This window comes from Sparus aurata, chromosome 23 (assembly GCF_900880675.1).
Source record: "Sparus aurata chromosome 23, fSpaAur1.1, whole genome shotgun sequence".
Lineage (NCBI taxonomy): Eukaryota > Metazoa > Chordata > Actinopteri > Spariformes > Sparidae > Sparus > Sparus aurata.
This window is the reverse complement of record NC_044209.1, coordinates 5,539,584-5,827,941: the sequence shown is the minus strand read 5'-3', so window position 1 is coordinate 5,827,941 and position 288,358 is coordinate 5,539,584. Positions and strand designations below refer to the sequence as shown.

General features: G+C 40.6%; 11 protein-coding genes, 1 long non-coding RNA gene and 2 pseudogenes across 26 annotated transcripts in view; 5 read left to right on the top strand and 9 right to left on the bottom strand.

Moving 5' to 3' along the window:
• The window catches only part of LOC115575130 (uncharacterized), a gene marked incomplete at its 3' end in the record, with an annotated part of 13,101 nt that extends 8,815 nt beyond the window's left edge, over positions 1-4,286 (bottom strand). Inside the window, 3 exon segments of the mRNA XM_030406993.1 lie at positions 1,622-2,886; positions 3,601-3,870; positions 4,124-4,286. Of these exon segments, the coding sequence (XP_030262853.1) occupies positions 1,622-2,886; positions 3,601-3,870; positions 4,124-4,286 (1,698 nt within the window).
• A 10,610-nt stretch (positions 4,287-14,896) lies between these two features.
• LOC115575129 (GTPase IMAP family member 8-like) lies at positions 14,897-29,491 on the bottom strand (annotated as a pseudogene).
• An 11,411-nt stretch (positions 29,492-40,902) lies between these two features.
• On the top strand, positions 40,903-44,994 carry LOC115575022 (uncharacterized). The gene is made up of 6 exons (XM_030406767.1): positions 40,903-41,061; positions 41,304-41,478; positions 41,674-41,868; positions 42,061-42,195; positions 42,857-43,012; positions 43,672-44,994. The coding sequence occupies exons 1-6, from the start codon at positions 41,003-41,005 to the stop codon at positions 43,885-43,887; spliced, it is 936 nt and encodes a 311-aa protein (XP_030262627.1). The 5' UTR covers positions 40,903-41,002; the 3' UTR covers positions 43,888-44,994.
• Positions 44,995-69,194: 24,200 nt separating this feature from the next.
• LOC115576012 (histone acetyltransferase KAT7-like) lies at positions 69,195-88,151 on the bottom strand. 6 transcript variants are annotated; one of them, XM_030408473.1, is made up of 15 exons: positions 87,940-88,151; positions 85,944-86,088; positions 84,068-84,286; positions 81,473-81,763; positions 81,254-81,336; positions 80,753-80,839; positions 79,414-79,512; positions 79,187-79,297; positions 78,296-78,487; positions 76,496-76,585; positions 75,687-75,827; positions 74,431-74,524; positions 73,960-74,106; positions 70,062-70,168; positions 69,195-69,846 (listed from the first exon to the last, which is right to left on the bottom strand). In XM_030408473.1, the coding sequence occupies exons 1-15, from the start codon at positions 87,952-87,954 to the stop codon at positions 69,748-69,750; spliced, it is 1,920 nt and encodes a 639-aa protein (XP_030264333.1). In that variant the 5' UTR covers positions 87,955-88,151; the 3' UTR covers positions 69,195-69,747. The 6 variants fall into 6 exon arrangements, with proteins under 6 accessions (XP_030264333.1, XP_030264334.1, XP_030264335.1 ...); XM_030408474.1 differs by having other exon boundaries at positions 81,473-81,757; XM_030408475.1 differs by lacking the exon at positions 87,940-88,151 and adding an exon at positions 86,206-86,605 and having other exon boundaries at positions 79,208-79,297.
• A 369-nt stretch (positions 88,152-88,520) lies between these two features.
• aldh16a1 (aldehyde dehydrogenase 16 family, member A1) lies at positions 88,521-100,266 on the top strand. Its single transcript, XM_030408469.1, has 17 exons — positions 88,521-88,830; positions 90,499-90,598; positions 91,429-91,555; positions 91,654-91,811; positions 91,902-91,979; positions 92,359-92,546; positions 92,669-92,827; positions 92,910-93,068; positions 93,929-94,085; positions 94,434-94,509; positions 94,862-94,967; positions 95,625-95,758; positions 95,979-96,149; positions 97,131-97,335; positions 97,435-97,620; positions 98,575-98,700; positions 98,853-100,266. The coding sequence occupies exons 1-17, from the start codon at positions 88,741-88,743 to the stop codon at positions 99,030-99,032; spliced, it is 2,400 nt and encodes a 799-aa protein (XP_030264329.1). The 5' UTR covers positions 88,521-88,740; the 3' UTR covers positions 99,033-100,266.
• On the bottom strand, positions 99,576-103,351 carry LOC115576014 (uncharacterized). Its single transcript, XR_003982760.1, has 2 exons — positions 103,284-103,351; positions 99,576-101,175 (listed from the first exon to the last, which is right to left on the bottom strand). It is a non-coding gene; the product is annotated as an uncharacterized LOC115576014 (long non-coding RNA).
• Positions 103,352-103,387: 36 nt separating this feature from the next.
• LOC115576013 (ferritin, middle subunit) lies at positions 103,388-105,472 on the top strand. The gene is made up of 4 exons (XM_030408476.1): positions 103,388-103,716; positions 104,219-104,365; positions 104,771-104,896; positions 104,994-105,472. Exons 1-4 carry the CDS (start codon positions 103,615-103,617, stop codon positions 105,147-105,149), a joined length of 531 nt encoding a protein of 176 aa, XP_030264336.1. The 5' UTR covers positions 103,388-103,614; the 3' UTR covers positions 105,150-105,472.
• Positions 105,473-109,226: 3,754 nt separating this feature from the next.
• Positions 109,227-123,209, top strand: syt5a (synaptotagmin Va). 2 transcript variants are annotated; one of them, XM_030406601.1, is made up of 10 exons: positions 109,227-109,343; positions 116,789-116,949; positions 117,560-117,574; positions 117,788-117,969; positions 120,081-120,167; positions 120,340-120,507; positions 120,701-120,868; positions 120,989-121,106; positions 121,215-121,348; positions 122,422-123,209. In XM_030406601.1, exons 2-10 carry the CDS (start codon positions 116,796-116,798, stop codon positions 122,629-122,631), a joined length of 1,236 nt encoding a protein of 411 aa, XP_030262461.1. In that variant the 5' UTR covers positions 109,227-109,343; positions 116,789-116,795; the 3' UTR covers positions 122,632-123,209. The 2 variants fall into 2 exon arrangements, with proteins under 2 accessions (XP_030262461.1, XP_030262462.1); XM_030406602.1 differs by lacking the exon at positions 117,560-117,574.
• A 2,243-nt stretch (positions 123,210-125,452) lies between these two features.
• tnnt1 (troponin T type 1 (skeletal, slow)) lies at positions 125,453-138,878 on the bottom strand. 2 transcript variants are annotated; one of them, XM_030406499.1, is made up of 15 exons: positions 138,850-138,873; positions 133,965-133,992; positions 133,858-133,871; positions 133,687-133,758; positions 133,468-133,485; positions 130,880-130,900; positions 130,357-130,375; positions 130,191-130,251; positions 129,326-129,442; positions 128,790-128,867; positions 128,375-128,488; positions 128,176-128,285; positions 126,253-126,343; positions 125,991-126,031; positions 125,453-125,885 (listed from the first exon to the last, which is right to left on the bottom strand). In XM_030406499.1, the coding sequence occupies exons 2-15, from the start codon at positions 133,988-133,990 to the stop codon at positions 125,840-125,842; spliced, it is 828 nt and encodes a 275-aa protein (XP_030262359.1). In that variant the 5' UTR covers positions 133,991-133,992; positions 138,850-138,873; the 3' UTR covers positions 125,453-125,839. The 2 variants fall into 2 exon arrangements, with proteins under 2 accessions (XP_030262359.1, XP_030262360.1); XM_030406500.1 differs by lacking the exon at positions 130,880-130,900 and having other exon boundaries at positions 138,850-138,878.
• A 2,666-nt stretch (positions 138,879-141,544) lies between these two features.
• Positions 141,545-157,197, bottom strand: pih1d1 (PIH1 domain containing 1). 2 transcript variants are annotated; one of them, XM_030406394.1, is made up of 11 exons: positions 156,930-157,197; positions 153,784-153,866; positions 152,376-152,433; positions 152,056-152,244; positions 145,143-145,204; positions 144,216-144,297; positions 144,034-144,130; positions 143,294-143,320; positions 142,981-143,059; positions 141,847-141,990; positions 141,545-141,656 (listed from the first exon to the last, which is right to left on the bottom strand). In XM_030406394.1, exons 2-11 carry the CDS (start codon positions 153,862-153,864, stop codon positions 141,621-141,623), a joined length of 855 nt encoding a protein of 284 aa, XP_030262254.1. In that variant the 5' UTR covers positions 153,865-153,866; positions 156,930-157,197; the 3' UTR covers positions 141,545-141,620. The 2 variants fall into 2 exon arrangements, with proteins under 2 accessions (XP_030262254.1, XP_030262255.1); XM_030406395.1 differs by lacking the exon at positions 156,930-157,197 and adding an exon at positions 156,558-156,863.
• Positions 157,198-164,146: 6,949 nt separating this feature from the next.
• On the top strand, positions 164,147-165,189 carry LOC115575128 (putative nuclease HARBI1; annotated as a pseudogene).
• Positions 165,190-173,326: 8,137 nt separating this feature from the next.
• On the bottom strand, positions 173,327-197,982 carry LOC115576186 (uncharacterized protein PB18E9.04c-like). Of its 5 annotated transcripts, XM_030408676.1 has the most exons (18): positions 197,887-197,982; positions 194,391-194,457; positions 194,104-194,169; positions 189,406-189,456; positions 189,211-189,294; positions 188,832-188,943; positions 188,590-188,622; positions 188,284-188,322; positions 186,902-186,997; positions 186,202-186,294; positions 185,398-185,535; positions 183,264-183,314; positions 182,612-182,638; positions 181,759-181,782; positions 180,310-180,419; positions 178,520-178,573; positions 177,527-177,586; positions 173,327-177,007 (listed from the first exon to the last, which is right to left on the bottom strand). In XM_030408676.1, the coding sequence occupies exons 2-18, from the start codon at positions 194,427-194,429 to the stop codon at positions 176,933-176,935; spliced, it is 1,152 nt and encodes a 383-aa protein (XP_030264536.1). In that variant the 5' UTR covers positions 194,430-194,457; positions 197,887-197,982; the 3' UTR covers positions 173,327-176,932. The 5 variants fall into 5 exon arrangements, with proteins under 5 accessions (XP_030264536.1, XP_030264537.1, XP_030264538.1 ...); XM_030408677.1 differs by lacking the exon at positions 183,264-183,314; XM_030408678.1 differs by lacking the exon at positions 186,202-186,294.
• Positions 197,983-201,318: 3,336 nt separating this feature from the next.
• cpt1a2b (carnitine palmitoyltransferase 1A2b) lies at positions 201,319-253,854 on the bottom strand. Its single transcript, XM_030406762.1, has 19 exons — positions 253,702-253,854; positions 244,030-244,172; positions 243,030-243,169; positions 241,303-241,480; positions 240,941-241,042; positions 240,641-240,778; positions 236,388-236,465; positions 236,008-236,115; positions 234,221-234,308; positions 232,338-232,533; positions 226,142-226,330; positions 224,578-224,683; positions 223,712-223,828; positions 214,963-215,127; positions 208,661-208,789; positions 208,295-208,450; positions 206,722-206,835; positions 206,125-206,217; positions 201,319-204,953 (listed from the first exon to the last, which is right to left on the bottom strand). The coding sequence occupies exons 2-19, from the start codon at positions 244,168-244,170 to the stop codon at positions 204,831-204,833; spliced, it is 2,361 nt and encodes a 786-aa protein (XP_030262622.1). The 5' UTR covers positions 244,171-244,172; positions 253,702-253,854; the 3' UTR covers positions 201,319-204,830.
• A 2,300-nt stretch (positions 253,855-256,154) lies between these two features.
• brsk1b (BR serine/threonine kinase 1b) lies at positions 256,155-285,336 on the bottom strand. 3 transcript variants are annotated; one of them, XM_030406759.1, is made up of 20 exons: positions 283,644-285,336; positions 283,117-283,211; positions 278,366-278,451; positions 277,902-278,042; positions 276,503-276,619; positions 275,932-275,965; positions 275,776-275,844; positions 275,129-275,275; positions 271,306-271,337; positions 270,771-270,935; positions 269,302-269,399; positions 268,944-269,094; positions 268,734-268,794; positions 265,500-266,112; positions 265,137-265,185; positions 263,903-264,026; positions 263,665-263,766; positions 262,916-263,024; positions 262,121-262,210; positions 256,155-261,774 (listed from the first exon to the last, which is right to left on the bottom strand). In XM_030406759.1, the coding sequence occupies exons 1-20, from the start codon at positions 283,729-283,731 to the stop codon at positions 261,551-261,553; spliced, it is 2,595 nt and encodes an 864-aa protein (XP_030262619.1). In that variant the 5' UTR covers positions 283,732-285,336; the 3' UTR covers positions 256,155-261,550. The 3 variants fall into 3 exon arrangements, with proteins under 3 accessions (XP_030262619.1, XP_030262620.1, XP_030262621.1); XM_030406760.1 differs by having other exon boundaries at positions 256,155-261,783; positions 265,500-265,776; XM_030406761.1 differs by having other exon boundaries at positions 265,500-265,776.
• Between the last annotated feature and the right edge of the window lie 3,022 nt (positions 285,337-288,358).

The window sequence follows — 288,358 nt, the reverse complement described above, 5'->3', positions numbered from 1 at the left end:
GCAGCTTTATGAAGCCGGCCTCCATCTCTTAGTATACCGTCCTGCAACATGGGGTCAAGTCTGTAGATCTGGCTCTTTTTCTTGATTGGAGCATGCTTACTTAGAGCACAGATTTCTTCCGTGTAGTCTTGTTGCTGACTTATTCGTACTAGCTCTGTTTCTGCTTCAACTAACTGTTCAAGTGACAACAGACGCTGCCAAAATGTTGATTTGAACTTCTTCATTTTCTGTGCAATGAGCTTGTTCTGGTTTTCAGGATTGTTCTCAGACTGACTAACTGTTGTTTTGAGCTCCTTTCTCTTGTCCTTCAGTAGCTTTAGCATCTTCTTTAGTCTGAGAAACCATCCGACTGCCCCTCTTAGTCATTGCCATGTTGAGTAGTAAGCAATAAGCTTGTTGATCGCATCATAACTCTCTTGTGTGCTGGTCATGTTTACTCTAGCACATGTTCTGATTTCTGGATCTTCTTCTGTGGTCAATTCTTTCTCATGCGATTGTTTTGGCCACTCAATCTCGGGCTTCAACAAGAAAGCTGGACCATGTAGCCAGACTTTGCTCTTCATGAATTTCTCCACTTTGACTCCTCGAGAGCCCTGATCTGCTGGATTTAGAGCTGAGTTCACATAATGCCACTGGTTAGGATGAGAATGATCCCTTATTGTCGTGACTCTGTTCGCTACAAACGTTTTGAAGCGGGCACTTTCATTTGTCAGATATCTGAGCACTGTAGTGCTATCAGTCCAGAAGACAGATTCCTCTAATGGGACCTTAAGTTCCTGTCTGAGCATTTTGTCCATTTTGACAGCGATGACTGCTGCTGTCAGTTCCAGTCTCGGTATTGTGACATGTTTCAGAGGTGTTACTCTTGATTTTCCTATTAGGAGAGAACAGTGTTTTTTGTTGTCATGGTTGGTAAGTAATAGGTAGGAAGCAGTAGCATATCCATCCTCGCTAGCATCAGCAAAATGAAGCAGCTGTGATGATTGTATGGATCCGAATTCTTCTGCTTTGATGCATCTGGGTATGCTGAACTCTGCCAAACTCTCTAGATCTGCCAACCATTCATGCCATTTTTTCACATGTCCACCTTCAATCTCTTCATCCCAACGGTGTTTATTCTGACACAGGTCACGCAAGATTTTGCTGCCAATATGAGTGCCGCTACGAAGCCGAGGGGGTCAAAGACAGAACTTACTGTGGACAAGATGCCACGTCTGGTGACAGGCTTGTGTTGCATGTTCATCTGGAATCTGAATCTGTCAGTCTCTGTGCACCATTGCACACCAAGTGCACGTTCCATTGGAAGTGTGTTGTGGCTCAAGTCCAGTTCTTTCACTTCAGGTGCCTTTTCATTATCTGGAATAGACAACAAGACTGTCTTGCTGTTACTCAACCACTTAGTGAGATGGAAACCTCCTCTGGCACATAAGGCTATGAGTTCTTGTACAAGTCTGACTGCTTGATCACTTGTTTCCACTGATTTAAGGCAATCATCAACATAAAAATGTCTTAGCACAGTGTCAACTGCTTCTGCACTCATAATTCCTTTTGCAGCTTCTGCTGTTCTTCTCAAAGCGTAGGAAGCACAACTGGGTGAAGAAGTAGCCCCAAAAAGGTGTACTTTCATCCTTAAGTCTTCCACATCGCTGTTTAGATCGCCCTCCGGCCACCACAGGAACCGTAGCAGATCTGTGTCTTCCTCCGGGATCCTCACTTGATAGAACATAGACTGCACATCCACCATCAGCGCCACTGGATGCTCTCTGAACCTCAATAGGACGCCAATGAGGTTGTTAGTGAGGTCTGGTCCTTGGAGTAACTGTTCATTTAGTGAAACACCTTGATATGTGGCCGTGCAATCAAAAACTACTCTTATTTTCTTTTTCTTGGGGTGGTACACCCCGTGGTGGGGAATGTACCACACACGGCCGTCATTGCGGCTGAGCTGCTCGGCTGGTATCTTCTCAGCGTAGCCTTTGTCAATGATGTCTCTCATGAATTTTATGTAGTCTTTATGGAAGTCTGGGTTTTTCTTTAACTTCCTCTTGAGATTTTCAGCTCTATGCTGAGCCATGCAGCGATTATTTGGCATCTTGGTGTTCTCATTTCTCAGGGGTAACCTCAGACTATAATGTACATCAACTAACTTAGCTGAACTTGAAACCAGGTGCATAAACCTGCGATCATCTTGAGACATTTCTTCTTTTTCGTCACAGCTTCGTTCTGGGAAATCTGTGTTATACTGTTTCACGAACAGTTCTTCTATATCCCTCACGAGAGTGCGATTAGCTGTGTAGCTGTGCAGCTTACCACTGTCTGTTTTTGGGCCGTTGTCTCTTCTGAGAGGTCCATTGATCACCCTTCCCAGGGCGGTCTTAACTACGTATGGCCCCTTTCCATCACTATTTATGACTTGCCATGGCTCAATGGCTTTTGGGACGTTGGCACCGGTAAGCATTCCCACTTCCGCTGTAATATGTGGCAGACGTACGTCTATCAGATACTGCCACTGTGCAATATCTTCCTGTTGTGGTATATTATCTTTCTTCACTGGGATGTGGCTGTGTGTAAACACCTTTGGGAGTTCAATATATGTGTTTTCTTCAAGACCACACACCTCCAGATCTGAAAGAACAACACTCTTCATTAGCTTGTGACTATCAGAGTTGTCCTGAGCCATTGTGTCAAGAAGGAACTGGGCGCTTTTTCCTTTGAGATTTAGTTTCCTCTGAATGTCTTCAGTGCAAAATGTTGCTGTGCTGCCAGGATCTATAAAGGCATATGTTTCCACGTAGCGTTCACTCTTCCTGGACTTAAGTTTAACTGGTGCAACAGCAAGCACACATTCTTCTTCTCCAGCCCCAGTGTTTCCGCAGGACTCTTGACCTAACGACAAATATGCACTAGAAACTATGTCGTTCTCAGTATTGTTTTCCACCGTTTCTGAAGCACTATCATCTTCCTTCTTGACATGGAGTATGTCTGGATGCAATCTAGAACAAATCTGACACTTGAGTCTCTTCTTGTAATTCTTACTAAGGTGCCCAAAAGTAAGACATCCAAAACACAGGCCCTTAGATTTCAGGAAGTCTATCCGTTCTGTGTTTGTCAGCTCTTTAATTTTAGTGCAGACAGAAAGAGCATGACTCTTCTGGCAGAATAAGCAGGGTTTTTGAAAGGCTGTTAGAACACCTTTTGATGGGCTGCTTTTCTTTGCAGTTGCCTCCATGGTTGTTTCCTGTACACCTGTAGCAAACATGCTCTCTCTTTGTCCAGTTTTCTTGACGCTTCTCTCTTTTGTAGCTTTTTCTTTTCCTTTGAAGGTTTGTGGACTCTCTATAACATCTCCAAAGAGAGGATCCAAAGCTACTTTTGCTTGTCTGTCAATGAAGTTGACTAGGTGAGAGAACCTTGCTCGTCCTCTTCCTGCCTCGTTGATCTCGAATGCTGTTATTCTCCACTTTTCTCTCATCTTATAAGGAAGCTTTGAAATAACAACTCGCATATTCGTGGGATTATCCATTTCTTCCATAAATTCAATGTCATCCATCGTGTTCCTACATCCAATCAGGAAAAGAGCATAAGCATTCAATGCCTTACCATCCTCTGACTTAATGTGAGGCCATCTCAAAGCTTTATCCATGTAGGCGTTTGCTATCTTCAACTCATCACCATATTGTTTCTGGAGTAACTTTCTGGCCTCATGGTAGCCTCTGTCAGAAGACATATGCTCACAGCTACGAACAAGTTCCTGCGGCTCCCCGCTGGTATACTGCTCCAAGTAGTACAACTTGTCCTGATCACTGTCAGTTTTGCTATCCACAGCATGCTCAAAGGCTCTGACGAAGGATTTATAAGTGAGAGGGTCACCTTTAAAGACAGCAATGTCTTTAGATGGGAGATAAGACCTTGTTTGTTGTTTTACAAGCATCTCCTCTTTCACTGTTTGACACCTGTGGGTTACTACTGCCGCGAGGTTTGTTCTGTTGTGTGTCTGGTGAGGACTGCACCAACATACCAGGAACATATGCTGCTTGTCCTCCTGCAGCAACATTTGAGGTTAACATAGCACCATTCCTCTCTTCTTTAGGCTTACTTCTTGAATGCTTTCGTGATGCATTACTGTGAATACTCCCTTTCACACTCTCATGTTTTTCAAACACTTTGAGTTTTGCGTTAGACTCTGCAATAGCTGTTTCCAGCGCAAGCTGTTCCATTTTAGCTTTCAGCTCCAGCTCTTCCTTTTCCAGCGATTGTTTCTTTTGTAAGGCTGCTGCACGTGCCATCAGGGCTGCATGCTCTGCGGCTGCCTTTATGGCTATTGAAGTCCCAGTAGATGTTGATGAAGCAACTTAGGACTTCTTTTTGCTATGATGACCTGTTCCAGCTTGAGATACACTGTCCTCTGCTTTGACGTCATCCTGACCAAGCTCGCTTCCGGGATTCTCGTTTGCACCTTGTACTTCATCTGCGTTATTTTCAACCGCGTATTTGTTCCTCATTGCAGCACATCAGTTTTCAGTGTTCTCAACAAAGTCTCTCAAAGGTGCGGTTCTTGGTTCATACCAGTTATGCTGATCAGCTTGTCCTTCATCTTCATCCAATAAAGCAACAACTGTAGTATTTATATCCTCAAACTCAGTAAATTCCTTATCAAAATTGGCATGGAGCAACTCTTCGACTTCATCCACCTTTGAACCATCAAGCTTCAAGTTGTCAATATTCTTCATTATGCCTGTAAGATGAAATAATTTACCTCTTTTTGATCCAATAAGCCTTCTTATTTTATCATCTATTGCTTTTTCAGTCGGCTTTGGCGCCCTCCTCTGGTCAGATTCTTCCATGCTCACAGCACAAACTACTTGGTTTAGGATTCAGCTTAAAAAACAGTCCGTTTTCCAAGGAAAAAACTAATGTCCAGCAGTATCTTCATATGTACATCAATTTCCAACAAACAGCTGATATCCAAATCCACTTCAATGAAATGCATTCACCAAATATGATGCGCAGCTCCGACAAGCTCCTACAAGCAGGCACTTAACGAGGCAATTAACGTCAATTAGCTGTCTCCAGCACGTTAGCTCCGTGTTAGCTTACTTAGCAGATGAAATCTTGTTGCAAAGGATCCACAGACTTACTTTATTCCAGTATAAGGACTTGGGTTGACTCCTCATCCATCCAGTAACGGCTTTAATCCACATTAGTCCGTTCTTCTTTCCATCGAGAACTGAGTTTTTGGACTCAGATGTAATGGCAATCTTTTGTCCAGTCCTACTTCACCATATTACCACTATTATTAAGCAGTCCTCTTGGCTATTAAGCTTGACACACAAGAATCTTCGAGGGCAGTAACTTCTGTTAAAAAATAATTTTACTTAAAACCAAAGCAAAAAACAAAGTTACAAAATTCTTCTCTAGACGGTCAAAAAACTGTGTAGCTCCGTGGGCTGCTTAATCTAGTCTGAGAGCCAAGTGGCTATGATGTCATCAGCAGCGTAATTAAAGGCGCAGTTCAACATTTTTAAAGGAAAACTACTAAATATCGTAAGCAGTATAAATATGGCTCTTACACACATGATAGACAGGAAGTGACATCATCAAACAGTTTCCCAACAGTATGGGTAGAGCAAAGGTATGTCCTCTCTTATATTTTTCATATTTTTATAACATTGTCGGCCTTGCTTGAATGTCTCACTTTACCTCATGCAACCCTGTTATGCATATTTCCAGAATAATATAAATACTTCATAAAACTTTACTTGTTTACTTATGTAAGTTTGTCATCTTGGTAAATGCTAACAGCCAGCTAAACAGCTAGCATAGATTTGTGAGAAAAAGCTAAAATTAGCATGTATTTGCAACCCTGTTACTGAGCATTGGTAACAGGGTTGCGCAAATATCAAATGGAACATGTAATACAACAAAAAATCCTTTTATGCCTGCGATGAGCCAATAAAGCTTTTTATAGTTTAATGCCTATTATTGATAAATATGTAGCAGAAAATTGTCAAATAGAAGGTTAATTTTTTGAAATTCCAAAGCCCAAATGTCCTCCAATTCTGGAATGACCCTGTACATTGTCACAGAGAACTGAGATTAAAATACATTTTATGAATGTTATAATCTCTCTATAAAAGCAAGGAATCTCTGTCTGTCTGTGTGTCTGTCTGTGTGTGCCTCAAATATCTCTGCGGATCATGTGATTTGGTTGCTGAGGAACAGGGGGAAGAGTGACAGCAACAGTGACGTGATAGAGACGGCGACAGAGATCGCAAGTTTTGAGAGTTGAGAGATTTGTGACATATAGCATGTTTGGAGTGTATAGGAAGTGTTATGCAGTGTTTGGTGTAGTGTGTTTAGTGCGTAGTGTAGTCGTTTTTTTGTGTTGTAAGTCAAATCAACGAGGAGACTGCTGAATGTGGAGCAGGCAGGAGAGCTGAGGGAGGCCTGAGCCTGAGGCATTGCCTGCATTTAAATGTAAATAGTTACATATATAACTTTGTAAATTTCAAAAACGTATGCAAAAATTCAGCAAACAACAATTTATATTTGCATTATAAGTAATAAAAATGGTTCGTTAAACATATTTGTGGTTTTCACAGTAAAAAATTGAACTTTTTCCTACTCTGATTTTATGTTTTTTTTTTGTGATTTTGATGATTTTAGGTCCATTGTGTTAATACAGTATGTCAAAATGAAATAATAACTGTACAGTCACATATGTCAGGTTGTGCTAAAAATAATGACACCAAACAAGGCAAGGTAAATAGTTTTTAAGGTGAAATATAATGGTAAAATCAAAAGTAGTCAAAAACAGCCAATTATATCCCTGACGTCCCACCTTCAAACACAACCTCATTTGGCCATCTATGAAAATGCTACTTAACCTCCCACTTTTCTATAGGTATACATACTTCCTACGGGCAATGCACTAGTTATACTAATCATGTGTTTTTTTCCCAGGTGATTAGGTTCTGGCTTAATAGTTATTATAACTTTGTTAAAATTTGGAGGAGGGATGAAATGCTATCTAAGCAATGGGAGAGAGTTTTTTATTATCATGGTCTGTGTGTTTCTAAAGTGCGATCATAAGTCAAAGACAAGTCCCATTACAACATATCATTTTTAAAATGATAGGCCAGTTACTTGGTAATGTGAAAGTTACCTCATCATCTGCTACATACATTTAGTGGACATGTAAACCTGAACTGATGGCAAGCAAAACATCTTAGAGAAAAACATGGTTTTGATGGGTTTCATTCCAAAACACAAACATTTCTATCAGGAATAAAAGTCAGCTGATGTTAAGCAGACAACTGTCCAAAAATGTTTCTGTTCAGTAAGAAAAAGGGACTTAAGATAACCGATAAGTAATAATATAAACCAATAATAAATGATATTTCATCATGACTTTTATATTCATGCAAGGAAACATTTTAGTCACACAAAGAAAAACAATTTAGATATCTTTTTTTAATTTCTCCACTTTATGGATTTGCAGTATAGTTCAGATAATTTTGCAGCAATAGTGTTGACTTGTGACCAAAGACCTGAGACTTGAATTACTAGGTCTGATTGGACTGAAAATAACTGGGATCCAGGTTGGTATTGAGTCAGAATGTTGGTGAGGCCAAATAATCAGGTAAAATTAAAATGGTATCCTTCTCTTATTTGGGTTTTTTCAGGTTATCAAAGTATTTTATTACAGGTATAGCCTGTGTCAGATACCCATACATTTACATTAAGTTTAATGTACTACAGTATTGAATAAAGCTGCACCTGACAAAAACAACATTGTCATTACATTAGGTGTCCCACGAAATGTGTCACTGTTAGAGAAAAGTCCAGTGGCTGCCAATTCAAACACAGCAGCTTGTGATGTGAATCCATCATGCTTTAATGTTTTATCACCACTATGTGGGACTCTGCACCCTTTGAAATAAAAACACTTAAAACAACGATTTTTAACATCAAGCTTTCACACTACTTGCTTCACAAACGGCCTTCTGTAGTTTACTTTAGGTGTCCTGCAAAAAGTCCTGCAGCAGATAATTCAGACACTAAATGAATCCACCAAATGTAATGTTTTGTTAAAGGGTAATAAAGTCTGACTGGACTCACCTGATGCTGTAGCTGCCATGATGTCACTCTGCTGGAAACGTCAGAGACTTGTTCAGCTGGAGATCAGCTGCTGCATTAAGAACCTTAAGGAGGAATGACCAGAATCAGTGGCATGCACAGACTTTTTGAAGGGCAGGGGCAAAAAGAAAAAAAAGGGCACATACAGCAGAATTTTACATGAAGGTTTGACTAACATACATTCACAAATGAAGCCTAGGTTGCTTTTTGGTGAGCGTTTCACTTTAATTCAATTTAAAATGCCTTGTGTCACTACAAAACACATGAGAAGCTCACCCGCTTCACTTTATGTACCTGTTGGGCAATATCCACTTTCGCCAATAGGTGTCAGTATAGGCTTTCCAAGGCCAGTGACTGGCGCTGCAATCCTTGTAAACGAGGAAGAAGTAAGCTCAGTTGCAAAGAGTAGGACAGTCAAGATGGCAGCATGGAGAGCTTGTACTCACACACGACTTACTTTTATTGTACTTGCAGGTGAGATAAGTGCACAAGCGCCCTGTTCACTCATGATAAGTTTGTTTGTAAGTTGCGGTGTCATGTGTATATTTTTCCAGTAGGGGTGGGAAAAATAATCGTTTCTTAGATGAATCGCGATTCAGACGCAGATGATTCTGAATCGATTCACAAATGTCAAAAATCGATTTTCTACATGTTAATTCACAACGTAATGTTGACGGAACGCAAGAGGCAGAACTCGGAAGTGCGGAAGTGCAGCGCCCAGACGGTCGACGGCGTGCACATAACAAAAAACATGGGATGTGTTGTGAATGTCTGTACTCACAAACAACTCATGGGTGGGACAGTCTGAGGCATTTGTTCACGCAGAGCGGTTTAAGAGCAGCGTGGGGACCGCTGTTGGCTGTTGTAACTATTGGGTATTTCTGTCATTCCGCACTGCGTTTCCAGCGTTATGAATGTCAAGAAATAAGGCCGCTAACAATTGCTAGCCTTAGCTGCTAACATCGGCATGTCGAGTGCGCTAGCTTAAGACTGAGAGCCTCATGTGAGCACTAATGTCAGTGACCTCACCGTACTGTTTTATTGTTCTCATGCATATAAATGTTGAGTTTTGGAATTTCTTAACATGAAGCCGCAGATTGAAGTCACAGATTTAAGCAGTTATAAGATGTGTTGCACATACAATAAGGTGTTGAGTGTAACACAATGTTCAGCAGCTTATATGAGCAGTTCATTTGGTACATATAAACATGGTGTTCAGTGGCCATTATAATATTAACTGTGAAGATAAGCAGTTTATATGGTTATATCTTTTACAATAAAGTCGGTGTTTAGCAGCAGAGGTAACAGTGAGCGGATGATATAAGCAGGCAAAACATGAGGTTTGTTCGTAAGTAGGCTGTACATGTCATTTTGTGTATTAAAGCTAGGGTCTGTAATGTTTTTCAGAAACACATTTTGTTATACTGGGTAAAATGATCCTGCTACCCTGAGAGTAGTCAATACATTATGTATTCAGAAAAAGGAACGAAAATAATCGGACCTCTGTGGCAGCTGTAGGACTGAGAAAAAGCTGACCAATCTGTGCCATCCGGCCCGGATAGCACGGATTGGTCAGATGCTTTCATGTCTCGTCCTCTGTCCCGCCCTCCTCCGCACGCGCACGTTAAGTTTCACTGATGCCGGAAATATTCAGCACACCTCTGCAGAAATAGGAGTTGCAGGAGAAGACGTTCATTTGGTTACAATGGCAGAGAAAATGCAGCCAGCGTCGCTGCGTTACTTGTAACAGCTCACCTCGCTAAAAAGGCAAGGAAAAGAAAGCCTGAGGCAGAAAATGCTGCAACGAAAAAGGCTCCGGATAAAGAAAGAAGTCGGACCGAGTCAACATCGGTGTGGCGTTTGAGCGGTGGAGACAACTGGGGCATGTGAAGGGCTTGAAAAGTGATGCAGAGGTTGCTCTCTTTCTGTTGGACAGGTAATTATTTGTTTTGTTTCAGGGGGATTTGTTATTTTCATGAAATATGTGAGGTTTGCCAACTTGGCTACGTTTGTAGCGCGTATTAGCACAATGCCAACATTAGCTTCTTTGTGTGTTGTTTTTAGCCATGAGAATGGCTAATGAGTCGGCCCAATTTCCACTGGATAGGGGCCCGCTGCGTTGTGGCTCCGATCCGGTTTTAGTCCGCCGTCCAGCAATCCCCACCCGTTGCGGTTTGAGTACGCAACGGCGCAGTACGGTAGACAGCTGGCCTCACGATGTGTGCTAGTGTCAACACGGAGTGTTTTATTTTGAAAAGTAACCGGATGTAGTTTGTTATTTTAGCGCTTGACTTCCTGTCTGCTCCGTGCTAAATTCAGCTGAATTGCTGCGTCTTGCTCCGGCATCTCCTTCTCCCTGCTGAGTCCCACTGCCAGATGCGCGTTCAAGTTTGTGGAGGAGTGGCTTTGGACGGAGCACTGACGGGATGGGGAGGGGGGGTGGAACTTAGAGGAGGTGCCACTCTAAAATCTTGCTAGCTCTCTTGCTAGCTCTCCAGGATTGTAGACCCTAGCTTTAAGTATTAATCTGATTAATTCAATATGAAGACGGTAATAGCTATATTATTTCTTTTTATATTATTTTGGCTATAATCAAGGTAAACAAGGAAATAAGCTCAGTTGGGAAGCGTAGACAGTCAAGATAGCAGCATGGAGAGCCTGTATTCACACAAGACAGTTCTGTTGTAATGTGCCACAAATTATCCTATTAGTAAGTCTAAAAAGACTGTAATTTGGGTGTAACAGTGAGAAGGACCACTTTATTTTACAGCACAGTTCCATTGTCATGTGCCACAAATGATCCTGTGAGTAGTTTAATAAGACTGTAATAAGGGTATATCAGTGGGAAATAAAGATGCTTTATCCTGGCAGCTTCAGTAGCTGGTCTGATGCTACTGGGGTTGGATAGTGACATGGCTTTAAATGGTCTAATGTCATAACTATGGGAGTAGAGCGTCAAGGAAGCCACCTACAATTCCACAAGACTCCAGGGAACATCCAGGTTACCAGGGCAGTGTGTAGTAGCGATCAGATGTGAACCGATGTGGTTTAACTTCAGTTAAGGTACCGTTTTCTTCTAATGATCAATAAATGACTCTGTTAGAAAGTGAAACTATGGTAAATAAAGCTCAAACAAATGTATTTTCCTCTGAACTCTGTGTTTTGTCCGACTATTATGATGGCCATGCCCAATATAATATGGAAGTACATTCGTCTGATTAAGCTATAGACCGATGTTGGTAGCATTAAATGCGTAATTTGTTAGTGAGGGTAGAATAGTGTCTAACTAGCATATTTTGGATCTGATATGACATTGTGTGTGATTTCTAATTAGACTAAGATCTTCGATTGGTTTGTAATTACAGTTAGTTAATTTGGTATAATAGTGTCTAAGTATAGTAGCATATATTTTAAGTAATAAGACTTTATATGCGATTTCTGATTACAGCATAACTTGAGTAGGCTATATGGTGTCTAATAACAGTATAACTTTTCTTGTTTACTGTCTAATAAAGATAACATTATTTCTAGTTGTCTAATTTGAGACAAAGTAGGGCTTGTTACATCTTATTAGCGTATTGTTTTTGTCTTATTTCATACAAAGTACAGCTTGTTACGTCTCATTAACATACTGTAAAATGAAGTGTGACCTAAAATGTCAGCACTAAACTCATCATTTTGACTTTTTAACACATAATTAGGTTTTACCATGGGAATAGATTTAACAATGTTTTGTCTTTTCAAAGTCAGAGGTTTACATACACTAAGATTACTATGCCTTAAAACAATTTGGGAAAGCCCAGATGATGATCTCATAGCTTTGGAAGGTCCTGGTAATTACAGGCACACCTGTGGATGTATCTAAGGCACGCCTCAAGTACGTGCCAGAGATTAACGTGCTTTGGTGCCAAATGTGCATGATAATCCCAGAACAAAAGCAAAATACCTTGTGAAGATGCTGGCTGAAGCTGGTAAGGGAGTGTCATTATCCACAGTGAAACAAATCCTGTATTTGGGTGAAAGGCCACTTGGGAAGAAAGAAGTCATTACTCCGAAAGCAACATAAAGAAGCCAGACTACAGTTTGCAAATGCACAAAGGGACAATTCATTTTAGGAGACTTGTCCTGTGGTCTGATGAAACTAAAGCTGAAATGTTTGGCTATAATGACCATCGTTACATTTAGAGGAAAAAAGGGGAAGCTTGCAAGCCTGACAACACCATCCCAACTGTGAAGTACAGGGGTGGCAGCATCATGTTGTGGGGTTTTTTTTTGTTGCAGGAGCGACTGGTGCACTTCACAAAATAGATGGCATCACGAGGAAAAAACATTATGTAGAATGTTGAAGCAACATCTGAAGACATCAGCCAGGAAGTTAAAGTTTGGGTGCAAATGGGTCTTCAAATGGAAGATGAGATAATTTTATATATCTATACATACATACATACATACATACATACATATATATATATATATATATAAATCTTCTAGGACAGAGGAATAACGTCATTGGTGAGACAAAAAGTGAGTAAAAAAATCATATCAGCCAGCAGTCTCGATGCTGAGAGGCAGGCATGTGCACACATAAGGCCAAAGGGGTGCTTGAGCCCCTGCCCTTTTTGCCTCGTATTATAAAGTGCCATTTTGTTTGTTTTTTTAATGAATAAATAAATTCCTGTTGTGCATAGGGATGTGAAAAAATGGCGGTTTAAAAACGCCACAGTTATCTACCGTACGCATTTCGTGTCGTGTGTGTGTTGAGCCTAAAGCCGCTTCTCTGTCCGCTGCAGCTATGTTCTGTCTCTCACATAGGAGAGAGAGAGAGAGAGAGAGCTGCCTCATCTAGAACTCCACCATGCACATAGATGAGACGTGACAGTGGAGCGACTTGAACCTTTGTGAGTTATATATCCATGAACATAACTTCCTTGTGAGGGCAAACAAGTCGAATAAGTCCACTTATTCAACGTGCTTAAATATGAGTCATATTTCAGAAGAGTGTCCATTTGTGTTTGTTAAGCTAACTGCTTGTTAATAAGAGTTACGAATAATATGACAGCTGTCTGTGTCGGCTGTTTATCTTGCCACAAATCTTAAACTTCTTTCAGATATTGAGTTTACTGTGACTTTGCTGTTGTAAACATTGTTGTTCTACTAACATCCACAGTAGTCATTTCTTGGTTTTGTCACATTTTTAGATGTGTAGCCTGTATTTCTAGTCTGCACTTACCCCACAATAAATAGCCAAATAATAAACCAGTGTTGTATTGCTTTTTAAGAATTGCAGCTGAATTGCATGTCTTCCAAAGCTCAGCATAATGATAATGTGAATAAACTCATGTTGACAGTAATTTGTTGACACAAAAGAAATGGCAATTGCACGTCACTCACAACTACACAGCTAAGTAGTTAGCTTTCTATAAGTACTTTGTTTATTAATTTTACATGAATTGATCTACATATTGTGTTATTAAGGCCTGAAAAAAAATTGGCGCGCGCACGTACTGCCCTTTTCTGACTTTGAGCCCCTCTATAATCATGTGCACGTCCCTGCAGAGAGGTAAACATCTCCTGCTCTGACTGCAGCTGGGAGTGACTGCTGTGCGTGGACTGGGCCGACTGTGAGGGCTTTAGGGAGGGGGGAAGGGCCCATGGCAGCACCGGCAACAGTGGTTGTGTAACTTCCTGATATGTTCAGTTAACTTTGACTTGAAAAAATGGCGATGCCTTCATTTGATATTAAAGTGATATTAACCTTGCATACACAGACAACACTTTAGAAATTCTGATTGTCAGAGTCACAGTCTGATCCATCTGAACTTCAACACAAGTGTAAGGACATGAGAACAATCTAAAACATATTAATCATACTTCCTGCCTTGGCCTTTGTTTCAATGATTTGAAGCATCCTGCTCACTAATTTGAGACAATTCATCTTCTGCTGGCAGTCTGTGAGAGCTTTTCTGTATTTGTCAGTCAGTATCATGTGGGAGTGAATAAAAAGTTGTTTCCAGCTCAGTTAGTAAAGTAACTTTGATCAGAGTGATTATCCTTTCATGTCAGTCAGCTACTGATGTCTAATTATAACTTAATTCTGATGAATAATCTGTTATATTGATCTATGGTACTGATACATTTTATATTGTATTTATTGGTTGGTATTTACCTTTAGTTGAAATTCGTCGTGAGGTCCCGTCGCTTGTCCACCGCACAAGACATCACAAAGTGAAAGTGTTTGAAACTTGTTTAACAGGTTTGATTCAAGCGAAGAACAGCAACAGATCAAAGTAGAAGCCTCTTCTCTGGCCTCAGCGGGCCCTGTCAACCAATCACATGCACCTGCACAGACACACTCCATTCAGCCCCATGGATAGCAACATGGCCTAATGCCAGGTGCCAAAAGGATGAAACTGAGCAACATTTATAGAAGGTTTGCAGTATAATCTTAAAACATAATTTAATTTGCGGAAACAGAAATATATTCTGTGCTCAATAAATGTATTTGCATGTTTGCTTGTATGCGTTTTAAGGTGCAATAATAACCTCTGCGCTCTCACAGACTCTTGCTGGCTGCGCTGCAGATCACTCACTCTTGCTCTCAATCTCTCCTTCTGTGCGCTCAACTTCGCCTGCACACTGGCTTAAGTTAGCACTACTTTAACAACAGCTAATCTGAATTTAAGGTCTGATCTCTAAGTCTCCCATTGGGTTGACTTTGTGGCACATTTATATGGCCAACTTGAGCGAGTATTCGCCATCATTGCTGCACTCTGTCCTCTGCTGCAGCGGCGCAGTTACGCGCGTCTCCAAGCGACACCTCCATCCCGATACAAGTCCAGCAGGCTCCAATATTGTTTCCCCAGCGACCAGGGTCACTGTTACATGGGTCATTTGACTCGTCTCCCCCGGACTGCTTTTCAGCCTGGTCCTCTCTCTGGGGCCCGTGTGCTCCCCCCTCCTCCTGCCCTCCACTGCTGCGGGTGGTCCCCTGCTCCTCTCCAGCTACATCCACCTGAGCGGCCTGCGGCTCCTCCGCTCCCTCCGGTGTGTGAGATAGCGAGCTTCCCCTGGTGCTGGCTCCATCTTCAGCAGCAGCTGGTTTAAAAAAGCTTTGGAATCCTCTTCAGTAATTCTTTGTTGCGCAACTCTTTATAATAAGTGTTTTTCTTTTCTGGGCACCACTCTCAAACGTCCTCCCCGACATTTTCCACTACATGTCACTCAATCATAGGGACACACCCCAAAACTAACTATAGACATTCTGATAGGTCAGCCCACGGGCCATAGGCTATGGGACCACGTGGGTCACTCCTAATTTGGATCAATCAGCAGCCATGTAACGTGCGATTAGAGTGATTAACAGAAAACCTGACAAGTTACAAAACAATATGATCTTTTCAGCTCATCGTGAACCTGAACTTGTGAGGCCCCTGGGCTTCAGCCCAGGTAAGCCCGTGCATTAAAGCGGCCTTGGCCGTGATAATAACATTTGTCGGCTTTGTCGAGTGCATTAAGTGCGGCACTTGTTGCATTATTCATTAAGATTTCTGTAGTTCAAACAACTCGCAATTGTAGTCGAGAACGTCAGTTATAACAGTCCACGTATTAAACAGTTGTCGTTTTAAAACGGTCTCGGGCTCATAATTACATTCAATGTGTCGGGCTGGGCTCGGACACAACGTGCACGGGCTCGGGTCGGGCTTGATTCTAAGCTCTACTCGTGTCCAGCCGCGACTTTACTGAGGTTCACCCAGTGTGAGCAGCAGGAGGACGGTTAGCTCACCTCCCAGAACATGGCACTGAATCGCTGGAAACTGATTTAGGGACTGTCATCAAGTTACTTAGCATAAATATATTAATACAAAATAATTGCAGTTCTTTCAATATCTTCCATGTCATGGGGCCCAGTGACTCCAGCAGCAGATTGTATTAGTAGACTAGACGAATGAGACACAGCTATGTTTATTGTACTCTAGTGCTTCCGCTATTTTATATGAATATTAATATGCAGAAATCTTGATTTTTTTTCTCAATAGCTTCCATGTCATGTGACCCACTGACTTCTGAAACAGATTCTGTGTCTATCAAAAATATATAATGATAAAGAAAATAGTGGTAAAAAAAGTTCTCTAATGTTCAAGAGGTTAACATATTATTAAGCAGCAATGTCAACTTCTCTACTATTTTGTCTCATGTCTTAGATTCTGATTCTGAAGTCCTCAAAATGTTTATTTATTTACATCCAACCTCTTCCACCACCTGCAGTACAACCACGTGATTCAATTCGAAGAAATAAAAAAAGCGACAAGCGACAAGCTTAGAATTTGTTTATAAGGGACTGTATATTTTATACTTTTAAATTTGTTCAGTTGTTGTCATTTCAAGTAATCTGTGCTTTTCAGCTGTTCAATCGTGTGCTTATCAGTTGTTCTTAACTACTAAATAAATAATATAAATCTTAACTACAATGTAGTTTTACAGTCCTTTAAAGTGGCATTTCTGTAAATACACAGGAATTTTTTTCCTTTTTTTTTAGGTGCGGGGGGGGGGGTTACTTATCGTTCATTTATCGTTATCGAGGTGAGTTGCTCAATATATCGTGATATTGATTTGAGGCCATATCGCCCAGCCCTAGTACAAATCTCAAGAAATTTGGATGTATTGCTCATTTGTAAACACAACACATCAGTCTATAGGCAATTCATTTCAAATTCGCTTTATTGGCATGAATGCCACAACAACAATATTGCTCCAAGCACCAAGAACCACGAAAAGAATACCTAGCACAGTAAATAATAATAATAATAATAACAATAATAATAATAATGAACATTATCACAATTAAGTTATCAATCTGCGATGTAAACACAATGCAAACATTACAGACTTCTAACCATTTTTCTAAAAGTGTCTGTATTTTAATTGAGAATAGTTTTTATATAAATTACACAAAAGGAAAAGAAAATGTGATTTGTTTTACCTATTTCAGCCATAAGCGGTCATATTGACCGCACATAATTTAGCGGAATTTCATACATTGTCTCTCTTGTCTCTAACTTTGTTAGCGGTCTCCAGCTATGCGACTGTAACACAACTTTATATGAAGAAGGACTAACACTAATAGCCTAATGATTGTTATTTCTTACACTTACAGAACTGTTTACGACTCGAAACAATGTTATTATATATGACGTTTCTAAACCAAATGTCGCGGCTTCAATTGCATCAAATTCCCACATCCAGTTACGCAGGCAGCTGTCCAGGGTGCTGAACCTGGTGACAGACAAAGCTGCACTCTGCGTTCTGATGTTTGCTGGGCAGATCTGTCCCCCTTGCTTTCTCATCCACTCTGTTGTGGGAGATCTCCCACAGAGCAAAAGTAATACACATTTTTTCTCTCCCCGCTCGGCTCGAGCCCGGCTGAACTCTGGCCTGAGCCCACTTCACCCAGGCGCGAGCCTGCAGCCCCCCGCTCCTGCTGACAACAGAACGCGGGAGAAAACAGACATTCCTTTGCTCAGAACCCATATCAGGCTGTGTCTGAATATGCTCGAAGATCGGTATAACGCATTGGAGCAATTTTCATACAATTTCGGATATTTAGCAAGATAAAGTAATTTCAATTCAACATAGCCATTTGTCCAGCTGAAGCATAATGAGCGTTATGTCATTAATATGAAGTAGGCTTGTTTTGCGGTTAATCTGCCACATGATCCGTTTGAACCCACAAAAGAAAAAAGGATAAATGCGCAGCCTCCGTTTCCTTTCTGATTGTGTCCGTTTGGAGTGGGGGGGTTTCGGAATGGAGGGGTTTCCCCAATAGACTTTTCGGAATAGCGGGTCTTTGAAAAAAAGGGAAACCCCGCCATTACGATGAATTGAAGTCTATGTTCGGAACCGTGGCGTTTCGGAAAGGCGGGGTGTAACCATTTCAGCAACAAGCTACATAGCTCGACTGCAACATCTGCAATATGCGCTATTGTGATTATTACTGTAACCGCCGCCACCATAGCCTTGTGGTTAAAACATAGAATCAAACATATATCAAGCAGGGGTCCTTACTTGTCCAGCAGAAAAGCACTAAACTCTGGGTCACTCTTGAGTCCTTATAAATCCCGCAGCTCCCTCCACCTCTAAAATGATGCTACAATATTTATCTTTGCTTTCTCTCTGGCTCGGTCCAATTCTTTCTTTTTACACTGCTTTTCTTCATCAGTCTTATTATTTCTTCTCTTTGACGTGGGCAGTGGTGGGGCATTTTTTGGCTCTGTTGTTCTTTTCTGTTCTCCGCCTGTTCTGAAGATTGTATGACAGAGCAGGTGATTTGAGTGGATCCAGCCACTAGGGGCGCTGACCCGCTTAATCAGGCTTAGTGCTGCTGATTGTGAGTAAGAGAGAGAGAGAAGAAGAGACTGAAGACGGTGAGAAGTGTATTTAGCAGGTGAGTTTGCCACTTTGTTTCAGTTGATCTGCGGTTTGTGGCTCAGTGTGCATCCAGAGAAACGTAAGTTACATTGTTTATTTACTGGATGCATTTTTCATTGTTGTTATATTTTGTCTGTTTATAAGTCTGCTAATTGAGATTATATCTGGTACTTAAGAGTGTATTTTTAGCAGTGTTAGCTATCACCGCTGATGGTTTAAATGGTCATTTATGTTATATTAATACCACTGGCTATTTCCTTTGTTGTCAGTTACATATATATGTGATATAATATCATGTATATTACTTCTGTATATAATGTTTCATATTTTCATGCATATTTTCATAATTAGATTATAATTTGGAGTGTGTGCTACGGTCAAGCATTTTGTGAGCTTTTTATTGAGGACTGTTATTGTTTTTGGTTTATTCTAGAACCACACACATACCACCTCTGTAAGTGTACACTGTTTACACTGGATTAAAGTGCCATAAAAGGGATCGACTGTTTCCTGCTTCATTCTTCATTTAAGTCTTGGTTGCTATGGCGCCGTACTAGGTGGCAGCCTGTAACAGCAGCTCCCGTGGGTTTTCAAGTTTTTTCGTAGTTTTTGTTGTATTTCTGTTCTGATTTCTTTGAACTTTGGCAACTCTTCTCCAGAGACTGAGAGAAGACGAACACCTTTCTTTTTTTTCTTTTTTAAAAACTTTTACGGCACTTTTTTTGTGATGTTTTTGCTAACCCTAGCAAGGGAGGGTCAGGAGCGCATCATTGAGCCGTTGTTTACACACGCGACCAGCTGATTGCGCTGTGTGAACCTGCACTGCTACCCGGAGCCAGGCCTGAGGTCCTGAAGGAGCTGCGGAGGAGACAGCATGGCTGCAGAGCCTGAGTGAAATGGAGGGTGAAGAAGAGGAGACACAGACCGGCTGTACCAGCGATCGTCATGGGGAATGTGAGGTCTCTGGGGAACAAGACGGACGAGCTCGCCGCGCTGATATAGTCTGGGAGGGAATATCATGAGTGCAGTGTGTTGTGTTTCACGGAGACATGGCTTCACTCAAACATCCCGGACCACAGCGTGGCGATTCCCGGCTTCAGCACTGTTTGGGCGGACAGGGACGTGATAAGCAGCGGAAAGAAGAAAGGAGGAGGGATTGCACTGTACGTGAGTGAGAGGTGGTGTAATCCCGGACATGTTCATGTGAAGAAACGTCTCTGTACCCCGGACATTGAACTGTTGACTGTGGGGATGAGGCCTTATTATTTGCCCCGGGAATTCACGTCCGCCATCATTATCGGTGTGTACGTTCCTCCTTCAGCTGATGCAGCGCTGGCCTGTGACGTCATCCACTCCGCTGTTGCCCAGATACAGACGCAGCATCCTAACGCATTTATTGTCATCACTGGGGATTTTAATCACGTCTCACTGGACAAAACCCTCCCAACATTTCACCAGTATGTTGACTGCCCCACCAGAGACTGTAACACACTGGATCTGTTGTATGCAAATGCTAAGGATGCATACAGTCCCACCGCCCTCCCCCCTCTTGGAACCTGGTTCTGCTGACCCCTAAGTATGTCCCTCTTGTTCCGCGGCAGCCTGTCCACACTAGGAGCGTGAGGAGGTGGACTCAGGAGGCTGTTGACGCACTACAGGACTGCTTTGAGTCGACAGACTGGGATGCACTTGTTGAGCCACATGGAGAGGATCTCGACAGCATGACCGACTGCATCACAGAATACATCAGGTTCTTTGAACACACCACCATGCCAACCCGGACTGTACGCTGCTTCCTAATAATAAGCCGTGGATCACCAATGACCTGAAAGCTCTTCTTAACAAGAAGAAGAGGGTGTTCAGGTCTGGAGACAGGGAAGAACTGAGGAGAGTGCAGCATGAACTCAGGGATATGCTGAGGGCCTGTAAAGACGCCTACAGGAGGAAGCTGGAGGCCAAACTCCAGCAGAACAATGTGAGGGATGTGTGGACTGGTATGAAGCAGATCACTGGGTGTAAGGTGAGCGGCAGACAGTCATCGGGCAGCCTGGAGAGGGCAAACGAGCTGAACAGATTCTTCAATAGGTTCAGCTCACAGCCTTCTGTCGTCTCCATGACACCTCCAGACCCCCACACACCCTCACTGCCCCAAATGCTTCCTCCCCTCCCCCCTCACTCCCCTGCTGTGAGCTCTCCTGTGCAGCACCTCTCCTCCTCCTCCACCTCTTCCTCCTCCACCTTCACCTCCTCCTCCACCTCCTCGTCCTCCACTGAAGACACCAGCAGCCTCCCCAGCATGACTGTGACTGCAGGCCAGGTTAGGAGACAGCTGGAGAGACTCCACCAGCAGAAGGCTGCAGGCCCTGATGGTATCAGCCCCAGGATCCTGAAGACATGTGCCAGCCAGCTGTCTCCTGTCCTACAACACCTCTACAACCTGAGCCTGGGTCAGGAGAGAATACCGGTGCTTTGGAAGACTTCCTGCCTGGTTCCTGTTTCAAAGAAGTCGACACCATCAGACCTCAATGACTATCGTCCAGTGGCCCTCACATCTTACGTCATGAAGGTGCTGGAGAGACTGGTTTTGGCCAACCTGAGGCCGCAGGTGAGAGCCCTGCTAGACCCTCTGCAATTTGCCTACCAGCCATACTTGGGAGTTGATGACGCTGTCATCTACCTGCTGCAACGAGCCCATTCGCACCTGGATGGTGGAGGAAGTACTGTGAGAATCACATTCTTTGATTTCTCTAGTGCTTTTAACACCATTCAGCCACTGCTACTGGGGGAGAAGCTGCGGGTGATGGGTGTAGACGACACAATGATCTCCTGGATTACTGACTACCTGACAGGCAGGCCACAGTTTGTCCGTATGGGCAGTGTTCTGTCTGATGCGGTGGTTAGTGATACAGGAGCTCCACAGGGGACTGTACTGTCTCCTTTCCTGTTCACCTTATACACCACTGACTTTCAGTACAACACCGGGTCATGTCACCTGCAAAAGTTTTCTGAAGACTCGGCTGTTGTTGGGTGTATAAGTGAGGGACAGGAGGAGGAGTACAGGGCACTGGTAGACAACTTTGTGGAGTGGACTGGACAGAATCACCTGCGGCTGAACATCAGCAAGACCAGAGAGATGGTGATAGATTTCAGGAAGAAAAGGAAGACGGCTTTCCAACCACTGCGCATTCTGGGAAAGGATGTGGAGGCGGTGGAGGATTATAAGTACCTTGGTGTTACCATCAACCACAGACTGGACTGGAGATCTAACACTGAAGCTGTGTACAAGAAGGGGATGAGCAGACTTTACTTCCTGAGGAAGCTGAGATCCTTCAACATGTGCAGCAAGATGTTGGAAATCTTATATCAGTCTGTGGTGGCCAGTGTACTTTTCTTTGCTGTGGTTTGTTGGGGAAGCAGCATTGGAGCCAGCGACACCAACAGACTCAACAAACTGATCAGGAAGGCTGGCTCTGTGATTGACTGCAAACAGGACACTCTGGAGGCTGTGGTGGAGAGGAGGACACTGAAACAACTGTTATCCATCATGGATAATCCTCTCCACCCTCTCCAACTCACACTGGTTAGACAGCGGAGCACCTTCTCCGGAAGGCTGCTTCAGCTTCGCTGTCGTAGCAATAGATACAGGAAATCTTTCCTGCCACAATCCATCACTTTATATAATAACTCTCTCACCTCTGCCTGGCAGAGAACTCTGGTCTCTCTACTGTTTTGTTGTATATATTATTATTGTTATAGTATATTTTGCTTATTTTGTTTTGTTGTATATATTATTATTTATTGTTTATAGCACACTGTGCGCTGTATATATACACTATGTTTATATTGGATTCTATTTATGTTATGTACGAAGTTTTATTTGCTGACCCACTACTGCTGTAACAAAATAACTTCCCAGTCTGGGATCATTAAAGTATCCAAATGACCGCTTATGGCCGTTCCCTGCGCACTTGCCCGGCTGCGCATACAGATCGATGTTGCCCGTCGAGCTCGGAGGACGGCTTATTTTAGTAAAAAATCAGGGTTTTGGTCCTTGTAGCTCGTAGTCTATGCTATTATGGTGGGACAGAGGCGTCATTTGTGTTTGAAAAACGTTTCACTTCAGATTTATTGATCCCGGAAGTTCGAATCTGTGAATATCTTTCCAACTTTAACGAACGACCAGCAAAGTGTTACAGCTTTTGCGGGATCTCGCAAAAATGACATCTTTTTTTTTTTTTTCACCCATAATTTTTTTTTTTCACCCATCATTTTTTTTTTCACCCATCATTTTTTTTTTCCCCCATGTCCCTTAAGGGGCTCCGTACATAACCTCACACGTGTGACTATACAGTTATTTTATTATTTTGACATATTGTATTAACACAATGGACCTAAAATTACAAAAAAAACATAAAATCCGAGTGGAAAAAGTTAGATTTTTTACTGTGAAAACCACAAATATGTTTGACAAACCATTTTTATTACTTATAATGCAAATATAAATTGTTGAAAATAAATTTACAAAGTTATATGTAACCATTTACATTTAAATGCAGGCAATGCTCAGGTCTGCCTGAGCTCCTTCCAGCTGAATGAAGAGCTGCACTGCCTGCTCCACACTCAGCCGTCTCCTCATTGTTTTGACTCATTAAACAAAAAACCGACTCCACTACACACTAAACACACTACACCAAACACTACATAACACACTAACTATACACTCCAAACACGCTAAATGTTACAAATCTCTCAACTCTCATTATTGCTGTCTCTATCGCTGTCTCTACACTGACCGTCGTTGCCTGTCATTCATCCGCCTCTGTCCCTCCCACAACTTCCCCAGTTCCTCAACAACCAAACATGCTGCTTGGACACTTTCGTGACAAAAGTCAGTTTTTACCATTTCTTCCTGCACCAGACACAAAGTAAACGTGACGGCAATGTTAGCGAAAAAGCGTGGCGGACATTATTTAACCTAAGTCCGGTTTTGGACGTGCCGGTGCGTCCGGACCGTCGACTCGGGAGGTGGGCCGTGTGGGTGGGCTGGCAGCTAGCTACACACGAACATCCACAGATTCTGATGCCACTTTGTTGCCTGCGCGTCTCCGGATCTCCTCAGACCCGACCAGACTCAGTCCGGACTCGTTTAGTCTCATTAATCCACAACAGTCAGTTTAGATGCACAGAACAGAACGGGACTAACCGCCGGCAAAATCCCGGTCCAGCTCGCGCCGCTGCAGGTATAAATCTGCTTGTTTCTTAAGGTATGTCATGGGCTTGAGCTCTGCAGTGATTGGCTCTGGTGCGCACGTGACTGTGGTGGCTCCAGTGGACAATGCTTGCGGAATTGAAAAAGCATTTATGAAATAATTTATTAACGGTATCATTGCAGTCCAAACAAATCCGACGTCGCACACCCTTGAACCAAGCAGCAGCCATGTTGAAACTCTCAAGTCAGTCTGATCCTGAATCGCAGAGATATTTGAGGAACACACACACACACTCACAGACAGACAGACAGAGATTCCTTGCTTTTATAGAGAGATGAACACCAGCCTTAGCTCAGGACAGTGTAGTTTCTACTCCCACAGCAGCGTTTTAACAGAGTACTTTAGTTGGAACCTAGCCCCAGAAATCCCTTCTGCCAAAAAAAGCAATGTGTTCGACACTCAAAAAAAAAAAAAGTGTTCTTTTTTCAAACTGCTTAATGCTGAAATACTGATGCTGATGATATGATCATACTTTTAAAAAATAATTCTGGTTACTTTGCAGTGATCCACCCAAACCTGTTTCAGGTGGGATTATCCTAGATTTGCTGTATTAGCTAGTTGTTAGTTATGGCAGAAATTAGTTCAGAGCAGTTTGACATGAGTGTTAAACACAAGGAATTAGGATTGATATTAAATCTAATGGGGGAATACGATGACATCATCTAGTATGCAACAAACCGACCCAACAATCACTGAAATGAAGTTGAAAACAACAGACATTTATAACAGACATTATACGCCTCATTTGTTACCAAACAGATGACAGAAATCAACATTACAATCTGAGAAATTTGTGCACGTGCATTTACATGATCATGGAACAAAAGCTGTCAGAGCAGCACAATAATTCAGAGATTTTAAAAAAAGTGGTATTCTGCACTCAGCTTTAGTTTCTATGGTTACCTGCTTACCCTTAATTTGTAGCTACTCAATGAACAAAGGAGTCACTGAGAGACTGAGGTTGGGCCCAATTGTCTGACGCTCTTCCTAAAAGAAGTCACTGATATTGGAAAATAGGTTTAACCTTTTTATTAACGAAGAACAATGATCAACTCATAATAAAAGTAATCACACTGATGAAACAAAAATAGCGGTCAACAAAAGATACGGCAACCCAGCTCACTTGCGCTCTCTCTCTCACAATGAGAAATAAACAGGTGTGTATTTTAACTAAAAACCCCACCCATATCCAAATGATCCCCCTACTCAATATGACCACATAATAAAATATCATAACCAAAACAAACACCAAAAGATAATAATATCCCTTCACCTTATTAATAGAGAAACATCTACTAATTCATTCATGGCTCCTACAGTATAGGCTGCTGATTGAGACACCTGACAGCAGATGAGACCACGGTATACATCACATTTTAGTCAACCCCAAAATATTACAATTAAATCTGTGTTTCAGTTATTAAAACCAAATTGAACGATAGAAAATAATCTGAAGGAGCCTCTTTCTTTGTGACGTTTACTTCAAAGAAATCTGATCATAAAATCGGACATCTTGACGTGGCGTCTTTTTTCAGAATTTCCAGAATCAAGTCACTGAATTCCTTTTCATGTTGTCCCTGCAGTTCTGTCTTTTCCTCTTCAGTGTTCACCTTCTTCATTTCTTTTTCGTGTTTTTTCAGTAAGTCATCAAGTTTTTTTGCTTTCTTTTTGGTCACACATTTCACCAACTCACACATTCCATGCAGATACTCTTTCTTCAGAGCTTCAGACTCCTCCTTCATTTTCTTTTTGAAATCATTGAACTCTTGAGCTTTCTCTCTGGCTTCTTTATCATGCGTCTTCATCATATTCTCCGTTACCTGCTTATACTTTTCCTCCATGTCTTTTTTCTCTTTCTCCTCTTGTTCTCTTCTGATTTGATCCTCTTCTTTTCTTTTCTTTTCATAAGTTTCTCTTATTTGTTCGTATTCTTCTTGCAGTTTTCTGATTCTCATTTGTTCCTCCTGTTGTCTCTGTTCATCTTCTTGGCGACGTTTTTCCCACCATTCCCTTTGATTTTTCTCCTCCTTCTCTCGTTCTCTCCTCATCTCTTCTTTGCTCTCCTCCAGCTTTCTGTTAATGTTTTCCTTTGATTCTGACTCTGACTTTATTTTCTGCTCCAAAGATTCAACTTTTTGTTTCCACTCCTGTTTCTGAATCTCTTCCTGTTGTTTTCTCTTCCTGTCTTCTTCTTCTCTCATTTTCTTTTCTTTCTCCCGCTCCTTCTTAATGTTTTCCTCCTTTTCTTTAAGGTGTTTTTCTCTCAGTTTTCTGTCCTTTTCAGTTTTTGCTCTATGTACTTCCTCAATGCGCTTTTTCTCTCTCTCTTCTTGTTCTCTTCTGATTTGATCCTCTTCTTTTCTTTTCTTTTCTTCATCTTTTCTTTCTTGCTCGTATTCTTCTTGCAGTTTTCAGATTCTCATTTGTTCCTCCTGTTGTCTCTGTTGATCTTCTTGGCGACGTTTTTCCCACCATTCCTCTTGTTTTTTCTCCTCCTCTCGTTCTCTCCTCATCTCTTCTGTGCTCAGCTCCAGCTTTCTCTGAATGTTTTCCTTGAATTTTGACTCTGATCTTATTTTTTGCTCCAAAGCTTCAACCTTTTGTTTCCACTCCTGTTTCTGAATTACTTCGTCTTCTTTTCTCTTCCTGTCTTGTTCTTCTCTAATTTTCTTTTCTTTCTCCCGCTCCTTCTTAATGCTTTCTTCCTTTTCTTTAAGTTGTTTTTCTCTCAGTTTTTTCTCCTTTTCAATTTTTGCTCTCTGTTCTTCCTCAATGCGCTTTTTCTCTTTCTCTTCTTTTTCTCTTCTGATTCGATCCTCTTCTTTTCTTTTCTTTTCTTCATTTTTTCTTTCTTGCTCGTATTCTTCTTGCAGTTTTCTGAGTCTTGTTTGTTCCTCCTGTTGTCTCTGTTCATCTTCTTGACGACGTTTTTCCCACCACTCCTTTTGATTTTTCTCCCAGTTCTCTCGTTCTTTTTTAATCTCTTCTCTGTTCTCCTCCAGCTCTCTGTAAATGTTCTCCTTGGATTTTGACTCTGATCTTATTTTTTGCTCCAAAGCTTCAACTTTTAGTTTCCACTCCCGCTTCTGCATTTCTTCCTGTTGTTTTCTCTTCCTGTCTTCTTCTTCTCTCATTTCCTGTTCTTTCTTTCTCTCCTCGCGTTCTTTATTGATGTTTTCTTCCTTTTCTTTAAGTTGTTTTTCTATCAGTTTTCTCTTCTCTTCTATTTCTGCTCTCTGTTCTTCCATTCTTCTTTTAATTTCTTCCATTTCTTCCTCATGTTTTATCTGAAGCGCCTCCCTCTGTCTCCTCATCTCTTCTTCCTTCTCCTTCAGGATCCTCTCCATTTCTCTCTGTATCGCTGCCTCAGCCTCTTGCAGCACGTCATTAGTGTAGCAGCTGCCTCCATTTGTCTTCACCATGGTGTCGATCTTGGTGATCAGCTCTCTGACCTGCATGTGGTTGTGTTTATCACGGTTATTTAACACATGGTATCTTCCTCCACAGTCAGCAATCAGTTTCTTGAAGGAAGCCTCGCATTATGTTTCGATGTATTCTTCAATGGACAGCTCATCATTTTCCAGTTCATCTCCTCCAGTTAACAGAATGATGGTGAAGTTTTCTGCATTCTTCCCGAAGCCTTTCTTGAGATGTTTTAATGTCTCCTTCTCCTCTTGTGTGAATCTGCCAATTTGTATCACCAGCAGGAAGACATGTGGTCCTGGAGCCAGATGACTGATGCATTTCACCATCTCCTCATGAACCTCTTCTTGAGACAGAGTTGTATCAAACAGACCAGGAGTGTCGACCACAATGACTGGGCGACTATCAACTTCAGTCTGTGCTTTCTGACAACATTTGGTGACTGAACTTTGGCTTGATTCAGCTTTAAACTCCTTTCTTCCAAGAATGGTGTTTCCTGAAGAGCTCTTTCCACTGCCAGTCTTCCCTATCAGCACAATCCTGAGACACTCTGGGCTCTGTTCTTCATCATCACCTGTGGAATATAAAGACATGAAGTTACTGAAACATCACAGTTGGAGTTTAGACTGTTTAATGTCAAGTGAATGATTTAGCATAGGAAAATATTATTTAATTTACTTTTTACTAGTGCAGTGCCCGTAGGAAATATGTATTCCTATAGAAAAGTGGGAGGTTATGTAGCTTTTTCATGGATGTCCAAATGAGGAAAAAAAAAAACACATGATAGGTTGGTAGGTATTGTCACAGTCCCACAAGGCATCGCAGCATTTTTTTTTTTTATTGTGAAATTTGGTTTCTTTACATCCGTTCTATTTATATTTCAACATTACAGAACTTACAGCTGATGGTGTCTTTTGTTTTCAGGTCCTTCAGTTCAGTCTGCAGTGTGGCGATGTTTTCCTGTAGTTGTCTGTTCTTTTCTATTTGGGTGAATGCAAATGTTTCTGTTGTGTAGCTGCATGTTTTGTCTTTGTAGGGTCTCAGTCTCATTTTATCCACCTTGTCCAGCAGCTCTGGGATCTGCTGCTTGTCCTTGATGTTGAGAACAACGTATCTTCGTCCACAGCTCTGAAGGAGCTCCTGGATGTCTCTGTTCTCTTTTACAAGCTTAACAGGATCTTTAGCTGTAGGATCTGAGTCCACAGTGAATAGAATCATGGTGAAGTAATTGACATGAGAGCCGAATGTGTTCTGGATGGTCTTTAACTCTCCCGTGTCTTCATCAGTGAGGGGACCCACAGGTAGGACCAGGATAAAGGCATGGACGCCCTCAGGATCACAGAGGGAGATACACCTGAGTGATTCCTTCATCACTTCCTCCTGAGCTTTTTCATACAAGGCAGGCAGCTCCACCAGGGATACCTGACGTCCACACACCTCTCCCTGACTCTGAACACACTCTGATGAGTTTGAGACTGAAGGTAACTCTGTCTGACCTATAATGGCCTCAGCTGCTGAAGTCTTTACTGCTCCTCTCCTCCCACAAAGAACCAGGTTTAAAGCTGGTCTGATGTCTTCAGATTTTGGTCTGATAGTCTCTTCACTGAAGGTGAGGAAGGCTCCTTTGTTTTCATGGACAATGCTCATAATCTTCTGCATTAACGAGCTGTGGTTTTCTTCAGACATGCTGTAGCGTCTTCCTCCACAGTCTTTAAGGAGCTGATTCACAGCGGCAGTTGTTTCATTCCCCTCATCTATCTCGATGACCACCGAATGTTTTAAAGCCTCTTGACCAAACAAACTCAGGATGGACTTCAGTGTTTCTCTGTTCTTCTCTGTGAAATCAGAAGGCTTCACTAACAGCAGGAGAACATTTGGTCCAGGAGGACACAGACTGACACACCTCTTCATCTCTTCTCTCACGGTCTCCTCAGACAGACTGAAGACGTCTGGAGTTTTCACGACAGTTAGAGGATTTGCTTCCCACTCTCTATGTGCGGACACACATTTCTTGGTCTTATTGTTATGAAAAGCTTGGCACCTGATGATGAAGTTACCGAGTCCTGTCTGTTTGTCCTCATTTTTTCCCAGCAGCACAACCCTGAGTCCAGATGCTGTAATACAACAGAGGGGAAGATAAAATGACAAACTGACTATGACATTGAAAACAAAATTGTTTTTTGGCTGACACAAGGAGATCTTGACAGTCACTGACAAATCCTGCAAATTTTCATGTTCAAGTTTCTGTTAAACTGTGATGTGTCATTATTATATTATGCATAAGTAAAACTATGTTCATATACAGCAACTTAACATAAGAAATGACATTTTAGACAAGATGTGATGGCAGATGAATTAAATATATAACAATAATAATAATAATAATAATAATAATAATAATAATAATAACAATAATAATAATAATAATAATAATAATAACAATAATGATAATAATAATAATAATAATAATAATAATAATACTAATTTGGCAGTTATCAGTGCCATTATAGAAAAAACAGTTTTTTCCAAACAGAGCAGAGGATGTGGAGGATGGGTGTTCACTTTAAACAATTTGTACAGATAGATAGATAGATAGATAAGCTTTATTTCAGACTCAGGGTCCATACAAAAAGTAAAAGCAGGACACACAGTACAGGATTACGAATCACACAATAAATGATATGATCAATATGAATATTTGGATATTTATAGGAAAAGGCAGAATCACAATTACATTTATTTTACAAATGCAAAAAAGTCAAATGACAAATTAATGTAAGAGATACTAACCTTTGGAATGATTTCAGATGGTTTTGTTTGTCATCTTATATTATTGCTTTTAAGTGGTAAAAGAACTGTGAACCATGTTTGGGTTGATGTTTGAGAAAATACACAACACTGTACTCTGTGAAGGATTTACTTACTGTAAGTCGAAGGTTTTTTTCCCGAGACTTTATCAGTGATTCCTTTAAACACACTCAACCCTGTAAAAAGATCAGATGTCGCCTAATGTTCTAATTTCTCGAAGAGTATTTGTGAGAACAGATTTTTCATAATCAGAATTGTTTCTGCACTTACTAACAGTACCTATCACAGATGTCTTTGTTTCCTTTTGTTTGGGGGTTTGATGTTCAGCTGGTAAAAACGATGTTGTGTCCTCAAACAGATCACAGCTGACGTGTTTTCCACTGTTTATCTCTACGATTTTACCAAACAACTTTAACAGCTGTGAAGGTTCAAGGTTCTTCTTCCATAGAAACGTGCATCTACACATTCTGATCATTTTTTGTATTAGAGGATCTTCAATGTGTTTGTCCATCAGTCCTGGACTCTCCTCTCTGGGTGGTGATATCAGAACCAGTGAATAACAAAATGATCGATTACTGAAGAGTCTCAGGATGCTGCAGAGCTTTAGTTTGTGTTTCTCAGTGAAGTCTTCAGGCTGTAGAACCAGCAGGAACACATGAGGTCCAGGATCAGAGAGTTTCACACAGTTTGCTACATGTTCGGTCAGTTTGTCTGAAGAGATGTTGGGATGCAGCAGATCTGGGGTGTTGATCAGAACTATTTCTTTCTCTTCTAACTGTTCACTGACTCTCAGACAGCGGTCTGGTTCATCCTCAGTGTTGAACTTTGTCTCTCCCAGTAGGAAGTTCCCCACTGAACTCCTCTGAGACCAGCTGTTCCCCAGCAGAACAACCCTCAGCTCAGACACTGGAACGAAAGGACAGGCAAGGACAAATTCAGTTATAGTTTCATTGCTGTTCAATTATTTATTGACAGGGTTAAACTCAGAAATACTGTAAACTGATGAAGATGTTTAAAATAGCAGGATGACACAGTTAAGTTTGACTCACTGTTAGGTGGAAATAAATCACAGCTGCTGTGCTTCAGAGGATACGGATTGTCTATGAATGTAAGGACACAACATTAGTTTGCTTATTTACCTCATTACATGTAACCTATCACTCAACTTCCCATGACACTAACACTGTCATCATTCATGAACTCCTCTAAATCTTTGGACCACATCTGAAATAAACACATGGAAACCTGGCCAGAACCCAACATAATTATAGAAGGGACCCAATCTAAAAGCGACCCTAGGACAGTCAGACCCAGTCCTGAATATGGTGGACCTAACAAACCCAAACAACAACACAACACAACACCAACACTGGGAGCAGCATTATGGTCCACCAAATAACAAGCAATGTAACAAGTGATGAAAAAAGGGGCAACTAGTCATTTTTCCTGCTCAGTTAACAGTTTACATTCTGCCATATTTTTTTCCTGTGATGATGATGATGATGATGATGTCCACTTTGATCACTTTGACATATTGGTACCAGAGATGGATTATCAAGTTTGCGACTTTGACTAAAGTTGCACACACAGTGATTTGAGACTTGATGTAAGACTTGACTCGGACTCAGGATTTGGGACTCGTGAACAGCCTTCAATTTAGATCATTATTATTTTTAACCATCAACATGAAGAAAATGTCTGACCATTTGTCTTAATCTTTGCCTGTAGGAACTACAAACAAGGCACAAACAAAGAAACGTTTGCAGAATGAATATTGTCGGAGAAATACTAATTATAAATTAATTTAATAATCACTTAAGATTAATAAAGCACTCATGAATAGGGTCACCACCTCCGTTCTTTTATCTCTTTGACAAATCCGGAGGAAATTAATCAAATTTGACTAGACAAGGTTAACTTAAATCAATATCAATCAATTCTAATTAATTTCAAATCAATTCATTCCGTCTCATCACTGAAGTAGCGACTTCTACACACAGTTACCATTGGTTCTCCATATTAAAACAAAACTCCACAGACAACAGTCATGTATTTATTTGGCTAAATATGTCAGAGTAAATAAATGAGATGGCAAATAAAACAAATTACAAGATTAACAGGTGAAAGAAAGATGCTGAGTCTGTAATTACAAATGTAACGAGTTTATGAATGAAAATGGCGGATGGTGAAATTGCAGAAGGGTGAAAGCACTTAAATATTAAGAGAATAATTTCATGCAAACAGAGCCCTTCCCAAATGTCTCCTAAGCTCAAAGACAGTAATTCAGAGCCAAACGACACCAACTCATATTTCATACGTGTGAATCCAGCAGGATGAAGGAATGGGTAAGCCTACTTGTCTGAGCATTGGTTTGTAGAGTCAACAGACTGCGGGTGGTCGCCCTCCAGGGGCCTTCGCTGTCGCTCAACTACAAACTGGCAGCTTTGACCCAACAGCGAGTGGCTCGCGGTCATTGGGGGTACCCAGCAAAGCAGAACCAGTTCGACCTGGCAAAAGAGTTTTTTGCACTTCGTCGCTGAAATGACTGAAGGATGCGTCGATCAAGTTATCCCTAGTTAACTTACGTTAAGTACGAGAGAATTTCAAATTATTGTTCACTTCCTTTAAGTCAGGTCATGATACTTTACCTGGTAAAACAGATTAAAACAGAACTTCGTTCTGGAAGACACTTAACAAAAGTTAAAGGATTCAAAAGAAATCGATTGATACAGTGAAAAATATCAAGTGACAAGAAATAACATGTGAGCAACTCTCTTAAGAGTGATGTCTTGAAGAGAGGACATCATGAAGTAGAAAAGAGCTTAAGGTGTAAACATGAAAAAGAGGTGAAGAGTAGAGTTCAGAGAGAGATGACCCTCAGTTTTGTCAACTCTGATTGGGCAGGGCTGTCAGTCCTTGTGCCGGAGGAGGCAACAAGTCTGATAACACACAGAAAGTAAAACTAAAACTAAACTACCATTTAATGTTTTAAATCTTCTTTCATCTTTTCCAGAATGTCACCATGGCTTAAACAAAAATCACATGAATCATTAAATCATTAACATTCAAAAATAATAGTACTTGGTTCAACACTTAAATACACTTGATTATATAGTAGAAATAATTACTATACATTGTCCTTTTAGTTCTAGCCTTATGCTGTTATAACTATTATATAACGGAATAAACTTTAAACATTGACTGGTAATATGCATACATGGGTTAGAGAAGACTTCACTTTTTGGTACAGATCTTACCAGGGCTCACCACCAGAGAGTGCTGTGGATCCATAGCACACAGGGCAATTCTGCACATTTAAATTATCTCAGCTGTACATTGTCACAAAGAATTGAGATTAAGATACATTTTGTGGACGTTACTTCCCGACTAATTATATGTTCCTTTCCAGGAGATTAGGTTCTGGCTTAATAGTTTTATAGCTTTGTCAAGATTTGGAGGAGGTAAGAAACTCTATCTAAGGAATGTGAGGGAGTTTTCTATTACTGTGGTTTGCGTGTTTCCAAAGTGCGATCATAAGTCAAAGAGAAGTTCTAGCTGAATATGTGTGTTTGTGTTACAAAGATGTTCCATTACAACATATTATTTTCAAAAGGATAGGTCAGTTACTTGGTAGGGGAGACTGGGGTAAGTTGAGCCAAAGGGTAAGTTGAGCCACCCCTTGTTGCTGGGAAACGGTAAAAAACATTGATCATGACCAAATATTTAGGAGGAAGGCATCATTTCATGGAGTCTGTGAAGGTAAGAACCACATGGGTAAAGTGGTTATACATTTATTTCCAAAAAAACATTTTTCACTCTTGAAAGTAAATTTAGTCTATGGTAAGTTGCATGAGAATTATGTTTAGACCAAAACAGATTATTTTAAATGTATTTTATACATCAATTGTGGTATCTATGAGCTACAACATGAGGTCATAAACCTAGCATAAATGTCTCAACTTACCCCGCTCCTATGCTCAACTTACCCCATACACAGGGTAAGTTGTGCCACAAGACCACTTTTTTAGTGACAAAACAATGATTGCCTTGATATAGTGATCCTAAATATGAAAAATGGCTCATTTTACCCCAGTCTCCCCTAATGTGAAAGTTACCTCAGCATCTGCTACACACATTTAGTTCAGTGTGCTGCCGACTTACATGTAAACCTGAAGTGATGGCAAGCAAAACATCTTAAAGAAAAGCATAGCTTTGATGGGTTTCATTCCAAACCACAAACATTTCTATCAGTTTCTGTTCAGTAAGAAAAAAGGACTTAAGATAGCCAATAACTAAGAATATAAACCAATAATAAATCATATCAGTATTTCATGGTGTGGTTCTCCAACTGGTTCTCCAACTGCACAGCACAGGACAGGAAGGACCTGCAGCAGATTGTGAGGGCAGTGGAGCGTTGGGGTGGGAAAAATGTTCGATTCTTTGATGCATCGCGATTCTCTCTAGAATGATTATGTCTCGATGAAGATAAGCTAATAATCAGAATTTAGATATTACTTATCCCGCTGCAACATTCAGTTTGCCTGCTGCAGAGCGCTACAGAAAGCAGCTGCTGATTCTCTGTTGTACACGCATGCGCACCAAACACAAATGTGCGAGTTGTTTAGGTTTGAGTGGCGACAAAATGGCTGCAATGGCTAGCACCAAGCCTATAAGACCGGCACCGACTTGTTTGAAAGCTACTGTATGGCAGCATTTTGAGTTCCATGAAGTCAAGGGGAGAATTGACAAGACCTACACAGTTTGTAAGGTGTGTGGAACTCATCTTAAATACTTCGGCAACACAGATAATTTGAGAAACCACCTTGCGCAATTCCACCCAGAGTTGGGAGAGAAGCAGCGACCTGTTGCAGATGCCAGCCAGGGAACGATCGAGCCGGCAGTGGCACAGCTTCAACCGAACTCTGTGAGAGTGAAGCGGATTACCAAATCCATTGCAGGTTTTTTTGCATCGGATTTAAGACCGTATTCAGTCTTGGAGAATGTGGGTTTTCAGATGATGGTGTACACCCTACAGCCAAGATACAAAATACCATACCAGAGTTACTTCAAGGACACAGCCATACCGATGCTCTACAATAAAACTAAAACTGAAGTTTTGGACACTTTGATAAAAGCGGGTAGGTAAGTAGCCATGTTTTAGTATGAGAGCTGGTACATAGGTCCATAATGTGTTGAAATGCAAGCTGCATTGATTATTGCATTGAAAGCTTTTTTTTTTAAAAATATAGGCTACAGTATCCTGTTTTTCTCTCAAGTATATGCTCATTGCCTGTAACAGGAGGATTCTGTGTTCATAGAAAGTCATATCTATTTTTGACAAAGAAAAGCCTTTTCTTTAATAAGATATTAGAGAAGGTAATCTTGAGTTTTTTAATGATCATTACAAAAGTAGGAAGTGATTAGCAAACTCTAAGTAGCAAACTCAGTTTCAATTATTATTGTTATTTTTTAAATCATGCATGGAAATGTACACAAAAAAATTGTTGCATCGAAGTGCATCGATAAGATAATTTAGAATTGAATCGTTGACCTCAGAATCAGAATCAGAATCAAATCGAAGTGAATTGAATTGAATTGAATTGAATCAAATCAAATCAAATCAAATCAAATCGTGAGGTGCCAAGAGCTTCCCACCCCTGGTGGAGCGTGTCATTGGGGCGACACTACCCCCTCTCAGAGACATTTATACTGGCCAACTTCTAAAGAAGGCCAGCTGTATTGTTAAGCACCCCACTTACAAGGGCAAGGGGGAGAACAGGTAATGTCTGGACATTACCTGTTCTCCCCCTTGCCCTCTGGGAAAAGATATAGATCTATCAGATCTAAAACAAACAGGCTGAAGAACCATTGCCTTGCCTAAATATTTTACTATTGTTGTAAATAGTGTTGTATTGTTTTTCATACTGTCCATATTTTATACTTTATATTTGACAATAAAAATCTATTATTATTCTATTCTCAGTATCACTACACATTGGGAAAAACAGTATGACAATGAGCCTGCTGCAGTCGCGCTGTCTGTTGTTATCACCTACAGCAAAAGTGTTGTGCGCCAGACTTTGTGTGCCAACAGTGGTTGGGTAACTTCCTGTTATGTTCAGTTAAATTTTACCTACAAAATAGCGATGCTATCAGTCGATACTAAAGTGATATTAACATTTCGTGCATACACAGACAAAAGACCTGAGACTTGACTTGGACCAGGCCAAATAATCAGGTAAAAAATAAAATGGCATCCTTCTCCTATTTGGGTTTTTTCAGGTTATTAAAGTATTTTATTACAGTTATTATTACAGGTACAGCCTGTGTCAGATACCCATACATTTACATTAAGTTTCATGTAATACAGTATTGAGTAAAGCTGCACCTGACAAAAACAACATTGTCATTACATTAGGTGTCCCATGAAATGAGTCACTGTTAGAGAAAAGTCCTGTGGCTGCCAGTTCAAACACAGCAGCTTGTGATGTGAATCCATCACACTTTAATGTTTCATCACCACTATATGGGACTTTGCTGATTCTGCAACCTTTGAAATAAAACCCTTCAAACAAATCAAACAGCAGTTCAGTGAAGTTACAGATTTTTAACATCAAGCTTTCACACTACTTCCTTCAGGAACTGTCTTCTGTAGTTTACTCAAGGTGTCCTGCAAAAAGTCCTGTAGCAGATAATTCAGACATTGAATGAATCCACCAAATCTAATGTTTTGTCAAAGAGTAATAAAGTCTGACTGGACTCACCTGATGCTGCAGCTGCCATGACGTCACTCTACTGGAAACGTCAGAGACTTGTTGAGCTGGAGACTAGCTGCTGCATTAAGAACCTGAAGAAAGAATGATCAGAATATAAATGATTTCACACACCAGCCTGTTTTACCGAGGTCACCTTCACAACTTCACTGGATTCAACCTAACAACCCATGAGCTGCCTACAGCTGATAATGTGAAGGCCTGTATTGACAGTTACCTTGTATTGAAAATGATTATTTAACTTTTAAATCTATAGAATCATGTAACCTGTGTAATTTGTGTTGATGTTTTGCTGTAATTTGTTCCTGAATCTAACAAAGCAATCTGTAGATTTTAAAGCTTTCTGAATAAATTCTTAGGTAATACAGCTGACCTACTTCAGTTACATACCTAAGTATTCCTACATCCCCATGTATTACACATAAGTGTAGTGCTGACGGAGAACTACACTTTTTCCTCTAAGTGAGGAAAAGTGATGAATATTTGTTGTTTGGAAAGTTTTAAATAAAAGTGGGCATCTTCTCATTGGCAAAGCTCAACAGCTCTTCATGCACAACTCATTACATTATGTGATGATTACTGTATGTAATGTACAGTATCATCCTGTCAGTCACTCCGTGTGAGGCATGTCACCCACCTAACGGCAACTGCAGTTAGGACCTGAGCCAACAAACTATTGAGCTATATCAAAAAGTAACATTTCTCAGTGGCAAAAATAAAACAGACGGAAAAACCGTATGACAGTCAGCCTGCTGCAGTCGCGCTGTCTGTTGTTATCACCTACAGCAAAAGTGTTGTGCGCCAGACTTTGTGTGCCAACGGTGGTTGGGTAACTTTCTGTTATGTTCAGTTAAATTTTACCTACAAAATGGCGACGCCATAAGTCGATACTAAAGTGATATTAAAATTTCGTACATACACAGACGAAACTTTAGAATTTCCAGTTGTCAGAGTCACAGCCTGATTCATCTGAACTCCAAGAGAAGTGTAAGGACTTGAAATTAAGAACGATTAAGAAATATTAATCATAAAGTATGCTAAATTTATTCTTATAATCAGTAGGTGATGGGGGGGGATGCCGTCCCCCTTGTTAGCAAAATTACCAAAAAGAATCCCTCTTGTTAACCTGCCATCACTCTCCATCCCCTAGTAGCAGATAGTGTTACAAATCAAAATCATCATTGCACATTGGAGTCAAACCGTGCACGGTGTCATAGTTGTGTTAGAATGCTTCAAATCATTAAACCAAAGGCCTAGGCAGGAAGTAGTTCCTTTGGTTTAAGGATTTGAGGCATCCTGCTTACTAATTTGAGATAATTAATCTTCGGCTGGCAGTCTGTCAGAGCTTTTCTGTATTTGTCAGTCAGTATCATGCAGGAGTGAATAAAAAGTTGTTTCCAGCTCAGTTAAGTAACTTTGATCACAGTAATTATCCTTTTATCTCAGTCAGCTACTGATGTCTAATTATAACTAAATTCTGATAAATAATCCATTCTATTGATCTACAGTAAGTACTGAACAGTAAGTATAACATTTAACAGTACTGGTACATTTTATATTGTATTTACTGGTTTGGTATTTACCTTCAGTTTAGTTTTAATTCGTCGTGGTGTCCTGTCGTTTGTCCACCGCCCAAGACGACTAGAAGTGAAAGTGTTTGACAGAAAATGTCTTCAACAGGTCTGATTCACAGTGCGTCGTTATCCAATCCATTCCACTTGTTCATATAGAGAATGCCCACAACACTGAAAATCCAGTCCACGTTTTCCATGTGACCTTGCTTGCACTCGGTACCTGCAGTGTGTGTGTATGTTGAAAGGTATGAGGAGAAGAACGTGAATTAAGGAGAATGGATATAAGAAAGTTTTTCAAGAAAGTAAGTCTTCATCACTGATGAAAGTAACAGTTTATTAATTATATATATATATATATATATATATATATATATATATATTTATACATATATATATATATATATATATATATATATATATATATATATATATATATATTTATACATATATATATATATATATATATATATATACATATATATATATATATATATATATATATATATATATATATAATTAACAAACTGTTACTTTCATCAGTGATGAAGACTTACTTTCTTGAAAAACTTTCTATATATATATATATATATATATATATATATATATATATATTTATATATATATATGTATATATATATATATATATATATATATATATATATATATATATATATATATATATATATAGAGAGAGAGAGAGAGAGAGAGAGAGAGAGAAAGTTAACTGCTGCTAAAAATATTCTCTTCCATGACTGTAATCATTGTTAGCTAGTTGGCTCAGTTAGCAGTAAAGGTACATAGTCTACCTGGTGTGTGGGAGATTTGGACCAACGTTTTCAGGCACAGGGTTAGCTGGTTAGCATGCTATTTCAGATATATCTGAAACACAACACAAAGACATCTTTGACATAATGTCCAAACTGCTTTGTCTTCACATTCCATTGAGTTCATTTTGAAATATTTAAAACTAAAATGTTTACATACTGCATGTTTAAAAAAAAAAGAAAACAACTAACAAACTCAGAGTTGATTGATTCTTACAACTAACTTCTCTAACCTACACAAATTTGAACTGAAAATTCTACATTCTACGCAGACAGGTGTGGTAGCGGGAACACAGCAATGAATCAGAAAAAGTAAAACTTGACTAGTGAGTGGAGGCAAACAACCACAATCATTCTTTTTTTCTGATTGTGTCATAGCGTCTACATTCTAAAGCACACAAAAAACATTGTTGGAAGTTGCTTTGTTGCCGGATTTAATGTGAATTCAGTAACGTTATCTAGGCCTTTGATAAGTCAATGGCTGTACGTAGCATTGGGGTCACCGAGGCCCAGACATCAGTATTTTTTTCCAAGTACACATCATAAAATTTTTTCAATAATTGCCTAAACACAACTCTACTTGTGAGATGCAAAAATATTGTACCGCGCTAAGAAAACCGATTTAATCATCTGACCAGCGGCACCAGTCCATCAAAGTGGAAGTGGAGTATGCTACATGCATAAATCTGCCTAGAGCAGGCCGTCCTCACAAACTGAGTGACTGTGCAAGAAGTAAACTAGTGAAGGAGGCAACCAAGACACCTATGACTACTCTGAAGGAGTTTAAAGCTTCGGCAGCTGAGATGGGAGAGACTCTTCATACAACTGTTGCCCGGGTTCTTCGACAGAAAGCCACTGTTGAAGAAAGCTCATATAAAATCCCGACTAAAGTTCAAGCAAAGGCATGTGGGAGACTCCGAGGTCAACTGGAAGTTGGCCGTTGGTCCTTTGGTCTGATGAAACTGGAGCTTTTGGGCCATCAGAGTAGACGCTTTGTTTGGAAGACACCCAACACTGCACATTACCACAAATACACCACAGCATGATGCAGCCACCACCAAGCATCCTGTCTGCAAAAGAACTATGACTTGGGTGAAGATTTATTTGTCAGCGTGACAATGACCTGAAGCATACAGCGAAGGCTACAAAGAAAAATACAACAATGTGATTGTTCTTGGGTGGCCGAGTTGTGGCTGCACTTGAAAAGGGCTGTTCATCCCTGATCCCCATGCAACCTGACAATGATTTCATTTATAAAGGCAGGAAAACATCATATTTATAGGAACTTTGCATTTAATAAGGTGCCTGTACAGTCTCCAAATTAAACTGGTTTAATTTGTTTGCACCAGCACCTGTCTATCAGCATTGATTAAAATAGAAAAAGCACATCACTCACCACTAAACATATTGCTTTTTACCTGCATTGTTGGCAAGTGAACTGCATATATTTAGGTCTTTTTCTCAACCAAACCTTGAAGCAGATCATTATTATTAGATTTCTAATATACTTCAGTATACATCATGTACTGTAAGTATGAGTATCTCTGTGTTTGAACAGTTTGTTTGCTGCTTGTGTGTGTGTGTGTGTGTGTGTGTGTGTGTGTGTGTGTGTGTGTGTGTGTATCTGCTCTGCATGTGCATAGACTTTGTACCCAGTGACTGAGGCTTGAACGTACACTGTTGATTTCCAGTGACAGCAAATCTTCGGTGGCTTTTCATTTTTACACCAGTTTGTGTTGCTGTTTGCCGTCACTCTGGACGCTGAGATGGGAATAAACTGCAGTACTACTCCAAAGACCACAGACTGTCTGTACGACACTGCCAGGTAAGCAAAAAGCCGGTTAACTTAATACCTATCCTCGGAAATGGATCTGGGTGCACTGAACCTATGAAGATGAACACTGACGGGACCCCAGTTTCGGAGCAGGGATAATGTGATGGCTGAAAAATTGTGGCTAAAATTGTTGTGTGGCCAACAGAAAGACTGACTGTGGGCCACCTGAGTCATGATATACATTTTTCAAATTTAACTGTGTCAGTCCAACCTAGAATGCTGTGACTCTCCAGCCATGCAGGCCTGGTTCCTGATGCCTCACTGGATGCCTCACTGGCCTCTCTGCTGTCCTTGAACTCCTCTTGGGCTCTGGAGCAGCAGTACTCCGCCTTGAAGAGCAGTATGACCTGGCAGCAGAGGTCTGCCTTCAACCATGACCTCCACACGCTCTTTGGAGGAAACACCACGGTCAGATCATTTGGTTTTTAATCCATCAGTTGTCACTATCCTTATTGTTATGGCCTTGGAAATGGTCTTGGCAAGCAGAAACACTGCCAGCATAGTCTATTTATGTCTCTTGCACATTTTACTTGCCTTTAAATTACTAATTTAAATGAAGTGTCTGTGTGTGTGTGTGTATGTATGTATGTGTTCATCCTGTAGGTGAGTTATGGGGGAGTGGGTGTAATTGCACTTGCCCTGTCAGTCTTGTTTGAGATGCTAGCCCATCACCAGACCACTAGGTTGGGCTCCTGGAGCTCCGAGGTCCGTCCCCCACCTCCGGACCCCATACGCAGAATGTTCGGGGCTGACACGGGGTCGAACATCAGCTCCATTGCCAGCATGTTTCTCAAACAGGTAGCTGGTTTTGAGATGTAATCCAGCAATCATACCAAGCATCATCAAATGTCTACAATGTTGTTGAGGTGAAAAACTATTTGGACAAGATGTATGAAATTGTACTGATCCGCATGCAACGCAATACAGTATAATTTGCCATGAACTATATGTCTGAATGACACTCAGTCTAAAAATCATCTACCGCGGCAGATTCCTGGTGCAGCCAATGACCTGGAAAAGATGGCAGCACTGCTGGAGGACTACGAGAGGAGGCTAAGATCCGAGCTGACGGATATCTATGGGAGGATGATGTTACAGGAGGGGAGCGCTCTCAGCTCTGCCAGGGTTGGATTTGTCTTTCACACAAAGCAACTACAGAAATTGAAATAGTATTAACAATGGTGCCTGTACAGTTGTTAATAGGCCTACTGCTTCTTTCATAACTACTAGTGATGCTTGTATGGTGCCACTTCTAACAAATTAAATGTCACTGTTACCATCCACTAAATCATAAGTAGCACATTTGGCTCTGGAATAATTCATCAGCTAATGTTGATTATAAAAAAGTTGATAATACTTGTTTTAAAGGTCAAGTGTGTATGATTTAGTGATATCTAGTGGTGTGGTTGCAGATTGCAACAAACTGAACACCCCTCATCTTAAAATCACATAAAACACATGAAAGGCCCTGAGCTAGTGTTAGGTTTGTCCATCCTGGGCTACTATAGAAACATGGTGGTGCAACATGGCAGACTCTGCTAATGAGGACTTGCCCCCACTGCAGTTATTAAAGACTCATTCTAAATTAATGAAAAAGCCAACCATTCTTGGTTTCAGATTATTATACATTAATCAAAATTAATCATTTTGAATATCATATTCCATTTCTGCCAGTATATAGGCTCAAATTCGCCTACATGTTCAAACGAAATGTAGTATGCTTAGGGTCACAACTGACAAAGACTTGGTCAGTGTTTCAAGCCATTGTTGTACGTTTCGTGTGCAGGTGAAACAATGGATAAACGGAGCTGCTCTCCACATCCACACTTTCCTCCACTGGAAGCGTCTGACCAACCCATCATCTGAAGAAGTCCTAAGTCTATATTACCTGCAACATGTCGACCCTCTTCTCATGATCTACAGAGACTATCTGCACAAAGTGGTACTGCTTTCCTCTTACAACAACTACGGGAAAATGATTCCACTGCAGTTTACTGTGCAGAGATCTAGCATTAACCTGGCTTTTTACAATAGGCCATACTTGGGTATCATATCCATTGATGTATAAATGGACAATGTGGAAAATGTATTTCAGCACAATGCAATATAATTCAGCAGCACCACAAACTACACCCTCCAAAATCAGCATGAAAACAATCAGTTTGAACAAAAAGTGAACATTATAATTTTCACAATCTTTGATTTATTGAAGGATAGTCTTATTAGATTGCTTTAGTTTTAAGTGTACCTGACAGCAACATTAAAATGTAGGTTATTATTTCACTTAAAGTGCAATTTTGCCAACTGTGTCAGGGAATGGGAGCTCAGACCACCAGGGGAGTGTTGGGGGTTTTACTATTGGACTTGAGGTACAACCTGACTAGGGGCTAGTTGGTTAGCACGCTTACTTCAATAGAAATTGTATATCTGCAACACAATACATGGACGTCATCAGTACAACATTTAACAGTTATTTCTTCACATTCTGTTGACAATTTCAGTTTGTTTCAAGGTCTGCATAATATTTCCAGTTAATCTTATACTTCTGACCATGGAAATAAAACATGTGCATCAGCCTATAATCCCTCCCTCTGCCAACAGGTAAAAGTGTTGCCGGCCTTGCTGATAGTGGAGCCTCTAAGAAACGTGAGCCACGGGGTTCACTATAAGGTCTGCGAGCGTAGGGCCATCCAGCGGACTCTGGTGGAGCGCTTCTTGTCAGAGCAGGACCTGCAGAGGGGAAAAGACTTCTTCCAGAACTCCCACAAGCACCACGACGCTCTGATAGCACAGCAAGGACACTTTCAGCTGGTTTGAGAACAGTTGAGGCTTGACTGGCTATTATCGATGATCTGGCCCCAAAACTTAAGAATAATGTTATAATATAATATCATACGAAAGTCCCTTGTAGCTGCTTTCAAAGGGTACGACGATTCGTCTCCAACCAGCTAAATATTAGTAATTGGTTTCCAATCGGTTTTCATCGGAAATAATCAAAGATGCAAACGAAACCCTTCTGCTGAAAAAAGCGGTAGTCCTATCAAAGCATAGCAGCCATATCTAGGCACAGCTGGCCTGTCATGCTATGGATTTCTTTACACAACGAAGCAGTGTGCACGGGGCTGTAAGGTAGTATTCTTTATAAAAAAGTGAGTTTCATCTACGTTGATTGTTTTTGTAGGCTACCCTCACTGTCTTTATCTGCTCTTATTAGCTTCAAATGTTAGCATCCCCCGCTAACTAACGCACTACTTGTGGTAATAACTAAGCATTACATGGTTTCAGATGCCACCGTATGAGATTGAGGCTAACGTTAGTCACTCTGTCATGATTTATTGAACTTATACTCCAGCAACCCCAGCAGTTGTGTGAGATAGATAGTGTTACGTTCAATAAACACATTGGTTAGTCCACGTCCAAAAAAGCCTCTATTCTTGTAAATTACAATGTAAGCATTGACTCACAAATACAACTTTGCTTGCTTTTCCAAGTTTGTTAGTGAGGCAACTAGTTTGTGTTTATGTCTTCCACATCGATCATTAAGAGAGGCGTACTTTCTGCCTGACACATGCAGCTTTAACATCAGTGTTGTAACAAAATGTTACAGTGTGCATCCAAGAGTATATCTAAAACCACTCTCTTATTTACACACAAAGTGTGCTTCTAGAAAATGACATATAATGAGAGAGAGGGATAGCCCTTACCCTTTTTATTGATTTATCCAACAATTTGCTTTTAAATTGTTTGTTGTTTTTCATTCTTGTCGTGTGTCCTATTACCTTTTTTGCTAGATTTTGCTTTTTGGTCTTTTTCATGCTATTCTTAATGCTATTATGAAGTACTTTATAACCTCTATATCTGTGCTGTAAATAATTGTAATTACCTTTTTGATGATGATGATAATAAAGGTTCTGGGCAATCAAATCCTACCTTATCAAATCTACTTTATGTGACGAATTCTAGGGCAGTGTTAGGGTGATTATTTAACCTATAAGCTTTCATGGGTGAAGGCTCCAGTCATAAAAAGATGTGGAACGTGTTTTAGGTTGTATCCTGTATAAATCCTGGGTTCTCAGTGCAGTATTTATATGTTGAGTTTTCGGGTGTTTTTGACTCTTTATAGTGGTCAAAGGATGTAATAGATGCTCTCCACCACCAAACGGCACTGTTGTAGAGTGTAAAAGGGTGCGGGTGACCTCATCCAACTGCTTTTCAAACAGAGGGAAGGGAACAAAGTTGGTGTTGAGACCGTGTTGCGCTTCGCACTGAGCATTGAACAAATGGAAGAAACAGATCTCTTCTTGTGTGAGACCTGACTAAAAAACACGTACACAGCCAGAGCATCTGACAACACACTATTCAACAGTATCGTCTTCTATTTTTTTCTCTCCCTTGTCATTTTTATTGCATATATTTAATTGCACTTTCCTTTTTTCCCCAGATACCCCTCATGATTCAACATAGAAGACATTTTATCCAGTGCTTTTATTAACCCTGGTGCTTCAGCAGCAGAGACACCACTGCTACTGTACAATGGATTTTTAAAAAGCGACCAAGCCTGTTGTGTGGTTCTTTGCAGTGCATTAGGTCCGCTGCACTTGTACATGTAAGCTATTTAAGGGCCCCTTAATGTTGTTCCATTCATGGAAAGCCATGATTGGTCAGTCTCAGGCTGTGTGTGTATAAAACATGTGTACTGGAGGAACATGTTTGCTTTATGTGTCCACCATCACCTCCTCATCACTCACTCGCTACTCACCCCACCTTCGTCTCTTCATTGTTGATACAGCTGTGTGCATTTTTTTTTAATTCAGCTGATAAATCCAATCAATCCAGAGCCCAAATAGATTTCCCAAATAAAGGACACTTCCTTCCTCCTCCAGAACCTTTGTGAATGTGACCCGGTAAATACAATCAATCAAATGTTGCCAGTCTGGTCGTTCTTATGCATTGATATAATTATAATGAGCGTATGTATTGTAAAGGCTATCACTTAGCATGTGAAAAATGGAATACGCTGTAGGGCATGAACTCTGGGATATTGACCGTGTGTGGTGTTGTGTTACAGGGACAGCGCAATCTCTTGCATACATACATATGTAGATATATGCATGTATATATATATATATATATATATATATATATATATATATATATATATATATACATGTTTCATTTTTTCAAGGAATAATTAAAAATTGTTGAGAGTTAGCTTAGCGTAAACAACTAGGGAGTAACAGCTGTCCTGGCTCTGTCTAAGGATAGCGCAAAAGTTAGCTTAGCTGCACCTCTTAAGCATACTCAAAATGTATATTAGTCATTCCTACAGAGATCACTGAGGAGGTGCTTCTTGGAACGACCAGGAAAAATAAGAATTTAAATAACTTCACGTAGCCCTCTTAGCTAATGCTTTAGCATTTAACAAAGAATTAGTGTTGGGAATTGCATCCATAATTCCTGCAAGGCATCATGGAAGTTATGAATAAGGTGGATACTTTATTGGTTAAAATTCAACAAAAAACAAAGTTTAAAAACATGAATTTGCTGATTTAAGGGGGGCTATGCACCAGACTACTTCTCGAGCCAGTGCCGGTAACTGTGCACTGATTAGAGACACATTAATCTGTTTGTTTTCGATGTGTTAATGAGTGAGCTTGTAGGTGCATTTTCTTTTCCTTTTACAAAGTCAGGCTCTCTGGTTTCATCTGTTTCCACTTGCTTCCTGTGTACCGTACAGACATGAGAATGGTATCCACCTTTTCATCGTACTACCCTCTTTATAGTAAAAAGGTATTTGTCAAAATGTCTGGCTATGGCTTTAATGTTTAACAGGGCTGAAGTTTATTGTTGGGCAGATCATACAGTAGGTACAACTGAAGTTGAAATGAAACATTCAAGCAATTACTTGCTCGTTTGCTCTCAGCTTCTCTCTTTGTCCTGTGTGTAAGCAATACTCTGAACAGTATTGAGTGCAATTAGCAAGAACAAGGCAACATTTGTTCCATGAAAGTAATCCCAAGTCATGATACGATGGGGAAATTAGTGCCATTTATCTCTTTCCGACACAAATTCAATAAAATTCTCAATTTATTTTGCCCATGTTTACAAGCCAGTGTCTCAATACGATTGATACCGTATGTATGTTTCAATCCAAACACATACATGTAAAACACATACATGTAAACTCTCTACAGGAGCACACGCATCAATGAACTCTACACGAGCTTGCACATGCAGCCACCATAACACAGTGGCCGCACAGAGGAACCCACTAAATACAGCCGCGCTGCCTTAATTCCCACTTTCATATGCATACAGAGATTGAAATGCCCTCACACAACACACTGCATATATGCATGTTTTTCTCTTCTAAGCCCCCAGCAAGGCAAGGTTTCTGCAGGAAATGATTGAACGATTTAATTATAAAGTGCTGAAAAGCATCCAGTGGTATTTACTACTAGTATTCATTACATATGCTGGCGCTGCTCAACTGGAGGGGTTTCAGCGGAGACCTGTGACATACAGAGCAAAGTAATGCAATATGGATACATTGCTTCCAGGCTCAAGAAAACTGGGATGACAACTTTGAGAAAGATAAATGTGCACATAGTAACATGTATGATCAAACATTATGTATGTTTGATCATCCATATGTACATACATCATTTGCATTGTCTCTTCAGGGGGCAATAGTCATTATTACAGCCAATATAAGTGTACACTTCTGTCTAGAGAGGAAACAGGAAGGAGAAAACAGAAATCATCACGCCTTTTATTATTCACAGTGGTCAGATTTTATAATGCACTTTTTGGTGTGTAAAATTAGATCATTTAATCTGTATAGAAGAGATAAATGTATAGTATTTTTTTTAGACTAAGCCAGATGTTAGCAATGCCCCAGTTCCCACGTCAAAACGCCTATGAGATGATTTAATGAATCTTAGACTATTGCAGAAGAAGCTCTTAGGCAGACACTAGTTTACAATACTTACATATTTTGTTCAGCAGGATGATGTTCTCAAATTAACACAGCCATTTTTTGAAGTGTAAATGAACTACGGACTACAGCATTTAAGGCATTTTACCAAAAACCCATCGACTTTGAGATGAGGTGCAGTGCAAAAATGCTTTTTTTCAGAGTATTAGGAATCGTTTCTAATAACTCTATGAATTCAGTAATTTGATTCCAGTTAGGGGACTTTGACACTAAGGTGTGGTGGTGCATATACACAGAGTAAGTATGTCACAATATACTGATATTGACAGTAATTGTGATTTTCAAAAATAAAATACTGTATTAATAATACACATAAGAAATGGAACAGATTTAAGACGTGCTGGATTATCAACATAAATAACATAAATAATCCAGCCTGTTTTAAAAATCATCTTAGTCATGTTAGAGGAGATGAGAGACGAGTGCAAGATACTCTACTCAGTGGTGTGGGTAGATATTACGACAATAATGTTAACAATATTCATGTGGTGAAAATCTGACATTGTGACATGTATCCACCGGGGTGCAGCAGGTTTAGCAATCATGTCAGTCTTTCATGTGGTCTTCACTCTGCAAAAGACACCTTAGTTCCCTGACTCTAGCCATTAATGCAGCACCACATGCCAGGCAAGACAATTAAAGCAACATTCTGTGGAAACTGACATTTTATGCGATTTGGCGCCCTCAACAGTTTTTTGAGTGCGACGCCACTGTCGTAAATACAAATCCCATGTCTGTAACATTTTCTCAGATGTAATGTAGGTGCTGACTACAAACAAAAGTCATTATGTCACAACAATGTTATGTGTTAAAACTGTTATCTTGCAGTAAACATGTATGTCACGCTGCGTACTCTCGTACTCACGTTGAACTAACATAGTGCAGAATCAAGTGATAGGGGGGCGGAGTAGCTGAGGGAGAGTCACCATTCACCCTGTTACAGGACATTGTACCATCAAAATGGTTTTTTTTTTAAGCTGTTATGTACATAATGCTGCTTTAAACAAACAGATGGACAAATATTCCTTCCCTTGCTGTTGTTCAGCAAGTGTATCTTCTCAAATGAACCTGTTTTTTTATGATTTTTGAAGTGTAAATGACATTGCTAGGAGTAAAAACAAGCGTTAAGCTAACACCATCTACAAACTATACTTTATCAATCTAAATTGATCAGTTTACAAGTTGTAAAGTTAGAGTTAGAATAGTTTGCAACTAAAGTCTGCCTTTAAAGACAGACTAGTGATGTCCCCGACAAATTTTGACACACATAACTACTTTATTATTCAAATGTCGGGTGTTACCTGACATATTTTACGTCATGTAGAAAAAAACTCTTAAGCTTGCATCGACGAGCGAGGCATTTAAAGCATTTACCAAAAACCCATTAAAAAACCCATAACCTGCGAGCTTCATGTTTAGGGGTAGAAGCTGAAGGAATATACAGTTAAAACACCAGTAGCTAGCTAAGTGGGCACACCCAAGTGTGAATGGCGCAAACACAGCAGAAGCGCTAAACTTTGTCAACAAGATAATGAGTGATGGATGAATTCAAGCATGCGTTTCCTGACGACGTGCGATCTCCTGGCCGACTCCTGTGGTTGGCCAACTATGATTCAGGTTATAGACAGACATTATACACTGTCTGCATATTGAAAAGTCAGCATGGTGCCTCAACCTGGTAAAATATTACACTAGCAGGCAACAAACCATGGCCAGACTCTTCCAGACAGCTTTCATTTTATTACCCTCATTGATGCCAAGACGTAACATCCATTTTTGGGGGGGTGAATAGTAATCGTTACTCACTGAATGTTTTACTCCCTGTTCATGGAGAAGACGTCCTCCCAATCACCATGCCTGACACCAGAATTTGACTGAACCTATTTGACTGTAAAAAGACAAATCTTTTCATCGCTTCCATACATAAACACACAGGGGAGTAATTTGGGGTTCAGCGTCTTCTTCAATGACTCAATGAATCAGACCACTGATCATATAATAATTGATGACCAGCTTTACCTGCTGTATCTAAGAATAAAAGAAGACAAGCAGACTGGTGGACCGATGAAGGAAAGAAATAGACACTGGAAAAGGGAGCTTTAGGCAGAAACAAACTAACTGTTCCCGTGCTCTTGATATATTTGTTATTTTGTTATTAAAAAAAGTTCAGAAAGTAACTTCATGGTATAAGGCAATGCTACATTCAGGTATGCAGATACTTGCCTTTGTTACTGTCTATGCTGACGTCATGCAAAGCAGTCTGCACCTCGCCTTTTCGGGTTTGTATCAGCATAATATTTGCTCTTTCAACACAGAGACACTGACAGTGAGAGATGGATGAATGAGGTCAGATAGGATAGAGGGAGGGAGAGATGAGGTGAGTCCGATCCGACAAATAAAAACTGATTGGATCTGCTGTAAAATGGCTGGCAGTGATACAAGAAGCTGCCTCTAGTCACCCCAATTCTGGGCCCGCGTGTTCTTTTCAATTTTCACCAGCCACAGCTCATTTAGGCAGTGTGGCCACACAGATATGTCCTTTTTTTCACTTTTTATACTAGTGACGCTTCGTTTGTCTGCTCTAATGTAATTAACTACAATATGAAACGACGCAATGTGATAAGACATGATGCGATATGACGTGATATGATATGACGTGGTGTGATACGATGTGATATCATACGATACAACATGATCAATGCAATGTGATGCGATGCGACTTGGTGTGATACGATGTGATACGACATAATACGATACGATACAACGTGATACAATGTAACACAATATGATACGATATGATGTGAGGCGATAATGTGATATGACATGATACGATACGATACAATCGATACGTCACGATACGATACAATACGATACAGTACAATACAATACGATACGACGTGATACAATGTAACACAATATGAAACAATATGATGTGAGGCGATACGATCTGATATGACATGATACGATACGATCGATACGATACAATACAATACGATACGATACGACGTGATACGACGTGATACAATGTGATACAATATGATACGATGTGATGTGAGGCGATATGATGTCATACAATATGATGCGAAAAACACCTGTTCGGAAGAGAAATATGCAACTTTCTACAGGGCTTGGATTTTCAAACAAATTAGCTGTAAAAAGACCTGCTGGAAATGGACGTTTTAACCACCTCATGGAGTTTTAGCATGCAGCTACGTTAGCCACAGCTATGAAGTCCTTTTGTGACTGCCAGCCTAGTTTCAGCCACCAGTTTACGTCAGTGTGATTAAAACCCATTTTAAAACACTGCAAGTGTTAAATCTCATGTTATCTTATCTTGAACTGCATACACTGTATGACACGTGAAAGCAGAAAGCTGCTTGAAAGCTGACAACAAAGCATAAAAAAAAAAGAATTTGTAGTAAGTTTTTGCTGTTTACTTGATTGCATTCTTTTTCCTCATATTATTTATCTTCTGGGTATCATTATTGTAATTTAAGATTATCATTATCACTTGATAAACATTCTAGATTTTATTGCCCCTCCTGCTCCTTCCAAGAGTCGTAAGGACATGGGAGGAAAAGTAACAACAATTAGACTTGAATTGATTAGAGAAATTTTGGAGTGTGTTGGCACGTCCCGCTAGGTGTGTTATCTTTGCTTATCCCTGGAGAAAGTGGCGACAGCTGGAGTGATGTCTCCTATTTTGTTTGGCTAAAACTGCTCCCTCGGTGGTGAGGTAGATCTAAGCTTAGCTTTGTCTTTTTCCTCATATTGTTGTTGTTGATTCACTGTAAAATGCAAAAGCAATGAGAAACAAAAGGAAGGACTCGGAGCTAAAAGAGAGCGAAAAGAGAAAGATATATGTCCAATCATCTCACATTTCTTCGAAGTATATGGGCAAGGGCGGCTGTGGCTTGGGAGGTAGAGTGGGTCATCAAGTAATCAGAAGGTCGCTGGTTTGGTGTCAAGGTATCCTGGAGCAAAATACTGAACCTCAAATTGCTCCTGATCAGCAGGGTGGCACCTTGCATGGCAGCCTCTCCCAATTAATGAATATGTCGAAAAGCACTTTGAGTGGGTAGGAGACTGGTTAAGTTAAATGAGCACCAGTGAGAATAACCTGTGAAGAAAACGCAGTTCCCATAGTTTTCATATAACTAACACTGACAACAGACAACAACTTCAAAATAATTTTAACCTTGCAGTGCAGTGACTTGTGATGGGATAAATGGTGTCTCTGTCTCAGCCACCCTGCACCCCTATCACTGGTTTCTGCACTATGTTACTTTGGTAAGTGGTAGCACCACAGTGCCTAAGGCTTAGTAGTAAATTACACACAGCACCAACTATTTTGATGATACTGGATTATATTTAATGAGAAAAAAAGTCTTCTGGTTTTCCCTATGAGTTGAAGAGACGGAAGAAGGATGTTGACGGAGGAAAGAAAAAGACACAGTGACCGAGTGGGAGACAAAGGACAAGAAAAGCTCAGACTGGGGTTTTGTTTTTTGACACTTAAGTGATATTAGCTGGCTGCACTCGCTTGGTGTTTGACCGTGTTAGCATGTTACATGCTGTTCTGCTGTTAAATGCCTGAGCAAACTGAGCAAGTTTTCAATATTATGACATGCTGAGTTTTGTTTGTAGTTAGTATGTAACGTTACATTACATCTGACAATTTGCTGTAGTATCCTGGTATTTGTACTGACAGTTCAGCTTCACTCAGAAACCTTGGCATTGGTGTAATCCTCGATGATCATTGCTGTATTGTGGGCTGATATTATCGAGCTGATTTCACCAATTCTTCGCTATCTGGGAAAGCCCAGAGCTCAGATCACGCCTTTTAGAAATCCACAAGTTGCTCATCTTGCCCGGCTCATCCTGCAGACGTAAATGTCTCCCAGAGCTCAAAGTAAACAGCCAACATTGAATCTGGAGTATTCAGGGGAAAAGTGAGAACTCTCCAATGACAAAAACCCTCAGTTTTCGGATGTTGAAACATCAGCATAATCTTAGCTGCATTATTGTCTTTTCCACACAGGCACTGCTAATAAATGTAGAAAATTGTATCTTTAAGCCGAGAGTAAATGCAGCAGCGCTCGAATTAGCGTAGATATGAAACCCTACTTAAACCTCTCCTCTGGGACCTTTATTGGCAATTAGCTGCTGAAAGTGACTGAAATTCTAAAAAGCAGAAGGCGGTTTACGCAGTAGATATTGATAAGTGGCATCAATATGGCCTGAGAGAGATGGAGAGCACTAGTTAGAGCTCGAGGGCCCATACTCGCCATTTATTAAAGAGTTCCTTGCTATTGAACACGTCAATGATGCTCATTTAAAGATCCAAACTGAGACCTTTGGTATCTCAACCTCAAATGTTGATTATGATTAGTGTGTTTTCCCATATAGACTAATCCAATGTAAAACAAGACATATTTAAAGATCCACATTTTTATTTTGATCCACAACAAATTGCACGCTCAGTGTTTGATACGATGGTAGTGTTTGTGGAATTCTGCTGACAAACCAACCAACAAACAGACACGGGCGAAAACATATCCTCCTCTGTGAGGGTAATTGGGGTGTCAGAATAGCAAACATGCAGTTGCTATGTTCATGTCATTGCAAACAGTTGGGTTTATTATAACAATAAACACATCATGTACTGCCATGTTGACCTTACATCATCACCCCACATAGAAACGTTGCTGGAAAAAAACACTGTGCTGTGACATTTTCTTTATATATATATATATATTATATATTATATATTTTCTCATGAACAACCTTAATACTGTAACAAATATTTTTCTACTCTAAAACATAGTTGCTTTAAATATTATAAAACTGATGATTGTGCTGCCTTTGACAGAAGGATGCAGTCACTCAGCTCTTTCTAACGTTGCGTTAATCATTTCTGGATAAGGTGGCTTCCCTCACTTGTAATATGTGTAATTTTTGATAACAAACTAAATCTGTAAAAAGCTATTTTTTAGTAAGCTGGACACTTCTTGTGATCAGGGCTTACTTTTCACAAACTGACAACTTTTCATACTTAAAGGAGACTTGAAATAGACAGAGCACATGGTCACACATGAGGACTCAAGGGGCTGGGACCACACACACGTACTCACGGTTATATTATTTTCAGTATCAAATAAGCCAAGCATAGATTCTCAGGCCATGCTCTCTAATGTCTGCCTGATTGTCAATATATCCACGCATTTCAACAATTATGTGAGCCACTCGGTCATCATGGTAGAATGGTTAAACATAACTGAGGTAATGACATGGTGATTTTGTTCAGTGAACCACAAAGCGGTCGAGCGTCATGCCGAGGCAGGCGGTCTCCAGTGTTCAGGACAGTGCAGGTGTTTGACACAGACCTCAATATATCATGCACAACTTAACTTTGCTTTCACTGTGCCTAACATGTGTCAGTATTTATCAACTAAAGGCAATAGGTTGAACATTTGGGAAATGCGCTTATTTGCTTTCTTGACGAACGTTAGATTGGAAGGTCAGTACATATTGTACATTTCGTTACAGTCAGCAGCTGGTTAGCTTAGCTTAGCACAAAAACTGTAAACAAGTAACCTGGCTCCTTACACTATATATGAATTAAACAAAAACGATTAAACAAAGAACTATTGATTAGGGCGTTTAAGAGGTGCTTGTAGGCAGATTTTATTTTTTGGACCTTTTGACAGAGTCGCTCTCACTGTGTCCCCATTTATAGTCTTTCTGCTAAGCTAAGCTAAGCTAACCAGCTGTAAGGTATTGACTAATTGTATTTTCTAAAATGTCAGTGGCAGGTCATATCAAACTGCCTGCAGCTGCTTCCGGCACAGGAGCACTGACAGTCCGCTCAGCATGAGGCAGCAGAAGGATGATGCAGATGTGTGACTGGTAAGGAAAGGTGAAAAGTTAGCCACACGATATTTTTCCCACACGTTGACAAATCAAACAGCTCACCTAAGGACCCTGTTTGTAGGATTTTGGTGCAGAAATGGAATATACTATTCATAAATTTGTTGTCACATCGCTGGTCCTCTGTTATGATGTGCCATCTTGTTGACAAACTACAAACACTGGCTCCAGAGAGGGCCTTTTGCATTTTTGTTTTGTTTTTTGGCCTTTTTTGGGGTCATCATATGGGTGAGGATCCAACAAGGAGTTGTACGTCTGTATGCCGCTGCATCCTACACAATGGACCTTTACATTTGTATCGGCAGATCTGTAAAGCGTGCACCTAGTTTGTCCTTAACCATGCTCTCTGGTGCAGAAATGTGTGTTCACCACACGATATACATATGTAATCACTTTGGTGAAATTGACCTTCCAAAATAATCATGTCGTCATCAGGTGAAAAGTTCTCGTGTGTCCAATACCTCCTTTTTCGACCATATTATATTCCAGTCAGCCTCAGCTGTAAATGTTAGAATGGTGGCACACTAAACGAAGATAGTGAACACTAGAAACATGATACTTGACAATTATCTGCAATTCTAGCATTATAATTGTGAGAAAATCACAAGCATTTGGCTCAAAACACTGCTGTGTCTAAGTATAGCTTGATAGAGATGCTAACGTGAAGTCTTAAAAATTTTTTATTGCTATATTTGGTTTCCAACATGTTGCATAAGAGTAGTGTAAGTCATAAGGAGAGCACTAGATGATGTTGTTACCTCTTTAATTGTCAGTAGTCAGCACTGCTGCCTCGCAGCTAGAAGGAGCTGGGTTCAGGGCCTTTCTGTGTGGAGTTACATGTCCTCCCTGTGCTTGCCTCCAGTTTTTCCTCACCGTCAAAACACATGTATATCAGATGAATTTTCATGTCAGTGCCCTTGACCAAGGCCCCAGTTTAAAGCTTGCTCCTCACTGCTCAGAGATACATGCTGAGATTAAATTTCAATAATTTGTAGTGTTTCTGCGATTGTATGTGACAATAAAACCTGATTTACAACTTACAATAGTTGCTGATTGACAAAGGAATCTGATTGCAGCAAGTGTTTTTCTTCTTCTTCTTCTTGCGTTGGTAGAAACAGAAACTTCAACTACTGTCACTGGATTATAGAAGTGAATGCATAAATGACTAATCAGAGGTCAACCGTAGTTTTGTAATGGATGCCACAGTTGAAGAAGAAAGATTGGGGGTCAACTCCAATGACGCGGAACTGGAATATAACAGGTACTGCTAACTAAAACATATGGCTCAGACCGTTTGGCAGGGTGTAATCTTCCATTACAATATATTTAGAGATAATTTACCATAGCAATAAGGAACACGTCACAGGTTCTTGGTGAAAATATCTGCACACTCAGAACATCTCTAAATAAACCGTTGCGTGTCAGATTTTGGCCTTCATCAAGCCATACATTCCAAAGAACATTGAGATAAGATGAGTAGCACTGCTAGCGAGGCTGATCCCCGCACAGTTGTTTGTGTAGACAGATAAGCCCTCGTTAAGGGAAGAAAGGTACCAGCAAGATGGACTTGTTCCTGAAAATGTGTTGGGAAAAAAAAGAGTAAAAACTGTCCCACCTCTGCTCACTTGTGATTGGAGCATCCATCGTTCTCATTGTCATTTTGCCATTTTTTCCTAAACCTAACCAAACATTCTGTTGGACTTTTGAGTTTGCGCTGCACGCAATTTGAAGGTGCAACCTTTGGAATGTCGCACACAGATTAAAGAGACCTGACACCTGAGATTGCAGATGTTTGGTCATTACCCAACAAGTAAAATGGTGACCTGATGATGTTGGGAAATAAAAAGCTAAGGGCTCCCTACAGTAATGCTGCCAGCGTAGGTTAAACTGCTTCGCTGTGAGAGGAGGATGTTTTTCAGTGCAACCGTCATCATTCAAGTGCAGCCCTTCTTCAGCCCTCATCTGGTATGCTTTTCTTTTGTCTTGGGATTAGACTGCACATATTGGATCAGTCGTTCCTAAACTTGTTAAGCTGTTAAGAAGATGCGAAGTCTCACCAAAGGTTATGGCTTCAGTGTGATCATTAAATGTCAGTGGACGAGCGGTTTTCATTTTCAGATTGCTTTATTTGAGGAGTTTAAAGCATGAATAGAAAACTTTTCAACTTTCCCCCATCCTAGACTGACCTTGTTGTATTGCTGTCAGCGCCACTGTTGAAAAGACAGCATTAGCAACATGGCGACTGCTAGCAGCCAGCAGTTATTTTTATTTTTATTGTGTAGCGTTTCCACAGTTATTCCAGGTGTTATTCCAAGACACTGACTCTACCCATGAGCCACAGCCGCCCCTGTAGACCTACAGGTAAGCAATTCATCATGGCTGGTGTTATTTTTCTACAGCCATTATACTGTGAGTGTGAGTATTGACTTCAGAATGATAAATTAAAGCAAAAAAGTTGTCTATTATTGTCTATCAGTTCAAGGAAGGCCTTAAGAGGTTAAGGTATTGAGTATTTTGAGACACTACTCACTACAGTGCCTTGATGGGCTTCGGCCTAGTCCTGCATCAACCCCGACCCTAACCCTAACCCTAACCCTAACCCAATTTAACCTTTGTTGACCTTTGGTATAATTAAAACTTAAAATCTTGTTCAAATTATGTTTTATTTTTTAACCTTGTTGAAACTTCTTTTTGATTCTGTTGGAATATAGTTTGAGAATCTTTTTTTTATATTTTATGTTTTATATCAGGTGCCTATGAGCCCTTTGAGTGTCCCGCAATGATTTCAGGTCTTTAATAAGAGAGGAATAAAATTAGACCTGTGCCCGTGCTGTATCTTTGAGCTTCCATACATTCATCTCCCCATTACCTAACCTTTAGATGCAGAGTGGTGGAGCTGAACCAGCCATTTGGCTCTGCAGTGAGCACAACTTGAAAAGATTTAAGATTTAAGATTGGCTTTATTAATCCCACACCGGGGATATTCACTTGTCACAACAGCTCGGGATGCAACAGTGCAGGACAAAGAACCACCTGGTGCAGCGGGTGAGAGGGGCTGTTCATGGTCCTCTTCTCACCCACCACCTCTGCGGAGTCCAGCGGACAGTCCAGGACAGAGCTGGCCCTCCTTACCAGTGTGTTTAATCTCCCCAGCAGACCAGTGCATAAAGGAGCACTGACGCCACCACAGTGCCATAAAATGTTCTCTGCACCCCGAAGGACCTCCTTCTCCTCAGCAGATGGAGGCGCCTTTGGCCCTTCTTGACCAGAGCATCCGTGTTGTCAGTCCAGTCCAGTTTTTTGTAAAGGTGAATACTCAGGTATTTGTATTTTGCCACCATCTCTATGTCCAGACCCTGGATGTGATATGTGGTGTCTTCCTCAAAGTAGCCGATGACCTCCCATATTCTTGTCCGTTCCCCTCAGACACACATCCAACAATGGCTGTATCACCGGAGAACTTTTGGAGCTGGCAGTTCATGGTGTTGTGCGTGAAGTTCGGTGTGATGAGGGAGAAAAGGAAGGGTGAAAGAAAAAATAATTTAAAAGACATTTGTGTAACAGATTAAAAAAAAAAAAAAAAGATTTAGCTACTGTGGGAACCTGTTTAGGGTTCCCTACCTGCTAGTTGGACCTCAGTTTACAGTGTGTCCGATGAGTCACGGAGGACACGAGAGTGCGGAAAAAGAAGAAAGTCACAGCGCATACAGTGTTGACAATCCAGAAAGCGTCCTTTTTAAATAATTGTACACGACTCTGAAGAATCACGCAGATGCCCTAGATGCCAAATGTGATTTTCTTTTCTTCGGGCTGTTGTTGCTGGTCCCCCAGCGAGGGGAGGGGATGGATTCTTGTCAAAGACGGTTCACCGGCGTGATTATTCAAAGTATAAATTCAACAGCACGCTGCCGGGCCACCCACCTGCAGAGTCACACAAACAAACATGAATACATCACAGCTGAAAATCAAATTGCACCTGGAGAAGGTGACACAAGCCATAAAGACGGGGAAGAAACATGACGTGGGCCGGTTCAGCTTTGCAGGGCAGGCCTGAAATTGAAAATATAACCGTGTCAGTTCTGTTTGTGATGTGGTTTGGCAGATTGTCGTCTTCGGCCTCCTGTCTTTGCCCGTGGCCCTCTTTTTTTTTTCTTTTTTTTTTCTTTTTCTCTTCCCTGTTGTTCATTGACCTGATAACTCAAACACACTGGAGTGTCAGCCTCCTTGCCCCACTCTGTTCATTTATACCCCTTTAAGCTGCCGGATGAGCTCTTCTATCAATCATGTGGACAAAAAAGGAAAATCACAAGTGAGCAACAGAAACAAACACATCCATCCTTTGGGAAAGTGGTCAGTTGGCAGTTGGATAAGGTGAGGCTTATTCACTGTCTACGCACATTACCTCTGAGTCAGACAAAGAAAAAAAAAAAAAAAAGCTGGCCTGCAGGATATATTCACTTTAATATCAACTTGGAGGAGGCGGGGAGGGGCGAGCACAGGGGCCCTATAAGAGCAGAGGAGACCTTCACTCAGGACTAACGCAACAAAACAAAGTACAGAAGAAGACGCGTTTCTTCACTTTGAAGTGATTTGGCTGCTGTATGCGTCCAGATCGGGGAAGTTTTTTCCTGACCAACTGCTGCCACTTTTTTTTGTTAACATATATATATATAAATATTTCGGCACCCTAAGGTGACGATGGAGGCTCTGAAGTTCGTCGTTGTGCTGCTGGTGGTCGTGTTCGTGCAGGTTTTCGGCGCGCTGGGGAGTCCGCTCTCCGGCGAGGAAGACGACGGAGAGGTGTGGACGGTGGAGGACTGGCAGGTAAAGGACGCACCGTCAGAGTCGTGGTTTGTGATGGATTGATGGATTTGCATTTGATTTATATATATTTTTTTTTTTAGCTCTATCGGGGGAAAAAAACAGATGTATGTATGTTGCTCTAAAAAATAGATGTGCAGAGGTGCCTTGTGGTGAAAAAATGCCCGACAAAAAGATCCTCCAAACCCGTCTCAAGCAAAATGAAAAGGGAACTATTCAGAAACATAAGAATCATGGCTGATAGGAAAGTAAAAGTGTGCGTCAAAAAGAGCAACTTGACTTACAGAATGCGAGTATGGAAGGTGTATTTGAGGAAATGTTTGGAATGAGGGAATTTTGTGCTCCAAACTATATCATACGTTTACTCACTGTAATCCGCCATCAAATAACTCCACGTTCAGCTAAATAATTACGTTAGATTCATCCAAAATCTTGAGAAAGACGAAGGGACCTCCCATCTCTCCTCTTCGCTATAGTTTTACGCATTTACCGCCCGGCACTCACATTTCAGCACCGCGGAGAGCGACGCTCAGCCGGGGGCAAGGAACGCACCTGTTGGACGATCAGCTTGTCACCTCAGAGAACGCGAACGATCTGAGCTGAGATCAGCAATCATGAAGCATGATAAAGGAACAAAAACTTAAATCTGTTAAAGCACAGTATACGCCCCCTTTCAACACTGCGTTACAAACAAGAAAAGAAAGATAAACATGTTTATATCAACTTAGAAAACAACACACTACTGTCAGATTATCATTTTGCTTTTTATACATATATATATATATATATATATATATATATATATATATATATATATATATATATATATAGAACACACGCTGTGTAAATGGTTGTAATATTTTTTTTTAAAGCTTACTAGTTTGCTATTTCCCTCCCTAGAGGGACAAATTCAGGAGGTAATAAATTCCACATGGTGACACCCCTGAATAATAAATATTATTATATTCCATTTAGTCGTTAGAGATCTCATAGCCTGCTTTGATCAATACATCAATACTGAATCTGTTCTTTACCACGTTGTGTATGTTTTTATCACCTGGTTGATTTTCAGTTCCAGGGCATCTTTTAGGGGAGGATCTCAGCTGAAAATAATACCAGGTTTGTTGTTTTACCTGGAAAACATGCAAAGGGCTGAAAGAGTTTTTAGCAGTGACAGTAGCTACAGTGTTCTTCTCAGATCCATTTTTCAGAGTTGTGATTGTGTGCCCGCCCGCCTGTGAGGCAAAACCCAGGGGAAAGACAGCGTTGAGCCCAGAGCTGCTGCTGCTTATTGCTGTGAGTGCACAGTGGTAACAGAAGACAGATGAGTGGACGGACATTTTATCACCTCTTCTCTCATCTGGATTTTAGCAGCTGAACAGAAAGTTTATCGGGAATTTAGAGTGCAAGCTGAAACTGTAAAAGGCAGTGAGAAAAATGGGACAGAAACAGGATTTTGAAAAGTGAGAAGTGCATTTCCTCTTCACCTCCAGGGAAAATGATGATGTATAATACTTAATTTGTCATTGTTTAAATACACTTAAATGAGATAATTACATCCTTAACTTAATGAGTGTGACTCAGTTTCCGCACCATGGGCAACATAGCTCACCCACTCATCAGACAGCAGGGACCTGACTTGATGATCTTCAGGTGGAATAACTTCCTGTACAGAACATGTAATGACTTAAAACCCACTTTGTTGTGTGTGTGTGTGTGTGTGTGTGTGTGTGCGCGTGTAGGGCTACCCACTAGAGAGAGGAATAACAATTCGGCTGGCAGACCTCATCAAGCGGTCCAAAGCACAGCAGTTCCACGGGCTGATGGGAAGAAGCTCAGGTAGACAACACAAATCAACACTTCCATAATTGTACTTCATGGGAAACTATAGTTGATGTGTGGCAGTTTTGTAGTCACCATAATGTACGTTGTGTCATTTCTGTGCGATGTTCTGCGTGAAACTCGTGGTCTCCCTGTTGTATCGTTTTATTACCACTAAGACTTTTCATCTCTCTTGAATTTCAGGCGCATCTCAACCTGTGAGACTGGGCAGGAAAAGTAAGTGGAATTACACCATAAGAAATATATGAGTGTTGTTCTGTGTTTCTGTTTTATTTTACGACAAGTTGTAAGATAACTTGGCGTCTTTTCACCCTCGTGATAATCCTTTTTTTTCTCTGTATCGCTGTGTCTCTTCACCAGGAAATAAAGGGGAGATGTTTGTTGGACTCATGGGCAAAAGGAGTTTAGGTGGAGGTAATGCAAACGAAGGCAAGGGAACTTTAAAGGAGACATATTATGCTCATTTTCAAGTGTATCATTTTAATTTGGGCTTCTTTTAGAATAGGTTAACATGCTTTGGTGCTCAAAAAAACACATCAGTTTTCTTATACTGTCCAGTGCTTCGGCACTGTATTCCCCCTTTGCCTGAAACGCTCTGTTTCAGCTCCTGTTACTTTAAGGCCCCTCCTCCTGAAAACCAAGTCCACACTGTTTGGTCAGCTCACACATGCAAACAACAGGGCAGCTGTGCTAAATCATCTGTATGTGCTAAGCTAGCTGCTAAGCTGACTTATACAAATGTGTGACTCAGTGACACAGTGTGATGTCACAAAGCTACAGAATTAAAGGCAGGACTAGTGAGGCATTTGAGGAGTAGGCTTTTTCATAGGAGAAAAGGAGCTTTTGTCCATGTGGACTTTTTCCAACTCTCAAGATCTTTCACATGCAGAAGAAATGAGATAACACACTGAAGTAAAGTATAATAGGTCTCCTTTGAATTTCTAGCAAACTTAACTGTGTAACTAGAAAACTACGGGAAATCACAAAGTTTTTCCTCTTTTTAAACCAGCACTGATCTTTCCACAACTATTTGGGTCAGATAATGATTATGCGTTAGAAACCCTGAGTCTAATGTTCTGCTCTGTTTCTCTCTATTTTCCAGATACGGAAGAGGAATGGCAATCTGACTCTTACTAAAGACTCCTGAACAACCATAATCAAAGCTCGGACTGAACTATAATGTCCTATTCAGTCCTCTGTTGTTGATCAACAGGACATGGAGTATCACACAGTCGGATCAGGACATATGGTCTGCACACCTGTTGCAAATTAATTTTAACTGCTGCAAGTCACTGACGTCATCGCCTGTCCATCACTTTGAACTATAACCTTCTGTATATTGTTATGGATAATATGTAGTCATATTTGAATCTATGTACATGTAACCCTGATGTCTTTTAAGAGAGTTTGCTTAATTTAATTAAATCCATTAAACAGCTGAAAACATTTGCTACATGTGTCTTTATTCTGTGGAACTGGGAAGTCAGTGAGTGAGACATTCATCATTGTTGGGTTGGATCAGCATGACGAATAGTTCACTTTATAGCTGGGGGGGGGGGAAATCCTGCTCTTTTAACTCCATGGTAACATAATGTTGGCATAATGTTGAAGATAAATGAATAGAATATTTCATTCACTTGCTTGTACTTGCTTTTGCTCTGAATGAAAACATTTCCATATATTACATTTGAAATGAAAAGGTGAGGTATTTCTTTACTTCCTCTGACTGTTTTACACACTGGGAAAAGGACGTGAACATATTTTGTAAAGAGGCACTCCCGTGTTATAACTAAGGCAGCAGAGGCTGGCATACCCTGAGTCAATGGTTCCCACATTGACTGTAAAGTATACACAGAATTTCTGTCTGAAAAGTGAAGTCGATGCAGATGTGTCTTAGAGCTGCATTGTTTTTAATGGCCATCAGGAAGTGAATCCACTGGTTTCAAAGCAAGTCCGTTTCCTAATGAGTTAATGGTCTCAATGACAACATTCTGTAGTTAATAAAGCAGGGTATGAGTTGGGCATGGCTACCTTGTGATTGACAAGTCACTACCATGGCAACCATCAATCACGATAGAGGTGTAGCAATGCCCCACTCTTACCCCCAAGTATGCTAATATCTGGCTCCAAAATACTAAGATGGCGACGGCCATAATTCCAGACTTCAGTCTTCAAAACAGCAGTCCTAAAACCCAGAGATAAGTTAGCATTTTTGCACTTATGGTTCCCCTACCTTGAAATCTATGGGGTTTTTGAATGGGGTTTTCGGTTAAATGCCTGAAATAAAGGTCTGTGGTTACCGCAACATAGGAGATGTTTCACATATTGTCCCACAAAATGAAAAATGTCAGCAGATAACCTGCATTTAAAATGTACACATGAACAAAGTTTATGTGTCTAAAAAAACAGCTGTATCTAAATGAGACTGCAGAGGTTGTCGGGAACATTAACTTTCATGCTGCGAACACGGAGACTCATCTACTCACTAGTCTGTCTTTACAGGCGGACTTTAGTCTCAAACTATACTAACTCTAAATTTACAACTTACACCGACCAATTTTTTGTAAACTGCGTATACTTTACCATAGTAAGATGCTTAGCGGTGGTGTTGTTGAACACGTAAGCTTTTTACTGTCGACGATTTAATTTACACTTCAAAAATCATACAAGCGGTGTTTATCTGTGATAATTACTTTTCTGCAGAAATTGTGCAAGTATCGTAAACAAGGGCGATCCGCACTTCAGGGTCTGCCTGGAAAAATACGTCATCCCTGCAGCAGTCTGTGGGTGACATCACGGCAGGTTCACACTCGATTCCCATCTTATCTTTTTTTAGTCCTTCCCTGCCTTGTAAACACCCACTCAAACTCCACATATGTACTGCAGGTTAATAATGTCACATTGACATCACCAGGGTTATTTTCCCAGAACTGACAAAACTCCCCTAGAACAGAGGACACACTGACCATCTGTCCATACGTTCCTCTTTAACTATGAGCTGACGAGGTCCAAGCGATCCTCTACCCACGCCGGACTCTTACTCTGGTGGAAACAGCCGCCACACAAACAACACACGAGGCACCACGCGTTTCACCATTTGCATTTATTGAAGAGGAAGAAAGGGGGAGAAGCAAGTACAAAAGCCCAACTGAGCTACATATTGACGCCACGCTACTTTTGTCTGTCTCTGCATTCAGTGCGTAGTTTTAATAGGAAGCAGGGTGCATTGAAGTGCTGCAGTACTACAACAGCTCACTGGTGGCCTATGGAAGGCGGTGGGATGCCTCTCGTTTCTCTAAATAACTGTGACACTATTCACACGTGTTAATAACCAGCGAGGTGCGCTGAAGCTGCCTATCTATAGCTGCCACTGGCACAGAGAAAAACACCAGGATGAAAAATATATGAGAGAAATAAAAAAAAAATGGACTATGAAGTCAAGACAGACAGGCTTAATAAATAAAGGTCCTAAAGGATACAATCTCTTTTGAATATTTCAAACATCAATTTGTGATGTTTAACACACTCCAGGGCTATTTTTTTTTATGATCGAGTGTGCAATTTATGATTTAATGAGCCTTTTCAAATCCAGGTGCGTTCCATTTTCTGCACTTTTGAGAACAGGAATTATCCTCTTTGTCCTTTTATAGTAAAAACCAGCTCAAAATGGCAGCCCTATGAAGAACACCAACCCTCCAACCGAAACCTTCAACATCATAACAAAAACAAAAATACAGTCTATATTCAATACTCAACTGGCCAAGTCACGTATGCAACAATATCATTGAGAGTTTTGTTTGAGGATGAGTTTTTACTTTCAAAGTTTTACAAAAGACTAAGTGCACTTTCCTGTAAATGCACTTAAGGATTGGCAAAGAAGAAAAAACACTGTCTACACTCACAACAGTCTTCAGTAATTTTTCGGTCAGTAGCACATTTTAGAGAGGTTTTATTGAAAACAGGTGCTAAAAGGATACATGTAGTCCTTTGAAATGCAAGGCCTGTTTGTATTGATTGGTTGAAGTCTGCCAGTCAGTCATACAACTCCTGAACTCCTCCATGTAAAAACCAAATAAAGACAGGGAAACCACGACCACAGGATTACTGAAAATATAAACATGTGAAACACAGGTAGATCAATCCACAGATGGCAGAAAGAAAATATCACTATGAGAACAAGACACATGGATATACATCTTCAACCGTACAGAGTTTGGAGGCAGCCATTCATAAACTGTGAGAGAAGAAAAGAAATGTAACTCTAGGCTGGAGTCTGGAAAGGAAAAAGATTCCCCCATATGTGGAACTGAGACACAAAAGCAACTGAACAAACAGAAATCAGAAAAAGAAAAAGGCAAAAGAAGATGATTCAACATGACATTGTTGGCCACACACCTCCAATTTCACAGCCAACTGCTGTCGAAGCTTATGCACAATGTTTATTTTTTGGGGAAATACACTTACTAGTCACATGAGAAGATTGATCCTGCTATCATATGTAGCTACTGCCAACACCGCGTTAGCTTAGCGTAGCATTAAGACTGGAAACCACTGGAACAGGTAGCCTAGTTCCATCCAAAGGTAAAATATTCACCTACCAGCCCCTCTAAATCTCACAAATTAACATGCTATATCCTGTTTGCGTGTTCTGTATGTAACAAAATGTTAAGATAGGGTGCTGGTGGTGTTGGGTGTTGGAGCCAGACAAGCAGTTTCCATCTGTTTTCAGTCTTTGTACTAAGCTAAGCTAACCTGCTGCGAGCTGTAGCTTCATATTTGGCGTACAAACACAAGAGTGGTATCAATCTTCTCATCTAACGGTCAGCAACAAGGCGAAGATTCTTATTTCCCAAAATGGTGAACTATTCCCTTAAAAAACAAACAAAAAAAACAAACTTAAATGCTGGTTACAATACATGTTAATCCAAATAAATAAATATGGAGATTGTCAACAAAAGAAGTTTGTGCTTGTATTTTCCTAACTGCTTGTAGCAGCAATTACAGTGGTAACAAGTAGTGACAATGCCCAAAAGTGACATGTTTTGATTCGATAATATGTCACTTTTGATTATAGGAGTCATTCTCTGAAATGTAAATGACTTCTGTTACTGTCTTTGTTGGTGGGGAAATGCTCTGGATTCTCCCACTTGTACCTTTCAAGAGCGTTTAGACACATTCAAATCTACATAAAATTTTGACATAAATACTTTATAATCACTGGGAAGCCGGTCCTACAGAGTAGACATTCCTCGACCAGACTGTCTTTTTATGTTCTACATTGTTAACATATATACTTTTTTAAGAATATAAATAGCATTTAGCAATCTAGTAAAAAAAAAAAACAAAAACAAAAAAACAAAAACGCTTACTGGCTGAGCAGAGCTAAAAAATTTCACATGTTAACACGGAGAATTAAAAAATAATAACTAAAGGAGCTTAAAATGGGTCGGTCTAGCTTTTTTTTATACAGTGGTAAACCTTAGAGGTAGAAAAAGTATAAAATATCATTGAGAACTTTATCAAAACCAGCAAAAACGGACACAGACAAAACAGCAACATGTTTGTGAACCCCTACAATCCTAACAACTGAGATTCCCAAATTACGCTTACTGTTCAGAGTACAAGTGTGGGAATTAAAAAAAAAACACAGCCGTTACAAAGAAAAAAAGATTTAAAAAAATAAGTGAAGAAGGGTGGTTACAAAACACATCGAGGCTTAGGGTTAGGTAACACAGTCACTAACGTGGCCAATGGCAGCTATAGCTTCAGACAAAATGACTGAGTGGGGTGATGGGTTATATACTGGACACAGTGTGTGTTTGTTGCGTGAAAGACACATTGAGTCACGTACTGTATTCCCTTTGCGTTCAAACAGGCACTGTCAGTCTCAGAGAACTGTACACTCCAGCGGTCTGTCTAACATTTGTTCCACTTCTTTCTTAGACAGAAAGAGAACCTGTAGGAAAGGTAAAAGATCTGATCTGAGACCATCTGACTGAAACGGCTCATTTCTTTTTCTAATGTCCGCACCTTTGCCATTTGCTGAAACTTCAGCCGATGGGATGCATGAAAGCAACCTCACTCTGCAACTGATGCCAATTCTTCAACTAGGCAAGTATCACATTAAGTTAACAATAATATAATTAATACTAGGTAATGTATTGTTCAAGGGGACTACTGAACATTTTCATCCTTTTCCAAGTTTTTCTTTTTCAGTCCTCAAAGAAACAATTAATTTCAGTATTTCCTGGTCTGTCTTAGAAGTCTCATGTGACTGTGAGTTGTGAATCGAGGTCAGGGCTCCTATTTCTAGAAACTGTATGCATTCTGCGTCCAGACCATGTCCTGTTTAATCACAGCCAGCTGGTCTGTGTCTGTCAAAACACGTTGCATGAGTCAATGTGCTGCAGACCTGCGTAGTCTCGACTGTCTGGAGATCAGAATGAAATGCAGCGCAGGCTACAAACTGACTGTTGCAGATTGGATTAGCGGGTGTGCCTGGTGCTCTGTGCTAATTAAGTGTCTGGGAGACGGCGCACTAATGATGCACAATTACTTTTAATTTTCAGATAACAAATGAGGTTGAGGAGATATCAGCAGTGATCAAATACAGTATATACTGACATCACGGGCTCATTATTCTGCATTTCAGCTATACTTTATGCTGAACAAGAATCTTGGAGCCTGAAATTCCTGCTTATTTTCTATGGAAAACTGAAGTGTTCAATATCAAGCACATTAAAAAGACATTAAATAATCACATGAATAAAGTGTGTAAAATATACAATTGAACCTACAATTTGTGACACAAATTATAGAATTTTTTTTATTTGTTATTATAAAATGTGTTTTTAATCATTCTTGCTTTTACAATTACAGAATGTTATTGAATATCCTAAAATGACACATTTTATTTCATAAAGTCACTTTGCATGTCGAATGTTGCAATGTTGAATTTGAGGGTCTAAGGATAGAGACTCTATGGATTGTAAAGCTCTTTGTGGCAGATGTGTTAATTGGGATATTTCACTAATTAATTACAAGTGACATGACTACTGTAAGCTGCTGCTGTTAGCATCGTCTCCTTGTTTGATGCGGAATCGGAACCTGCATCGCTATTTAACCTGCTATATAATGCTGTTTTTAATTTTGAAATAATAGTACGCATTTTATTCATAATATCTATTATGAAATATAATATAATGATGATGAAATCACATGTTAGTATTTCAAACATTGTTATTTAATCCACACTGTACACAATTTATTCATGTAATTATTTTGTATTTAATACTTATTCATTTGATATTGAACACACTAGGACTCCATACATTGTGGTTTGTCCTTTATGTGAAGTAGTGCATGTACTTTAGACAGCAGAGTGTAAACAAAATGTTTGAAGAGCAGTATTGACATGGCAAGAGGAAATCTAGTGTCTGTTATTTTTAACAAACATTTTCTTTTTGAGAAGACATGTAATGTATTATTTTACCGTAAATAAGTTATAGTCGGTGACATGCTTACTGCATTCTTGTTACGCTCAGTTTGTCTTTAAGTATATTACTTGTTGCTTTCAGTACATCCCAGCTATAACTGTTTTATGACAATTAACTTAACTAAAGTCTTCAATGATTGTAATGTAGCTTAAGCTAATTTTTTGCTACCACAACTTTTTTTTTTTCATGGCACTACAATATAGTGCAGTACAGTAAATGTTTTTTTAATGTGCAATTTTAAGTGAATATTTCAAATGAAGCCCTCACTGATCCCTTGATGACCACTCGGACTTACTGCTTGGTCAGATTTCGCAGGTTCCCTTCCTGACGGGCATCCTATCAGTGAGCTAATGTTGCATATGTTGGAGGGAAGTCAATTTCTGGAGCCATGACAGTGACCGCTGAACCAAGAGTAACAGCTGACTCTGTAGGTGACCGACTGTGCTGTGGCTGCTGAAAGCGTTTTTGTACAAGAGTGTGTGTGTGTGGGTTTAGGCTCAGGGTATGTGAGCATGCCAGTGTGCAGAGAATGACCTGTCTGTGTGTGTGTGTGTGTGTGTGTGTGTTCTGGGTTTGGAGTATAAAGCTCCTCTACGTCCCTTTAGGTGGCGTCCATTTTAAGGCAGTGGGGTCAATGGTCTTGCTGTTACCACGTTTGGTCTCCTTGGCCTTCCAGTCGTCGATGAGGTCCTACAGGGGGAAAAAAAATGTGCCTTAGTCAACTACAGTAACGTTGTGCAAAATAATAAAGCTGATATGCTTGTCCTCATTACCCATGTAAAAAGAGGTATAACCTTAAGCAATAACCAACCAGCAATCAGCTTGGTTAAGAAAGCGTTCTCTGCCAGTGGGACAGAACATGAAAAAAATGCTGACTTTGACACATTAATTGCGTTGTCTCCTACCTGTCTCTTTAAAACCAGGTGCTTTCCCTTCCAGTACTTGAGCATCTGTAGGGATTGCAGTGTGCTGACAATGTCCACGGGGTTCACTGCCGTCTCCTGACTGATCTCTGTCAACGCAAGAGAATTAGAATCAGATTCATTGCCAAGTAAGTACAAGGAATTCGTCTCAGTTGTATGATGCTTAATGATAAGCACAAAGAGAAAATAAAAATACAAGGCGTGACGTTACATATGATGACGCTGACATCAGTGTGTTTCCCCCGTGTCCACCTGTTAATCTAAATATGTGTCCGCGGACTGTTTATATTCATATGAATGCAGTTATAATGTTTTGTGATTGAGATCCTGACACAGGATGCAACGTGGAAGTTACATTTTTTGCTCTTCTGGGAGAAAGTTCATCATGGTGCCTTTTTCAATACAAGTTGCCAGAAACAGTAACTACAATAACACAATAGTGAAAGGCGACATGTGAGTTACAGTTTTTTGCTCTGAATCGTGTCAAATAATCACTGCCTTGAACAGTTGCTGTTTTTCGGGCAGAAATGTATGGATGCTGTATTTTTTTCCCTCATATAAGACACCAAAGACACTTCCTGCTACCACATTGCTGTTGTTTGGTCCTGTAACTTTGCTTCGTGGGGACATTTGTCTTTTATTTGATGAGTGACGGATCTATTTAGCTGTCAAGACTGTGAACACCATCAGTCCCGGCTTTTCCATTCACACATATGTCGTCTCGCCTCTGCTGTGGCTCTGAGGCGGATCAGAGCTGGAGCCAAACTGTCCACATCTGTAAGTTTCACACAGACAGCAAGGCAGAGTATCGGCACATGATTCCCACACTGCAAGGGCGGTGTGAATGGGGCTAAGGTATAAGGCTATAGTCGTCGGATAGGATAAAGACTGGAAACAGGATGAAACTAGGCTCTGTCTAAAGATGAAAAAGTGTAAGAATGGCAAGTTGTGGTTTTACAAAGATTTACAGTGGTGGATTATTTCTTGGCCCAGTGTAGTTGCTAGGCAACCAGCGGCGACTTCTCCTCTCCCAGCAAGATAGAAAACAAACAATTATTACAAACATTATTTAGAAAATGAAAAACAACTCAGCATTATGAAAGATAAAGCACGACCCAAGTCACAGCTCGTAATGAATTGTGCAAATAGCTGTACAGGTAAAGCTAATCAAACACCTGGTGAGAAGAAAAGTAACTCCGTACTTTTGCGAATCTCTATGTGCGTGGCAGAAGCAGAGCCGTCGGCGGAGTCATGGCAGTGCAGTGAGAACGCATTTTGAATGCAGACTGAGATGACTGAGAAGAGTTACTTGTAATAGTCTGTGCGAGTTGAAATATCTTACTACTTTCAAAATCAGAACCTTTGAGAAAAAAGCACGAAAAAAAAATAAAAGAGGAGGACAAAAAGAGGCTTGGATGGGAGGGAACAGAGTGTTATTACTGAACTATTCGCTGTCACACTGTCTTGGATGCTGCCTGACCTATCTGCTGTTTGAGGCTTTTGTGATCTCTTTATTTAGTTGGACAAAAAGACTTTTCAATCGCAACGAATTAGAGTGACTTGTGAGCAGGATCTCATCTTAAACTATATCAAGTGCAATATTGTGTGTTACTGAAATGGACTGATGATGATCTTCACAGGACATAATGGGAATTAATGATTGTGCTGTTAAGATCATGATCAATCAGTGACTACAAACAGCTTTACACCTAATGATGGAGAGCGACACAAGATATTCCTGCAATTGGTTTAACAAGATCCCTTTGGCAGAAACACAAAATATAGCAATGTGACAAAAAAGCACTAAAGAAGAAAACTCCACATAGAACAGAAGTCTGCAGAGAGTGAATGCATGAAGAGTGACTCAAGTGTGAGCTTGGAAGTTATGAAGTGGAAGAGACGCTTTTTTTATTACTATCAAACCTGAAATACTTTTTGGTTGCTGTTTGTAAAAACACTATTAGAAGTATGAATCTACTCCTTAGCTTAACAAGGGTGATGGGCGAGAGAGCAGCAGTGGTTAGGAGAGCTGTGGAGTGGTTTGAGAGAGGGAGTGGTGGCAGCGTGTATAAAGCAGTGAATCAGAAAAATAAAACATTGTTTTCTGAATGTGACACAGTGGTTATGTTTCTAAAGTACAAAAACAATCCTGTGGGAAGCTGGGCTAATTTGTATGAAAAGTGTACGCTCCATCCTGTCCGCTGTGTGTGGCCCGCCCTGTTCAAACAGTTACGTTGTTCGCAAGGGCTTGGGAAATACCGTACCGACACTGAAACATAATTACTTTCACTCAAATTTTTACTTTTATATATATAAGGAACACTACTGGGAGCTTCCCACTAGTGTTCTTTATTTTTGTGTCTTTGTGATATATGAGAATAACACAACTTCAAAACAAGAAAAAATAATGGACCTTCCCATTAATGATCCTTTTCATTTCTTGTTTTTTAGTCTGTATTCACATCAGTGTTTCCCACACATTCATTTATTAGTGCCGCACACGTCAGTGAATAGCATGATGTGATATAACCCAATACAGTGGATGGCGGTGTGGTTTTTAGTATGGCAGTAAAACCAACGAAGAAGAGGAGGACTATTTAACGCAGTTTTCTTGACAATAAATTTCCTCTGCAAAGAAGACGGCTGGCCTCATCGTCGAGACCAAGCCCACACAAAAGGTGCCAGGACTTGAAGCCAGGTTTTGTCATGGCCAAGGCCGTGTTATTACATCGCCATGTGATGCACTGGGGACTTTTTCCCAAAAGCTAACATTGTGAAAGACGCGTCTGTAAAACTGCAATAAAAGTCTCACAACCCCTGTGAAATGACTCGTTTTACTGTAAGAATTTGGGCAATACAGAGCAATGCAATTTGTTTGCATTTATCCCCATCCAGCATGCTCTATGGCACCCCAGCTGGACAGCCACCGCCACAATTAAAGTCTGATTTGGAGGTAAACACTATAGATGCAGACATTTGTTTTAAGAGCCATAACTTCACCTTGCATCTATTCTTCCTTTTTTAAGTTGCTGTCTGGAATGTAAACAATGACCAATGAAGGGAAGAGGAAGACCTGGCCCAGATATCTGTTATCCTGCTATCTACTGTTGCTTCCAGAGGCTGAATCATCGTCAGACAACAGTTGATGGGTTCTGAGAGACTGAGACTGAAATCTCAACAGTTATAAGATACATTGCCATGAAATTTGGAACAGACATTCATGGTCCCCAGAGGATGAATGCTAAAGGCTTAACCTATGTAATAACACTGGAAATCCCTTAGCTTTAAATCTAGTGCCATTAAGTAAGTAAGGTCAGAATTTCAAATACTTTGGTTCTTGACCACATACCTGATATTCTAATGAGCCTTATCTGTGTTTAGTCCTAACTAGCGTATAATCATTTTACTCAAGCCATCAGTGTGCCTACGTATAGCCTGACAGAGCTGCGATTGTCTTGTCGTTCTTTTCATCACAGTCACAGGGCTCTGCTCTGGATTGGAAACAACCAGCAAAAACAAAACTGACTAACGAGGATGTTCCCTCAGTCCTCTGAATGTGTTTGGATGACCCAGTTTTGAGTTTAAGTCACTGAACACTGACTTGGAGTGCTCTCTGATCCATTCACAGAGGCGGACACACATGAACGCATGCGTGCACATGTTAACACACACACACACACACACACACACACACACACACACACACACACACCGTTTCATGTATTGTTGAGGTTTTTAGATCTCTTCATCATAGTTTAATTTATAGATTTTGGATTACTTGGCCAACAATGATTCTGATGTCCGGCCAACCCCTCGTCTCTCCCTCTCCTTCTTTTCACATCCCTTTCCCGCCTTTTGTAAAATGTGGAGCAGTTCTGACCTTTGATGGAGATCTCCTTCCCCTGAAAGTTGTTCAGGTAGCGTAACAGCACCTCCTTCCAGTAACTCCGGTAGCTAATTAGGCCCAGGTCAGACAAAGGGCGCTCAGGTGAACCGACCTTCTCCTCCACCTTGGACAACAGGTAACCTTAAAGGGCAGATCAGATAGAGCATGTTGTTGGCTAAACTCTTACTTAAGCATTTGCCTCACCCACTGCGAACTGAAAAAAGAATATACAAATATAATGAACCAAAAAATGAACGACTGATACAGCCAAAAAAATTATATCAAGAGTGTGCAGTGTTTTGCTCAGAAGAGCAAGTGCTTCAGACAGCCTCTTAAATCTGCTGTTATTGTGCTTTGCGGGATCCCTTGGCCAATGTTAAGTTTATGAGAATAACACACACACACACACACACACACACACACACACACACACACACACACACACACAGCTGGGTCTGTACTCACTGAAGTCTATGAGCATCTTGCCGTAGCCCTGCCTCATGTACTGTGGCATGGTGAGGATGCAGGACACGTTGTAGTTCAGGAAAGAGTTCTTCTCCTGCAGAATGACAATAAATCTATAATTTGTGTTTTTATCAATACTAATCGTTTTTAAATGGAGGTTAAGGATATTTTGAGCTGATACTTACACAGGCAGATGATATATTTTACAGCGAAAAAGGCTACAGTCTAATCTTTACTTTTTCAGATCTTATTATTTTTGGCTTCATATTTCATAGCATTGTCATGATAATGGAAATTCGAACTTCAATACAAAACCTTGAAAAAATATCCATATTTGATAAAAAAAATTCATATCCAAGTATGAATCTAAGAAGGCTTTTGGTCTCTGTGTTAAGAACAACAGCATCTAAGTTAATTTACTTCCGACCATAGTCAGACGACCGGGAGAAGGGCGGGACTATGACGGGACTACAGCATGCTTGTATCAATTATTGTAACTGATGATTCAGAATCATTATATATTGTTATATCAATACTTTTGACAACACTACGCTCATCTCTGTCTTATACCTTGAAAGTCAGTGAAGGTACACTGAACTGGTTAAATTCAGACAATGCACCTGCAGAAGTAAATATCAGATCACGTCCTGGGGACATGTGCAATAATTATAATCTCGGTTCAAAACCAACCCATCAGCGTTTGCGCACATCGACAATTAACTCTCCACCTAACATATCATGTCATCAAGCCGTTTGAAGAAATGTTACATTATGTGAATAACCCTTTATCAGAACATGCTGATAATATTTGCTTTTAATTGCAGCTTTAAAGAAGAAAAAACACCATTAAATCTTCTTTTGGGTAGTGAGTTAAGTAATTTACTATAACAGTGTTGGTGCTGAAATACATTTTATGTTGTTGTGGTTATATAAATGTAATTTATTTGTGCTGTTAGACAACCCAGTTAAAGGTCAGTAATTTGGAGAAATATAGTTGATTGTTGAGTCTCATTTCCATGTTGGGCTGGTGACTCGGTCCAAGCCAGCATCTGTTTGACGACCTGGGAATGAAACTTAACAATCCGATATTTTTCTGCAGAATATGTCAGTAGAAAAAACTTGTGAAACAAAGTTACTTAATATCCCCTTTATATTTCCCAACAGATTTGTTTCAAATTCTCTAAAACACTGGATTTAAACATTTTAAATGTTAAAATTAAATGCACTAATCTATGTGTGATTGGCTCGGCTAGTACCTTGGAGAAGTACCCGACTAGATGGCACCCTGTGTTGTCAGCCTCGGTCATGACATAGAAGAGGAACGGTTCAACGTCGTAATACAGAGTCTTGTGGTCTAGGAAGAGTTTCGCCAGCAGACACAAGTTCTGACAGTAAATCTGAGGGGAAGACAATCGTTGACATGCTCATTTATCAAAGATTAGAGGAAACACATCTGGCTAATCTCACACAGACAGATCTCCATCTCATTAGGGATATAAGTCTTACATTCGGGCACAAAAATTGTTTAAAAAAAAAGGTCAGAGATACAGGTCAGATGATAGAAAGTGATGTCGCAGAAAACAAATACGAACTGCCATTTTTTACACACACAAAAAAACAAAACAATCAGACAAATGGGTTTTAAGGTAGCATCACCAACCAGTTATGTGATCTTTTACATTATGTCTCTGAAATTCCGTCTTTTTTTTCACTGAGGAAAAAACACTTCTGTGACTTCAGAATTATAAAACCTTAACCTTTGTTTGTTATGATACAAAAGTCAATTTAAAATAAAACATATAACCAAACAAATGTAATGCTTAATAAATAGTCATGATATTAATGTCATCATGACTTGCCTGTTTACTGTCTCGTCTTGACCACCTCCCATCTAAATCATGGATTGGTTTGCTGTTTTTTTTAAATATTTTTTAGTATCTATATAACATTATGACAAACATTCTCCTCTTTGTTGTTGGCAGCTGTAATAATATTTTCAAATTTTGTGAGTTTCCCAGTTCAACTGACCTTCTGGTAGAATGTTACGAGCACAGCGCTTGTTTACCTTATTCTTCTTTCCATCCACCTCAAAGACAGAGATATTCCCCTTCCTGTAGATCTCATCACCTGGAGGGTGCTTCCACACACACTTGGCCTATATGCAACAGGGACCACTAGAAAGCAGCAGAGGTTAGTTTATAAATATATATGAATAAACATTCCACTTTTAGTTGCACATATTGGTTATGCTGGTCTGCTGTTCAGCTCACATCTCCAGTCTGTATCCAGGCTTAAAAGTGTTCATCACTAACAATATGAGGAGCTATTTGGTCGCTGAGAAGAGACCAAAGAATGGCCGAAATCAAAGCAGCAGAAGTAGAGATATTATTACTATTAGTCCCTAGTATGCGCCAAAACTATTGGATTCTCCCTGCCTGACAAATGTATAAAATACATGGACTGCCTGTTTAAACCATGGACATTTTCAAAATGTTTTATCTTATTGAATTAGATGTTTTCTCTTTTAGATTGCAAAGATAGCCACAGTCTACCATGACAGATCACAGTGTCGTGGCCATATAGCTGTTTGGTATCTTTGATCTAAACCGTTAAGTCACTCAGCTGAGCACTCTCCTCCTCTAGTTTCTCTCACTCCAGTATTGAAACAGAGTAAACTGCATCAGAAGGGCAAAGTTATATAGTCTAAATCTAAATAGAGTCCGCATGGGCTAGGAATATGATTATGAATCGCCTTAGGCTTTGAGATATTGAGGTTTTAGCTCGAATTTAGGCAGTAGCCCAGACTCCTTCTGTGTCACAGTCCATTTTCACTTTAATACTTCAACATCACCGACTGGAAGCTTTAATCTTGTTGGTTATCAGTCAGAGTCATCATAGTGAAGATAAAAGAAGAAGAAAGAATTTGGAGTATGTAGTGGTGTCTTTAGTATTTTTTCAGGACTGCACTGTGAATGAGAAATAAGGAAAACTGATTATCAGCAGAGCCCTGTTTGTCTCTAAGAATTCATCATCTACACAGGAAAAGATCATTGAAACTACAAAGTACAGCCTAATACACTACTTAATGCAGGTTTGGGGCAAATGTGCATTTTTTTTTAAATAATGTATTCCTGTTTTTGGAATGAATACTAAGTAACAAGGATCTGTCACCTGAACTCATCAGGCTCAAGGAACTCAAATCAATCTGCAAAACTAGGCAGTGCTGAACAAAAATGGATGAAGATTGTGTTACTGCATAGCCTATTTCTCACCTCAAACATTTACACAAACACATTTTGGTGTGCTGTTTAGCTGTAATTTCAGAACGATTATTAACAGGCCACCATTTCTCCTTTTCCTGCACCAAATTGTGTCGTCACTCAGCGCTTCATCATACATGTAGTTGCCCTGACTGGTTGTGGGTCTGTCCAATTGCATATGGTGGCAGTATAGTCTGTGCCTGTTGGCAACATCCCTTGGAAATCAAAAAGGAACTGAGAGATTCCAGATTGAAACACATTACTATGGCCATGCCAGGCAAACGCTTTGCTGGATAAACTAATAAATTAACTTGGCAAAATTAAGAGTTTAGGAAGGACGTCAGCTGTATCACTCCCTAATTCACTGAAAGGCACATAGTAGTTTATTCTATAGTGACCAGTTAATTGATATTTTGAACATTTGTTTATTATCATCATTTTGCGATGCATTTACTGGCGTATACTAGTAACAAACAGTACTTTTTTGCATATTGCATTGTGGGATTGTCTGCAGAAAGTCTACACAGGACTGATTTAAGATCAGCCCTTCTCTATTTATTTAAAGGACCTGCCAGCTGCCCCAAAAACAGAAAACACTGTCTTACCATGTGCCTGCGCAGAATGGTCTGGCTCTTCATATACTTCAGGCAGAACTCGCACATGTAGAGCCTCCCCAGGCGGGCGTATTCCTCTGGGTATGGAGAGTGGTACCAGGTGTCCAACTCGTAGCGGCCAAACACGATGGTCTTTATCATGTTGCTGCCTTCTGACACCTGGCCTGCCAGACGAAGCTTCTCCTGTACATGCCAGGACAGGAGGGAAAAGGAGATGGGGACGGGCGAAAAGGTACAAAGAGGACGGGAGACGAGCAGGCAGATGGGAGAGAGGAGAGAACGGAAAGATCTCAGTTAGTCAGGGTTGAGGATCAGCTGAACACAGAACCTCAGTGGAGGCAACCATGCATTAAAATTAATTAATTCATTTAAAATGCAGGAAGAAAAGTTAGGATGAGGAATAAGTAGGAAAGGGCTTTATATAGAAGATAACGTAGTGATCTGTGTAGAAGAGTGCACTTTCAGAAGCACTTAAGACTTGAGATGCTGTAAAAATCTTTTTGTTTTCAAGATGGCTTTTATTTTTATAGTGAAATAAAAACTAACAGCAGCTTGATAAGCTTGCAGTCAATTCAAATCCAGTAATTTATGGTAAAAAGAGGTGTAAAGTATTTGTAGTTAACCAACTTAAACATACAAAACCATATATGTGATTGTTTAAACTGTAGATGAAGCAGAGGAAAGAACAAAAGAAGAACACCCGGAAGTGATTGTCCAAACTACCAAATATATCACAGACTCCTCCTGTGGCTGCAGGGGAGGGTTTTCTGACTGAAACAGAGAAGAAGACGAATAACAGAGAAAAGGGGAGGGGGGGGGTAAAAAAGAAGGGGAAGCAGAAAAGAGTAAGGGAGGGGGGTGATGATGAGCTTTCTCTCTTACAAGGTCGTCCGAGGCACGTGCCTGCGCTTTCCTGAACAGCTCGAGGTCGTAGTCGCTGGTGATGTTCTCCAGCAGCGGCTCCCTGCTTGCTCCGTGGCTCTGACGGTGATCCTGGCAATAGAAGGAAAGAAAGAAAGCCGAAAGATTTTCAATGCATTAAATGGAGAAATGCCTTTTTTTTTTTTTTAAGGAGAGAGGTATATAAAGGACAATTCTCACCCACTTACCATGTGCTTCTCCTTCTGCTCCTTATTGAGGGTTGAGTTTCGTTTCCTCCTCAGCTCCGTCACCTTCTCCTTGTAACGCAGCTGACGGTCTGTTGGGGCCTGAGACCAAACAGAGACGAATGTTTGAACAAAGAAGACTTTGCACTTGCATTCCCACCATTTACCTTTTGATGGGTGCCATTGAAGGGAAGAAACGAATCCGTACCTTGAATGTGGATTTTTGATGATAACATATGCGTTGCTGAGCTATATTCATTTCAATCAATGCTGATATTCACATTTTATCACTGCTTGGTGAAATTTAAAAATGTAAAGTTTCATAATTGTTTCATAATTGTAACTCCAGCACTTCTCACATCTGTGTCGGAACCCCACAGGGATGTATACCCACATTAACTCTGTATGTGAGTGATCTGTCATTTGTCTGAAGTTATCTGGCCGTATACTGATGCCACAGTGATCCATCATCACTGTCGCACAGAAAGCAACCTGCTACCAATCTTACTAATGAACGAGCTTATTACAGCGTGGCTAAAGTGATCACGGTTGGAAATCACTGTAACAAAATCTGTGAGTATGTTCTTGTCAAAAACGCTGTGTAACCGTCCTGAAACACAGGTACGTTTCCATATTAGTGCCATATAAGGATCTATGTTTACATGTCCTTTAAATCTCATGTAAAAAAAATAAATTAATTAAAAGCCAGTAAACTGGGTTTAACGTTTGAACTATGGCTTGTAGCAAACTATGTTATGTTATACTGTGGAAATGCATTTGTTATCTTATATATATAATATTTATTTAAGATATGTCATTTTATTTTGTTTAAGGAGCTTTGGAAACATCTGACCTCTGCAAAAGCATGAACAAAAAGTCCTCTAGTTAAACTCTGACTCTTGCAGTCTTTCCTCTGCTCATCAGTGAGCCCTGTCAGATAAATGAGTCCTTTCACACTCACTGTGACTCAACCCACAGCAGCTTTGCCACTTTGCCTCTGGCCTCCCTACACTTGGGAATCAGTGTGATCTCTAACCTGAGGCATCACTTCAGAGTACAGCTGCAGTGTGTGGGAATTTCCCTCCACACACACACGCACGCACGTGCGCACACATACGCACATGCCGTCAGTGTAAGATGAAGTGAATCGGACAGGTTAAATTGAGAAAGAATCACAGCCTTCTCCTGGATTGACTTGTTCAGTTGACAAAGAGAATACATTTTCCTGATATTGTGAACCCCTACAGAAATATAGTATACGTATATACGTATGTGTCTGTTTTAGGTGTGAGCATGTGTCACCATGTGTTATGCTCGTCTGCTGCTCCTGCTTGTGGTTTACCTGGTTTCTCGTGGAGTGTCTGTTCTCGTCCTGGCGGTGCGACAGCGTCCTTTCCTCAGCCTGTTTGTCGCGCGTTGATGCCTTGCCCTAGCAAAACATCAACACTGTCTACCACAAACGACTCACAACCACCCCCGCAGCAGAAACATCACAGCAACCACCTCCGCGTTCCTGGAGGCTTCGCAGCTTGACAACTTCAATTTGAGTCTGTTGCTTCCCTGTAGTTTCATCTACTTGACCGCTGAGATTTTCCCAAAGTGGAAACTCGGTTTGACAAATTAGCAATATCATTCTACACAAAGCAGTAACTAAAGCAAAATGCAACACATTTTTACTCTTATGGTGCAGTAGCCAAAACAACGAAAACAAAAAAATGACAGATAAGTAGAAAATGGTCAGAGCATCCTTTGAGAAGACTATGTAAAATTCAGCCTCATGGTTTCAATTCTTATCCTTATAATCCTTGTTGATGTATATTTGAGTGTATGTGTGTGTTAGTACCTTGCATTCATCAGCTGAGAGGTTATGATAGAGAGGACATCCTGATATAGAGAAATGTCTCTCATGCCTCCCTGTTAGATGACCTGGTGGAAGAGAAGGAGAAAGGGGGGGGGAGACAAATGGGGAACGAGGAAGAGGTGCACACAGAGAGCTTAGGGTTGGTGCATGGGAGCAGCTCATCTGATCCAATAGCAAACGTTGCCGTTTTGGTGCCCTCACCCAATGAGTTGCACCCAGGTGTGGGACACTTCATGTTGAAGTTGTAGCTCTCGTGGAAGCGCCGACGTTTGGGCCGGTGGGAGAGGTCGTGGGCGGCGGCCTCTTTGAGTGACAGCTCTTTGGCCAATCTCTCGTCCTCTTCTTGGGAAACCACGATATCGTTGCTGGAAGACACAAGGTCGTTGCCGGGGCTGGAAACCTCGATGTCAGACTCCGAGGATGGGGCGTTCCCTGTCGGGGTGCGGGGAGGGGTCTCGTCCCGGTCTGCCCCCTGCTTCAGGTCTGCTGAGCCAGTAGGGACAAAGGAAATGAGAGGGAATAATTGAGAATGCTTGGTAACAACATCATTTTCGAACACAAAATGGCAAATCAAAACTTCTTTCATTAGGATTTCAAATCAGACTTTTACTCACAAAGATGATGAATACATTAACACGGACCCTAACGGTCTATAATTACTGTAAAGCTATGATTTAATTGTGGGTAGCTTAACTATTTGGATGAACTGGGTGCTTTTTATGTCTCTTTGCAGTTTTATGGAAGTACTCCCAGCACAGAGAACACAGAATGTTTGACAATATTCTGATTTTTTTACGCAGTGTAGCAGGAGGTAGACTACAAACCAAAACTGTGGGTTGGACAAGAGCAACAGTAACGCCACTCAGCGATTAAAAATCTGACTCCGTCTCGACAAAACCTAAATGGTCATGCAAATGTTTTACCACTTCTTCTCTTCTCTTCTCAAATGTGTCTTCAGGGAAATCTCTCTAGGCTGCAAATTCGACCACATACAGATGCAGTTAACGCTCTCCAGCAGTGGCTGCCAGCAGAGAAATCCAATAGTGAAGAGTGATGTTACTGCAGCAGAAGACCAGTGTTTCCCAGAGTCTCAGAGTCAGACAGTCTGGTGATGGGAGGACTTATTGCAGCCCATTTCCTTTCCTATCTTACCAGTCACATGGGGCTATTCAAAATTTCAGGCTCATTATTATCTCTGTCAGCCGTAAGTCTGGAGGGGACCGTGCATGTTGGTTGTGTGTGGTGTCAGAACAGAAAGAAGTTCTCTTTCATATTAAACACCTTAAACTATTGTCTTTTCAACTGGATTCATACGATTTTTTTGACTGAAACAAAAGTTAACCGTGTCATGTGATATGCTACTTCACTTTAAGAACAAATGCCACCAGGACCACTACAGAACCACACCCCCCCAGCAACAGTTTGTACACCTTACTACTGTTTGCCGTGCCGATGGACTACAGAGCAGCTTCTTTCCTCAGAGACTCCTCGATTATTCCCACACACTCCATCATAAAAAAATGTTTTTTCTTATGTAGCATGAAGCGACTTCAACTCAAATTTCCCTACTAAACCTTAGTGTTGTGAAATCACTATTTTCTGAACCTTTGGAAATTGCAGATGAGCATTTCATATCTTTGATAGATGCTACCACTATCCATGTAGGAATCTGGCAACAACATAGCGCACTGACAATAAACCAGCCACATACTAGATTTATTTTTTTTGGGACCTAACTCAAAAACTTAATTGTGGTTTTAGAGAAAGCCACTTAAACTGGAGACCACATATTGAAATGAAAGCATAAAACATAGGGATTAGATAAGATACATGATAAATCTGTCATTAGTTTCATTTCTCATTCATAAATCACGTTGTTTTGCTTAGGCATGTAGGCACTTTTCTAAATTGCAATAGATTATTTCAGTTACAAACTCACTCATTTGCAATGGTCCCCATATACATAAACTTCAAATGCCAAATTCATTATGTAATTGGAAGATTTTTACTTTGAATATCTTTAACAGTATTGTAGAGTTGAGTTTAAATAAAATAGGATTCTTATAGTTATTTTGCTAGTGAAGAGGTTTTGGGAACCCCCACGATCAGCTCCTTGACTTTTTGGCTTTACATCTGTTGTTACTGTGTGATTCTTTCCTCAAGTTTACATTTCTCAGAATTTGGCTGTAACTTTTTACATGTGAGCTTCTGATTTTCTATTGGGCATATCAACAAACAAACAAACAAACTCGGTTTGTGTGACACAGACGTGACTAAAAGAATCAAACCACCATGGAGTATATCATTCCATGACTCCTGATTGTATTTCACAGTACGACTCATGCTAAGGTAATAAATGACAACATAAAGGAAAGAAAAGCAATTAATCTAAGCACAGCCATATCAGCTTCGATACGGATCACCACCTCCTCAGTGGCTGAAGTTAGAAAAATGATCCTGGTCTCTGTACAGCAATTCATTATCCCCAGTGATACATACAAGTCCAGGATATGTACTGAGACACATTTGTCTTCGTTATAATCAAGAACCCACTGTGATCACAACCAGGGCTCATTACATTCGCTTATCGTACAATAATGAATGAATGAAACACGCAGATAGACCCCCTTCCTCCTCCGACCATTGCTGTCCACCTCATCTTCATGCCATTCCTTCCTTTCTCTGCCCTTTCAACTGCGCTTTCAACTCTCTCATATACGTGTTAGCCTGTTCTTTTCCTCTCCCTTTTAATATGATCTAATTTCTAAAACATACAGTAAACACTTCTGGTCTCACCATTAGCCTCGGTATCTGAACCAGACGACCTGCTCTGCCGCAGTGGGTATTTTTTTGCTGTAGTGTTTGTCGCCCCCTGTTGGCTGCGTGTGATCCTGCGCCCGGATGAGAAGACGGACGCTGCGACTGCCGCTGCTGCTGCTGCCTCTGCCGCGGAATCCAGGCCCTCGTCAGGACCCACGGGTGTAGGAGAACTGCTCCTTGCTGAGCTGCAGTTATCTAGAAGGGGAGAGGAGAAGGAGAGGCTGCTTAATGATTTTCAGTGTAGTTTTACATAGAAAATTATAAATGAATACAATTAATTAGAATTTATAGTATGCATGAACATACAGAGTAAAGATTAATAAGCTGAGAAATGTACAAACTGATCGACTTTGGATACATTTAGCTGCTAAATTACTTAACTTTTAAATGCATTTCTTCCCCTTCACGGTGCATGAACTTGCAGCTATTTCATTTTTTTTTTCTACAAAAACTTTAAAATGTATTAAAGAGAGTGCATTAACATTATGGATTGACTTCTCAAAGCTGAGCAGTCTGGTGCTGAGCAACTGCATGCAAAAATGGTAAGAAGAAGATAGTTACTTGTTGCGAATGGCCTCAAAGGATGAGTGACTAATCCTGCCACAGAAAAGAAGTGTGAACTCCTGAATCCACTTCTTTTTCTGGCGAAAACTAGCGTCTGAGTTGTTACTAAGCCTGCATGAGCGCTACGACAGCACGGCCAACTTCTCTCGGTAACAAAAAGCAGAGGAAACAGTGTCGGCCTTTCTTTCTCTGCTGTAAATCCCCTCTGGCAGCCACAGCAGAAAGAGGTCACACAGGGGGTGGGAGTAGAGTTTATGTGTGTCTATGGTGGGGGAGGTCAGGCTGTCTGAACCCATTCATGCTTTGAGGCTGCCCATATATAATAGCTCCTGCTGAACTGTTGAAGTGAGGGGGGTTTGAAGTCTCTCTGTGGTTCCTGAGTGAAAGCACTGTTCCTTGTTCAAATGACATTGTACTCCATGTGGAACTGGCTGGCTTTCGTAATAAATATGTGTGAAACAATATGTATGATCATAATCATTTGAAAACAAAATGGCTGCCTGGCAAATGGGTTTAATTTACCTTTCACAACAAGATAAAGGGGCAAACAGGCTAGGAAATGCTTTGCTTAAGTTCTGACATACAGTGGTGTTGAATGGGTGTGAGGATATTCAACAGGATAACACCTGTTAAGGAGCAAACTTGCCTTGCCTTGAGGGTCTATTAATGATGACACAGTCAGAAAGGCTCCCAATTGCAGTTCAATGCTGATGTACTTTATAAGCAAATTAGGTGGGGTACAACAGCCCCAATGGCTTACTAAAACAAACAAAAAAAGGATCTTGAAAATTAGATAATAAACTGACAAATGGGTGCAGTCAAAAACTATTTGTTACAGCCTTAACTGTGCCACCTTCAGGCTGACCACCTACTCTAATATGGGTGTGGTGTGAGAAAAATGCAAAAAGGGGAGTAGGTCCAGGCAAGACTCCATGTTGAATATCCATAACAAAATGTAATAAAGCCATAAGACAAAGTGAATATCTTTAAGGGGAATTTATTTATTTATTTATTTATCGATTTATTTTTGCTTCACTCTGTAGGAAGGATTTGGGCTCCCACCACACACATGTATGAAGCTGTAAAAACTATATTGAGAGAACTAAAATGTTAGCATGCAGGCTGTGTCCTTATTTACTATGCTATAAAAGTCCCTCATATTGTTTCATATTTCACAAATTTTCAACCCAAGACATATATTGTTCTTGCCTAAGAATTATGGGATTATTGCATTGTTTATTTTGTTCTTCCCAAGTCGGATTCTTTCTGAAAATCGTTCAGTGTTTACCTTGTGAGCTCTGGCTGAGGCGCAGTGACGCGCGGGTCAGGCGCGTGCTGCTCCGCCTGCGCGCGCTCTCGGAAGCTTCGGTGTGTTCGAGGTCGGCGGAAAAATCCGAGTCCTCCGTCCCGTCCGAGCTGCTGCCAGCGGTCCTCTGGAAACGACAACACCAGTCATGGTTAATTCACAACAGTCTGGACTGTCACCAGACCGCAAAGAGACATTCTATAAGATTAATTTAGGTGCATATGTGTGGGCCTTTTTTCTTTACCAGCGGATAATCCAACAAAGATCCCATACTGGGGGAGGAGCGTCACCACCTCCACATCTTCTGCACCCTGTCTTGACTTGTCAATAAATACTCAAAATAAGCCTAGACTGCATCACCGCGGGTACACCATTAATTAAGCCGATTACATCTACTGTCAACCCCGACATCGCCTGAGCGCACCTTCCGTGTACGTTTCCAGTCAACAGTCAGTTAAGTAGACACATTTTTTTTTTTTTAAAAAGAAGACTGTCGCCAAGTGCATCTGATACCTGAGCAAAACAAATTCATTCAAATGTCCCATGAGCTGCTGGGTAATTAATCGAAATTACAGGCTGTCTCGCTGCCCGCCGCACGGAATGAATGGGGTGATGCTGAGGCGTATGGGCTCACCCTACACCACTAAACGTAAACCCTGCTGGGTGGGGGTGGGGTAAGGGAACTCAAGTACTAGCCAACATGACATTTGCATTGAGCAGATAACACACTGGGGCCCCTTCCATCTTTTGAAATAGCAACCTAAACATAGGGCTACCCACAATAGTAAAATATTCATTTATATCGTTTACTAATAATATGCACATTTTCCTGCATTTCTTTCGTTTCAGTTGTTCACAGTCCTATGTATTTATTATCAATTTTCTCCATACGTCACATTTAGTTTACAATGGGTTACCAAAGAAAACGACATGTAACAATACGATAGATCACACTTTGTCCAAGAAAGAAACAAAGGAAGAAAACACAGCAAAGACAATAAAAAGGTTCAACACCAATGAAAATTGCACTTCAATCATATACAGATACAATAGATAATAGAAAACACAAATCAAAACATAGTAAGAAAGTTTTAAACAACACAATTCCCTATGGCAGTGTGTACTGATTGGTGCTTTTATGTGTATTTATGGGGTATATGGGTAAAATAATTTTGGTAAAATCACTATTAGGCTACTTGGCTTTTAATACAATTTTTTTTTTTTTTAACTACATTTTAATAGACACTATAAGGTAGCAACAAACAGTATGCCGTGATGAAAAAACAAACATAACAAACAAAAACAGGAAAGATATCACTGTACACGCATGGACCTCAAGCGCACATAGAGGTGTGTATTTGACAACTTCACAACAAGACGCGATTCACCCAATTTACATACGACCAATTACATTGAGGAGGGGGCGGAGTTGAGAGGGCCAGTCCAATGAACACAACCCTCGTCCCGATTCGAACCAATCATATCGTTGTTTTGGTGCGGACGCTTCGTTCCAACCTCGCACTCAAAGAACAGCCTGTTCCTTTTTCATCAGTTACAGCAGCCGTTATCGACATTAACGGAGGTCAGCGCCTCCACCAGCTCGCAGAAATCCGATAAAAAAATCCCAAAAGCCCAAATTTACAAGAACTCGTATTACCAGGCATGTCCCAAACAAGCGACACCTGACCAACAACAACACGTTCTCGCAACTCAGCAACAACATTAGCTAGCGTAGCTTCAAGCACAACACAGAACACAGCTCAGTTGTGTGTTTCTACTGACATTAATATTCAGCACACATTTACAGCTTATTAACGGCATCTTGTAGAAGCGCATTTGAACTTGCAGGCAGCTGAAGTTTTTTCCTCAGAGTTAGATTTTTAGATGTACGTTAGCTAACATTAGCTATGACGTTATGTTTTGCGTCCGCTCTGCAGTCTGCTCCAACGGCTAAGTATGCAGCAAACACCTGCCTTACCTTTCTCCGGGGCATTTTCAGCGGTGGGACTGGTCGCCTCTGGCGGATTATTTGTCCGTACCTTGGGACCAGTGTATCCCAGGCTGTAATAATATTAACAACAACAAATGAACAGCTTTCGATATGAGCCAACTCAGCTGAAAAAGCGCATCAGTTTCTCTGCACTTCCTTGTGAGTACAGCGCAAGCGCTCGTTGGTTTTTGGGGTGCGTTGACAAAATGCCTCCGTGTGGAACATACAGTAGTAGTGGATCTTTGATTGAGATAATAGAAAAAAAAAATTGACAAGGGCGCAAATAGTCTAAACTTTTTGAATTGATAGTTACAATAGGTTAGTAACGAAAATATTAGCATAGTATAACTACTAGTTACATTTATTAAAACTCGTCAAGCGTTGCGCAACACGGAGCGGAATCCCCTGCTAAAAATAAAATATATCTAAAACTGTTTTCTGTAGCTTACAAAATCAGTCAACACTAAGTTTGTGTTGCTTTTGACAAATTTGCCTGGGGCTCTAATGAACCGCTTGGAAACTGCACACAACAACGGAAGTAGGCAGGAGTGAACGCTCTCGCTCTACGAATTCGTGTCTACAGCGCAAGTCTCAAGGGTTCTTAGTGGGAGGGAAGCTAGCACGTTGCATTTGACGTGTAGTGGTACTTCACTTTCCTTCCTGCTAGCAAATTCTCCGTAGTTTCTTGCTGGAAACAACCTTCAAAGTTAAAATTTTCACCGTGAACGCCACCCAGAAACGAACACAAGGCGCAGGGGAGATTTGCTTCCAATCTGACTTGTGACTATTATGGCTGGTAACACCATCAAGACAGTGCACGATATTTTTCAAAGCATGGAGTACGGACCAGCAGCAACTCCCAGCTATGCCACTGCACAGGTAAAGTTATCAACATAACTCACAACATTGAAGAAGTGACAGCCGTGGTTGACATAAAACTGTGTTTTGCTGCGTATCGGCAAATATTAGCTTGTTCTATTGCTCACTTAAGTTAGCCTATTCCTGTGAGACTGTTTGACCCTTGTGAAGTTCATTAACTCTTAGCTGACTGTAACTCACAAGGCTAACATGTGACTTGTGTACAGTTGTTGATTATGAAATGTCAAGGGTGCAGCCAGATGTTAGGACACACATTTCCATTTGAGGGAAATCTCACCCACTGATTTTTTTTTTTGTTGTTGTTGGATAATTTGGTCGCATTCATCCATCCATCAGAGTCAGATAGGAGCACTAGGGCTTGGATTGCTGGTGTTGGCTAGGATGAGATTCAGGGATGATTCAGATAATCCACCGGTTATTTAGATGTTTGTTTGTCTAGGATCAGACAAATGTTCAGATGTCACAGTGTCTTGGTAGATGTTCAATTTGATAAAATGGCTCCAAGGCCAAGATTGGTGCATAGTTGCCCTCATCCCTGCAGTTTCTCTTTCTGTTGTAAGGAGAGACTGACCTAAGGTCATCAAAGGAAGATGTAGCTGTGAAATATTACAGTGTGATATCAGAGGAGCTTTAGTCTGGCTGAATAGGTTGCCAGCTGAAGATGAGCGTGGTTATCCAAAGAGAGGGTCAACTCTGCACTTTGCTCTCCTGTCTGTAAATAGTTGACACACTGCCTGTCCTACCTGCCTTTTATCAGTGACCGTCCGGCAGAGGTGGTGTCTTCCTGACCAATAAACTGCCAGCATAGTTTTTGGGTCTGTTTCCTATAGAGTTCCACCCTGACACATTTAGAGGCATTATAGCAAGACATTTTCATTGTTTTGTCAATGGTAACTAGCAGTGTTATAAAAGTACCCAAATGTCATACTTGAGAAAAAGTAAAGTTATCATGTTAAAATATTAAGTTGGTAAAGATGAAAGTCACCCCATAAGAGTGATACTTGAGTCATCGTATACAGTATATGTAGATTAAAAGTAATTTTCTGGCAATACATGAAATTGAGCATCAAAAGTACAAGTTAAAAAACATATATTAACATGTAGACTGAATACTAGTAGTCAACTGATTATCAGTCTTGGCTGATTATTGGATATGATATTCACAATTTTTCTGATCAGTGCTTCAGTATTATTTTCCTTTGTTTGTATTGCTGGTAGAAAATAAATAAAACATGCTACTTTCTTGCATGCAACACGCAAAGTCGCTTTTGACTCAAGTTACTGAATAAATGTAGTGGAATAAAGATTTTAATATTTGCACCCAGAATCCTAGTGGAGTGGAAGTATAAAGTAGCAGAAAACCGAAATTCTCCAAACCGTCTATATGCCACAGAATTTCATGAAGGCAACAATCTGATCCCACTTGGGTCTTCATCAGGTCAGACTGTTTGAAACAGGTAAACCACGGCTGTGACGGCAGGTGTGCTTAACCATCCAAACTGTCCAGGATCATAAACATCCTGAACAATTAAATTAGCATTAAAGTACACAAGAAAAAGTATGTACAACAGAAATGTAAAAGTCATATACTGACGCTGCAGCCACATGTTATCCTTAGAGCTGGTTTTGGGCTTTCTCCATGTAAACTGTTACTCTCTCCTCTATCAGGCCTGGCTGGATCGCCATTCCCGTTCTCTGGGTCTGTTCATCGATGGCAAGTTTGTTTGTCCAGCAGACAGACAGAGGCGCCCCCTCACTGATTCTAAAGGTAAGTGCAGCCTGAGTTAGGAGCACAAGGAAAACCCACGCAGCTTAGACCCGCTTCTATTTCACCTTCATCACTAGGGCTGGGTATCACCAGGTACCTCGCGATACGATATTATCACAATATTTTGCCCACGATAACGATAATATCGCGATACAGCGATTCTGCGATAATCGATATATTGCAAAAAATGTCATCCACGATACATCACGATATCTGTGTCACTGAAGAAATTCATAATTTATTGACTGCACTGAATCCATTTCACAGGAATTACAAAACATTGTCAATCAATTTCACATGAATGACAGCCAAGTAAACAAAGAGTATATTGCACAGTGACTGTTCTTAACACAGACACTGACTACAACTGTCATTAAATATCTATATGTGTGGGTTTCAGAGCTACTTAAACCATTTTTTAAAATTTATTTGGTTGTATACCTATGTTTGAATAAAGATAAAGCTGTCCTCCGAAGAGGGGTGGTGGTGGTGGGCCAAAAAAAAAAAATAAAAAATGTAAAAAAAAAAAAAAATTTTTTTTTTTTTTTTTTCATTTTTAAATATCGATATTTGGCACCAGTGTATCGATAACGTACCTCAAGACGAAATATCGCGATATATCGTAGAATCGATATTTTGGCACACCCCTATTCATCACCCCCTTCTGTTTAAAGTAGGGCTGAACGATATGACCTTAGAATTGTATCATAATATCTTGGGGCCGTATCTCAATGCACGATATATCCTGTATGTTAATGTTATTGCCCAGCCCTCAGATTATTTAAAAACACTGACCACATTTATGTTTTTTCACTCCTTTTGGTCTCCAGGTGTTGACGTGTGCAGCACGGTGTGCGCTGTGGAGGACGACATTTCCCAGTGCGCCTCCTCCGCGCTGAACGGCTTCAAGGCCTGGAGTGTCCTGAGCTGCTACCAGAGGGCCAAAGTGCTGCTCAGGTAACCTCGCCTTTACACACCTCAGGAGCCTCAGCACCAACTGTACCCCTGTCCTAATGTGGAGATCAACTTATGTGTTACCTGGCCTCCACTAACAGGTTGGTGAGCGTTCTCGGGCAGCACGGCCAGTGTGTGTCGGAGCTGTGTGAGCTGTGTGGGGCCTCCTGCTCGTCCTCCACCCTCATCAGACAGCTGCAGTACTACAGCAGTTGGGCTCAGCTCAGAGACACTCTCATCACCAACTGGACACCACTGGGTGAGGTTAAAGCAGGAGTGTTTACAATTTGGATGTAATATTTAGTATGTTTGTTATGTTTTTGACTCATTTGTTTTTCCTGTTTTCCAGGTGTGGTGGCAGTGGTTGTCTCTGATGACTGCTCTCTTTATTCCCTCATGCTCAAAGTCTTACCAGCACTGGCCATGGGTAACACACACGCAGACACTTTACTAATTAGATACACACTGGAAAAAGTTCCTTTTCTAATGGACACTAATGGTTACTTTCATTAACAATTAAAGGGCTTTATCAATTTATCATTTGATCATTTTGTTTTTGGGTGTATAAAACAACAGAAAACAATCACCTGTTGTCCAAGATGAAGTCAGCAAAAAACATGTTTTGTACAACCAACACTCCAAACTTGAAACTGCTTGAAATTACCAAAATATTTTCCAATCGACTGACTGATACACTGGCTAATTGTGGCAGCTCTGATCAAATCCAAATTCCTCATTTGCTTGTGTTTATCCAAAATCGTTCTGTGAGGTGTTTGTGAGTTAAAATTGAATCTGCCTTCCTCTAGGCAACTCCGTCATCATCGTCCCTGGTCTGAACACAGCCCCTCCGGCGCTCCTGTTGGCGCAGCTTTTTATAGGAGCAGGACTTCCTGCCGGGGCTCTTAATGTTTTAACAGGAAGTGACATGTCACTGTGTGCCAAAGTGGCTCAGAACCCGAACATCAGCCATGTCACCTACAGCGGCAACAAGCAGGTGTGTGTGAGAAGGTTGTTTGAGTGCCTTTCTGTACATTTATCATATAAAGCCGTCATCACTGTTTTGAACATGAGCAATATTGACTAAATCATTATGCCACTGTTACTGATCTCTGTCAGGATGGGGTGATGCTGTGCAAGGCCACCGCAGGGATGGGCGTTCCACTCTCTGTCTCCCCCTGCATCGGCGCTACGTGTCCCTTCATCATCTTCGAGTCAGCTGACATTGACAGCGCAGTGGATGAAGTGATAGAGACTGCCTTCAAGAAGAAAAGAGAGGTGACGTACGCAAATAAGTGTGACGTGCCATTCTGTCAGACCACCGTGTCTTTAACTGTCCTCTCTTTCTCCCTCCCCTCAGGTCCACTGGGTGCTGTGTGTGCAGGAGAGCATTGTGGACAGTGTTGTGACCCGTCTCAAGCTCCGTATGGCAGGGATGAAGTGTGTGGCCCTGCGCAGTGATGGAGACAGGGTCCTGGTGGATGCTGCCATCCAAGAAGCTCAGCAGCAGGGGGCCACGGTAAATCAGAACCACCTATTTTGGCTTTTTTTATGTCTTTGGTCATAGACGGCCACTCTCACATTCCCTGGATTTCTTGATTATGCAAGGCAGCGTGATATGCATCATGTCCACGTTACGTACATGTGCTTCTGGCCGTCAACAGCGGTAGAGCAATTGAGAGAACTGTGGGGCTAGCTATTCAGCTGACGCTAACTTTCCTCATAATACTACACCAGCCAGTGCACATACGGTTAATCATCTCTATGCTGCTGCTGTAGTAGAACTGTAGAAACTCTTGTAACACCGGGTAAAACATTTTAGCTAAGACTTCAAAAGTTAGCCATGTATCGTTCTCCACAATGTTACCTTTATCTGGAAGTGAACGTCTCTTGTCTTCATAAGGACCACAGAGGTACTGGCTTCGACCCAGCGCTGTCCTTAATATTTTGTTTTTGTAGTGATTTAATGTCTCCTTTCTTAAAATGTCACATAAAATAGACTATATTGCTTTATGTAGTGTTAGCTTGCTAACTTAGTTAGTACTATTGGTGGCTAAAATGCTTTAGCTGCCGTTACAAGAGTTTATGCAGTGATAAGTCAGCAGTGTGCATTTTATCGATTATTACAGTCATGTGCACCTGCTGACATTTTTGTATAACAAATGTTAGTGTCAGCCGAGGGAGTTGGCTGAAAAAGCTGGAAACGAAGTGAGAGAAATGGGTAATATTGTCGGGGAAAATGGAGAATAGTTGTAAATGATAAAGTCAAAATGTAGACAAAGGAAGAAATTGGAAAAACAGTAATGAGCTGTAACCAACAGGTGGTTGGATTTCTTACATAGTCACTGAAAAAGTTATTTTTTTCTCTCTGGTCTCCAGTTGATTCAGCCCTGCAGTGTCCCCCCGTCGGGTGCCCAGTACCCTCCAACGGTCCTCTGTGGGGCGGCCCCCTCCTCTCCGTTTGTGGTCTGCCCCGCCCCTGGACCACTGCTGCCTCTCATGACCTTTAGAACCCACACAGAAGGAGTGACCATCGGTAACGCAGCGTCTGTGGATGTAGATGCATGACTGTAGACAGATTTTGAACAGTTACTTTTTGATGAGAACAGCTCTCTTAAAAAAACTGAAAGTTCATTTTCAGTCTTTAGATGCTGTGTTTGAGACTTGTTAAAGATATAATGTAGCACTTTGTCATCATTAGCTCATTATCACAGCGACTGGGATAAATTTGGATTCAAGGTATGAGGTTGCGGTTGACTCTCCATTGCCTTTAACATTTTTTTTTAAATGGTTGAACAGTTGATGAAACTGTTTTTATGGGATTTTATATTTTATGATATCAGATGCCGACTTGAACCATAGTAACATTCTTTCTTCTGCACAGGAAACCACACTCCTCACGGCCAGGCCGCCTCCATCTGGACTGAAGACCTCACGCTGGCACTGGAGACAGCCAGGAGGTGCACACACTTGCACACTTACACATGTCTTCTTTTCATTTTCCTCCCCTTTCCCTTCTTCTCTTTATTTTCCATCTTCCACTTACTTTTCTTGTACATTTATTTGCTTGTCCTCTTCAAAATCACTTCATCATCATCTTACTTTTTTTTCCCCCAATGATGGCTACACTCAGTTTACATGAGACACTTCCAGGGCTCTGATATGGTGTATGGTCACTAACATTGCTTACTGCAATGGAGCCGAACCCCTTGCTAGTGTTATTCTTTCCACCGGTGTGTTTCCTGCTGTGAAAAGTTCAAATGTCTTCGGTGAATAGGGTGTTTTACTTTACTCATTTGCCTCTCTCCTCAGTCTGTCAGTTGGCTCTGTGTGGGTGAATTCCCACTCTGTGTCTGACCCCTGTATGCCGGTCTCTGGTCACAAAGACAGCGGCACCTGCACCGATGGAGGACAGGAGGTAGGTTTTTAGTAGTTCATCACACTGTAGCATATGACACATGTATATGAAGGAGTAAATGTAGTGAGCAATTTATTACCATTTTAGTAATCTTTTGTCCCAGAAATATCTACTCGAAGATTGACGAGAGAGTTAAATAGCTATACTTGGTGTATTTAACTTAAGTATTTTCATTAATTATCCTAAATTAGCAGCTTTTTTTTATATTACACATTTGAAGCGGTTTGTTGACAAGGGAAACTGAATATAAACTGTCCATGTTGCTCCTTTTTAAATTACATGAATTGATATATCAGTGTTAATTGATTTATATTCAACAGCCAGCCATGTTTGATCTGGCCCCAATTTTATCAATGGTTCGTTGACACTCAGTAGTCCATCTCACCGAGTGGAGATATCGTCACCGTCAGAAATTCCTGAGACCTCAGAACCCAGGATGACAACTGGAAGGCTGCTGTAATCATCCTCGTAATTAGAGTCGAACCAATACGACACAAACGCCGTATTAAACAACTGTCTGATAACCTTTAGCTACATTTAGTCAGTTTTGGGGCCCTTTACACACCAGCCACTGCAGGGATAATGCATAACCCAACAGTTAATAACCACCATTTAGATTCTTGTACTGTATGTTGACCTCCTTTCTGCTTTCTTCAGGGTCTGTACCAGTTCCTGCGTCTGCGCTCTTCTCCTCCTCCTCTCCCTCGCTCCTCCCCTGTCTCTATGGACTACTCAAACTTTGGAACAGCAGCGTGCCCGGCTATCATTCCTGATGATTCAGACCCCGCCAGGTGGGCTTGTAATGCTCTCTTTACTTTAAGTCATGTTGACAAGGTATTGCAAGACATCATAGCTGTTTGAGACCCATGCGATTAATTCCTCTTAAGTGTTTATTAGCTTTATACGTAGTAATACACGCGGGGTCAAGGAGATGATTTTCTCAGCTTTTGTCAATTCTACCCATTTATCTGTCCACGTGCATCACTCCCTTCCACCCTTTTCTCTTCTCAGTGCTCCTAAGCCCTACCCGCAATTTGTCGGGGGTAAAGCGTGTAAATCAGTGTCTGGCTGCAGTCTGGCTGTGCAGTCCCCAGGGGGCAGCGGTGTGTTAGCCTATTGTCCAGATGGAGGCAAGAAAGATGTCCGTAACGCTGTGGAGGCTGCTATCAAAGTCCAGCCTGGGTGAGTGCTTTGCCACACGGACATACACAAACTATAGCAAGTCAGACGATCAAAGTCCAACCGAAAAGCTGAAACAAGTGCAGGTTGTGTTTTCAAAGTCACAAAACCCAGACCTAGATAACATGCATTTATTGTGCAGCATTATATAGGAAGTGGTGAGATATCCGCAGTGGTTTAAAGCATGATTCGCTCACCACACGAACTCAACAGAAAACTCCATCTAATGTGGATTGCTCACGTTGGGCAAATTATCTTATCCACTCCGGAGGTATCAGTCAGTATCAGCGCCAGTGATCCTCCAATAGGTCAAATCAGTGCTTACTTGAGGATCGGTCGGTCATTTTGACCACAGTTTATCATTATCTCCTTCATTTGAGAGCAAATTAGACGTGTAGTTCTCACATTCCATGCCAAGGGCCTTCCCCTAACAACCCCAAAAAATACCTCTTCTTCTTACTCATAGATTGCTCACTGTGAACTCGTCAGCAAAGAGATTTGTTCAGTTTGGCCCAGGCTTAAAGCCCCTCCCCCTTTTTCCTAGCTAAAATGTAACCCCTGCTGATAAAGCTTGACAGAGCTTTAAAACTTTTCCGACGTGAAGTTTAACCATTATCAAGGACATGCAGGCGTTCACACTCTCGCAGCGACACTCATGTTTACAATCCAGATGGATTGCAAGGTATTTCACAACACAGTGAGCTGTGTGTGTTTGTCACCAGTCAAGGTTGAACTTGGTGCAAATCTGCTGAGTCATACACAGTGTGAAGTACATGAGTGTCAATCAGAGTTTAATTACTTTAAAATCCAATAAACACGCAGCTCTTTTTGTTAATACATACAAACCATTAAAGGATTGGAAAAGTTCATAACATTTTTCCTGCAGAACATTCAAACAGTTTAAATATCTTTACCAAAATAATAGAATGCAGTATGACAACTAAATGGTCACACATTTCTTTAAACATCCTTCCCCTCCTCTAGCTGGATGAAGAAGAGCCCCTCTGCACGAGCTCAGTCACTCTACTCTCTCGCTAAGGGTCTGGAGGCAAAGAGGCGGGATATAGCCGCGTCAATCAACGTCCAGACCGGTCTTTCAATGGACGAGGCTGAGAAGGAGGTGGAGCTCGGCATAGCCAGGCTCAGTGATTGGGCGGCTTACTGCGACAAAGTCCAAGGTGGAGCTCTGGTGAGGCTTTTTGTAATATAATACAAAATGAACAAATTAAGTGATGGTCAGGAAGATTAGTAACAATGGCTGACATCTTGTTGTGTCCATCTTCTTCAGCCTATGCCACAATCCGGCTCTGCTCTGTCCTTCCCCGAAGCCCTGGGAGTTTTGGGGGTTGTCCTCCCTGACAAGAATCCCCTCCTCTCCATGGTAACGCTTCTTGGGGCAGCCATTGCGACAGGCAATGCCGTTGTCATGGTTCCGTGTCAGAAGTATCCACTACCAGCTTTGGCATTCATTCAGGTAAGTGTTAGAGGGAAGGCCATCTGCACTTTTCAACACAAAAGTTAGAAAATGCGTCACAATAAAACCATCAAGTGCTCAGTCTCTGAACATTTAGAAGACACTGGTTTAAGTTACTATACAGACACAACATTTTGGAAATGTATTATAGATGCCTTTCTTGTAGGGGATGCCTGTAGGGAATAACTAAAACTTTATATTGAATTTGAAACACCACCAGCAGCTAGTGTAGAGTGTTAAACACTGGAGTAATAAGCTTCCTGGAGTCTGACCTTGTAAGAAGGTGTGAAGGTTGGCTGCTGTATAGGAATTACAACAATCAAGTTGTGGTGACACGAGAGCATTTATCAATTTCTCAGCTCTTTCAAAGGATGAAATGCTATAACTGACAATTATTGGGACACAAAGTCTGTCATAAAGTGCAGTTTTATCTGTCTGTTTTATTATGAAGCAACTAATAATATTCGGACATCAATATGGACTCAGTTAACTGCAAGTCACCACAGTCCCCAATCCTAGATAAACTTAAACATCTGCTAGAGATGGATTTTTATTTTTATTTTTAAATGAATCTGCATCAAATTGTGCTTACTTGTAGATACCAGCTACCTAAAAACATCTGTGTTTTTCATCAAGATCCTTGCATTATTGTTTGAGAAATAAACAAAAATGTTGAAAAATATCTAGCAGCGTTTAGAAAGTGAGAAAGAATTCACTGGATCAGCCCATTTATCCAGATCCACATCGGAATTTAATAGAGTTTATTCTAGGCCGAGATGGATAACATCCTTTGCAGAGATAATAAAATAGTGCCAAAAACAGACTCCTGAGGTGCGCCGCATTCCAAAAGAGCTGCAGCAGACATGTTGCCAACCTGCACTGACAGCAGTGTACTTGTCTATCTGTAAACACTCATTTCATCTTTAAGTCCCATTTCCTCATCTTCCTCCTCAGGTGCTCCAATCTTCAGACCTGCCAGCAGGTTTGGTAAATATCATTTCAGGAGGCAGAGACCAGATGACAGTGGCTCTGGCTAATCACAGTGTCATCAAGGCCATCTGGTACTGGGGCAGCGCTGAGGTAAGGACTAAACACCAGCACATACAGCAGGGTTCAGATTTTGTCAGAAAGGCACCCTGAAAGCAGGATTCTATCAACAATACCCAGGACACTTAAAAACAGACTACCATGTACAATCATCTTCACCACTGCTGTCTGATTTCCCACCATAGGGCTGTCAGTACCTCCAGCACACCTGCACCAGTCCTTTGAAAACCCTGAGGCTCTTCTGCCAGAAGGATGAGGAGGGGAAAGATGAAGGAAAAGACTGGACTCAGTCTCACCCCTCATTCATGGAAGAGATGTGGAGAAACGCTGTCCAGTGGAAGAGTGTCTGGATACCTACTGCATAAGAAGACCGAGAGAGGGAAAATAAAAGATGGTGACAAGAAAGATGTAAGGGGGGGGAAGAGTTGCAGATATTCGCTGTTTCAACATCAGCATGTAAATAACTGCATGATGTAGATTTAAACAGAAGGAGCAAAGATTAGCTGTGACTGTAAATCATGAGGTATTGGCGAAATTAATAGTGAACGGACAACGATTAATAATAACAAGTAGTTAACTGTTTGTGAAGCTCCTGCCTCCATAGTTACTGTTGCCACACATGTATAATGCCTTCCATGGTTTTAACATAATGACTCTGGCCACTTGTTGCTACAATTAACAAAGTGTGTATTCTGATACATAATAAAGTGAAGGCCAGGATTTGTTTAGCAGCCTTTGAGCGATTGAGAATAATGAAAAAGTTAGAGATAAAAACGTATAACATATATACATGTATACACATAACAGCCCTAATTTTTAGTCTGGGTTCGATTTTGCAAAAAAAAAAAAAAAACAAACATACAAATGATAAAGCACTTAAACTAGACGGGAGATTTTGAAAGTATTAGGCAAAATGTCTTAAACTTACCATGATGAAGGTCGTATGTTAGCAGCACTATTGATGTATTAAAGTGGGATAAAAAACAAACTGACAGTGATATTAAAAATCTACAAGGGGGACACTGTCATATCATATTGGTTCTTTACGATGAAGACAGCCATTCTGCAATCGTATAAACGATACCTTGTGACTTTCTACCTCTATCCTATTGCCATTTACTCTTTAGTTACATTTGTTTTTCCGGGCAGACTTGCGGGTATCAGAGCCCTGAAGTGGTATTCAGAAAGCTACAGATGTTTTCAAAGTGCCACAAAGAAAAATGGTTAAATCTGTAATCGTTGAAATAAAATATATAAGTTGGAGTTTCAGTGTTTAACTATTTTTTTTTTTACTACAAAAACATCACCTTTGCAATATACGACTTGAAACCTGTTCTGCCTTAGATTTCTATCAATAACTGAACGAACACCAATCAATGATGTGTGAACTCAATCCAAATATGCCAATCAAGTGTACTGTATATCTGTATCACTGTAGGTACACTTAGTGCAAACATTCCTAGTAAAATCTAGTTTGTTTCCATGTTCAAGTTAACATTGTAAAAAATATCAAATCTGTGTGTTTTTTTCCAGAGTATGACACTGTGAGTATCACTGTCTTAAAGCCCAAATAAAAAATGTGATCATTTAATTAATTTATACACTCTATTGTCTTTTTTTTAAAGTCTTTACATCATTGGTGATCCCTTAATGATCCCTTAATAATTTGTTGGGATGTAAACCCAAATACCTGCAAAACAAATGAAGTCCTGGTCCGATTTATTATGTGTTTAGTGCTAATTAGCAAATGATTGCTAACATGCGTCACTCAGATATTGAACGTGGTGAACATCATACCGTCTAAACAGCATTTTAGCATTTCCAATTTGACAATGCTAGAATGCTAACATTAGCATTAGCTCAACGCACCACTCAGAGAGCCATGGTTGACTATTGAAGTCTGCGCTTGCAGAGTAGTTTTGATTTACAGATTTATCCAGTAATTGGTTGATGAGTAATTGGCCTACACTGCTGTTAGTGTTGACATTTTCACTCAAACAGGGGTGTTGCATTTCAGATGCCACATTGCATTGTAGTCATTTCAGAAAGAAAAACATTAACAGGGGAAAGTAAAAGTCAGACAGACTTGTGACCCAAATCACTGATATCCAAAATATGAAGAAGCCAAACTTATTATCATGTTTAATGTCAATTTATCAGAGTCTTCTGTCTTTCATGTCTAGAACCTCTGGCAGGTGATAAAATAACTAATGGAAAGAGTTGAGAAATGTATCTGCTTAATGGTTTTTCAATTAATTTCAATGTAGCCAATTGTATAACTATTACTAGGTATTACTAACATACTGAAATATTCAAATACGTGGATTGTAGTGATGGGCCTGCTCACACTGGTTAAAGAATACATGGTCAGTAACTCTTAGTTAAAGGTTCCCTTTTTAATTGGGTTCCTTTTTTTTTATTCTCTCAAACTGGTTCCAGCCAGCCGAGCACTGCGGTAGACTTCCAGACATCTCCCTGGTCACAAGACTCCTCCCACCCACTGTCACCCTAACCAAAGCAGAAGAAAGAAACAGGAAGGGTTGCCTTTAAACTGGGGAAATGCTGAGTCACAACAATGACACAGCAAAATCTTCAGTTGAACCTGGCACAACTTTTGACACAAGACCGGCAACTCATGTCGCATGACACAGCACAAAATAAGGATTGGCACTGTCTAAATTACACTTTGCAAGAATGAGAAAATAAGATGTAAAGTGAGTACAGACACACATATTATGATGAAATGGTGTGTGCTGAAATCATTTAAGCGCTTATCTTGCTGAGGTTCCAAATTATGTTTAATTGCTCCCTGGTTTATGTAAAATCCAGTAAACGCACATCAGGTTAATGTTACACTGAGGAGAAACATGGGTAGGAGTAGGATAAGATGAGATGACAGCAGTGTTTCTTGACCTCCTCACCAGACCTTGACAAATACAGAGAGACGCACCCAAAATATCTTTAAAGGATAAATTCACCCCCCCAAAAAATTCAGTAGTTTACTGGTAATTTACCCCCATGCAGATGCAAAATTGGCTGATGTTTTTGTAGTCCACAAAACATTTCAGAGGCTTCACAGCAAAACAGTATTGTCCTCAAAACTAAAGCTGACATTATATACAACCTTTTTAAAGCTGAAGTCTTCTACCAAGCGTTAGTGTCAGCGCATAACCTGTCCTGTTTTTATAATTCTATAGAAAGTACCTCTCCCAAAGGTCAGGATTGTGTTACATAATCAGACAGTTGTTATCAACAACACAGACATGCCTGCAATGAAGTGGTGATGTGAAGCTTGTAGCTCTCGTTAAAAGTGTGTGTGACTTTTTCTTTAATAGTGTTGACATTTTTCCAATACAAGTCCCCTTAAACAGAATTGAATTAACAGTCCAGGTAAGATTTAATTTAATTGTTGACGTGCCAGGAAGTGGTGAGATACAGAGAATAGCGTTATGTAAATAGAAGCACTCTCCATGTGTTAAGCTCGGGTGCTGAACAAAGCACCGATCCAGACTGACAGGCCCTTAAAGTGCACCTGGGCTGGGCTCTTTAAACACGGCATAGCTAGACAAGTGGAAAACTACTGGCTCACAGTGCTGATTCAGTTTATTATAGTCTTATAGGGGGGAATCAAGTTTATATGGACACAGACCTCTACTGCGATCTGTGTGTTTTTTAACCATATTTAATAGCAATTTGGCTAATCATTAACACAACATGTTTACTCTTCAAAAGTCAGTTCTATACAAACAGTACATACCCTACAATTCGCCCTACAGTCTACGATCTAAACCATCCTTTTCAGGTAGAATAAATGTCACTGATCTGGGTCTTATGGTGACCAAATTAGAGGATAACGTTTTACCCCAAAGCTTAATTATTAAATACAAAGTACGAATTTATAGCACACTTCCATCCATCCATTTTCAGCTTATGCTGTTTCATAAAAGGGGTGTCTCTGAATAGAGTCCCATTGCAACAGGACTGAGACACTTTGTAGCAGTTTAATACAAAAAGCAACTTTGCTCACAAACACGTTGGGAATACAGCCCTTTCTTTTTTTTTTCAGCGATGAAACACATTGTTCAGACTCAGTAGTGTCTCGCAACAGTGCTGTGGTATTGAGTAATGCAATAAAAACCACCTTGGTCGAAAACACGTTATCAGCAGTTTTTAGGTGTCACCATGGTGTATTTATGAGGTAAAACAAGTTCAAGTGACTAATCACCATGTTCTATAGATTGCCTTTCGTGTTCAGAAGTTATTTAATGATGTTTATCATTCGCAGTTCTTTGTTCATGTTTTTAACAGAAATTTGGACATAATTCTTTATGTCAATATGGCATAAAGTTTATGTTTATAGGTGTATACTATTTTTGTGAAACAAAGGGAAAATGGCAACTTCACAACTTTCATGCACATACTGTAAATTACACACTTAGAATTGTTAGTTATTGAACTCAAATGTGAACACAGATATGATGCAGTTTATTGTCTCTTCAAATAAAAAATGTGCCGAGTCACTGTAGGTGTGCGGGTGCCGCCATAAATCAATGAAACATTAAACCAAAATCTATGAGAATACCATGAATAAGCAGGAAAAAAAAATGCAACCTCACCCTTTACTTCACACTGCAGGACAGCCACCGTCATGTGCTCCCCGATTGGCGGAAATATACACACTGACGTTACGTCTGTCACGAGGTTTGCTCCGGGGTATAAATACAAGGAGCGACCCCACTGCCATTTCACAACAGGGAAGAAACGCCGAGGAGTTCTTGCTTCAACAGTGTTTGAACGGAACTTCTTTCTTCGTCCCTCTTTTCGCTCAGCTCGTCTACATTCCACGAGAAGCCTTCCATACTTGAACACTACTGAAAAAAACAAAATCGCCGTTAAGCTATTTTTGTACCGTTTTGTTAAGAAAAAGCACCAGAAACGCCAGCCAAAATGGAGTCCCAAGTGCGTCAGAACTACCACCGCGACTGCGAGGCTGCAATCAACCGGATGGTCAACATGGAGCTGTTTGCCTCCTACACCTACACTTCTATGGTGAGAAACAACATTCAGAATACTGTTTTTAATAGCTTACACATGGATGCATGCGTATTTTATCTTTGTACTGTGTGTTGTCGTGATAGTTCATCCTCTACCCACATTATCTGACATTATTCATGTTAAAACGAATATTATGACGTAAAATGCTGCGTATTGTGTATACATTATTGGTGTATTGCTGTTACTTATTGCAGCAATTCAATAGTAGCTAGTTCCCTGGATGTTTATCAGTGATTGGCAGGTTGCTCGACAAGAATTGTGGCAGCCCTGACTAAAGTGCTGTGTCATGCTTATGCTGCATGTGTTTACACCCCCTCATCTCCTAACCCAGTGCTTATCAGTGTCCAAAGCTACTAGGAATCATGACTCAGTGTGACTGGTCACCGTCTGGCTGCATAACCACTGTTTTGTAACTCTTCTGTTTTGGGCCAAATAATGATGGGTACCTTCTCCTCCTAATAACTGCTTTTGTCCTCCTGTCTCTCCCCCTCCACAGGCCTTTTACTTCTCCCGTGACGATGTGGCCCTTGGAGGCTTCTCCCACTTTTTCAAGGAGAACAGTGATGAGGAGAGGGAGCACGCCGAGAAGCTGCTGTCCTTCCAGAACAAGAGGGGAGGACGCATCTTCCTCCAGGATGTCAAGGTTGGTACTTGGTGGAGAATTGGTCCTGTCTGGACATGTCTTACCACACCCAATGCGTATAGTACAGATGGAATTGACTCCACCAATTATTAAATTCTATGAAAGTTGTACAATCATACAGCATTATGTTCGGCATCTATATTAGACTGATATTTATCTTGGCTCTAATTTTAGTAGCAGTCTACTTGGCTGCTATTACAGCTCATGCTTTCTTAAATCATGCCTGAATTAAACCTCTTTTCCTCGCTGTTTAAATACCGGAGTTAGTCCTCTGAGCTTGTAATGATACAGAGGGTGATAAATGGCAGTAGTAGTTGTACTGGTGACTCATACTATTGTGCTCTGTGTACACAAGACTTAATATGAGTGTTCAGTCTACTATAATTGAATGTTTCTCTTCTGTAGAAACCAGAGCGTGATGAGTGGGGGAGTGGGCTGGAGGCCATGCAGTGCGCCCTGCAGCTGGAGAAGAACGTCAACCAGGCTCTGCTGGACCTGCACAAGCTGGCCTCTGACCACGTAGATCCTCATGTAAGTAGTTTGAAGATTCTATTAATGCTGCAACGATGCTCTAGAGATACTTGCCCTTTACCAAATCTAACATTTTGTTCTTTGATCGTGTCCTCAGCTGTGTGACTTCCTGGAGACCCATTACCTGAACGAGCAGGTGGAGGCCATCAAGAAGCTGGGCGACCACATCACCAACCTCACCCGCATGGATGCCCACACCAACAAGATGGCAGAGTACCTGTTTGACAAGCACACCCTGGGGAACAAGAGCTAAACAAAAACCCCAGGAACGAGCCTGTTTAAAATTCTACACACAGGCTTTAAATGGAAAAACGCCTCCAGCTGTTCATTCGCTGAGTGCATTGTAATGATGTAATCTGCTTGATCTTTTACGTGAAGCTCTAGTATGTCATGGTGGTGTCACTGCTTTTAAATGTCATAGAAGGACGGATGGATGTTTAGACTCGAGAGTTTGGACTGGGGTTGTCATTTTGCTGTTTTCTGACTGCTGTCTAGTTCACCCCCTTTTGACATTTCTAACACTTGTGGCAATGTTTCTGATCTGTTTTCTAATCTGAATAAACATTTTGAGCTGGACTCTGGTGTCTGTCTGCATCTGTCAAATGACCTGTTCATCGTGACCTTAGGGTGCAGGGTAATGTTTACAACAATAAATCCAAACCAGAAGGCTGGCCTGGACATTTTGACTGTAGTGTACATCTTAAAACTGAATTGGTTAAAAAGCTGGGTCTTATAAGACAAAATCTGTAGAATGATATGACCATTAGCTAAAAAGCTAATGAATCAAAGATTACACTTTGCCATAATATGCTCATTAATAACAGCTCTTCATATTGTTAGGGAAAATTGGCATTCTTATCCAGACATTAACATCTGTTCAACATACGTATGACCTCCTATTGTATGGCAACAGACTGACCAGGGAGAATCATAACCCCAATATATCACCAAGCCGTGCCATTTTAAGTCACAAGAACCTCATTTTCTGGTTTTCTATTTGTCCCGGAGGATCACACCCTATCAGCAGAACGTGTGATGGTACCGTTTTGACCCAAGGCCACATTTTCTTTAACTGAACACACAAAAGATTGTTAAAAACAACACTTCACCAGTTCATTGCTGACTGTCATTGTTCCAGACATTACGTTGGTGATTAAGAGCTTAAATGACAGGTTTTGAGAAGCCTGCATCGTCTTCAAGCATACAATTGTTTTCAGCTTGGACGGACTGTTATCAGCTAAGATCACCCCTCAATTTAACTGAGCAGTTTCTCTTATTTCTAACCAAAAATGTAAACTTGGCTGTTTTGGAAGACGTCCACAGATCTGGGGTAAAAGAGAGGCCACAGTGTAGAGAGATTCTTTTTACTTGTAAAGGTCATGCATTGAAATTAAGCAAAAGTGCACAAGTCACAATACATCTCAAGTATGAAAGTAGAAGAAAATGCAGAATGGTCAATTTCAACATTACTATCATGTTCAGTTAATGAAGGTGGTTCATTCCCCATATGATTTATACAGACTTATATTATCTTGACTATTAACACAACTTATATGTTTATATCTTATATGTATTACCCCACTGATGCACAACACAAGTCAAAAATGAGACGGCCAAGTTTTTATTTTATAGCTGTAAAGTAAACTTATGTCACCATCATTATCCCAAGTGCAGGACAGTTCTCAATTAACTTGTTTTTGATCATAGCAAATCCTTTTTTTTTTTTTACTTTTTCCAGTTTATTTTTATTTATAATGGCACAGAAAGAGAAAACTGATAGCTGCAGACAGACAGCAGTTAATATGGTTAATGAATAAACTCCCCAGATAGCGTGGTCAGGTTTGGTCTCCTAGTTATTGACTTGACATTAATGTTATGACTCTGACCGTTGATACCCTGACCCTGTATGACCCTGATATCACAGTATACTAACGAAAATTCCACTCCAAACTAAATTGAGAAACACATAATTAACATAAAGAACAACAAACTACACACAGCACAATGTCACCGGTGAAACTAAAGCTAATCATACGGCTGTCAGTTCAGTAACATGGCCTCTGGGGAAGAAAACACTTTCACTCGGTGGGAATTTCAACATTATTTTGTCTTCAAAGCAGAAAACAACAACATATCGAAATACACAGCGACTTACACTTTTTCTCTTGCCTTTATTAGAATATCTGGTATTGAGGTATTAAAAGAAACGGAAAATAATCAAATACCATTACTTTAAAATTGTGAAACTTCGGTTATGTTACTGACTACAATATGTAACTGGTATTTAGTAACTATATCAGAATACATTATTAAAGCAACTCTCCCAACTCTGTCCATGACATAATTGGAAGATATTTTTTTTTACTCATAATAAAAAAAATCATGGCCACATATTATAAAAACAGTATGAGTAATACAATATGAAAAAAACAAACATCTAAATAAATTCAGAAATCAATCATCTGGGCACGTGCCTAAGAAGCTTGAATGGGCATGAAACCTTTGAGGTAACCCACTCAGTGAGGCGCCTATGTATATGTCTATGGAGGAACCCACCTTTGGGTGGGCAGGTGTTTCCACCCGGAAGGTGAATCAGTCAGTCGCTGATGCTGCTGTAAGATTCAATAAGGAGATCATTCATTATTTGCTTGTACATAGTTGAGACTCTGCATTGACCGCATGTGCTGAGTGAACCTGCACATGACATCATTGATCAAAAGTCCTTTAACAGACTTTATTGATGGGATTTGTGAACAAACTGAAGGTTGAAATCACTGATGAACAAACACTGCCAAAATCTTTTCTTCATGTCTTTGTTCCAGGGAATCATACAGAGCTGATGGAGGGGATGTGAAACCGACATGGGAGTATAAGTGAGGAAGTTCTCTTCCCGAAACAACACAAAGTTCAGCGTTCATGTTCAGAGCAGAGGAGCACGTGTCATTCAGTCACTGACTGACACTACAACAGCTTTGTCACAGCAATGTGATCGTTTTACAACTAACATTTTCTTAGACAAGAAAGAGGATTTATTACACAGACATACTTTTTAAAAAAAAAAAAAAAAGTCAAATGTTAAGCTGAGTCCCAGCACACGTGAGACAACATATATTGTGTAGGTGTGGATGCAGTACGGTGTAAGAGAGGACTGACAGTGACTCTTGTTGCACAGAAACATTCACAGCTACCACCATGTGAGCCTGCTTGCTTTATGTCAGCACATCCGTTATATAAAAACCACATTAAACCTTCACGCGGGTACAATAACGAAACATCACAGCATTGATACAATACGGCCAAATTAAGCAGGACACCGTGTACTCCACAGGGTCATGTACTATTCTATAGCTTATCAGCACACATATGACACAGACACTCTGTCACCTGTCTGTGTCTTATTTGTGCTGATAACCTATCATTCAATCATATTTTCAGTTGCTTGGGCTGTTTTAGATACTATAATGCACCATGGCCATCTGCTGGAGATGCTCAGTACTGCATTGTGAGATCATCACTCAGTCATTCCAGCGTCCCAGTCACTGAAATATCACTTCATTTGGTGTTAAAGACACGCTGAGGGAAAGACAATGTGAGTTTCTGCCTTACACCATCCCAAAGAGTTTTTGAATCACTGTTAACACTTAATTATAACTCGAGAAATTATAAAATGCACACAATTAGATTCAAGTGCATTATTGCATTGTGCTAATTGTATGCGTACTGTTGGCAACACTACATACATAAAGGCAGCTGCAGTATGTACTAAAAGTAAAAAGAAAAAAAAGCTCTAGTCCCTCAGGTCAAGTGTTCCCTGTATGACTGACAGCTCTGAAAGGTTGGTTGCTTTCCAGAGTGCCAAAGCCTGCAGGGCAACTCGACTGAAGGCACTGATCTACTTTGAACTACGTCCAACTACAACCAACTTGATTGATTCGCCCCTTGCAGATGATTTCAGCTCATGTTCTTTCTGATTTATCTTTTTTTTTTTTTTTCTGAAATACAAAAAATGAGTCTGACATCATCTGTATTTGTATTCTAAATAAGACTACAAATCAGCATCCCTTCATTGTTCCATTGTTTGTTGATTAGAAATCACAGGGAGGTGCTGAGGCTCAGCTGGTACACTGTAAAATATGGGCACCTGAACACATCATTTAGACTGATAGAGCTTGCAAATCTGATAATTCAGTCATATAGTCACAGTGTCAGATGAATTGGCTGTTAAAGATGGACTTTCCTGCAGTGGAGGTGGACAGTAAGTGGTTGGCAGCGAGGGATATTGTGGAGATTAACACGGAAAGGGGGGGAGGGGGAGATAGAGAGGGAGTAGTGCGCAACGACTTCTCATCAGTCAGCGGTGGTGGATTTGTCTGGAGGACATTTGGATGCAACACAATAAATCATAAAATAAAAGCCAGAGAACTGAGACGGACCAGCGCTAAACAGGGTGAGTTATATTGCTTTTGAGTTTTGTATTGTAGTTTATTTTAGAGTTAATCAATATTTCAAATGTTGCCAAAGTTTCCAACTCGTTAATTTGTTTATTTCATAAATAAACAACAAAGTATTTGGTGCTTTTCCTTGTAAAATGACTTTAACATGAAATTTGCCATGATTCATTGTACGTGAGGGCGGTAATGAATGATTTCAGCGGCGGTTTATTTCCCCTCCTGTGTCTTTCTCCATGTATTTCAGTGGCACTATAAAATCTGTAAAGAAGCAGCTATGAACACAGGGAGCACAAGGTTAATGTTTTATATTAATGGATTATACACTTTATTGCTAATTTGATGTGGTTCTTTAGCATTTGACGAATGGCTTTCAATAGCAAAGTTCCTGCATGAGAGAAATATTTAATTCTATGCATAGTGGAGGCTGTTTTCCAAACCTGCGAAAGATTAGTTTAAGTGGATTATAGGAGGCTAATGCTCGTCTATTTGCAGGGCCTGTGTTCACGTGCAATCACCTGCAGTGCACCTTCACGATACTGATGTTTACTATGACAGCCTATATGAAGTTGCTACATTATAAACCTTTCAGTCCTGTTGGTTGATGTTGGAGAACAAACTGGATGAGCTCGATTTGACTAAAATTCTGAAGAATGTTATCCAAGCAGCATGCAGGTATATAGGTCACCAAAGGTCAAGTTAAATTGGCAAATGTGAGGATTATAAAAGAAACTGATCACCAGCATAGATTGTCTCAAGTAAGAATGAATGCCACAATAATATGATGCTTCAGTTATCTCACCAAAATATACTTAAAATGAATAACCGCTCTCCCCCGCCAAGGTTTCATAAGGAACCCAAATAGAACCATTATATCCTTTAAATTAATGCCCTTTGTAATGTCTAACGTAGACTTTTGTTTCTCAGATCCTCTGCAAAGAAACTACAAGTTTAATAGAAACGTTTGACTTGTGGGAAATAGACTTTTTTTCTTTAGAGTCAGATGAGGAGATTGAAACCACTCTGGTAAGGGCAGCGGCTGGTTAGCGAAGCTTAGCTTAGTAAAAAGACTGGAAAACAAAACAGTGACACTTTTTTTTTTGGCCATACACAGTTACTTCCTGGAGTCCTCACTGAGCTGGATTGATTGTTGCCAGAAAGAAAAAGGCAACAGCCTCTCTTTTAACATTAAGAAATTTAGATTTTGGAGAGCTGTAGAATTTGTGTTACTTTCTCACTAAGTCAGGCTAGCTGTTCTCCTGTTTCCCCTTGTTTAAGCTAAGCTAAGCTAAACCGCTGCTGGATCAAGCTTTAAATTTACAGACAAGCATGAAAGTGATATCCATCTTTTCATTTATCTCCCAGCAGAAATAATAACACATGCACCAAGTCAGGACTGCTCAGTTGTAAATTAAAAAACACACACCATGTTATCCATTTGATTAATGTCCTTGTCAGCCTTTCCTATGTTGCACTTAAATATTGAATTGAGGTAACAGCAAAAAGTACTCATAACAACATTGCTGCAATGTTATATATAATATTGCCTATATTGTTGTTTGGGTTTACAATGTTCCTAACCCAAGAAAAAAAACCTTTTGTGATGGTTGCAATGCTCCTTTTCTCTGTAAAAACTCCTAAAAATATAATGGCTTGGATGATTAAAGCTGTCAACAAAGCCAAAGTAATGTGTGCATGTAAATACCTATAGCAGAAGCCTCACAGGGCCTCAGGTTCAGCTGTGAGCTTTTAGACCGACAAAATCCCACCGCCGGCTGTTCACCTACAATCTGTCTGCATGCCGGTCAGACCAGAGAGCCCTTAAAGGCAAAACACTGCTAAGTCACCAAGGGCTGTCTGAAATACTGGGGGGAGACATGAGGCTGTATGTACATGTATGCTTAAATGTACTAAGCCTATCACCATTTCCCAGAGCATAGTTTGACAAATTAAGATGTAATTCATCCGACCAGCGAAGCAGCAAATGTTCACATTTCAGAAACTGGAACTAGAGAGTATCCGGAATTTTGGTTTATCTAAAAGTCACCTAAAGATATAGTCAGAATAGTTTCCAAGTAATTTTCTGTTCCTTGATTGACTTACTGACTAACTGTTTCACCTCTAAGCCTACCTACTGAACAGAATTAAAATGGTTGAATTTATACATAACTGTGATTTGGATTACATTGACATTGTTGAGGGAAACGTATCAGCATTTCTTGAATTGAACTGACTCTCCACTTTAAAATAGAACAGAGATCTCATTTGTGCCTCATTTTAATAATGACCCTTGAGAAATCTTGCACTGAAACCACCCCAGTAAAGTTTCTTTCGCCCAGTAAATGGCTACTGGAGACTGTGGGACAGCTGAGGCTGGTGGGAACGTTATTAGTATTGGAGGCAATAAAAATGTAATTGCAATTCATCCAGAAGTTGTCAGACATGAATACCAAAAAATCATGGCAGTGCTCAAGAAGAAAGTCAGGGAATTACCATGTCAGGAGGCTCCATCCACTGGGGACAATGGATGTCTACAAAATGTCAGGAGATATGTCTGGCCCACAGTGGTCCACATGGACACCATGCTTGTCTGTTGATCTTACAGGAAAGACACAAGCTTCAAACTCTAAGTGGTCCTTTGAACCTAGATCCAAGTCAAGCCAAGTTACTCTAACTGGAAACACTGAAATGACAAAAGTGAACATCCATGCACACAAATGATATACTGTAAAGCACAGGCACACATTTCTCCGGCTTATACTAAACCTTTTTCTGTCAGCGTATATCAGACATTGTTCTTTGTAATACAAAACACTGTTGTCTTATTTTGACTACTCATGTCTCCTATAACGAGACATTTACAGATCCATTGTCTGTTGCAGCTAATCACTTTATATATTTGACTTTTAGAACCAAAACATCTTTCTCATTTCTAATCGTTCTAACTCTGAGCAGCCTCGCATGTTGCTCCATTCATTTTCAGTCCTCTAAATTTGGGTCTCTGAAACTATGAATTCACCATCCTGCAGTCCCTGGACAGAGACATGTCTTCCTACATTGACCTGAACAGGTTTCTGACTAACTGATGTAAGTTACTGGCAGCAGTCCAGCCTAAATCTGCTGCGACCTAGATAAGAACTGTGGTCATCGTCCTGATTTTGGGGTGTTCTGAACTCAAGCTAAAATGTCATTATGCAACCCACTGGCAGAAAATTCACAGGACTCAGTCTATGTTTTTATCCAAAGCATTTACATTACCAGCTCTAGACTGACTGATTGGACATTTAATTTGATATTAAATATTAAATCATCCCCCATCAGCCCTCCCCCCATTGATTGCATCCAAAACCTCATATATCACCCAATTGATGTAGTGTATGTTCATATTAATCAAATCATATTAAAATAACATGTTATTTGCACCCTCATCAAGCTCGTTTACCTACTTCAGACAATGGGGGCATGCTAACATTTTTAGCTCGGCAGCTGCAGCGAAGATTTTGGCTTTAAAATGGGTTTTTTTAATCAATTTTGGATTTCAGAGCCTAATGAGACGTGGATAATGAAAGACAAGCTGTTTCATGCTTTGTTTTGGGTTGTACTTTTAGGTTTTTAGAAAGTCCCTATCCACCTTCTACAATTATATAGGAGAATGCTGCAATTCTGTTTCGCTGAGAGGCTCCAGAAATGTTTTGTCGACTACAAAACCTCACCCGGCTTACCACTAGCATGGGGGTGAGGAAGTAATGACTGAGCATTTCATTTTTGAGTGAACCTATCCTATGAATCACCTGCTTTATTCACAAAAACATGAATTCAACTAAATAAAGAGACTACTTGGAGTGGGTAGATAATGAATCATTTTTGGGTGAACTGTTCCTTGACTGTTTTTTAAATTAGTACAGACAGTTCTGGGTGACAGCAGTGAGTACTACTAGTAATCAGAATGAACAGTATTTATTTTATTTTTTTTAATGTGGACATTTGGCACTGCAAAGAGTGGGAATTGCCAAATATGATTTAATTGTTAAGATCCATAACGTATCAGGCAAAGCCAGACCATCAGGGGCTTAGTGGTGAGTAACACCAAACTGAAATTCTAAACAATGTGTGTTTTTTTACTGGCCTTTTGTCACCAGATGGTCACCAACTGAAACGTACAACAACACCAGCCTGTTTATTTCCGAATGGGAACCAAATAATCAACAACAGATACTACAATTTCATCACGGTGTCAGGGATCACATTTTCCGAATTTTGAGTTAAAGACATAGTTTTAAACATATTTTCCATTTTGTACATGAGTTGTCTCATTTAAAGCAACAGCCCAACACTTTGGGAAATGGGCTTATTCCTTTTATAGCGAAAAATCAGATGAGGAGACTGATTGCGCTCTCATATCAGTCAGTGTGTGTAAGAAGCCTTAGGGCCTTTGTCGGAATAGCATTTTTTTCTGAGGTCCAGGGTCTTCTGTCTTTTGTTTCCAATGAAGAGCAAGCATCTGCAGCAGCAGGCAGACACCCGAGGAAAAGGTGCAGCGCTCAGCATCTTTTTTTTCCGAGTGCAAGGAAATATCAGCTTTTCGGATAGGTGCTGGTGGCGTCATCGTTGCTCTTTTTCTTGTTCCTGGCCTAAGTGATCATATTCACTATATGTTTGTCTACTATGGATTATGCCATGCACCCAAATTCTCCTGGCTCTGATGTCCAGATGTCAACTAAAAAACGGATAGTAGAGCGCAAAGGGGCAGTGTCATTAGTATAGTGGCGGCTGTCAAGACATTTCTGTCATAGAGAAAAGGTGCACATGCATTTTTTTCTCTCAGCACACAAACGCATCATGTCAGCACCCCTGAACGCACAGCCAGTGCTTTTCTGCCCCGAAAAAAAAAAAAAACACTATTTGGACACTAGCCATTAGCTAGCAGTTGCTAGCCATTAGCTTTGCTCAGCTAGCCTAGCTCTGTCCAAAGGGAATAAAACTGCCATCCAGTATATCTAAAGCAAATCAACTTGTTACATATCAATCGTTTAACCTTTACAAAAATTTAAGTGTAAAAACATTAATATGCTCTTTGATGGTGGTTTAAAGGACAGCCTAATTTTTGGCTCTGAACTGTTTTCAGGCAACTTTCAAAGTCCACAGGAAGTTGCTGTTGCTGGCAAATAAAATGTTCATGGTGTATTGTCTGACGCTGTTAGCTTTTGAAAGAGTCAGGCTGCATTACAGGCTGCTGGCTGCAGCTTCAGATTTACCTTCCAAACACGAATGACTTTTAATTCAGTTGGAGGTCAAAGACAGTGGTGTATTAACAGATCTAACAATCACACACACACGCAGAGGTGTCCCTCTCTAATCCTGATTATGCAATTCCATGGCGATGACAGCGTTAATGTAACAGAGCTCGCCGCCTACATTAGATCTCAGTTTGAAAATATGATGTGTATTTATGTTTGTGTGTGTATATCTTTATATCAGCTGTCATGGAGGAGGATAAATGACAGACGGAGGGGGACAACAGAGGGGAGGAGTAAAAGAGAGATGATAGCAGGATGGGAGGTGAAAGGGGAGGAGACCCAGAGAGGCAAACTGTCCTTAATTTGTCTAAGCCGAGGGATTTTTGGATTACCTTTGGCAATTAATCTTGTTACGTCGCTGCACAGCGACAGAGGGATGTCTGCCATGGGTGGGGCCTATGTATGTGTGTTTAAATGTCAGTGTGTATATGAGTGCACTGACATGTTTAACTCTTTACGGGGCTCAAAATTCCCCAAGAGAGTGGCATGAAAATCACACATTGATATTTTATGATTCGGGTCCTGTTATTTTGTTCATGCTGGCTCAGTTGACAGGCACTTAGAATATAAGAGAGCCATCATAATGTTTTTTTATAACACCTATGTCAAAGTCAAGTAAAAATACCTGCTGCACTGAAGGTCTGAGAGCAAATCAAAATAAATTCACATTCATCTGATGGTATGAGTGTTTGCATGTGTGCATCAACCAGCCTTGTTGATACAGAGTCAGGGGGATTATTATGAGCAAGCAATGAGCTTGAATGAACACACACACACACACACAAACACACACACACACACACACACACACACACACACACACAATTCAAACAATTCTTCAGACTGACTGCTTACTTTTGAGTCTCATTCCCAGGTGGTCAGACACTGATGCTTTGGGTTGTTGGGTCAGGCCGAATGCCAAAACAAACCGTCAGTATTTGGCGACCTGGGAATGAGACTCAACAATCAACTATCTTACAAATTGCCCCTATAAACTTAAAATTAATGACTATTCATACTTATAAATAGGCAAATCCAATCATTTCAAGCAAACCTTGTATAGGCTATGTACTGTGTATGAAAGAGAAATTACTGCAGTGGAAAAAATATATAAATTTCATGAATAATTAATGCTCTAGATGTGCACTAATAATAGTAATACTCAAGGAAAGTACACACACTTTAAAGTGTACTGAACCTCTGTATTTAATATATTCTTACACCCCTTACATTACCATGTTAACCATTAACTACTGACTGGTAGTTTGTTTGCCAATTCGCTAATGAGCTAGCTTGCCAAGTAGCTATCACGTTGCTTTCACACAATCTTGTCAGAATGGGAAAAGTCATTGTTTCAACTTGGTTTAGCAATTAGCAGTGCCGGAGTTACAATCAGATGGATTTTATTTTGATGTAATAACGATGGTGCATTTGCAGCAAATGTCTGTTGTTCGTATCACTAAGTGGGAGATAAAGATTGTCTCAAAATTTCCAATATTTTGAACTAATCAGAGTCTGATGTGAAAAGTTTTTCACAGTCCCAGCTTGCAATAATGGTTTAAATGTGAATCTTCTCTATTACATTTCAGGGGGAAATATCACACAGCTAATTGTCATATATAGTTAGATGTTACTCTGCAGTTTAAGAGTTAATATAATATTTAAATTACAGTTTCACATTGGCCTACTTAAGATTATATAAAGCAGTTCAAATTAGCTCCACCTCAACTCATGGCAATATAATATAAAGCTGCTTTCAAATTTAAATTTGAATGCGAGACCAACAACACCAGTCGTTTCACATTGTGATATTGCTTCTTTTGCTAAAGTCAACAATGTGAGTAGGACATTCTTCACTACTGGGATGTTACATGATACTATCTGTTTCAGCAAAATCTTGATCAAATAAAAGCAATATTCTTGAAACTAAAAAGTGAATAAACGGTGAAAGGCAGGAGGGTGAAAGGAGTGAGAGAGGATTAAAGAGATTACAGGCAGGTGAAAGGTCAGATAGGATGAAGCTTAACAGAAGGACACATCTGAAGACAGAGCAAATGTGATTTGTGGTGGTTTTAGCGTCTCGGAAACAGATGTAAAGATTACAAAATCACTGACCCGTTGTTGTCTACTCTCCTCTGATTTCACAGAGCAGCGATGCGATTGGTCAGCGTGGCGGGGGCGCGGCTCCGCAGGGCGGCCGAGGAGGAGGAGAAGGAGCCCCCACCTCCCCCGCCCCCATCACACCACTCCAACCACCAGTTTGCCAGCATGAAGAACAAGTTCTTCAATGAACTCACACACCTGCCAAGTGAGCACATGCACACAGATGCACACATGTTAAACATACCCAAATACAGTAAGATGAGTTAGGTGTGTTCTCAAAGACTGAATGATTTAATCAGTGTACATACAATTTGAGACATAAAGGTCAGTTTACTAGTTATTATGACAACTACTCAGCCTGTAAAAACAGCTGTTTAATGCAACACTGCTGAATTTGATAGAAGTTTACAAAACTTTCAACAAAAACACCTTGGATTTTTGCAATTTTTCACTCTTATGTAGGTAGTAAATGGTAAATAACTGCAGTAGCCCTCCAGTAAAATTGATGCCACACCAGAATAGCTTAAAGATCACAGTGGAAATATGACATAAAGAGGAATAAATCGAGTTCTTGTGTAGCAACAGTATTTTCAGTGTTGTTAATCTAGGCAGTCAAAAATTGTAGCCACTTCAGCAGATTTACCAGTGCGTTTAGAGACAAACAGACGCATACCCACACAGACTTATAGTAATCAGTCTATTACCTACATGCCATCATCTAACCACCTTTTCATTTCATTTTCAACTTTCATGTGTTTCATTTTATTCTGTCCTCTCTCATTTCCTCATGTGACTACTCTGCTCTGCTCTTGAAGATCATAAAATCAAGTGTAAGTAAAAAGAAATACATGTCAAGTCTTCTAAAGATGTATGAAACCAAAACACCAGTCGTACATGGGTGATTTTCCAAACACCTCACAAGACCACCTCACCTCAGTAGGAATTGAGCCCCTCACCCAAATAGTGTCACTGCTGTTTCCTATCAAACTACACAAGCAACAACCTGCCTTTAACCCCCCCCCCCCCCCCCTTCATTTCTCCAGTGCCCACGTGGGCCATAGGAGCCATTGTGGTTGTGGTCCTTGCCCTCATCGCCTGTATGGGATTCTGCATCTATAAGAAGTGCGTCAACAAAGGCAAGAAGCCCAAGAAGGTCCGAGAGAGGAAGGGAGGACGAGGGCGAAGGAAGAAGGACAAGGAAGGAGAGGAAGGAGATGATAAGAAGGTAAAAAAAGACATAAACAGGTTTTGTCTTGTGTATTCCTGAGTCATCACAACTGGATAAAATGTGGATGCAGCTTCCGGTGAAATTGCCTTAAACCTGCATTCATGCTAATTGCCAGCAGGGGGCAGCTCTACTGGTTTCAAAAAGAAGTCAAATTGAATGTAAGCTTATGAGAAAATCACCCTTCTTCTCACTTGATTTATTACATCAGTTAACACTTTCCTAATGAGTTTATAATCGCAATTACTAAGATTTAAGTCTTTTTCAATACAGCACGATTTTCATCTAGCAAATTATGATCCCATTTACAATGAAAATAGACTTTTACCCTCCCCAGCTCCACCCTCACATCCAAATATGGCGACTTCTGAAAAAAGATGGCGATGGCCATAATGCCGTGGTGGTTCTAACTAATGGGTGATGTCAAGGTGGGTGTACAGTTAGTTGTCACATGGTGACACTCACTATGTGATTATGGAAGTATTTTGTCTGAAGAGAATACTACACAGCCTCCCCAAGTTAGCAGATTGTAGAGCTGGTCTAAAATTAAATGGTTAAAGTTGAGAATAATGCATTTAAAGTTGAAAAATGCATTTATTAGCTTTCTTTCTGAGAGATGGAGTGGACTATTGATATTACTCCCATGACTTTGCGATAAATATGTAGCTGGAGCTGACAGCTTAGCTTAAGGCTGGAAATGGCAAACAAACTCTATCCAAAGGTAACAAAATGATGATGTAAATGATAGTATCGGTTATTTTCAGACAGAGCTAAGCTAAACTCCCTTGTCCTGTTTCTAGTTTCTATGGTAAGATAGCCAGCTGCTGGACAGTAGTTCATATTCATATTTAATGTACAGTTTAGCATTGATCTTATCATCTAACTCTCAGCTAAAAAGAGATATGAATATTCATCTAAATGTTGCACAAGCACAGATTTAAGTTTGTATGGTATGGAGTCAGCAGCAGCAATGTGCAGTTTTCTATCTGACTGTAGTTACTGCTTCACCATTCACAGCTGTTTGGCTTTTTTCCAGATTCTGACCAGTTATGTATGAATTGACAGCTTAAACTAGGCAGCCTAAAGGGATGACTGCTGTTGCCTTGTGACTGGATACAGCTTGGCGAAGCTTATAGTAACAAGCATCGATGAGTGATCCATATCTTTTCGAAGGATTGACGAAACAGTTCACCCTAAAATCAAAAATATGTATTTATGTTGTTACCTGTAGCTCTGTTTACCCATTTGGATTTTATTGGTGTGACTTGTGATTTGAAACTCTGCTGTAGAGATGGCTGCCTTCTCTCGAATATAATGGAAACAGATGAAACTCAGCTTGTGGTGCTCAAGCACCTAAAAAGTACATACACAAAAATTGAACTGCAATGTGTCAAGACAATTCAATGGGCCTAGATGTAAGCAGTTTCATGTAGGAATTACACCCGTTAACCGTATCACCACGCAGAAGGAAACTCACATAGCATCACTGAGCATGCTAACGTTTGTTGCTGAAAAGTCATTGGTAATTGTTGGAAACCCGGGTCTCTGTAAAATATTTGAAAATAATATACTTTCTCATGAACATTTTCACCTGAGACTTTCTCTGGATGGATTATGCTGCTGAAAGCATTGTCGTTGTTTAAGTGAACCTCTTGTCCGTTTTGCAATTAGCAGTCCCCTCCAATCTCTTTACATCAACACACCTGCATAACTATTCATACCTTTTTTCGAGGCAGATCTCCTTGCTTCTTTCTTTTCTTCAAGTGTTTTTCATGGATTGGTCTGTTTGGTAGTATAAGCCATTACCTGGTCCTGTTCCCCAAAGCAGACCAGATCACCCCTATGGATTTCTTTGTCCTGATTGGATAAAGTGGCCAGGGATGGCAGAAAATGTCATGAGGGGGACATGGGTTACTGACCGTACACTCTATAACAGTGGTTACTATTGGAATACAGAGCTTTCAGCAGCTTTAAATGTCAACTTATTTTACTTTACAGCAGGAATCATTGAGCTTTGAAGAGGCTGCAGCATATCACAAGAGTTTGAATACCGAATGTATGACTTTAATGAAATTGTCTGTTAACTGCTAACTGTGCTGGGTGACTTCCAGGAGGGAGAAGAAGGGAAGGAAGAGGAGGAGAAGGAGTCCTTTGGCAAACTGGAGTACTCACTGGATTATAACTTCACTGATAACCAGGTACACACACACCTGTACATTTGCAATGCACTCCAATATTCAACCTTCCAAACACAGAAATGATTAGTGAGCTCAATCTACAAGGGTTCAGCAAAGATGGTGCCTCTTACTCAGAAAAGCTAGCTACAGGATATCTGACCCTTCACTTAACTTATCTCCTCTTCTTCTCCAGCTGATAGTTGGCATCATCCAGGCTCAGGACCTGCCAGCCATGGACATGGGCGGGACCTCGGATCCCTACGTCAAAGTCTACTTCTTGCCGGACAAGAAGAAGAAGTTTGAGACCAAAGTCCAGCGCAAGAACCTCTGTCCTGTCTTCAATGAGACCTTCACCTTCAAGGTCTGTACATCTGGACAATACAGGAGACCACGTTGAACACTAAACATTAAAATTAAATTGTTTTGATCATATCATCAGTTGCATGTTTAAACTGGTCAGCATGAACATCCACTTTTCCCTGAAGTGTCTGAAGTGTTTTAACCTTTGAGTTTAACCTTTTTTTTTCTCCTTTTTCTTTTTTTCCCTTCTCCAGATACCATTTAATGACCTGGCTGGTCAGACTCTGGTGCTGCAGGTGTTTGACTTTGATCGTTTCGGTAAGCATGATGTCATTGGCGAGATCAAGATCCCCATGAACTCTATAGACCTTGGGCAGCCAATACACGAATGGAAGGATCTGGTTGGAGGAGAGAAGGAGGAGGTATGTGATTTTACAGACATCCACTGAAAAACGTATAATGAATGTAAAGTCAATGCCAACAGTTAAAGCTACCAAAGCAATGTGCAAAATGACAGCTCGCCTATGCTTTGTCCCCGACAGCAAGAGAAGCTGGGTGATATCTGTATTTCCCTTCGTTACGTCCCAACGGCCGGTAAGCTAACGGTTAACATCATGGAAGCCAAGAACCTGAAGAAGATGGACGTCGGAGGACTGTCAGGTGAACATACACATACTTGCGTACATGCTGAGACTGGCGATGGATGGCAGATAAGCTTTTCATGCTGGCTACTCTGATTCATTATCTGATACCATCCCTCTCTCTCAGATCCCTTTGTTAAGGTGGTGCTGCAGCACAATGGAAAGCGGCTGAAGAAGAAGAAGACATCAGTCAAACAGAACACTCTGAATCCTTACTTCAATGAGAGCTTCAGCTTCGAGATCCCCTTCTCCCAGATCCAGGTTTGGACACTTCTCAGTTGGACCACTTCCATTTTCCTTTGACGTCTACAGCTCAGAATTAAACATAACACATACCATCTTTGACATCTACTGGTTCTAACTAATCATTTAAGTTGTATGAGCTTACATTTAGTATTTAAGCTTAAGATGCCGTTTTGGGGGGCTAAAACATGAATCTTGCTAACTGCGTGGTTCGAGGACTGGCAATGTCGGATGAATCCTGCTGAATTTGGTAATTCCCTGACCTTTCCTTTAGGACCACCAGCAGTCTGACGTTCACGTATATTGAATGGTACCAAGCTTACACAGTAAACTAAGATGGTGAACATCATTAAATGGTATACCTGCTAAACATTAGCATATTAGCATTTTCATTTTCAGCATCTTGATATGCTAGCATCTGCTAGCATGCCTGCCAACTGCTTCATTAACATTTTCACCATAGTCTAATCACAAATTCGGTAACCTCTAAAATCTTTGGCCTAACTGATTTGAAAGAAATCAAGTTGTGCATATTTTCATTTGTTGCTGCTGAAGAAGTGAAAGAGATGCACTGCTTTCAGTGGACTTTTCCTTTTTGTTTCGGGGTAGTTGCGTAAAATGACAAAGACGATGAAAGTGGACTGGGATATTCAACCTCTTAGTCGAAAGTACCCAATGTATAAAATATAGATGGAGCGTCCAGGTCTGAACGGTGATGCCAATCAGGATAGTGGTGTAGCCGTGCCAGTACTCACCAGCTCCACCCTCTCGTCCAGATATGGTCACTTCTGGCTCCAAAAAAACAAGATGGTGACAATCCCGGTACCAAGCTGGGGGCTCCAAAGCGGTAGTCCACAAACCAATACCGCTGGAGACTACTTTTGTCAAAATGCAACTAATGTGCTGCTAGACCCTCATTGCTTTGTAAATGGCCACTTCTCGCAAATCATCATAATCACCATTTTGGGATATAATATCCCTCTGATGGGTCTACTAAGGTTAGTTGCTGACAGGAGCATGATGCCTCAAAACCTACATCTCCCTTTTGTTCTCACTGTGGCCTTCTCCTCCTCTGCTGTCTCCATGTATAGAAAGTCCAGGTGCTGATCACTGTTTACGACTACGACAAGCTGGGCAGCAACGACGCCATCGGCAAGGCCTGGATCGGCTACGGCGCCTCAGGCGTTGGGCTACGCCACTGGTCAGACATGCTGGCCAACCCCAGGCGTCCAGTGGCCCAGTGGCACACGCTGCAGCCAGAGGAGGAGGTGGATGCTGCGCTGAAGGCCCCCATCCGCTAAAAACACCACACATACTGTATTTGTACAACATCATCTTAATAGGAGGGATATTCTGTCATTTGTAACCAGACAAACATGAAATGACCTCTAACTTGAATATTAATCTTCAGTGTGCTTGAGTTGCACACCATCATTGATTTGGTAAGATTTCATTTTTATTCAGCTGCACTATGGTATTATATAATAGCAACACACATTCTCTCTGTAAGCCTGGAACTGCTGTTGCAGAGCTGAAGCATGCATCTTCTTCCCCTTCCCTTATGTTTCCCTCTCGTTTTACCTGACAACTCTCTCATTCCAAACTGTGTCAACTTGATTTTTCCTGTAAACTGTGTTGTATTTAGTTACACGTTTCTACTGATTATTGTCCTGTCTCGCTGCGGCTCCTTCCTGCACTCGTGTTTGAAGGAGTTCCGCTTGGTGTGTCTGGTGAGTGCGCACATTGGTGTGTGTGTGTGAGCGTGCGCGTGTGTTGTATATCGTGAAACAATGGAAAACTCTTTGTGGTTTCACTTTCGATGCGTACTGTGTGATTGTAAATAAATAGCTGAATAAATAAATGTTTCCAAACAACGACAGATGGTTCGGCGGTGGATGGATGGATTTACATTTGCGCACGCACACACCATAATGCCCCTCATCTGCGAACATGATATCCTTTCATTTGCACACAAGCAGAATGTCACACACACACACACACACACACACACACACAGTTAATGCATCATTTAGGATTAAAGATGCCACGATCTTTCGAGAAATCCGTCTGAGCCATAAAATATTTATGACATATCATGTTTCAGAAAGGGATTATATCCTCAGCTGTATTGTCACAGCTCCAGTCAGAAGAACGGAACCAATAACTGTAATTTTCCTAGGGGAACTAATCCATCACCCTGTGATTATTGCTGACATTCATCCAAGTAATCCAATTACAGTATGAATGTGGAGGCTTTCCTGGACAAACTGTGGTCCTCAAATTCAAAAGGCGCTGAAGGCCTCCTTGATACATTTTATTTTAGTGAGGTCAGTGTGCATGTGTGTGTGTGTGCATGTGTGTGTGTGTGTGTGTGTGTGTGTGTGCGTGCCCTGATTTGATGCAGTGAGTGACGGACTGGATTAACTGTGTGTCCTCTTTAGCCCTTGTCTCATGCAGTGAGCCAAACATGTGAGGCAGGAATTAGAGGTAGGGGGAGGGGTTGGGGTACAGGAAATATAACCACCACATGCAGGAAAGAAGAAGAAACAGAAGGAAACAGCCTGCAATAATAAAACACGTGGTTCCCATGCTGACCCCTGTCCACTATAATATTTCAGGAATGGTTTGAGGAGCACAATAACGAGTTTGAGGTGTTGACTTGGCCTCAAAAGTCCCCAGCTCTCGATCCAAGCAAGCATCTGTTGGATGTGCTGGACACCATGAAATTCATCGAAAGCCCCACTTTGTAACTTACAGGAATTGAAGGATCTGCTGTTAACATCTTGGTACAAGATACCACAGCACACCTTCAGGAGTCTAGTGGAGTCCATGCCTTGATGGGTCAGGGCTGTTTCGGCAGCAAAAGGGGGACCAACACAGTGTTAGGCAGGTGGTTATAATGTTATGCCCGATTGGCGTATATTAATCACAGTGAATAACTCAAAGCAAAAAAATAAATAAAAAAGTAACACTATTACCCAACAGAAATATAAATTATATTATTACTGTTTCAAAATAGCAATATGTTGGTTTAGGTGAATAGCTCAAAGGAAAGAAATGAATAAAAAGTCAATACCACAAAAAAGAACTGGGTGAAAAAATGACTTCATTAGCTCAATTGGTAGAGTGTGCACCCCATGTACAGTGGCTGTGTTCAAAGAGGCACTTTTGATGGCCATCTACAAGCTTCTGTTGGTCCTGAAATTTGAACCACTCCTCTTGACAGAATCGGTGAAGTTCAGCTAATTGTGTTATCTGTCACAGGCACAGACTTGTTTCCCCAGCACAGTCCACATGTTCTCAATGGGGTTCAAGTCAGGACTTTGGGAAGGCTATTCCTAAACCAAAGAAAAACTGGTAATTTCATTTGTTGTATGTATATTTTTGACTCAGCAGCTTCGGTCACATTTCCAGAAGAGCTTGAGTAAATTCATTCTGGAAACATCAAACTTCACAAGTGCTTTTTTTTACAGAGTTGGATGTATTCCAATCACTCCACAGGCAAAAACAAGAGTTGTAGAAATCCTTAAAACTCAATGCTGCCAGGATATAATGTGGGGGCGTATAAGTTCCTTTTACCCAACTCATGTGTTCCCATCTTCATTTTGATGCAGTGACAGTGTTCACCCACATGGGGGAGCACTTTACTATGATTTTGAACTTTAAGCATTATTTCTAAAATGAACTTAGTATTGTTCGGAGGAGCCATTTGCCAATATACAAATACTGGAACTTATGGAGCTATGGCCCCCCCTTTTTTAATATCCCTCACCTAGATGGTAGTTACATATAAATGAAGACTGTGAAAATGTATTATAAGGTGGTATTAAAGGGCAAGCTTTATGATATGGCCTTTAAGATATACTATGTATGTTTTAAAAGAAAAAAAAAAAATCACAGTCTTTTTAATTGCAAATAAGTTGAACTCATAGGTAAATAAAGAAAACTCTTGCTCAGTCTTAGAGACTCTAACTAGTAGGTTTATGGTTGCCAATTTTAGCAAACTTGATATAACTTACAATATTGAGCTGGTGACTTTTTGCATGCACTCCTTCAGACAGAGAATCTTCAGAAATCTGGAGCAATAAAACCAGAACAAAATGAAGAAGCTGATGTCAGACGTTTGTTGTTCAACATTTATTCTTTCAGAGTGATTCTCTTCTTACTAACCCTGGCTGAATTCCCTGACGTCATCACATAATGCATCTAAACCAGAGTAAAGCAGCTAAAAGCAGACCAATGACCAATCTTGGTGTTGTGACCCACACACAACAGATTAATACAATAGTTTTACTTAATGCAAGTGCACAACTTTAAAAGCTGGCCAAAAGAAGTTGGTTGTGACAAGTTAAATCATAACTGAGTTTCGTATCATGAACCATTCAATGTCTGTCACACACACAGGGAAGGTCTACAGAGAGGGCCATATTCCTCAGTTCCTATACCGCTTCCTCTTTTTTGTTATCATTGCGTGTTTTTTGTTTTTTCTTTCTCCTCTTTTTTCCCCGTTTACTTCCAGCGGCCGCCCACCTTCCCTTTGCCGTGGACCTTTTTACTGTAGCAGGGGAAGAGGGGGGAGGAGAAAGAAAGTAAGAGAGGGTGTAACAGGTAACAGCTGATATGCAGTGTATCATTGTTTCACATAAAAGTGACTACTCACAACTTTTGAGCATGTTGGATTCTGTTCAGCAGCACAATGATCTGCAGGAGGGAGATAAACAAAAGACTTCAGAGGTTAGCAGGGAGACATTTAAATAGTTATGGAAGAGATCTTCCATTTACAGAAATATAGAAACAGAAAATGCAGCAAGGAAAGTTAACTACTTTTTTTTGTATCAGTGTTCAAGATTTTGGTTAATTGATTAATTTTCAGTCGGCACTGTTACATTCCAGTCCATTTCTGTGTGCAATCACAGTAGTACCTCATATCTCTGGTGCTTCATGTGCTCAATGAAGTCAAACTTCTCTGACTCCAGCTGGTAGATCGAGTTCCACATCTCTTGGGCCCGTTGCCTTGGTAAAACAGACAACATTTATTAGGATTTGAACCAATAATTTCTTAATCCATATTTTTTTATGTTCACCTGAGCCTCCACAGCTTGTCCCTACGGCAACTGTCACTAATCCACGCATATCATTTGGCTAGTATGTCTTTAAATATTGAAGCTATAATAATCTTTTTAGACTATGGGACCTTGATTTCAGACGGAGGAAGACAATAGCTGACTTATTCATTCCTAGCCAGGGACCTTTGATTTTTGTCGTCTGAAATGACAAATGTATCAGATTACATCAGATTGTATAAGCTGTAACTACGTAGCAAATTAAACTAATGGCTGTAACATCAATGACTGTGATCCTGACCATCTTACACGGAACAAAGAAACAGCATTGTAATGAAATTCTAAATTCAATGAAGAGCAAGACAGATATACCAACGTTAGTCTACACTCTGATAAACATAGTAGCATCCAGGACCAACTTCCACGCCATAAGGAAATAGTAAACAGTGAAGGTACAGCTGAGCCTCCAAACCTGAACGTCACGCTTGAGGAAAATGGCTGCTGTGTGAACCTGACAACGTATTAAGAAAGGCACTTATGTCTGTTATATTAGATAATTACATAAATTATGAAGTAAAAACACAATCCAATCAAATTGTGACCGTTTGCATATTAATAAGGCACAGTAAACAAGTTGTGGCTTTGGAGAAGGGCAACAACCATAGCCTTGGATATCACGGTGTCTTCCACAGAAAAGTGAACTGAATATCCTGTGCTTCAAGATTACATACAAAGTCAATGCAAAGATGCAAAATGATGCAGATGCAGTTGAAAGGCTGAACTGAATTCACACAAACACAAACGCCCTCGGTGCATGCTGTATCTTGCTAGCTTAAGGTCATATTGCGCTAATTTTCAGGTTCCTACTTTTACTTGGGGGTCCTAGTTGAATAAAAAACACAAAATAGAAATGTTTCTCATACTGTGCTTTGCTGCAACATCCCTTTTCACACTGTCTTTTAAATTCTCTGTTTTAGCTATGAAGTGAGACATCATGCTTCTGTTCAATCTTTGATGAGAGTTGCACATGTGCATTACTTAAGGGGCAGGATGTAGCCAATCAGAGGTAGAGTTGGGTGCATCATGCCGAGCAAGGTAGTGTGATCTAAAATAACACCGTTACAGCATTAGCAGCTTTATGTCTTCTGACTGACAGGAGTGTATATATTTTATAACAGATATATAAATAATATACATTAATATAATGGCTGTTACAAAGTGACGCACAGAAGTTATGGAAGTAACCGCAGTGCAGAAGCAGTGTTGTTTGTGGGAGAGAGTTACTCCTGTTGGCATGGACTTCACTTTGCAGATCATTTACACAAAAATGCCACATAACACAATAAAGGAAAGGCAAAAACCCAAAAAGCAGAGTATGACCACTTTGAGGCACATGTATGTTTAGGGAGAATAAACATTTGCATGAGTAATGCACAAATTATCCTTTTGTAAACTTGTGCAAGTAATGAGAGCCGCAAATGCGATTTGCATTTGATGTGACTCTTAATACGGCTGCATGCAACATGCAGAGAAACAACAGAACTTAGCTAGATTGCTGTGCTATAACTGGATAATAATTGAAAAGGGGGCGGGGGTTAACTGAACGGTCAATTGGCAAGCAATCTTGAAAATATCCTTGTTCTTTGTGTCCAAATCTACAATAACATACAGATAAGTAAATTCTATCACCTTTCAGGATAACAACACAGTTTAAAGCTGCAAGAAATGGTGCAACGTCATTGTTTGGATGTCTGAAATACAGCAGCAATACAGGAGACTCACTTGAGCCCATCCTCCCTTAAATTGTCGATGCCCAGCGGCTGCCTTCTCTCAGCCAGGGTCTTCTTCCTGATCTCTTTGCCTGTTAGACGCTTGCCCCTCCTCGACTCAGCCTGGAACAGAACACACACCGTCCACAGTCATCCTCTGTATCTTCATCGATATATCAACACTCTCACCATCACCTCCACTGCTGTCTGACCTTGGCCAGGAAGCCTCCGAAATTGGCTCCCATGCCGGAGAGCACTTTCTTTTTCTTGGCGTCATCATCAGCCTTCTTCTTGGCTTCCTCTTCCTCTTTTCTGTGACGTTCCTCCTGTCAGATGAAGAAGGCAGGAACACCATATTTACATGTTAAAGTTGATCTCTGCGCACCTGTTGGGGAGATTTGATACAATGTTGAGCATCTTTGTATATATGTTATACATTAAAAGTGGTGTCACATACATAATAGAGAAACAACTGTATTACAGTATTACATCTTACAATTTGGGTAATAACTGTAACATGCAATTATACTATTGAGATACAACATACAGTCTAGGCAAGTATATGACTGAGTGGGACCAGGTGATACTTTTGTACACTTTCTGTGTGAGTAGGAGTGTTTGTGTTACCGCAATCCTGTTCTGTCTGTCCTTCTCCTTCTCCGCTCTGACCCTCTGGATCTCAGCTCGCTCTGACCGACGGCGCTCCTGATGGAAAGCAAAGCAAACAAGCCATGACGCAAATTTAAAGGCTAAGCATCATTTGGATAAAAAGACATTCACATTACCCGTCTATTTTCGAACTCATTCAAAGACAAAGGCGAAAGAACGTTTTATTGTTCAGCAGCAAGTTCATACAAGTGCGTCAGTGGCATTTAAGTCTAGTACCAAGTAAAAAAATATTATCAGCTACTTGTACTCGTACTCGAACCCATGGCACTTTTGATTGATTAATTAATATAGTATGATATACTGTTTATGACATTTTTATTTTCAATGTCAATGTTTTGGGGCCCTTCAGAAGGTTACAGAACAGATCCGAGTGAGGTCAGGTTTCTGCGGTTTCATTTTCAATTTTGGACTTGAATAAAAACATCCTAAATCTCCAGAGGGGTAATGACTTTTTTGTCCCATTCATCTTTCTACACAGATCTAGGAAAACTTACAATTCGATCCTTGAGGCTGATAAGTTCTTCTTCATCCCTCTTTCTCTGCTCAAAGTGGACGTCGATCAGAGTGTGCAGCTCGAGTAAGTCCTTCTCCATACGCTTTCTGTGGATGTCCTGATGGAACATGGGAGTGATTATCTAATGAGGCTAATATGATGAAGTGCACACCAATGAAAAAGGTTCAAACAAGGGAGCATAAAGGTGTGAGTCAGTATGGAGTGAGACGACTGTAGATGTAGGACTATTTAAATCCCTCAGAAGGATGAAAAACAGCTAAAATCATCGACAATCCGAATTCTTCGATCTCTTAAGGACTCTGGGAGCCGTTTTTTTGGACGACTGAAGAAAATAAGTGATATACCTCATATGCTGCTGAAAAGAAAGATTCAAAACTATAGCTTCCTGTATTTCTTGACGATGAGACAATGTAAACCTTGATGAGAACTGATGCCTGGCTGGACCAGCAAGAAGCATTTCAGCCTTCTGGTTACTCAAATGCAGAAAAGTGGATGACCCTCCAACAAGAAGCTGTGTAGTTTCACATGCTTGGAGGGGTTATTTGCTTGTAAATTAAGACATGTGTCATCTGCATAGAAACAATGAATCAAGACTGTATTTTTGAAGCTGTGACCAAGTGGCAGACACAGAATAAAAGCAGTCCCCGTAGGGATCTATGTGGAACGCAAAATTTGACCTTAGAGTGGAAAGATACGTGTTTGTGTTGCTGTGAACACACTGGAATTAGATGACTTTTCCCAAGCTATAACAGCCGTGGTTTGCTGATCATTTACGCCGTAGCTGCAAAGTCATAAAACTAATAAAATGAAACTGATCTGGTTTAATTCGCCTGTTCATAACTTACATCGAAATCCACCCTATCCCCCTCGGGAATCTTTGGAGGCGCAAGTTGAGGCACCATGGGTCTGTAGAACACAAGGAAACACAAAATGCCAACATTTTAAGACAGTGCTATGACGTTGGACTGAGATCAGAAAAAAAGAAAAGAAAAAAGAATTGAGTGAACATACTTGGGTTTGGGGCGTTCCTCTGTTGATGACAGAGAGGAGAGGCGAGAAATAAGATCACATGAGTGAATAAAAGTGTAGTGTTATGCTCAAACATGTGAAAAGACAGATTTAAACATCGGAAACTTGTTAATAAAGCTGTTAGTGTGACTGAAAGCACCGCAAGCGTGGGACTGAGAGAATAAAAGGCAACATACTATTTAGCATTTTCATTAGTTCAGTTTCACTCAGTTCACAAATCCAGGGTTACACTGGTTCCACACTTTCACATTTTGGGTGATTATGGTCTGGATCATACAGCCGTTGAACTACTTAGGAGACCAAATGACTTTTATTACTAGACATGTGCTTTGGAAGACAGTTGAGTCCGACAGGATTTAAAGGAGTGGACTAATTTTTTTATGTTAGAAAATTCATTTGAGGTAAAACTAATCTTAGTTAGCCAACATGGTGTTGCGCTTGAGGAGAGGAGAGTTTTTAGAGCCGTCTTTAACCCTTTGGGAACCACACGTCTACTGTTTCTCACCTTCCTCCTGGGCATCTTGATCTGATGGACCAGCCACGAAAAGACAGATTGAAAGATGGATGGAAGGTAACAATAAGAGCAGACGGAGCAACAAAGCAGTCATCAATGATGGGCCAAAAGTACACGAGGAGAGAAATAGAATAGAAAAGGCAGGACAAAGGGGGGGAAGCAAGGAAGAAAGGATGAGATGAGGAACAGGAGGAAGGAAGGAATGAAGGAAACACAGAAGGTATGAAGAAGCAAGAAAAGACAGTTGAAAGGAGGATGACATACAGGGAGTGGAGAGGGAGGAGGGGATGATACAGGGGCACACATGAAGAAAAGAAAACACTGGAAAGACAACGTGTCAAATCAAAGATGAGGGAGAACGTGGACTCATGGAGGGAAAAGGTGTGGAAGGATCGGAAGTCCCAGGTTCATTTTTGTAACTGCAGCGGCAGCAAGCTTAAAGAAATAGTTAGACATTTGGGAAAACATGCTTACTGGCTTTTTGCAGAGAGATGATACAACTCGTGCACTGAGGCTAGCACCAGTTAGCTTAGCTTGAGGTGGGAGGAAACAGCTGTCCGGACTGTGTTCAATTAAGTTAACAAAATCTGCCAACATGCAACTCTAAAGATCACCAATTAACACGAGTTTAGAGTTGCTGGTTGCAAGAAAGCTGTTTCCTCCTCATTTCCAGGCTTCATGCTAAGCTAACTGCTGGCTGTAGCTTAATATTTACCATTAAAACATGCGAGTGGCATCATTCTTTACTCACAGAAAGACGGTAAATAAGCGTATTTCCCAAAATGTTTAGCTATTGCTTTAAAACTATCATTTCCCATCATGCAATGAGAGCCATTCACTGCCAGTAACATTTACCACTCACTGTGGCTGCAGGGAAATGTAGTTTGGTGGAACATTCTGTGAACATTCATTATTATATAATGCACATACTGATCACTTTGTACAAGAAGATTGGATGTTAACTGATATAAACATTTCTCTGAGGTAGAATTTTCCCACTGGGAGAGTTAAACCTTAATTGTCAGGAATGCCAAGAAAACCTTTACCAGCCAACTGCTTACTAATACATTTCTCCCTAGTATGTGATGGTCTAACTTTGGTCCTGCTCATCAAGGTCGAACTCCTCAGAGAACTAAACCTCACATCTGTTATGTGCATGTGTATAATTACGAATGTCAGAATACATACAATGGTTGCAGCAGTAGAAACATTTTACAGCTTTTTAAAGGTAAAACATGTTATTAAACAGAACCTTCACACCAGTGTGATATTTCTATCGTCTTTGACCGCATGGCCACTTCTGGTAAAACACGAATACGTTTAGCCAAAGATTTACCAAGATAGCTGTAAGTTTCTGATATCTTTGAGATCCTGGTGTTGCTGCACAGAAAGTGTTAAGCTACAGGGCAAGGAAACAGTCAACTATCTATTGACAAAATTAAGTACCCACAAGTAACAAAGAACAAGCTTTTTTTCTGTGCTAACTGTGTTTTGCCCTAACTGTGTTTCTGGCTTACTTTGTTTCTGGCTTACTTTGTTTCTGGCTTACTTTGTTTCTGGCTTACTTTGTTTCTGGCTTACTTTGTTTCTGGCTTACTTTGTTTATGGCTAACTTTGTTTCTGGCTTACTTTGTCTCTGGCTTACTTTGTTAATGGCTTACTTTGTTTATGGCTAACTTTGTTTCTGGCTTACTTTGTCTCTGGCTTACTTTGTTAATGGCTTACTTTGTTTATGGCTAACTTTGTTTCTGGCTTACTTTGTCTCTGGCTTACTTTGTTAATGGCTTACTTTGTTTATGGCTTACTTTGTTTCTTGCTGACCTTGTCCTGTTTGGAGCTGTTACTGTGTAAAGCTCCAAGTCTCCATGCTGAAGACAGCTGCCTGTTGCTGCTGTAAATGAGCGTGGTGAAGGCAGAGATTGTCAAAGCCTTACCAGTAGGCGTTAAGAAACTAAAAGAAAAGACCTGTAAAGCTTCGGGTGATGGCATAGCTGGTTGATTATTCTCTGCGGGTTTGCCAGAATCAATCCTTTTCATAATACACAAAATTGTTTGATCAACCGTCAAAAATATGCACAACTTTATATCTTTAGAGATGTATTGATTTTCGAAGTGAACATATTACTAAAGCTGACAAGATTACAGAAATATCACATTGAATTTCTGTTTTGGTTGTTTATACCTTTAAAACACTGACTGCAACAGCAGGCAATGGGAAAAAGCAGTCAAATGTTCATACATTCACAAAGGCATGATGACCATGTCAATGGAAATGTGCTCAGGTATGACATACGGTTTTGTCCATATTCATACATTCATATTCTTTTGGGAAAGCTTTTTAAAGGTTTGATGTCTTAACTCACATTTGGTACCGACATACAATGCAGGTAAAAAGATCTATCTACATTCTGTCTCAACGGGGGTCCAGGTGTAATTCTAAATCAGGTAGGCTACAAATAAACAACCTCTTCTTCTTCTTTTTAACAAATAAATGGGAAAAACATATCTTAACAAAAATTTGCATTGGCTTTTAGGGCTAGCCATAAATGTGCCAGAGGATGGGCGTGCAGTTAACTCACCTTGGTACTCTTGCTGCTCTGATGGGCCGAACCAGCAGCATCAGCCAATGGGAGAGCAGAATGGAGGGGAAGTTGATGCATGTTAGTGCAGTGTCACCCATAACTCACACAATTATGTTTCCTATTTTTCTTTTTCAACAATTTTGACCAGAAGACTTCCTCTACGACGCAGTTGTCCTATACATCTGCTTTGCATTCTGGGAGTTTTGCCAGCCCTACCTCCTGCATCCTCCTCGACCTGCTCAGCCTCCTCCTCTTGTTCGGGCTCAGCCTCCTGCTCCTCCTCGGCTTCTGGGAGAAAGGAGAGCCAGAGACTTAAATAGTGTTTCATGTTCATTGGGTTTGTGACAGGCAAAACAATGTGCGACAAATATGGAAAACTGCACTTACCCTCTGCCTGCTCCCTGGAGAAACATGAGAATAATCAAGTAGTTAATTAGCAATTGGTATAAACAAGTGATGTAGAATACTGTAAAATAAGATACTGCTCTACTTACTCGTACTCCTCCTCTACGTCTGACATGGCTGCAATAAAGAGAAACCCTTTAGGAGAGGATGAGATGACGGATGCAAGGAAGCACTCACATGATTAAAAAAATAACATGCATTAAAGTTAAGTGACATAACAGGTGTGTTCAGTAACTGAAAACCTTTATACATTTATCGCGTGTTTCACAGAGTGTGGGTCCTCGCTCCACCCTCGCTTGAAACCTATTGAGCCACTCAAGGATGCTCCTTTTCCACCCGTTCACGATGCTGTCACCTTCTACCAATGAACCTGTTCACCTGTGAAATGTGAACAGGTTCATCGGAAATGTTTTTGGAGGGTTTCACAACTTTCTCAGTCAGGTTGTTGTCCCTGTCCCACCCTGTTTGACTTGTGCCACAGGTATCGAACACAGTATAAGCCAAAGTATACAAAGAAACAATGACGTTGATATGGGCAAATACTTAATACATTCTCTTGCAGCTGTTTTCGATTGAGAATATGTCCAAAAAGCCTTAGCCAAAGGTAACATTCTGTTTTATCCATGTTTTTACACCTGGCTGCACCTAAGTACAGGAGTGAGTCATCACAGCTAAATCACAGGTGGCCGCAGCCCTGATTTTCCTGTGATTAATCACTTTGGAGACAGAAAAACACATACGGCACAAGCACGCAGAGACACATTGCACACCCGCATGGTTTCGGCTATAAATTGCCCCCCTGAGCTGCCATTGTCCTGGCATACAACCACGCGCAGACAGACGTACGCGGTGGGTGCGCGCTGACACCTTCCTGGCAGGCGGACGCGGGCAGATTGATGGAGCGCCAACAGGTGAGAATGCGACAAGGGTTAAGCACAGAGAGTCGGAGCGAGATAGAGTTGCTCTCACTTTCTAGTTCCTTCCATCCATCTCTGTCTTTTCACTTTTGTCCTTACTCACCCTTTCTTCCCCCTCTCCTGGTGCCTCTGACAAATTTTGGGCTGATTTACTTTGGAACACTGAACGGGCGAACAACGTCATTTCCCTCACAGCCTATTTGGATTTGACATTCTAAGTGTACTGAAACTTAACACCTCCACCATAACAACTCTGTTCACAGTCTGACATGTTCAGGGGGAAACACAAATCTGTCATCAGTACTTTGGCGCAGGTCAGAGGTCCCTTCACTCTTTTATGTGCCTATCTAGATACATTTCTACACTCTGTTATATATGATTCAATTCCTCTAACATTGTTCGCAAAAGTTGTTAAAATCTGATTTAAAGCGAACACAAAATCCATCAAGCCTCCCCATTTATTCTGCGGTCCTTCTACACACAGCCATGCCCTCCCATCTTTCCCTCCACTCTGTCTTTCTTTCCTCAGTGACAATTTATAGTGGCCCCGTGACTGTGCGGTTGAATTCGTAGGGGCGGTAACTGTCATCTGAAGCTCTGTCTTCTCTCTCCTTTGTCTGTTGCCGTGCCAGTGTGGCAGCCTGGCATAACCGGACACGATCGTTGCTTTCAACGACAACTCAATAAATCTCCTGTACTCCATGCGGCGTTATCCCTCTTGCTTGTGTGTACATGGATACGGTGGGATCTATGAGGCAATCAACTCCGGTCACGGGCGTTTTTATGCCTGGAAATTAAAGTCTTAAAAGAGTAGTTTGAAACATTACCTTTTAACAGAGATTTAAATGAGAACATACAGTTTACTCTGTGTACGGTAAATATGAAGCTGGCAGGCAGCCAGTTAGCCTAGCTTAGCTTAGACTGGTAAGAAGTGGAAACGGCAAGCTTGGCTCTGTCCAAAGGTCATTGATATTTGTATAACTCACATGATAGTCTCAAATAATGACTTATCTACAGAGGGTTATCTCTTAAATCTGCAGCGCCTCTCCATTTCCCACAGCTTTTCAGCGATTTTCAGCTCATTGTTTAGTTGCTTTACTGTTTTGGTTCCCTCTCAACCCCTAATTCTTTTGTTTTTTTTAATGTTTCTGTTGTTTTATTAAAGGCTGTAATTAACTCACTGTACAATACCTGCTCAGCATCACACAGCAGACAAAGTTAGCGTCTAGCTGGTAATCATAGTTGAGCATTTCATAGTTTAATAGACGGATATTACACCCAGGAGCAGGCGGAGACCATGTGAATATCAGACAAATTAATATTGGACTTGTTCTGTCACGTTGCGCATCACTAAGTGAATGATAAAGCTGATGTCCAAAGAAGAAACTGCTAAAGGCGATGATACGTCAATCCTTTGGGAACCACTTGTTCCCACTTCTCTCACATTGCCAACACAATTAGCAAATACAGGTTGAAACAAAGATAAGATAACACATAGTGAGCTTTTAAGGGCCTGGAGATGGATTATTGGAACATTTGGACAGAGCCAAGCTCGCTGTCTCCGGGTTGTTTGCTAGCCTAATGGTCACTGTAAGGAAGGAAGAAAGTATGTTTTCATATAAAAATGTAGGTTATTATATTTAATTGGTACTAACGACAGAGAAATGCATTTACCGACACAAAGTACCAATGTGGGATTTGAAAACAATTCTTATCAAACCTTTACCGCGAGAATGACTTGAAGTTCAGTGCCTTGCTCAAAGGCTCTGTCTGCCGGTCTTAAATGGAGAACGAAGACCCGAAGTAACGTAGAGGTAAAACCCATGAATAAGCATGTGATGGATGATAGAGGGCCAGTGGGGAGAAATGATGGATGGATGAATGAGAGGTGAACATTTCAACACCTCTGCTGGAACAGTCAGGAACTGCCTGCTAAATGGAAGGGTGATGGGGGACCGGGGGGATTCGGGAGAAGAGTCAAAGAGTCAGGTTCCAATGGGCAACAGGCTCAGGCCTTAGCAGGGTTAATTTTAGTCAAGGGCAGTGTGTGTGTGTTTGTGTGTGTGTGTGAAGTAAAGGAGTGCAACAATACCCCATTAGTGTTAAAGAGAGGCTATTGTAGGCTATTAATATATTTTAGACAGGAGAGCAGAGGAGGGGAGGAGCAAACATGACGGTAAAATCCTTTTGAAAGAGACTCCGGCTCCGATAAAAACCACCGCACTAAGAGAGGCCGGGTCGTTAGTGTCATTATGTCTTTTTATCAGTTAAAAAAACATTTAGGCAAAATAGCCGCTATGTGTCTTGGCCATAATCTCTTTAGAAATCACTCATCATGTAAAAATGTCACACTCGCATGGCAACGCAAGAGGAGTCGCTAACTAGCCATTGTAAATGCTCTGCGCACACAAACACACACACACGCACACACGCGCACACACACACACACACATAACTGCAATTACCAACATTACCAACTGCATAGATTACATTTGTGTACACAGACAGCTGTTTAATATCCTTTCCTTTTCTCAGAGCACTCGAGCTAGCTAGTCTGACTTCAGACTGTTAGCATTTGTGTTGAATGTGGTTAGCGTTGACCGTACTAAAAGCAAAGAAACAATGTGAAGGGCGGTAGGCTATTTACACACACACACACGCACACTCACATACTGTAGTCGCCTCACTAAAGCCTAATTAGCTGTCAGACCTATGACAGATAGGTCCAAAGAAAGTAGTGCAAGCTGAATGGCAGTGCTGTGGTGTAGATTTGGCCCGATGCTTTTATGAGGCCTCTTTGGACTTGTAATACAGACATTGTTTGGCAAGTGGTGATTTACTGTTAGGTAAGAGTTATCCTTCATCCAGTGACTGAGCTACAGAATGAAATCCCCAACCGCTTCAAGACCACACTGATACAGATACACATACAGTATAAAACACAGTACGTATAAGTGTACATATAAATACTCTACATCTAGCTAAGTGTTCGAAATTGTAAATATCAGTGTGGGTGCCTGCTACGGTAAGTGGAGGTGACAGACACATAAAGCCATGGTCAACACTTACAGAGAAAGATGTTTTTATGCTGTTATTTTAGCAGTAACTTAGAAAACGTTTAAAACATATATATTCTTTCACCTACCACACTTTTGCCAGCTAAAAGAGCTTTTATGGGGAGAGGTTTTCCGTACTGCAATCAAGGATTTAAAGACAGTACAGACTGCAAAGCCAAATGAGATATTGTAACTTTGATTTTGGGCTACATAAAGTTGTCTTGACTAGCTTCTGGGGCTATCTTTGTACTTTTTAGGAGCAATTTTTGCCGGCTTTTTGGGGAATGTCTGCAGACGTTTTTTTAAATATCCATCAATGCATTTGCTGTCACTCTAATACAATGGAAGTAAATAGATTTTTGTTTTTGTACGGCTTAAAGCAGGTAAAATGTCATCTGAAAATGATCATCAGCAGAAAGTGTATAAATTGTCTTAAATTCCATTCACCTCCATTATGCCAGTTTTGCTGCAGAGGTTTCAAAAAATGAAATCTGCAACATTAGTTAGAATCTCTTGGGAGAGCTTAATTTTGAAAGTTGTTGTTAATTTTTTTTTTTAAATTAGCCATTAATTTCACAACACTATGAACTTAACATAGCTTGAGATAGATTTATTTATTTATTATGGTTTCATGGCAATTGAGGTGTTTTTTTTGTTTTTTCTTTTACAAAAAATAATGTCTTCCTTGATGGTGCATTTAGGGGTGCTCAGATTCCCAAGATTTATGACTGCTACTAAGGCACTTTACTGACTAGTCATGCAATTGCATAATCAAGTTGCGCAGACACATTTTGTTGGGAATCCTGGAATCCTCCTTTAACACACAAACAAGTGAGAGTTTTTAAAGAAATAATAAAACTGAATACATCAACAAGGCGTCCACTGAGACATTCATCTTCAAATGTTTGGTTAATTGAATTCGACTGTCATCCTATGAGAACATAACCTTGAGAGGACATGTAAAAGGACAGACAGACAGACAGGCAGACAGAGGGACATACCTGTATGAAGGTGTGGTATCACCAGACACAAGAGACAGACAGAGACTGACAGACAGAATGGCTATTGTACAGACTGAGGGCGTTTTATACAGAGAGGTGGAGGGGCAGTGAGTATGCGTGTGCGTGTTGTCTCAATGACTATGTGTGTTTGCATGCTGTGAGAATTACTGAGGGTCCGAGTGTTCAATACAAGAATAACTGTGAGTCTGTTCGCACAAATGTGCAGATTTGTGTGTGTGTGTGTGTGTGTGTGTGTGCAGTGTGATCAGGGCTAGGGGCCACAGGCGGATTAAGCAGAGGCAGAAAGATGAGCACCTCGCAGGATTAGGGAGAATAGAGGGATGACCTCACTGGACAAATGGAGGGGTGCCACAGGTGGAGAGGGGGGTGACAAAATGAAGAGGGAGGGTGTGACAGATGGAGGGAGGGAATGCTAGCAGGGGGACTGGCGACAGAGAAGCAGAAAGACAATGGTTGTTATACTTTGGGTCCTTAAAACTGACCAGACAAGTTGTGCTATCTAGGATCAGCTAGAGCGCTGTCAGCTCAGACAGAAATGAGGAAGAGATGCATGACCAGGGGAGGAGACGGGAGGTGGAGGGAGGAAGCAGAGGGTCTTAACAGAGACCTGCAGTAGCCATTTGTTTTCAGAACCTGTAAAGAAGTTAGCATTTACAGTTACCACATTAGAGTTTCACATATTCAAAAGAACGACTTCTTGTTTTGGACATAATGCATATTCGACTCCTCGATGAGAACATAGATTAAACTCTCACGGGGCCAGCAGCAGCCAGCTTGCATAGCTTAGCACAAAGACTGGAAACAGTGGAAAACCGCTAGCCTGGCTTTATCCAAAGGTAACAAAACCTGCTTAAGTAGACGTTTTAAGCTCAATAATCAATGATTTTTATATAATTAGTTTCATCCATACAAAGCAGTGTCAAAACTGGCAGACGTTGTTAGTTTTGGATAGAGCCAGGCTTGCTGTTTCAGTTTCCAGTTTTTGTGCTAAGCTAAGCTCACCCCCTGTGGTCAATAGCCTCACCATCAAGACCATCATCTTACTGAAAGAAAGGGAACACAAAAGGACCGTCTCTGTAGTCAGTGTGGGGTTTGTCTGTTAGTGGCTGCTGTAGACGAACATGGCACCAGAGACGACCTGCTCCCTCTGTATATATGAAGGGCTCTTTCTAAGGTAATGAAAACAATTCATAGTTTCAGGTGGTTATACACTAAAGAAAACACAATACGATTATGATGAAATAGTGCACAAAGGACCTTTAAATCGTACATTACTTCATTGCCACATAAAGAATAAGTAGCAAGCTCAGAACACCGTGTTGACATATTATCACCTTTCTTTTATTTCCTTAAAATTGTTACGGGGAAAGTGTTAGCAAATCACGAAAGATGCGGAGTAAAGTCTAATATTCACTCTCTTAATTCTGTTTTGGTCTCCACAAACCCTTAAACGCTTTTTTTTTTCAACAGATTACAGATACAACCCAGACAGTTTCATTACCCCTATTTTGGAAATGCCATTCAATGTCAATTTGAAAGCAGACAGTTGTTAAAACAACGCCTGTGGGAAAAGCAAATGGCATTTTTTCTTCTGGACCCACCCACTTTCTCACTGTATGAGGGCAGAGTGAGGCGACCAGATGCGGATGCTCAGCAACAAGAGGAAGAGAGAGATAAAAGAGGAGAGAGGGAGGGTTAGCGTCAGACAGAGGGATGACCAGAGCGGATCCAGAAATAGAAGAGTGACTGCTTCTCTCATTCGCTTTTTCCATGAAAGGGGAGGTTTCTAGCTCACAGGAACAGCCCACACAAAAAGTGTCCGTACAACGTCTGATCTCCATGTAGTGGAGGTCGCTGTGATTGCTACGTGGCTAAATGAAAGTGTAAAAGAGGTCAGATAACATTATTATAGTGTTCCTCTTATTACATATATTACTGTAAAGTATCTACTGAAAACAAGCTCATGTTTTTTGTGCAGTTGGCCACATTGAGGGGGGGTTCAGGTTCTTATCGCAAAAAACAATGTGGTGAATATGATTTTCATTTATTAAGGTAGCCTGGTGACATAAGATGTAACTGAAATACTTGGAGCCTGTGGGTTACTGTAAGTCTGCTGATTTTGAGCTGGTGAAAAATGTGGGTGCGGTTTATGGGAGAGAAACATTAGCAGGGCTTCTGTCGAGCTGCTCAGTCGCCAACTGGCCAAACACAGATGAGGGCAAACCTCCAAATGTCACTCTGGGAATGTACGGTACGCTGTAAGAAATAACACGGTTGGCGAGGGATCGTTATTTGGCCATAATTATCAGAATGTTTTACTTAAAATTTTCTCATCAAAAGATGACAAAAAGTAGTGATGAATCATTTACGTCAATGATAAACATAACTTTACTAAAATTTGGGGGTTTATATCATTGTCTGTGTTATATTTTTTAACCGTGAATTATATATATTTGGATATGTCCATTCCCAGAACAATCTATTGCAGTGATGGAAATCTATGCTTACAAATGTTCACAGGCAACTTCTAATGCTACCTGACAATGCATCCAATACCCGTTTCAAAAGCAGAACCAAACAGAAAAAGGATGAGGGATTTAGGGGAATTAAGTACAGTAATCTGAGAGCAGATTTGCACCACTCAAAAAAAAAGACAGTGAAGAACACAAACACATTTGATTTTGTAAAAAACACTTTTATTATCACAGCAGCGTTTTAAATAAATAACTGGACAGTTATGGTCACTAGTCTCATGAAGGCACCACAGGCATGGTGACTGTAAGGATCTGTGAGAGACAAAAAAGGAACAAACTATGTTAATGCATTTGATTGTATTGCTTAGTTTATAAGTGCAGCAGATGTTGATACACACCATCATACCCATTGCCATTTTTTGGTAGCGCTGCTTGCTGGTTGGTGCTACAGTACAAGATTGTTGTGTGGAGTATATATAGTGTCCGTGCGCAAGATTTGTACCTGAGTGTTGTTGTTGTACTGTGCCACACTGTTCTCCTGGTCAACAAGGAAGGGATGGAAGATGTCGAGATGGAAGAGGGAGGGCCGAGCCGTCAACACCAGTCGGTCCTCACCAACATCAAGAACCAGAGAGCGACAAGACGTCTGCACAGGAGACAAGTTCACCCGGCTGACACTGAGCTTTTGTATATGCACCTATACATGATGTACTGTTTAAGATGCGATGACCTTGACATGACAGTTTGTTTAGAAGTAGCAAACATATGCTAAACCTAAAACTTTGAGCTGGTTGAAAACTCAGCTCCCAGCTGACTTTTTTACAGAATGCGTTACTTCTTCAAGAGGAAATTATTTTAGACAGAAGAATAAGCCATGAGTTGAACATAACATAATGTTGTGTTGTGAAACGTGCTGTAACAACTTGGTACTTGCCATTTCTATTGTAGCTGACTTGTGCTCGAAAGAAGTCAAGGATGCGGCAGGAGCCTACTTCTCCTGTGTCTTTTCTGGGTGTGCTAATCTGCTAAATCAACTGTTGTTGTTGCTGCTAATAAATACAAGTATATTTGCAGCTAGCATCCATGTTTTTCCGAGCAGATGCACTGGGACACATTTAGATTGGAAGTTGGGAATATTGCCTCAGAACTATTGAGTTCGGACTTGTAATGGACTTCAGGGTTAGTTCTCACAGACTAAACTGTACAGCACATCATTCTTTCAGGATGCAATTTTAGTTAATCAAAAAGTTTTGTTTCATGCTGATGCTCTCCGTTTTGTCATAAAGCTCATTTCCTTCTTGCAATGTTTCAAACTGTATCTCAATAAAAAAAAAATGCAGTACAATATGTATAAATCTACATTTGACCAACAATAGTTTGTTGTAGTCTGCAGAAAGACAGAAAATGATCAGCTTCACAAAGTATCTCCCAAATTGTGTCACTCAATCACTAAATCACCGAATAATGGCTAATTGGTTCCAAGCCTTTTTGTCATTTATATCCTGCTTGATTTACATTTACCTCACAGGACAGGGAGTTTAAATGGGAGTTCATATTTGAATTTGGGGCAGATCAGAGTAAGGGACATAGTAGACAAGTGGAGTGTGTTTATGTTTAAGTGTAGTATATGTCTCACCACCCCAGGTAGATTTATTTCTGCAATTAGGTACTCAGGGTCCCCAACAGGTGGCTCCACAAGCAAAGTGAACTCTGGTCTGTAGCCGGTGAAGACATAAGTGGTGACAAGGAGAGTGAGGAGTCAATACACTGAGACAAGAAAGACACAATTATTGAGTATATTCGGTGACATTAAAAAGCAGGGATGAGAAACAAAGGAGAAACAGTGGGCCCAAATCAATAAAAGTGAAAAAAACAAACTTATCAAAGTGTCTGGTGAGTTGCTCTGACTTAACATAACACGTCTAACACGGGCATAAGAAGGGCTTCACCTTTTGGCTGCAGCAGTGGAGCTCTCCCTGTAGGAAAAGGAACAGATCATCGAATCATAATATCACACATCTTAGAAGTCACTGTAAACCAGTATGTGTCAGTATCATTTTTATTTACTTATTTTTAAGGCAGAAAATAAGAGAAAGTTTTCAGCTCTTATTAGATTTGATATGATATGGCACATAATGATGTATTGTTGTAGAATTTTGGGGATCTGCACTGGAGTAAACAACAACTAATGCAAGGATCAGTGGTGGAGTACAGGAAGGAGATGTCTACCAGCTGTAGCTAGTTCAGGCAAGCTGGTAAAAATTACAAAATAAAACGTGGCTATTTTATAAGGAATGCTTTCTCTAAGCTACTGTTTCCCATTTACTCTGCCCACAGATGGTTTCCTTGACAATTAACCCTTGTCAATAGTTGGTTGGTTTGTAAACAGCATTTCACAAAAACTACTGAACAGATTTCTACGAAATTTGGATGGAGGATGGGTCTTGCAGGATAAGGCATTTTTGTATATCATCATATTTTTGGAAATTTCTGAGGGAAAAATGCCTGAAATGAAACATGTATTTATGTGGGTGGTATCCATGAGTTGCTACAATCTGATGCCGATCCTACATCTGGTGATCTTAAACTTGACTTTTTAGAAAAATTACAACCCTGCAAGAAGCTCCAAATGTCACCCTTGTTTTCTGTTAAGCTGTCCATTCAGACAGAGACAGTCAGAGGAACGTACTGAGGCTGCAGCTCTTGTATCACCGGCCTGCTCTTTGTCCGGATGTTCTGCTCGCTGACAGAACCCAAGAACTTTCGGTTCTTCAGCACTTTCCAGTCTGCAAAATCAGAAGAACTAATCTCAACAACTGCTACCAACATGAAAATCAAACACGCATACAAAGACCAAAAAAATACACTTGCCTCTACTTAGCTCCAGGTTGTATTTGTTCTCTAAACCCTCGACAGACACCAGAATAACAAACTGCTGGAATAAGGGATCCTTCTACAAGACATGGACATACAAACACATTTCACACTGTTAAATGAGCACTTCCGCTTATTTTCATGCAGCATTTCAATTGCATTCAAAGGAAGCTTAAAAAAATTCAACTGTGGCACTGAGAGGCCCTCTGTTGGTCAAGTGTGGAAAATTTCAGAAGCTCAGCACAAATAAATAAAATAAAAAAAAAAAAAAATAAATAAAAAATCTTGATTTTGTTTTATTTATAAAAGAATACATCTTTAAAACATTGCAAAATATTTCATTAACCTATTAACAGGGTTCGTACACTTTTTTCAAGGTCAAATTCAAGCACTTTTCAAGCACTTTTAAGGGTAATTTTTAAGATTTTCCAGCACCTTATTGCTGGGGTGAAATACGTATCTACAGGAATATATAAACTTGTGATTTTTTTCTTCACTTTTTATCACAATTATGTACACTGTATCATGCTGTAAACATCTAAAATTATATTTTATAATAGCAAAAACTTCAGAAATTAATTATACAGTCTGATCCCAATTTTGTGAAAGACACAGAGTTATAATGTCAAGCACTTTCAAGCACTTAAACTAAAATCCAAGCACTTTTCAGACCTTGAAAATGCAACATTGAAATTCAAGCACTTTCAAGGATTTCAAGCACCCGTACGAACCCTGTATTAACCAACTTAAACTACATTATACAGATGTGAACTTAACAGTAAACCTCCACAGTTTGACATACATCATCCCAAGCAAGTGTCACAACTATATCGTTTTATCTAACCTTTAACAAGAATAACAAAATTAGATTGTTGTACACATAAAGAAAAAAAATCTAACAAGACCAAAAACAAGAAAACACACCTGGCACTTTTGGAAGAACTCCTGGTTAATGACCACATCATACGCTGTGCAACCCTGAGAGTCTAAAACAGAGAGAACATTTTTTTTAGAATTATAACATCCTACCCTTCTATTAGCACCATAATGAGAAATAAAATAGCAGAGTTCTATCTGTAAAATGTGCCATGTGTGTATTAAAATATATTGAGACAGTAAGTCAACAACATATATTAATCAATTAAATAGTTCTTATGAACTGGAAACCACTAGATATATAAATCCTCTGACCAAGAGAGAAGAGATATGAATGTGATTAATGTTTCTGTTAAAAAAAAAAAAGTGCTGTAAAGACACATCAAGTTCAAAACTGGGGACGCAGCTGTTGTCACCAATTGACTGGTGTCGAGCCTTCTGTCTCCCTCCACTCCTCTCACACATTAGAACACACAAAGCCCTTAGAGTTAAGGATTTGATGTGTTCTAGCTCTCTGAGTAATTTCTCAGGTCCCCTCCAGAAGACTTAATGTTACAGGAAGTTCATATCAACCATTTGCCCTGACGTGAACTGCCTGCTTGCAGGATGCATGACATCTGTTTTGACAATTTTGCTTGACATCGTCAGTATGAAGCTGCAAAGGCCTCCCACTGAAGTCGGCAATGAAGAAAGGACAAGATGATCTTTCCTGATCATCTTTCCTGTTTCCTGTTTCCTATGAAGATTACACTGACCACCTAGGAACAATGGGCCTCATTCATCAATATCTTCTTAAGAATCTTAGATTCTTTCTTACGTTAGTCTTAAGAGGTTCCTTAAGAAAACCCTACGTCAGATTCACCAACTCGTTCGTAAGCCTCAGAATTGTTCGCAGCTGTGTTCTTACATTGATGAAAGCCACAGGAGCAATATATATGCCATTGTTTTGTGGGCCTTGAATGGAGAAATGCCACATATGAATAAGGTGGGGGGGTTACTAATTGATGGCATGTTTCCAATTTACTTGATTTATCTTAAATCATTGGCACATTTAATTTATTTTAGAATTTAAATTCTTTGTAAATTACCAAAAATATGAAATGAATAAATAAATGAATAAATATGACAGAATTATCACTGTAATATTGAGCTACACAAGAGAAGAAAACACAACCATGCCAACATTTCGGCACTGAAATGTGCGTAAGAGTACTCCTGAGTGTTCGTAGGATTTGTTCTTGCCTAAGAAAAACTCCTAGATAAAAAAAAATTAATGAATGCCACAATCTTCGTAAAATCTTCGTAAGTGGGACTTAAGAACAAATTTGTTCGTAAGAACGGTTCATGAAGGAGGCCCAATGTTCATTAATTATAGAGACTCTGGTGGGCCGCCAAGGTCTACTTTCCCCATAGTTTTTCTAAAATTCTAAAAATTCTCAAAAATCCCATTAAATAATCTCCGATATCATGTGCCTCTTGCTTCAGCTAAATGCCCCCATTTCTTGCTGTACGCCTACACACCCTATCTTACTCACATGCACAAACATTCTTGCTAACCTAGGCACTGTTTTCCTTGGTCTGAGTTCTGTTTAGCAGCCACTTTCAGTGCTGCTCTGTGTCATTTATTATGTTTGATAAAGGTAATCAAATGACAGTGTTTATGAAACGCAGCTCGGAAAAGATAATTGTGTGGGAAAGTGGACATGCGTTCTTATGCATGTGTGCAAAATGTTACTTGCGTTCTCTAGCAGCAACCTCAACCAGAAAGATCAAACAATACACACTACTCAAAATGAGTTGGGTTATTGGGGTATTTTAGTGCTTCACTTGACTGTTTATCCTGTGACATATCTGAATTTCTACCATGTGTTTTTTGTAAATATTTTTGTGTCCCCAAAAAAATAATGTGACACATTTCATTGACTTCTATTGTATAAACATGCACATGCATATCGCAACCGTATCCCAAAGTCCAAAAACTAATTTTGAGTAGTGTATAGTTAAGATGGTACTCCTTACAGGGGCTCATAGTTTTTAATCAAGACAATGACTCGACAATGACATTAACTAGTCTCTCAGTGAATTTTTAGTTACACAACTCTGGATGAATACCAGATGGGAAGCTATTTACTGATTTCTAACTGTTGACTATGCCTACTACAAGGCATGTGTTAACATTGTATAGCCAAAGCTGTACAGGGAATTGTTAGGGCTAGACTAACCACCAGGCAGCAGAGCTTCTACAATTTCTTATTCATGTTATGTTATTTATGATATAATCTCCTAATTTTAAAGTGCACAGGATTGATGTATTTAACTTTAAACATGCAAATATTTTTTCCAGGAGAGGAGCCCCCTAACACTAACACTAGAGGATTATGTCTTACCATGACTGTGTAACCGAGAGCTCGCTGAGCCTGTGCCAGGAATTCAAAGTCATGATTAAATATTTGAACCCACAGGCTTAAAGTTGTAGTCTATAGCTTATTTGTTATATTTGCTAAAATTGTGATTATGATCTGACAGTAGAATAAGATAAAGGTAAGCTGTCTGTGGCTCCACCCAGTGGCTGTAATTTAGTTTGCAAAAATCCATCGCCCCCAAATCAACACAACCAATCAGAGCTGAGGGGGGTGTCTGAGAAGCGTCGATCATTCTCGTGCATACACTGCTGCCCCCCCCCCCTCATGCAGTGGGCACTGCGCAGTGCCTCTCCCCCGCGCAGGCGCAGTGTCTGTTCTCACCTGGGGCCTCATTTGCGTACGTTGCGTATGCACAAAAGGCGGCGGACGCCACTCTCTACGTAGACTGTGGGATTTATAAAAAGAGAACTTGACGGGAAAATGTGCGGTCCTCCACGCAAACTCTGACCCATGCATACGCACATAACTGGAGTAAGGGGAAACTGCGCCACTGATGGCAGAAGAAAGAAACGGGGGAAACTGTGTGTTGTGTTTTGTTGCCATACAAATAAAGACTATAATTATCTTATATTGTTAGTCTGAAGGACTGTTAGCCAACCAGGGTAATTCTCACACGTGTAGCAGATATTACGTAGATGGGTATATAAAAGGCATGTATTCACAATGCGTTATGGCGCACAATGGCTGGTTTGGCACTGTTGGAGGATGTGGCAAATGGATGGATACGGAGGGAGCGGAACTTCAGAAACCAGCAAGATCCACTGGCCAACAGTGACAATGGCTGATGAGCCGTTTCCGACTCTCACGAGCTGTCCTCTTGGATCTATGTGCGGTATTGGGCCCAGTGTTAGAGAGGAGCACCCGCAGAAACCACTCCGTGCCAGTCCCGCTTCAAGTGCTCACAACACTCGGGTTTCTGGCAACCAGCACATTCCAGAGGGAATTGGCTGACAGGTCAGGGATATCCCAGCCAACCTTTAGCCGTGTTATGCCAGACGTGTTAGGAGGTATAATTGGTTTGTCGCAGCAGTACATAAAGTTTCCTTATACGTGGGTGAACAGGCAAATAAAAAAGCGCAATTTGTAGCAATGTCCGGTCCAAATGTAATCGGTGCCACTAACTGCACTCATGTTGCTACAAGAGAACCGAGTGAGAGTGAATTGGGCCGGCATCGGTGTCCCCCTCCCCCTCCGTCACCACTGCACTCAGGAAGGATTCTCCGATGATACCTGCCAGTTTTTCATCATGCTCCGGTTGACCCGTTCCCCCGCCCATGGCACAGACGCTCTGCCTGTGTGACGCCAGGCGCTTTTTTGCTTCCACTTTTATGTCTGATCACTTTTTTTTTCACTTCGGCCACACTCCGACATTCTGAGGCAACATCATTTAAATTGTCTGCCAAATGCTGCCACTCTAGAGCCTTTTTGGCACTGATGACCCCAACACTGTGTCCACCAAATAATACAGCCTTCTTCTTCTCCACCTCCCCGACAAGAACTTCCGCCTTTCTCTCTGCTTTCGGCATGCTTCCAGTCATGAATGAATATTAATTAGGGGCGTTTCTCTGAATATTCATAGGCAACTATGGCCGTGGTACGACCCGCAAACAGGTGCGCCACATTTAGAGTGAATTGTGATTTATGAAGGGAAATCGGCGTAGGACGTGCGTGCGCACCGTTTTATGATTCAGGATATTTTTGTGTGTAAGCACTTTCTGTGTTTCGTGCGTACGCCACCTTTTGACGTCAATCCTACACACAGTTTTATAAATGAGGCAGATACTTTCAAGCTCAAACTCAAACTGTGAACAATAGCCCCTTTTAGATAGAAAAGCCGGCACATTTACAGCAAGGTAAAGGCTGCAATGTACCGCCTTGTCTATCTATAAGGGAGGTGTAATATTCCTTCTTTTCCAAAAAGCCACCACTTGGCCAACACTAGGGTAGGCGTAAACATGTGATGTGACGTAAAGCACAAAGTTTGGCGTGAAGAGAAGCAGGTCCAATTTGTCTTTAAAATAAGAGCTTTACATTACACCCCATTGGAGTTTAGAACTGGGTTCTTAGCGGTGGGTGTGTGGTTGTGGGTCGCACAACAGTGCAGGTCATTGACACCTCCGCCCGTGTCACGCATTTGCCGGCAGAACGACAGCTTGGATTTACATAGCAATGGAGGCGGCAATAAGTGTACCCTCAGAGGCTTCAAATTGGCGGACCAAAACAGACCCCCAATTTACTGCCCTCTGTCTAAATCCGCGGACCTAGCCGCAAAAAGGACGGCCAATTGGCAGCATACTGCCCAGTATGAAAACGGCTAATGGCTGAAAGGCAACAGAGCAGAAAAATTTTGTCTTTATGGCTACTGGTTAGCAAAAGTGTATCTCAGGTGACCGGGTGTTTATAACGTTTTTGTTCAGTACGTTCTGAAGTGGTTGAATTAGTTTAGAGAAAAAACATTACTCGTGCTTCAGAAAGGCAGTATGACGTTGCACCGCTTAATGATTAGCTGGTAACTCCGCTTGCTGCGATGTTGTTTGTTACTCAGGATATATACAGTGATCCGCATGGGGCACTCGTCATTGTCTTTAGTTGTATTGATCTTAAGTGAATGCGCCATCTTGGTTATCTGGCATCCTCTGTTACGGCAGGGCTGCAGCAGCAGAGAGGAAGACGGAGGGACCTGGGAGCTGTATCATTCAAATATACTGGCTAAGTCCACTTTTATCTCCAAACTCCAGACTGCAAGACTTTAAACAAGGAAGGGAGACAGCTCCACTATCAAATTACATGTTATATATTTATTGGTGTTCTCAAACTATTGTGACAGTTGCTGCTACTGCCAGTGGCATAATAACATAACAAAAGTACCCAACTTTTATAATGATATGCAATTAGAATTTAGAAGATCCTGATGACACACAGCTGTGAATTCTGGAAATTTTTGGCAATGACTCATTGTCTGTTGCCAGAGACTGTTCTCAGTCATACCAAAACTGAAACAATGACTAAGGGTACTTTTCCAGAAAAATAGCTTTGGTTCATCACGCTATCTGCAGGTTTGAACAAGTCAAGTTTGAGACTTTTTAAGACCTTTTTACAACCATTTTGAACTAAATTTAAGACCTACACGAAGTATGAAAAAGTAAGGAAAAGTGCGGTCCCAGAATTACTTTTAGTTTTTATCTGGGAATTTAATTTAATTAACCATAATAACCCTGGTGTGTGTGTGTGTGAGAGAAGTTCCACAGTGGAACACGTGAGGCTGCAGGAAAGGAAATGGATGAACTTGGACCAGTAACTGGTGATAAGGGCGAACAAAAGTGTGTGATAATGTGACCTCGCTAGAGACCTTTAGAAGATAACTGGTGTTTGTCCGATTTTGTGTGTGACACCAGCACTTTCACACCAAGTGTGCCCAAGTTGAGGGTCCTCTTGAAGAGTGAACACCGCGCTTAAGATTCATTATGTGGTACAAATTTTAACCAAGTGAATTATGGTTATTATTTCCGATAGTTGTAGCAGATTCCGCTGTTGAAGTCTTTACGAAACTGGCAACGTGCACAGTGATAAATTCTGACCGGGCTGTTGGCAAAATGCCACTTACGTTCCTGGATACCTCAGAAAGAAAAACAACACATGGAGCCAACTGTGAATCACGAACATTCATAAACTTGTTTTGTAGAAACCTCAGTGCCATCTAGGGAACTGGCCCTCATTTCTACAACCTTCGAACAGAACCACTGTAATCAAGGAATGCTTCATCAACGGAGGGAATTTCCCAATGCACAATCCACAGTGTCCTGTAGACTATGACACACACACACACTTTGATTTGCACTTCAGGACATGCAATATCTGCTATTGAGTGGTTCTTGCAGTGAACCAATGCGTCAGGTTCCAATTTCACTTTGGTTTGGCTCGTATTTACAATTGGATACATAAAATGAAGCACAACCAGTTCTGCTTTGGTGAAATGGGGTGTGAGTTCCATTTAATAAAAACCAAATGGCTAATTATTTGATCTGATTGTTATCTTAGTTAAATTACTGATGGGAATAAAGTGCTTAGCTCCAACCTAACATTATCCTGGTTCCCTTAAAAAAAGATCTATGGGACTTTTCAAAATTGGATTATTGCAGAAACTAACATCTGTAGACCTCTTAGGGGGTCTCAGAGTTATCACAAGGATGTCACAGAAAGGCTACCAGACAGCTAAAACAAAGACAAGAGACGAGGTATTCCAGCGTGATGACATTCAATTTCGCCAAAAACCTCTGTAGTCTCATTTAGCCACTTAATTCAGCAACAACTGCCTTTTTTAACACGCGCTGACATTTTAGAATTTAGACATGGGCTATTAACTGATAGGATTCTATGTTGTTAAACAAAATGTGAAAACTCCTGTGTTAACCGCAGACCTTATTTTAGGCATTTCCCAGAAAATCCATAAAAAAAAGACAAGGGAACCAGAAGGGCAAAAATACAAACTAAAATGAAAAAAGATAAACAGTACAACATTTGTGGCTTTAGTTACATACTGTTGTCCGTTTCTGTGTGTGGCTCGCCAAGGCTCATGGGAACTCTGAAACCGCTGGGATCTTCTGATTGAAGCAGCTCCACCAGCTCCTCTCTGGAGAGTTCTGGTGGCGGTGGGACCGAGTTCGACTGACAGATGTTGACGAACACCTTCTGCTTGCCAGGCTCTGACAGAGTCTTCACACACATGCCTAGGACGGATAGATGAGAAAGAAAAAGAAAACAAAGAGATGAAGACAAACACAATAAATGCTTGAGCAATCTGAGGCGCTGTCTTCCATATATGAAGATTTCATATAACTTGAATTGTGGAGCTACTTACCAGGTTGTGGTCGAATTACTTTGGAGTCTGGATTTTCAGTCGGCATCTGTCCCATGGTCTAAATAAATGACCAGCAGTAACGTTATTTTGGTAATGGTTCGCAGACACATTTTACATATAGTTTTACACATACTAACAATTTAAAAACTATTGTTGCGTCAATTATGTTACTACCATGGCAGGACGAACGACTGTGTATGCCAGGGTTTCACTACATTGAGCTTTTTGGTGGCATCAGATCACAATTGGAATCTTTTAAATACAATATACCCATCTATACTGGTATATACTATACTTTCACTTGAGGGGCTTTTGCTGCAGGATGTTACTGGCCCTCTGAGGGAAAGGGAAAGGGAAATCATAACCCATGTCTCTTTACGATCAGAGGGATTTTGGAAAGCTACAGAGTTATCAAAACAAATGAACTAAGTTCCTGAGGATGGAAAGAGAAACAATTTCCTAATTTGCAAGCAAAACAGCACATTCTTATTACTAGTTTTGTACAATCTGTACCATCTATCATCTTACCAAAGCTGATTCACAAATCTGTTTCCCAGCAACAAGATTACGGGTTTAAAGTTTGTGTACAATAATAAATGAAACAACACTATATTTCGTTGCTTGACATTTAAAAAAAAAAAAAAAAAGGTTAATCGCTTCGTTGCAAAGAGGTAGGTAAGAAGTTTCCCCGTTTACAGCATATGTGCCGATGAGTTTGATGAATATGTTGGTGCAGTCTGACCTCACCCTGCTGCCCCAACACATAACAGCTTTGACAAACATCATTTGCTACCACAGAATGGTAGAACGTCCTCAGCATGCTTCTGCAAACTCTTAACTAGAACCTATGCAGTCTGTTCTGGCCCTGCTTACTAATACATACATACATACATACATACAGACATCAAAGACATATTTAGGTGAAGGATATGCAAAAAATGTTGAAAACGTTTTCAAAGATAGAGTCATATCTATTTTCCCTGAAAAAATTATTATGATAAAAACAGTGATGTGATTTTTGCCGGGGTCTGTACCAAACAAGCAATTTCCCTTAAGCCTGGAGGATATAATTTGTAGGCCACTAGAAATCACAAGGCTTTAATTGGTATGCTGTGGGGTGAAAAAAAATATGCATCTCTTGTGATCTGGATATTGCACATGGGCATAATGCAATTTTGATAATATTCCTATTCATTGTTCAGCCCTATTGGTATTGATCTTCTCATGTGACTCTCTTAACTTAAAAGCAAATAAGCACCCAACATGTTGAACTATTCCTTCTCAGCAAGACTTACCTTTTAGAAAAGAGATAACACATTGTGCACTTATAAAACGACCCTTTTGAATTAATTAGCATTAAACTGAGCCGTGAAGATATGGAGACTCGCCTAAAGCCAAAGAATATTACCTGTAACAGCAGCTGCTGGTAGAGCTCCTCTTGTTGCTGTAACTCCAGCTCAGAGTTGAGGAGTGAAGGATCTGTCATCATTGCTATGGACAAAAAATTGTCAATGAATCCATTGTTACACACAGTCTAACAATAAATTATTTGTTTTGAATAATGATAAGAAAAGTACCCCCGTAATGTGAAGGGTGATCACTGATCAACACTTTATTGACCAAACATCTCACAGATTAATTCAGAAAATAATCAACTGACAAACAAACAAATAAATAAATAATAAAGTTGCAAACTGTTGCATTCTATCAACCAAAAGTAGTTTGGACAACTGGTGTTAAACCATTTCACTGGAGTAACTGTGCCGGAGCTTCCAACCGTTGACGTTTTAACTGGTGAACAGCTTGACTTTAGTTGACCTTTTATGTAACAAAGCATGTCACAATCACATTCTTCTTTGGTCCAGCAATCAGTCGAGTGATAACCTCACACAGGACATGAAGCCGTCAAAGTCATGAGGGGCTGATAATGACTCTCCCACTACGTAAGCTCCCCCACTTAGGCTGCAAATGATACACTGGCTGTGTCCTCCACATTCAAGCAAAAGAAGGTTGCTTAAATTTGATGGGTGAAACCAGTACATCATTTGCAGCCCTCAGTATCACACAATCAACTGCACTCTTTACAAGAGACCATTAAAAAGAGAACACTGGTGGGTCTGATGGAAGCATAGACTCCACCGTGTCACTGGGTGCCAGGCACGTGCACACATAAGGCCCAAGGGGTGCTTGAGCCCCTGCCCTTTTTGCCTCAAATTATAAAGTGCCCTTTTTGTGTGTTTTTTAATGAATAAATAAAATCCTGTTGTGCGTAGGGATGTAAAAAAAAAGGCGGTATAAAAACGCTACTGTTCTCTACTGTACGAATTTCGTACGTAATATGGTGTTGTGAGTGTGTTGAGCCTATAAAGCCGCTTCTCTGTCCGCTGCTCCGCTCTGTCTCTCTCTATGAACGGTCACCACTTTGAAATTAAAAGCCCCCCGCTAAGAACCCAGCTCTACACTCCAATGGGGTGCAATGTAAAGCCCTTATAAATCAAATAATTAGATTGTCAAAGTTAACGCGTTAATAACACGAAGAAGAAGAAGAAGCAGGGTTGGCGTTCAGGAAAAACACAGTGGACTGAGAAGCGAAAGTGAAAGTAAATGGAGAAAGGACTTACGAACGGCAAATACACTTTCAAAACACTGCCAGATGGTTCAGTCGATAGGACAAAAGTTATCTGCAAGTACTGTAGACATGAAATTAGTTACCATCGAAGTACGTCGAGTCTCAGATATCATCATTATCAAGTCAAACACAAGGCAGATGCAGAGAGCCCACCGCCTCCCCTTGCCAAAAGCTGATATCACCATGTTTTGATCCCATTTAGGGTGATGGGATATTTTTTGAGCCTTTTATTTTCCTGCATGATTTGAAGTGTTGAATAAACATTTTCATAAAGCAAGCATATTTGCCCTTTCTTATGTTGTTAAAAGTATTAAGAACATGAAAAAAACACATTAAGGTACATTTAGAACAGAAAAAAATGTGCCCAAAATATTGCGATTAATTTGCAATTAATCGCGAGTTAACTATGGACAAAATGCGATTAATCGCGATTAAAAAAAATTAATCGTTTGACAGTTAAGACTGTTAAGCTAACTGCTTGTTAATGAGAGTTAAGAATAATATGACAGCTGTCTGTGTCGGCTGTTTATCTTGCCACAAATCTTAAACTTCTTCCAGATATTGAGTTTACTGTGACTTTGCTGTTGTAAACATTGTTGTTCTACTAACAGTCACAGTAGTCATTTCTTGGTTTTGTCACATTTTTAGATGTGTAGCCTGTATTTCTAGTCTGCACTTGGCCTCCAATAAACAGCCAAATAATAAACCAGTGTTTTATTGCTTTTTAAGAAATGCAGCTGAATTGCATGTCTTCTAAACCTCAGCATAATGATAATGTGAATAAACTCATGTTGACAATAACTTGTTGACACAAAAGAAATGGCAATTGCATGTCACTCACAGCTACACAGCATACACAGCTAAGTAGTTAGCTTTATACAAGTACTGTGTTTATTAATTTTACATTAATTAATCTACATATTGTGTTATTAAGGCCTGACATTTTTTTTGGCACGCGCTATGCGCGCACGTACTGCCTTTTTCTGACTTTGAGACCCTGCCCCTCTATAATCAGGTGCACGTCCCTGCTGGGTGCAGTGGTAAAGTGCAGGTGAGGCTTCAGAATCAAACTCAAATCATGAGATTCCAAATAACTCACACTACAGTATGATGATGATGATGATGATGATAACACTGTCAGGGTTATTCATTCATTTATTTATTCATTCATTTTCAGAACTTAACTTAAGGACCTACAGAGCCGTGTAAGACATGATTCAACAGCTTTCACAGGCTGATCATCACGACACGTAAACTGAAAGATCATAATCAAAAAACAGCAAACAACATTTATTACCTGTTGTTGGCAATGGGTACAAATTAAAGCTTCATTAAGAGCAGCAAACACAGGGACTTGTCCCACTGTACTGCATGAAAGATGACAATAGTTGTTCTGTGTGCAGCCTGCTGCTGCTGCATTTCTGTACAAATGAACAACACACGGTTAATGGAGCAGTAACTAACATTGACTCAGGACTAAGGAGCCGAGTAGCACTGAATTAAAAATCACAGTGGGCTAATATAAAATATAAAGCCAACAGGTGGATAATCACTTGGACTGTCTTTCAGAGAAATGGAGCATCTGTGGGGGGCTGAGATGTTTCCTGTTAGCCCTCATCGACTGCATAGTCTTTGTCCGGGTATTAGGAGAAATGTTAAAGAAATATGCGTGGGTGCACACTCTTTCTATCAAAATTGAAATTTGCTAGCAAAACTAGCTACCGGTTAAGGCTAGGAAAAACTTCGTTGCCTTGGTTACATGTCCTCGCTAGAGGCATTAGCACAGTGCTAGCTAACTAGCTTCCTAGCGGTGAACACCAGCCGACTGGGAACGCTGTCTATCCGATAACTGTGCACGCTGCTGTGTCTAATGTTTGTTTACCGCGTCCGTTCTGACAACACACGAGTAACAACTCTGGGTTTACCTTTGGATCCGTGCGGGTTACTGTTCTGAGATGTCACGCAGGAATTCGGTGCGGCGCCTACACTTCCGGCACAGCTCTTTCAGAATAAAAGCTTTATGTAAAAGTTATGACAACGTTACCGAGCGTGTTCCTGTTTTATTGGCAGGCTGTCATACTCGGAACAGCTGTGCCCGTCACACTTTGAATACCCGGTATGCACCACAGTAATTGACTGCACGATGTGTGTGCACTACAGTGCCAGGTGGTGAGTGGGATGTTGCAATTCATAACTCTGACTGTCCATCCATCCATCCATTTTCATCCGCTTATCCGGGGCCGGGTCGCGGGGGCAGCTGCCTGAGCAGGGACACCCAGACTTCCCTCTCCCCGGATACTGCCTCCAGCTCTTCCTCACTCTGACTGTGAAGGAGGAAAAAGAAATCTGCTCTTCCAGCCTGGTAGCGTGGTAAAGTTGTGTCCAAAAGCCCCGGGAATAGACGCACAATGCCCATTCAGTGCCCTGCCCCTCTTGCACTTTCCCTCTTGCACGCAAATGGCAAAAAGCTCTCGCCTCCTCCGCTTGAGGCATCTGACTCTATTGACACTGCTGATTTCACCCCATATAATATGCCAACTGCACAGTATAATGTGCTCAAGATGGATATGGCTTCTAACATGTGATAACTGCATGCTATTGTATCAGCTCTTTTCATGTATCATTAATTTATTGTTTGATGATAACAGAGGCTCTGTTGTGATGTTGACGACTACCGCTGAACCGACAAGCCCTCTGCTTGTAGCTCCGCTGAATGTCCACACCCAGAAGTTAGATCTTGGCAAGAGTTAAATATGTGTCTTTGTATTTGGGAGCACAAAATGTCATCAATCATCCAGTTTTCCAAAAGACATGTTCAATCTTCAAGACATTCAAGTTCAGAAAAATAATGAAATTATGATCATATTCCATACACGGTTTGTCATTAACTATGACCAAAGACGGGCACGGAAATTCAATAATTTCTTTATAGCATCCCACCCATTATAAAGGCAGAGAAATTAAACCTTTCTCTTACTTAGTGCATCTTCAGTTATGAACACATTACAACACAAATTCTGACCATGTTCTGTTATCTATATAAAGACATGACATCCATAATTACCTTGTGAACTAATGTTTGTTTTGATCGAAAGTTAATACAAATGCAAAAGTGTCAAGTCAGCTTAATTCCCATATATTTACTGACCAAACATCTTTATTCTGCTTTAACCATACTCTGTAGTTTGTTACCAGTGCTTAACAGTAATTCCCAGTAGTTCTAAAAGCGCGAGTTGTTGTCCTACTAATCTGACTAAATGGTTGTGAATGCAGGAGGCTTTCACAAATTTTAAAATGTTTAATTCTTTAATTTTCATTTTTCTTATCATTATATCTTCTGGGTCTATTTTGGGCCCTGAACTCCTTCCACATTTTTTAACGTATTCACTCAATTTTAACACCAAATATTCATCTCTATTGGGAATTGACCAAGTCTATTTTTGTCATTAAAATCATTCATAATTTCAGAGATATTTGAAGTTTCCAGCCATTTTTTCTCATGCAGCCGATGAGCAAATGTTCAAAAATCCCCCATTTTCACACTTTTTCAAGCATTTTCACTTCCGGATAGAAACTCCATTCAAACTCTCAAATATTCAACAATTTGTTAACATTCAGGGTTGCATTCATCTTTCAAACCCCATTAAAACTTAAAAATAATAAAAATAATAAAATAATATATAAAAAATATTCAACTTTGAAGATTTGTTGCATCGCAATTATAATGGTAGTCAATGAGAAAACTCTTCAAACCCACTCATTTCCCAACTCGTCTCCCTCCTTCATACATTCTCATAGAAACTCCAATCAAATTGTGAAACGCTCACAAAGATTAGGACTTTCATACATTAATTCAACTTTTTCACAGCATTCAAACTTTTTGCACAGTCGCAGTTCACACATTGATAACTTTTCAGCCACTTTTAGATTTTTGCATTGGTGTGTATGGGGTGGAGTGTTGACAGCCAGAGTGGAAGTGGAGGAGCCAACTGACAGAGTGGGGCGGAGCTCAAAAAAATCTAAAAACCTTGTCTTCAACTAGCCCTCGCTTCCATCGTCTTCAACCGGGCAGAAAAATAACGACACCAGCTTGTAGGAACACTCCTGCTTGTTGCTACAGGTAGTCTAGGCAGAATTTCTGAAAATGTGCTTATTTAAAGTGGTGGAGCCATTTTGTGAATATTTATAATATACAACATTTCTAGGGGTATTAAGGGTTGCTGAATTCAAATCTGCTGTATATGAAGCTCAGAAATGCCCCAAAATGCCTCAAAATTTGAGAAATCCAACATGGCCACCACCGCCAGGCTGAATTCAACTTTTCAGTGTATCTTTTTGACTAGACAAGGTCAAAACATGAATTAAATGTGCTTTTGTAGGTTTTCCTACATGAGCAATCCGATGGCATATTCAGATTTGAGATGTAATGTGAAGAAACTGCTTAGATATTGCAAAAATAATTGTTTAGTGAATAACTGCTCAGCTATTATTTTTATCATTATTAATATTTTTTTATTATCAGGCTTCTTTTACTTTGTATTTTGAGGTCAAATGTGCTGTAATGGAACCCTGGTCATCCCCAAATATAACCCCAAACCACCCCCAGCCACCCACAAAGTGCATGTCTTCTTGACTATGCAAGGTACAAACCTAATGTGTTTTCACAGGTTTTCAAACATCCTTTTAACATCCTGTCCTGATTTAGATCAAATGTCAATAATCAGCTTGAAAGTCATACAATAGGGAAAAAGGTGGTCACTAGTGATAAATAAGTTTTATCCATTACAGTGACTTTACTCTTAATGCCAACTCTTTAAGTTAGCTTTTAATCTTTTGATTTGATGTGCTGTACATTTTATGTCAGACCCCAGGAAGAATAGCTGCAGTTTTGATGCAGCTAATGGGTATCCAAATAAATCAAATAACAGCTTATTCACAGTTTTCTTCCGTGTTCTGGCAAGGGTTGTCATGTTTCCTGCAGTTGCATGCTTCCATACATTCCATGTGAATCTTTCTGAATAGAATAGAATAGAATAGAATAGAAAAATTACAAACAGTGCAGGTACATTGGAATACATTTTAGTTATCCTGACTCTTATTTTGTTTCTGTGTTTCTTTTTTCCTCAGTTAGAGGTTCACAATTATCAGGTTATGGGTTCAACAATCTTAATAAGTAGTAGTGTGCAGTCTAGCAGGCTGATATTCTCTACCAGTCTATCATATTTGTACAATCTTGCCCACATTGCTCAACATCAGATAATCCCCTATACAAATACCTGCAGCTGCAGCGTTGGCTGAGGTATCCCTGGGTACACCCACATGAAGTGAACTCCCTGCAGGCTTTAGGCATGGGTGGCAGAGACAGTAGCAGCAGCACTAACTGACCTTCCTTGTGCATCCATCCCATTTCATCCACTGGAGGAAGATCAGGATGTGGCTGGTGAGCTTGGTGGTCACGTGTGCTGGTGTCTTTGTCTGGAACAGAACTGTGAAAATGAATTTCCCCTCGGGGACAATAAATCATGAATCTGAATCTGAATCTGAATCTGAATCTGAATCTGGTCCCAGATTGTCGCTTGATAGTGTGAATGCATGATATGAAACTTCACTGCATCTAAGGTTGGTGGCAGAGTCTCTTGTGGGCGACCTTGGCAAAACAACTTCTCTCTTGCTTTGTTGCATGTATCAACCTCGGGCACACCGTACTTCTTACAGATGAATTTCTCTGTGGAATTCAAAACATCTTCCGTGAGAGGGCCCTTCCCAAGGCCTGTAAGATCAGTGTGATGTTGCTCAAATACCTGCCAGGCTGTTTTCTTTCCGTGACCGCTGAACTGAGACACACTATCACAGCCAGTAATGGCATGGAAGGCTAGGAGTGTGTCCACTTGAGCAACAGATAGTAACTTGCGAATGTCATGTACTGGATAATACTATCAAGCGACAATCTGGAACCAAGCTCACCTGCCACATCCTGATCTTCCTCTATCGGATGAAATGGGATGGATGCACAAGGAAGGTCAGTTAGTGCTGCTGCTATCTCTGCCACCCATGCCTAAAGCCTGCAGGGAGTTCACTTCATGTGGGTGTACCAAGGGATGCCTCAGCCAACGCTGCAGCTGCAGTTATGTGTATAGGGGATTGCTGCTAGACTGCACACTACTACTTATTAACAGATTGTTGAACTCATAACTTGATAATTTTTGAGCTTCATATACAGCAGATTGGATTCAGCACCCCTTAATACCCCTAGAAATGTTGTATATTATAAATATTCACAAAATGCCTTCGGGGTTCTGATTTTGTGAAAACTGACCCTGTCTAAGGGGTTCTCCGAAGGCGATCAGACAAAAACTTTTGGCTCTGTGGGCTTTTAAATGACAGGAACACCGACCAACTGCTGCATTCAGTCCCATTTAACTGAGAGCAAAAATATCTGGAGGCAGGCAAACACATCCACTACTCTGAACTGCTCCACAAGACATGTTTTTGACCACCGACAAACAAAAATTTTACATCGTGCTCACAAGACTCTCATAGTCTCTACCATATCATTATCTGAGTCATAGCAGTTGCTGTTTTGGATGGAGAAGCAGATACTGTGAGGTGAGCCTCAGCTAAAATCACTTGCACAACCTGGTTGCCGTCACTGGGGCAACTGAGATCAACTGGGCCAAACAGAGACAGATTTATCAGTGAGTCAGTTGAATACACACACACACACACACACACACACACACACACACACACACACCAAATGCAGTCAAATATGCATGTGTAAGCATGCACACATGACCACAGATGTACACACACACACACACACACATATACAACCAAAGATGCATGCTTAAGCGCGCACTCACATGCACACAAACACACACAGTATATTTCCCAACATTTTAACTATATTTGACTTATCTTTTCATTCATTCATGCCAGAAACTCCTTTTAAATATTTAAATGTTCCCAATTATTGATACATTGAGATTTATTGAATTTCTCAGTCCGATTCAGAGTATTTGATTAAATCTCACTGTAACATCTCTTCATAATCAGCTGACATTCTATTTTAAATGCATCGTTCTCACCCAACTATAAGGAAGCTTCATTGTCATTGTCATTGTCGACGTCAAATAAATTAAAGCCACCAATTCAGTTTGGCCATAGCATTTCAACAAGCCCTTCATTATTTCACAGTTTTCAGATATTGTGGACATTATTCTAAGTTTTCACAGCCAGAATGCACAGTTGGCGTCAGCTTCTAAACAGAGAGGGAGCATTCACAGAAGCAGCACATGAAGTCATTCACGCTGTGACAGTGGGACTTCATGGCAGGTCAGACCACAGCCTCGTCCTGCTCTCTCCATCCTACAAGCCTGTGGTTCAGCAGCAACCAGTGAGGTCTGTTAGGAAATGGTCCCCCGGGGGGTAATGGAAACACTGCAGGGAGCCCTAGAAGTCATTGACTGGGATGCACTGTACAAACCACACTGCAAGGACATTGATGGCCTTACTGACTGCATTTCAGAATACAATGAGTTCATCATGGACAACTTCATTCCCACTAAGGAGGTCTGCTGCTACCCCAACAACAAACCCATGGTATACCAGCGACCTAAAGGCCCTACTCAACGAGCAGTACATCTTGAAGTTTAGTACGGTCTTGAATTGCTCTTCGCTCTTGAATGCTGTGTTGTGTAAGATAAATGTTCCCTTATCCAAGGCCATCTACAAAGCTTTTATTAATGTTTACTGATGCGCAAAGAATGCAGTCTTGTTAATCATTACCAGTATTATAGTTATAACTGCCTTTGGCAACCACATCATCATTGTTATCAGTGAAAGGGCGATTGAATGAAACAGATGTCCTTTGTTTCGACTTGCCTTTTCTGTGTTCATAGCCTTTGGGTATTGTGCAAGAACACCTCACACGTAAATGCTCTTCTGGGGAACCTCCATCAAGCGTAAACCTTAAGAAATGACTGGTTTAAAGGCAACATTTCTGTGCCAAGTTCTTGTCAACTTTGAACATCACAAACTAGCATGGAATTTGCCCAGGCCAGGCAGAGCCATCATGTCCTGGCCTGTGCACATCCCATGGCAGTGTGTGATTTAAACCACCGAGAGCAGGGATATTGGTTAGAATGAGGCTTGTGCAGAGCATACGGTAAATAGATCGTGTACCATGTACGTTTAAAGGTGCTTCAAGAGAACTTGTTGCATTCATCAATGAGAACAAAATGAACTAAATGCTCACATCACCATGCTTACATGCTAACAATGACAATGCTAGCATGTTGATGGCAAACAGGTTTAACATTTACCACGTGCGTGTTGGTTTAGCGTATTAGCAATGCAAACATTTGTTATTTAGCTCTAAGCATAGATTACAGCTGAGGCTGGTGGGAATGTCTGTTATAATTCAGTGTCATCTTGTTGTGCTTTGTTTTATTTTGAAACCGTGCCCTTGTGTGTCTCTTCCTGGAGCCTGTTTCAAGAAGCAAGTTTAACAAACTCTGAGTATAAACCTGAACTCTAGAGGGGTATTGCACAAAACCAAGATAAGGGATTAAGCCGGGATATGTTGGTTATCCTGGCTGAATTTAGGCTCAAGTCGGTTGCATGAAAGCAGGTCAAACTTAACCTTGCCAAGTTACTATGGTGATTTATACTCTGCAGCTAGCCTGCTCCAGACCAGGCTAACAGCTAGGCTAAGATTAATCCTAGTGGCTCACCTGTATTTCCACTGTCAATCCTGTGAGGAATTAATGTGTTTTACAGCATGTCCATGGTCTTTCTAAGTATGTTGCATCATTTTAATTATCCTGCATTAAAATATTACATATATATTGTCATTTGTCATTTTATTTAAATCTGTTGGCTGTTTGTGATTGCAACAGTCTTTTTATACTGATTCAAGTGGTAGTATTATTACTCGGGCCAAGTGTTATATTGCTATGCTAATGAAGACTGCTTGTCAAATTGCTGCCAGAGGTTTCATAAATATGTGTTATATTGCAGTAATTGAGATTACAAAAGACAGCCGATGAAGTTGCTAAGGTGTTTTCAATGAAATCTGTGATGAGGGCAATATAGTGTGTATATATAGGTTCAGCTCCCATTCACCTGTTCCCTTTTCATAATGGCTTGCCCTTTTTTGGAGGATGTACTGGATGAGGAAGCCCTAATCCTCAGATGAGCATTTAGGCATGAAAGAGTCTTCCGGGACAGGTCAGACCCATTGGCCTTTGGAGATGACTATCATAATGAGATAGTCATCTCCAAAGGCCTGAGAATCTGTATCTCTGAGATACAGATTCTCAGGTGATGGACTGGGATATTTATGTAGACTGCTGAGTCCAAAAATACACCACCATACTGCACAAAGCCATGCTCTCACTGTTCCACAGATGGTTTGTGTTAAATTGAGATTTTTTGCAAGTGGGAGTTTCCTTTATTCTGTTGGGGATGCAGAGAACCTCAATAAAGGAACCATTTGCCGCACAATAAGACGCGTTTGTCTGGTGCTGAAGTCATTCACCGACGTATTCATCACCTTCCCTGAGCACAGAAGACCCCTCCACATCAAGGAGTTTTACAAGATTGCAGGTAACCTCAATTTCGACGTGCAAACATTAGTTTCTACTTTGATCAGTCACAGTGTGATACTCACTATTTTTTGTTACAGCTTTCCCCAACATCACTGGTGCAGTGGATTGCACACACATCAGGATCAAACGCCCCTCAGGAGAACATGAGGGAGATTACATTAACAGGAAATCCTTCCACAGCATCAATGTTCAGGTAAGAGTGATTTGTGGTTACTATGACCTACATAAATACATTCTGTGCATTAAATGACCTTAATAGGTTACAACTTCACATTTCAGATGATTTGTGATGACTGACTGCCTTGTCAACAATTTAGAGGCAAAGTGTCCTGGCTCAGTGCATGACTCCAGAGTCTTTCGGGCTAGTCCAATTTACGAGAGACTTTCACAAGGTAAGCCAAACATTTTATTTGTACTGTAAGCACCTTGGACATCATGAGTGTTTAACTCTGCCGTGTAGTTTTCTAAATGATATCTTGCATTATCAGGCGAATTCTCTGGTGTGCTGCTGGGAGCCAAAAGGCTATGCCTGCGAGTCATTCCTCTTGACTCCGCTTGCGGACCCCCAAACTAGAGGGTTACACGGGAGTGGATTTTCACTCCTGTCCCGTCCCGCTCCCACAGAAAAAAATCTTGTCCCGTCCCAATCCCGGGCCAGAGTTCAAAAAGATTCCTGTCCCGTCCCACTCCTGGTGAAATGACTCCCGCTCCCATCCCGCTCCCATTTTTTTTCTTCTGCTATTAGGATCTATTTAAATTCCAGCTAATGTATTCATTTAAATACAGGTTTCAATAGGAATGTATCAAGGTTATTAACCATGTTATTATTATCATGGTCTAAGTCTTATTTATACTTTTTGAGTTGGCTAACAAATGATAAATGACCAGTTGCACTTTGAAAATTAATATTAACTAAAGATGAAGATGACTAAAATATTATTTTCACCACTATTATCCACCTGGACATTGCTGGACTGAAAGGCTTCTGGGTCTGTCTCTGGGTCTGTCAGGGTCAGGTGTGGGATTTCTCTCCTCTCTCCGTTTCTTTAGTTCCTTGTTTCCTTCCGCGTGATTTCTCACGTGCTTGAACAAATCTGTAGTGTTACCACTGTATTTTACTCCCTTCTTACAAATGATACAGGTCTCCGTTGTGTCATTATCGGCCTGAAAATATAACCACACGGCTCGTCTTCGGCTCCGTCTCGGCTGAGCTGCTTCAGTGCTGCTCCGCTCTGAGCAGCGGCACTTGAAAGCAGCGGACACAGACAGCAGGTCGCCACTTTAATGAAACCGCCGCAGTGCATAAGAGAGAGAAAGTGAAACTAAAGTATCGATCTCATTACGCTGGTAGCAACTAAATATCAATACCAACGCTGGTATCAATATTATCAATATTTGGATTCGATCCGCCCAACCCTAGTTCCCGCTCCCGTCTGCTCCCGTTAACTTTTGATCCTGTACCGTCCCAATCACGTGATTAATAGTAAAGTTGACTTCCATCCCGCGGGAATCCCGTGAGCCGTGGGATTCCCGATCAAATGTCAGCCTCTTCCCCTAACCCTACCAAAGCAGGCCTACAACCATGCACACAGCAAGACAAGGGCTCGAATCGAGATGACCTTTGGCCTTCTGAAATCTGGCTTTCAGTGCCTGGAAAAATGCTCCCATCTTCCCAGACAACATTAATGGCAGACTCATCAGGGAGCAATATATTGCAAGTTTTTTCACGTAATTTTTGGATTTAGCCTATCCTTAATAAAATATCTTGAAAGTTACTGTGTGTGCGCATTTCATTTAGCATTGGTGGTTATTTTAAATTCTACTTCACATTAATGAAAAAGGGAGGACACCACAATGTTTTCTAATTGATTTTTTTTTATTTGGCAGTCACTTTTCTTGGTTGCTTGGATCCTGGAATAGAGAGAGCAAAAGCAACAACGATTAAAACACTGTATTGCAGTTATGGTTACTGTGTGCGCTGAAATACTCACTTCTCTTTCTGTGTTCGATCTCAAGCTCCAGCTCCATTTCTTGGAGCTTTCTCTTCTTTAATTTGAATTTAATTTAGCCAATACTCACAATGTCCCCAGGCTGCTTAGGGGACTGTGCAGCATGTGGGTCCTGTTACACATATTTTTTCTATTGGCACCACATCACTGACTTCATACTTTATGGACTAGATAAGTATGATATTTCCATAAAACTGACCTCAAGCCTTCTGGAGTCCAGTGACACAGTCTCCTCATCTGCAGAAGTGCATTCTGCAGCTGCAGATGTGCCTTCCCCCTGCCATACACATACATGTATTGAGAGAACTTGAATTAAGATTTCACAGGACATACCAAGCCTGTGATTTCAATACAGTGTACTAACCAGATCATCTTCTGGTGGCTCCAAAAGTGTAAGGGTGTTCCCAGACACTGCAAGGAAATCCAAAGTCAGACAGTATAATATAGTTATTTGATGGTGTTCCATGTGCAGTAGTACTGCAATATGTACCTTGTATGAAGCGGACAGTTTCTGTGGCTGGGACAGAGTCTGTTACTGTCCCTCCCTGGATCCCCTCCATCACTGGCCTCCCTTTATTTAAATGGAGTGCCAGCTCCTCCGCTGGGCTCATATTCTGGCTTGGTGGGCCGCCCCCTGTGCCACTTCTATAGGCTTTTTATACGTAGTCATTGTTTATACTATACTGCTACAATCTGTGAGAGGGCGACCGGTGAGCGGCTGGATGATGCCGAAGAAAAGTCAAGGAGATGGTCAGGTTTTCCAATTTTACATTTTCTTTATTCACTGCACTCAGATATCAGACAACAGACGAAAGTATGGTGAGCGTCATAGGTTTAACCAGCAACACCGACAGATGGTAAAATGGCGCGTTATATACTGTGCTACCAATTAACCATGACTGGACTCTTCCACTACTGAGGTAAATTTACATCTGCCCAAATGGCTATTTGACACTTTCCCCTTTTACCTTTAGCACAAACGCTTCACCCCTCTTCTGTTCCTGATGTGCCCCTGCCAATAAATCTATAAAATACATTTACAATAAATAACAGAACCACCAAACATTTGAAATCCCCCCCCCCCCCCCCCCTTCCTATCCGGCCACTTGGTCTCTCCCGGAACGTTTATCACGGTGCCCGTGCCCCCGGGGTAATCTTTTGGCCGCGCACCCTGGAGCAGACACAGGACCGGACAGGTAAGTGTTAACACAAACAACTTCGTACTCGTACAGCATTCACACTTATACCACCCGCTATTGCACCACACATATTTACCAATAAACTCTGCACATGCTTCACACTGTTATCCTCTCAGTTACACACAGTCTTTCCGTCGGAGCTCAACTTCGCTCTACTCTCTTGCAGGCAGAGCCGATTGCCGAGTGCCGCACCTGCCCGAAGACATGCAATCACCTGCGGTCACAAGCTCTAATAGATAACTCAACTATTCAATAAAAGAGTACTGTAAATATCTGTATGAACTGTGCAAATACGCAATGTGCAAAATGTACTGTCCAAACTTTGGCAAATAAAGTGCTATCGTGACTAAAGTGCAAAGTGCCGTCATTACTGTACCTTCCGAGTTATTGTGCAAAAGAACATAATTACCCACATGTGCAAAATGTACAAGTAACGAAATGCACTTCGTTACACAATCATACAGACATTCAGCAGACAGCTGATCTATTCACCTAATTTGTTCACTGTTATCTACTTTAAAGTCACTTACCAGCCTGCAAAATGTTCTTGTATTTAATTTGAATTTGCTGCCAGGTCCTTTTATGGCCAGACAAGTTTGTTCTTTATGAAGGATAGAAAGATAAAATAGATAAAAACATAACATGAGAAAAATAGATTAAATTACAAACATTGTGGATAATTGTTTGCACTTCATCATACTCTACATTTCAACATGAGTAACATGCACCTCTACTTGCCAAATTTAAAGCAAAGTGTATAACAGTTGATAAGTGGACTTGAAAAATATCTCCTTTAGTCCTTTAATTGTGGCCTAATTATGACAGTTCCAGTGGAGCACTGTTTATTAATTGTACAGTTTTAAACTACTTATGCATTAAGCCAGCCTGCTAATGTCTGCCAGTCTTTCTCTCATTCTTTAATTACGGCACTGGTAATTGCCTTTTTTTTTTTATAATATCTTTCACCTCTTCATATAACTCCATAAGGAGCTGTTGTTCAGCAGCCGTGAAATATGACGCGCAACTTTTATCCATTTTCCCATCGGTGATTCTGTGGGCGATCGCGAGGTCTATTTAAGTATGCCATGAACACGCACTTATCCCAACTATCTTCACCTGGCTTGACATAGCCGCGCCTTTTCATCCTGGCTCGGCAAACGTGCAACCAATTAAGCCAGGATGCGCCGAGCCGACTAGGTCAAGCCGCGCTTGCTCAGTTATCCTGGATCTCTTTATTCTACTTTTGTGCAATACCCCTCAGCTTGACCAACTCTGAGCTGACAAACTCAGAGTTTTCGGTTTCAGAACAGGTGTTAACAATTAGTTCAATCAACTCTGAGTCAAGGTAACCCTGAGTGAAGCTCGTGCATGAGGATATAAAAAGCCCTCATCAATGGAACGCAGATAACATGATCCACCATGGCAACAGGTGAAAAAAAGCCTCGATCCTCCTACTTCTCTCCTGTGGAGTTAGAAATATTAATGACCGCATATGCAGAAAATTTGCATATTTTTAAAAGACAAAGTAATACTGTGGCAGCAGCAAAAGAGCGAGAGCTTGTGTGGCAGAAAATTGCTGACTGAGTCAATGCGCGAGTATCAATTGGAGAAAAAAAGGAAATGTTTCGTCTTGAGTGTTCCACTCATTCAACTATATGTGTGTGAGTGCACAGGTGCAACCCAACAGGCACAAAAAGTGGCTTCAGTGGCTACAATCAACATATGATAGCGTTATTTACGTAATTAGGGAAATCCCCTAAACAAAGAAAAAGCCGAATCTTCAGCCATCCCATCACTGCCAGTGTTTAATATTGTCTATATGAAAGCCACACCTAAATGCCTGTTGTACGTGCATGTCTCCAAATTTGTGTTTTCTGGATATGTTCAAATTTGACCTCCAGTAAAGCCAACAGAAAAAAGGCTGAGGCCTGCAAAACAGGTGGCAGTGCACCACCACCGCTCACAGAGGCTGAAGAGATGGCCCTCAGTCAGAACAGTGGGCGTCCTATTGCTGAGGGCATCTCTGGGGGGAGCTCATCAGAGCCAGCCACGCCGCAGGACACAAGGGCCTACATAAGAGGTAAGTTATTCAAATGAATGGCATATGTACATTCATCCTTTTTCTAGTGTTAGCCCAGTAATGGCCATCCATTCATCATAGACACAACTTGGCAACTTGGCGCACTGCTTTTTGTTGTAGCAGTAGGCTACAGTTCTCTGTAAGTGACTGTTTTTGCTCTCAGATATCAGTCTATTTCAAGGTGACTCAGGGTCTGAAAAATTGTGATGGGACCTGCACAGTATTGTAAAAAAGAAATATACATTAGCTGGGGCACTTTTCTGGGTAATCATCAACTGACTAATCTTCTTCTACCAGTTACTAATGGTGTAATCTGTCTCTCGGAGCCTTCTGCTATAACACACATCCATGCTGTTGTATTACTCTTAATATTCCACAGAGTTTTCATGATGGGTAGAATATAACATAAAAATTCTGTGTTATTACAGGAGGAGGATGAAGACACCCTATCTGCCGCCACAGAGAGATCAGATGCAGAAAGGCCTGTTGAGGTTTACAACTTTTTGAAATCACTTTGGTTTCAGTTAATGATAGTGTTGTTCCACAATGCAACTTTCAGCTTCTTTCTCTCTAACAGAGCAATGCTGGAAATTACAATGAGGAAGAGGGTCCATCATCCTCCACAGCACAGCTTTGCTCAGTAAGATGTTGTTCAGCATTGACCCACAACTTACTATGACACTAAGTAGACATGGCACTGTGAAACTCAATGTAATTAGTGTTCCTATAGCTCCCTGTGAAACAACTGCACAAGGTGTACTTTCAATTATCATTGAAATCAATTCTGGAAATGGATCACATAAAGCTGCAGATCAAAAAGACACAAATGGAGATACAACTGCTGGATCATCAGTTAAAGGTGGGTGATGCCCCAACGGATGGATGATTTTAATTGTCTCAACAACAAAAGATTAACTGTACAACATTTGTACTTCCAGGAAATAAAGAAGACCTCATAAAATAAGAGGCATATTGTCTTTCTTTGACACTGGGGAGGTGATGGGTCAGTTAGAAATGATTGAAGCATATCACGTCTCTCAACAGCTCTTCCATCTCGTGCATCAGCAGGGGGGTTAGGATTATTGTCTGGATCATCAGGGGAAAGAGCAGGACATTGTTCCCCTCTGATTGTGTTGTGTAGGATTACACATGTCACTATGATGTCACAAGCCCTTTCTGAGGTGACCCTGAGCCTACGAAGGCACTGGAATCGGGTCTTGAGCATCCCAATGGTCATCTCCACCCTGGCCCATGTCCTGCAGTGAGCTACGCTGTAGTGATGCTGTGGGCCGGGCTCAGGGTCAGGGTAAGGGGTCAGCAGATGGGGCTGGCAGGGGTACCCTCTGTCTCCGAGTAGGTAACCATCAAACTCTCCTGTGATAACACAAGATGCAGTTTAATGTTTCAGTTGCAATAGGAGGAAACAAAATATTGATCATATGATATAACTTTACTGTATATAAACTCACCACAGTCAAATCTATCACTCAGTGTAGACTCACGAAAAATTCGAGTCATGCACAGACCCAGGCCACTTTGCTTCCACATTGCTGATCATGTAGGCTGCATCACATATGATCTTCACAGTGGAGAACAGCAGTTAGCTGCAGTAGCTGTATTTAAGTATATTTCATTTGGAATGTTAAAAGCTACTATTTTGGCTTACCTGTATATTAATGCTATGGACAGACCTCCTATTCACATAATCTTCATTTATTGAAGGAGCTATGATGGGAATGTGAGTGCCATCAATGCAGCCAATCACACCTTGAAACCCTAAAATATATCAAATTGACTGATTAGTGCTCTGAGTCTCAAAGCTTTAGAACATTACATTAATTATTGCTTACACTGATACCTGCAATTCTGTTGAACACTTCCTTGAGATGTCTGGTGGGTCTGTGACTTGGGAACACTTCAAACGTGTATAGTAGTCGTTTCAGTGCCACTGTCACATTTCTGACAGCCCGACAGACAGTTGCCTTGGACACATGCTGTACATCACCAGTGCTGTACAAAAAAGTCATTAGAAAGTATTTGCTCGGAACTGAGAGCATTTCCACGATGTCATTTGAGCGACGTGAGGGCCGAGAATATTGTTTAGATAAATTATTGATGGTGCAGAGAAATGGAACAGCTCAAACAGGTACTCATCAGAGAATGATAAAACATCCAATCAGGGTCTGATAATCTCCGACGGAGATTTCTGCAGAGTATTTGCGCTTCGACATCAACTGGCTCCTCGAGAAATGGACGCGCCATGTCTGCCACTGCCTTCAGTCTGCAGGCTTCAACTTAAGAGCAGGGGAAACTCAGGGTTAATTGAAGCAAACCTGCCAGCGAGCAGGTTAGTTTGATGGCGTATGTTGCCTGCATGGGTAAAACAAGAGTTTCCCTCATCTCAGGGTTGACTAACTCAGGGTTTTCACTAAACCTGCTTTCTGAAACAGGAAACAGGAAAGGACAGGTGAGGTAACAAAAGGAAACTGCTCTTCAGTTTCTCCTGTGTGTTTTTCCTTTTCCATCCTCACTCACCTCACCTGTTCCTGATCTCCTCGTCAGTGTTCCTGTGTAGTCATTGTTCTCCCTCATGTGTTGTGTTGTCAGTTCATTCCGTGATGTTACCTGTCTGTCTAGTTCCATGTTACCCCGGCACCCCTTCTTGGTCCCCCGTCTGGTATGTTTCGGAGTTTGATTTCTTGCTTCACTTTTTGATTAGAACTTTGCTTTTTCTTTGCACTTTGAGCTTTTTAGATGCTACTTTTGTCTTTTTTGACTAGCTTTTTGTGTCTAGAGTCCTTGGTTTTTGTACGCATTCGACTTTTTATATAGTGAAGCTCACTTTTTGTTTCCCCATTTCCTGCCTCATGTGAGTGCATCTGCATTTGGGTCTTCACCTTACTAAAACCGGGACACAACAATGAATTCAGGTCAGCATTCTTTTTGACCTTTGGCTGACGCTGTCGAGTTGCACTGGTGACTTTCAGGAACTAATAATGAACTTGTATTCTCTCAGGAAAGATCTTGAATGCTGGACCTGATTCCCAGCCAGGAAGGCATCAATCAGTGAGATTTGTTGGATTACTAGGCTTCGCTCTGCTGTATGCTCTTTATGTTTAATGTGTTAAAGCCAATATGGGATTTTACAAGACTGTGCAAGAATGTGTGATTTCACTGCTGGGAAATGGTATTATGTGAATTATGAATTTCAATTGAAACTTTATCAGCTACTGTCCCTTACATGGGCTCCATGTAACAATTTGTATGAATGCACATGTATTCCCTTTAATTGGCCATACAGTATTTGAGCAGATTGTAGCATGATGTAAAATTCTCTAAAATTGCCTATACAAGCCTGTGGATGATTTGAGTTGTTTTAAGTTGTTTCACATTTTAGAAAATGAGTTCACTAACAAACAAAACCAGCAAAAAATCTGAACATATGAGGCTTTATTCACAGATTTATATTCATATTATGTCAGAATAATCTGAGGAAGTTTGCAATCACATTACACTTTACACATAATGTTTAACATCAGAATATTTCTTCACATTACAATATACATACATTTAAAAAAAAAAAAATGCAGCATGCATTAAATAATGCAAACAGTGCCCAAGCACAGCTTAGATGTTTAGTGTACTGTTCAAAACATGATGATGGGGAATCCATTTTTATCTCTGAAATACACCGATCAGGTATAACATTATGACCACTGACAGGTGAAGTGAATAACACTGATTATCTGCATCATGGCACCTGTTAGAAGGTGGGATATATAAGCCAGCAAGTGAACATGTTTCCTTCAAAGTTGAAGTGTTGGACGCAGGAAAAATGGGCAAGCGTAGGGATTTGAGCAATAAGACAAGGGCCAAATTGTGATGGCTAGACGACTGGGTCAGAGCATCTCCAAAACTGCAGCTCTTTTGGGGTGTTCCCGGTCTGCAGTGGTCAGTATGGAGCAATGTAAGACGGACGCCTGGTCTGATGAATCATGTTTTTTTTGATTTTCACACCACTTGGATGGCCGGGTGCATCTGTGTCGCTTAGCTGTGGGACACATGGCACCAGGATGCACTATGGGAAGAAAGCAAGCCAGCGGAGGCAGTGTGATGTTTTGGGCAATGTTCTGCTGGGAAACCTTGGGTCCTGCCATCCATGTGGATGTTACCTTGACACGTACCACCTACCTAAGCATTGTTGCAGACCATGTACACCCTTTAATGGAAACGGTATTCCCTGATGGCTGTGGCCTCTTTTTTAGCAGGATAATGTGAAGTGCCACAAAGCAATAATTGTTCAGGAATGGTTTGAGGAGCCCAACAGTGAATTTGAGGTGTTGACTTGGTCTCCAAATTCCCAAGCAAGCATCTGTTGGATGTGCTGGACAAACAAGTCCGATCCACGGAGGTCCCACCTCGAAACTTACAGGACTTAAAGGATCTGCTGCTAACATCTTGGAGCCAGATAACACAGCACACCTTCAGGAGTCTAGTGGAGTCCATGCCCCAACAGGTCAGGGCTGTTTTGGCAGCAAAAGCGGGACCAACACAGGTGGTCATAATGTCCCGCCTGATCGGTGTATAATAATAATAATGCCAAATGAAAAAATATGCACAGATCTTTCCTCCCAAAGTTGACTCTGAATCTATGAGTAGGAAAACATTTCGTCTTTCATGTGGATATATGCAGTAACTCTTGATATGCAGAATTGGTCACATGGAACAATTACAACAAACGTTAACAGTTCACACAGTTAAACCTTCGTGGATCAGTGCAGAGAGTGGAAGCTAGGTAACTCGCCAATTTTGAATGAAGTGACTTTTGAAATTTAGTGATTCTTTTGGTAATTTACAACCTTCATTCTTCCGTACAGGATCCACCCATTGAGCTTAATTTCAGCCAATGAGAACAGTGCTGCCACCAGGGCAGCTCTGCCTCTCACACTTCATTTTATCCACAACTAAACAGTATGCACAAGTACATCAATCCTAGCTATGTGTATAAAAAAAATCCTTGTATACACAGAGAGCGAGACACACTGTGGCAATCCTTTCTGTTAAAAACACCATAAATAAACCAAGTGATTAAAAAAATATAAAAGCAGAGCATCACACTTTTATCGTTTATGCTTAAACCTGGATAAAATGCACTTAAACACCATAAAGAGCCCAAGGCAAGCCGGGCAAGACTGTGATCCCACATTATTCCAAAAATAATGAGAATCAAATGGGGTGTAACACAAAATGTAATGCGGTTATTTTAGGATTACTAAAGGACACGTCCAGGATTTAGAGGCATCTAGGGGTGAGGTTATAGATCATGATCAAATGAATACATCTCATCTCACAAAGTGTTTTGAAAAAAACTCTGGAGCCAGGGTTTGGCTTGTCAGTTGTGGGCTACTGTACAAAACTCTGTTGCTGTGTAAAACATGTTGCACCAGGAGGATCTGCTCCCGCTGGAGATGTAAGAGGCTCCTTCAAAGGTAATGAAAACAGAACAGCCTGTATTTTCATTAATTATCAACAAACTGGCCCTTTTGTAAATGTTATTATTATGGTATTATATAATATCTTTGGATGGCGGAAACAGGTTTAGGTGTGTGTTAGATTGGGTATATTTGAGAGCAATCTAAAACATGTCCACAAAGTATAAGTACATTATGGTTGATCCTCTGTTAACAATATAACATAGAACCTCCTTGTTTGATGCCTGTATTAATGAGAACCTTTCCAGAATTACAAAGTTTTTAAATACCTTTTCACATAAATTGTCGTTATGTTTCTTAGCTACTGAAAAACTGGTTTTGATGTTAAGCTGATTTGTGCCTTTTTACATTTTAATACTGGACAGTAGCTTAACATAGCACTCTCGCTCACTCCCTAAGGCTAATACATTCAAAAATATATTATTATGTCTCCAAAACTCAGCCATAGCTGCATCTCATCTATGCATCTGTCTTGCTAGGTGCATGACTAGCATGTCAACTGTATCTTCATCAAACTCAGAGCATGCAATAAAAAAAATACCAAAAACTGAGCTACCAATGAACACAAGTGCTCTTTACGGGGTCTAGTGCCTGGATTACTTGAGAAACAGCTGCTCTGTCTACTACAGACAGGAAACCCCGAGTCATACAGTCAGCATTGTTTTCACCACCACTCAAACGTTTGCGTATGGCAATAGCGGTGATTTATAAAGCTAAAGAAGACATGCACACATTTGATTGTGTATGTGGACGTTTGAATCCCAGAAGTGAGTGAGTGCACAGACATTATCAATGTGGACATTCAGACTGTAATGTGTCTTGTTATTCATAGCTCGTATATCATGCCGTATAAGAAATGTAACACGATAACTGCATGCAAATTTACAGACTCCCTCCATGTTGAGAAGTGTGAATGTTCTGTGGATCCCAACAACAGGCAGGCGTCCTAACTGGTAATGCTGCCTCTATATATCAAACAATTATATTACACCATAATTGCTTTCGTGCATTATACATAAACGAATAGAGAAAAGAAAGAAACCCTCCTAATAATCTCTGAACCAACATTTCTGTCCGAGTAACTCTGTTGGGCTGGTGAAAACAAGCGTGTGATTGAAACAAATAAAAAGTAGCACAACCCTATATTCATCGGGCTGACGTTGCACTTAACTTCTCTTTTATGCTGCGCTGGGGTAATGCAATACTTCATCCTGATGAGATAAGAATGAAGCGCCGAGTGAAGTGGCATGCTGCAGCTTGATCTCTCTCACTCCTCTTCACATCTGAAGTGAAGCTTCACTTGTTAGTTTATCCTCCTTAATGATGGCCCCAAGTTACTGCAAACCACAGTCATGCAGGTCCCCTGTCCTGTTGCCAGCCAGTGTAGAGCTCATCCTCCTGGCACCCTGAAGCTTTGACACATTCAATAGCTTTGTTGTATCAAGAATATACAGAGGCAGCGTTATGAGTCCTAAATGCACGATTTCACCTTCTCTTTCATGCACCTCGTAGGTAGGTTAAGTTCTGCCAGAAACTCCTACTCTTCATTTCCAACATGACAGCCATTCGGTATGGGCGGTGAATGTGTGGAGATGGAATCCGACTCAGGTGTCTGTGTGAAAAAGAGAGGGAGGGAAATAAATGTTGATCCATAAACAAATCGATTCAAGACGGCCCAGAATTTAAAAATGTCCCGTCTCGTACTGAAAAAAGCACAATGGGGAAATCCGAGCAACCCAGCATAAGAGCTAACAGCCATGCCTCTGTGAGGCTGTCCTTTCGGGCACAGCCTATGTGCTTTGAGCCAAGTCTCAACATGCTCACCATGACATTGTTAACATGCCTGTGCCATGTGTAGCTAGTAACGTTTTCACAATGTCAGTGTGCAAGAATCTGCTGTCCAAAGGTTGTCAAAACATTTCCCTCTAAAGCAGAGGGAAATGTTGCTGCCAGATTTCTTTTCCTCTTTTTTTTTTTTTTCTTTCTTTCTCTATCCCTCACTTTTCCTTTTCCTATTTTTGATTGCAATGTACCTGTACTGTTCTCGGACTGCTGTACTTAAAAAAAAAAGTTGTTCACAAAAAAAAATACAATACTTTTTTATACTTTGTGCATTTATGCTCATAATTACCTTTATTAAATGTGTGGTCTCCACTACATGCCCGTTTACAGTTGCCCTCACTGTGCACAACTGAAAGGGAGAAATAAGTGTTAAACATCCTCATGAAGTCATTTCTATTGAGTGCGTTTTTTTTTTTCTTCCCTACAGGTAGATATGTTGTTAGTGCTGGCAGCAGCTTGAAACAGGGGTTGTGGATTGAAATCCCCAAGGACAGCCAGGTACAGATTACGTTTCCCAACTTTCAAGGAATATACAGTTTTGACTGATTTGTTTCTATGTTCTTGTCATGACCACTTGGTCAGTCAGAGTTACATGACATGTACTACTTGACATACATTTTTCATACAACAAAGTTTCTGTCTAAAGGGTAACTCCACCAATTTCACACATTAAAGTGTGTTTAGAAGGTGATATCTCTGGTTCTGCAGTGTTGATTTTGATGTTCTTTTTTAATTTTTTTTAAAAGTCCAATGATCAGTCCAACAGTGTAATGCCAGACCAGTGGACTGCTTTTCAGAGTTTGGTACCTAGATTACCCAATGTAAATAGCCACTGAGTGACATCACTGGAAGACTTTTTTTCATATATGCAGTAGCGCTGCCCAAGCTAACATCTGTAACACACTTGAATGTGTTACGGATGTTAGCTCTCCATTGCTTACAAAAGCTGTTATTTCTCTGATCACAGGGAAGATTGCTGCAGTGTAGACCATCCCCATTCCTGTCTATTAATAATTAATTGCAGTTAATGTGAGTTTGACTTGTCTGTTGGTTAAACATCACTACAAGATAGTTTCGTCTTTAACCCTTGTGTTAAGATAAACCATCCTGACTGTCCAAGTCTCAGGACTAAAACATAAAAATGGTGATCAGATACAGAACAGTTCCATGAATCATAAATAACAATAGCATGACTAAACAAAAGTGAGTCTAGAATATTACAACATCGGCTCTGGGGGAAGCTGAGGAGGTCCTGCACTAGTATAGTAGTATGTATAGCTACCTCTGTCATTCGTTGAGCTTCTAATGAGGCTCCATCCGACATATAGGTTGCAACCTGGGAAAGAAATGACACATTTCAAGTCTGTGTTAGGTCGACTGCTATTTGCAGCAGAAGCAAAAGTTCATTCAAGGCGAAGTGTTAAACCACCAGACAGCCATTCAAAGAAAATATTTTCAGTGGGTATGAAGTTACTATTCAAACTACTGACCCATTGAGAATGTGCTCTGTGGTGCTGTTTATACTTGGGATTCACATGCAATTTTGGGGATCTGATCTCAATAGAGTGCTTCATGCAGTCCTTAAACCTGGAAATAACTAAGCATTTTTGCACTACCAGTTCCCCTGAACAGGCTTTCGGTTTTAAATAAGAAACATAAAACCTGGCAGTCAATACCCCATGTTGAATTAAAGTATTTACGTATGTGTCTTTAAAAAGTTTGTCTGCCAGTAGCAAACTATTTTAACTCTAACCTAACAACTTGTAGATTCATCAATTTATAGTAAAGTGTGTATATTATAGTTGATGAAGGTTCTCAGTGATCTAGGTAATGGTAATTCTCAGTGCGGTATCATAGGCAACTGGACTTGTTTAATTTCCTTCACCTCTCATCCAACCAGCTTTCGTGTGGGTTATTAGGGCTAGTTGCTAGAACAGTTAAGTAAAATGACCCACTAGTGGCCCTCATGTGGACTCTGAAACTAAGAGTTCACATGTGTCCTTAACGACTCTCTAAGGACACTCCCACGCAGAGTTTGAAAGCGTTCAGCTCACCTCCAGTTAGTTAGAACTGAAGAAGCCTCTTGGATGAGATGTGAAAGGTCGTCAAGAAACAGAAACAGGTCTAGTTGCCTATGATACAGCACCTAGAATGTATAGCAAAGTGTAGCCCCTAACCACTAACTGTTGCTACTTCAATCTGGTGTGCAGCCAGTGGTCCTCTTAACTGCCTCTGCTCAGAGCACTAGAGAATTGAGTTTTTCAACTTTAAAGGATGAGGTTAAATCAAGCTAACAGAGATTTATTCAAGCTCTACAGTTAATAGCCATGATCGCTACAAGGCTAACCAAGTCACTTAGTTATGAAGAAGAGCTGGAGGATTAGCAGAATTTATTCAGTTTATTCAGTTTCAGGGAAAATTGATGACTCTTCAAGTTGAACAATTGTACAGTGAACAGTGAGGCCCCGCAGAAACACTCTAGCTGCATCTATCATTTCTCCAACCTAATGCGTGCCTCATCTGTGGTCTGATGAACAGTCAATTCATCAGAATCAGGTAGGAAAACAATGTTTTATTTGCAAATGGAAATGATGTGCATGTACAGTACCAGCCAAAAGTTTGGACACACCTTCTCATTTATGGTTTTTCCTTATCTTTATTATTTTCTACATTGTGGATCAATACTGAAGACATCCAAACTAAGACCGAACACTCATGTACTTTACAGTACGATGGACTGGTAGTGTACATTTTCATACATGGTGAATTGCCAAGCAGAATCCAATCACAAGCGGTCACTCAAGACACACGTGGAGACATTCTGATGCCAGGTGTGAAGAGACATAACAGTAAAGGTGTCCACTTGTTATCGGATCACCCGAGACACAGGTGTAAAGAGGCCTAAGATCCCTCCAACAGATTGCAATAAAAATCACTTGAATGTCTCGATTTCTTCTGATTATAATACTCTGCTGTACACCTGCCTATCATTTTGCCCACAACACTGCACGGTTGTCGTCCAGCCTACACGGACCGTTACAAAACAACAAACAAGAATTTGCTCATACTCACTGGCTCGTGACTGAACCCCGTGTTTCTCTTGCGTTGATAAAGAAACACCATGAGCGCGGCCATATTGAGGGCTGCGGATATCACTGAAAATATCTTCAGGGCTAAGTTTTCTGGAGAGATCAGAGAGAGGTTCCATGAATGTTACAAAAACAAATAACATCAACACTTCCTCTACAGTACCACAGTACAGGCATCTGGCAGGATGGATGAATTAATCCAGAATCCAACACAATGAGCAGAAAGAACAACACATTGTAACATTCCCATTCTGTTTAATGTATGTTTAACAATAACGTTTCTAACATAATACTGTTGATCGATCAATTTTGTTTGTATGCTTTCCACATTCGACAGCAAACAGGGAAAACAAATGAATAAGTCTAGTCCCGCGCTGCAGTAAATACTGCCTCCAGTAGATTTGTGATGACTCGTGTGTCAACCCCAACCACTCATGTTGTGTGGTTCAACTCAACTGATCTGATCATTTCTGAATCTAGCTTAAATGCTCAAATTATAATTAAGTGAATAAAACTTACCAGTGGCCTCTGAGTTATGATAACGGGGAGATAATGAGGAGACCAATATATATTAGCACAAGGCAAAGATTTTTCCCCAATGCTTTATTTGCATGTACATGTACACAACATATGCCTGTCATGAACATGACAATACAATAGGTTGACATTATTCAAGATGATTTTGTTATGACGACTTGACATTTACCTTACACAGTATGAAGATGGTTTTCTTCCCGGGTTGGGCTCAGCTATAAAGGGGCTCTAGCTCTACGGCTAATAGAATAACAGCAATAGCAGCAGCTAGCTACAGTTAGGGGTTAGCTTGCTCTACTAAAGTGCTCTACTTGCTACTGACATATTAATGACATGTCCAAATTATACCACTGTTTTTGAGGTCAAGAAAAATATTCACACACCTGAAATGGTCTCTTGACAAAAAGTGTCTCTCAATTTCATAATTGGAGCTGATCTGTAGTGTGAATTACAGCTCATTTTGTCTTTGCTAATGTCAAGTTGTCATTGCAAAGTAATCTCAATTTCAACTCTACAACGCTCAGCCTTACATAAACCCCTTCAAACAAGTGCTACCAGTTATTCCATTCAATAACTTCATCTTCACCAATATGAACCATGTCAATTAGCAGGTAGTGTACTGTTTTTTATTTCCCTTTCAAGAAAGTAAATAATGAAAAGCAGTAAAAATAAGTTATAGCTACACATGGATGTGGGTGTTCTACTAAAGCAAATAATGTATTAGGGAAATCCTGCAAAAGTTTCTTCTCTTTGTAACTAAAACCTTAGACTTTTAATCAAACAAATCATGCAGTCTGACCCTTTCACCTTTTTATCCTGCTTTTTGACATTTCAACATATGAACTGTAATATATTTGTATCAACCCCAGTAAACAATTTAATGAAGGGAAAAGCTTACCTTTTTCATTGGTGAGAGGATTTTCTATTGTGGAAAGATGAAAAAAAAAACAAGTTGATTGACTACAACTGCAAACATACAGTGTGAGACAAGTAAACTACAGTCGTGCATTTCTTTCAGTGCAGTGTCTGTTCGAATACGCAAAGGTTAAGGCAACACCGACATGTTACATTACTTATCTCTGAACTGTATAATCATGTCAACCCAAGATGAGGTATCTTCAGTATCTTAAGTATCTACTGGTAACAACTGGAAAACTATGGATTCATACCGTTTATGCACACAGTGTTACATGCAGGACATGCAGACAGAATAGTGATAAATGAATGTAAATGGGTCTGTGTCAATAAACAGAAGAGAAGCAGTAGACTTTACAGGTTAAAATCTAACATGAAACCAAAGGGAAGGAAGCAACTGTGGGCTGCTCTTTGCTGGCGGTGGCAAAGTGTACCAGACGTTTCCTTTGCCAAACAAAATTTAGTTTTTTATTTCCTTTTCAAGAAAGTAAAAAATAATGAAAAGCAGTAAAAATAAGTTATAGCTACACATGGATGTGGGTGTTCTTCTACTAAAGCACTGACGTAGCAAAACAATAGTTTTCAGTCTTGTTAACTCTCCAACTTAATCACATGACAACAAAATGAACTGCCAACATTAACGACAAATAATGTATTAGGGAAATCCTGCAAAAGTTTCTTCTCTTTGTAACTAAAACCTTAAGCTTTTAATCAAACAAATTATGCCGTCTGACCCTTTCACCTTTTTATCCTGCTTTTTGACATTTCAACATATCATGAACTGTAATATATTTGTATCAACCCCAGTAAACAATTTAATGAAGGGAAAAGCTTACCTTTTACATTGGCGAGAGGATTTTCTACTGTGGAAAGATGAAAAAAAAAACAAGTTGATCGACTACAACTGCAAACATACAGTGTGAGACAAGTAAACTACAGTCGTGCATTTCTTTCAGTGCAGTGTCTGTTCGAATACGCAAAGGTTAAGGCAACACCGACATGTTACATTACTTATCTCTGAACTGTATAATCATGTCAACCCAAGATGAGGTATCTTCAGTAACAACTGGAAAACCATGGATTCATACCGTTTATGCACACAGTGTTACATGCAGGACATGCAGACAGAATAGTGATAAATGAATGTAAATGGGTCTGTGTCAACAAACAGAAGAGAAGCAGTAGACTTTACAGGTTAAAATCTAACATGAAACCAAAGGGAAGGAAGCAACTGTGGGCTGCTCTTTGCTGGCGGTGGCAAAGTGTACCAGACGTTTCCTTTGCCAAACAAAATGTTGTCCTCAGTCTTGTAAGACCAGAAGGTGCAGTTAAAAAATACTTTCGGTTTGAGCATAAATCGCAGCTTTGTGTTAGTTTTTGAGTGCTGTATGGTTTCGTTGTTCGGCTTGTGGCAACTAAAAATGTGCTTGGACAAGCCTCACAAATTAAAGACGCATGCTCTCCGTTCCTACTTGAAGACAGACAGACCTGGAGCATGAGGGCCGGTGGGTTTGCTTGTCTGTTTAGCTTTCTTTCCTCCTATAAAGAACACAGAGCAGCTTCCCTGAACTTCTGTATGGAAAGCGTTGTGCCAAATCATGTTACAATTATTGTAATAATCACCTGCATTTTAATATGCTGATAGCACTAATTTAGCCCTTCAGTTAAATCAGTGGATCCCAAAACAGCGTAGTGGGACCCAGAGGTTCCTTGTGAGGTAAACGTGCTCAGGCCCGGTTCTGGCCGACGCAATATGAGTGAAGGCCAGCGGGGAGACTGAGGTGGAGGGACAACTGGGGTCTGTTTCACAAAGCAGGTTCAACAAACTCTGAGTCTAACCCTGAACTCTGAGTTGATCTACTCTGAGATAGGAAACTCTGAGTTTTCGGTTCCAGAACAGCTGATTTGAGTTAGTTTGATCAACTCGGAGTAGTTTAACCTGGAGTTAAGCATGTGCACCACAAGTATAAAAAGACAGCATCAATGGAGCCCCGATTCGACGAGTCACCATGGCAACAGGGAAGAGGAGGGCTACGTTTTTCACCCCACTGAAATTGGAAATATTAATGCGCTCATACGGTGAGTTTGAGCACGTTTTTAAAAGAAAGTGTAACACCGCTGCAGCAGCAAAAGTGAGGGAGACGGCGTGGGAGAACATCGGTGCTCGGGTCAATGCGTAAGTTTAAATGTAGCCTAGTCCTTTGAAATCACAATAATATTACAGGGGGAAACTGCTTGAGTGGTAGCCTATTAATTTATTTCATTTAGGTGCAAACCTGAGGGGGAGAAGTGCACTTGGCTGCAGCTTAAGATGAAACATAAAAACATTAGACCTCGGCATAATCTCATGGGGGTACCTCATTTTGATCATGTTTTACATAAAATAAATATTAAGTGGCTGTTTGACTGTACAGTTGTTTTATCCCCAACATAATGCTGTTTTCACACATATAAATGTCTTCTCATCTATATCATGTTCTGTTAAATAATTAAGCCTATTTAAACTAACACAGACTTCTACTCAGCCAACAGAAAGAAAGCAGATGCCCGTAAAACGGGTGGTGGCCGAGCACCGCCACCTCTAACGGAGGCAGAGGAGCTGAAAATGATAAAGATGGGTAGTAGCCGTTTCAGGGCGAGGCACACTTTTCTGACCACTCTGCATACAGTTGCCTTGCTCAAGTGCTCTGCATCTCTGACGTTGTATAAAAAAAACTCCCATTTGCAAAAAAATGCAGCGCAACACACAATATCTGCTGGGATGTGAGAGCATGACTTTGGTTGGTAATGTTGGAAATGTAAGGACGGATCAGGTTGTGTATGTAAATGATGGACTGTGACGTAAAACAGTACCGCTCAAAAAGATAATTGTCTGGAAATGCAAGAACATCTATGCGCGGTCTGATAATCATCTCCCGACGAATATTTAATTCTCTGCGCATTAATGCTGCACCTTCATCCACGGGATCATTATCAAAAGGACATGCCATGGTAGTGAAAATAGTCGCCACCTAATATAACTTCTAATGTAGGCCTACTGACTGATTTTTGCAATGATCAATGAGAACTATACTACGCCAAAACTCGCCTGCTGACATAATGAATGAGGAAATCAAATACCGTGTGTGGCTGAAAGAGGGCGGAGACAGAGAGAAACTCGAGGTTTGTTGAGAAAAACCTGGTCCCGACCAGGTTAGGTTCAGAGAGTATGTTACCATGGTAACTGACCGAGAGCTTAAGTTACCTCTCTCTGTTAAACAGGCTAGAGTTACCCCTCTTTCTCTGGTTTGAGTTACCTCCCTTTGTGAAACTGAAAACTCAGAGTTTCCCTCATTTCAGGGTTAACAGACTCAGAGTTTTCACTAAACCTGCTTTGTGAAACGGACCCCTGCGCTTTAGAATGGTATGGAGAAACTGGGCCAAGTGTAAGTGCGCCCTAAAAAAGCTGTTAGCATGGTTAGCCCTGAACTGTGTCTGATTTGAGAAGGTTTGAGAACCACTGAGTTAGACTAAAGATCAGAAGCTATGTCTGAGTACATTATTTGAATTAAAGAAATCTGCAGTTAACCAGTTAACCAAACTAATATTTTAATATGCCCATTTAGAGTTCAATTTAGCTTACCCTTGACCAAGTCTGTGGATGGGGTTGATGGTGTCACTTCTGGTGTTGGTGTCATTGTGGGTGTCACCAGTCTAGTTGCTGATGTTGTTCTTTTTGGCTGTGTTGTTGTTAGCGGCAATGTTGTTGATCTATTTAACCCTGCAAGCAGGCAGTCAGTCAGTTAGCAATAGAATCTTACAGTATAGACTGATGCAGAAATACTATGTTATTATTAATATGAGTAGACTTTGAAAGGCAGTATTCAAAGGTACAGAAAACTAAAACATGTTGAATTTGTTATGTTTGAATTGTGTCGGTGGACATTTGGTCTTTCTATTACTTAATTCTTTGACTTTTAGAGTCTTGACTTATTTTCATAAAAAACCTAAAGAGCTCATTTCAAATGACATGAAAAATGTATCTGTTTTTATTACTATCTTGAGCCAAAACTGGACACCACAAAAATGGATTGGTAAACGGTTTAGTGCAGGTTGGTTAACATTAGAAAGAAAGTGTTCACAGTGGCACAATCATACTGAGGTAAGATTGTGTGTGAGAAAAAGGGGTCAATTAATCCCAGGGTCAATCTTTGCCAATTACAGAATTAATTACCACTCTGGTCATGGGTTTCATACACTAAAAAAATCTGAAAGGAAAATATATAGGATCTGAGGTTTTGATTTATGTCTGATTTGTGGTCAGTCACATAAAAATGTTTGAGAACCACTGAGTTGTGTTTGAGTACATTATTTGAATTAAAGAAATCTGCAGTTCACCATAAGACTAGTATTTCAATATGCCAACGTGAAGTTTAATTTAGCTTACCAGTGATCTGTGTGAAGTTTGTTGTTGGTGGTAGTTCTGTTGTTGTCCATGTGGGTGTCACCTCTGTTCTTTCTGGCAGTGTTGTTGGTGTTGCTGATGCAGAAATACTATATTATTAATATTGGTAGACTTTGAAAGGCAGTATTCAAAGGTACAGGAAACTAAAACATGCTGAATGTGTTACTACATGTTTTAATTGTGTTGGTGGAAATTCCATTACTTAATTCTTTAACTTTCTGAGTCTTGATTTTTTAAATTAAAAATCTGCTCATTTTAAATGACATGAAATATGTATCTGTTTTTATTACTATCTTGAGCCAAAACTGGACACCACAAAAATGGATTGGTAAATGGTTTAGTGCAGGTTGGTTAACATTAGAAAGAAAGTGTTCACAGTGGCACAATCATACTGAGGTAAGATTGTGTGTGAGAAAAAGGGGTCATTTAATCCCAGGGTCAATCTTAGCCAATTACAGAATTAATTACCACTCTGGTCATGGGTTTCATACACTAAAAAAAATCTGAAAGGAAAATATATAGGATCTGAGGTTTTGATTTATGTCTGATTTGTGGTCAGTCACATAAAAATGTTTGAGAACCACTGAGTTGTGTTTGAGTACATTATTTGAATTAAAGAAATCTGCAGTTCACCATAAGACTAGTATTTCAATATGCCAACGTGAAGTTTAATTTAGCTTACCAGTGATCTGTGTGAAGTTTGTTGTTGTTGGTGGTAGTTCTGTTGTTGTCCATGTGGGTGTCACCTCTGTTCTTTCTGGCAGTGTTGTTGGTGTCGCTGATGCAGAAATACTATATTATTAATATTGGTAGACTTTGAAAGGCAGTATTCAAAGGTACAGGAAACTAAAACATGCTGAATGTGTTACTAAATGTTTTAATTGTGTTGGTGGAAATTCAATTTCTTAATTCTTTAACTTTTTGAGTCTTGATTTTTTTTTTATTAAAAATCTGCAGGGCTAATTTTAAATGACATGAAATATGTATCTGAAAGTATTACTATCTTTAGCCAAAACTGGACACCACCAAAATGGTTTGGTAAACTGTTTAGTGCAGAAAAGGTGTTGTGAAGCTTAGCAACAGGTGAGCTTTTTTTTTCCAAATACAATGTGAAACGGTAGAGATATTAGCATATTTTACTGTTAAAGCTGTAGATTGTGCCATATTGTTCCATCATGTATGACTTACTCTGTGAATTTGTTGCTATGTGTTTTTGCTACTGAGCCTGTTTGTCTGAAATTGCATCTGAACTCGTGCTTGTGCTCTTTTTCCTTCTTTTGCTCAGATTCTCCAGCGTCTCCCTGCTCAGCTCTTAGCGTCTCTGGCCTGTCTGAAAACTCTCACCGTCATCCTCTGACCAGGCCATCCAACCTTCCTGCCCTCCCGTTTCACTACTTAACATTTGTTTGTTAGGTAAACACCGTTGGACTGTTTCTCTGCCTTTGGTATCTCCATTTTGGGTCAACATAAAAAACCCAACCTCACATCAATTAATCTATCTGCATTTTAGCAACTGGCAGTTGGCTATGATACAGCACTTAGAATGACCTTGACCTGGATGACTGAGAACGTTAGCTAGCTAATGGTGGGCAGTTGCCTACAGTATGCTTGGTACATATTGTTGAATTTAGCTATTGTTTGATTTCCAAAACAAACAGCTGTCAGAGTTCTTAAACAGAGGTAAACAAAACAATTATTTTGGAGCCGAAAAATGCTTTAAAATTATTAATTCAGAGTCATAATAAAGTCTTAAAGGAAAATATATATTTTTATTCTGCACCTTTCTACAAGCTCTGCACATGTATTATTTTATAATTATAATCATTATTGTTATTATCATCATTATTTCACAGTAAAAATACAAATGTCTACATAAACGTTTTATCATTATGACCATAAAAGATTAAGCTTAAGGTTACATATGTATCCATGGTTCTCTGTACATTTGGAATATGTCACTGGTTGGGGATAAGGAGAACTACTCTTTAAGCATGATTTCTGGGATTTCAAATTCACAGCACCAACATGCACCTCAAGCACTTCTAAATCGAAGGTGTGACTGACCTGTAGATGGTCCTCCTGAAAGGAGCTTGCATGTAATATCTGAAGAAAAGATTTAATAATCAAGATTACATTAGTGAAGGGCATGAACTGTAAAAGCAACAAACTGTAAAATCACTCAAACATGTGCGGTTAAATCAAAATAAACTGTGCATCGTTTTGTTCCAGGCAATCACACATCTACACAGACAAAATACAATCACACACATGCATGAACACACACACACACGCACACATACACACAGAAACCCTTTTCAACAAACATCACATACCACAGCCGTAAACTCACAATGCAGCATGTATACTCACCATACTCGCAGTGTTTATCTTCGATGTTGGCACCTGTGACAAAAGAAAAGCAAATTATGAATTCATGAATGGTGCCATTCTAACAACACTTTGGTGTTCAGCTTTGTACTGTTTTTACTGCAAAATGAAAAAAATACTACAGCAGGTATTCTCAGACAAACAGTTGTTGTTGAATCTCCCAGTTGCGAGTGTTTTAGCTGCTTACTTTGCAGCAGTATCAGCAGCATCAGTATGAGTAATACCTTGATATTTGCGGTTGATAGTTGCAATCGTCAAGCACATGAAATTATAGAAAGGGATAGTCCCAGAAGTGTTCCTTTTACACTTTTCACTGGGTATGACCTTCCTTATTTCCTGTGGAGGAAAAGGAAACCGCTGGTTTATCACAACATTCAATAGCTTGGCCTTCACTTTAAAGGTCCCATTTGTAAAAAAAATAATGAATACAAGAAGAACTTTCATTCATTATGTATATGGGATTGTACCATCCATATATGATACCATCCCAATATATCAGTACTTGACGAGTGGGGACTGAGACTCAAAAATGTACTTTTCTCACAAATAGGACCTTTAACAAGGGATGAAAGGTGAGACATAGAACCTCGTCTGTTTACTCACTTTCTTGAAGCAGTCTCGAAGTATGAACCATGCATTCGTATTGTTTTCTACAGCTTCTTTCTCCAAAGTACACTCCGCTATGTCCTGCATTGAAAAGTGTGAACTTTCAACACAGTACAGTTCTCATGAAACAAAATGCATTTACAATCAATGAATCTCAATGGATCACTTTTGCTCTTTGCTTTAACAAGTTACCTTGGGATCATCTGTTTCAACGAGGGTGAAGAACTGTGTCAGGTTTCCTCCCTTGAAAGTGGAACAGAAGACAAACGGATGATATCAGTCATTAATATCTAGTTTATCATTACTTAAAGCAGCAACAAACAACTTTCATTTTGTGTTTTTTCTGGCTGCATCTGAGGACAAAAATGCTATGAACACCACCACTTCCTACCTCCTGTCATTAACACAAGACATTTTTACTTTCTGTCTTTTTAGACACAGCTGTTTGCAGGATACATAGCACCTATTTGTGGCTATGAAAGATTCATAATATGACAGTGGTGTACCGAAGCAAACTTTGTTTTAGCAATATTACCATTCATCTGTCCGGCTTACATGCAACCCTATGGCTAACAGATTCAGTTACTTTGTAATAAAAAAAGTTTTGTCTTTTTTTTTAAAAAAAAAAGACAAAACTAATGTTACATTTTCACAATCATAAGTCAAGAGCACAATATAGCTCTGTAGCAAGGCCAACTTGAAATACCTTACAAGCTAGTTGTTCCGCTGCCCTACCAACAGACCTCAGAGCATTCACTCAACTCATCCTTAAACCGTCTCCTCACTATCTCAACATTCAGATTCTGACCCCGTAACAGGCATTTATTTATTTATTTATTTATTTATTTATTTATTTATGTTGTTTATTTCGGGCATGTCAATTCATAAGCATCACATTTCATCATTGTTCAAATAATACAACACACATGGCCGAAAGGGAAAAGCGGGAGAAGCCAAAGCTTATCAAGTCCCGCCCCCATTACCCACAGGATAAAATCTTCATCCTGATCCTTTCTTGTCTTTTGCAATTTACTTTTTTCTTTTCTTCTCTTTTTTTCTTTTGTTATGACCTTTGACAAAACATATTACAGCAGTAGCATACAGAGCTGAATTCAAGCTCTAGACAGTACATACAGATTACATGTGTGTCTGCACATGTGTCCATATTAGTCCATCATGAGTGAACAACAGTCTCATCTTATGGCCTCATCTTATAGCCAGGCTTGCCACAAAGTCAGAATATCCAATTGAGAGAGAGCAAAAGTCCAGTGTATTTATTATTTGTTGAGATGGTGTTGGGATGGTGTAAGAGCCCTTTAATGCATTTTCATGTTATTCATCAGTCTCCTCTGCAGCTTTTATCGCTGCTAGCTTCGCCATGTCCTCCCGATTGGTGGCTACATCAACTTGCATCTGTATCACGAAGTCGCGGATTGTTGAGATGTCAGAGCGTATCCGGACCACAGCACTCCGAGTATTGGCGTTGTCCGCCCTCGCACTGGTCTGCTCAGTAGCGATCTTTCTCATTTTCCAATATTGCATAAAGATTCCAAATCCCAAAGCGATCGTTCCAATTGTCATGAACGTGAACATGTACACGTCCTCGACATCTTCCACATCCAGTGCGGCAAGGCAGAGGACTCTCCAATTTTCCCAACCATCCTTAACGTAGCCGGACATAAAGGTCCCGTCCGGGCATGTCGGTTCACCAGAATCCGCACGCCGTGTTGAGAACACTCTGTCGATGGCATTCATTGACCAGCTCAGCAACTCCATCGTGGATTGATCGATTGGTTGATTGGTTAAGAACGTAGTTGGACAATATTAGACAAATCTCAATCGAATGACTGTTGTGTGCCGATTTACAGGGTTGAGTCCTTCACAGCTCAGAAGAACTTGTGATAACTCACAATAGTGGCACAGTGTTCGTACCTAAGTTGTCTCACATTGTTGATACACATTATAACAACATCCTGCCATGTACAACTGGCATTGGCCTTGGACCATACAATTTTCTCAGGTTCAACTTATTGTTTGGGTACAGAATGGTATTTGTTATGCTCACATGCCGTCTCAACAAAGTGTCTGCACAGTGTCTGTTGATTCTTGCCTCTGACCTTTATCAACCCTCCTGTATTGATCTGTACTGATCAACGATTGAATGTACATACTTTTTTTTGAAGCCACTTAGTGTTGCTGATTTTTTGACATCTTCTTCTAGCACATTCCATTGTTTAACACCTTTGACCGATAAAGAAAAGGATTTTAACGTAGTTCGTACTTTACTTTGCCTGAAAATCATGTTCCCTCTGAGATTGTGTCTCTCTTCTCTGTCTAGGAAGAGTATTTGCAAATTATGAGGGAGGCTTTTGTTAGCAGCTTTGTACATCATTTGTAGTGTGCGATAGTTTATTAAGTCATATAGTTTAAGTATTCTTGATTCAATAAATAACTGATTTGTGTGTGCCCTATAGTTGGCATAATGTAAGATTCTCAGAGCTCTTTTTTGGAGTATTAACAAAGGCTGTGTGGAGCCTTTATATGTGTGTCCCCACACCTCTGCACAGTATTGCAGGTGTGGAGAGACGAGTGCACAGTACAACAGGTGAAGTGCTTTTTGATTTAATATTTTTTGTGCTTTCCAGAGTATGGACACACTCCTGGCCAACTTCCTTTTTAGCTGACTTAACATGTCGTCGATGATTACTCCCAGTACTTTGTTCTCATGTACCCTTTCAATATTCACTCCGTTTACTTGAATGTTAGTACTGTTGTTGCAGCCTTTTTTCCCATATAGCATGTATTTAGTTTTCTCAAGATTTAATGATAATTTATTTATATTAAACCACACATGAAGTTTGGCCATTTCGTGATTTACTGTTTCCACAAGTTGGTTCAGGTTTGTCCTAGAACAGAAAATATTTGTATCATCTGCAAATAATATTAATTTCAGAATATTTGACACTTTGCATATATCATTTATATATAGTATAAACAGCTTTGGACCCAGAACTGACCCCTGTGGGACCCCACGGACTATGTCCAAGCTAGTCGATGTGTTATCACCCATTTTGACATATTGGGATCTCTTGTGTAGATAGCTCTTGACCCACTGCAGTGCTACACCTCTGATGCCATATCTCTCCAGTTTAGCTATTAAGATATCATGATTAACGGTGTCAAATGCTTTTTTCAGGTCTATGAAAATTCCTATTGAATGTTGTTTTTGGTCAATAGCGTCAGTAATGATTTCCACAGACTCTGTTAGAGCAAAGGCAGTCGAGTGGTTCCTTCTGAATCCATATTGGCTGTCATATAGCAATTTGTGTTTGTTGATGAAGTTATCTAGCCTATTGTTGAATAGCTTCTCTAGGATTTTCGACAGTTGTGGCAGTATTGAGATTGGTCTGTAATGAGTAAACTCGTGTGTGTCACCATTCTTAAACATTGGCACAACTTTGGCAACTTTCATTTTAGTGGGAAATATCCCAGTTTGAAATGACAGATTAAAAATGTATGTTAGTGGTGAAATAATTCCGTCTAATACTTTCTTAATTAGCCTCATGTCGAAGTCATCAACATTAGTGGAAGTTTTTGTTACGCAGTCATTGACCAGATGTCTAATCTCTGTGTCCTTCACTGGTGTGAGAAACATTGAGCTGGGAGGTCTGTCTCCATCCTTATCAAAGTGGTCCCAGTGTAGGGGTGAGTCAGGAATGTCCTTGGCTAGCTCTGGCATTAAGAATAACGACAAAAACTTTACAGAGATTGTCGATCTTCATGACGATGTTCTAATTTGCTATAAGGGCATCAGTGTTAAATTAAAAGTGTTTTTAGTACATTGATGGTCCATTATCATAACTGCTGTGTTCCCAATCAGAATTAAATGCTGTGGAAAGGTTAAATAAACGTAGTCTTGTCGAGCAGTGGGCTTCAGAGGTTTGCCAGATATTAATAGATTACCGTAATTTCCGGACTACAAGCCGCTACTTTTTTCCCACACTTTGAACCATGCGGCCTTTACTATGATGCGGCTATTCTATAGATTTCTACGGGCTAACGGCCTCCAGGGGGCGCATTAGCAGGAAGCGCAAGAGCGAGACAGACAGGTGGAAGAGATAATGCACCGAGGAAGACGCTAGTTTGTGTTTTGAACAGTCATTTTGCGCATCATGCACACACCCTCATCATAGAAAACACAGGAAGAAATGCATATGATGCAGCTTTTAAGTTAAAGGCAATTGATCCAGCTGTCGAAGAGGGAAATAGAGCTGCTGCACGTAAGCTTGGCATCAATGGATCGATGGTGAGAGACGTTGGAGACGGCAGCGTGAAGAACTGACTCAGTGCAAAAAGACGACAAAAGCTTTCAGAGGTAATTAAAGCAGATTGCCCGAACTTCAAAACGTTTTTGCATGTTTTTTCTTTTTAAAATTAGTTGGTGCGGCTTATATTCAGGTGCGCTCAATAGTCCAGAATTTACGGTAGTTTGGTTATTGGGTCTTTCTAAGAGAAGAATCAAATTAGCTTGGGAAGTATTGTGAGATACAGTAACAATAATTTGGTTTGGGTCTTTGGTTTTTGAAAAACTTATGTCACAAGCTGCTTTTTTTGAGTCATTATTTTGACAATGTAGCAAATTTTTATCCGGTGTGTGTAGAATTAGCAGTTTCTTTCTTCAGTTCCCAAACTAGCAGCATCGAAAAGGTGACAGAGGCAAACAGCTCGTCCTGTTAGAGACACCCTGATAAAAAAGCTATTCCGACACACAGCTGTTACAGCCAAACCTCTGAGAAAGGTCAGAGAAGGAGACTTTGTGGCCATCACTTTTTCATTTTGCCAATGTCTCGCAAACAATAGGAAAAAGATAGAAAGAAAAAACATTTTTACCCATGCGTCCACTTTGAGGTATTCCGCACATCCCCCATATGACAGGTCGATCGTGCTCAGGAGCACCTGGCAGACAAAAAATAAACAGCAGCATTCGAGGTTTGTTTGAATCGGTTTATAGATTATTCAAATGACTTCAGTGCACTTCATTCCTTGGTTGTATTAGACTGCACATTATACATCGTCTCCGTGCTCCGGATCTCATCATTTTAGATTCAAACTCCGGGCTAAAAGTCGGAGCAACAAGCTGCTAAGTTCACAAGACATGCTGCACAGGGTTCACTTACTAGGAGAAAGAGTCGGGCTTTGCGTTTCCATGATGTCATGCTGCCACTGTGACCATCCAGACTCACACTGGAGAAGAGAGCAAAAGACAACAGAAAATAAAAGAGAGGTAAGGGAAAAAGAATAAAAGAGGAGGAAAAAGAAAAAGTCAGTCCCCATTCCGACCGACATCTCTGTTCCGCCCTTTTTGTTCCGTGTCGTTTCACCTCTTCACTGATAAAAAAAAAAAGATGAGAGCAGCAGAGAGATGTATTGTGGAGAGGTTTTTGGGCATGCTGTTATCTGTCATCTCTCACACAAACCTGATCTCAAACAGCAGCTCGCAACAACGAAAAGTTACTATTGTCTATTTAGGGAAAGGCATCCCATAATAAAACCAAGTAACACAGTAACCCATATGAAAGTACTCAGTGGCCTGTTGGATGGGTGTTCTGGTCATGGATTCAGATTAAACAGCTGCTGACTATTCCAGGCCCATTCTAATGGGGCTTGTTTGATTCAGCCATTAGACTCAGCCACAGACACTACAGTGGGAAAGTCTGAGCAGCTCAGCATTGATCTGAAAGAGTGCATCACTGATTTGACCAAGCCAGGAACGTCGCTTGGAGCCATTTAAAAGCAGTGACAGGTACTAAATCAACAGTATGTAAGTATAAGTGCACGGCCCAGCTGTGTCACTGCACACGATCAGGAAGAGAACACTAACTATCACCTGCTGAGTTAACAAAAAAACACCAGAAAGCAAGTTAGAAGCTGCTGGAAGAGCAGTCAAGTGTGTTACACATCAGCGTGAGCTGAGAGGCTGCTGCGCAAGAAAGAAGCTCTTGTTCCAGATGCAGCGCCTTAACTGTCCTGACTGATTACATTCCAGTTTCATATTGCACACGCACAATCCGACTGTTTACATATTGCCCATGCATAATTTTGCACGGCTCACATTTGCACTGTTTCATTATTGTTATTGTTGTTGTATATATTCCTTTTTACAGTGTTGGCATTCTGTGGACAGCAAAAGGAAGCATTTCATTGTACAGGGAAACATGTTTCCTTACTGTGCGTGCGACATTAAAAACTTTGAATCTTGAATCCTAAAACTCAACGGAAGTGTGCTGCTGATAACAAAGAAAGAAAAAAAAGGTATCCACCTATCCTAACTTGAACCACATGGGGGAACAAAGACTGTTCTGAGGAAACAGGTCTGCGCCAGGAAACCGACAAATTGAGTTAAACAAAAGCAATGGAGGTGAAGACTGACGTTCCAATTTCAAAGTGGATTTACACTTTTGCCCGTGACTGCACGGCCCGCTTCGCCCGCACACTCTCCAACTCACTGATTTGATGCTCTGACTGAATGTGAAAGTTATTGTGACTGTTACTGTGCTGGGGCGTCATGTTCGTACACGAGTGCACAGAGCAGGACAGGACTCCGCCTCTCCTCACCTCAGCTGGGTGGATCATCAGAGCATGTTGTACTTACACCATGCCTGTACAACACAATTTACCAAAAAAAAAAACTCTTAGACAGTACAAGATAAACAATAAACTCTGAGAATAAACAGTAGAAAATAAACTCTTAGTTTCAGAGTAAATCAGAGTGTGTACAAAAATGGATAAACGATTATATGAATTTACTTTTACCTTTACAAAAACATGAATGAATATACCTTTTGATGTTTCTTTATATCTATAGTTGAGGCTTAAAATGATGACATGCATACACAAGTGTGCAGATTTCACATATCTCCACAAAGCAATGCAACAACATGCACATGTTAAATCAAAAATATAGCGGGACGACATTCATTTTGCCAAAATGCATCGGGCTGTGCGTCAGGTTGCACTATGGGCAGCCCCTGCTGATGAAATCAGTACGTAATAGCACATAGTTTAACACATTTGCTTTTACTGTATATATAGCAATACGTTGGTGGTTCACAACACCCATGCTGCCTGTGGGGTGCAAGTTCATGGAACATTTCCTAACACCCGCTGGCATTCCAGCAAAGATCTGCATCATAAACATCATCCTGTCTCTGTCTCTGATGCAGCTACACTGAGCCCACTATGACACACACACACACACACACACACACACACACACACACACACACACAAACTCTCTCTGTCCTATGACACTACTGGAACTGTTACAAACAGTTGAACTCAACACAAAAGAAACAGATATCATTTTTATTCCCCACATCGTTGTTCTTCTTCTTTCCTACATTACTGACGAGGCAGCTTTGAGTGACAATCAATCAGATTACATGCGGCTTCCTCTGGCAGCACAAAGGATGTTATACTAGCCTGATTTGATCACATACGCAGCTGTAAAATTGGTCGAGTCGCCCTGTGATGTTAAATGCAATCCAAACAAACATGTGGCAGCAAACTTTGATGTTTTTAATATCATTTTTTATATGTAATGATTAATCTTGAGCCAAATTGTCACAAATGATTCCCATGTTGTCGTGACTTTTTCTGAGGGTGTTTCATACTAGAAAGTTTCCAAACTCCAAGTTGACGACCGCAAATGAGCCCTAATGTGCAACAGTGCAAAACTCAAAGATACTCAGTTTACACTGATGTAACCAGAGGCAAGCAGCAAATCCTCTCACTTAAGAAGTCGGAACCAGAAATGAGTCAAATGATGATGATTTTTTAAATTCAGATTATTTCCATAGTCACAGTTGTAAGCACTTGACAATGTAAATATACTTTTATAACTGAAATTATTATTATTATTATTATTATTATTATTATGTTATAGATCAATAATGGAGAAACAATCACTTGAGAAAACAAACATCAGACTTTACAGTGTCAAAAATATTGACATCTGACAATTTGAGCTATGTGTCATATCTAGCAAAATGCATTCAAATCCAATGCATTGGATATTTTTGGGGCCACATATTGGTTTACAAGCGCCTCGCCTTAATGCAGACGCCCCAAATGCAGGAGCGCTGTTAAACAATGTGTTCATAGAAAGGCAATTTACGATTTGAGGAAGGAAGGAAGGAATAAAGGAAGGGAGGAAAGGACAGTTATTGACCCCAAACGAGAAAACGACACACGGGCATGCAGAGGGCCAATGCAGAGCATGCCCTGCCAAGCGGGCCACAGAGCACCCGAACACACACAACCACACACACACACACACACACACACACACACACACACACACACACAATGTAAAGCTCTGTCATTCCTGTCCCTGCAAATCGCACTCCAACGTCACTCTATGTACGTGCCTAGCTCACACTGCAGCCCCTGGCAGCGGCGCGCAGGTCTCAGGTCGGCTTCAGTTTAAAGCGTTAGCAGAGAACATCAAGCCACTTCTCTACGCGGCGTCACGAGGTGCGGCCTGATCCATGTCTAATCATAATCTCATATATAGTTTTGCGATTTCTGATTGTTGCGTCTGTCTCAGAGGAATAAAGGCAGCTCGGTCAGGCTCCCGATCGAGCCAAGTGGTAACTGTTGCATTGCTCCTACCGTGCTGATCCGATGCCGGCGCTGCTCTGCTCAGAGTGTGTGGCGCACTCATCCTCTGTCTGTGAATTTTACTTTCGCTTTCTGATTTACTTTATGTACTCTTTCCCCCCCCCCCGCCGCCGCCGCCCCGGCCCCCCTCGCCTTTCGGCCCTCACAAATGATCTCACCCCCGGAATTTCCAAACACATTCGAAGCATCTAACCGACTTAAAAATACTTTCCCTCCTCGGCTGGAAAGTGTGGGACTTATCGGGTCAGCTGGCTGGGCGCCCGACTGCTGCCTTTACCTGCGCTGCACCACAAGTGAACCTGATGACCGTGCGATGCTGGGCACGTCGCTCACACAGTGGTCATAAAACACTTCCGACTTAATGATATTTGTTTTGCTGATCATTTATCAAAAGTAGGTTCATTTATAAACTGTTACTAACTGCATGTTTTTGTCAAATCAATTAATCATTCCTGACTGGCAGAAATGTTACCAAACAATACAATATTTGTATTATTATTATTATTATTATTATTATCATTATCATTATTATTATTGTTTTTATTAAATAGAGGAAAAGTTCAGTCATCATCTTCACATGAAAGCTGAACAGTGTTGCAGCACTCTCCTAACCCGCTGAAGTAGATGGAGACTTGTTTTGAAATGTAAGACTAACAACAAAACAAACTGACCAAAAAAAAAAATAATAGAGCGGTTTGAAAAGGTGTCAAACCCTTTGTTAAGATGAAATCTTCGCTGTAGCTTATGAGATAACGGCGTTAACACGCAACCCTGTCTGCAGTGGGATGCGCATGCTCCATGGAGGGAGAATAACTTTGTTTTCCAGACACATTTGGGAATTCAGGGATTCCTCCGACTTTGGTGATGCTGGCAGAACTGTGTGAAACCGTGTCCTTTTCCCAGTTGTTATCAGTTTAGGAGAGTGCTGCAGCTGTCTCCCAGTGAAGCTCCAGGGATGTTGTGTTTTCTGCTGACTTTTGTTTTTTGGTTGAGTTTTGTAACTTGCCTTTGTGAGTTGCACCTCAGGGCCACCACATTAGCTGATGCCAGTTTGACCATGGAGCGTTAGGTACCATTTGAATTTAATTGCTGTTTTTTTTAAAACCCTAAACTCAGCTTGGCACTCATTTGCTGTGTCTCAATTCAGGGTCTGCATCCTTCTAAGGACCCTGCTTTTGAGGTGACCTTTTTCTCTCTTTCTTTCTTCTTTTTCATAGAATCTTGGGATATGTGAGGCCACGAAGGACAGTAGCGGTGCATCCTCCAAAAAGAGGGAAAAGAAGGAGCGTTTGTGGGCTGCATCTGGAGGAGCCTTCGGATTGGGACAGCCTTCATGTGGCATTGTGATGAATTGGCCTTCAGATGCTCCTCCGAAGGATGCAGACCCTGAATTGAGACACAACAATTGTTTGGTTTGCAGACCACTCTGACATTGCACTTGCAAATCTCGTTGTGCAGGCTTTCGATTGAGTGCTGGTCACTTTTTTTTCCAAGTCTCGATGTTCAAGAGGACCCAACACTTTACCACCATAGAGTACATTTAAAAACCTATTGTGCTTCTTAGTTGTTTTTTTTTTAATATAGTTTCTTGTGCATGTAAAAGGTCTTGAAAGTTTTAAAGGAGCGACTCTCTCCCACAGAAAACACTGTTCCTGAAGTACTTCACCATGTCAAACATTATGCCTAGAAGCTAGTTCGGCACATAGACAGTGATACAGGACAGCTGTTGTTAGCAGCGCTGGCTCAGAACTGGCTCAGGTTTTCCTGACGCCTCTGTTTTTTTTCTTGACGACCATAATTCTAGTCTTTTCCTGAATAGTTGGGAGTGCCTGTGACAAGTGCTTTTGCTGACGATTCAGTTGTTGCATAACGCCATTGTTTTGTTACCTCTGTCCTGATATTTTAAGCAGGATGCCCATGTTCAGAAGTGAAACAATGATCACATTCATCAGCAGAACCTCTTCCCTCCAACAGGTGAGCACCTCATGTAAGTGCTTTTGGGTTTTTTGCAAAGTGGTTCCAGAGATTTAAAACATCCTCCTGACCTCAAGTACTCCATAACGTCATGGCTGCGTGTGTGATGCTGTGGATGCGGAGGCTGGTCGTCTGATGTCAGAAGCTCCCTCACAAGCTTTCCTTCCCTCCCATCTCGCAGCCGCTGGAGTTCAGACGACTGGCAAGTTTGACAAACACATCGTTACCATCAGTTACACCAGCAAAACAATTCCTAAAGGCCCAAAGTATACAATTTGACCTACTTATTTTTAATTGCGTGATTTGAAATTTCAGCACAAGGTCTCGGATGCTTTTAAGACATCTACATCTTCAGTCTCTCCAGAAAGTAACTTGTTTGCCCTTACTCTCTGCCACACATCTTACATTGACACAGCTTTTACTTTACGCCCTCGCAGGACGAAATTCATTGCATTTACCATTCCAAAGAAAAGAGCCATTTTTCTTACAAAAAGGAGCGGGTTATGGGAGTTTTAGGAGTGGGTTAGAACAGCTTTGAGCAAATATAGTTCCTACCACTTCCCAAACGCATTCTGAGAATGTCTATATATTTACCATTTATTGTCGTGTTTAAAGGGCAGTTTGATCACGGCAACAAAACCGTGGGCAGTTTTCGTCAGCACAGCAGAAACCGTAAGCTATTTGAAGAACTGGAGCATTTGTGGCTTTGACTTATGCCCAGACTGAACTTTTTCCATTCTATATTTGTTTACTGTTGTGAGACTATAGTCAATGCGAGAAATTACCAAGAAACCAAAGACCTCAGACTGTTCACACCACCCCTCTCAAAGAACAGCACAAACTGACTCCAACCACGATGGAAAAAGAAGTGGGAGGGCTCGATGTTGAACTTTTCTAACCTGATAAACAGATGCACAGGGCCAGGTATAGAAGCTTCATTAGAAAAGCTGTTACTCCATTTGGTAACCCCATGCACTGGGCAGCGCTGGATTGGAGCCAACTGCATTCTACAACAGGATAAAGAGCAAAAGCAAAGCACATCTCGGAGTTATGAAGAACTATTTAAGGAATAAGCAGTCAGCTGCTGTTCTCCCTTTAATGGACTGGCCAGTGCATTCACCAGATCTCACCCTATTGAGCTGTTGTAGGAGCAGCTTGATCTTATGCAACGTAAGAAGATCTAGTTACGGCCAAGCCAACCTGTCGAAGTTGCTTCAGGAATTGACGGCTATAATGCAAAATCATTTTTGAATAAATGTTTAGGAATATAGTGAGTTTATGGTTATGAATGTTACCATGAGAGGTGGCCCAATGGGACCATGTTTATAGAAATAGTACAGGAATAATTTTCTGTGGTGCGCAATGTTGGCAAACAGCCCTATTTGTTTTTGCTTGACAGTTCAGTAACTAACCCATGTATTCGCGGATAAATAACACAACAAGTGCAGATCCACTGTAGGGTAAGTATTTTATTTCACATAACACACCATTACCATCTATAAAAGGCCTTCATAACAAAGTCCACAATAAACATTTAAATAGGCTTGAGAATGAAAACCAGACAAATACAGAGCAGTAACACGCAGTGGAGTGTAAAATCAGTAAACATGGGATATAATTCAAAACTACAACACCCACAAACTTATTGAAAATATTCAAGCATCACCATTACCAAGAGTAAAAACAGTAGTTGTATAGGTTACATAGAAATAAACCATAAAAAATGTATCTCTAAATCAATTAAGTAAGAAAAGACAGTACTAATCTTATTCTGTTTAACTTTTGGTTCAAACAAAACAACTTGTAAATCTGTTGCTAAATGCTAGCTGTGCTGCTCTTTTGTGAGAGGCTCATTTTGTAAACTGCTGACAGCCTGAAGACGTTGATTCCATCGCGTAAGCAGAGAAATCTGAGGCACATAATTGGTTTGACTGGCTTTCAAGGAAGGCTGAGGCATGAAGTGAGCGACAAGGGACAGTAATGAGGGCTAAATAACATCTACCACATTTGATACATTTATCTGAAGTTCCTGTCCAAACAGATGAATCTGAAATGAGCAAACATTATGAGAAGCCCTTGTTAAAGAAACCAAGACGCTCAGCATTTCGTATAAAGTCTTCCTAAAATATACATCATATAGGTATGGAAGGGACGAGAGGACATTAAAAAACAAATTTAAAAGTTGTGTATTTGTGACAAATGTTTTAATGTTCACATAATACTTTTTGTGTGTGATCACAATAAAATATTTAGTTGTCTTTGAAGACTTACATCATTACTAAGTGGTTAAACTGGTTTCGTTCTTTTTCTGTCTAGCTCGTTTGAGCACTTTCTCTCCGAGCACAGGGAGACCTGTTCTGTACACTGTGATAGGAAAAGAGAACCAGGAATAATAAAAAGCAGCTTCTTAAAGGCCTTCCACATGTCGAAAACCGTTAAAACTGTTGCGTAAAAGACAAAAGGCTGCTCAGGCGGTCAACAGTTTAGGAAATGAGTTGCTAGATGTTGAACCTGAGACAGAAACTGAAGCCACTGTGGTCTGAGGTTAATAAAATATGCCAAACGTTTCTTAAAAAGAGATAACAAGAAGAGTACAGTTGGAAAACATGTGCAGAGATGTAGTGGAAGGCTAACGCTACATCAACAAAGTTACTTTTTAGTCAATGTTTCTCACTGTATTAGTCCAGGAATATTTTTCCTAATTTTGGGAGTGCAGACTACAATGTGTAACAGTGTTGGAGTTAATAGCTGACTTACTTTTCTTGTTTTACCACATCACTGCACATCTGAGCATATGCTGACGATGCTAACAGTAACTAACTGAGCAACTGCAGTACATTCTAATAAACACACACAGAGAAGACAGATACACAAGAAATGTTACAAGGTTTCCCTCAGGAATTGCATTGACTTAAAAATTGCATTGAAACGGTTTCACCGACTGAATACTTGAAATTAGGCACAACTGTGTTTCTTACACGCAATAGCTTTTAAAAGCAGAGTGAGAGAGGAGAGGGACACCTCAGTAGGTTGTACCATGTGTTCATCTGAATTCTGATCAAATAGAATACTTTCTTCTGTATGTCTTTGCCATAATAAGTGTGCTTACTTCAAAAGAGAAGTTGAAGGGTTCACTTCCCCTTTCACTTCCCAGACGTTTGAAAGAGGCTCCATTGCAAAATTGAAATAACTGGTTAAAAAAAGGACAATAGGCAATTGAGTGAGTCAACTACCGCTTCCTTGGTAAACTTGAGGTGCATTTCAATTCAATACAAGCAAACACAACTGTGAATGGTAAGCTGGGGCGTTTCCATTGTTGTCTGACCTCAGTCATAACTGCCTTTCTTATTTTATTATTTGGTAACAATGAGTGTTACCAGAGAATGGTAATAAATTGTGTAAATTAGGATTCATAGTGAAGCACCGAACTTAAACGGTGCGAAATAATGACTTTCAACTTTCAACTATCATTTGTCATTTTGTGTTCCCATGGCTCATGTTTTCACTAGATGTTGAGATACAAAGCTTAGAATAGTTGGCAGCCCTCCAGCTGGCACACAGGCATCCGGAACCACAACCGATAACCCTATGTTGTGAAATGTGAAACAACAGTTCAAAGACAATCAGTAACCACTTCCAGTTTCAACACGCTTCACCTCAAATCACACTATACCTCAGGAAAAACATGAGATTTTCAGTTCTCAATATATACTCACTGATCACAGCAACCACAGCTTTCATCAGAGTCATTTGAGCAGGCAGACGTGCTGCTAGCATGCCAACAGTTTGCTTTCCAGGGGAGTTTCTGACAACTACTAGTGTCACAGAGCAATGTTTTTATGTGTGCGTCCATGTTTTGTTTGCGTTCTGTATGCATACAATAAATACAATAAATGTTCCCGCTGCTAATTGGGTCCACTACACTGATCATTGAGGTGTTGATGGAGAACAAAGAAGGGTAGCCGGCAAAGACAGTAACGAAGCCTGGGAGCCGACAAACGAACAAGGAAGGAAGGAGGGAAATGCATTCAGATGACAAAACGGGGATATTTAGGTCAGTGGTCTCAAATTTAGCCCTTTGTCTTCAGTTCTCTGCATCACTGATTTGACTATAAATGAAAACAAATACACTCTATAACCCTGAATTGGCCTGTAAGTATTTAGCCAAACTCAATAAATTTCCCTTCACTTGTATTGAGATTTAGGGTCTCTCAATGCTTTGTCCCTAATGTAAGGGAGATTTGTCCCACTTCAATGCGTCTCACTCACAGACGAAAGCCTTCATTCTTAAACGACTACCTTTGCTCCCTCTTTCTTAAAAATCACCCATTGCTGGTTTCATATTCTCTAAGAAAGTAGGGACCGGATGTGTTTTGCCAGCTCATGAGCTGTCTAGCTGAATCTGACAGAACAGGCTAATAAAATAAAAAAAAAGTAAACATGTAAAATGAAAAAAATATACATATACATATACATGTAGTGTATCTACACATCACCAATGCTACGTAGCTGTCAAATATGTTAAATCCTGCTCACAGAGTGAGGCTCGGGAGACATTTTTATTGGGAGAATGCCAATCATAACATTCCGGTGAGTTGTGGCCGTGCCCTGATGCAGGTATGTTTTTTCTGTAGTTCTTTTATTTGAGCAGGAGGTGAAAAGTGCCACAGATCACCTGTGATCATCCAAGGGCTCTGTAAATCTGCAGTTCATCTGTCTGAACCGGGCCTAAAAGCAATGTTATTACTGTTGATCTAAACTAAAACGCCTGCCCTCAGGAATTAGTCTATGATCTCCCTTTTATTTCCCTCATCAAATTCACTTTCATCAGTTTAATGAATGCCTTAGGATGTGCATTTAACACGTGGGATCTAGTTAAATGGGTTCTTCATAGTTTTACACTCAGCTTAGATGACTCAAGGGTAATATCTGCCAAAATGGTGGGACGCCTCCTGTCTTATTCACAAGAGCTTCTTGGCCTGAGGCTTTGCTGTGCCTTTGGTGGCGGTTTTGGTGTCAGCAGACAGTAGAGTCATGATGTCTTGGAGAGCTTTACTTATCTGAGCTCCGAACCTGTGGGAGTCCTAGAATGGATACAAATAAAGCATTAGAAAGTGGGTGTGAAAAGAAAGTGTAGAGACTCAAAACCACTGGCAGAGGAGAAGAGGAAGAGATCATAGGACGTAGATTATGAGTTGTGCAAATTAAACAGGCACGTTTTTGCTTTAATTTATCACTCTGAAGTTATTACTGATTGCACAATGTAATGGCTGTAGCAAAATATTGAAACACTATGCTATTAGCTCTGTCACCGTGCTGTATTGTTCCTGGCGATAAGGGTTGAATTATGGCACGAAGGACATCTGCCAGCCTGGCATTTCAGGCTTTTACAGGAATCCAAAATAAGAATGAGCATTAGAACAGGGAAGTGAAAGCGGACAGTCCTTTCCTGCTAAGTGCTTGACGTGACCAGTTGTGGAAAAAAACAACAAACTCATATCTACTAGTCATGATTCATTGAGATTCACTGAGTAAAATGATTTAGCTGCGAAAAACTGTGTTTTAATGTAACAATCAAGTTCTTAACTAAACAGTCAGTGCGTTTACATGACACTCAAGAAAACTGAATTACTGCGTTAGTCTGACTATGATCGGATTTTTAAGATGCATGTATACACCCTTATCTGACTAAAATCGGACCGGATCGGATTTCTCATAGTCGAATTACACCACGTAGATTATTCGATTGAAAGTCGCATTACTCCTGCATGTATACGTTTCCAGCGGATCGGATCGGATTTTGCGTTCTGCGCAGGCGCGAGATTTTTCCCCGGGGCCGTGAGCCGGAAGTAGACGGACGGCGGCGGAGGCGTCTTTCCTTCGAAATCACCGCAAGAAAGAGCGCCATTGTACACCTAGTTTTTGTTATTATCATGTACACCACATACGAAGTGTACAAAGATGTAGCTTCGTCTCGCTCTTCGCTCTCCATCTTTCTTGAATGCCGAGGCAGCTGGTGACGTAAAGAGGTCAGCCGGAGGTGGCCCCGTTAACACTAGTTGAAATGGGTACAGCGCCACCTAGCGTACCGGGGTATGACATGCTTTCGGCCAGTAATTCGATTTTCTCACCGGCATGTATACTCTGATAATTGCAGTTGTCCGATTGAGTGGCATAGTCGAACTATGGCTGTAATCTGACTAAGCTGTGCATGTAAACGCACTGACTGATGAAAGAAACAAAGGTATTACTTACAGTCTGACTGCAGGAGTGCTTGGAGGACACATGGAAGTTGATCATGTCCTCACCCACAATGATGTATGAAACCCCATAACCATCATCAGCAACCTGGCATGACAGAGATCATATGAGATCAGCGGTTATGTCTCACATACCACCCACTGTACAAGTATACAGTGTGTGTGTGTGTGTGTGTGTGTGTGTGTGTGTGTGTGTTTACAGATCTCAACCCCTGGCTTTAACAGAATGTTAAAGTATTGAGTCCTGCAACCCGGAAATCGGTTAACATTGGCGTTTAAGTCATGTGACCACATTGTAGTCTGTTTATGGCCAAACATCAGCCTTTTACTCCTTTTACTTTTATGTTGCTGAACAAAACGTGTAATTTTCATAAACTTGTGTTTACTACAGAGTTTATTCTCAGGGATGATCCAAAATCCAATCCAAAAATCCCAGAGGTTTTTTTTTTTTTATCAGGGGAACCAGGGCGATAAACTTACAGGTTGGCCGGAAAAAATTAGTCATCCCTACACGACTCTATTGACCTGCACCCTGTATGATCTTGTCATTCACACTGGCAGTCACAACAAGATGGCAGTGTGTCTCACTCACAGGTCCAAACCCTCCGCCCAATGATATGAATTCGGGATTGTTCTTCAGGTCGAACAGTTCCATCTGCTGTACTGGTGTCTGACTGGTGGAGAGACGCCACGGCTCCGACAAAACCTGGAATGTAAGTGACAAGAGAGACTTTTGGACATTTGGACACAAATGCTGCGCACATAAATGCCTCCAAGTTACAATAAAAGAAACTACATAATACGAAACAGCACCAGCTGTGTCAGCCACAATGATGTATTGCTCATAACAAATACTGCCATCATTGGAACCATTGTACAATCCCTTCAGCCTCAAGCAGCTTTGTTTAAAATTTGATAGAGGTAGGCACAAATTCATTTTCAAAACGTCTGAGTTTACTGTGGGGGACACCACATACATCTTTTCGTCACTTTTTTAACTCTTGGTGGATGCTGACTTGTCATCTTTGCTGATGATACATCAACATCTACAGATTTGGGACTGAAGAAACAAAAAGATTGTAGTTTATATGTTCTTGGGATGATCAGATTGATTCACCAGCTTTCTCCATATTCTTCTGCTGGTACAATTGTATTTGAAAATAATGTACAGTTCCCTGAAGGGCTGATTACATTACTGTATTTTGTGTTGTGACACAAGCTGACTGATGAATACATGCTGGTTTTGCTAGCAACAAGGACTGAGTAAAAAGGGGATTTTCCGTGACTAGCTCTTTGGTCTATAGATATTCAAGTGTTAGTTGCTCTTCTTTCAGTTTTATATTGACTTAAAGACAACTCTCAGCGGGTGTTCTTCTTATGTTGAAAACAATGGATTTAACAGAAGGCTTTCTAAAATCGAGACTACTGCAAAACTAAAGGATATGATAACATTAAAGTTTTTCATAACTATGACGAATTGCTTTTGAAAACAGCAATGGCTATGGATTGAAGGTCAACGATGAAAAAGCCCACTTTGTCCTCAGGACTAGTGTTCAATAATGTTATCAATCATGATAAATGGACTTGCATTTCCAGTCTATTGACCGCTCAAAGCACTTTACAACACTTGCCACAGTCACCTGGCCACGCCATGCAAGGCACCGACAGCAATTTGAGGTTCAGTATCTTGCTTCGACAAGCAGCTGGGGGGGAGCAGATCATTCAGTGATTGGAAGGTCGCATCACGATCATGGGGGAATCCCAAGGATTCGAACCAGCGACCTTCCGATCAATGAATGACCCGCCCATGACCATGATCATCAGTTTTGAAGCATGACCATGACAAGACTTGACACGTATCCAGGCCGCAAGCATTATTGTGGTCTGGATACGTGTCTTGTCTGCCCTCAGAGAGAACAGCAATTAGTCAAAATCCTGTCAGTGTATACTGTACTAAGACCATGAGTCATTGCCAACATAAATCAGCAACATGTCTAGTAAGTCTGAGGCAATAGGGATGAATAATAAAACAGAGGAAACATACGTAAAGTGCACATTTACTGTTCAGGTGCTTTTAAATCTTCCTTTAAAAGTTTTCAGTGTGCATATTCTGTCTGTGTCACCGAGAAAAGACTACAATAGCAATGTAACATTGAAAAGCTTACCTCTTTGAGGAAAGGTGACTCCACCCCCAAGTATTTGGACACCACATAGAGGCAGAAGAGGTGTCTGTCAATTCCAGCTCCAGTCATAGCCAATCGATAAAGGTTCTGGTGCCTCTCTGAAGCCAGTCGGAAGAGAGGCCTGCACTGTTCTTCTGCCTGTTAAACCAAATTACACTTTCACTAACATCCACACACTAACCTAAAAAATATTAATAAACTACACATCTGAGCAAATATTCAATGTTAATTTTCTGCGAATACGTGTTGATTTTTGACCGGAGCTTGGATCGGCATTTGGGTCAGCAGGAGTTTAAAATGCTGTGCTTTTTCCTTGAAAGACAACCAAAACAGGTAATTCATCAGTACCTCTCCATTCTCTAGAGCTTTGACAAAGGCAGAGCTCTCGTTGGAGCAGGATCTCACAGTCTCTGTCCGACCCTCCCTGAAGAGACGGGTCATTGACGCCTCGTAAGTCAGGCAGAAACCACCACGATCCTGGAGGAAGGAGAGAAGAGGTTTGAGAGGAAGATGTTAGAGCAATAGAGAGAGGCAAACATGTGGTCATTTGAATATTTCAAAATGAATAAAAACAATAAAAGCAACAACAAATGTCAATTTACTATTACGTTGCTGTCCAACATAATGGATACATCAATGTCAGTGAATGATTTTCATTTTGGCTGTTGCCTCGTTTTTCTCCCCCCACTTTATTTATTGGTTTTCACAATTAAAGATGTGACAGCATATATACATAAATGCAAGAACAAACTTTTTTTCAACCCGCACCCCCCACCCCCCACCCCTGGGGCAAGCAGAAAAAAAAAGAAAAAGGAAATGAATGGACCTTGTATCAATGACAAGAGCAATCAAAACAGACAAACGAAAAGAACAACACAGACCACAACAAAAAAACACAAAAACAAAGACAAGACAAGACAAAACCTCATGTTTGTTCGAGCAGTTATGTAATGAATGGTTGCCATATTCTGCTGAAATTATCATTAGGAGGTCGTAAAACCAGTCTTATCTTTTCTATCTGTTGTTTGTGGGAGGGCAGTACAGCCTGCTTCCTACCTCTTCTCGCCAAGAGGGTGAAAAAGCAATGCAATCGGATTGTGCACTAGGAAGATGATCACCCTTACGCTGAATACCAAATATGGCCGTGAGAGGGATTCGGGTTTATTGGTCTTTTAAATATCTTGGATAGGGCATCGAATATAGAAGACCAGTAACCCGAGAGTCTCAGACAAGACCAGACTGAATGAGCTAAAGTTGCAGGTGAAAAATTACATCTATTACACAAATTATCCATTGCTGGGTACATCTTTGCGATTCTGGCTTTAGACAAGTGCAGTCTGTGTGCAACTTTGAATTGAAGTTGACCATGTCTGGCACAAATTGATAAGGAATGTATTCTTGAAAATATGTCTGACCATTCAGCATGTGTAATTTGTAAATTCAGATCAGCCTGCCATGCTTCTCTCAATGCATCAAGAGATGCCAACTGTAGGGATGAGAGTTTCAAATATATGGCGGATATTATGCCTTTGTTAGATGGAGCTGCTGGAAACAAAGTATCCATAGGCTGTTGTTCAGGGATTGTAGGATGTGATCGTTTTTGGTTACGAATACAATCCTGTAGATCATGACATTTTAACTGACCGCCTCAAAACCTGGGTTGGCTTCAAGGACACTGCACTTAGTTGGTTTCATTCATTCCTTTTAGAGAGAACCTTTGCGGTCACCATAGGTAATCATACATCATCTACAGCTCAAATAACCTGTGGTGTACCGCAGGGTTCAGTTTTAGGTCCGATTTTATTTTCTATTTACATGCTTCCACTAGGCCACATCATCCAACAACACAATGTCTCTTTCTCAAGTCAAAATCAGAAATCATCTTGTTCCGTCCCCCAAACACAGACACCAGCCTCATTACAAATAGCCTTGGTCCACTCTCCAGTAACATTAAACCCGCTGCTAGAAACCTGGGAGTCATATTCGATTTGGATCTTACCTTTGACAAACACATTAAAACAGTTGTCCAGTCCTGCTACCTCCAACTCAGAACCATCACCAAAATCAGACCGATACTTTCTCATTCTGATCTGGAAAAAGTCATTCATGCATTCATTTTCTCCAGACTAGACTACTGTAACTCCCTCCTCTCCGGCATAAATCAAAAGTCGCTTTCCCGCCTCCAACTGGTCCCGAACGCAGCAGCTAGGCTTCTCACAGGTTTTAACAGACGACATCACATCACCCCAGTTTTAGCTTCTCTGCATTGGCTCCCTGTTCGTTTTAGAATTGATTTTAAGATTTTACTGATCACTTTTAAAGCTCGTCTTGGCCTGGCTCCAAGCTATATAACAGAATTGTTGACCCCATATGAGCCAGTTCGCAGCCTTAGATCCTCAGGTGGGGGCCTCTTGGCAGTTCCAAAGTCGAGGCTCAAATCTAAAGGGGACTGAGCTTTTTCTGTCACTGCCCCTCGGCTTTGGAACGACCTACCTGAGGAGATAAGGCTTGCAGAATCAGTAACTTCTTTTAAATCACTTCTTAAAACTCATTTTTATAGACTTGCCTTTTTGTGATGTTGTCTCCTTTTTACTTTTTAATTTTTTACTTTTGAGTTTAATTTTATCATTTATTATTTTTCATCTTCCCAATGTTCCTGCACTTTACTCCCATTATGTATAATGGTCTAAAATTCCTTATCTGTTTCTATTGTTCTTATATGAAATCTCTTTATTACTCTAATACATTTAATTAAGTATTAACTATTTCTATTCCATTTGTTTGCTCTACATTCTCAATTGTAATTTTAATTGTGTTCCTTTTATTTGTTCTGCTTTGTTTGTCAAAGCACTTTGTAAACCCTGTTTTTAAAAGTGCTATATAAATAAAGTTATTATTATTATTATAATCCTGGACCTGTAGAAATCTTAAAAAATTTGATTTTGGTAAATCAAAATTATCTCTGAGCTGGTCACATGTGGCAAGGTTTAGTGCCAATACCAGTCAAGATAGAGACGGACTGTTTATAAAAGAAAGATAAACAGGAAAAGTGAGAACGTGATCACACTCTGTTCAGGAAAGGAGGTTTAGACAGGCAGGCTTCCTGGAAGATAAATGGGAAGACGGCAGAATTTCAGAGCCACATAGGTCAGTTTTAGAACCATGCTGTTGGTCTTAAAACAAAAAGTTCCAAGCCTACAACTCAATCAATAATTAACTCTTTTTCCCTTATAGACACTAAATCGACAGATTCTGGTGCAGTTCTTGACTCTGTCTAAATGTTTTCTTAGCTCTCTAAAGTGTCTACGAGCTGTATAAATATTTACATATTTCATATTTGTGTGCACCATCAGCGAGCATACAACTCTGTGCTGCCAGAAGATACAAATGTAACTTCTGTCAGAATTATTTTGATCTTAAGGCTCTGGGCCTGTATTCACAAAGACTTTTATCTTAACGTTAGGAGTACTCCTAAATCGGACTAAAAGTTTTTATGTAGGAGTTGTTTCTTAAGAGTAATTCACAAAGCCGCTGAGACCTACTTTTAGTTATGAAAACAGTGAACTCCTAAACTAGAAGTAACTCTCTGTTGCTATGGATGACGTCATTTTATAAGGACGCACTTGTGGACCGGTGACAACGGTGATTGGCTGTTGAGTGACAGGGCAGCCCATTGAAAAGTCATTTAGGCTATGCAATGCATGAAGTGAAAATAAGGAAGTTGCCTACAAGCCCATGACAAAGTCTATGGAAAGATATTGGATAAAGAAATGTATTTATGAGGAGAATTAAGGGCACCCCCACTCCCCGCCAAACAAAAACGCTTCGAACAAAAATGACAAATTATAAGATAAATAAAAAAACGGCAATAAATAAAAACGGCATTTGCTCGAAAAGCTGCGTCAAACCACTCTCCATTAAAATTCAGGAATCGTGTGTTGGTCCGGGCCATTTCGCAACAATGTCCAGTATATTGTAATGTGTGTCAAAGACAATTTGTGGAATGCAAGCCCATATTCGCACGGGACTAGTATAACGTGGGGACCTCCAGTAATTTGTAATAATTGTGGAGGTCGTCTGTGATCTTAATCCTGTGCGAATCTGCCATGTCCGTAATTTGTAAAGTAAAAATTCCACTGCAAATTACGTACCATATTTCACCAAACACAAGTTCATGTGATAATATTAGTCCTGTGCGAATCGGCATCTCTGTAATTTGGGGTCGTTTTTTGTTTTTCTTAAGGTTTTTTGTGTTTTCCACACCTTTTTTCTGCCTTTTTCCCGGTTGAGAATTATGGAGGCTGCGTTGGGAATTATGAATGAAAGTTTTGACAGCATTTTGGGTGCAAATTCAGGAGGCTCATCAGAAGAGCGAAATCTCGAAAGATAATTAGATGGATTACATGCATGGCAGCATGCGGTAAGGAACATTTTTCCATCTTTCATCAGGCTCACCAGTTATTATATTAAAAATATCCATATCTAACCTCTGTGCTGCTCCAGTAAGGGCTCCGGTGCGATCGAGCCGGGGGATAATGTCAGTAAATCCGAGTTAAAACACAGACTACGCTTATCCTGTGTGAATGCGCCGCACGAAACACGGACGTGGTGGGATAATTTCTAAATCACTTGAGGTCCCCAGGCAATACTAGTCCCGTGTGAAGAGCTGCATTTTCCCCGTAGTCAAATACCGGAGTGTTGCCAAACATTTTAACTGCGGCGTTATTGGATTGTTTCAGTTGGTTGGGAGTGTTATTGCGTCCCTCACCAACTCATCCACAACTTCAATCCCTTCGCGGTCCATCTGATATCGTTTTAATAATTCCCTGTTATTTAGCGTCTCCAAAACATTCGGCTGTGACCAGGTCTTAGCAAGTTAGGAGTCCTCTGGATTACTTCTAAGGTCTCCCAGACTTAGGTGCTACTTTTAGGCTTAAAATGTTTTGTGAATAACTCTTATTTTCAAAAATTAGGAGTCCAAAAGTTACGACTGACACGCTCATTATTTTTAGGAGTTGCTCCTAAATTCGCCTGATAGGAGCTACTTTTAGCCTTAAGATTCTTTGTGAATACGGGCCCTGGTGAGTGTCCGAGGCTGTAGATCGTACAGTGTGTCTCCCACAGTCAGCACTTGAAAGGCCTTGTCGTCGGCATTTTGATCAACTGAACATACCGAATCAGAGGCGGCTCATCATTGAGAGAAATCACTCTTATGGGCTGTTCAGCTAAGCCAATATTTATAAGAGGCTAATGACGTACACATGCACAAAGGCCAGAGAGACAGACAACAAATACGTGTGAGCACTGAGAGTGAATAGTGTTTGATTTGATGGACAAACGATTGAAGACAGAAGGACAACCATTCCATCCAAGTTTTGAATATTGAAGTGTCAGGAAAAGTTAAAAATCCTTCTCTTTCTTTCTCTAGAGTCCTTGAGGCCTGATGGACTGGAAATTGGATTTAGTTGACCTATAAGAGACGGGACTTATGTCATAGGCTACTTAGGGAATTTAGGGAATGCTCTCACACAGCCATCATGACCTCCCCTGCATGGGCTTGGAATGAAGATTCATGTTGTAAAGAAATATCTTTATTATTTGTTTTAAGAGAGGAGTTATCCAAGTCAGAGTCCTGCACGGGTGAAAAATAATGTACTGTGTCGGACACAGATGCGGATCGGGTCGGACGCCTGGAGAGGCGGGTCGGGTTTTACGAGTGCCATTTTCAAGGCGTCACTTATCATCAGTCATTATTAGCGACACAAATGATAAGCATTTATATTTCATATGAGCTCATTATTGCGTGCTTGCACCCTCCCAGAACTCCCATTCCCCACGCTGGCTTACTTTCACTTTTAAAAATTGTGTCCGTCCAATTTTCCTTCGGACGTCGGTATCAATTTATACCGGGTTGGCTCGGGTACGGAATGTAATTTGTGCTACTGTCGGAAAACAGGTCGGATGCGGTTAGAAGTATGGCGGGTTCGGGCGGGTTTGCAAAATAAGACCCGTGCAGGACTCTGCTCTACGTGACCATTTTAATCCTCTAGCTAATTATCAAGCTAAATATCCAACATGCTAGTTAACGTCAAATATGCGGTGGAAGACGACGGTAAAATATTTCCTTTCTCTAACACTAGATTTATTTATGCCCGAATTTTTAAGGTGTGGCGGCTTTTATTTTGCCGTGGCGGTGCGCCACAGTCAATTACATGTAGAGGAAACCCTGGACAGATGACTGTGAAATGGCAGGACAGAGGGTCCAGCAGCCGAGGAGCACATCCCTTTCCTTTAGCGAAGACAAGTGCCACTGGTTACTATATGTGACATCCTGGCACACCTGGCTCTTAAAGGGAATGGGAGACTTCTCAGCGTATTTTAGGACCAATTCTTAATAGGACTAAATTAATGTGCACACTCGGTCAACCATCTATTTTCACACTGGCTCTCAATTTCCACAGGGACTAATGTTTAAATATGTTGGTGCTGAAGTATTTTGAACCAAATGGTTTCATTTTTCACTCTGTTTCAAGACTGGCTCAGCAGCACCAGCCACAAACTAAGTCTTAAGTGCCATACGTGTTCACTTCTTTTATTATCCCTCCTCCACCTGTCCAACTCCAATCTACAATGTAAGCATTGTGTGTTACCCTGTAGTACGCAAGCTGTAAGCCGATCTGTATGAAGGCGTCGGGGCTGACACGCAGCTTCTTGATACGTCCTTTTCCAAACTCTCTGAAGGGAAACACGTGGCAGTCCACATCATCTGCCAGTGCCTGGGCAACAGCCAGGGAGATGCACACCTGAGCCTGAACCTGACAGACAGAAGAACAAAAGAGACTTAAAAACTGCAACAAAAGGGATCATGTGATTGAGAACAATTCTCTAATGTCATAAACCCTTATATTTCATGTTTCCCCCATAAAGCAGTGCCCACTATGGTTTGTGAGTGGATCTGTGGTATGTATTATGGCAGCAGCTCATTTAACAGTCAGAGTCTGGGATTGGTCCACAAACATCATCGGGGATGACATTTGACAAAAATTGCAGAACAGATTTTCAGTTAACTTGGATAGAGGATGGATCTTGGCCTAGAATAGACCATGTTAACTTTTTGTGTGGATTTAGATAAAGGGACAGATACAGGAATTGTTGTCACTTTCTTTAACAATACAAGATAAGGATTATTTTCAACATTTTGTTATCTGATTTTTTAAACGAAGACTTCTTCTGGAATTTAGAGTTCTCTGACTGCTTGTAGTGTTGCAGTGTGCTAGAATTATAAGGATGCTTTACAGTTAGATGCATGAAGATCCGTTAAGAATCCTTGTGAAATCAAATCATTGACACATGCTATGTAACTGAATGGAATTGTGAGACCAGTGCCGAGTCAAGAGTGTAATAATTTTGTCTACTGTATATCAATTCCAACAGCTACATCCAGAAAGCAGCAATTTACTTGCAGTATAAACAAAAAAAAATGATCTTGCTCCCTTTCTGACTGATTACAAGCAAAAGGGATGCTGTGATCAAAAGAAGGTGGAGACCTGAAATAGTAAAATAAACAGGAAATGCAGTGTCTCGTTTTTGGTCCAGTTCACCATACACACCCTGACCTGGTTTGTCAGATGACTTGCACTGAATATCTCCAGAGAAAGTGTGGCATGTGAATGCACAATCATGTTTCCTGATCAGGACTGAGCTCAGCGCAGAGGGCCAATGCAAGCAGTGCAGAGGAAAGGAGCCCATTGTTCTCTAGTGACTGCTCTCTGAGCGCACTTCCCCTGTCCACTTTCAGACACATTTGCACTTGAGTTTGTTCCTGAGTCAAGTCAACCTTTACATCTAGCAAATTAGATATATAATTTTCATCATCTATTGATCACAACAGATGAAGCATTTAAAAAAATCCAATGACACATTACAGCAAACACACACTTGATGGTTGAAATGTGAACAGATACAAACAATCCACTCTGTTACAGCTCATCAATGAACCTCAGTCATATGGTTTTGATATGGCATCATTCATATCATCCTGTTCAAGCACTATTTTTAGATGTGAAGTAGATCAATATACAGAAAGTGACTCATTCAGAGAATAAAACAAACCAGGCTGTGTTCCTACTATCGATTCAGTGCAGTTTCATTTGCCTTCAGAGCATTTATTTCTCCATCGACATCACCACATCACATTTAGGTGCCACCCAAGAGTTCCTCAACAGTAAGCAATCAAGTCAGATTATCTTAACTGGTATGAGTACTAGAGAGACTTAAAACAACAAAGAACTCCTATAAAATATTCAAAGAAGGTCATTGTGAGTCATCCTCCGGTCACCTTTAATGTTTTTGACATTTTCGTTAATCTGAAATAATGCGTGGATCTTGATGAATTATTAGGTCTAAGTATGGTGCCATTCTAGTTCTGATCTATTTTTGATTCACAACAAAAAAAAATAATGACACCCCCAGTAAAAAGGCAAGCAGACGAGCGCACATTTAAAAGGTTACATGAAGTACACATACTACAACATGATGAGGGACCATGAAATAATGTGAAACTAGTTTGGTTGTTCGCCTGTTTCCTTTTCCATTTGTTTGGTTAGTGGGTGTTTCGTATACCAAACCCACCAGGTAGCAAGTCTATTCAGTGACAGCGCTTTAGGAAAACCCCTGCCTGTCCCCTCAGCAGAGCGAATGTTTTCTAGATGTTCCACAGCTGAAAGATTGCCACAGTGACAACCACGGGACTTTTGCCATGGGAATCCACCTCACATGCATTCCTCCCAACTGGGTTTCACTTTTCAATGAAAAAGTGATGAAGGCTTTATGCTTTACACAGGAAATAACTTAAAGCTGGTGTCAGTCTTAAAGCCTGTATCTGGGCCATTTCAAATTTTCAGAGAATAAGTGTTTTTACATATTTACTTAACTTTGCACTATTTGCAAGTCCAAAGGTTTTACTTTTGGACACACTGCCTTAAGGAACAGCACAGGAAATCATTCCTACCCGGTGCCATCAGACTGTATAATGCTCACGCAAAAACACACACAATTTATAATTTATTGTGCCTTAAATAATGATCACTGTAAATAAAACTGCACCTTATTTCTCTTGCACCTTAAGTTCCACATTGCTCGGCATTGTATCTTATTCACCTCAGTATTTTCTCTTATTTTTGTAACTGCTTAAGCATTTTATTGTATATAGTACTCAGTTTTTTTGCATATTGTGTATAGTACTTTATCATTTCTATATTTGCCCATACATTTTGATTCTATTTGTACTTGTACCGCTGCTATGATGACCCAATTTCCCCTCTGGGTTTAGGAAAGTTATCTAACTATCTATCTTAGGGCTGTAACGATACACCAAACTCATGATTCGGTTTGTCCCACGGTTCGAAACAAAAACCTCCATTTCTTTTTTTTTTCTAATCAAACATTTCAATTATGTAACATTTCAATAACTTCTGTATATGATACTCGGCTGACAGTATCAGAAGCGCAGTATTGGCAAACTGAACCAGTGTGAATGGATGAGCCGGCTGTGCGTATGGAGGGCGTGTCTCTCGGATGGTCTGTTAACTGCACAGGTCCCTCACTCAACTTAATAAAGAGAAATGTCTCACAAAGCAACGTTACAGAACCAAACAAAGGTAACGTAGTAACTGTCTTTGGCAACGAGGAAAAAAATACCGCAGCTGTACGTGGAGAAGCGTCTGTCCTCCTGCTGTCCTACTGACTCCTCGTCAAATTTCTGCCCGAAAAACAGCGTTTGTCACCAGCAAAAAGTCTTCAGTGAACTTTCCCCTGGAAAACAGTCTCTGTCCTTGCAAGTGACAGAGTCAGACAGCAACCTGTTCACTGATAGCGATTATGTAATTTAGAGCGAAAAACGTAACTTCGTCACTTTCCAGGATGTTTGGTGGGACAGGATCTCAATCACGACACATTGTAACAGCATCCATATGATTACAAATTATCCATGGGTTTAGATTGACAGGGGACACCGGTAAAACACCTTGAAAACATACCGACGTCATCATCATGACGTGTACCGTCCAAGTCTTTAGGAGCAGCAGTGGCGGCTTTTTGTGTGAATTACACAGTGGTTCTTCTTTACTTCAGCGGTGCGATGTGTGAACGACCAACGGCAGAGAATTGGCAAACCACCGCTGTGGTGTTAATGCGGCGTCTCTGTGTGAAAGGGGCTACTTATAGCTCATAGGGCTGGATCTGGACTGGAACTTGTGTTTTACTTTGTCGTTGTTGGTCTCGACTGCAGCATTGGTACAATTAACTGCGGGGAAATTTTAAGGTTACAGAATTTAGACAAACGGATTTGTCAAAGGTCCCAAATGCCAAATTGTGCACCACTAGTGGTCGCAGTTGAGCACAAGCATGTTAGACCTAAACAAAACAGAATGTGTGTGTTGAATCTGAATAACTGACCGACCCCAGGACACAAACCTTTGGGGTCAAAACAACATTTGCATTAAATTAAAGAGAAATAAACTCCTCCCACTCAGCATCTCATGCAAACAACAGAAATATTTAACAGCTGAAGAGGCCTCAGCTTTGTGTAATGTCTGTGCCTGGATTCAAAGCTACATATATCAATGTCCTGTCTGGAGTTCCATGTGGTCCAAAACAGCTCATTGGATAGAGCAAAACCTTTCCAGTCTTAGGGGTCACATGCTGTGTCCAAAAACTGTAAAACAACTGAGGCTTTCAAAGATGCCCCTTTGATACCCAATTACGGTGCAATGACCTGTTACCACTGAACCAGTTCACGTGTCTAATGTTCCAGACAGGTGTTTTGAGCATTCCACAACCATACCAGTCTTTTGTTGCCACTGTCCCAACTTGTTTGAAACTTGTGTGTAGCATCAAATACCAAAAAGGAATATATTCAAAAAGATCACGCTGAGTGATTAACATTACACAATATATACATTGTTTTCGTTCAGCTATCAACTGACTGTTGTATTAGCACATTATCATGCTATGTTTTACAGTGTCCTTTCGGAACCAGCTTTTTAGATATCAGTACTACGCTGACATCATGCATTTTCCTTTATATGTTGCCATGTTAAACAAAAATGTAAGTGCAAAATCAGTGTTATAATTTGCTCTTACATGTGTCGATTTTGGCCTTATCTACTGCTTGATTAGTCAGCAGCATCCTGTACCAGTGAGCATAAAAGGGGCAACATAAAGACTAAGTTAGCCATGTTTTAAAGGTTGCTGTATTTCTACCACTATAAGTATGTCTAATTTATTACATTATATATGATAGGGCCCATTTTATGGCCCATTATGTAGGAGATACTAATGAACGATGAATCATTTAAAAATAAAAAAACAATAATTGACTTATCTTTTTGAGAGTTTAATTATCCAAATCTCTGCTTTTGTTTTTAGGAAAGAAGCATCACTCTGTATCATTTAGATACAATATTTGAAAAGACAGAGTTTAGGCTGTGTGTATGGTATTTAGTACTGTTTGAAAAGACTATAAAAAGGACTTCAAAAAATTGTTGATGGTCTATGGTTAATTGACTATTGTTGAGAAATTATCAAACAGAGTACTATCACTTACAAAATATAGATAAAACTATAAATAATAGTTTCATGGTACAGTATTACACAGTTATCTTATTTTTTGTCTTTTGTGCACATAAACTTTTAGAATGGATCTGGTTTTAGAAATGAGGCCCCAGGAGCATAATCTATCAAGAATGACCCTCTACGGGCAAATGCCTCAGCATTTGATGATTTATTTATCTACTTTTTTTTTGTTTTTTTACGATTTTCAGGTTTATTGAAAGGTTGCCAGTATAAATAATGACTGGAAATGAGGACATACAACATGTTCAATATCCAGCAACTTCGCACAGCCATTGAAGAGGAGTGGACCAACTTTCCACAGGCCACAATCAACAACCTGATCAACTCTATGCGAAGGAGATGTGTGGCAAATGGTGGTCAAACCTGTGCAATAATCATGCCGTCTAATCAGCATCTTGATATGCCACACCTATGAGGTGGGATGGATTATCCTGGCAAAGGAGAGGAGGAGTGCTCACTAACACAGATTTAGACAGATTTGTGAACAAAATTTGAGAAAAATGGTTCTTTTGTGTATATAATGGGAAAAAAATAAATAAAAATGGGAGCAAAAACAAAAGTGTTGCCTTTATATTTTTGTTCAGTGTATTGTTATGGTTTTTCTTTCCATGACCAAAAGATATAGATAATCACTGGCCCCACTTTGATACGAGGGGGAGACAGCATCATTTACAGTGACTCTGGAACTGAAACTGATCTCCTCCATCTTATGTCATGTAAAGACTCTTTGGCACAGTCACAGCACTATATTCCTCCTCTTTCTCTACAAACACAAATGCACTGGAGCATTAACCCTATATGACCATTTGTATCATATTTGATACGCAAGTTTCAAATCTATCTTGTCAACATAATCAATACTTTCCTTAAAAACCTGTTGTATATCACCTGATACATGTATTCTGCCCACTAGTGGATAATCATTCCACTGCAGGCAGTGGAAGGACTTTTTTTGGCTTTTTCAAAATGGCCGCTGTCATTAAATCATTCTCACACTTTTGGCAGGAAAATCTTTGCTAGTTTACAAGAAGTTACAGTAGGAATAACATTTATATTGTTACTCATTTTTTCAAGTAAATATGTTATGTATTGAATCAATGCATAATTACTTTATGATTCATTCTTTATATTACAGTTAAACTGTGTTAAAAAAGGGTGTATCAAATTTGATACTGCAGGTATTTATCCCTGAATGGTCATGTCACATTTTTGTAATGGAATCAACATCAATCCTACCACAATACAATCACACACTATTTTGCAAGCACTGCACCAGCAATCATCTCTCACATGCCAACTGTGAAGGTATAAGGTGCATTTTTGCCTGAACAAGGACCGAAACTGTTCTTGTGCCGACCACAAAGTGAAAAAAAAAGACTGTGAAAAGTTTTATCTATAAAAAAACAATGAGAGAAGCTGCCTAAGATGTTCTATATTTTCAAAATGTTATTTGCACAATTAGATTTGTATCTTAAATCAACACTGTTTTGAGCAAAAAGTTGCCAAAAACACCCAATGTATCAAATGTGATACAAAAAATATCTCATAAACAAAATGATATAGAAAACATTTTTGAACTGATTTTGTTAAAAGGTTTTATAAACATCTCAGTTCCAAAAAATTAGAATTTTCTGACAATGTTTTGATGGGTCAGGCTTTACAGGGTTAAGTTCTCAGTTTACAATACTGTAACCCCTACTCATATTTCATATGAGTTTATTAGTCAAAGAACATGCTTAAATACTCGCTTACTGGCTGACCTATTATATTGTGAAAGTGTGAAAGCCCACGTAATCAACTGAACTTAAAACTAAAGGTCAGAGGCCATTGCTGGTTAAATGCTCTCCTTATTGTTTATCCCTGATCCATCACAGCTGGAATGTTTGTTCCTCCCTTCCTCATCTGCACAGCTCTCAGGCCAACAAGTATAATTTCAGCAGTCACTTTAGCAGAGGAAGTGAACTTTTGGTTCACTGATTTCATAACAACCATTTTAATGCAGTACTGTAGGTGTTTCTCTCACAGCTTTACAGCATTTAGTTTTTAAATGCAATGTGGAAATTAAACTTAAGGACTGGATTCACTAATGGACGAAAAATTACTGATGACTATGGAAATTAACTTGGCTCCATGTTTTGACATCTATCAACAATACTGAACTATCTTAGGTAGAGCACAATAGAGGAAAGTTGCCAAAAAAGCTGTTTATGTTTCATTATGATCCTTTCACAATGTGCAGATCTGTTTAAAGCTGATATTATCAGCATCAAAAAAGGTGTGCCAGTTTATGGACTCTGGTGTTAGTAGGCTACAGCAGTTAGTTAAACAAATGAAATGATAAATGTTATTGGTGAGTCATGCTCTGTTCCTGCTCACAGCACAGAATTTGAGCAACTTCTATAATCACTGATATCTTAGTGTGAATCAAGTCAAATACTTTGTATATGAACATTATACATTGGAGTTATCTTGCCATGCACAGCATTTTGTATACTATAGTAGAATGATTTGATTGGTATTTAGAATTATGTTTTTATCCTCTGGTGACTTCTTAGAAATAATAGGGCTGTAAAGACACACGTACCGAAACTGAAATCGCGACACTCAGATCCACAAATCTGTCTCACGGTGTGAGAAGGCAGAATCGCAACACAAACTTCAAGTGCAGATCCAGCCCTATGAGCTATAAGTAGCCGCTTTCACACAGAGATGTTGCATTAACACCACAGCGGTGGATCGCGAATTCTCCGCCGTTGGTCGTTCACACAGAGCGAAACGGAGTAAAGACGAACCACTGTGTAGTTCACACAGAAAGCCAGCGCAGCTGCTCCTAAAGACACGTGACGGTACATGTCATGATGATGACGTGTGTGTTTTCAAGGTGTTTCCCCAGTGTCCCCTTGTCAATCTAAACCCGCGGATAAGTTATAATCATATGGATGCTGTTTTACTGTGTCTCGATTGGGATCCTGTCCCAGCAAATATCCTGGAAAGTGACAAAGGTACGTTTTTCACTCTAAAATAACATAATTACATAATCACCATCTGTCTGACTCTGCCCCTAGCGAGGATGGAGGATGTTTTCTCGGGGAAAGTTCACTGAAGTCTCGGTCAGGAGGGCTGACCGTCATAGGGTCTTTTTTTCATGATTAACACTTAGTGAATAGACACTGGCTCAGTTTGCCAATACTGCGTCTCTAATAATATCAAACGAGTATCATATACAGAAGTTATTGGAATGTTACATCAAGTAAATGTTTAATTAAAAAAAATTATAATCGAGGTTTGTATTGAACCTTGGTTCAAAAGTTGTGATACAAACCGAATCGTAAGTTTGGTGTATCATGACAGCCCTAAGAAATAAGTATTCATGCGTCATCAGAAAAGTCATCTGGGACTGCATGTAGGATTTTGGGAGCAATAGATTGAAAAAATAGATAAAGCAAACTGATCATTGCTCTGTACACAGGATGCAGCTGCATGTCATGGAGGGGGAGCGTGGGAAGCAAAGACTTTTTCATTTTCTCATCATAAAGACAAAGATATATCATTTTAATCTAAACTGGTATTCTGACATAATACCCTTAAGTGAGTTAAGATCTATCTGAACGTCTCAGGAGAATCCTAAAAGTCAGCATGGTCTGATGAGCACATGCTCTTAAACTAATGGATACAGTGAAAACAATCACAAACACAAGTGTAATAACTGAGTAAGAAAGGGCAGAATGTTTAAACAGAAACACACTTTCTGCAGGGCCTACGTACCTCTGAGGGGATGTCCCAGACAAGCCTCTGGGGCATGGGTAGCGTGCGATCCACGTCGCCTTTACAATGTCCGTCCTCAGTGTAGCCCAGCTGGAAGGCATCAGTGGCCAGCGTATACTGGAGAAGGGGAGATGTGTGCTAAAATTCATATCTAGATACAAACTTAAATACCACATACAGCCCAAATTGAAATAGGATTACTGCTCTATCCATTATTTTTAAATCTCTTGCTTATTTTACTTTGATAGAGATCCCAAAAGGTCACAGTGGAACTTTTAATATCAACTTCTTTTGTTTTTCCTCTGACCTGTTGACTGTCTTACTGTAGCGTAAAGCATGCGTGTTATAAAATTATACTATGTATTAAACACAATAACGAAATTAGCCGAAGCTAGTTAACCCAATTAGTGTGACCAGCTGCTGCTGTGGCTGGGAGTGTGAGAGGCTGCAACTCTGATGATGATTATGTTTTCTTATTACATCTGTAATTGAATCTCTTACTTTTCATAATTGTATAGCATAGAAAATACAGATCCTTCGTACTTGTACTAAACCTGAACCAAGTAATTTTTTCCATTTGAGACACCACAGTAAAGAACTCAGTGATGTGAGATTGACTTTGTATTTCAATTCAGCTGTCAGATGTTCCCCGAGGAGGAAGTCCGTCAGTAGGGTCAACAGTTTAATGACGTCATCACAAAAATATTTAGCAGGCTGACTTCAGCTGCAGCAGCATCTGTGGCGATGGGAGCAGTATCATCATTATCTTAATTTCAGCCTTTTCTTATAAATGGGTTCCCTGACTTTGACTGTGCTGGATAAACATAAAACGAATTAAAGTAAAACAAAAGCCAATAAAAACAAACCTCCCAAAGGTGCGCCACTGTCGGTGCATCCGCCCAGGAATGCTCTGCATTCAGCCCACTCTTCCCATTCTTGTAGATCACAATGGAGAAGGATTTATCAAACCACCTAAGGGGTAGGACAGAAATAGAAAAAAAAAAAGCTATGAATTAAAGAGATATGAATAGGTTTTTATAAAAGGTTTTACTTATATATTTAAACATTCAGGTTCTCTTTGAATAAAAAAAAATACTTTATGTGCAAGTAATATTCATGCAAATTTGAGCAGAGAAGAACTACCCTTTCATGTTATTTTCCTGGTAATTAAAAATGATTACAATGTAACACTGTTACAAACACAGAGGGGTTGATAAGGCCTTTCCAGGGTTTCTGGAGGTTTGAACAAGTCAAATTTAAGACTTTTAAAGACCCTTTTAAGACCATTTTGAACTAAATTTAAGACTTACACGAAGTATGAAAAAGTAAGGAAAAATGTGGTCCCAGAATTACTTAAAAAAATAACCACATTTATTGCCATTTACAGAACAGCTCAAACAATTAAGAATGGAGTAAGTGAGTGTGTGTCAGGGTTATTACAGCTTTGGTATTAGTTTTTATTTTGATTTAGTTTTTCAGTTTGTTTTTTATTTAAGTTTAGTTTTAATTATTTTAACAAGTGATTTTAGTAGTTTAAGTATAGTTTTTATCACAGAATTTAATTTAACTCTAATAAACCTGCTGTGTGTGCATGCACCACAAGGTGTTCAAAATCAAAAGCACCTCCGCTTTCAATGTCGGAGTTGGACCAAAGAGGGACTAAATGTTGCTCGACTGCGAGGCGGTGCAGAGTTTGGGTTAAGCAGAACTGGATGAACTTGGACCGGGAACCTGTTACAAAGGCTTACAGAAGTGTGTGATTACATTACTTCACTGGAGACGTTTCGAAGCTAACTGGTGTTTTTCCCATTTTGTGTGTGACCCCAGCGCTTTCTCACCGAGTGTGCCCAATTTGAGGGTCCTCTGGCAGATTCCGCTGTCGAAGTCTTTCCGGAATTGGCACTACTGACGCTCAACAATGCTAACATGTCCCCGATGAGCAAAAGGTTTCACTTCATCTTTATCCTAAGCTTCCTGCCTCTGTCCTGTCCACAACTCATCACTAATGTTTAAATGTAATCCTGCTGTGGCTGCAACAGGGTTGATTCTGTGAATGTCACTGTGGTAGTTTTACGGTTTCTCAAGACTGAGTAAAAGAATCCTTTGTCATTGCCTAGGATGGTTTTAAGAACCTTCTGTTGGTACAATTTCAGAAAAGGTACACTGTCTGTCTGCTGACACTTTATTTAATCTTAAACATTGATTTTATGTATTAAAGTTACTCAAGGCAAACAAAGGAGTTGTAGTTTAATTACTAAGAAATGCAGAGTATTTAAAAAAATGGGGTGATTCGCAGTTTTGGAGACTGACAAAGTATGAATTCAAGCAGCTAAAAAGCATAAGTAAGAAAACAAATTTCTGCTTGAGTTCTCAATGCCCCAAATGGTTTCTCAACACCCATCTAATGTCTGTCCTCTGCGTCCTCCTCACCTATCATAACATTTCCCATGGAGCAGGGACTTGGCGTAGCGGTCCAAGTTTCCTGCTGGGTCTTCTCCCCTCATGCCTTGCTCCTCATCGTCCAAGGTTATGAAGAAGGCTGCCCTCTCGATGGCATCCAGTGATCGTTTGTTGATGCCGGAGCTGAAGTACTGCTTCCTCATCCGAGACCAAGGCATTCTATACAAACAATAAAAAATTTAAAAATAATGATCAATATTATCATAAGCGTCAGACCAAATAAATTGCCAACAGACACACACGCATGTGTGAGTGATCACAAATGTTTATGAAAAGTGTTTTAATTGCCCATAACAGCACAGGCAGTCCCAAGTCCAAAGAGCACAGAAAGTTCATTAGAGAGGAAACTGCAGATGTTCAATTATGATAAAGATGACACATTAAACTCAGAGAGCAAGATTTATTTGGTGATACTTGTTACAACACTGTATCCTCCCTATGTCAGATTCTCATAAATCATGTTTCTATCCAATTGTCAGGACAATCTACAAGGACTGAAGTGTTGATTTATAAATTATAAAACAATGTTTTAAGTTACTGGAGTTATGAATGTCAAAAAACATTCAAGGAAAAAAAGAGGCACTTAGATTAGCACAATTTTAAACAAAAACAGCATTTACATTGAAACTCTTGGACAGAAACCAGGTTAAGATCTTTGATTGTACATCTGTAGCAGAGCTAAAATACTGAAATATCTCAACAATTACTGCCACGTGATTTTGTACAGACATTTGGTTATCCCACCTTTAGGATTTTTTTTTTTCAAATTAAATCATCAAATCCAAAGGAAACAAAAACAACTGCCTCTTATGAATGTAGCTCCAACAGAGTCAGAAATGTTTCAGAGATCCTTTATTGATTTATTTCAGAGGACAGTTTATTCATCAGTAATGAACTGAAAAGAACTAATAAAATTATGAAGATCCTTTATTGATTTGTTTTATTAATAGAGGGTATACAAGGGACCGATTTTAAAACCAAAATTTATACTAACTGAATTTTTATATATTTCGTTGATTATTGCTGAATCCCTGGAGGATGGTAATATTGTTTAACTTTGGAATCTTTATTTTTGGTGAATAATTTTTTTTTAACTTGCCTTACCCAAACCAGACATTTGCATTAGCATGCTGACATTAGCATTCAGCTCAAAGCAATGGTGGTTACAGCCACACAGGGAAGCTGAAGAGTCAAAGTCTTGCCTTTGTAAGTTTAAAACAATTCTATATAAGCAAGGCAGACATGAGGCAGTAGCCTGGTTGTTAAGCTGACCAATTTCATTAAGTCTATAAAAAGCTATAACATAGTGAAAATGACCGTCACAATTTCCCAGATCCGTGACTTGAATAGTTTGACAGTGAAATTCTCACAATTCAGATGCTGAAACAAATGTTAACTGTTTTTGTCTGATTAACAAATTAAAGGGACAGTTTGGGTATTTTGATGTAGGGCTATAAGCGGTACTTTTTGTGAATGTACCAGAGTCTCCATGTTACGTTGCATTCGGAGATCAACACTTCTCGGTCGTCAGGACAGCGGTGAGCGAACAAGCAACTGTTAACAGGAGTTGTTCAAAAACTGTCTTTTTAGCAAACTCTGTGCACACAAACAATGCTCTCAATGCACAAGTTCATGTGTAGAGACCCTGGTAATACTTCAACAAAGCTTCATGTTGTGTCGAGCTTTTTTAGTGTTTTAAAAATAGAGATTTTGATGCTAACATAGTATTTGCCCCTAGCACTCGACTGAAAATGATTTTATCATTTAGTCCCTAAAACTGCAAACAGGAAATGAGCTTTTGAAGAAATTAAAAATGGCCGCCCACAGAATTGGTAGCTGTTTGAAAGCCCAGGAAAAACACCTTAAAAAAGGAAAGGAATTCAAAGTGGCTAACTATGTATCATCTGTTACAAAGAGGATACATTTTGCATTGACAGACATTTTTGTGATAGGAGGTCCTTCCTGAGATCATTGAACTTTTCAAGGTCACTTGTTTTATAGGAAAGAACACGTGTGTGCCACTCAAGCTTCAGGCTAAGCTGTTGACAAGGACATGCAGTCTTGGCAATGAAGGCATCTGTTACCTCTGGAAATGATTTCCATGAAGCCCATACTGATTTTGTGCCTTAATGCGTGGAAACCTGGAAGAGCCAAACATGTTTCCTTCCTGAGGGTTTTGAAAATACTGTTGATGTGTATTTCTATTGATGTTTTGCCCCATGCCAAAAGCTACCCACATATTGATGTATGGGTAGTTGTCAAGAAGCTGTCCCAAAAAAAAAGCTGTCTGTATCCACTGTTCTTACTACAATTATCTACACACCTTTTAGTAGAGCATACTCTTGTGTCCGCCTCCTCATGGTCACACTCTGGCATTGAAGTGGAATGACCAGATGAGAGAACATGTCTACCTTTGGTGGCATACACTTCCTTTCAGGAGGGGGAAGTTTGGGTTGGGAGCAACAATACTTTAACTTGGGCATCATAATTATTAGCATATCTTACTGAGTTAACATTTACTAATGCTAATGCTGACATTGGCATAACATTATGTCAGTGAGTCGAGTCCCAATGTAAGGCGTCATCTCTGCTCACATAAACATTTGATCGATAAACTACTCGTTCAAAGTTATAGGTAAGCTATTGTGAAAGTTTTTAAAACCATTTATATTTGTGTTTTACAAATAATTTCCCACTCAGATGAGGCTCCATTTAATGACTTCTCATTCTGACCATTTTTTCAATTAAACCATTTTTTTTCTCTTTAAAGCTGTTTAAAAGCCATGTGACATTATTTTCATGGGATATATTGCACATATTATTTGATTGTGGTCTATATACATCACATGCAAAAAACAAAATGGGAGAATCAAGCATTTGCAAGCCAAGTAATCTTGGATTTTCCATTTAAAAATGACCTTAATGGACTGGAAAATTTGGGCACCCCTTCTGAAATGATGAGATGCACCCTAAAGGAGTATCTATGCCAATTTTGGTGCTTCTATCCTCTGCGTAATGGTTGGGCCCTTTTTTGTCGATAATCCCCCCTACTACATTACTCCCATTCTGGCCTTCCTCCACTGGCTGCCTGTGCACTTTAGAGTTCATTTTAAGATTCTTTTATTTGTTTTTAAATCTTTCAATGTTCTCGCCCCGCCTTACCTCTCTGAGCTGCTCCATCCCTATGCTCCTGCCCGGTGCCACATGTCAGCTGATCAGCTGCTCCTGGAGGTACCGAGGTCTAAGCGGAACCTCAGAGGGGATAGGGCTTTTTCTACTGCCGGTCCCAAACTATGGAATGACCTCCCACTGCACATCAGACAAGCCCCCTCGCTGTCCATTTTTAAAACTCATCTTAAAACCCATCTTAAAACCCATCTTTATTCTTTGGCATTCAACCCAGCATGAGACTCTGCTCTTGTTTTAGTGTATTATTGTTTTTATTGTTTTAACATTGTTATTGTTTTTATATTGTTTTTTATGTTTTATGTTCTATTTCTTATTTATGTACAGCACTTTCTCCAAGCTGTGGCTGTTTAAAGTGCTTTATAAATAAAGTTGAGTTGAGTTGGGTTGAGTAAAAGACCCTAGGTTGCATTTTGGTGAGAGTTTCAATTTAGCCGTGGTCAGGGACCTGACTGTCATCTACTGCAGGTAACTGATTGACTAAGTATCTCATACAATCCCACTTCAGAAAACTTTAGGCAATGACATTTGAAAATGTATTGTTGATGTTTAAAAAACAAAAGTGCTGTGATTCATACTTGGCTGTCATTTATTGTCTGTTTTTAGTTAGGCCTGTTGCAGCTTCTCTCTGATCATTGAATATGACTTAACTCTCAACTTCTGACACAGATAGCTTTACCTCTTCAAGATATGCAGACCTTCAAAGCAACAGGAGGTGGGTCACAGGATGTGGTGAATGTTTGTAACTGTGCTGTGTGTCAGTTGTTTTTCTTTGAGAATGCTCAGGCAAACCTTTCAACTGCTCTCTTATCTGTGCTGTCCATCAGCACTAACACACTTTGGCACCAATTACACACATCCGGGTGAGCAGACAGACACACACAGACAGAAAGACCGACACACACAGTTATTACACACCCTCATTTCCTGGTCCTAGTCATTCTTCTGCTCAGTTCACGTGCAGTTCTTCTGAACTCTCACTTACTTCCTATCAGAATTAACTTTAATAGTGTGAATATCAACTTGCCCCGACTTAAATACTGCTTGTGACAGCTGGTCCATGGCAGCAAAATATTCTTTCCCCCATTTCCAAGTGGTGTCAAGGGATGGCTCCTGAAATCTACAACTTCCATCTTTATAAAGTCACAAACTCCAACCCTGTCTTGCATTTGTTCTAATCTCAGATTAAAACAAAGAAGCGTGAAAAGGACTAATGTTTTTGTCATCTACAGTGCAACTGCAATCAGTAAGATACCATTACTGTAATTTGCTTTTGTGTAATGTGATCTGAGATACGCTGGTCATGGAGATTAGAGACAGTAATACACAAATGGAGCCAAAGCAACATCCAAACTTCTTAAAGAGGTCATATTACGCAAAAGGGAGTAACTGTCTCCCACAGAAATCACTGCTCCTGCACTGAAACTAAACTAAGAATTTTGAATGCCTTCCTGAGATTATCATAAATCCCTGACACTCTGCAGTAACACTCCACTGGCACAAAACTACGAACAAAACTATGCCAATGACCTTGTTTAAATATTTCTGATCAGAGGATTAGATTTAGGCAAACATGGATTACAATATCAGCTGTATGTAATCACATATGAACAGCATACTGAGCCATTACACAGATGAGGTGTGTCCACTATGGGGCCACCCAGCAATCAGATAATCACAGCTGTGTGTAGCCTGTGGAAGGACACGCTTTTAAACACAATTTACATCCAACTGCCACATACAGCCACAACAACTTCAATTGATCTTTGTCCAAGTTTAAATTTTCAGCAGACTGTTCTACTCTATATGGTATTTGTACTCTTGTAGTTCAGATCAGATGGAAAACAATGATGAAAAGGGCCAGTTTGCAAGATTATACATTAGCACATTGTTGGTGCTAAACTGTTGCTGCTCATCTACTTTGATTTAGCCAATTCGGTCGGACATTTCTGTGTCAAGTGAAAAAAACGATCCTCTTTTTCATTCAAAACCTCAGACAGATTCACCTACCAAACTGAAGGTTTGACGTTAAAAAGCAAAAAAAAGCTTTTTTCTTTTTGGGCTATCAAAATTGAAAAATGCATTTGTTTCCATTGGTGTATTTTTTTTTTTTTTAATACTTGCATATATACTGTATATCAAGAGTTAGCAGGTTCAGATTTGTTAACATTTGGACCAATAATGATACAATACTAAAGAAAAGGTTAAACAAATAAAAAGGGTAAGAAACACAGTGGCCCTCATTTATCAATCTTGCGTGATCGGGTGCAGATCTGAGCGCAGAATTGGTGTTACGACAGGACACACGTGTGAATTATGAAACATTCGCATCTGACCAATTCCAGCGTACGAATGATCAGGTCTTGATAAATGCAGCGGCTGAATTTGATCGTCATTAACATGTTACGCCCTTAAATATTCCTGGTTCGGAGGCCTCGCCCACTGAGGTCAAACATGGAGAGAAGAAACACTGGCAAGAAGATAAACTTTTCCGAGATGGGGGAAACTGCGCTCCTGCTCTGTAACAGGGTTTGCCAGCGGGGTTATTAGGTATTTCGTTAATTAGCTGTCATATTTTATTTTACAAAAAAGTGGTATCAGTAAAAATGTAGGCTTTTTTTTTTTTTATTAAAAATGTTTTTATTCGTTTTAAGAATCCGTTTTGATCTGTTCTAAATATGTGACTGCTTATGCTTAATGACAGCTGAGGTTTGTTTAATAATTATTTTCAGACTCAGCCAGATTTTGCTGCGCTGCACCGCAAATCCACAGACTCAGATTTGCGTACACGAGCTCAGACCTGACGTGAGATCTGATCGTAGTTTCCGCTCACGTCCAAATTGATAAATGCTGAAGTTTGCGTGGAATTTGTCGTACGCACCGTTTTCTACCGTACGTTCGTTTGATAAATGAGGGCCAATAGAACTACATTTCACACCAACAACATTCCCATATGTAGCCCCATCCGACTGATTCCTACCTGTCTCCAGCAGTGAGAGCTCCCAGTTTATCCTCTCCAGGCTGCGGTGGTGAAAGGTCATCCAAGATCCTCTGGATCTGGTATTCAATTTCCCTGGGGGACAGTAGTCGGCCTGCTCGGTACACCCACAGGCGGAAATATCGTCCCTTGTGATACACCGCCACAAACTCACTGTCCTGCCAGTGCTGGAGCACATCTGTGGAGGAAGAGAGGATTATTCCCCTGGCTAAACAATGATTTCTCTAAGTTCTTATAGCCTGCCAACTCAGTCAGATGTCTGAGTGAACTTTCCCATTCCCTGAACGCGTTCATGAACTCGTTCATATTTTGGGCGAACGTGAACTGAACGTACTGTATTTCTGCCTGATGAACGTTATAGTTAACGCGTTCATTCCGGCGTTTGTGAGCGGCGCGTTCTCACAGTTTAACTTCGTTCAAGAGAGTGCCGGATTTGCATCGAGCCTTCCAGGCGAAAACCGGCTAAAACACACCGTGAACAGGCTTTGATGTAGCGGAAAAACACCCAATCTGGCTGTTGTGTCTAGAAAGGATGCTGGACGAGAGGTTTGTGTAACTCGCTTTACTTTCGATCAAAACGAAACTTAACTATTTCAGACAGAAACAGCTGCATACCAACATGCAGTGAGGCATTACCAAACGAACACAGATTAATTCGAACGGACAGAACACTGGCAACACCAGCCTCCACAGAGTCGCACCGCCGCATGCGTCATCAATGTGCTAAGCATGGAGGCAAAAACAAATGAAGGCTTCACATCTGTTTTTTTAATGTGATATATCTCAAAAGTTTTGGAGTGATGTTGAATCTCATTTTTTTTATGCTGCTCTCTGTCCATTCTCTTACCCTTAAACATGTTATTTGCCATGTTAACCCAGAAGATAATGCTCTTGAACACCCGACGAACTTTGTTATCCTATGCAAAATGTTTTATTCACAAACAAAAATTAGCAAAATCACTACCTAAATTGGCTCCTTTTCTCCTGGAACTGAGCTCTTTGCTTAAATCTCTGATTTTGTTAAGTAACAAAAAAGTAATACCTCACTGAGTCATAATGAAAAGTTTTTCCCTGAAGCCACTGTCTGAACGATCTATTTATTTATTATTTTATTTTTCCCTTTCTTCTTCTTCTTTTTTTAAAATGATTTATTTATTTACTTATTTATGTATTTTATTTTTAATTTGAACTCTAAAGCACCCGGCTAGCCTTTCAAGGTATGTGCACTAAATAAAAAATCAAAAGACATGGCAACAACGAGCCAAAACAGATCCTCTACCACCCAAATCACATTAACGGCGTACAGTAGCGGCTCCGCTGTCTTCATCTCCCAGCCGCAGCTGGACAACCTGGTTCTGCAGAATATTGTGGGAGAGCTGCAGTTTCAGTGTTAAAACTGATAGAATAATAGCCGTCTGTGGTTCTATATGGGCTGTGGCAATAATTTTGAAAAATAATAGCTCACATCAACATATTGACAAAAAAAAAAAGAACTATGAACTAGTTCATTTTTGGAACTGTGAACTTAGTTAAAAATTTTGAATTATGAACTATGAACTGAACTAGTTCATTTTAAAATTTGTGAACTGAACTTTGAACTAGTTCGTGTAGAAAGTGAACTTGCCCACACTGCCCATTCCCATTTTGTTCTTGCCATTTAGTCTAAGAATGAAGCAATTTGTGTGCTTGTGTTCCCTATATGAATGCACGTTCATTCTCAATTTCAGACTAAACATCCCAGGGAGACGTGCTCAGTGTACAAACATCAGTTGACACTATTGAATAAACATGAAACTATAAGATGCATCTGTGGCAGAGTGTGTGCAGTGTATGTGTGTGTGCGTGTGCGTGTGTGCGTGTGTTACCGGTCTGGTCTCCTGGTGTGCGTGTTGTGTTGAACATCCTCTCACACTGAGCTGCACACAGAGGAATGACAGTGCCTGGAACGCGAGTCTGACACACAGAGACACACACACACACACACGTTACTAATATTTACTGTTTAGTGTACATCCCCTCAATTAAATGTCGGTGCAGCGTTATCAAGAAGTGCTCATTCAAAGTATTTTACACTCTGGATGAGGTTGTCAAAACATATAATTACATCTCAAGTGTGCAGATCATTTTTAACATGATGGGGACAATTGTTTGGCCAAGGTTTATCAATACTGAACATGTCTATATTAGGGCTGTTAACGCAACATCCTCTCAACGCCCTTAATTTTTTTAACGCGCGATTAACGCTCGGTATTAAAAAAAAAGAGAAACGCACATTGTTTGATTTACGGCTGTTGGTGGCACCTGTAGTCTTGATCCAGAGGGTGGCAGAAGAATAAGAAAGGGAATCAGAAGAAGAAGCGGGGTTGGCGGTTCGGGAAAAACACGGTGGACTGAAAAGCGCAAGTGAAAGTAAATGGAGAAAGGACTTATGAACGGCAAATTCACTTTCAAAACACTGCCAGATGGTTCGGTCCATAGGACAAAAATTATCTGCACTTACTGTCATGAAATGAGTTACAATTGATGTATGTCGAGTCTCAAATATAATTTGCAAGCCAAACACATGGCAGATGCAGAGAACCCACCGCCCCCCCCCTCGCCAAAAGCTGACATCACCATGTTTTGATCCCATTTAGGGTGAGGGGATATTTTTTGAGCCTTTTATTTCCCTGCATGATTTGAAGTGTTGTATAAACATTTTCATAAAGCAAGCATATTTGCCCTTTCTTATGTTGTTAAAAGTATTAAGAACATGAAAAAAATACATTGAGGTACATTTAGAACAGAAAAAAAAATGTGCGATTAATTTGCGATTAATCTTGAGTTAACTATGGACAAAATGCGATTAATCGCGATTAAAAATATGAATCGTTTGACAGCCCTAGTCTATATACATAAATATGTGTCTAGATACATCAAGTGACAATTTGCATTTATACTATGAAAAATTAATGAATTAACCCAGACAGAAACTCCACCAGGGTGAAGGTTGAAACTGAGGCTGAATGACAGCAGCAGTTTAGATCTTTACATTGGTTGATTCTGCTGTCAAACAAAAAAATTTCGTGCAGTGGTTCCCAACTAGGGGGTCCAGGCCCCCACTAGGGGGGCGCCAGAGATCACAGGGGGTGCGCACAACTTTGTATGCTCTGAGGTTGTGAGGTTACCAAAATTATATAAAATCCCAATAACACACCCAACTGGATAATCGAAACATATTTTTGGTCCACATTTAAATTCATTCACTTTATTCTTTTAGTGTATAACCAACAACTTTTAAGTTTTTGCTCTGTGGAAGTGTGTCTATGTGTCTATGTCTGTTCATATTACAGAGAGGCATAAACGGTTGGGCAACATTAAAAGGGAAAAGGACAGATGCTTTTTTGAGAAATGTTTCTTTTCATTTTTATTGTATTTTCATTTTTATGCTACAGCAGGCCAAATGTTTAGATGACGGGCTGAAGAGAAATTAAAAAAGATGCTTTTTTTTGCAGTCTTTAAATTTCATAGTGGTTTTTTTTTAATAGTCGACCAACTTCCAATCCGAAGTTTTATTTTCACTTTAAAGGAAATAAAATGAATATAGTAAGAATACAGTTTTGTGTGTATGTGTATTTTTAGCCAACTCTGCAAAAAGGGTTTTTGGTCTTACCGGTTTGAGTTCCTCCCTGTTGACCTTGCGACGGTAAAGCAGCAGGGCAGTAATGGTGTTGCCTGCCCTGGCTGCCTGCACTGGCGTTGGCGTCACATATAGAAAGTCCTTAGCACGCACACAGAACAACAGCATGGAAGCAAAAACAAACTCTCAATATGTATGCTTTTGGAGAAACAAGTACAAATGGAAAAAGGAGTCAAATGTAGGAAAGATGTAAGCAAGAAAAAAAGGTCCTGAAAAATAAAAAAGAACTGTTGATTTTGTCTCAACTTTATCTTAAAGGGTGCAAAAAGATAACAAAAATGTTTTTAGAGATTTAGCCCAGTCTTTTTCTAATGCAGTAGCTGTACTACTGTGAAGGAAGGGTAGCTGGTTACCATGCCATAGTAGTTACTGTTGACCATAATGGGACCTCGGCTCCTCAAGTAGATGTATTCCTCCCACCAGTCGCTCACCTGGAACCAAAAACATGACACATTTCGGTTTTTATGAAACAAACAGGGCAAAGCAAAACTCTCTTTCTGCACATGTTTTTTTGTGCTTTGTACTGTGTTTAAAATATGAAATCAGTCACATACGGTGGTGTGATAAAGTGTTGGCCCCCTACCTGATTTCTTATTTTTTTGCATGTTTGTCACACTTAAATGTTTCAGATCTTAAAACAAATTCAAACATAAGACAAAGATAACACAAGTGAACACAAAATGCAGTTTGTAAATGAAGGTTTTTATTATGGTCCTGTGTGAAAAAAATGTTTGCCCCCCACGTTAAAACATAACTTAAATGTGGTTCATCACAGCTGAGTTCAATTTCTCTAGCCACCCCCAGGCCTGATTACTGCCACACCTGTTCTCAATCAAGAAATCACTTAAATAGCTTACTGACAAAGTGAAGTAGACCAAAAGATCCTCAAAAATCTAGACATCATGCTCCAGATGTTTGTTTGTTCCAGAGAAATTCAGGAACAAATGAGAAAGAAAGTGATCAGTGATCTATCTGTCTGGAAAGGGTTATCAAGCCATTTCTAAAGCTTTGGGACTCCAGTGAACCACAGTGAAAACATATGGCGAAAACATGGAGCAATGATGAACCTTCCCAGAAGTGGCCGGCAAAACAAAAATACCCCAAGAGAGCAGCGAGGACTTATCCAAAATAAGAACTGCAGGCCTCCCATGCCACAGCTAAGGTCTGTGTTCATGACTCCACCATAAGAAAGAGACCGGACAAAAATGGCCTGCATGGCAGAGTTCCGAGACGAAAGAACACTGCTGAGCAAAAGGAACGTAAAAAGCTTGTCTCAGTTTTGCCAGAAACCACTTGATGATCCCCAAAACCTTTTGGAAAATACTCTGTGGACTGATGAGACAAAAGCTTAAGGGCCATGTAGGTTTGCATTTCTTTTTTTTCCCCCTTAATAATAAAAACCTTAATTCAAAAACTGCATTTTGTGTTTACTTGTGTTATCTTTGATTAATATTTAAATTTGTTTGATGATCTGAAACATTTAAACACTTTTTCACACCACTGTATAAACCAGAGAAGTAATCATTAATCTACATGAAAATGACAGCTTGTCACTTTCTCCATCTTTATTACTGGCTTGTTGGAAAACCTACGTTTCAACAGTTTTATGGGGAAAACCTTATACAAAAAACTGTATTAACCTTTACTTAAAGCAAAGTTATGTAAATGGTAAATGGACTTGCATTTATATAGCCCTTTTCCAGTACTCAAAGCACTTCACAGTACTCGCCACATTCACACACACAAACACATTCATATACTGATGACGGAGGCTGCCATGCAAGGTGCCAACTGAACATCAGGAGCAATTTGGGGTTCAGTATCTTGCTCAAGGGCACTTCGACACGCAGCTCAGCCCAGCCTGGGTGAGCCGGGTGGCACGTTTTACCACAGAATAACACCTTCAAAATTTTGATAGTGCAGTGACTTGTAATGGTATGAATGGTGTCTATCACAGCCACTCTGCCACCCTATCACTTGTTTCTGCACTATGTAACTTCAGTGAGAGCATTACTTACATGTTGACTATAAGAAGCTTCAAGACATAACACTGTTATGACATAACAAGGCATGTTTGTACTTAACACCTACATTACATCTGACAAGTTGTTAAAGAACTGAGATTTGTATTTACAACAGTGGTGTAGCACTCAGAAACTGTGGGGCGCACCAAATCGCACAGAATACAAATTTCTTCTAATTCTGCTGATTTAATGCACCGCACGCAGATGTTTCTTTTTCATATGATTGCAAAGTGCACCGTCCACGAGGTTGCCATGTGTCCGCTGGCAGCAGAGGGACATAAAGTGTGTAGGAGGTGTGATGGGTCAGTCTTTTAAACTCATCTGACATTTTTGATCTTCACGAGCAAAAACTTTTGAAAGGAAATGTTCTCAACTTGAAGTTGGCAAGGTGCGAGTGTTTGAGTTACACCACTACAGCTGGTGTCAGATAAGAAAAAATACATTAATCCTGTAAACACTGGTACTTGTGTTACAGTGATATACTGGGGAGGCATATTAAACGTATAAATTTGCCAGGATGGGGGTTGTGCTCTCTTACTCCCTGGCGTTATGTGATTTGAAAAACAAGCTATAACTTTGTGTGACCCCAATAACCCCTTGGTTCGCCATTTACATCCACTGAGTGACAGTTTACATCAACCGGTGACAGTTTACATCAACCGGTGGCAGTTTACATCCACCGAGTGGCAGTTTACATCCACCGGGTAGCAGTTTACATCCACTGAGTGACAGTTTACATCCACCGAGTGGCAGTTTACATCCACCGGTGGCAGTTTACATCCACCGAGTGGCAGTTTACATCCACTGAGTGACAGTTTACATCCACCGAGTGGCAGTTTACATCCACCGGGTAACAGTTTACATCCACTGAGTGGCAGTTTACATCCACCGAGTGGCAGTTTACATCCACCGGGTAACAGTTTACATCCACTGAGTGGCAGTTTACATCCACTGAGTGACAGTTTACATCCACTGAGTGACAGTTTACATCCACCGAGTGACAGTTTACATCCACTGAGTGACAGTTTACATCCGCTGAGTGACAGTTTACATCCACCGAGTGGCAGTTTACATCCACCGAGTGACAGTTTACATCCACCGAGTGGCAGTTTACATCCATCGAGTGGCAGTTTACATCCACCGAGTGGCAGTTTACATCCACCGAGTGGCAGTTTACATCCACCATCCACTAGCTAGCAGCTAGTAAACTCATTAATGAATTCTGTCAACTATTAATTCTCGTGCTTCTCTCGCACAGTAAGGTCTGGAGCCAGGATGAAGAAAACAGTGGAATTATACTGTCTTTATACCACTATGGATGAACCAAATGTTTTCTTCACAGATGAGTGTTTACTCTTATTTTCCCAACAAATGACTGCTGTAACTGTTACTGTGCTATGCTCGTGTGAGTAAACATCATTCCATGGGAATGATCCTGACTCCGTTTTCAGCTTTGCTTGCTTCAAGTGGTGACATTAATCTGATGTTGTTGAGCTGACATAATCAGGTATGCGATAAGTTCATCGTTCATTTGCTGAATGCTTTACACGTGGGTGTGTATTGGTCTGGATATGAAGCATCAGCAGTGAGGAAAAAATTAATGAACTTTAGTCTTTAAAGTTATGAGACGGATGAGATGATTTAAAAGTTCACATATGTGTTATACAGGGTTCGTACACATTTTTCAAGGTCAAATTCAAGCACTTTTCAAGCACTTTTAAGGATCATTTTCAAACTTTTCCAGTACCTTATCGCTGGGGTAAAATACATATCTACAGGAATATATATACTCATGATTATTATTATTTTTTTTTTTTTTTATCACAATTATGTACATTGTATTATGCTGTAAACATCTAAAATGATGTTTCATAATAGCAAAAACTTTAGAAATTAAAGGAGAACACAAAGTTTTATCCAAAAAAAGGGAAGCCGCTTGGCGTTCTTCAGGTACACTTGCACCGAGACAAAGAGAGACCTGAGAACAATTTTCTTTTTTGACATAAACTTTTTTAAGCTGTTCGCTTATTCAAAGTTTATTAATACTGAACATGTCATCAGTCCAAATTGCATCAAATTCACCTTCTCCTCAGCTGTCCTTCTCTATTGCTACCAGGCTGCATGTGTGATGATACACACACACACACACACACTGATTTTAATTCTCCTTGTACTAAGCAAACTATCCAGTCTGATCCCAATTTTGCCAAGAAACAGAGTTAAAATGTCAAGCACTTTTAAGCACTTAAACTAAAATCCAAGCACTTTTCAGACCTTGAAAATGCAACATTGAAATTCAAGCACTTTCAAGGATTTCAAGCACCCGTACGAACCCTGGTTATATATTCTAAAAAACAGATCAACAAATCAAATCAAAGCACATTCAATTTACTCTAATAAGTAACAAAGAAAGCTATAAAATATTCACATTTGAGAAGCTGGAGCTGAAGCTGGAGAATTTCACTTGAAACATGATTCGTGTTTAGTTGACGACATATTGCTACAAGTGCATTTTAGGGGGATCAGCTAATCAATTATCAAATTAATTGTTTCAGCTCTGGCTTGTGACTGTGTACACTTACGTAGTTTGTTGCCCACAGAGCTTTGAGTTTCAGGTAGCGTTGCAGACGGTTTCCCAGGTTTAACTCAAAGTGATTGGCCAGTTCGGTCATTCGTTTATACTCCGGATCTGTCAGTAGAGGACGCACCGATTGCAGGTACTGGGACAGAAAGAGCACAGAGCATCAGTTACAACCTGCTTCATGGATGCACAATTATTGTTAATTTCTGTTCTGCTGTTGCATTTTCATAATTTAGTCACTAATAAATGCACAATTTATAAAGCGATAGCGTATGTAAAGATAATGTGTTCGTCCACTCACCCTGCTCACTGTGTCTTTGATGGGAGGTACGGGCAGGTGAGGTAGAGAGGTTTGGTAACTGTACAGCAGAGGCTTCCTGCTTGATAATAATCTCAGCAGGGTCTAAAACACAGAGGATGATTTGTGACACTTTTGTATGACCATTTCAACACAGTTTATGGGTATTAACAATCAACAAAATATTCTTTTTAATTGTGGGGATCATACAACTTGTAAATTTAAAGCATTCGTTTAAGATTTGACACCATGCTGTGACAACGACCAATATACAAAAAGATTATTTCATTCAATCTGTGTCGGTGGCAACATATGCAAAACAGCCACACGAGGGTGCTGTCACACAAAGTAGGAGGTCATCTTACCACCCAGACTTTGGTGACGTTAGAAACTCGGCCGTGCTGCTCAAACATCCATTGGTGGTAGGAGAGCAGCAGCTTGAGGCAGAATCTGAGCGCCAGGATGAGAGAGAGCCACAGCAGAGTGCTAAAGACCAGCGCTGACACCATGGTCTGACCCTGAGAACTGAGCGACACATGAAGACTGGACAGAGGGAGGGGGACAGAACAGTTACCGGCTATGTACAGCAATATGTCCGTTAGTGGTAAAAAGTTCACTTTAGCACTTTTGTCATGTCACCCGGAGCTGAAAAGTAGAAATAATATAAACACAGAAAACAGAGATATTTGAAGAATTAGGACATTAAGTTATTTTTGACTAAAGGCAGCTTAAGAACATTCTTTAACCAGAAATTGGCAGTTAATGACAAAGGCTATGACGTAAACTAGATGGCAGGCACAAGGTGTCCAGTTACAGTGAGGAAAGCTCATATGAAGTCCAAAAACATGTAACATGTCACACATTTCATTAGGCACACCTGTGTAATAATCACACTGTTTAATCAGTATCTCGATATGCGACACCTTCCAGGGGGATGAATTATTTTAACAAAGAAGCAAATAAGAGTTAATTTAAACAAATCTGTGAAGGAGATTAAAGAGGGTCAAGTCTAGTCAAGTGTGAACAGAAAATCTCTGATCTTTTTTTCAAAGTAGATGTTGGAACAGTCGTCTCTAAATGGTCATGAAGGTACAACAGCTACATCTGCTGGGTCGATCAAGAAGTGAATTAGAAATATTTCAGTCACATAAGAGTATAATAACACGCAGTATGAGCAGCAGAACACAATGAGACATGCAATCAAAAATGCATTAAGAATGTAATCAACGTTAAAGTAATACATATGATCAATAAAATCAGGACAAATATAAGAATAGGAGGAAAACATACTCCATATTTCAAACGTATCCACTTTTTTTCATATTTTATATACAGTGTTGCTCATATATCCCATTTGTAGCCTCTCATAGCAGAACAAAGATTATCAGGGTGGAATGTAGCAGGTGTGTGTGTGTGTGTGTGTGTGTGTGTGCGTGTGTCACTATGTGGTAGACAGTGAGTCAGCGATGTTGTAAGCATGTGAAGCTACAGTTAGTGAAAAGACTGGGAGGCAAGTAGGTGAGAGTTCACCTCACCACACCCACACTGATCCGTAATGACTCACTGGCTTTATTTACTATTAAGTGATGTTTGCTTGGATCAGCAGAAATCCCTTTTCCTCCTCAGTGACTGTGGCAGGTTGCTATTTGAAGTGGAACTGTCACTTTCAGCTGGCAGCATTCTCAAGAATAGCTCAACGAACAAGGTTTTTTGAGGCTGATCTTGATATCGAGCTGATAGCATTTTGTGAAATTGATGAAGATCCCTTAGATTTTGTTTTTTGGGGGGTTTTTTTACGTGACCAACATATATACCAAGTTGCACATTTCACATAGTGAAAATAAACGTGTTAGTGCCCTCTAGTGGACAAACTGCAATTTCTTGTTACCTATAAACAAACTGATATAACTGCAATTTGCTGACATCAATAAGCATTTTAACAGTTTAGCTCAACTTCGGGCAAGATGTTGTTGGAGACATAACAACTGATAGCCATAAAAAAAAATTGTTCAATATGCAAAAGAGAAAAGAACAGCTGTATTGTCTGTCTAAGAAACTAAAGACAGAGGTCATTTGGGTGTTTTCTGTGTACCTTAGTGGCAGGTGTTGCTGTATCTTGGTGATCAGCCCCATGCTGGGATCGGAGCGCATGTACATGGTGGCCAGAATTGCTATGACAACAAAGAGCCAGGAGGAAGGGCTGGCAGGGTACACTCCCTTGATCAAACTGTTCTGTAACCACAAAAGAAGAAGCAGTGAGCACTGTGACTGGTTAAACTGTTCCCCCTCTGTTACACTGACATGGGCCATAGAAAAGAGAGAGTCCTTTCAGAGCCAACTAGAGGTTATTGCATATAACTTTCAACATTTAAATAACTGATGCTCCCTTTAAGAACCTTCAACGTTTTGTTTTTTTTGCATATTTCACATCCATATCTCTTGATCCAGTTGATCCAAGATGGGTACCGTACATGATGTGTAATGTAAATCATGTTTTTGTCACAAACAGCAGTGGCAAACATGCATGTCAGTACATGTTCGGAAAGGCTCAGCATTCCTCACCTATACACCTGGGAATGTACACCCTGTAATAAGGCCTTCTGCACTAAGCTCCCCACTGCACACATGAGGCAACCGTCCATACCAGCGGAGTCAGGACGGCAGGCATCATATGTTGTGTAGATTGTAAAATCCTCTGTGACAAACTTTTGTGTGCAAAAACGCCTTTCAGTTACATTTACAAAATAAATAACAATTAATTACAAATGTCATTGTGGCTAGAGATACATGACATAAATAGCACGTGTTTTAAGTGTCCATTTACCCATTACAAAATAGAACAAAAATAGACACACCTCCCCTCACTGTGCTGACTATACAACTTTCAAATTTAAGGTATCAGATTCAACTAACAGATGCCTACACTATAAAATGGGAACATTTAAGTGATAGAAAGATATAAAAAATTCTGGACTTTTAGTCAAATACATATTGCTTTGAGCAATATGGCAGCACGCATAAATGTAAAATATGAGGACAAGAACCACACACTGTCAAACACACACACACAAGGGATTTCCCATAATCCTTACCCTCATGCGGCTGACTCGTTTCTTCCATGATCGCACTCCGGACAGGTAGATCTGGTTCAGGGCCTGATAGGACAGCTGCAGGTCAATCCCCTCTGGTGTTATGGTGAACTGGAATGCCACCGCCTGGTGGGCCTCCGCCATCGCTATGGAAACACAAATGAACAAAACATTTATAAAGGTTTCTTTTATTGACGAAAAATGAATTGTTTTTTAGAGTGAGGACAGTACAATTCATTTTCAACAACTTCTTTCGCTTCTTTTCTTCTTCTTTTTTTTTTACCAGACAGCTTGATAATATTAGATACATCACTGGGACTGTGGCAGAATGTTAAAATAAACTTCTATAGTTAGTTTTATTAAGATTAAGATGGTTTTTTTTTTTATCCCCCTTGGAAGAAAATCGCAAGTAACACAGCAGTACAGAGAGAAATAATAGAGACAATAATAGAGAGATACTGGAAAGAATAAAATAACAATTTGATTAAAAAAATATAATAAAAAACTCTTAGAATAAAGATAAAAATGCAGCAACTGTCCTTGTATGTGCACAACATGTGCAATATGTTATAAATGTGCCTGTGCAACTCTGCAATGTACAGGGTTCCTGAGATAATAAATAACAACAGAAGAAGAAACAATCAGTCTTTGTGACAGTGAAGTGTGTGTTTGAAATTCATCAGTTGACAAAAGAGTTGTTGGGAGCTGTGATGGCGGTGTTGTGTAGTCTGATCGCTGATGGTATGAAAGAGCACCCCAAGCACTTTGAGGCACGTGGTTTGATGAGTCTGTGGCTGAACATGCTCCTGAGTTGCCTCAGCTCGGTGTAGAGAGGGTGAGAGGGATTGTCCACTACAGCTTGCAGCTTTACTCTCATCTTCCTCTCTGTCAACGCCTCCACACTGTCCAGTTTCATCCCCACCACAGAGCTGGCTTTCCCTCACCAGTTTGTTCAGCTAGATGGCACCACCGTTCCCGAGGCCACCTTCCCAGCACACTGTTGCAAAGAATATGACACTGGCTACCAAAGACTGGTAGAACAATCGTAACAGCCTAGTGCACACATTGAAAGACCTGAGCTTCCTCAGAAAGAACAGCCTGCTCTGTCCCTTGCAGTAGAGAGCCTCAGTGTTGTCTGACCAGTCCAGTTTATTCATAGTTTTCAGTCACGAGACCCGCTCGCTGACCTGGAGAGCAAAACAGACGGCGGCTCAGACTGGACTTTATGTAGAGACACGGCAAAAGCTTTCTCCTCACATAGTTATTTAGATCACCTGACAACCATGGAAAAGGGACGATATTGACAAAAAACTGCACGTTTTGGGCACTTGAGGCCCATATACAGCACCTGCTTCGATATTTCAGCCGTGAAAAACCACCAGGTCCCTGCCAGAGCTCGACTCCAGTGACATTTATGTGTACCTTGTGGAGAATCCCTCACCTTATACTGCTGCCAGGATAAAAGCTTATGAAAGTACAGACGATCTTTATTGTAAAAGCAAAGGCGAGTACTAATTAAATAACACTTGTTTTTGAACATTACTGTATTAATATTATTATTGTACATGTACCCTGGACATCACCAAAAAAAATCCCTAACAAAGTGTACCAGTCTAAACACAAGGGATTTCCAAGTCATTGCATTTTGAGCTAATTTGCAGCAAACGCAGCATCCTTCTTCTCAGCTAACTAGCTAACTTAATTAACCCCCTCAATACACAACAACAAACCATGTCAAAAGATTACAAGCAGATGTGCCTTATGGCTAAAAATATATAATATATAAGTAGTATATACTTGTGTTTACTTGAGCTTAACTGTGATGAAGTGCAAATACGTGTTTATTTGGATGGCTGCCATTGTTTAGACACGTCTTATGGAACAAATCCACAAGCTCCTCCTCCATGAGCTTTCTATGTCGGATGCATTGCCCAGGCTCGACTCCTTGCCTGTTAGTGCATCTGATACAACTACCGGGCATTTTGGCCAAACAAAACTGGTTCCAAACGAAATGTATCACTTGCTTCCTATGCTGGTGGGAAGCGGTGAATTATCTTTTACCCTCCAGGGGGGCGTTCCCCTGGGAGCATGACGTCATGTGAAAACTATGAATTGTTCAGATGCACCCCTAGGGACCTGTATTTGTCCACCATCTCCAGCCTCTCCCTGTTTATGGAAACAGGTGTTGGGGGGGGCTCTTTCTGCACCGAAAGCGGAGGAGTCATCAGATAACTTCTGCGGGTGGCATGTCCGGAGTTGTAAAAGAAGTCAGAGGGTGAAGAGGGTGAACAAAAACAGTGAAAGAACAGTTCCCTGGGCTCTTGTATGAAAGCTCTGTGTGGACAATACTTGAGTAATTTAATGTGTCAGTGGAATGTTGTTGTCTCACCGAGTCCTGCTGCAGCACCAAGAACACTGAATAAAAACTGCTCAGCCTGTAGCCTATAAAAACATGGTTTTGAAAAAAGCCACCATGTCCTACACTGTGTTGTGAATACAGTGGCTCTTTATATTGTCGACTGGCAGTTGTTTGACTTGACTTTTAATATGCAAGTGACTCTGCTATGGAATTAGATATGTGCCAGTAAGAATCAAATAAAACATATTCAATGTCAAATAAAAATACTAATTTGAGAATATACATCTCTCTCGTATTTGAATAATTATAGAAACTATTTCTCTTTTACTTTTTGATAGCATGTCCTTTTGTTTATAGTTGACTCTACATCTTTCTCCATGATCAGCCTTTTGCTCTCATTTGCAGCTCTGTGGTTACTCTGCCAGCTTACAGCTTTCAGCTTTGTGCTCCCTGATTTTTTGTTTGCAATTGGGGTTCAAACCTCTGGTATGATTGGCTTTTCAGGCGTGTGTCCCCATTGGCTAAGGGTTCTTTGAGTGACAATAATATATATAATATATATATAATATATAATTTTGTATCAGATTAATGATCAGCGTTTTTTTACATACAAAATATGACAGAAATAGGGGTTGAGGTCTGTCTCCATCAAAGTGGATGAGCTTCCCTGCGAGTGGCTGGAGTTGTCATATCCTGAAATAGACAGCAGTCACATTGAATTGCCAGGTGTATATGTATTTCTGACATGTCTCCTTTTATATTAATGACTTTTTTGTTTGCTTCTGTGAGATTTATTTTCTTAAATTAGTTAATTAATTAAATTCTTATTTCTATTTGATATTTAATAAGTTCTATTCTGTTCTTTTTTGTAAACCGACACATTCATACACTGATGGCAGAGGCTGCCATGCAATGTGCCAACTGCTCATCCGGAGCAATTCGGGGTTCAGGATCTTGCTCAAGGATGCTTAGACATGCACCCAGGGGAGCCAGGGATTCGAACCAGCAAATTCAAACTACAACCTGCTCTACCTGAGCTACAGCCACCCCACATTGGAACACATATGTAATTCACCACTCTAACTCTTACATTAGTGAAGTTGATCAACTGTACAGAGCTAATGGTCAAACTAATGGAAAGTCATTCCTCTTTGATGCATGATTTATGGATAGAAAAATAGTGATTGTTCAGCTCAGGAAACACAGCACTGCCAGCAGATAATATAGAGTAATTATCCTGCATGTGCAGTCACTTATTTAGCAAACCATCAGCTTCAGTCTGACATTATAAATCATTAACTACCACAGAGCCATTAGCCCTGGCATCATACTGGCAACTTAACAGCAACTTAACTTAACAGATAATGTAAAATAAATGATGACAGCAGATTCAAGACACTAACTCGTAACAAGGCACAAATGTGTGGACTATTCTCTTCTACTAAAAGCTGCAAATATACATCCATACTACAGGTTCATACAAGTGCAAAATATAATACTGTACACTTCAAAAGCCCATTCTGGCTATTGCTGGCATCCCAGTCTTCATAAATGTTTTCTTTCAAGTTGTCAACAGCTTTTGAAGGCAAGCTAAGAACAGCTCTTTTCCCATAAAAACATGTCACTGTACAAAAAGCATAGGTGTTAGTAATCTAAGTAACAATGGCTGAATTAACTGCTTCAGTGTCAGGCTCTGTCTATTGTTCTTGCTGGCTCACTCAAGGGAAAGAGTGAAATGCAAAAGTCTGTGTGCAATATGTGAACAATTAACATTCCCTGAGCTACTTCTTACAATGAAGCAAGGCATTGAAAAGCATGATGTAGGTCATGTCCTCTGTAAACTTTGACGAAATAGGATGCAAGCTAGGGCTGCACAAAAAATCGTTAAAAAAATCGCGATCTCGATTCACACATACACGTGATCTCATATCTACACACAGCGACTCTGAAGCATTTTATATCTCTAGCTGAATCACAAACAAATGCTCCTCTTTTCCTCCCGGATTTTTTGAAGCGCCCCCAAACGCAGCACTGCCGCTGCCTCCGCCCTCAACCTGTGGTAAAGCGTCTTTACAACACGTGATTCAGTGGCGGAAGCCCGCCTGCAGGTAAGTGTATGGAAGGAGTGAGTGAGAAGCCGATTTTAGAAGGGGCAGCAAGCCGCCAATCTGCCCGTCCTTTTGGCGGCTAGGTCCGCGGTTTTGGACAGAGGGCGGCAAATTGGGGGTCTGTTTTGGTCCGCCTATTTCCCGCCTCGGGGGGTACACTTATTTCCGCCTCGCCTGCTAAATGAGCAACTGGACAGCCGCTGAGATCGGGAGATGCTAGCGTCTTCTGGATCTCTAGTTGTATGGTTGTGTTAGCTTGTTGTTGTAGCTACAATCTAGGAACGGTCGCTACTTTCAAATTAAAAGCCCCCCGCTAAGAACCCAGCTCTAAACTCCAATGGGGTGTAATGTAAAGCTCTTATTTTGAAGACAAATTCGTTGTCAACTGCTCACAGCCCAACGTCGGGCTTCACGTCACGTCACATGTTTACCTCTACCTCTGAGGCGGCTTTTGGAAAAGGAAGAAAATTATGCCTCCGTTTTAGAAAGCCGATCACAGCAGCTATCACATATCACCTAGCTTAAGATACGGCCCCAATAAACACTGTACAACATGAGGTATAAAAGGATGCCCTCTCATCTCGGGAGACTAATTTTTTTTTTTTTTTTTTTACTTGTGTAAAAATAATTTCTCATCCAATGATAGAACTTGAAATGAACAAAAAAACATTGCTTTGGCAGAGGCATAGTAGTATCTGCCATACTATCATGTTTTTTTTTTTGTTTTGTTCAAGTTCATCAATGCAATAAACATTTTGTGAAAAAAATCGTGCCAGAGAATCGTGATCTCAAGTCTAAGCAAAAAAAATCGGGATTCACATTTTTTCCAGAATCGTGCAGCCCTAATGCAAGCAAAGCCTTACAAATAAACACAATACAGGGTTTCAGTGTTGCTTACTGAGTTCAATTGAACATTTTTAATAGGTCTTTTTAAGAACCCTATGCGCCAGTTGGTTTGATGGACAGAACCATCTAGGAAGTCTGCAGACACTCTCAAGAAATACTTGGCAAGTGATTGGATGAACTACCTGTCTACAACCGTCCATCATGGGTTAACTTCAACCAATCACATCGACAGTAAGACAGTGCTACCATCAGCAGTGATAGCAAACTCTTTCAACAACATGTTTTCTATAGACAAAAAAGGCTTCAGTGGGAAAAAAAATCTATTAAAATCGTATATCGAGTTTGGTCTGACAAAATCGGAGATTACATTTTTAGGCCTTATCGCCCAGCCCTAAAAACTCTATACTTCTTGTTCTTGGTTTGCACTATCTGGACAATTTTTTTATACCCATATTTGTTATTTGTAACAATACACTGCCACACTTTTTATAATAACATGTTCATATTGTATAGTATTATGTTTATATGTATAAATGAGTCTATCCTATTTCTTACCTTTTTATTATATTGTTTATTTTTTACTATTATTATTGTTCTTTGTAATATTACAGTCCTTTGGCTGCTGTGACAAAGAAATTTCTCAATTTGCGGGACAAATAAAGGAATTCTGATTCTGATTGCTTGAAGCCAGGCAAATCCAGCTCTCTCACAAAGGTTATATTCTTATACATTTTTTTATGATTATACTGGCCCACGTATGAAAGCAGGATGTCAAACCAGTAGGGACAATATGGCCACACATTTTTAATCATCCATTATTCATTGATAAATTATAAATTTCCAGGACTTCCAAGCAGTAATTGACAATAATTTCTCATGATATTCTGAACAAATATTCATTGCTTTAAAAGACGTGTCTTCATTTTTACTTTAGGCTGTATTCTCATTTTGACATCTTTTTTTTTTTTTTTTTTTTTTAGACAAGGTTTAAGGAAACTGTACCTCCCTATTTGAGTTTTCAAATCAAAACAAAAGACATTGGACAGGAAGATTCATCATTCAGCCTTCTGCAGCAGACAGAAAGGGTGTGGTCCAAAGGGTGAAACAATTAGCTACCGTTGGACAGAAATCTGTCACTGCTCGCTTGGTGAGTTTTTCATTCGTTTAATCCTTCACTTCCTGAGTAAACTGGTCAGAATGTAGAAACATGGATGCAAACATTAAGGAAACTTCTAGTCAGTGCTGTGCTGCTTGATTCTGCTGGCAAACCAACAGTAACAACTTGGATGGAAACATATCTGTCAGGTCCAAAAGCTTACTTTCACCAGAGATTTGACCTTCTGCGCACGTGTGTGTGTGTGTGTGTGACGCCAGAGCACTCATAAGTCCCATATTATTAAAAGGCAGAGTAAGGCACAGCTGTTGCCAAGGCCTATGGTGGATGATGACATGACAACTATACAGTTACAGTACATAGAAAGTAGGTCAACATATATAATCACTGCAAGGTCAGATTTGCGTGCGCAGAGCACCTATGACATGTCTTCCCCTTCTCTCTAACCAGGCAAGCAATTGATTGCTGCATATTTCTCACTTCCCACAGCTATTTCACACAGCCATTTGTGTGTGTGCGTGTCTATGTATGACTGAATGAAAGTGAGAGAGAAGTGAAAAAGACAGAGAGAGAAGGGAGAGAATGAAGGTGGGAGGAAAAGTGTGGGCATGGTATCTGGCACACACTGTGCAGTCGCTGCTACTTAGACTGACACAGAAAAATGTTGTATGCTAAGGGGGACCTCCAAATCACATTTACACCTTAACCTTTTATGCAAAGGATTTAGCATGCTGTCTCACCAGGTTAACCATAAGATACATGCTACCACTGTACTTGAACGCTGTTCTACAGAGCCTATGAATGACCTGCTTTTTGTCCAGCTGGGGTGGGACAGTCTTGTGCTGACCTTTGAACTTTTCCAAGAGTTGAAAGACCCTGTGAAGTAGTAGCAGCAGAGCGGCTTCTGTCATACAATTCCTAACTTTAAAATCAGGCCATCAACCAGTTCACAGTACATTTAGATCGATCCAGAGGTCCGTGTGTCATATCTTTAACTTTAAAACGGATTTCTGATTAATATCTGTAAACTGTTACAACCCTAATACCCGGAAATATTTGTTACCGTCATTCAACAGCAGTAAACAAATATACAACCTGTTGCACGATTATAAAAAAAGATTTATGACCGTTTTTTGTTTTTTTTTATCTAATTGTGTCAATATTCAGTGGTGAATCATCAAAAACTCCCTTGTGGCCCCTCCATCATTACACCAACAAAAAATGTACATAACTCTTTACCTTGGAAAAAACATAAGCATTTCATTTTGCTCAAAATTATGCTATTCCCTTCAATGTTTGCAAAAGTAAGCAGCAATAAGAAGCAGAGTCGTCAAAGTTAACACGATAACAACTTGTTAACAAGACCCTGGCTCTACACCCTGTTTGCTAGTTTGGGAAATCAGGAAGGAATGCAGCAGTAATGTTGTGGATGGCAGCTGAGACAAACCCGTTTGAGCAGGAATGGATGAATTAAAGGGTCTTTTGAAGCTTCAAAGCCCTGCCAGATGGTTCTTTCGACAAGAACAAAGGTTTTTGCATCTACTGTCGATGTGAACTGAGTTCCCACCGGACTATGTCGAGTCACAGGTACCACTTGCTGGCCTAGCACACAGCTAATGCAGAGAGCCCTCCTCCCCACACGCAGATCACGCTGTATAGAACTTGCAACAGAGACGCCTGGACAACTGTACATGTGACAAACTTTCAACAGCGACAGCTAAATGGGTGGCTACAGCTTGCAGGCTGTTTAACATTGTGCAGTTTACCTTTACAAGTGTAAAGTTGGACACTACATTATGTCCATCTGTTGTTGTTTGTTGGGCTTGAGTTTGCCATGTTGTGCTTTCAGCATATTTTTGTGCAAGTAGGAAATTTGAGGTTTTTCAGGAGACTATTCTGGACAGTATTCTATCAGAGTTTTGGATTGTTGCAATAATAATGTTCATACATTTGCATAATGTAAGCATATTTGTCCACTACTATGCTGATGTTGAGTATTAAAAAAATATCAATTCTAGGTGCATTCAGGACAGGTAAATTTTTTTTGATTATTTCGTGAGTTAACTATGGACCATCATGCAATTAATCACGATTAAATATTTGAATGGATTGAAGAGTAGATACCTGTATGAATGCAGGTGCCAAGAGTCACTGAGAATAAGATATAAATGCAACAATAATCTATACATGCAGATTGAACTTTAAATCACCGCTGCTGCTTTGCCTTTGGAAACAAAGTTAAGTTTTGTAGCAAGTAGAGTTACACTAAAGCTGCAAATTGGTGTTTAATTTGGTCAAAAACAATGTCGACAAACGGGTTTTACCTGCCGGGTGGAGGAAGGCATGTGGCCGTAACAGCAGCTACCTCCATTCAAGTCTAACAGGCTCAGCACGCGCACGGGAGTACGGCGGGAAGAGACGCGCGTGCACGCACTTGTACACACTAACCTGTTGATATAATGTTGTGTACCTGAAGAACAGTCTGTGGGCTTTTGTTTTTGCGTTGACAGTGTCATCTAAAGATAAAGTATCAGTAAAAAAAAAACACCCAACACGTTCTCTCATAAAGGGAGTTTGTTTTGTTTTGGATTGTTTTCCTCGTTAACACAAAATAAGTTCGAGTTAACCTAACATTAGCTTAAATATCCGGCCAACATCATCATCTCAGCTAGCGTATGCAGTGCTATAGCTAATAAGCCGATCTACCAGAAGATATACATTTCATGTTCGAGAAATGTTCTTGTTTGAATGACTCCATATGTAAGGCTACATAACACTATCATTTACCTCCAAATACCTCAGAGGTCGCCATTTCAGAAACTAATTTCAGCGTCGACACAAAGTAAAGTTACGCCACTAACTGGGACTTGTTTGAATGTGCCTGAGACCAAACAACATTAAGAAAATAGTTTCATGCCGCTCTCCATCACTGCGTGATGTAAGGCTACACCCACAGCCACCGACACAACAAACACAACCAGTAATTCAACACACACATGTAGCTGTGACTCCCAACAGTTGGCCTTTAGTGAAAGTACAGTGTATTGGCATACATGCACTGTGGCCCGGCGTCATATCAACATTGTTCAACACACAGTGGTCCATTCATGCTCAGCACCATATCCCAACCCCATGCGATGCACATAAGCCAAAAGAGAGGAAAAAAGGGAAAGTTTGCATCACATTGATAAAAAAAAAAATAGGCCAACAGTTCGATGAGAATTTATAAAATGCGTTTAAAATTGTACCTGAAACGTCTTTTTCGAAGAGCTTTCTCGGTGAGAAGGTTGATACGGAAACGTCTGTCTGCACCCCTCCCTTCTCCTCAAGCCAGCAACAGAGCGACACTCAGAGTGCTTTCCATAAAGCAGGGCGATCACCGCGAGGGCCAGCGGACAAAGATAGTGTGAGCACGAGAAGATGACGCACTGCCTGTCGCGAATTTCGGGGGCTGAATTGTCGCTGTGTGAATGCGGGCGGTAACTTTGACGCATGCTGTAACCATCAGCACGGATGGTGACCGGTGTGATAATATACTACGAGATATATATAATTAAAGACGAAATAACCTGAGCGAATTTTATAGTTGAATTATTAGATATAAGGAGCTCTGGACACTTTAGTACTGTCAGAGTGAGAGCTCTTCACTACACTTCACTCTTCAGGAAGCCAATACGCGACGTTAGCCAGAGACACGCCCACCTCTGACACATGGAGGATACTTTCTTCATTTTACAAAAATGATGGGCATGTAGGGTGAATAGGTCGCGCTGTGACTAACGCATAGAGCTGCTTTTATTTTATTTTGTATTATTTTATTTCAGTTATTTTCCCAAAGCCTTCGCAGTATTTAGGTGGGTTAAGTCTCTTCATCATTTAATGTTTAACAAATATTACTGCAAAGCTCCGTTAACCATTTAACACTTGACCTACTTGTTTCCCAAAGTAGAGAAGCCTAAATAAACACCTTCAAATTACAAAAACCCACAGAATCAAAAGCTACCCTTACATTATAATTTGCTCGGAAATTGCAGAACTCACAGATATCTTTAATAGTGTCAGGAAGAGCATTTCCACACGCATAATGGGAAGCAAACTCTTCTCTTGTGACTTAACAGCTGTGTAGCCTTGAGAAATCAGTGGGGTTAATAAAATAAAAGGCTTCAATTTGCAAAGGAGCGTAAAGATTGGACTCTGGAGCAATGGAAAAAGCTCTTGTGGTCTGATGGGTCCAGATTTACCCTGTTCCAGAGTGATGGGCGCATCAGGATAAGAATAAAGGCGGATCAAGTGGTCACACATCATGCCCAGTAATACTACCGTACAGGCCTGTGTGGGCAGTGTTATGATCTGGGGTTGATTCAGTTGGTCTGGTTTAGGGGTCAGCAACGTTATGTGCCCAATAAAATGAGGTCAGCTGGGCTGCCGTTTAGCTCAGTTGGTAGTGCAGGTATCCCATGTAAAGAGGCTTTGTCCTCGCTGCAGCGGCCCCGGGTTCGAGTCCTGGCCTTTGGCCCTTTGCTGCGTGTCACTCCCTCTCTCTCTCTCTCAACCTGTTTCCTGTTATGTCCGTCAGCTGTTCTGTCAATAAAAGGCCAAAAAAATATTTAAAAAAAAAATGAGGTCAGCTGAGTACCTGAAAATATTGAATGAGCAGGTTTTTCAATCAATGTTTTTTTCTTCCTTGATGGTACAGGCTTATTTTGCGCTGTAGAAGATGTAGTATGCAGCGGCTTCACTCTCCCATCATTAACACAAGATCTTGCCGATAAAGTAAATGCAACTCTGGATGGAAGTGAATGTTGTGACATTTGCATAAGCTTATCTAAACTATGCGTATAGCTGTAATCTGCTGTGTGTAAGGCAGTCAAAAAAAAATAACAGAGTGTGTGATTTTTTTTTTGCCCGGGCAGTGTACAAACTTGGAGGGTTACTTTAAAAGTGTATTTAGAATGCCACTTATTACCTGTTAAAAATGTAGTAAATACTGTAATCCAAGTATCACAATATTGAAGTAATGTAACTTGATTATTTTCTGTTACTTTTGGATTTGAATACTGAACATGCAAATAAAGACTAAAGATGACTTTTATTTCATCTTAAAAAAATCTTTAAAACAAACAAACAAAAAAATGCTACGTACTTGTGTATTTGATTTCACTTAAGACCAGAAGTGTCGTCATGTGTCCACATATGAATGGCTACAGTGTAATAAATCATTCTTTATTTTTAAAAAAAATCTGGAATTTTATCAGAGGACAATCACCTTCTTTTTGTGGTTAAAGGATTTCCTTGTCAGTCAGGCTAGTTGTTTCCCTGATTCCAGTCTTTGTGCTAATCTGAGATGAGTAGTAACTAGCGGTAGCTTTACATCTAGGCTGCCGTACAGATATGAACTAGCTAACAACAATGTGCATTTCTTAAAATGTTGAGCTATTTAAAGGTGTATATTCAAAGTAATGCCAGATCAGCCTTGAGAACCCAATGTGTATTTTCTGTTCCTGGTTGAACGTTAACCCCTAAAGCCCTAAATTCTACAGACACATACCAAGCCCTAAAGTCCTCAATGGGAGCTATGTCTCTGCGCTTAACGTCCTTTTGTGAACTAGAAGAACCTCAGTGGTGGAGTTTGTCACCATTCAAAAGGAGAAAAGTGACGTAACATTTTTACGTATCATTAAAAGAGAGCACAAAACCCACAGATATTTCCATTGTTGTTTATTGGTCAGTATTTCTCACAGGCAATAATAATCATTGTCATAATAGTGCACTTTTCCTTTTTTGTAATTATACTACAGACATTTCTCTTCATCGTTGTCATCATCATCATCATGAATCGTTTTAGAAGTTTTCTCGACCCACCCTCCCCCACACACCTCTTCCTCTCGAGTTTTTCTCTCACTTCACAAATTCCTCCAGAGTGAAAAAAAAAACAAAACTTTTTCTACTGTGTGGATTGGAGGTTCTACAAGATGGTGGGGGGCGGGGGGGCGATCATGGGTGTGGCGCGGCAGAGTAGGGTGGGAATGGAGGTGAATATGGGAGTGAGACAAGAGATTATAGTCGTACAATTCTTACTGCGGAAGAAGAATGAGCAATAATGATGAGTGGAAGAGTTGTACGGTGACTACAGTGTCGATAAAAGATAGTGAATGCTACATAGATATGGATTGCATACAATGGAGACAGAGACAGGCATACAGTGTATACAAATGTATACAGCATCTGCGTTGAAGTATACAGTGTATAAAATGTATACAAGGGCGGGGGAGGAGGGGGTGATTATATAAGGGGGGACATATGTGCAGTTTGGGCAAGGACGGGCGTGGAGCAGGTTTCAAGTGATACAAAGAGGATGAATGGGGGGGGAGTAGAAAATGTAAAGTGGATGGGTGAATGGGGATGGGGGGGGTGATAAAGGAGGAATAAGGGAGGGAAGGAGGGAGGGGTGAGATTACTTTCAATAGGGGAGTTTCGCGAGCGCGGGAGCCTCTCAGCCGCTAACGTGCCGAGGGTCCCGTTGTGTGTTTGAATAGATTTTGATGCAGAGTTTGCTCAGAGTGCAGCACAATCTGGAGCAGCCTTCCTTCCTGTCTTCGCTCTTCCCATTTCTACCCTTGAACTTGCTTCTTTCTTCCTAGAAATGAATGCAAGGTGAACTTGACTCTGACCTTGTGTTTAAAAAAAAAAAAAGACTGTGATGTAACCCTCTCTTTCATGTGTGCGAGTGTGTAACTGAAAAACCCTCTAGCCTTTGACCTTTTACATGTTTTGCCTTTGTGCTGGATTGCACTTTGGGGGCCCACTTTGAGCAGCTGTGATGAGAAAAGAAAGCCTGATCACTGATGAGACGGGGAAAACACATTTAAATCCAATGGTAAGCCGGTGAAGACTAATAATCTTTCTTGCGTATCTCCGTTTAGATGGCAGCGCCACTTACGAGTCCACTGTCCAGAAGAACTGGCAAATAGTTTCCCCCAAAGCGCCTTCTTACTATTCTGAGACAATGACGAAATCCCCCCTGTGGCTTGTCAGACAGGATATTATGAAAAGGTTCAGTTTGCACTTGGATGCTATTCTCGTGAAAACAATTCTAGATTGCTGACCACATTTCAAGGAATTTGTAAGAGACAAATAAAAGTACAGAAGATGGCAGATCAAAATGCAAATGAATGTTGTTTCTTTCCATACTTGTTCAGTCTTCAGTGTGAGAAGAGACCAAAAGGAAGTCAATTTGGAAACGTGTAACGGTTTCAGAGTGACGGTTTGCACGAATAAACACAAGAGTGTTTCAAAGGGAATGAATGTGACAAGAAAAAAAATCTTTGTGTTCTAACGGTTAATGAGTTATTCAGCACTCAGAGCCAATTTAAACATGCTGAAGTTTAACAGGTGAGTTTGCGTCATCTTCACCTTCTTAGTTTAACCTGTAAGCATGCTAACGTGTGTTAGTTAGCTCCAAACATAAAAGTGTAGCTGAGGCTAGTGGAGATGTCATTCATGCCGGTATTCTTTGTAAACCAAAGTTCCAAGTGAAGGGATCACCAAAGCCAGAGGGATGGTAGCACACATCATTAATCATTAATTAGACAAGACTATTTATTTAAAAGGCCTGTGTGTCTGTGAGCGTATGTGTGTGTGTTTTCAGTGTCAAACACACCAAGGTATTTTTGCAGCATCGATTTTCTTAATGTTCAAGAAAAAGGAGAGGAGCTGTTTTTCAGTTTCTGTCAGGGAAAGCTGGTTTGCTCTGCAGTGTCAGACATCTTGAAAGTAACATTTCCCCGTCTTCACCCATCTCCGGCTTTTCATTAAATAAAATCACACTTCAAACAAGTACATGGCAAATAAATAAATGAATAAATAAATGAATAAATAGATACATAAATAAATACATTTTCAATAAACATATGGATCAAAAAATGTTCTACCACTCTTGCGTTTTTGACATTCACATGGTTAGTGCCGCCTTCTAATTTGTTGGTGTCGAACATGTAAACATTGAAGAAAAAAAAAAAAAAAGGACAGAAAAAATAAACAGAACAATAAAACAAGCAATGATTCATTCTTTATGTGTGGCTCCAGTTTTCCTTTTCCCCCTCCAGGCAGTACGTGTGCATTTTTATGACAACAGACACACCTGAGTCCTTTCTCTTCCTTCTTTTTAGTTTTCATTCTTGTGTAACGTACATTATTTGTTCATGTCCACCTGCCTTTCTCTGTCCTCCCTCCATTTCTCCTTCGGACAGGCAGAAAGAACTGAGGCTTTTGTTGGGGCATTGAGTCACCCTGCATCATTATGCATCTGTTGTCAAAGGAACATTATGAAGGGTTTCAATTGCGTAATTGTGGGTCTAAAAAGCTTAAACACTTGGTTGTCCTGTCCAGCCTCTTCATTTGAGTTCCACATTTCCATCATCACACATCTCCAGCTACGGTCATATCATGGGATTTAATCCTCTTTTCAGTGAGGATAGATTTGGACACTTTTTCCTTTAAACAAAATTGACATGCCCATGTGGAGACCTGCATGAGAGGAGTTATTGGTCACTGTCATCCTTCCTCCTGTCCACATTGGCTGTGAAGTGATCCCTGCCCAAAGTGAAGTGGCTCTAATAAAAGAGAGATGACAAAATACGAAACCACCTAAATGCATTCTTAAAGTGTAGCTGAAGCTAATGACTTAGCAGTCTGAGCTAGCCAAACTAATTAGGTAGGCCCTATCTTTGTCCTAGCAATCATATGTAGGCAGTCTTTAGGCTGTATTCAGACCAAATCCGGCAGCAAAAACTCGAGTCTTCCATTCATTTTAATGAGGGTTATGCATTTTCAGACCGATCAGACCAGCAGCATGAAGGGCTGAAACCACAGTGACATATAGTGTAAGTGTAATCATGTGTATTCCGTCAGTTTGGCATGATGCATCAGTTTAAAACGTTATGTTTTTTCTATCTGTGGATGCCAAAGATCACTGTAGGACGGGCATGCTTAACCAACTCTGGCATGACTAGAGATCATAAGTAGAGTAGAGCGGGTCAGTAGCAGGCATGCTATTTAGCATGGCTAAATGCTACAGAGAGAACACAAGCGACAATTTTCTGTGTTGCATTATCTTTCACTTGTTTCACGTCACACAGACGGGCCATGGAGTGACACTATATCACCGCCGCGCAACCCTGCAGCGTATCGTCGCACTTACGGCTTTGGTCTGAATACAGCTGTAAACAGACGGACTAACAAACAAATAAGAAAAAGTGTGATTACTTAAAAACAAGTACGAAGGAACACAACAAGGAAATCAGGAATTTTAGACAAAATGGCAGACGAAAGCAAGCACATTATTGCGTATCTGGTGCCTCTCTGGTCAACTGACCATAAAAAGCTGTAAATATATATATGTATGTATGTATGTATGTATGTACAGGTGAATCCTGTCATTAAAATGGCTACATTCCTGCAAGTCGAAAGGTAAGAGCTGCTAGCTTGTTTAGTTTGTACCATTAGGGACTGGGTTAGTGTTAGGGCCATTCTTAGCATGTAGGTTGCAAGCTCAGAAGTTGTTTGACAACGCTAACATGCTGATAGCGGAAAGGAGGGAAATGGCACCTAAGCTCGGCGTCCAATGGCCAGCTAACACCACCAGTCTACATCCTGTGAGTCATGCTAGGCTCACTCAGACTGCTGAAGCCTTGGATTGGCTTTGGCTAAACACACGCACCGACTACGGCTTTCGTCCACTTTCTTTCGGGCAACACTCGGAAGGGATTGATTCACAGCCATTATGTAAAAGAGTAAAAACTATAGCAAACAATAACTTTAAAAGAACATATGGTATATGTTGTACTGAAATAGACTACCTATTATTTAACACAACTGACTTTCATTGTCATGTTTAGGTGAGTTTATGTTTTTGGCTACTAGTTTTTCTTTTGTCCTTCCTTTGCGACCAAATAGATACCTGTTGCTAGCTATCCTTTGTTTTGTCTCTATCTATTCATCCCCCTCTCTTTTAGTGGGAGTTTACACTTGTGAGACATTCTACCTGTGTTGTGAATAGTGTCCTCAAAACGTGGCTAAATGTAATTTGCTATCCACTTTTTCTCCTCCGTTAAAGGCAATTACGGTATCATAGCTTTATCAGTGTAGTTCAGAAATAATTGTGGGACTTAATGCTGCTCATACACTCAAGGAAAAGTTGTGTCTCGTCTGTCATGTTTTGATGTTCACCTAGGGCTAAATTACGTAGACCATGTCAGATCTATTCTCTACCATTTCGTTGTGTTTTTCCCTCTGCTCTCAAGACTGCTTGGTTGTTACAATACAGCATTAAGTTTTCTAATTATTCAGAAATTATATCCACTTTGAACAATCAAATCTAGACTCCTCCTGTAATTCTTACTCTTTTCTCAAAAGACAACCTCGTTTTGTCACTTTGCTCAAGATTACACATTTTTTCTTCTTTTTGAAGTGAAGGGAGGAGAGGAGAGCATGCCTTCTGTCATGTGACTCTTCATTTTTCATCAGGTGGTGTTGAAGAGAGTTGACAATCCAGGTGACAGTTGGCTGGTCAGAAAATGATAAAAGAGAATGACTGAAGGGGCTCTGTTGGTGGCTAGTGTCTTTCATTTTGACTGACTGATGGGAGATTTCCTGTCGGATTTGAAACTTGTCTTGGATGTGATTGGTTGTTGGGAAGGGTATGTGCTTTCTTGATTCATCGGAGCAGGTGAACTGTGTGTTTCCCTGTCTGTGAACTTTTCCTGTATTTCTCTGGCAAAGTGGGACTTTTTGGACAACCTGTCTTTGAATTCGTCCCTCTGGGGTGAAGCTGCCCTTGAAGGCTGACTAGAGATCAGCTCAACCTGCCTCCTCCTCCAGTATACATTTCTGCTGAAACCAGCCTTTGTGGGGAGTTCTCTGCCATATCCCAAGATCAGCTTCAACGAAATACTTCCCCTCAGATATTCCATTGCTTTGGAGTAATGGTAGGAAGCAAGGCAGGAAGTAAGGAAATGGAATAGAATGTGGGAAGGACTGAGGGAAGGAAGAGAAAAAGGCCAGGCGGATGACCCTCGTCTCTCTTCCACAACATTCTTTTCAGGGATGAGACTGCGTCCCGTTGGACGACGAGAGAAGTCTGGTCTTGTCCTTCCCTGACCCGCGCCTCTGTAAGACGGTCCCGCTGCTGCTGCCACTACTGCTCCCTCCATCTGCCGCACGCTCCTTCTCTCCCCGCTCCCGCTCGGATCCGCTTTCGGAACGCCGGGAATTCTGACGCGAAGGCGTGCTTGGCTGTCGGGAAAGCTGACCGTTCTTCTCATCTGAGGGGCCAGGGGTAAAATCAGGGAGAAAAGACGTGAAACAAACAACCGAACTAACAGGTGTGTGTGCAGACATATCAAACTCACATTGTGGGGACATAGTTAAGATGTGACATTGTGGGAATCTTCCTTATAGGGAAAAAATGTGCCCAGAAAGAAGAAAAGTCCCCATAACATCAATAATTAAAATTCAACGTAAAGACTTGGTTTTAGTTCAGGGTAGGGGTCAGGCATGTAGTAGTTATGGTTATGGTAAGTCTTCATGAATGGAAGCAAGGCTGTGTAATGTCCCCAAAAAGGATAAAAACACGACTATATGTGTTGTGTGCACGTGTGTGATGCTTACCAGCCAGTGCCTGCACAGAAGGCTGATCATGAGTACTCAGGAGCTGAGCCTGAATTGTTTCCACCACTCTTTTGAATCTGCGACTGGGACCTGAGAGGAAGGAGGATTGACTCATCAGTCATTCCAGGTTGCTCTGGCTCAGAGAGCAATTTTAAAGTCTAACACGGTGAAACTTGAAACTCTAATTTTACACACTAAAAAAAGAGTAGCCTCAAAGATACCTTGGCCACTAGGGGGCAGCAGAAACAGGTTGTAAACACGACATACTATCACCTTTAGAGTTTGTGCAAAGTTGTTGGCAAACAGTAACCTATAATTTGCCACTACCCAGCAGACAGGGACAAGAAGAGACCTTAGCGTTAATTTGCAACATGCAAACACAAGTCCAATATTCACTATCACTTTAGCTCTGTTTTTGTCACATGAGAGGAGTATCTGTCTTTTAGCTGCCAAATGCTGATTGTGTTCAACAGCAAGTACCTTCATGGGTCAACACCTTTTAGCGTGACCACAACTTTTTAATGGGTTTTCGAAGGCATACCACAAACCCCCAATCCAGCCCCAGAAGTCCTACCCATAAAAGCTTCCACAGGACTCCATAAGCTCAAAACACCAGTGTCATTTTATGGGGTCTATACAGTAAATAAGCATGAAATGTTCATCACAATAGGGCATTTTAACCTTCCTCTTTGTTGAACAGTCCAATTTTCAAAACTTAAATCGCATTACTAACTTTTTGGATACATATTTTATGCATGTACATCACATGTCCAACAGCCAATAACACATTCACACCTGTTATGAGAGTGAAGGTAACGCTGTAGATGCCCATCTCTCTTCTTCCTTCCCTCTCCGCTCGCTCCCTCTCTCGCTCCCTGTCTCCTTCACTGAAAGCAATGTCCACCTATGGGAGCAAAAGACCACACATCCTTGAGTTCACAACCAAGATCACTGAATTATAACTGGGTTTTCTCACAAACAAACACCAGAAATTGTGGTACATATGTGGTACATTTTCTTCTTTACATCCATTCATCTTGGTGCCCCCCAGTTGGACCTGTTGGGTTTTTAACAAGGACACTGTGGGGCTCCAAAGTTGGACATCTTCAAATTCTGTACATGGAGGCTTTAATCAGATAATCTGTGATTTGACCATATGGATTTACAGTTTTAGATATTTGATATAAAATATGTACAAACATAACACTTCAAATATACTGTATATTTACTATATATTTACTGTATATATACTATATATTTAAAAAAAATACAGACACTAATTGCAATTGGCTGCTTGACACACAAAGTCTCTTGCATTTTTTCTGCATTTTTCTTTGCATTGTATGCCAGCATTAAATGTAAATTGTGTATCTGTGATATTGAATCATCATGTATCAGGTAATAACATTACATTACAAACACAATCCTTCACAAGGAGCACTGAGATGCAAACACGCATTTCCAAATATCAAGCTTTGAGTCTGTTACAACTGAAAGAGTAAAAAAACAAATAAACAAACAAACAAACAAAATATATTCAATACTTGGAACTTGACAGGCTTCTGGAAGACAGAGGGGCCACCGGAGGACTTGTACTCTGCCCGGAAACTGTTCTGAGACACCACACTGTGGCTGAGGGATGGGATCTGGAGAGGCAAAACAAAAGGTTGACGCTCAGTAAAAGAGATAACATCTTAAACATGTGTCTTTACCACCACAAATAGTATCATACATGATTGCTGTAAGTTATGGAGGCTCATCTATGCTCAAGATCGGACTCACAGAGAGAAAGGCATGGACGATGTCGGCCTTGATAGAGCTTAGCGGCTTGTCTCGAATCATAACAAAGATCTGCTCCTCTTTCTCCAGGCTGATGAAGTTACCGAACCAGGACCTCTTAGCAAGTCTGCCAATAGAAAATGAGACGGATTAGTTCCATTCAATCTTTTCAGTCGAGCGCAGATGAATGATTCAAAATATTTGGTGTGAGACATATTTGATGTGTTATTTTTAACAGGCCACTAACAACTGACATAGCATTCAGTCAGAGACGGTCTCATCAAGGAATGGGCTATTTATAGCATGTTGGTCATTCTGTTAAATTTGGCATAAAAAAACAAGCAGCAACAAGAACTCTGCTGCATTGGACATCTCACACCCCCTTAACAAACACATACACGAACATTAAGCAACTAAAATCATCCGGGAGGCAGGGGTGATGGAATGAACTGCAGCCAACTGGATTACAGAAAATGAGTATTGAGAGTACCAGGTTATAATGTCCACACACTGCACTGGTGATCAGTTGATCAGCTGTTGAGCAATCAGTTAATGCAGATGTCAGTGCACTGATGTTATTCACCATTGATGTTATAGAAATTGACAAAGATGTATGTAAGTAAGTGTGATACTCCTTTGGTACAGAAATACAACTTGACCCGTCTGGTAGAGAATAGTAAGCCTTTAGATCGACATCAGATAAAGGACAGAATTTACACTTTCTGAAAATTGTTTATCAAGTCATTTAATTTCATATTCAGGCATTTCATTTGAAGTCACAATTTTTTTTTGCCTGTTGTTGTCTTGGAAAACAATCTGTGCTAGCAAACAATGCTACAGTAAGTTATTTACACATCCTGCAGATACACAGCACCATTAGCACTGATTTGTTGGTGTATTTTTGAAAACCTGCAAATGGAATGTCCCTCTCCTCTGTTTCCGCTAGGTTTTACTCTCCAATCAGAGGCAGAGTAGGGCGGGCAATGCCTAGCAAGGTAGTGTGATCCAAAATAACGCTGCTACAGCTGGTAACCATGGCTGTGCTACAGCTGTATATGTTAAAAGAAAATAACACAACACAATCAAGGAACGGCAAAAACCCCACAACCATTATATGACCTGTTTATAGTATTTGTGGTGAGATTGTTTTGTCAACCCTCACAAGAAACTTCTTAACTTTTGTGTTGCACTCAAACAGAAAATAGGAAAAGACAATCTGAGGCATGTGTGGACTTACTCTGGACTTGACTCTGGAGTCAAACTGGACATGTCCTCTGATGTAGGGACTAAAAAAGACAGAGACAGAGTCAGAAAAGGAGAGAAAGAAAGAGAGAGAGAGAGAGAGAGTGAGAAAGAAAATGGAATAGGGCAGTGAATCTTGATGACAGGCCCTAATTTAATTGTCCTAATTACACATTATCACAGAATCAGACATTACTCAACACAGCCACAGGCTGCAGGCTGAGGCATACATAAGTGTCTTGGTAATAATAGAGCCTATCTTTGGTGCAAATCAAGAGTAGGAGATTGTTTAGAAAACACGTTTTCAGGATGTACTATCTTCACTTCGTTTCTGTTTAAATTCTTCAGCTTCACTCACCTTGCAGTTTGCGCCGATGGAAGCGTGGTGAGCCCAGAAGGTTGTTTTTGAATGAGTTGAGCCTTGTTCTCCAGTGGGCGGAGCTTGAGGCGGCCAGACCGCCACTGCCTCCCGGACTGGAGGGTGGGGTCAACGACAGCGAGGCCCCGCCGGCTCCGTCCGCTCTGGAAGAAGAAGATGAGGAGGAAGAGGAGGGAGGGGTGGTGGAGGAAGGGTGTTGGATTTGGTGCACAGGTGTGCCCAGCGGGGTGGGCAGCGGCGAGCCCTGTGGCGTGACCTGTGACACAGGAGGAGGGGTGGCAGAGGAGTTAGAGGACGAGTGGACATTTTTGGACTTGAATACAGATGGTGAAGGGAAGTTGAAGAAGCGTGGAATGGGAGACAGGAGTGGGGAGGGGGACGGAGAAGGGGAGCGTGGAGTCTGGAGTGGGAGGGACTTCATGGAGTGGAGCTGTGGCCGGTCAGTGGGGCCCTTTGAGGGCAGTGTTTGGGTTTTTGGGTCAGGTGCTGGGCGGGTAGGACGAGAGGTGGTGGCACTTCCTGGTTTTGGGTCTTTGGAGGATGAAGCAGAGGTGGAAGTGACTTCTGATTGGCTGAAAGTGAAGACCGGGCTCTGATGGGTAGACAGAGAGAGATGGGGAGAAGGAGGGACAGAGGGATGAACAGATGAGAGAAGGCAATGGTCATGAATTATGGTTCTGGAAACGATTCTTCAATAAGTCGTGATCAGAATCACCAAATGGAAGATGGACTTGATGATCTCTACTCTGGGGTATAATTGTGTGTGTAGTCCTTTTTTGTCCATGTTAGCATGTGCACATAGACTTATGTATGAGTAAGCATGATGTGTCTATGAAATGGGAACATATATGACTGAATGTGACAATACAATGGCAAGGGAAAGCCAGCAGTGACAACAGTTATCACAGAAAAAACATCCTAACAGGAAATTTGTTTTTGTGCTTTTGATGTCCAAAACCGATATTTAGTTATTGAAGTAGTAGCAGATATTGTAGACTATGTATACTGTGTGTTCAATAGGAAAAGATTGGAAAGACAGATGTGGCAGTTTTCTGATTCATTTGACATCTAAAACTACTTTTAGTCTACAGCACTGCAGAGAGCGGACAAAGACTGACTGACTGATTGCTAGTGCAACAATCATTACAATATGTTGCCTTCAGGGACCATAAATATAAAAATATTGCAAACGAAAGGATAAGGCTTGCATTTTGAAGTACAAAGAAGACAGAGTTCAATATTTCAGAAAGAGATAATCTCTCTGATTTATGTATCAGGGACTATTTTCAGCTGTGGATGAATACACATTTGGTACGTTAGCTAGCATTTACAGCTGTAGGTTGGTTTATTTACCCAGTAAAACAGTTTGGCTTACTGATTTCTTTCTAGGAGACTTGTGCTTTTTCGTTTTTTCCATGATTGTTTTTTTATAGGTTCTTTTGCATTTAAAAAGTTCTTCAAAGTTAAAAAGGTCAACGTTCGCGCCGACGGAAGCTCCTCTCTCCACAGGAAACACTGCTCCTGAAGTGCCTGAAATGCCTCGTCAGTAGTCCTGCCTTCAATTGTGTGACTTTTTCGTATCACACTATGTCACGATGTCCCATTTGCATAATCTGATCCTAGATTCATGGTAGAAGTGAGGCTATAAGAGGGGGATTACAGTACTGCTACACTAGACAGAGTGAGAAAAAAAAATATTCTAGTGGTTTTCTATTAATACAATTATGAACCTGAAATTAGCACAATTAGTCTCCTTTAATAGTTTCTGGACAATATTATGTTTGATTCTACTATATATGCAGACAGAATGGAAGCCTTGCCCAAAGCAGATGGCAGAAGTGCTTTCTATTATATTTTGCAATCAATGTGTCCTACTGTATCTATAAAAATAGACTATGTTCTGGGTAGGGTGTGCTTGGGTCTGCAAAAGAAAAAATATGTAATTATGTACTTAATGTTAAAGGCATAATCTGACATTATGGAAAGTGTGCTTATCTTTCCAAGCATTACATTTTAAGATCGATACCACTCTTGTTTTTCTACGTTAAATGCGAAGCTTTAGCTAGCAGCCTGCAAGCTTATAGTTTAGCATTAAGACTGGGACTAGGAGGTAGTAGTTTCTGGCTCTGTCGAAAGGTAATTGTCTCACAAAGCCAGCCTATTCAGAAATATTGAATCTGTTTAATCTGTACAACTAAGTCTCCGCTGGTTGCCGTCCAGGAAGTTACTGCTCCCAGCCAAGAAATAGAGGGGTAAAAATCCATTGGTAAATACCTCAAACAGCTTTTATCAACATGTAGGTTTTTGTAGGGATTGAACAAACAAGATGTAATGTGTTAAATAGTGGCCTTTAGAAATTCTAGAAAGAGCAATTTTATTACCTGAGCCATGCTATCTGTTTCCCCTTGTTGTAAGTACTTTAGTATTGTGCTACAGCTAACAAGATGGTAGTGGGTGCTTATTTATTTTAATTCTTTTTTACCATACATGAGAGTGGTATTGATCTCCTCATCTAACTCTCGACAAAAAAAGGGAATAAGAGCATTTACTGCTTGTAAACAAAATAAGTAGTGTCTATAAGAATGTGCACTGGCATGGCTTATTTAGGGAAAATGGCCAACAAGCAAGTTTAAAAAGCTCATGGATTATATTATCATATACTTGCTTCGACTTTTTCACCCTATGCGCTAAATATTAAAGCGTGTTCACGTCACTCAGTGAAATTAGTGAAAGGGAATCCAAAGAATGCATGTAGACATGCTTCACCCTCTTGCTGCGAAGTTAAATATTTGATGTAGCTTTAATCGACAGATGCTAAAACTGAGTGAAACTGTGCACATTAATGCAGCTTTCTTTGACAATCCCCCACTCTCACCAGTGTAATCATTTAGTCAGATTATGTCATGTAAAGTACAGAACAGCACATTTTAATGACCCGGCCAGGACCATCATAGGTACAGCGAAATTAAAATGGGTGAGATTATTTTGGAGAAAGCAAGTTTTTGTAGCTGTGTGACTTCTCACAAGTTCTTGCAGCATAGGAATGGCTGTTTCTGAGTCTCCAGACAGCCGGTCCAACCTTTTTTCTCTCACTATGATTATACATATTAAGCTGCTACATGTCAGGGGGAACAAATAGTAAGAAGAACAACAAATACTTCAATACCACAGCTGAATTTAATCAACTAGAAAAGAGTAGAATGAAGTCCTTACCCTGGGACTGCTGAGAGGACTGGAGGACAGACCTGTGGACGCTCCACTGACTGAACGAGACCTTTTGAAGACAGCAACAAACAGCAGGCAGCTTCCATGAAAAAGTTTTTCTCTTTTTTTTTTTTTTTAATCATTCTAATCTGAATTTGACCTTGATATCGAGGTTGTCGTTTTCAATTGAAAAAAAGAAAATATCGTTCTGGTCCGTACCTTTGGCTGTGTGCGTTAGTGTCCAGGGCCCTGCGAGGTGGGGTGGGAGACCCCTGTTCTGTGACACTGAGGACCTCCAGGCTCTTCCTCTCTGGACGACAGCGGCCATGACGCGTAAGCATGGGGGAGTCCACGCGCTTCCTGGGTGGGTCTTGAAGGACAAAAATGTTAGTTAAAAAACATATTAAGGATATCATTTTTTTTTTTTTTTAAAATCACCTAACATCAAGTTCTTCTGACATTTAGACATTTTGGGTGAAGATTTAAGTTTAAATTGAAAATGAATATGTTCCTTTCACAATAAAGCTTTTGTCTTGTTCTTTGATAGACCATCAGCCACTAGAGAAAGTCTTCTCACCAATGTCATTTCTGGGTGGCAGATCCTCATCTTCACAGCTGGGGTATCGCTCCTTCCTGTCCAACAGGAGGTAGTAAATCATCTTCTCTTGGTTCTCCCTGCAGAAAAAGATGCAGAGACACTCAGAGACCAGAGGAGACGGACAGTGAAGTTAAATTGGAGAACAGACAGAGGCTTGTCAGGGTCATCAAAATTTCCAGGACAGCTACAGCTAATCATCCTGAATGTTCACACGTAATAATACTGCAAAACTGGTGGTCCAGTCAGGTTGTATATAGTAAGTAAAAAATGTTTTAATTGTTTCTAAAAGGAGAGTGAATGTGAATAATTTAAAGTTGCTCCTTGAGCGGAATAGTCGTCTCAGTTGACATTTTTGTTTCGTTTTGTTAACTAGCTAATTAGCCAACAAGCTAATTAGTTGCTTGTTTACACATCCAGCAATCTCAGATCAACATAAACATGTTCTGGAGTTGTGGCCATCTGACCAATATTTACTATGTTTATGCCTTTCTCAGGTTTTAAGGGAATATCTTGATTTTAAATGGTCGTGGTCATAAAATGACACATGTGTATAGTGACAATAAAGGCACATTCTATTCTAATTTATTCTATATTGCAGGATATTTGTTTATGTATGACTAAAAGGAAAAGGACATCATGGTCTGGATTGAAACAAATTGGTTTCACAGAGGAAATCAACCCCAATATCCTGAATGAAAATCCTACCATGCTCCCTAACCTAACTTTGTCACGCTTTATACTAGGTCTGTCCTTTTCTCACTGGTACTGACACACTGGAAGCTGCTCTTAGTGTTACCCTTCTTATTAAAATGAGCCTCCAAATAGCTCTGTATTCCAACAGTAATCACTGTTATAGAATGTCAACCCTTTGTTAATACAACAACATCGACGAGGGCTTCACTATGAATATTTGTAGCGGCTCATTTTGTTGAAGAGGACTGCGCTGCTACTGCTGTTGCATTGTGGGTAGCGAGAAGCCCGAAATCACTTTTGGAGAAAAGGGGGACACAAGGGGATGGGCGGGGAGAGCGAGATAAAAGAGGCATTGTTGCTCTTGTTCCTGCCATGCCAGGCAGATTAATGAAGTAAGTAATTGACTGGCCACAATGAGAGAAGGAGGGAGAGAGAGAGAGAGAGAGAGAGAGAGAGAGAGGTTGTGAAAGAGAAATGAAATGAACTACACACACAATTATACAGTTTTGTTTTGTTTTTTCCAGGATGCACGCAGGCACACCTTGTGAGACTTGACATGTCTGCTCAACTTTTACGATGATTACATATGCTCAGGGATCAATAGGGGCAGTGGAGACACATGTTTATATATCACAGTAATCACTGATGTTTGAGGTCTTCCATCACACACACCATATTTACTCCTAAACCGGGGTGCACACTGATGTATTGCCATCTATTCAAAGTGGAAATATATGACAGGGTTTATTACTCACTCCTCACTTGTAAGGTCCTGGGTGAGTTTGACACGGTCTCTGAAGCATCCTAAGGAGTACATGCTTTCCAGGACATCAGGGTCCAGGTCTGTTAAGGACAGGATCCTCTTCACACACACCCGGCGAGGGGGCGGCTGCTCTGGGCAAGGCTCGTTACGACCACTCCTGATCAGAGAGAAGTCAGTGTGTGGGGTTAGCACGTGCAACTCCAAGCATTGGAAACATCTCAAGAGTTTACGGCAGGCATCGGCAGACAGTTAGGTCCAACATCGCACAGGCTGAATGTCGACCGAGAGAAAGTAGTCTAATTTTATAGTGCTTAATTCCCAACAACAGTCGGGTAGGGCCAGGGAAAGAATTTGACCCTCGCTTTTAAACTGCTAGCACTTTGATGATTACAGTATAGACAGCTGGAACATTTCGAGGTAATTATGAAGTGTAAAATGGGAGCTGTGGGTGGGACTGGCTTGATTGAAACAGAGAAAATGCAAAGAAAGTTTGGAAAAAACAAAGTAAGAAAAATGAATGTACTTACTGGTACCAGGCGTGTTTCTGTATTGCTTCTAGCTGCAATCGACAAAACCAGAAGACAATATTAAAGCATTGATTCAAAACATGTCTTTTTAAAATATTTTTTACAACCAAGCTGACCCTTAAATCCCACATGTTAAGAATCATGACGCATTTGCTGTCAAACTGTCCAAAAGGCAGTATTTTTCCTTCTGGAAGTTTAAAGCTTACAAATCAGCATTGTAGATAGCTGCTCGTTTGCACAGTGTTAGGCATAAAGTAACAATGTGTTTCAGGAATTCCCACTGCATGTTCTGATAGCGGCGTTGTTGTTGTTGTTTGTGGAACATCAAAATGAATGCTGCTCCAGGACCGTCGCTGAAATCGTGCTTTTGAAATGTTATAGCTTTGCTCAAGAAACACACTAAAGACACCAATGAGAAAAGTATGCACACGGAAGACGTTAACCCTAACCCTAACCCTAACAAGTGGTTAACGTTGTGAAGGACCCTATTTTAACCCAAACTATGATGTGTCCTAAACCTAACAAAGTATTATAGTTTATGCTAAAATACCTGAAACCTAACCACGTATTTTAGCTCCCTTAACCTCATGAAGAACTTTAGCTCACAAACCTAACCAAGTATTTTAGCCCTCAACCCTAACCACATTGCAACAGACAACAGAAAATCATAAGTGAACTTAATTTAAATATAATAACCCAAAAGTTTAACAATTTGTTCCAAACATGATCCCCATGCCCTTGGTGAAAGTCCTGTTTTCAACCCACTCAGTCACAATCACTCACTACACCTGCAGACTTTGTCGCTTTCTGCTCTGATTCACCGGTGATCAGCAGCAACATCAAATATAATGTTGCAGGAAAAAAAACACAAAACAGCAGTTTCAGTTAAACCATGTCACGTGTGCCCTGATATTGTTCTGAGCCATGCTGGCAGCATCAAATATCTCAACATTTACTGAATGGATTCTGCTTCTACTTTCGCAACAGAAGAAAGTCTCCCTTTAGCCCGGTCCTAAATACTCCAGCATATTACGTGCTGTATAGAAGTCCCATCCCCGCATTAGGACTGCGTACAGTGGTAGCCATCTCATCAATACTGCACGGTATCTCTTGGGGCTGGAATAATGGAGCAGCTGCAGTTCTGCAAGAATGTAAAAAGTCCAAAGTGGGCCCGCTGTGAACGCCGTATTTCTACATCTGCAGTGAAAAAACGAGCGAGCAGCTGCATGCGGTATCTGCCTTATGCAGCACAGAGCAGACGTGAATAGGACGAACATGGCAAAGGGTTGGTTTCCGAATGTTCTCCTTTCTAGCTACAGCTACTTTAGAACTGGATTGAATTTTGTCTCCCTGCTTGGTGGGTGGTTGCCATGGAGGCAACAAGCCGACGGACAGAATGAGAGAGACAGTCTGACCTGGTTTCAGGCTCCATTAATCAACAGCTCATCAGACGAAGCCACAGCTTTGATTAAATCTGCTCTGTTGTAGGAGAATGACTAACTGACCAGACATATTCTTTCTCTCTGTCTTAATTTTACAACATGGAGCAAACCACATCATCGCAGTTGTCCCCGTCTCCCCCCAGCTTCCTCATTCCTTTCCGACCTGAGTGCAGTGGAATTTCCTCTACCAGTCCATTCAGTCAGTCGTTCATTTATTCACTGACTCACCCTCTCGTCTCTATCTTCCTCTGAACCGCCACATTCTTTTCAAGCCTTGCTTTTGGGAGGGAAAGCTGGCATTTAGGTAATAAGGAGGAAAGGTCCTCTTCTTTTTCAACCTCAATGCCTCTATAACTTCTCAACACGGATGATGCCACTTGATCCATTCATTCCTCTAAATAGACATATATACACACTGTAGGCCTCGCTTTAGTCATACCTTGTCTCCAAATAAGGACATGTCTTTAAGGACAGAAATAAGGACTCAGGTCAGTCCCTTCATGGCTGACTCTGCTTCTGCCTTTCAGCAATACCTGAAGCCTATTCTCTCTGCTCTGTTCTTTCCACCTTCGTCATCTCCCTCATCGCAGTGTAAGGTCTTGTGTCAGAGACAATTTCTGTCACATCTAGAAGCAAAGCCTAGGGCTGGGTCTTTTCTTTTCTTTCCCTTCCCTCCCTCTCTCCTGAAAGAACTCTTCGTACTTCGTACTTTGAGTGCTGATGTGGTAAGACGGTGCTGCGTCCCGTCGCTCCAGTGCCCACACTGCCATACTGTTTCATATGCCAGAAAAGTTTTAGTGCATCCAAATACATAGTAGGTCAATTGCAGTGTGACAAAAATAACAAGACGTCCTACTGCAGCCGGTCCCATCGCAGCATACAAGCCAGCATGCTGTTCTGCCTATTCTGACCCACAATGTCGGAACGACTCAGTCGCCAAGAGAGGACAGACAGACGACAGTCTAAACGGCATCAAAAGAATGTTTTCCGTCAAACTTCGCACAGCGCATTGCGACTGATATATGAGCATGAGGGTCAAATTTCAAAGTGCTGTCATGACGAAGTATTGTACCGTTATTTTATGAATACTGCTCGCAACAGTACTTACTTTGTGAGTGAAGTACTGTAGGTAAGTAAAGAGTAAAGTATGCAAATTGGAACACAGTTGGGGAGCGGTGACAAGTGACTATTTACTGAGCCCCCCGCCTTCTGTTGTTGCCATTGCTATATCTTGTCAAGTTTAGTAGTTTCGGTCGAGTGGGTAGGATTAAGCGGCCTCTAGAGGGGAAGTTGTAAAGTGCAACCAACTGAATAGCCCTCATTTTTGCTAATAGCTTTATGCTCTGATATGTTTCTATTTGTTTCTGTTATGATTTGTTTGTTTGTTTGTTTTTTGTCACCTGTTGTAAGGTCTGCCTGCATCTTTCAACAAAAAATATTCAACACGCAGTCATCGGATGCGTTTTCAATTACTGACAGCCAGCGCGTTCGGAAGGAGTGTTCTTCTGTTCAGCCTCTCGAAAAAATATTTTTTTCTGTAGACTCTGTCCCATTGCATTGCAGGACAGGGCTGCTGAAAAATATGTGAGAGGGAATAGGTTTTGACGAAAGAGAAGCTTCCACAAAGTGAATAAATACTACACAGCTGATGTGCTGGTTGTGAAGTTTTCTTAAAAGCACTCAGTTACTACTGTAAGTGGTTAGCAAGTTAGCGGGACATGCCAACCTTTGCAACGACGTTACAGCAGATGAACCCACTGTTTAATCCATTACTTGAAGTTTTTGTTTGATTCTGTTCGAATGCTTTTGGAAAGGCTTCTACACTCTTATTACAGCCCCTTGCACATTTGTTCACCATGTTTGGAGATCCAAAGCTGGACAGGCCTGCTACTTGCTAAGCTATGAATGCACAACAGTTGTTCAGGGGTTTAGAAAATGGTCAGTTAGGTTTGTTATAGCCATATTATGGATATGCTGGCTGAGCTGCCTGGTCATTCATCTGAGATGTGTGCAGAGAGAAATATACAGTCAGGACATTTGGCTTGAGTTTACTTATTGATTTGCTTAGTCATGTATATAGTGTCCAGTGTTCCAAGTCTTGATCCGTCAGACATCCCCCCCCCTTTCCTCCAAGTGACTGACATTGTGTGAAACAATTCTTGGCAGACATTGATTTTGATACATATGGTCATTTGGACTGACACTATGGTATTTGGAGATTTCATATTTTTCTTAAGGGGTTAAGCAAAAACACGTATCCAGAGTAAACCCTTGTTCTTTGATTCCAAAATGCATGTAGCTGCAAAAAGAACAGTGCCATTTACTTTTTTAGAGTGTCCTTTGCCTCTTGCTAATCAGCCCCGTGGTCCCTAGCACCTCACCGTGAGTCTCTTGTCAGCATTGACTTCTATCATTCCTTTAAGCAACGCTTGGCAGTCAGGAGGTATGAAGTGGGGCATGTGGAATACCCCGCTCTTCACTTTCTCTAGAAGCTGCCGCAGGTTATCATGGTCAAAGGGCAAGGCACCCTGGGAAGGAATGGTAGAAGATGGAGAGGGGGTTAGAAAACAGATGAAAAAAGAGCAAAATCAACCTACCAGCACCTCTTAAGCTAAATAGTTATAACTATACATTGTTTGTTTAACCTGTACAACAACTAAAGGCAAAAATGACAATTCACATTTTTAAAGTTATGATTTAAATCTAGAGATTAAACTAAATTCCTTTAAAGGTGCCCTGTGCAAGTTTCTAGTAGACAAATACAGCTATGTCTCACAACAAATTGTATCCATATTAAGGGCCTCCAAAGGTGTCTTTTTTTTTTTTTTACATCCGCGTTTGCTGGTGGTCTTTTTCTTTCTTGATTTTAAATGCCGTCACCTGTGTCACCCACATGCCTCTGTATCCTGCTACCGTGCTAGCAGACCAAAAGCTATCAACAAAGTGATGACCAGCCCGGTGGAGTTAGGGGCAGGGAAATTAAAACTGGAAAGAGGAGAAAAAAATAATGTAAGAAGGATCTTCTCACCACAAGAAGAGCAAAGAGGATAACTCCACAACTCCAGACATCTGCCCTGCGACCATCGTACTTCTCCCCCTGAAACACAGATGTAGGGACAGGGTAGCATTAGACACACACACACACAGAGACACACACACACACACTAAGAGGGAAGTAACTTACCCTTATGACCTCTGGGCAAGCATAATGAGGGGATCTATAAATAGAGAAGAAAGGAACTTATTAAATGATTGGACGAAGACATACAAAAACCTGAAGACACTTGCTCTTTAATCATTGAATAGGCAGAGTAGGTGAATCCAGGTGAACGCTACAATCCCATACTATATTTATCTGTTAAATCCACGTTCCTCCTGATGGCTGATGGGCAGGCGGTTTAAGCTTTTGATGAACAAAGCCATCGATTATGTAAAAACGAAACGCAATAGAGCGTCAAATGGATGTTCCCAACGCGCCGCACACTTTGTATACATCACCAAACTGTTTAAATCTGAGAGTCATAACCCGATATCACCAGGAAGATGCACTGAACTGCTCATTTGAGGCCAACTCGCACAGTGGAGGATTAAGTTGATCACTCTCTGATAGAGTTGTAAGGAAGGAAAACTTCCCGTAAAACAACTAACTTTGGAAACATGCCTTTGCATTAAGATGACAGTTGAAAAGGTATATGACCAAAGTGAGTCGGACATATACTAACAAGTTACTTAAAACCATTTGATCCAGTACTCACCCGCAACTAGTTTCCAAGAGGCTGTCCCCAACTTGTAGCGAAGCCATGCCAAAGTCTGCTATCCTGATGTTATTCTTCTCATCCAGGAGAAGATTCTCTGGCTTCAGGTCTCTGTGACTGAACACACACACACACACACACACACACACACACACACGCACACACACACACACACTTAGTTGACTTCTGAGTGACATGTCAATATTCATACCAAAACGAGATCTACAGGACTTTGCATCTATCAGTGGAAGCTCTCATGTGAATGATGTTGGCTTGATGATAATTCATTTCATGGCAGTTTACGAAACCCCTCAGATAATGTAAGGTACCTGTTCAGTCCCAGACAACGCATGTAGTACATACTTAACCAGCTTTTAACTTTTTGAGGGGTTGCACAAGGTTTTTGTTGTACAGTACACGTAAGCCGTAGAGGATAGAAGAAAGTAAAGATTCACCTGAATTAAAGACGGAAAAAAAACCTGGTAAGTTCCCTGCGTTTGTGTGCTCAGACAGACATTTGTTGTGTCAGCGTCGTTTGGTTTTGGTTGCACGATTACAGCAAAGAGGATTTTCAGATGGATGTGGTATTAAAGCTTGGTCTCATACCGACTCATAAACCTGGACTTTACGTAGTTTAATAAAACATCTGTCCCATTTTGCTTGACATAGGGTTGTTATTGTGTCACAAGCTGATTATATTCTTATGTTATCAATATAGGTCTGTGATATATCCGATTTGACATCATTAGGTAAAAGGTTGTGAAAAGTCAGAGTATAGTAAGCTCAGTGGCGGTGGCATTCATTCATGCGACTGCGATTAAGTTAATTCTATATATTTTATGGGGTGGCTGTGGCTCAGTGAGTAGAGCGGGTCGTCTAGTGATCGTAAGGTCACTAATTTAAATCCCGGCTCCCCCCAGCTGCATGTCAAAGTGTCCTTGAGCAAGATACTGAACCCCAAATTGCTCCTGATGAGCAGTTGGCACCTTGCATGGCCGCCTCCGCCATCAGTGTGAGAATGGGTGAATGTGGCAAGTGTTATAAAGCACTTTGAGCTGTCAGTAGACTGGAAAAGCGCTATAAAAATGCAAGACCATTTATAGGCTAGTAGCTTTTTATCTCCGGCAACTGCCAACTTCCTGGTTACATCATCCCTGTCGCTCTCTATCGCCTTTTTTTTTTTTTTTTTTTTTAAAGAAAAACTATATATTTGGCATTTACTGGACAGCTGATAGTGAAGGAGAAGACAGGAGACGAGGGGAGAGAGAAGGGTGTGACATGCAACAAAGGTCAACACAGCGACGACAGGAGTCAAAACTGGAAATGGAACCAACACACACAAACACACACACACACACAAAAAGGGCAGGCCTCATAAGGTCATTAGCCCCAAACAGACCATATGGAGTGACTGTGGCAGAAGTCAAGGGCGGATATGATCTGCCTGAAGAACTTCCTGGCCTCTTTGGGGGTCAGCCTGCCCTTCTTCACCAGGTAGTCAAATAGCTCTCCGCCAGACACATGCTCCAATACCAGGTAACTGGGGGACAGAAGGGCAGAGAGGTCAGAGAGATGCAAACAGGTGAGCAAAAGTAGCTAACAAACAAAAGATTTACAACCCCAAACCCCCCCAAACACAAGTCATGGATGCTTCCTCCACACATATCAACTTAAACACGCACTCACAGCCCTCTACACACTCTAAATCATCTGGTGAATTATCTCAGTTTTGCCTCACAGATCCTTTTTTTTCCTTTTCAGATTCAAGGTTGTTTCTTCTGCTCTGGCGGAGATCCAGAGGCAGAAGATTAAGAAGAAGAAAAAAAAAGTCAGCGGACGGGAGAAAGACAGAGAGATACTCACAGGTATTTGTTATTCTCATAGACGTCATGCAGCTTCAGAACGTGAGGGTGCTCTATTAGTTTAAGAATAGCTATTTCTCTCTCCACCTGCGTAGACAAAGGCGAAGGGAGAGGAGTGGAGAAAGGTTAAGAGAGAGGGAGAGAGAGAGAGAAAAAAAAGAGTGTGGTTAAAAATGATGGAGATTGAAATGTCAGCGGGAAGAGAGAGGGAGTAAGGGAGGAGGCAAACATGAAGGCAGAGTTAGGTCAAATGTGACGCAGACTGAGGCGGCGTGAAATGTTATTGTAAGTTCTTTAGCAATCACTGCGGGGCAGAAACAATGTGTGGAAGGTGTGCTAACACAAGGAGCAGAAGACACTGAGGCGGCAGAATAAGAAAATAATTCTTTTTTATGATTAGCGTCCATCTAGGCTACTCAAAGATGAAAGGCTAGCTATCCTAGCTAACTAAGGTAGCTATTGTTACGACCAAGTCAAGGTCATATTACGATAACAACACCATTAATGTTTACACCCCACGCTGTCTGAGGATCATTTTGACTAGCCAAGTCATCATTTCATTTCATTGCAGTATTTTCTTTAGCATTAAGCACCACAAACAGAGTGTCATCAAGCTCTGTTATATTCACGAGAAGGCAGACATCTCCGAATCTCAGCATCTTGCACAAAACAATCTAGACGGATTAATAGTACTCCAGGTAAGAGGAAAAAAAGACATTTGCCAAGATAATCTTATATCTTTCCACATTTGTATTTGAGAGAACCAAATCCATTTTGCTTGAAGGTGTAGAAGAGACAGACAGAATTTCAAGGTAGTTCCAAAACTAACGAGGGCAGCGTTACCACTAGCCCCTTTTAGACAGAGATTTCGCAATAGCGCCACAACGCCACCTTTACCGAGCCCCGAGCAAGAGCGGCAGACTCAGCTCAGTCAGGCTAAGCCGCCTCCCAGTGAACATGGCTGGACACCAGACTGGGACTGAACACAGCCTACGAGACAGATGTATGAGGTGGTGGTAGTCTGATCAGCACTATGACTCCGTGGACGAGAAGATATGTATTTCTGAGTTCAGTCTGTTGGCTTATAAGACTCGCCACTGTCATACATCTGCCAGCTGAAACTGCTTGGGCTGTCAGACTGTCGCCTCATGGTCTGGGGCTAGCTGGTTAGCATGCTAACTTCAGACATCTCTGCAAAACAAAACATATAAGTCTTTGAAAAACCATCCACACTGTTGTTTATTTCACGCGTGAATTGGCATGTTCATGATCATGTTTTAAATTAAAATTCTGGCCATACCTTAACAATGATGGATGGGGTTTGCTCATTAAGTAAGATCATATGGGACAGATTAATTAAAAGCTACATTTGATCAAGTTTAGTTCATAAAATTCTCATACACCCATATTGAAAAAATCATTAGTCAATGTAATCGTTGACCAGATAGCGTGTTCTTGTGGAACAGCAGTGGGTGGTTAGTCTAATGCGGACTATAGATTTTGTCCCTCATCTTTTACAGTGATGATTTGGTCTCTTCATGCCTAGTAGAGGAGGTAAGATCACAGTGACTACATAAGGCAATGTCAATGTTCTCTTATGATGGACTTCAAAATGTCAAACTCTATCCTGTAAAGTGAATGAACTAAGTTCATCAGATCTCATTTCAGCACCAGCAGTTGTCTAAATGACCTAGTAAACAGTCTCACATATGACGCACAATATTGATTGATTATTGGATGGTGCATTTATGTTCTCATTCTCATTATCCGTTGGGGTCTTTCAAGGTCTTTGAACCATATAGTCTGAAACACGCTTAAAAGTTCTGATGAATCCTTTCATAGTGGCATATTCTATTAATTTGAGGCCATATTTGATCCATTTGTAGCTATTTTACCGACAACTAATTAGACATTTAATTTGATAGTAAAAGTAAGGGATTGTCTAGGTCTGTAGGAAGATATGAAAACATTTGGTGGCCACCTTATAAGGTACAACTGTATAATCTCACCCATCTATACATCAGCCCTTCAATAAAATCTGTCTTTAAGGTTCAGCTTCTGTTGACATTGTTGACCGCATTATATGCTTTTGAGAGGTGTTCCTATTTTTTTTGTCCTCCCTACATGAGGGATACAGAATATTCCAAAAACTTCTGAATAAAAAAAGCAGTCCAATCCAACACCACAGCTAGCTATGACATCAGTGTTAATGAATGCATGATAAAAGTAGGCTTTGTCTCAGCACAGTGGTTTCGGATTGCATTGAACTGAACCTAATAATGTGGACACTAAGGGTACGTGAGAGGATAGAAAATGGGCTTCAACTGCCAGAAACAAACTTCTTATGTTTTTGCCTCTGAGTCATGTTGTGGAGCCCTCGAGCAGGAAGCTAAAAGTGAAAAGCCACGTTTGGAGTGTCACTATAAAAAAAAGCGACTTCGGCTCCTTGTATTTAAATGTGCCCAGCTAAAGCTAGCAGACAGCAGCCCAGTAATGCTGTTACTGGCCGTTAGCGCACAGAGAAGGCAATGGGCATCTGTCCAAAGCAATACTGTCTAAACCGGAGGAATAGGGACCAGTGGCATTTGTAGAGGATGAAGGGATGGAGGCTCTCTGTCTTGTATTTGTCATCCGGGCTAAAGAAAGTAATCTGGTCACGTTTGCCTGATCTTATGTACTGTAGAACAAGGCTCTGTCGTTTCCCGTAGGCTAGTTTCGAAATCTGTATTTCAGCGTTTGACAGAGATACTCGTTTGTTCTAAAACACATCACACCAACACACCACACCAGACTTCATTCTGTGCTAAAGTGTTCCCCGTGCACCCTGCCGCGCTTTAAAAACTGCTCAAGGCTGCACGTAATCAGCCACATTAGAAACGGCAAACATAAAAAAACCTATTTCAATTTCATCCGAGTCCAGTGTGTTTCAGCTGCAGTAGCTTTCATCAGAGGGCTTAATTAGCAGAATGAAATCATCTCTATTGTTCGGTATACAGAAGCAGTGCCCACACACTCGGCAGCTCCAAGTTACAACACACAGATGGGCTTTTCTTGACGAAAATATAGACTCCATTTCTGTTGCTATTTCTGCAGGCTGGAGAGTGCGAGCTTATGATCTGGGCTCCGTGGTCAAACCCAGCATCACAGCAGTTTGCGGGAAAGTGACGAAATTGAATTCATGGGATGTGTGCACAATGGGCATGAGTTGTCCATGCTTGTGACAATCAAAATTAAAAGTAAAAAAATGCATCATTGGTGTCCACGTGCACACATCCAGTAGCTGAACTGTTTTTTTGTTAACCTGTGACAGAAATCACGATCTTCCCCTGAGCTTAGTCTGCATCCTACCCTAGTCTTTCTGTCCGTATGTTCTTCACATATCTCGAGAGCCCTTCACCCGATCTACTTCACACTTGGCAGGTTGGCGTAATGTGAACGCGCAACAATGTCTGCACTGGCAGTATGGCTCTGCAGACTCAAGCTGAGCTCACAAATACAGTCCAGTCCAATTTTGAAATCAGGTTTTGCCACACACAATGAGAAACCCCACGGTTTTTTTCTTCGCTTTAATCTTAAACACACTACAGGATTTTTTTAAACTAATGGCCCGACACACGCTACAAATAAGGTAATCGCACCAGAGGGAGCGATGCGGCCGCCTCATGTGATCCCTCTCACATGGTCTCATGGGGAAGCAGACGTAAACAAAATGGAGATAGGCTTGGCGCAACGACTTACTGTAGTTACGCGTTGCAGTGAAAAACAAAACAAAAGCACAAGGTTGGATGATTGCGGAGAACCGGTCCACAGGGTTTTTTTTTAATCTTCAGCAAGATCGGGAGGTGAAATTTTACAGTGCTGTCAACAGTCCCATGCTAACTAACATTAGCCTCTAGGGCTACAATGTTCGTAGTTGCTCTGCAGCCCCGTCAGCTGGTCCGGGATGGCTGTATCATCTGGTCGTTGTGGCCCAGCTCGGAAAGTACAGATGTAATCACCAAGCTTTTTGTGAGCAGTTTGAGAGGCTTGAGACTGGATCTGTAACCCCCTCACATTACCAGATAATCTGTGCTGAGCAGCGGGTTTTCAGCGGGCTCTAGTAGTTTCATTTTCATGACTGTTTCACAAACCGACACTTTCTTTTCCTGAACATCAAACCAACCACACCAAACTGTTTTTGTTGCCTTGACCTGGAGCCCACTTAGTCATTGTATCCACACTACTGATGATTGTTAATCAGAAATCTCACTGTGCTCATATTTTGTGAAGGTCATCCCCACGAGACTGTCGCAACGTCGGTATCAAGGTGTCTGATCAAAAATAGTATGAAACATGATTGTGTCGCCCAGTCTGAGTGTTTATGAAGTGCTTATCGACGACATTCAACATTTTGAAATATATAAAATGTTGCAGCTTTGATATACTGAGATATTTGTCAGGACAGTATTACCCAGCCCGACCTAAACCTGTGCACAGAACTGATGCAAACCCTCAAATCTCCTGTCCAACCCGACAACCTCTCTGCAACTCCAGCCGGGTTCATTCAGTCCAAGAAACGTGGCGCAGACACGGGTGACAGCTGTGGCAAGGTTCACGAAAACATCTGAAAATAGGCGTCCGTGTACGTGAATCCTACAGATGATATTTTGTGACCATTTCACACACTGCCAGGATACTATACGGCACAGGAAGACACATGATGCAGCCCATGGACACATAAGGACAGACACACGGATAATATAGGTGCTGTACCTTCATTAGAACCGATTCGGAGAGTTTCTCTCTGTTGACAATCTTTATGGCCACCTTCTGCCCTGTTATACAGTGGACGCCCAGCTTCACAAGTCCTGAGAGACACACAGAGAGAGAGAGAGAGAGAGAGAGAGAGAGGGGGAGAAAATGTTTGAGCATCAGAAATCATCATGCAGTGTGAAAACAGGAAGGAGGCGATGTCATAAATAATTCAAAAAGCTTTACTGACATTGTCCCAAACATTGACCAAACTCAGCTCACAAAAGGACTGATTGTAATACGTGTTTAGAGGCCTTGTGTGACGTCTCCCCCCCCCCCCCCCCCTCCACCCTCTCTCCAGATACTACAGACATGCACATCCTGTAATGTATTTCAGAAGATGCTTGAATGTGGTTGTAGCAGAACAGAGGACTAAGATAAGAAGGCTAACAGGAGGAGTAAAAGATGAAACTATGACTATGATCATCTGTAACTGTGCTTCCGGACGGTGCACCTCGCAGACGTCCTGTCCTCCAGCAGGCTCCTACCTGTCTGTCCCTTCCCGAGCGTCTTCTCCAGCCGGTAAGGCCCCACATACTGACTGGACTGGCCCACCGTCAGCTCCTTGCTGCTCATCCTTCCCGAGGTGATATTTCTCTTCCTGATATAAGGCAAGATCAAGATAGCACTCGCCCCTTCTCCGTGCGTAATGCCTTAACGCACATCCCCAGGCGGCGGTAGAGGAGAGGAGCGGAGCGGAGCGGAGAGGTAACGGAGGGACTGGTCGTGATCTAGCGCCGGGCCCTGCAGGCTACTCCCATGCACTTGTTTGTCATGCGGTCAGGTCCGTGCTTTGGAGTGAGAACCGGCCCAGTTTCCACTCTGTAAGGCCTAGAATAAACTCAAAGTCTCGGGTTTGTGTCGGGTTTTTTTTTTTTTTTTTTAATCCTTCTTTTTTAGAATAATTTTTTTTTTTACTACAGCGCGGAAAGCAGCATCATTCACAGGGAAGGTAGAAAAGCTGAGAAAAGAGAAAGAGGACGTGTGAGGTTTGACCGGTGCCCGTGATGGTCCACAGTAACGTGTCACATCAAACCCACCCACCACCCCCCCCCGACCCCTGCTATAAATAACAGTAGTTTTAAAGCTGATTGATCCTGTATAGCTTATGCGGCTGGCCAAAAAGTGAAGCAGGAAAAGAAAAAAGAAGATCTCATTCAGACCTGGACAAGGAAGGCTACATTTGCCACAGATTGATTTCTGTAAGAGCAAAGTCTCAAATATCCCAAGTCAGAATGCCCTGATTGAATCCATTCTCTGATCGATATCAGGGACCCCCCTCCTCCCTGCTGCTGCTGCTGCTGCTGCTGCTACCGTCCAAAAATGTTTCCACAATCCTCCCAAGCTCGCACATTCCCGTTTTTTTTTTAATCTCCTCCAAGCACCAGGCCTAGTTTCGGTCGGGGTCTGCCTTTCTGTGCAGACGCGGCGTTGTCCAGGATAATAATCTATTATCACAACAGCATCAGCAAGAAGAATGGGTTTTCCAATATCCGGTGCACACTTTGGCTCACCCCTCCCCGGCCCTGCATCAGGAAATAGAGGAAGAGGGGGGAGAGCATCAAAAAAAAAAAAAAAAAAAAAAAAAAAAAGGCAAACAGCTTCGGGGCGGACCGGGCGAGACAGGCGATACGCGCCCTCGGTCGGGACAGCTGCGCGGAGAGAAGGTGCGCTCTGTGTGCCGGAGGAGGATCAGCGCACGGCCCGGAGATTAATCCTGTTTCTAGAAACAACAAGCATCCTCAGCTGGACTGGTGGTAGCCGACTCCCCGCCTCTCCTCTCCTCTCCTCTCCTCTCCCTCCCTCCCTCCCTCTTTCTCTCTGTCTCTCTTTCTCTCACCCTGACCGGCTATGCTCATGATATCACCGCATCTCCTCCCTCAGCAGGCGCCAAGCTGTTGCCTCCCGAAACCGACGATTAAAAATAAGACCAGTGTTTAAGATGAAAACCAAAAAGGCAAAACAAAAACGCCCCTGGCAAGAAAATCTTTCGCGTTCTCAGAAGTTTCCCACGTCCACAGCAGTAGTGTCCATCACTGACGGGATGGTCTCCGCCACTCGTAATATCCCCCGTTTCCCTTTCTCTTTTTCTCCCCACCTCTCACACTCCTCCTCCTCCTCCTCCTGCTCCTCTCCAGCTTCCTTCTCTTCATCGGTCAGCATCAGCATCCGGGTCCCTGTTCTCCCTCCGCACCCCTCCTCTATCTGAGTGTCTCTCTCGCCCCCACCCTGTTTTACTACGGCAAAGTTCCTCATTATGTGATTGGCTGCGAGAGCGAGAGAACAATATCAGGATGGCAAGGACATGGACCAAGTCAGGATCACAGGAGGACGTTAAGTTCATGTAATCCATGATAGAAAATGACTGCTGGAGAAATATCAGCAACACTTTGTGGAAAAGGCACCTATTAATATATGGTTTACTTGTTTGATTTACATAAGGATGAATAGTGAATTCTTGTCGCTCACCATTCAAAATAATCACATTAGTAAGACTTGATGTGATTGGTTCACACTTAAAATATGGATCAATGAATGTGAGGTCCCCCGTGAGGCAAAATTGTGTTTCTTCTTCTTCTTCTTGTTTCTACAGTTGAAGCATCACTGTGTGGAATTGTGTACGTACAGAGTGTGATACTAGAAGTGTACATGTGAAATCTGATTTAAAGGGGCACGATCTGTGACATCACAAATAGCTTTCGGAGCCAGCCCTTTTTATGCCATTTTCAACGATATTTATATTTTCTTGATATCGAAAAAGCTGTGTTATCTGCTGTATACGACTGACAGAGGTACAATGATATAGCATTGGGGTCACTCGAGACAAAGTGTCAGGACCATTATTGCTTTATTTTGCACATGAAGGTTTCTGAAAAGTAACATGTATTTTATTTGCAGACGACAATTGATTGATGAATTGATTTGACCAAACTATCTCTGAATTTAAACACGACCAAGTTCATCGCCTTTGATAGCTGTGCAATTGCAATGTCACAATGCAAACGTATGAGGGAAAAGAGTGTGTTAAATCTAACGTTTGATATATATTAAGTTCTGCTGGGGAACACACTTGTAAAATGTCAGTATTTCTCACAATACTGTAAAAAAAAATTAAAATGTATTCTCCTTAAGTCAGGCTTCCTTACACCCATTAGCTTACTGTTTTCTTTTCTTTCTTTTTTTAAAATGTCATTGCATTTGTAGTTTGTATTTCTCCCAATTTTTTTGTGTAATTATATACACACTGACAAACATTTCAATTTAAACACCGGCTTGAAGATTCAACTTTTCAAGTGCTCAAACCTCTGCAGCTCCATGCCAACGACATTGATAAAGATAGACTATGCAACCTTTGCTGTAGGTGCCATTGCGTCAAAAATGATAACAATTGGGGGGAAAAAAAGGTCTAACTGTATAGCGAGCACAAATGAATCAAAGCCTGTGAACCTTATTAGTAGTGTCTGCTCTACGGCAGTGTCTATTTAAAGCTTGCTATCATTAGCAACCATAGGTCCACCGGTCTTACCAGAGCAGGTGAGGCTGTAGCAGCATAACCTTTGACAAATTGGTAAGTTTGAAAGCAACAGAGGAAGCAGTACAGTGTCTGTTTCAACACTATGTATTCATGTAAATGGAATGGTACATAAACTTGCACTTCTGTAGCGCTTTTCCAGTCTTCCGACCACTCAAAGTGCTTTACAACACTTGTCACTGTCACCCGTTCTCACACTGATGGGAGAGGCTGGCATGCAACATGCCGACCTGCTCATCAGGAGCAATTTGGGGTTCTGGGATCTCGCTCGAGGACACTTCGACATGCAGCCGGGGGAGCCGGGGGAGCCGGGGATTTGGCTGAGCTACATGTAACAACACCCAATGTAACAACACTGGATCTTGTTGTAGTTCCTAACTTTATTTATATGCTTAACTCTTTCAATAAATGTGAAAAAAAAAACCCAACTTAAATGACATTCAGCAGATGAACAGCCACTGTACACACACTGACCCCCGGGACAGACCATAATATGTACTTGCAAAAACGCCATGTGCTGCATCAGGGTGTGCTGTGATTAAAGTTCACATTGTGATATCTGTATAACGCTGACTCCCAAATCTTAATCCCTTTTAATCTTAATCTCTTGATGCAGGCAGGTTGATGTAGTTCAGATTATCTAATGGTGCCACGGGTGAGTGTTAGCATGCGACTCCGTGTCTGTGAGTTTATCCCAATGTGGTAGATGGTTTTCCTCATACGCGATACCTAGTCTGTATGTTCTTGTCCAGTACGATGCCCAATCCAACGCCTCCAAAAGACGTCTGTGGGTGATTTACATTCCTCGAAGATGAACTCTCAAACGCTCCAAAAAACTCAGATGAAGTCATGGTAACTGCTTATGTAAGTCTATTTTCACCCACTGGATGGTGCTGTTAGGCTATCACATGAGCCATCACTTCTTTTCACTATATAAAAGCATTTTCTAGCCATCAAACACTGTTGTAGTGGTTCAAGTTCAGAATGATTGCAGAGGTTTGGTAAGTATGTACAGTATAAATGATGCAACTAAACCCTTGGCCTGTACTATGACGCTTTGCTTCTTTTTGTTTAAAAAGCTGCTGTCTTCTGTACTGTGTAACACAAGAAAGTGGGTATTTTTGTGTCATATCGTATTACTGTTTTTGCCATTTTTCTTTTGTACGTCAAGGTTCGAGTTGTTGGATCAAAACAAATTGTCAAAAAATGTCATGGCTCATAGCGCATAAACAGATGGAAGTGCAAAGTAAAAGGAATGAGGACCAAAATATACACTACTCAAAATGAGTTAAAGATATTGGGACATCAGTATATTTGTTACCTCAGTGGTTTTACTCATGGAGAGTCACGTGTATCTGAGTTATAAAAAACAGTTTTGTTTGTTTGTGGCACGGCCTCAGCTCGGTTGTGGGGCTATAATTCGGAATGAGGGGTCAAACTCAAAACTCACCAAAATGATTGTCTGGGGGCTGTAAAAGACACTGGATAATGAGTGAGCGCTCACTGTGGCCATTCCTAATAGTCACGGTCAACAGATGGAAGCTAACTTGACCACGTGGCCTTGGCCCATATCCAGGCAGAGAGTAGGCAAATTGATGTTGCTAATGAACTCCCAAGAGTCTCAGAGTGTCATTAGCAGGCTGGTCTCTGTACATCGCTTTCTATGATCTC

Excerpts from the sequence above, each read along its gene's own strand:
- LOC115576012 (XM_030408470.1), bottom strand. The coding sequence starts at position 86,232 with ATGGGATCTTTGTTGGATTATCCGCTG. Across the intron at positions 76,586-78,295 it reads CCATTCTGCGCAGGCACATG|GCCAAGTGTGTGTGGAAGCA; the intron begins GTAAGACAGTGT and ends TGTTGCATATAG. Across the intron at positions 74,525-75,686 it reads TAGTCGGGTACTTCTCCAAG|GAGAAGAACTCTTTCCTGAA; the intron begins GTACTAGCCGAG and ends GTCATTCTGCAG.
- pih1d1 (XM_030406394.1), bottom strand. The coding sequence starts at position 153,864 with ATGATGACAGATCCTTCACTCCTCAACTCTGAGCTGGAGTTACAGCAA. Across the intron at positions 145,205-152,055 it reads ACACACAGAAACGGACAACA|ACTCTCAGGGTTGCACAGCG; the intron begins GTATGTAACTAA and ends TCTCTGTTTTAG. Across the intron at positions 143,060-143,293 it reads TCCACTGCTGCAGCCAAAAG|ACCAGAGTTCACTTTGCTTG; the intron begins GTGAAGCCCTTC and ends CACCGGCTACAG.
- brsk1b (XM_030406759.1), bottom strand. The coding sequence starts at position 283,731 with ATGAGCAGCAAGGAGCTGACGGTGGGCCAGTCCAGTCAGTATGTGGGG. Across the intron at positions 268,795-268,943 it reads ACTAACGCACACAGCCAAAG|GTCTCGTTCAGTCAGTGGAG; the intron begins GTACGGACCAGA and ends TGTCTTCAAAAG. Across the intron at positions 266,113-268,733 it reads GTCCTCTCAGCAGTCCCAGG|AGCCCGGTCTTCACTTTCAG; the intron begins GTAAGGACTTCA and ends TCTACCCATCAG.
- syt5a (XM_030406601.1), top strand. The coding sequence starts at position 116,796 with ATGCGATTGGTCAGCGTGGCGGGGGCGCGGCTCCGCAGGGCGGCCGAG. Across the intron at positions 117,970-120,080 it reads AGGAAGGAGATGATAAGAAG|GAGGGAGAAGAAGGGAAGGA; the intron begins GTAAAAAAAGAC and ends GGTGACTTCCAG. Across the intron at positions 121,349-122,421 it reads TCCCCTTCTCCCAGATCCAG|AAAGTCCAGGTGCTGATCAC; the intron begins GTTTGGACACTT and ends CTCCATGTATAG.
- cpt1a2b (XM_030406762.1), bottom strand. The coding sequence starts at position 244,170 with ATGGCGGAGGCCCACCAGGCGGTGGCATTCCAGTTCACCATAACACCA. Across the intron at positions 240,779-240,940 it reads TCAAAGACACAGTGAGCAGG|TACCTGCAATCGGTGCGTCC; the intron begins GTGAGTGGACGA and ends TTTCTGTCCCAG. Across the intron at positions 232,534-234,220 it reads CACACCAGGAGACCAGACCG|ATGTGCTCCAGCACTGGCAG; the intron begins GTAACACACGCA and ends CTTCCTCCACAG.
- LOC115576013 (XM_030408476.1), top strand. The coding sequence starts at position 103,615 with ATGGAGTCCCAAGTGCGTCAGAACTACCACCGCGACTGCGAGGCTGCA. Across the intron at positions 103,717-104,218 it reads CCTACACCTACACTTCTATG|GCCTTTTACTTCTCCCGTGA; the intron begins GTGAGAAACAAC and ends CCCCCTCCACAG. Across the intron at positions 104,366-104,770 it reads TCTTCCTCCAGGATGTCAAG|AAACCAGAGCGTGATGAGTG; the intron begins GTTGGTACTTGG and ends TCTCTTCTGTAG.
- LOC115576186 (XM_030408676.1), bottom strand. The coding sequence starts at position 194,429 with ATGACATCATGGAAACGCAAAGCCCGACTCTTTCTCCTA. Across the intron at positions 189,295-189,405 it reads TTGAAACAGATGATCCCAAG|GACATAGCGGAGTGTACTTT; the intron begins GTAACTTGTTAA and ends TTTTCAATGCAG. Across the intron at positions 188,623-188,831 it reads TATCAACCGCAAATATCAAG|GTGCCAACATCGAAGATAAA; the intron begins GTATTACTCATA and ends CTTTTGTCACAG.
- aldh16a1 (XM_030408469.1), top strand. The coding sequence starts at position 88,741 with ATGGCTGGTAACACCATCAAGACAGTGCACGATATTTTTCAAAGCATG. Across the intron at positions 91,556-91,653 it reads AGGGCCAAAGTGCTGCTCAG|GTTGGTGAGCGTTCTCGGGC; the intron begins GTAACCTCGCCT and ends CTCCACTAACAG. Across the intron at positions 94,968-95,624 it reads GCACCGATGGAGGACAGGAG|GGTCTGTACCAGTTCCTGCG; the intron begins GTAGGTTTTTAG and ends TGCTTTCTTCAG.
- tnnt1 (XM_030406499.1), bottom strand. The coding sequence starts at position 133,990 with ATGTCAGACGTAGAGGAGGAGTACGA. Across the intron at positions 128,868-129,325 it reads TCAGCCTCAAGGATCGAATT|GAGCGCCGTCGGTCAGAGCG; the intron begins GTAAGTTTTCCT and ends GCTTTCCATCAG. Across the intron at positions 128,286-128,374 it reads TCGGAGGCTTCCTGGCCAAG|GCTGAGTCGAGGAGGGGCAA; the intron begins GTCAGACAGCAG and ends GTTCTGTTCCAG.
- LOC115575022 (XM_030406767.1), top strand. The coding sequence starts at position 41,003 with ATGGGAATAAACTGCAGTACTACTCCAAAGACCACAGACTGTCTGTAC. Across the intron at positions 41,869-42,060 it reads CCAGCATGTTTCTCAAACAG|ATTCCTGGTGCAGCCAATGA; the intron begins GTAGCTGGTTTT and ends CTACCGCGGCAG. Across the intron at positions 42,196-42,856 it reads GCGCTCTCAGCTCTGCCAGG|GTGAAACAATGGATAAACGG; the intron begins GTTGGATTTGTC and ends TTTCGTGTGCAG.